At 37.4% G+C, this 288,358-nt stretch overlaps 4 protein-coding genes, 2 long non-coding RNA genes, 3 other non-coding genes and 1 pseudogene across 11 annotated transcripts; 4 read left to right on the forward strand and 6 right to left on the reverse strand.

Annotated features, from left to right (window-relative positions):
* The first annotated feature begins 14,676 nt into the window (after positions 1-14,676).
* Positions 14,677-14,783, forward strand: LOC113715273 (small nucleolar RNA R71). Its single transcript, XR_003453909.1, has one exon. It is a non-coding gene; the product is annotated as a small nucleolar RNA R71 (small nucleolar RNA).
* Positions 14,784-34,217: 19,434 nt separating this feature from the next.
* LOC113715298 (small nucleolar RNA R71) lies at positions 34,218-34,324 on the reverse strand. Its single transcript, XR_003453932.2, has one exon. It is a non-coding gene; the product is annotated as a small nucleolar RNA R71 (small nucleolar RNA).
* A 1,705-nt stretch (positions 34,325-36,029) lies between these two features.
* LOC113713920 (DNA gyrase subunit A, chloroplastic/mitochondrial-like) lies at positions 36,030-150,000 on the reverse strand (annotated as a pseudogene).
* On the forward strand, positions 106,388-106,494 carry LOC113736135 (small nucleolar RNA R71). Its single transcript, XR_003459626.1, has one exon. It is a non-coding gene; the product is annotated as a small nucleolar RNA R71 (small nucleolar RNA).
* Positions 150,001-156,138: 6,138 nt separating the features above from the next.
* On the forward strand, positions 156,139-159,744 carry LOC113714928 (uncharacterized). The gene is made up of 5 exons (XM_027239075.2): positions 156,139-157,028; positions 157,632-158,093; positions 158,254-158,631; positions 158,710-158,777; positions 159,285-159,744. The coding sequence occupies exons 1-5, from the start codon at positions 156,360-156,362 to the stop codon at positions 159,490-159,492; spliced, it is 1,785 nt and encodes a 594-aa protein (XP_027094876.1). The 5' UTR covers positions 156,139-156,359; the 3' UTR covers positions 159,493-159,744.
* A 7,638-nt stretch (positions 159,745-167,382) lies between these two features.
* Positions 167,383-183,259, reverse strand: LOC113713921 (DEAD-box ATP-dependent RNA helicase FANCM-like). 3 transcript variants are annotated; one of them, XM_072069552.1, is made up of 23 exons: positions 183,086-183,259; positions 182,564-183,008; positions 181,940-182,083; positions 181,236-181,318; positions 181,015-181,129; positions 180,036-180,127; positions 178,714-178,768; positions 178,499-178,620; positions 178,312-178,425; positions 177,291-177,484; positions 176,955-177,085; positions 175,637-175,697; positions 175,440-175,510; positions 174,152-174,201; positions 173,907-174,072; positions 173,420-173,547; positions 172,982-173,320; positions 172,842-172,908; positions 171,158-171,802; positions 170,639-171,070; positions 170,407-170,458; positions 168,981-169,130; positions 167,383-168,202 (listed from the first exon to the last, which is right to left on the reverse strand). In XM_072069552.1, the coding sequence occupies exons 1-23, from the start codon at positions 183,134-183,136 to the stop codon at positions 167,590-167,592; spliced, it is 4,320 nt and encodes a 1,439-aa protein (XP_071925653.1). In that variant the 5' UTR covers positions 183,137-183,259; the 3' UTR covers positions 167,383-167,589. The 3 variants fall into 3 exon arrangements, with proteins under 3 accessions (XP_071925653.1, XP_071925652.1, XP_071925654.1); XM_072069551.1 differs by having other exon boundaries at positions 171,158-171,814; XM_072069553.1 differs by lacking the exons at positions 181,236-181,318; positions 181,940-182,083; positions 182,564-183,008; positions 183,086-183,259 and adding an exon at positions 180,379-180,465 and having other exon boundaries at positions 171,158-171,814; positions 181,015-181,030.
* A 26,973-nt stretch (positions 183,260-210,232) lies between these two features.
* Positions 210,233-216,489, reverse strand: LOC140015563 (uncharacterized). Its single transcript, XR_011822205.1, has 2 exons — positions 215,903-216,489; positions 210,233-210,464 (listed from the first exon to the last, which is right to left on the reverse strand). It is a non-coding gene; the product is annotated as an uncharacterized lncRNA (long non-coding RNA).
* Positions 216,490-262,537: 46,048 nt separating this feature from the next.
* On the reverse strand, positions 262,538-264,159 carry LOC113713278 (protein LATERAL BRANCHING OXIDOREDUCTASE 1-like). The gene is made up of 3 exons (XM_027236964.2): positions 263,634-264,159; positions 263,040-263,367; positions 262,538-262,960 (listed from the first exon to the last, which is right to left on the reverse strand). Exons 1-3 carry the CDS (start codon positions 264,104-264,106, stop codon positions 262,721-262,723), a joined length of 1,041 nt encoding a protein of 346 aa, XP_027092765.1. The 5' UTR covers positions 264,107-264,159; the 3' UTR covers positions 262,538-262,720.
* Positions 264,160-273,284: 9,125 nt separating this feature from the next.
* LOC140015611 (uncharacterized) lies at positions 273,285-278,169 on the forward strand. Its single transcript, XR_011822252.1, has 3 exons — positions 273,285-273,554; positions 274,624-274,687; positions 277,935-278,169. It is a non-coding gene; the product is annotated as an uncharacterized lncRNA (long non-coding RNA).
* Positions 278,170-284,628: 6,459 nt separating this feature from the next.
* LOC140015812 (uncharacterized) lies at positions 284,629-285,210 on the reverse strand. The gene has a single exon (XM_072068632.1). It carries the CDS (start codon positions 285,208-285,210, stop codon positions 284,629-284,631), a length of 582 nt encoding a protein of 193 aa, XP_071924733.1.
* Positions 285,211-288,358: the final 3,148 nt, after the last annotated feature.

The following is a 288,358-nucleotide window of genomic DNA, read 5'->3' on the forward strand; positions in this document are numbered from 1 at the left end:
CTCAGTCACGATTAGTTCGGGAGCGAATTTGGACAACCTGGTGAATTGGCTCTCATATTCGACGACGGTTTGAGTTCCCTGGCGGAGCCTAATAAACTCATCTTCTTTCTTTTCCTGGATCAGGGGTGGAAAATACTTCGTGTTGAACTCTCTCATGAAATTCACCCACGTCCTTGGGGTTTGTTTTCTTTCCCATTTCAGTCTTATGATATTCCACCAAGAACGGGCTGCTCCCTCTAGTTGGAAGACAGCAAATGTGACCTGTCGCTCCTCAGTATAATGTAAAGCGGCAAATATATCAATCATCTTCTCTAGCCACCTCTCGACCACGTCAGGGTCTGGTCCTCCCAGGAATTTCGGTGGCGAGAACTTCTGAAATCGTTCAAGAGCTTTATCCTCACCCTCGATATGATTACCAGGATTTCTCGGCTGATGAATAGGATTTTGACCTTGATGTTCTACTACGTGAGCCAAAAGGTCGGTCATTTGTTGAATGGCTGCGGCCACTTGTACGTTTGGATCAACCCTGGATTCAGGGTTTGGTTCAGACGTAGTTCCCCTTATATCCCCTTTAGTCGTGGGTTGCCTAATTCCGCGACCACGACCACGTCCACTACGGGTGCCTTCCATATGGCTTAACCAGCCTAGGGTTGAAGCGCGAATACAATATTAAAACAAAGTATACAGGTATGAGTGATAAAAGTAGGCAATATACATATAGCACATCTAACACGGACAAATCACACAATAGCAGTCAATTAAATACAAGCAAAAGGAACCATCATGAATATTACTAACTAGACCAATGGTACAAGACCAACCAACTAAAAACTGTCCCTCTTTAGGGTTCCAGGCACGATCCACGAGAATAACCTAATTTATATCTTAGGCAGGGTCAATCATCATTAGTTTTACCCTAACACATTACATGACGTTCCATAGAATCAAATTTCTCGTCCGCCCAAGTCATTTCTAACCTAGGCTCTTGTCTATTTAGTAGTCGGGCACAAGAATCCCAAAATAAGATAATTCACAACTCGGGCTAGCCAGTCCCAAGAGTAATTCATCTACAATCGAGATTCTTGCCTGACCTACAGATCTATTGTCTCCAAGTACCATGATAAAGGTTTAAAACCTATAACATTTCATGATCCAAAGCTTATGCTCAAAACAGCACTTAAACATTCGTACACATTCACGAAATCGGGACCATAACACCACTTGGCCCAAGCTCACTTCGCGCAGAGACCACGCAAAGCAGGCTCTGATACCAACTGTGACAGCCCCACCTCCCCCTAAGGCGAACCAAAGGGTTCGGCGGACCGCCTGTCCAGCTCTCACCGGGACTACGGATCCGGAACGAGCGTAAACCCTACCAACCGCTCAAAAGCACTTCGAGAATATAATATTCACTATCCGAAACCCAAACAAGCACAACAACTTTAGATAACCTTAGAAAAGAACATTTCCAAACCCAATCAACTTAGGAACATGGTTAAACACTTTTATATACACATGGTTGCAAATTTACAATTCAAAAGGGAATTGTTTAGTTAAAATACATTTAAGGTTTTCCAGCCATCGAGGAGCTATACAAAAGAATACTAAAACTAACTCAACTCATGCTTCAAAATATCAGAGTCTCCAAAAGGTGGTTTCCTATAAGGAAAACAAGGATAACGAAACGGGGTGAGTTAGAAACTCAATGAAGTACCAAAATAATAACAGTCAAGAACCAAGGAACTTCATGCTCAATTAATCACATAGGTGTACCAAATAATGAGAGAAACAAAACAACTTAAATAAAAGGATACAGGTGGCTCTCAGGAGCCAAATTCCCCGTTGCAGTACTTGATCCGACTACGTTGACCCTCCGTCAACTTTCAAATAAGAAAATCAATCCAGTAGAACACCACTTTATCGCCAAATCCCGTTCACCAATCATACCCCCTTACCGGGCCCGAACACCAAATAGAAACAGGAATGGTAATACTCGAGTATACAGGAATCAAGAGTTTCAATACTCAAAGATTCCATAAAAACAGGCACCCACGGATTGTCAATTTCCCCGACCAAGCCCTTGCATGGCTCGAGTTAATTAACTCCCCATCAGGTTGAGCTCAGGTTTAACAAGGAGGTCGTTGGACACACTTCCAAACGACATTATAACAAGTGCAAGTAATAGGCTCAAGTTCATAACAAGTACAAGTAATAGATTTCAGTTGATACAACACAGGGAAGAGAACGAGTGTGATAAAGTACACCCTCGTCTCAATCAACTAAACAAGATTCATAGTCATTCATGTCATAGATTTCAAGTACAGATAACTCAAATAGCAACAATACAAGGGAGTGGTACACTCACCAGTTCAAATAGGGATAACTTCAAAAGTTTCCTTCCCAAGTGTGGCTTTAATCGTCGGCACCTCCTAGAACAATCAAGGCAAACACTTAAGACTCGACTCCAAGACCTAGTATGGAATTCGCAAGTGAGATTCGGTTACGAGCCATATGCCTAGTCAAAAGAGCCATTAATGCAAAGCAAAGAGGTGACCTCGGAGTGAAAAAGGTAACAATTAGTCTTAAAGGCATGAACAATCTCAAAACCCTACCTACAATGACTGACCAACTCCAAATTTGAAGTAGAAAATGAAAATAAAGTCGATACTAGGAAAACAGGATTTTCCAGTTTCGCGCAACCCTATATGAAAAATCATATCTCAGGTTTTGTAAGTCCAAAATTAGTAAAAGTTATACCATTGGAAAATACATTCAAAGGCCTATAACTTTCCAGCGAACACCATTGTAATATTTGGAACGCAAGTCAGTCAAATTCAAGTCACAAGTTTCTGCTTTATCCGGTGGAAGACAGAACTGGTACAATATTTCAGTCAATTTTTGAAGAATCACCATAAATTACACAGACAGAAACAGGGTCTGAAATTTACATGGTTTATAGCCCTATGAATCTAGTTTAAAATGCAACAAACGGAACTCAATTCTGACATTCCTACATCAAAATATAGCAAATTTCCCGAGACTGTGCAGAAGCTCCTCGAAAATTTTGACAGCATTTCCCTTGTCTTTCTTTACTTTCCAACCAAACCTCAACACCCAATCAAAATTTATCAAACACCTTTAATTAGAGCTACAATACCCTTCAAAACAACCAAATGGTAGCTCAACAAAGAAACCCTAGAAAAGCCCCAATTATAAACCCTAGAACCAAAAGACAGTTTTGACGTCATTTAGCAGAACGGACACAACTGGGGTTATACTTATCAGATTGGGGTGTAATTTACACTGTTTCGAAGCTAAGATAGAGAGCTATAACTTTCATGAAGGTCACTCAGTCCAGTTCTCACCCTAACTAGGTCAAATTTACCAAACAACTCCAGATTTTCCAATTCGAAGTTTACTGTGGCAGTCCTGATTCATTCAGTCATATCTCAGCATATACAATTCCAATTCAAGTGATCCAAAGCCATTTGAAAGCTAAGATACAAGGCTTTAAGTCTTAAGAAGACATTGACAACCAAATCAGTAGTATTCCTGGTCACAACAACCAATTACAGAAGCTGATTAGCATGTTCGGATAGAAACAGTGCAGCAGGGGTATTTCGGTCTTTTCCGAGGCGACGTTGCTCCGATTGAGTTGAAATTTTGCAGGCAACTATAAAACATCATCCTATACAACTTTCATGTTTTATGCTAAGGCCAATTCGGCCTCTAAATAGGGGTAACAGTGCCGGACAGAACAGGCCTAATAGTAACCCTAATTCTGGAAATTTTTGCTTCAAACCAGAAATTTTCCACTAATCATTACAATTATCATACCAAAGCTTCATTCTAACCCATACTAGACCATCATCCATGGCCACACAATATTAATCATATGAAAACAGAAAATCATAAATAAATATGAAAATTCACCAATTTCCACCACAAGGCATGAAACAACACCTAAAACCATCTATTTAACTCTCTTAAGCCATCAATTGAACATTAACAAGATTAAAGGAAAGGTTCCTTGGTCACTTACCTTGTAAACCCAAGAAAAGAAGCAAGTTGGTACCTTAGCCTTCCAAACCACTTCACTACCAACCTTAATACCACTAAACTAAGGGGTTTTATGGAGGAAACTCAAGTTTAATCGGCTAGATTGGATGATTGAGCAAGATTTGAGATGAAGAAAGTTGAAGATTTTTTTCCTTTTCTCCCTAGAGTAATTCGGCCAAGAGGGGAAAGAATGAAGATGATTTTTGGCCAGTTTTGATTAAATGGTAAAGTTATGAATAGTGGTCAAAACTTAAGATTCCATCACAAGGTTACACTTGTCACCCTTATTAATGCATACTTATCCTTTTGTCTCTCTCACACCAATCCATTTGGGAACCTCTACTTATCTCTTAACACTTGGTAAAATAAACCCGGTATACTAAATTTAACCTAGTTGGCCGAATTTACCGCACTAGCGGGTCCCACGCCCGGTATACGCTCCAAAAATCTCATGAACTCAATTATACTAGAAAAATGTTTTAAAAACCCTATTTACTTATAAAACGAGTTAGAAAATTTTATAATAAAGAAATTACAGAAAAACATGTAATTAAATAAAATAAAACCCTAGAAAATACGAAAATTTACGGGTTCTCACAAAACCAGCAAAAATAAAAATTTCTATTCCAATAATATGAATTCGAGTATAACAGTGAATAGGGTCATATCCATAAGGATTGGGTGATTTATTTTTCTTATAAAAATGTCAATAAGTAAAATAGGGTTTGTAGAGAATTTATCTAAATAACTCACTTGAATAAAAACAAAAACAATAGCACAAAATTAAATAAAACTAAACCAAGAAAAACAATTCTCTAGTCAAAGGTCTAATCTCCACTTCGGTTCCTTAACTGATCATCGATACAAAGGTAAAATCAATTATTTATAAATAAACTGGTTATGGTTGTCAACGAGTTATGATGACTTGTCTCTCCTTACTATTTCGATAATCACAACAAGTTCTGTAACTATTTCTCTTGCCAATTAAGCAACCCTAAACAAACTCTTAGAATTTAACCTATTGACAACATTACTAATTAGTGAGACTACCAATTCTAACCAACAAACACACAAGCTCGATTAATTTAAGTTAGATTATATATCTTTGTGACATAAATTCGAAAGTTTCTATACACTCAAATTATATCACTTGCCACAAACACTAAAACCACCAAACAATTACAGATTTGGTATTTTAGATAGCAATAGACTATTCCGACAATTAAATAGTGATTAGGTACTTAATTGTAGAAAATAATCATAATCATGAATGAATAGGAAATATATAAATACCTATAAATAAATGAAATAAATAAATCAATTTAGATCTCACAGTGTTGTTGAACCAAAGTTTCAATTATTCTTCAACTAGAAAAAAAAACTAGTTGCTCCTCATGATGGATTTGCAGGGAAAAAAAGAAAATAGGGGTTTTTTTTTTAAGAGAAAAGAAAGAAAAAAGAAAAGGAACAACACCCCCTAGATCGTTTCTTCCCTTCTTTTCCTTTTCTTCTCCTAGTCCCCAAAATTGATTAGAGTCCTCCCCTCTTACGCTTTTTCCAACTTTCCATAAGAAAAGGAATAATATTCCTATCCAACTAATACTACTATATGGAAACAAAGAAATTATAAGTTTCTAAAACAGCCTTCTAATACGCCAACAAATCTTCAAACGGTGGCCCACTTCAAATCCTGTAAGCATGGATTTCACAGCAAGTGAAGATGTGCTCACACCTTATAAAGCGTTGTCTTTTGGAAATTCGACTTTTAATGCACTTTTTACTCTATTCTCACCACAAATTCCTAAAAACAATATCAAAGACCAAATATCAGTAGCATCTAGCAATTAACACTATCTTTTGGCAAAATAAAGGGGAAATATTCACAAATATAGTGTACAATTAGCCTTCTAATACACCTGCAAGATTAAAATCCAAATTAATTATTTTAATGGCCCAATATGCCTTATGTTCAATTTCTACAGGTAAATGACACGCTTTTCATAAACTAAATGATACAGCGACATTCCCAAGGGTATCTTAAATGCTGTTCGATACACCCAAAGTACATCATCGAGTTTTCTCCCCCAATCCTTTTGAGATTTGTTCACCATTTTCTCCAAAATGAGATTGATATCCTGATTTGCAAGCTCCTCTTATCCGTTAGTTTGAGAATGGTATGGAAGTGATATCTTGTACCTACAACCATATTTAAACAATAAGGAATCAAGTTGCTTATTAGAGAAATGTTTTCCTTCATCACTTATTATGACTCTAGGTATACCAAATCGACTAAAAATATTCTTTTTAAGAAATCGAAATACTACCTTAGTGTCATTAGTAGGTGAAACAATAGCCTCCACCCATATAGAGACATAATTCACGATCACTAAGATGTACTTATTATTAAAAGAGTTAGAAACGGTCCCATAAAATCCATCTGCCAAACATCAAATAATTCAACTTGTAAGAAAGTAACAAGGGGCATTTCATTTTTTTTTATATGCTTCCAGTTCTTTGGCAAGTATCACAACTTTTAACATATTATCTAGCATCTCGGTACATTATTGACCAATATAATTTCGATTACCATACCTTTGCTACAATTTTGATGTACTAAAATGACCACCTGTTTCAAGATTATGACAATGATACAAAATATCACGTACCTCATTTTCAGGAATACATTTACGTACCATATCATCGACACAATGTGTTATACAGTAGTAGTTCCTCCCAAAAGCAGCTTTTAACATCATGCAAAAATTTATCCCTTTGGTGATAGTTAAAGCCCTTTGGTATTATTTCACTTACCAAATAATTAGCAAAATTTGCATACCATGGAGAATTGACAATTGTTAGGACAAATTCATCCAAAAAATTCTCTTTAATTGGAATTTGATTATTGGTAGGGATATATTCTAGCCGCAATAGGTGATCCATCATTAGGTTCTCCGATCCCTTTTTATCTTTTATTTCCACATCAAATTCCTGTAACAATAGAATCCATCGAATTAGACAAGATTTTGCATTTTTCTTATGGAGCAAATATTTAAGAATCGAGTGGTTCGCATAGATAATAACTTTAGATCCTACTAAATGGGATCCAAATTTATGTAAAGTAAATATGACTGCCAGTAGTTCTTTCTTTGTAGTTGCATAGTTGAGTTGTACTTCATTTAACAATTTACTCGCATAATAGATGACATACAACTTTCCTTCTTTTCTTTACCCTAAAACCGCTCTAACTGCATAATCACTTGCATCACACATCAATTCAAATGATAGCGACCAATCTAGTAAAGTTATAATTGGTGCGAAAGTCAACTCCTTCTTCAACCTATCGAAAGCAACCAAACATTTGTCATCAAATTGAAAAGAGATATTTTTAAATAATAAATTACACAATGACTTTGCTATTTTAGAAAAATCTTTAGTAAAACGCCTATAAAATCCAGCATATCCAAGAAAACTTCTTATCCCCCTGACATTATTTGGAGGTGGCATTCGGTCGATAACTTCTATTTTTGTTTTGTCCACCTCAATTTTCTTAGAGGAAATCTTGTGCTCTAAGACGATTCCTTCTCGTACCATAAAATGGCATTTTTTTAGTTTAGCACAAGATTTGTCTCCTTGCATCTCTACAAAATTAAATCTAAATTATGAAGACAATTGTCAAATAATGAGCCAAATATCGAAAAATCATCCATACATATCTCTATAATTTTTTCAATATAATTAGAAAAAATGGCCATCATGCAACGTTAGAATGTAACGGGGGCGTTGCATAAGTCAAATGGCACCCTCTTAAAGGCAAATATGCCATAAAGGCAAGTAAATGTGATTTTCATTCTTGTTCTACTTTATCTACTCTAATAATCCAACAGAGTGGCACCAGAGCTTTCATCTTGAGGGATCTATGAGGATTGAGAGTTTAAATGTGACAGCCCCACTTTCCCCTAAGGCGAACCAAAGGGGTGAGCGGACTGCCTGCCCAACTCTCGCCAGGACTAACGATGCAGACCAGAACTATCTATAGCGATCCGGAACTTACAAACGAGCGTAAACAAGTCAAAATGGTAAAATAACCCAAAATAAAAAAATGAAATCCGGAGTCGGCCATGAATAGTAACCGACCCGTCAGAACCCAACCGAAATAGCTAACAAACATTCACATCTGAACTTTAGCAATTACAATCCAAAAGGACATACAAAAGTTTTCAAAAGTTGATACATATACACGGTTTGCCAAATCAGAAGAGAAAACGCCCCAAAAGTACACTTAGGGTTTTAATACATGAGTTATACAAAAGATATGTTCGACTAGCTCAGTTTGGCAGCCATTTGTCAAATCCAACCAAAAGTGTTTATTTTCCTGTAAGGAAAACAAAAGGGACAGAAAGGGGTGAGCTTGCGCTCAATGAGGTACCAAACATATAGCAGAAAAATCATGGCATTTCACATTTTACAAATCAGATACACATGCCAGATGTAAAGCAAAGGAACCAATGATTCAAATCAGAAGGATACGGGTGGCTCTCAGGAGCCAAATTTCCAGCGCAGTACTTGATCCAAACCGGTTGACTCTCCGTCAACGTATATAGAACCAACGCGTCCGTAGACCCCTCTTTACACCGAATTCCGTCCACCAAACACCCCTTTACCGGGCCCGCTCACCGTAACCGAACAGAAATGGTAATACTCGAGTATACCCGGAATCAAGGGTCTCAATACCCAAAATCCCCGAACAGACTACCGTGGTTCGTTATCTAATCGTCCAGGCCCTTGCCGGCCCGACTCGAATAACTTAGCCACAGGATTGAGCTCATAGGTCATAGAAATCCGAACAGATGCAGACATAGATAACAGATTCAAATTTTGCATAGTAAATTGGCATATGATCAGACTAGAGAACGAGTGTGATAAAGTACACCATCGTCTCGAACAAATAAACAGATTGCAGAGCAAATCAAGTTAAACAACAATGAAGGGGAGTGGTACACTCACCGATTCAACTTCAAAAAGTTTCACTTCAGATTGGCCTTAATCGCCAAGAAACCCTAAAATAATCAAAATAAACCAATTGAAGGTTTTACTTCCAGAATCGAGTAAACAGAATGCACATGTGAGGCTCGACTACTAGTCGTATACCTCGCCAAATAATTACTAATGCAAGGGTGCAAAACATGATTTTCTTGGAAACGAAAAGGTAGCATGAAGACCTAGGCGCAAACAACCCAAAAGCCTTTCATTCTACCAAAAGGCAAACCTAACTTAAAGGAACCAAACGGCCTAGAAAATCGGGCAGCACTTCCCCTAAATCTCTTACTTTTCCAGCCATTAAGGCTTCATTCTATCCTCAAATCAGTCCCAACATCTCACACAAAATTCATCTCATTTCCCAAAAGCCGTTCGCTAGGCTCAACGTGGTACAAGTACAAAAGTTAACTAGGAAACAATCGAAATGAAAGCAAGCCCTAAAAGAGACTCGATAACGAGTCATAAACCAATGCCAACCACAACCCCAATAAGGTTTCATATGCATAAATGAGCATAATAGCAAACCAGAAATTAGAAAATGGCCTTAGTCTTGGCCCCAAATAGAAAACTGTTTTGCCCTTATTATGCGGTAATGGTGTAAAATTCTCTACGGTTATCGGATGGGGGTACAAGACCCACCGTTTCGAAGCTATGAAACAGGGCTACAACAATGTAGAAGGTCACTCAATCCAGTTCCTGGCCCAACTAGGTCAAAAATACGAAATACTATACCAGAATTCCCAAAACAGGTTTGCAAAACGCAGAAAACTGTAATCGGTATATCTCAGTCCATACAAGTCCAAATGCCGAAATTCCAAAGGCATAAGTTAGCTAAGACATCCAACTACATTTCATCAGAAGACACCAACTCCAAAATCCAAACCAATTCCAGTCAAAACAGACAATTACTATCGCAGTTCGCACATTCTGTTCACCCAGAACAGCAACAGTAAAAACGTCATAACTCACTCTACACTACTCCAAATGCCCTGAAATTTTGCAGGCACTTCAAAATCATCAATACCTACAACTTTCATGTTTTGAGCAAAGTCCAATTCGGCCTCTATCTATGACCTAAAATTTCGGACAGAATGTTCAACCAAGAACCCTAATTTTCCAGAAATTCTTCCAAATCCAAAATTGATTGCAATTTTCTATCATATGCACCTACTAGAGCCAAAGCCCCTTATTACCAACCATCAAAAACAACCACACCATCAAGATCATATGAAACCAGAAAATCATCAATAAAATGGAAAACTTCACCAAATCACTTCAAACCAAGATAAAAACCAGAAATTTCAACACTTTAATCACTAATAAGCATAACTTAGGCTTCATAAGGTGTAAGAGGGTGTTCAAGCTTCACTTACCAAGAAACAAGAGAGAGGAGGATGTTGGACACCTTAAACCTTCAAACAAGCTTCACTACAACACTCACTAACATCAACTAAAGAGATTTTATGGAGTAGAAATAGATGGAAGCAAGTATTTTGGGTGATTTGAGCTAGTTGGGACTTGAAAATTGAAGAGGTTTTCTTCCTTTCTTAGCACAAGAGGGCCGGCCATCCAAGAGTGAAAAATGGTGATTTTTGGGCAATTTTTGGATATTTAATCCTTTGGTCAAAAAGTCAAAATTGTGAATAGTAAATCTTAAAATTCACCCAATGAGAAAGTGACACTTGTCACTCTCATTAATGCATTCCTATCCTTCTTTTCTCTCTCACATCAATCATTTCACACACTCTACTTATCTCTTAGCACCCGATAAATTTTACACAGTATCCGAAACTTAACCGTATTGGCCGAATTTTTCCGAACTTTTCGCACTAGTGGGTCCCACGTCCAATATATATTCTTAATTTTCTAAAAACTCACCAATGCTAGAAAAATCATCTAAAAATTATAATTGCTCATAAAATCCACCCAGATAATATTTCCAAGCCAGAAATGCAAAAATTATGCAATTAAGGGAACTAAAACCCTAGGAAAATAATTAGGGTTTTTACGGGTTCTCACATTAAACACCTTTTTTAAAACTTTACCCTTATTACAATGAATCCAGAGGTTTCCTCTACTCATCAACTTGGACCTCCCATATTCGATGGAACAAATTATCAAATGTAGGCTATCAGAATGGAAGCCTATCTTGGTAGAAATGATTTGTGAGAGCCTATAGAAGATGATTATGAAGTACTTCCTCTTCTAAACAATCCAACAATTGCTCAAATGAAACACCATAATGAGAGGAGACAAAGGAAATCGAAAGTCAAAGCAAGTCTATATACAATTGTCACATCCACAATCTTTTCAAGAATCATGACATTGAAAACGGCACATGAGATCTGGAATTTCTTGAAGAATGAATATGAAGGAGATGAAAAAATCAAAGGGATGCGAGTGTTGAACTTGATTCGAGAATTTGAGATGCAGAAGATGAAAGGATAAGAAACTATCAAGGACTATTCTGATAGACTCCTTGACATAGTCAATAAAGTAAGACTTCTTGGTACTAATTTTTCTAATTCTAGAATAGTTCAAAAAATTCTAGTTGCAATCCCTGAAAAGTCTGACGCTACAACCATGGCCTTGGAAAACTCAAAAGATCTGTCATTTATCACCTTGGCAGAATTGCTAAATGCACTACAGGCACAAGAACAAAGAAGGTTGATGAGGCAAGAAGAATCAGTGGAAGGTGCCTTTCAAGCCATATCACAAAACAACAACAGGGGCAAGAACATGATGAACAACAAAAAAGTGCCTAGAAACAACAAATCTCAAGTATTTCCACTTTGCCCTTATTGTAAAAAAATCAATCATCCACAAAAAAGGTGTTGGTGGAACCCAGATGTAAGATGTCACAAATGTGGTCAGTTAGGGCATGTGGAAAAGATATGCAAGTCTTAACAGCAACAAGGAGAAGCCAAGGCTGCGGAGAATTAACCGCAAGAGGAGCAATTGTTTGCAGATTCATGTTCCGCCACTAATAGCTCTGTGGAAAGCTGGCTTATAGATAGTGGTTCTACAAAACACATGACTTATGATCAAGAGCTTTTCAAAAAGCTTGATAAAACTGCTATTACTAGAGTCCGGATTGGAAATGGAGCTTATCTTGCTATAAAAGGCATAGGAACACCGGCAATTGAAGGGTACACAGGTTTGAAATTAAAAAAATGTGATTTTCTCTTGATCCTCTGGAGCTATAGCTACTTGGTTATAACCTGAAAAACCATCAAGAAAATAGTAAAATTTATAACCGACTATCTGCTCCAAAAGTTGATCAAGAAAGGGTAAGAAAAAGTGGTCTTTTCTAGTAACTGTATTTAATTTCCGATAATCAATACGCAATCTCCAAGTCGAGATGGAATCATTTCATCATTGTTACATATAATTATAGTGATTCCACCTTTTTCAGGGACAACATGAATTGGGTTAATCCAGATACTATCAGAGATAGGAATGATTATACCTGCATTGAGCCATTTAAAAATTTTATTTCTTACCACCTCTTTTATATTTGGATTGAGCCTTCTTTGCATTTTCACCACCGATTTGCAATTATCTTCTAATAAAATATGATGTATGCATATAGAAGGACTTATACCCTTGATAGATTGTCCATCCAATTGCCTTGTACTTTTTTAGAACCTTTCGGAATTTCGCACATTGTTTTTCATCCAAGTAAGCACTAACAATGATCGGTAAAGTGCTATTTTCATCGAGAAACTCATATCTTAGATGATTTGGAAGTGGTTTGACCTCTAATTTTGGTGGTTCAATCTCCGAAGGTGATGTGAGCCTTCGTCCTTGATCAAGATTTTCATAAACGTTACCCCGTTTATAGGATGATTGAAAATCCAAATATTTGTGCAATTTTTCAATTTCTTCACAATCTTCCTCTTGCATCCATAAATTCGTCAAACAAAGTTCAAGAGTATCAATGTCAAAGTTGACTTGGCTCAACTCCTGGGTTAACTTATCAATAATGCCAATGGAACAAATATAATGGATAAAAGAAGGGTATTTTTTCATTTCATTCAAATTAAATTCTACATCTTCTTCATATACTTGAAACTTAAGTTTGCCATTTTTAACATCAATAATAGTACCTACAGTTGCTAAAAATGGTCTACCAAGAATAATTAGCATAAACACATCTTCGTCCATATCTAATACCACAAAATTCATGAAAATAATAAAATTTTGCACTTTAATCAATACATTCTCTAATACTCCATATGGATATCTAATCAACCTATCAGCCAGCTACAAAGTAATATTAGTACATTTTAATTCATACAATCCTCATTGTCTAGCCACCGTTAAAGAAATTAATGATACACTAGCATCAAGGACACATAATGTGTTAGAAAATTTAATGTTACCAATAGTGCAGGATATAGAAAAACTCCCCAAATCCTTCAATTTTGATGGCAGATTGTTCTGTATAATGGCACTACACTCCTCCGTTAATACTATTGTTTTGCAACCTTCCAATTTCCTCTTTCTAGTCATGATCTCTTTGATAGATTTTGCATATGAAGGAATCTATAAAATAGCATCAGCAAAAGGGATATTAATATGCATTTGTTTAAAAATTTTAACAAATTTCTCAAAACTCTTTATCAAACTTATTTGGCTTGAACCTTTGAGGGAATGGAACTACCGGAAGCATTGGAATGGTAGTGGAAGATAAGGGTTGGTCTTCACTTTCCTTTTTCATACTATCCTCCCCCACACTTAGCCCTTGGTTCTCTCTCTCATTTTCCTTTTCCTCATTCTCATTGTTTCTCTTATTTTCAATCGTTGGAGGATCTTCTAATTGTTTACCGCACTACAAAGAGTAATGGCTTTAACATGCTCCCTTGGATTCACCTTCGTTTTACTTGGTAATTCTCCTTGATTTCTATTGTTGGTCGAATTATCAATTTGACCTATTTGGACCTCTACATTTCTATACATCCCAATTAATTGGTCCCATCTCCCCTCTATTCGCTCAAATCTCTCCGTGATGCTCTTGGCTAATTTTTCCACTGCAATCCCCCAACCTGGTTTGGTGTCCAATTGTGGTTGCCTTGGTTGGAATCTCGGCAGATTAGTCGGTCTTTGAGGATTGCTTTGATCCTTCCATCCAAAATTTGGATGATTCCTTCATCCTGAATTGTATGTGTTTGAGTAGGGCTTATTTTGAGCATTTCGATTGTAATTATTGACAAATGGAGCCTTTTCAAAATCAACACACTCATTAGTATCATAGCCACTCCCACATGTAAAGTAACATGCAACATGTACACTACATGAAGAACTCGGACCAACTCTGACTTGTCTACTTAGCAATTTTCTACATTATTCATTTAGGCACTCAACATATTTAGAGTATCCATTTCTATCATACATGTTTGGCGCCAAGAATTACCTCGTTCATTTGCTTATTGGTAGTTGTTTGCCACCATCTTTTATCAAATTTTGAATTTCTTAGGGTGATTTATCCATTAAATCACCACCTGTGGCTACATCAATAGTAGTTTTAGTAAAGAAAGATAAACCATTATAGAAAATTTGTACGATGATCCAATTGAGAAGTCCATGGTGTGGGCATTTCGTAACAAATTTTTAAATCTTTCCCACGCTTCATATAATGATTCATCATCTTATTGAATAAAACTAGTAATGTCCATTATAAATTTAGCCGTTTTATCCGATGAAAAGTATTTATTAAAAAATACTCTAGATAAATCATCCCAAATAGTAAAAGTATTAGGAGCATGAGAATATAGTCAAATTTTAACTTTATCTCAAAGAAAGTGGGAACAATCTTAACCTTATAACATCATCTCTAATTCCATTTATTTTATTTGTATCACATATCTCCAAAAATGTGGTTAAGTGTGCGTTTAGATCCTCTACGGAATTACCTCCAAATTGAAATTGTTGAACCATTTGAATGAGTAATGGTTTAATTTCAAAATTGTTAGCGTTTACCGTTGGCCGTGCTGTACTTGTTTGTGATTCTTATGTCTCCAGTAGAGCAAAATCTCTAAGAACTCGCCTATATTTGTTTCGTTTTTTGCCATTTCATCTTCAAAAGGCAACTCAATAGCGATTCCCTCTATATTTTGAACTTCTTCTTCCTCTTGTTATGGTGTACGCCTTTTTTGTCTACGTAGTGTCCTTTTAATTTTCGAATCAAAAGGTGCGATCACATGTAACGTCCGGTGCATACACTACAAGTAAGAAGAAAAGAGATAATGTAGTAATTATATCACAAAAATAAATAAAAATTCTAACTTATCTATTGACAAAGTTCAACTAACTAATAAAGAAAATGTCTAAATTAATAAAGTTTGTTAAACACTAATACTGCTGCTCCCCGGCAACGGCGCCAAAAACTTGACAAGTTCTCAATATAAACGCAAGTTTAATCCAAAATATACCCGTTTGATTGCAAGTATACAGGTTAAATAGTAGTTAGGGTATATATCGAGTCGATCCCATGAGAAACAACTATTCCAAGTTCTAGGTCCTTTACTTACTCTATTATTTAAACCAACTAGCAATAAAAGCAAGAGAAATTGCAATTACTTATTACTTAAGTTACCTAACTAATTAGCTTACAAGATAACAATGGAGAAATGTTACTAAATATTTGAGTTTAGGGATGTAGAGTCTACTGATGGCACAAAAGGTACAAGTAAATGGATTTACCTCTTGTTACTACTCTAGTTTAACTAGATATTTATTTTCAATATTACCAAAACTCACTCTTATGATGAAACGACTTAGATTAGATTAGTTTTTCCATATTCTCAAGGTGAATAACTAGATTTACTCTTATTTCTTCATGATATGCAAAGTTAATCCATTTAAGTGTATCTCTATTCTCATGAGTTTACTCCTTAAGTTCCATTTATATTGTTCCATCATTATTACCAAGTTTCATTTAGTAATAACAACTAATAGCTTGCTATTGTTGATCAAACAACAACAAGTGATAAGCATGTATAAATGGACAAGTTAATACAAGATATAAGAAGTGTAAATCATATTCAACTCATATTAAATGACCATAAGTTTCATCTACTCCCTAGATTTAAAAATTTAGCTACTCATGTAATAAAAGATAATAAAGAGCATAACTTCATTGCATGCAAACATAATCAATCACAAATAAAGAGAAAGATAGAGAAAACTTAGTCAAGGTGATGAACAAGCTCCCAAATCTTCTATTACTTCAACAACATGAGTGATACAATGAAGTCTCCAATTGTTCTTACAAGTTTCTTGCTAGAAAGAACAAGAAAAGACTAACACTAAGTTCTTTTGCTAAATCTGATAAAAACTCTCCCTAATGACTAACTCCTTCTTGTCTGATGATTCTTACATATATATATATATATAATGTTAAGAGAGTCAAAAGTGATTAATGACATGACATAAAGCTTCCATTCCACTTCTCTAGGGTTTCTTGAGCATGTCCAGCAGAAATTCTGTGTTGAAATTGAGCTGAAAAGTAATGTGAAAACAGAGCAAGTTATAGAACAAGTTGCAGAAAAATAGGACTCAATACGTGACCTTGGAATACGCAACCTCAGCTCGCATATTCGAGGTCGCATTTTCTCCTTTACTACATTTTCTTGCTTCTTCTCTGCTCCAATTCGATTCTAAGATTTAAAACAAGATGTCCTCAGCTGAATTCATGCATTGCTCCAAGAATAATTGCCTTGAATAACCAATTTCCTTTTCAAAGTATCGTTGAATCAAGCTTTAATGAAGTTGAAGTGTATCCGACTTGATCCGACATTTTGTGCCTTCTCAATTCTTGCAAATAGAACCAACATTTTGCACTTTATCTTGCTCAAATGAAATTTACAAAATTTAGAAATTTAGGGAGCAAGTTACATCGTAAATCATCCTAATTTGTACCAAAAATAAGCACAAAATACTACTTAAAAATACTCATAATAAACACTTATCAGTTTGAAGTCAAGAAATTGTCCCAAAACATATTAAGGAGCTTGAGAATATTGGAAGCTTGTTCACCTTATTCAAGTGAAGAAAGAGGTTGATGTTCAAAGTGAGGGCTGATTTGGCTTCAAGCTTGGTCCGGTTCTTTCCTGATGCTTTAATTTGATTGGTTGAGTTTTATAGAGTGTTTTAGTAGTAATTTAGTCATTTTATTGAGTAGAATATTCGGCCAGTCAAGTGCAAGAGAGCCGAATTCAAGTATCATGTTTATTTAGGAAACTAAGTCATGTTTAGTCTTTCCAAGTTGCATTAGGGTTTCAGTTGTAAGGCTATAAAAACAGCATTTAAGACATTTTTTACCATTCAATAATAAACTTTTGAGAGATGAATTAATAAAAGTGAGTTTGGAATGGATTGAATGAATTAATCCCTTTGTTTCTAGTTTGATTAAAATCACGGTCAGATTTGTCATATTAGTTCGGCTGAGATTTATGTCTCTTAAGTTTCCAAATTTCGGTTGTCTTTTAGTTTCCAAGATAGATTAGGCTTCCTCGTTAGTAGTTGTCTATAAAAAGGCCTAGGCGTTTCTTTTCAAGACACAAGTTATCATCAATAAAATTTGAGAGCATTCTCTTGGCTTCATTGAGGCTATCTTGAATATCTTAGAGTGTAGATCTAAGAGTTCAATCCGACTTATGAATCAAGGACCGCATTTGATTGTGGCGTCTACTACCTATACCAGGATTCGTTGACCGCATGATCAACGGGTTGAGGTCTTCTGCTGTGTTTTCAATTGTCCATGTCAAACTTTTGATATTGAAACTAAATCCTTAGGGTTTGATATGTTACGGGTGTCATAACAAGGTTGGCGGGTTCGTATCTGCTGGTATTAGAGCAGCGTATCTATATGAGTGGTAACATGCAATGAAGCTTGGGATTCTCTAATTGCCTGATAACGTTGAATGTCTTGGACACCCAACAAGCCTTTTACAGCCTTAGCAAAAAACAAAGGTCACAACATTCTAATTAATTTGTTATGGGTGGCGACGTATTTTGGTCATTAGGTTGGCCAAAATAACAACTGATGCAAACCGAATTCCTCAAACTCCCACCCTTGAAGAGACGAATTGCACAGGCAGCAGAAGGATCTATCTTGACCAGGTTATGAATACAAAAGAACCTCAACCCATTAATCACGTGGCTAACGAACCTTGGTATAACGAATGGAACCTAATTCGATCAGTGACTACTCAAGATGAATTAAGGTTGGTAGAAAGGCATCATAATCAAACGTGTTCTTTGATTGATAAGCCATAGATGAACACTCAAGAACCCATCTAAAGTATTAAAAGGGGGTTGGCAACTAGTCAAGAGAAAATTCTCTGAAAATGTTTATTCACATTTTTTTTTAATTGAAGTATATAAATATTTATAGCCCTACTATCCCTAAACTAATGGACTCACTTAACTTAGCTAAATCAACTAACTCACGGCCCAATTAAGGAGCTTATTGCTGGCCGATTATTACACAAGGGAATAACTAATAAAACGACTCAATTACCCAATGGACTTAACAACTAATTCGGATCCAAGTCAACATGAGATTTTGGACCGAGTTTATTCCTACCAAATTAATTAAAAATCTGAAAAAATAAACTATTAAGCTACTAATAAAAACTCAAACTACTTGAAACTTGAAACATGACCCATAAGCAGCCCATATTTCGCATCATTCCCCTCCTCTTGGAAAAAAAAAAGATTTGTCCTTAAATCTTGGATGCAAGGAATGAGACTAGCAAGTAATGGCGGTTTTGAAATCCAATTCGTCTCATAATGGCCCTCTTGGATTGCAGAAGACTTGCACACATCATGAAGAACACAATCTGGAGCATATGGTTCTTGGACAGCATGAAATACTCATGATCAGCCATGGGACACTAGTTCAAGAACTGGTGCAAATCTGGAATTGATTGGACAGTTTTCTTGAAGCAAATCTGGAATGAACCCTGTTTCCCACTGGTATAAGGCTTGCTGAAGCTGGTTTCATGGTTGATATAACAAGGTTTGGTTCAAAACAGATTTCGGATTCAAGATAGCTTGTAATCCAAATTGGATTTGGATTTGTAGTTGCTATTGTTTTGGTTGTTATCTGTTCAGCCAACTTGTGAGCTTTCAAAACACCAATTTGGGGTGATTCTGATGTTTTAGTGGATCAAATAACGTGGCTGTAACAACAGATTTATTGGCCAAAATTCTGGTCAAAATTTCAGCCAAGGATGAACCTGTTGAAGCAAGGCTTAGCGGCTGGAAAATTTTGCAGGTTTGATTTGAACAGGTTTTAGCCCCCCAAAAAAATTTCTGAAATTTCACACAAGAATGTATGAAGATATTCTAGAACCCAAAACAAAGTGAGGTTGAAGGTGAATTCCCTCCCCCCCAAACAGTTCACGGCTTCTCAGGTTTTCACAAGATAGGTTTCGGTTTTGCAATAAGAGTGCTGAAGGGTGGATCAATTATCAAGATACGAGACTGGAGTTCCAAGAATTTCCAAGTTGTCACTTGAACAATCAAGAAATTCCAGAAATCTGTTGTTTGGATTCAAGTTCCAAGAAATTTATACACAATCAATCCAAGTGTTCCAATTCAACACGTAAGAACCAAGAATTCCAACAACCAGTTTCAGTTTCCTTCAAGAAGGTTAGACCAGCAAGTTTCTTTTTCAAGAATAACGACTGATTTCCTCTTTAACAACCCAAAACTCTAACAACCAACAAGAATCAATGATAACACAAATTTCTAGGACTAAAATCGAATGAAAACAGCAAGAACAAGTGCTGGCAGAAACGAGAAACAAAAATCCTAAGGTGTGTCGCGACTGTGGAAAACCCAAGCTACTGGAGTTGTTTTCTTCCCCCCCCCCCTTTTTTTGGAATTTTCTGGAACAAAATCACTAAAAAGCCACACAAATAAACAAGAAATTCTAGACCAAAACATGAAGTAACAATGGCCTTAAAGGTACGAACAGATTCAACAGGAAACAACCTATGAACAGCAAAAACCTAAGGTGCGATAAGACAAAATCCCTAGTGACTCACTAAATTTAACCATGGATTAACTTCAAACGAAAGGACAAACAAACTTGAAGAAAATTATAATCTGGAAAAAAAAAATTTATTCGAACCCGATTCGACATGTTCTGATACCAACTGATACGAACCCTGCCAATCTTGTGATGGCTCCCATAACAAATCAAGACCCAAGGATCAAGATTCGATATAAAAAGTTTGACATGGACAACTGAAAACATAGTGAAAGACCTCAACCCGTTGATCACACGGTCAACGAATCTTGGTATAGGTAGTAGACACCACGATAAAACGTGGTCCTTGATTGATAAGTCGGATTGAACTCTTAGATCTACACTCTAAGATATTCAAGATAGCCTCAATGAAACCAAAATAATGCTCTCAAATTTTATTGACGATAAACAAAGTACCAAATGATAGAACAATAACCATGTAATTTCCAACACTACTAAATCCAAGGTTGAATTGTGGCTGCATTTTTGTTCCATTCTAATTTAACAAAATGCACCGTTAATTGAGGTGTTTAGAGTTAGGTTAAGGATTTAGTTCTTAACCTATTAATTTGAAGGTTAATTGGGTTATTTTTGTTAGTTATTTTCTTGTGTAATAATTGGCCAACAATAAACTTCTTAATTGGGCCATGAGTTAGTTGGTTTAGGTTTTATGTCTTGTAAGATTATAAATATAGCCCCTTGCAACGTTTTTTACAGTCAAGTAATAAAAAATTTCTAGTGAGTAATTCTCCTTTTATGGAGTCCCTTGATGGAACGTGAGGTCCTTCTTGAACTGTATCAAGTGTTTAACTTGGATACTTATGGCGTTCAAGACAAGATGATCATATCATCTTGTTCTTTCAAACTAATAACCAATTCACTAGGTTTCTACAGACGAATTCTCTTTAAATCTAGTAAGGTAGTTATTGTTCCATAATCTGGTCAAGATAGATCCTTCTGCTGCCTGTGCAATTCGATTCTTCAAGACAGGTTCTTACTGAGGCGAGTCCGTGTCAAACTAGCTCTGATGCCATGCTCTTAGAGTATGGTGAGGAAATTTCTTTCTTGTCACTAACCATTCTTGCAGATTCACATACATACTTTTGGTCAAATGGAGAGATCCACCTCTAGATATTCACGTGGAGGACCTTATTACATTCATGATTGGTGACATCATGAGGAGGAATTAAGAGGATATCAAGGAGTTGGTTCTTCTAACTCTAAAATATCTATACCATCTTTCAGCGGTTTTAAAGATCTCGATGCATGCTTAATATGGGTGAAGAAAATGGAATGCCTCTTTGGACGTCAATCTTATACAAAGAAGGAGAAGGTAAAATTGGCTACTCATGCTTTTAATCATTATGCTTTAACATGGTAGAATCAATTTGTGAAGCGACGTCAATTATGTGGACTATCTTCAATTGCCACTTGAGGTGCATTGAAGAGGATAATGCTTAAGATATATGCTCCTGCTTACTTCAGAAAGTTGCAAAAATTTCACTTACTTAATCAAGAATCTAAGACTGTGGTTGAGTATTTTGAAGAGATGGAGTCAATAATAAAGCAAGTTGGGATCGTGGAAGATCTAGACACTACTATTGACTAATTTTTGAATGGTTTGAATAGGAAGATTGTTGATCACATTTAAGTACTACCTCATATGAAGTTGAGGGATGTGGTAAGTATTGCGATTAAAATTAAAAGGTGACTTCAAAAAAAGAAAGAAGAGGTTTCTCTAACAACTTCTATACCTGAGTCTAAGAATGGGTCACATGAGGAGTCATGGTGGGACATCTGTCAATGCGTACTACATGAGAAGCAAGCAAGGGAGAAAGCTGAATGCAATAATCAATCATGCTAATATGGACTTTTGTGGACGCCATTGCTGATGAAAATCTACCTAAGCCTATTGAAATGAAATTGAATTTGAAGAAATCATTATTGAAGCTGCAGAATGAGAATGAGGTTAAAAATGTACAGAGTGCTAATGTACATAAAAAATAATCGAGGGGAGTGATAATGAAAAAGAGAGTGAATTGTGCTTGAATGAGAAAATGAGTGAGAGTTTTCTTGAGATGAAGAGTATAATAGTGATTGCGATATTCAAGCTGATCTTTGGCGAATGGAGCATATGCAATGGTTCATGTTCATGATCAAATTGAGTTGGCAACATGATTCTTGGATTGTATTTATCAAGACATTCTCCGAGTTACGCTTTTGTAAGCAAGCACACGATTTGAGGATAAATTGTCTTTCAAGAGGAGGGGAACAATGAGAACATGAAGATCCGGATCCCCTTCAAATCCAAAGAATTCATTTTTTTATCATATTGCTATGACCTACCCAACAAGATGTGTGAAGCATACATTGGAACCACATCACATAGCATTTCATTTTCGTACCTTCTAATGCGAAAAGGAACGACCACTTGCTTGGTTACTTGTATTTCACCACTCTCGTTCAACCATTGTAGCTTATATGGCTGAGGACGTCGCAAAGTTGGAAGAGTCAACTTTTCTACCATCAATGCATTGGCAACATTTGTACAACTACCACATCAATGATAAGATGAGATGCCTTATCCTTCACATGGCAGCAGGTATAAAATATATTTTCCTGTTGTACTTCATCAACTTCAGCTTGAGTAGTAAGAACTCGCCTTGCCACTAAAGAAAAGCCAATTTGATCATCAGTTGCCATCTCTTCCACTTCATCTTCATTTTCTTCAATTAATGGTGGCATATCGACATAATCACTTTCATCATCCGTCACAATTTCACCGTTATCAAGGAGGATCATAGTATGTCGGTTAGGACATTGAGAAGAAATGTGACCAACTCCTTGATATTTAAAACATTTAATGTTACGGTTATGTTGTTTTGGGTCCTCTTTGGATGGTGTCAAACCCCCTGCCATTGGTCTTGGATGGGCTTTTAGAAAGTGCACTCGACCCCTTCGCCTCCTTCCTTGGTTGAGTTGGCCAACATGAAGTGGGGGTTGGAGTTGTGCTAGTTATTCTTCATTATTTTCCTTGTTTCAGTTATTCTTCATTAGTCTTCATAAGTGTCGGTTTATTTAGCTAATTTACAGTTTGTTTCCTAAGTCAATTTCCTAGTTTCAGTTCGTTGTCTTAGAGTCAAATTTTGTTTCCAAGTTGTCTTTCTAATTGTCACATTCAAGTGGTTCAAATAGGTAAATTGATTGTTCACTTGAAGAAAGTTCTAATTTCTTCAAGACAAGCTATCAAGTGCCTTGAGAATTATTGTGTGAGACTATTAGAGAGTTGAGTGGGATACACGAGCATGGGTGGATACACATGACAGAGTGTGTGAAATCATGTTCGTATCAGCATCCCTATGTTGCTTTTCCAAAACGCACATATCACAAACTCTACCAGAATTTCTAATACTAGGCAATCCACTAACCATTTTTCTACTGGCCAAAAATTTAAACTATCAAAATTTAAATAACCAAATCGCATATGCCACAATCAATTATTGTCATCTATTATTGTACTCAAACAGAAAAAATTAGCACTACTCAAATTCAGTGGAATAAGCGATTTGAAGTCATTGGTACACTGGCAATCATTCCAATATTTTTATCAAAAATAGTATAGGTACCATTCCTGATACGAATATCATATTTTTCTCAGACAACTGGCCCATACTCAACAAATTTTGATACAACCCAGGAACATAGAAAACATCAGAAATAAAATCAGTAGATCCATTTTTCAGGCTAATAAGAATTTTTTCCTTGCCAATCAATAGTAAAACAGTGTTATTCCCAAATTCAACTTCACCACGGATAGATTCATGCCAGACATATGGTTACTACAACATGTATCCAAGTACCATTTATTTTTATCAACCACATCAACAACATTATAGGCTAATAATAAAGCTTCAAATTTTTATTATTATCTTGCACATGATTGTCAACAACATTAACCTAAAAATTTTTGTCAACATTTTCTCCAAATCTACATTCAAATTGTCTATGGTCCAATTTTTCACAATTATACATTGAACTCTCTGGTCAAAATTATTCTGATTAAAATTATTTTTTCTGCCAAAATTACCACCTCTGCCTCTGTCAGGACCACCTCTAAAATTAAAATCATTATCTCTATTGCATCCAAGATTTAATGTACCTCCTCTACCTCTATTATTGTTGTCACGACTACTTCTGTTATTGTAATCACCTCTACTCTTTTGATTGGATTCACATTGCTCCCTGATATCATCATTGCCTCTCAAATTCAACTGCGTCTACAGTGCCTTCTCTACTGTATCCTTCTCCGGGGTATCCTGCAACTTCCCATTAATTCTTTGTTTATGCAGAATTAATAATCCATACAAATTTTCAATACTCAAATCCTCCAAATCTTTCGTTTCCTGGATTACAACTACCACATGATCAAATTTCATGGGTAGGGTATTAAGAATTTTCTCAAAAAATGTTTTGTCAGGAAGGTTTTACTAATTGAGTTTCATCTCGATTTTAATATCTGACAAATGAGAAAAATATGACTCCATAGATTTTAACTTCTCCATCGTCATAAGTTCAAATTTCTCTTCAACATCATCAAATTATTTTGTTGTACTCTGTCAATTCCTTTGTATGTTTTCTCCATATATCTCAAGTCTCCTTTGCCATATCAACAGTAACAATTTTTTCAAAAATTGACATGTCAATTGCCCCATGAATTTGTGACAAAGCCAAACTATCTTTTGCCTTATCATCCTCACTAGCATCCTAAACAAGTGCAGACTCAATATATAGATGTAATTTGCATGCCTTGACATGAGTTATCATCTATTTTTGCCAAAAATTGAACTCCACCTTTGTTTTGAGTTTTTGGACAGAACAAACAATATTGGGGTTAGGGTTTGTCATATTTCAATCTACCGTAGCTCTGATACCACTCTGATGGACCCAAATTGATAATTTCACATAAACCTACAAAAACAATCTCAAGAATTTGATATATGAGGCAAAGGAAAGAAATTGGACTTAATTTTTTGATCCCCACAGCATCATCACCTGTAATCATAATATTATCCAATTAAACAACTAATAAAATCTTACCAACATTAGAATGCCGATAAAACACAGAGTGATCTACTCCACATCTTGTCAGACCGAACTCCCATGACAACACTACTAAACCGGCCAAACCAAACCCTAGGAAACTGTTTTAATCCATATAAGGATTTTTTCAGACGACAAACCAACCGCAAATTCTTCCCCTAAACAACAAATCCAGGATATTATTCTATATATATATATATATATCTTTTCTTTCAAATCTCCACGTAAAAACGCATTTTTTACACCCAACTGATGCAATGACCAATTATAAGTTGTTGCCAAAGAGATAAGAAGACGAACAGAGGTAATCTTTGCAACAGGAGAAAATGTCTCTAAATAGTCTATTCCATACACCTGAATAAATCCTTTAGCTACCAGACGAGGCTTCAATCTATCAATAGAAATATTAGGCTGCATTTTTATAGTATACAAGATCCCAGAAGAAAGAGAGATAAGATTTCAAGTACCATTTTGCTCCAAAGCAGACATCTCTTCTTATATAGCTAATCTCCAACCAGAATGATTGAGAGTATGGGTAATAGATTTAGGAATGGATACAGAATCATGTGAAGCAACAAAAAAAAGAATATGACGGAGAGATACGAAAATAAGAAAAAAAATTAGAAATAGAATGAGAAGTACAGTGTCTCTTACCTTTGCATGAAACAATAGGAAGATCTAACTCACAGGAGGGCATCATACCTAGATTTGAAAATTGAGAGTTAATTGGTGAAGTGCGTGGTGTATCGGGAGCTTTCTCAACTATGGAACAACAAGATAACCGAGTTGTGGAATCTGATGAATTATATAACTCAGGATAAAGATGAAGGGACTGGTAAAATAGGAGAAATAAAAAAAGAACACTGTTCTAACTCACTAAGCATACCTTGTTTCATAAAATAAGGAGTGGATTCAAAAAAAGTAACTTCAAGACAAGTAAAAAAATCGATTTAAAACTTGACTGTAACATCTATACCTTTTTCACACTTGTGTGTATCCTAAGAAAATACACTTAATAATGCGATGATATAATTTATTCACCCCGAGAGTAAGCTGATGAACAAAACACACATCCAAAAATACGAGTTAATTTAAACACAAGTTCCCGAGGAAAAAGAATAGAGTGAGGCAATTGGCCTCCAAAACTATTAGATGGCATGCAATTAATTAAATAATATGCAATTAAAACTGCATCACTCCAAAATTGTTTAGGCACATTTATGTGCAACAAAAGTGTTCGAGCAGTTTCGACTAAATGTCCAATTTTTTTTAGCAACTCCATTCTGTTGTGAAGTGTAGGGACAAGAAAACTAATGAATAATACCGAACTTAGTCATAAAAGTATCAAAAGGAGTGAAAAAATATTTTTTCGCATTATCACTGCGAAGTATACGTATAGGTACACCAAATTTATTCTTTATTTCTGCAACAAATGCACAAAAAATGGGATATAGCTCTAAACTATCTTTCTTAAATAAAGCCATCTAACTCTGGAAAAGTCATTAATAAAGATTATAAAATATTTAAAACCTAATTTTGAAGTGATGCTATTAGAACTCCAAACATCATAATGAACTAACAAAAAGGGTTCAGAAACTCGTTTATTGATTCTAAGGGCAAAAAAAAACACGATGATACTTTTCGAACTGACAAGACTTACATTTTAATGAAGACAACTGATTCAAAGTAGGAATCAACTCCTTCAAATTTTGTAGAGACGGATCACCCAAACGACATTGAATTTCAAGAGGAGAAATAATAACAGGACATGCAATTGGACCATTGGAGTTAAGAAAATAAAGACCATTATGCTCATGCCCTCCACCAATCATCCTCATTGTCTTCAAATCCTGAATGACAATAAAATCAGAAGAAAAAGACACTGAATACTATAGAAATTTAGTAAGTTTACTAACAGATATTAGATTAAAAGGCAAATTGGGTACATAAAGAACAGAAGACAGCGAAAGAGATGGGTTAATTTTTACAGTGCTTAGTCCTTTAACTTTAGTTGTAGATCCATCAGCTAAAATAACATGAGAAAATGAAGACTCTTGAATATTAGAAAAATTTCTTGAGGCACCTGACATATGATCAGTAGCCCCAGAATCAATAACTCATGAATCAAAATTAGAAGATGTGGAGAGACAAGTCATAGCATTACCTTTTTGTGCTAAAGAAGCAGAGGGAGGAGATGCGTGATTTGCAGTTTGGTACTGTAGGAATTTAACATAATCTTCCTCGGATATGATAAAAATCTTCTAAGACCCTTGTGCTGAAGAATCTGATCCAGCTTGATCAGTGGTAACCGCATTAGCAAACCAAAGAGGTTTTCCAATTAAATCCCAACAAATATCACGAGTGTAATTTTTCAAACCGCAATGAGTTCACTCACGGATGTCTCGACCTCCACAACCCCCACGACCTACTCTACTTCTTTCTTCATGAGAGCTACGTCCAATACTCTAGCACTACGTTGCTCTATCCAATTGTTGTTAGCAACTACAGCAGACTTGTCATTAATTAGAGCATCACCCTATGCATTATCCTTAGATGCAGAATGCAAGACACGAGCATACGCCTTTTCAAAGGATGGTAATTGTTCACCTGCTAAAATTTGAAATTTGATTGATTCAAATTCGTCAATCAAATTCTAGCTTAAGCCTAGCCAAAAATTTGAACACAAGCATTTGTTCTCTTTGCCTCTGTATGTAGGGAGAAAGCTAGTTTTTCGGTTCTCGGCTAATTCCAACTTTTTTTCTTTCCATAGTATGAGGAATGTATAATCCCAATTAGGAGACAATTTTTAGCAGACTAGACATGGTCATCTTTGGCTGTCTTATGTTTTTTCTATTGTTTTGTGCGAAAAGACAATTGGCAGGAACAATTAGTCATTCTTTGTAGTTTTGCATTATTCTTATTCCATCGAATTGAATCATTTCAATTGAGGAATGTACGCTGCAATTGTTTTTACGAATTCGCATGAGATTGTTCCAACAGAGATGAACTAAATCTCTTTTTCTAGTCAAGAAACAACGGAGGTTTTGGTTCATCTAAAAATTGTGAGATCGATTTAATTTTATTTATTTCTCTTATTTACTGGTATTTGCATATTTTCTGTTGATACTGTTTATGGTTGTTTCGTTGATTAAATATCCTAGACTCAGACGTTGAATTAATTTAGCAACATAATGTCAATTGGAGTGTTAAATCTGTAATAGTTTAATTGCTTTAAAATAATGACAACTGGTATGTTTGGGATTGTGTCAGGGGAATACATAGGTTAATCTAAAATAACCCTGATAGTGTGTTATTTGGTTAGAATAGGGCTCATTTAATATGCAAGGTAATTGGGGAATTAACCTTTACGAGCGTACCTGAAATTATTTCTCAATTAGAGTAGTGATTGACGGGCGTACTTTAGTCATCGACACAGTAAGGAGGAGTTGACTGTCATCGCTTGTTTGACAATTCCTATTTATTAGTTCATAATTGGAATTCCTTTTGCATCGAGAATCAATTATGTGAACCATTGTCGAAGTTATTTCTTGACTAGAGCTTAGTTATTGTTAATTTGATTTTAATAATTTGTCATTTAATTTATTGTTGGCTATTTATTTTTATTCGAACATTTTAATTAATACTATTGCTATAAAAAAATCCTCCATAACTTGAATTTTAGTAGAAATGAATTACTCTCAATCCCTGTGAATTCGATCCTACTTGCCCTATATACAAATTAACAAGTTCTCGTGAGTAAATTCTGGTATATCGAATTTAACAAATTTTTCGGAGTCAGGGTGAATCTAGTAACCAATTGCACATCCAAAATCCCTGTTCCAGTACTAGAATTGCCCTGAAACTGCTTTTGTTGGCAACTAGGATTATCATTTTTATTATTGTACAGGCATCGATAACCTGTCAATTTTTTTTGGCACCGTTGCCAGGGACTGGCGTTAGTTAATTTGTTTCTTTTTTTTTTAAGTTCATTTTTGTTTTAATTTTCTGATATTTTTCTAATTTATGTCTCGGTTCTCTCGTACAGGTGAATTGATTTTTGACCCTGAAATAGAAAAGATCACACGCAGAATGAGAAAATGTGACGCCCCCACTTCTCCTTAAGGCGAACCAAAGGGTATCCGTGGGACGCCGGCCCAACTCTCGCCAGGACTCGGTACAATCCACAATTCAAGACTAGGAATACTTCAAATAACTACAATACATAACTAAAGTACTCCAAAATATCTCACACTTGCAATTATGTAACTTTCAAGCTTAAATACAACCCAACGGAAAAGGGTACAATAGCCATTCGTTATAATATAACTTAAAATCTTCAAAAAAAAAACAATTTAGTACTACTCACGAGCACCCTTGGTTTCGAACCCTGTAAAAGAAAATCACAATGTGGGATGAGCTACACAGCCCAGTGATGTTCCAAAACACTCTAACAGTTCAAATAAATCAAGTAAGTTGGGCATATCATATGCATGGTTCAAGGTTACACAATGGCATGTTATCATGAGGTGATAATCATTATACGGTTAATTTGAGACATTCATCATGAGACAGTTATCATGGTTCAAGACATTGGCATGTATAGTTTATGAGTGATTGGAGCTTATTACATGTGCGAGTAATTATGCATGTTACAGGTATGGAGCATTAACATGAAACAGGTATCATGATATGAGTACATTGGACAGGTAACAGGTATGTAGCATATCACAGGCATGGCTCAAGATTTCATGTTGGCATTTTAGTATGAAACAATTATCATGATACAAGGTAAACATATACTGTAGGATACGGTGTTCTAGTGGAACTCTGTCGGTCATCTGCATCTTATGACTTCCGGATCCCCTCGATTTGACTGGCTATCACCTTATCCCTCCAGTGATAATACTCGAGTATATCGAAACGGTGGACCAGGGTTCCAACCTACTCGACCGATCCCAATCCTGGCTCGAGTAGGTCAGTAACTAAGGGCAGGGCCCAAATTCAGCTTAGAGCTTACAACATGCACAGATAACAAAGTAATTCAACAGGAGGTAAAATTCATCATTTGAGTAGGTCGAGTGAGGTAAAGTACACACTCGCCTAACAATGATAGACAGCTTCATATAACATGTGATTCATGATAATCAAGTAATCAAGTGGATACTTAGCACGTAAGCACGTAAGCAATACAAGTTAATTTCATGGGAGCATGTAATTCACGGATATCGAATAGTCATGTAGATTGGAAATCATGTTAGCAAATAGTCAAGTAATCAGGTAGTCATGTGGGTTGGTAAACGGTTCACGGTTAAAAGTTAACGGTTGAGTAGTGACGGTTATTTGATAGGCATTTGCCATATTGATAGGCCATCATTGGCCGTTATCCCAATTTTACCATGTGAGAGTCAAGGAGATTCACTCCAACGACGTATGCAACCTTAGCATACCAAGTCATGTTATTCGAGCATTTCCAAGCATGAGTTATTCATCTCAAAAGAGAACGAGTGCGATAAAGTACATACTCGACCCCATTTTTCAAAACCAAGTAGGCTAAGCAAGCAATCTAGCAAGTTAAGCATGTATCGAGTTCATATGGTCCTTTGATATGGTTAATCATTTAACCAATTCATGTCGATATGCAATACAAGTATGCATTATTTATATAGGCATGAGTATGGTAAATACTTAACACATAGTACTTAACACTTAATAATCATGAAATGAGCATGTCCTAGACTTATTCAATTACGTATTCCCATATGGAACACTCACCTAATCCAAAATAAGCGAATGGTCTCAACAAGCGTTTAGGCGTCCGCTCCGAGTTCCTCTTGGAGATTCCCTCGAGTGCCTGAGCAAACAATAATCAAGTACCACTCAATATCACTACGAATCTCTAATTATCGAGGAAGATTGTACGCTAGTGCAATCTAAATCTTATGAAAATGAACCTCAATTACTCGTAAATCGAGGTTCAAGTGGAGTTTCTTAAAGTACATGAGCAATCGAGTTTTCATTTTAGAAATCAAGTATAAAATGTTCAAGTAATATTGAAGGAATAAGGAGTACTTGAAAACTCCCTTCCCTTGGAATTCGGAAAATTTTCAGGTTTGATATGATACTTTGAAAAATTGTATCTCACATTCTACATGTTAAAAATTGGAAAAATTGGTACCATTGGAAACCTACTTGAAAGTACTAAAAGTTCTTAGAAGACACGTTTCCATGATTCTAAATGGAAGATAGTCAAAAATGGGCTCAAATTTACTGTCTCAGAGTATTTAAGGTTGTGTTGGGGTTGGTTTTTCGCTAACTTTGGAAATTCGAAAAAATTCACACGTTGCGAACCAGCCTCTGAAATTTGTAACTCAATTAGAGTTGCAAGTAAGGTTTAGAACAGAATAAGCAGATCAAGAATCGGAGTTTCGAGCACCGAGATATGGTAGCTCAAAGTTGGGGAAAATTCGAAACTGTTGAACAAATTTCCAGATTTGAGTTTCCGACTTTGGGACTTTAGTTAGGTATCGAAACGGACTTGGATGGGTACAAACTTTGGAAATACAACACTCCTATATAAAGGGTATCCCTCTACCAAATTTCATGGAAAAATACCTTTGGGAAGGTAGTCAACTAACCAACTAAAGTTTCGAAAAATTCCTAAGGCAAAGCTGCCTTAAGCTTTTCGTTCTTCATTTCCAAACATTTGGCCCAGAAAATCCTTCAAACTTGGTTCATTTGTGTAGGCAAAGCCTAAGGAACATTCATGGTACATTTGGTAAGTGTTTAACTCCAAGAAATTCAATTGACATGTTCACATCAAGTCAATATTGAATCTGCCCAGAATGTTAGGGTTTCGTATTTTGATCATAAATCACTCAATTCAACTCAGAACTGAGAATAGTTGGTGGCGTTGGTAAGCTCTTTCATAAGGCTAGAATTTCTTAGAAGAAACCATTTTCAAATTCCATTCACAAACAGCTCGTTTTTGAGCATCAATATACAAGTCATGTCCTGTCTCCTGGAGAGAAACGAAACAGGACAGTAATTTTCAATCGAATGGTGTGGCTCACTCAAGTGGAAACAGAATGTGCAATTGGTACCAATGGAAACCTGGGAATGTCTAGTTTTAAATGCCACTGACGGTACTTAATTTCAACATCGGGACACAGAGTTATGAATGAAACAAGAAAGCAGCCTGAGTATTACGGGAACAGTTTCCAGGTCTGCTAACTTCACGAAAATAATTCATTTGACCAACCAAATCTCAATATTTTTCAATGAAATTTTATACACCATCTATACAGCATATAAACATCATATACAAGCCATTAAACCGTCAAAATTCAGCAGAAAAGGGTACGACCAAAGCAGGGGCAAAATCAGAACTTTTTACTCCATGCACTCCTTGAAGTTTCTACTAGTTATACACCATTAATCTACCATTTTGAGCACTAAACCAACATTAAATCCATCATCAAGCATGAGATCAGTCCCCAAGACAAAGGTGGGAGTTTATAGAACCCACCCATTTCATTTTACACCATAAACAAGCTAACCAATGGCATAAATGAACTCAACTAGGTAAGATAACCTCCAAATGACAAGTTTCTAAGGTTGGATCATCACTCACTTGGTTGGAGGTTCAAGAGCAGAATTTCGGTCACTCTTTGCTCCAGAAAACTGTGGCTTTTCAGCTCCCTTTTGCAGCTCAAAATACTCTTCAAGTGTTAAGCTAAGTGTGGTGAAATTTTGGTAGGATTTGAGTGAAGATTTGGTGAGGTTTTGTGAAGTAAAAATTGAGAGAGCAATGGTGGTTTGAGAGAGAGGGATGGCCGGCTGAAATGGTGAGTAGAGGGAGAAGAGAGTGATCAGATTTTAGCTTCCAAGAGAAATTTCAAGTGTGTGGCCCATTTGTGCAAAAGTCAACTCTATTACCGCGCGCACTCGCGAGCGTTTCGTGCTCGATTTCTCTCGTATTTGTTTTACTAGTGCACTAAACCTCTAATGCACTTATATTCATATAAATATTATTCACTCTTAATTGTCCCAAAATAAGGGTCCAACGTTCCTCAATTTAAATCGCGCGTATGAAACGCGTATCTCCAATTTAAGCGCGATAACGCGAAACTTCTGAGAAATAACTTCCGAGAAATTCTTATAACGACAGTACTAATAACTATCACTTGAGTATTTAAACATTAAAATACCTAATTTAGGTCCATTACACAAATCTCCAATATTCCAAACTTATTGTACTCTCAATCGGTCAAGATTTCCAAAGACGTGTTCACTATTTTCTCTAAACGAGTTTTCGGAAATTAATTTTTGAAACAAATCACTTAAAAAAATATAATGGAGTTATAATTCCATGTAATTTAGGTTAATAGGGCGAGAAAATAATATTCGGAGAAATCGGGTGAGTAAATACTTATTTGAGCCAATAAAATAAATAAAATAAGCAAAATTTTCGGGTCCTCACAGAAAAGAGACCAGGAAATTCAAAGAAGAGCAATCTAGTGCTGCATCTCAAAGACCTGATCCAAAAATTGAATCAACAAATTTGCTTGGCGATACTTCGAGTGATCCGGATCGAGAAAAAGTCACTATGCCTAATGCACAGACATTAAGGGAGTTGATTGCCCCTAATTTAAATCAGCAGCCCTTATGCATTACTTTTTCGAATTTAAATGATAACACCCCGTTTGAGTTAAAATCTGGTCTAATTCATCTTTTACCATCTTTTCATGGTTTACTAGGTGAGGAGTCTCATAAGTACTTGCAAGAATTTGATGTTGTCTACAATAACATGAAGCTCCCGGAAATTATCGGAAAACAGATAAAAAGAGGGCATTCCCCTTCTCTCACAAGGATTCAGCAAAAGTTTGGATGTACTACTTACCTCCAGGTAGTATCACCACTTGGGAGCAATTGAAAAAAAAAATTCTTGGAAAAATATTTTCCTGCATCTCGAGCTGCAAGTCTGAGGAAGGAGATCTGCTGTATCAAGCAACACCCAGGAGAGTCGCTCTATGACTATTGGGAAAGATTCAAGAAGTTATGCATCAAATGCCCTCAGCATCAAATAAACAAGCAATTGCTTATCTAGTACTTCTACGAGGGGTTACTTTTCAGAAACAAGAGCATTATCGATGCCGCAAGTGAAGGGGCGCTGGTGAATAGGACTCCTCGAGAAGCGTAGGAATTGATTGAAAGGATGGCTCAGAACTCGTAGCAATTCAGTACAAGAGAGGATGTCCCAATATGCAGAGTGAATGAGGTAGAAACATCTTCTAACCAATAGCAGTTATCTGAGTTAATATCCTTTGTTGGGCAATTGATTGTGGGAAATGTACCACAAGCCAAGGTGTATGGGATTTATACGGCTGTGGGTCATTCTACAGAGATATGCCCAATGATTCACGAAGAGAATGCTAAACAAGTGAACATGACTGGTCACACGCCTGTACTAAGAAAGCCATATGATCCGTATTCGAACACGTACAATCCGGACTGGAGAGATCACCCTAACTTTAGTTATGGAAGAAATAGGTAATCAAATTTTGCACCGAATAAATAGTAAGGGTATCAACAGCAATACCAACCTCGGCAGCCACCACCTCCTCCAAGTTCAGGCCCGTCTGTAGAAGAAATGATGAATCAATTAATTTCTAATCAACAAAAGATGGAATCTAACTTGCAAAGTCAAATGGGGTAGATGCAAGCAATGCAAAGTCAGATGAATTAGATAGTAATAGCAATCAACCGCCTGGAATCCCAAGTTCACGAAAAATTGCCGTCTTAACCTGAACTAAACCCGAAGAACATAAGTACAATGACTCTAAGGAGCGGGAAGGAAATTCAGGGATCTGAACTCGTGACCCCAAAGGACAAGGATGAAGAAAAGATTGAGAAAGAGCTTGAAGAGGAGGACAGAAATAGCAAAAATCCAGTAATACTTCCTGACCCAATCATTGAGGTTAAAACTAATCCGCCTTCCTTTCCTTGCAGGTTGGAGAAACCGAAGAAGCTGAACAAGGAAAAACAAGTGCCAAAGTACGCCAAATTTTTAAAAGATTTATGAGTCAACCGAAGAAGGCTAACGAGAGACGAAAGAGTTATTATGGGGGAGAACGTGTTAGCGGTTCTACAGAGGAAGCTCCCACCGAAGTGCAGGGATCCAAGTATGTTTACTATCCCCTGTAGGATAGGTAATATTTTAATTAAAAATGCCATGTTGGACTTAGGAACATCGATCAATGTAATGCCTAGATCTATTTATGCTTCTTTGAGCCTGGGTCTGTTAAAAGAAATTGGGATAATAATCCAATTAATTGACCGAACGAATGTATATCCTGATGGGTTGATCGAAGATATGTTGGTTAAAATTAATGAATTGGTATTCCCAACTGATTTTTATGTATTTGACATGGATGATGATTATTCTCTCAACCCTTCACCTTTGTTGTTAGGTAGACCCTTCTTGAGTACTGCTCAGACTAAAATTGATGTTAGTAAGGGCACTTTCACAATGAAATTTAATGGAAAAGTAGTCTACTTTAATATTTTTGATACAATGAAACATCTTGTTAACTCTCATTCTGTGTTTGTCATTCATGCTACTAATCCCTCTGTACAAAAATTTTTTGAATTCGATTGTAAGGATAAATTCAAAGTTGCTGCGAACTAGTATCATGGGATGAAAGCATTTTATGAGGTGAAAATGAGTGGAAAGTTAAAGAAAATGGTTAAAGAAAATTAGTATATCTCATACTAATGGGCTTTTTCATGCCTATTTGCAAACAAGAGAACTTACATTCTCACATGAACTTAAGAGAACCATTCCACTTTGTGATGCCATTGCAACGAAGTCCTCATTTGTACAACGCCGTACTCATTTTAATTTATCCCCAGGAACCTTTAAAGTAACATCTCCTGTTTGATCTGAATTAAACTAGAAATAGTTACAATTCAAGCAACAAAAAATTGAGAAGGGACAAACCAATTGTATTGCTATGATTCTAGTAGATCCAGTGGCGGAGCCAGAAAAAATTTTCAGTGAGTGCAAAAGCAATACTAAAATTTTTTACCTACACTTTTTCTAGATTTTTAAGGAAAAAAATATTCACAAACAAGCACAAATGATGGATATATTTCATGAAAAACATAAAATAGACAAATTCAAAATTATTAATGTAATAATAATTTTATTTCAAAAAGCAAACTAAACCATTTACAATTGCTCATGACGAGTTTTCATATTTTGATAACGGTTTACAATCTTTTCATTTTGATCTTCACGAAGTATACTTTTCTCAATATAAATAACTAAACAATTATTCATCCAAATGTCTTCCATTCTATTTTGTATATTTTTCTCAATATAAGGAACTAAACAATTATTCATCCAAATATATTCCATACTATTTTGTAACTGATTCTTCACTATATTCATAATTGAAAAAACCCTTTCTACAGTAGTTGTAACAACAGATAAAATCGAAGGCAACCTTAAAAGCATATAAACCAATAGATACACAAAACTCCAGGGGCACACTTGAAATTATATCAAATTTTTATAGGTATTATAGAAATTTAAAAGCCCCCACTGCCCCGTTGTAAATCCGCCACTGAGTAGATCTGATCGATGAGAAGTAGTTCAGAGAAACTTTCTTGACGTAACCATTCACAGTAAGCATTAAAAGAAATTGGTCTCCAGAAAATTCACTCACTGGAATGATTGATGTTATTCTCTCACCATCAGACGATGATAAGATCAGGATTTCGAGCAAAAACAAATTAACAGATATATGAAGGTTATAATCAGAAGCTTCCCTGCAGAAGTACATTCAGATACCTGAACTAGCGTTGCACCAGCTGCAGCTCGAGTGCATTCAGGAATTTTGTTGGCCCGAGCTGAGTAAACTATTCCCTCGTCACTGCCAAGAATGGAAAAGCTCACAAGATGAACCAAATACATATTCATGATCGAATAAGGGCTAATCACACATTAATCTGCTAAGGCAGAAAAGGATAAATGATAAAATATAGTAAGCATTACTGACACCAAGAAATACGCCATATCCATTTCAGTAAGTAGAGGACAGAAAACACCTTCACCAAATAACTAACAGTAAAAGTATGACTTGCAGAAGAATACCTGAAATACAAGACAAGGTCATGGGCATGACAGACGAGAAAATCAGACATGGTATCATTATCTCTGAGTTTTCCTACTGATTTGCCAATAGTTCCCCGGTTTTGAAGATTAAAGGTATCAGACTTCATTCGTTTGACATAACCCTTCTCACTAATTGCCTGAAATTGAAACATGAAACCATTGGTGTAACAATGCAACAAAGAACAATGTGTGACAAAATGGACAGAACAAAGCTAAACTACCAATAGCATTTCCTCATTGGGGATAACATCTATATCTTCAACTTGGTTGCTCTCTGAGTCCTCTAATGTCAAACGTCTTGTGGTCACAAACTTGTTCTTTAATTCAATCGCTTCTTCTTCTATCAGCTAAATTGCATGAAGAAAATAATAGTTTTTTAAAAGCATGAACTGTAAAATGAATGGCAGCGAAACGAGCACTAACATATTCAATGCACATTACTGCAGCAATGAGGCCAAAAGAAGGGGACAAAATCAATGTAAGATTGAAAGTAATATTGTTTTAGGAAAAAAAAAACTAATGTCAGAAAAGGTAAATTGGAGAGCATTTCAAGATATAATTAGATAATATCAGTCTCTTTGTCCAACAGCAGATAAACAAACTTCACCTCTATATTCACCAATTGATTCTTGGCTAAAGCTAGATTAGATGCAGATCAAAGTACTTTAATTGACTACCAAAGGCAATCCTGCAACATAAAACAAAACAAGATACAATTTCTTCTATACAACAATCTTACCTGAAGTATTTGCTTTTTGCTGGACAAAAGCTCCAGCAACTTGGATATTTGATCTGTCAAATTTTTTCTCTCATCAACAAATTTATTTCTCTGCATAATGGCAACACAAGTTTTCACTACCACAGGATAGTTCAGTTACAGCTCGAGAGATGCTGTGATACAGAAGTTAAAAGAACATCTAAAAGTGCAAAGGACTATGCGGCAGAATTATGACAAACCTCAAGGAGTGTTAGTCTTCTCAGGCTAATATCCAAAATAACTTCAGCTTGTTTCTCTGACAAATTGAATTCTGGAAAAAGAGCAAAGTTATCAGGTGTAAATTTTCATATATATACTTTTTTTTTATTTTTCAAGCCTCAGATGTAAAGAGTATACTTTCATTGATCTCGTGAATATTATCTTAGTGATCTAAATCCTTGAATAAGAGCACTGTTAACACCAGTGCATGGTGAAGAAGCGCAGAGCTTCCCCGAGGAGAGCTGACCTGATCAGCTCGGGGTGTCGATGGGAGAACTGATCCAAGACCTGCAACACAGAGAAGATGAGCTAAGGAAGGGGGCCCGAGGGTTGTCCCCGAGGGCGCTCCGACGGCCAAGTTAGTTTTCCGGAGAGTAAGGTTCACGGGGAGTAGCAACTATCTAGAATAAATTGTCAATGGTGAGCGTACCTTGTACGGTGGATGTGTGCTATTATTTATACCTGCGAGGGAGTCCGACCTCCGCACGACGCGGGACTTGCCCAGTATAGATATTATCCCGCACTCAGGGGGATTACTCCCGACCTCTTCGGGACGGACCTTCGTCTCCCCTGGGAGCCCTAGCCAGCGCGGCCCAGGGCTGCTGCCAGGGGTCTGGGGGCCAAGGCCCAACTCGGCCATTCCTGGGCTGCCACGTGTCTGGGCCCGGAATGGGGCCTCTGCACTAGCCCCCTAGATTAGGTAGGACTGTCAGGCAGACCTAATCTACCTCTGCCACGTGGGAGGCCAGAGCCGCGCACTACTCTGCCGAGGTCACTTCTGGTACAGTGCTGTCACAGGGACGCTTCGCCCGCGTCCTTTCAGCTGTCCCGCCTCTTCGGTTTTCGCACCAGCATTAAATGCGTTCACATGGGGGTCGGTTCAAATACGCAACCGTTTTCCCTCCACTCTTCCTCCTATAAATAGGGGATGCCAAATTCTCATCTGTCCCCTTTGCCATTTCCGCTTCCTCTTGTGCATTTCAAGTTATCACGCTCCCTGTGCCCTCACATTTCCATTTTCCAGCAACCTCCGGCGTCCTGTGCCCAGATTCCGGCGAGCCTTCAATCCTTCTTCCGCCGTTCTCAGTAAGTCCTTTTTGCGATTCATCTTTCCCCTCTGCAGTGCCTCTTTCGCCCTCTGCTACCTCCCACTTTTTATGTCGGATCATTCCTCCTCCTCTGTTGCTGTAGTATCAGTCCGCCGCAGAGCTCCCCGAATCATCGTTCTTTCCTCGCCTTCACCCTCATCTTCGTCACCATCTTCTCCCCCCCTCTTTCCCCTTCTTCTGCTTCTAGTCCCAGCTTTCACACCTCAGACCTGCCCGAGCCTACTGACACCATGAGCTCTCATTCACCCCAATCCCCTTCATCCCATCCTTTTTCTGCCCGCGCTCTAGAGGAAACGGCCGAGCTCGACGCCTACCTCGAGCGAGAGGCCGCAGCCACCTCCTCCCCCCAGTCCCCCCATGATTCCCCTGGCGGGGCCCAGGGCGGAGCTGGGGAGGACAGGGATCCCTCTGAGGGGACCCCTACCTCGGAGCAGGGGGAGGATCCCGAATTCTCCTATGGTTACTCAGACCTACAGGAGGCCACCCTGTTGCCCCAGGACGTGGCCGAACTGGCCGAGTCGTACTCCATCCCTCCGGCCTTCGAGCCGAGGGCGGCCGGGCCCGACGACCGAGCCTGCCGACCTCCCCCAGGCTTCGTGGCCATTTACAGGGAGCAGCTCATCGCAGGGCTCCGTCTCCCCATTCATCCAGCTCTGACCAATATTCTGACCTACTGGGGGCTCAGAATCACCCAACTTCACCCTACCTCCATCAGGATCATCACCGGATTCCTGATTTACTGCCTTCTCTGCGATATCCCCTACTCTCTCTCCCTTTTCCGAGCCGCCTTCATTCTTAAGTCCTCCCTCCCGGGGTGGTACTACTTCTCCCGTCGGGGCCCTCAGACCAAGGGAGGGAAAGGGGCCCAGGAGTTGTTCTTCGGCCTCCCCTCCTCCGTTAAGGATTGGAAGGAGGATTTCTTCTTTGTCCGATCCACACATTTTCCCCCCAATGTGTGGAAGGTTGGGGGGGTCAAGGCCGACCCCTACCCGAAGGACCTGGACTACGAGACACTCGGCCCGCTGTTGGGCTCCAGGGTGAAGCTCGATGTTACCAGGATCTCTTCCGAGCAGATCTCCGCAGCAGGGCTGATGGGGACGTTGTCCGGATCCTCTGGGGAACTGGCGACCCCCGAGCCCAAACTCGACACCTGTAACGCTGGCTCTGTCCCTGTCTTTATTCATAGCGTATAGATTTTCCCTTTTTTGCCTTTTACTGTCTTTCGTTTGGCTGACCTGGAGGTTTTTGTTGCAGTGAGGAAGCTCTCCCAGCTGCTGGGCGCATCTCTCGAGGAGGCCACTCCCGACCCCCAGCCCGGAGCTGCTCGGGGGGCCCCAGGCGGGGCTTCCACCCCGGGGGGCGGCTCAGCCCCCCAGAAGGAGACATCACAACCATCCCCCTCCAAGCAGGTCGCCAGCAAGAAGAAGGCGGCCGGACAGAAGAGGGGCAGAGGGGACGAGCCCTCCCAGGCTGGGCAGAAGAGGCTCGCCCTGGTCTCCGCGCAACCTCCTCCTCTCGCGCGGGTCTCCGGGGGACCAGTCCACCTGGGCGTGGGCTCTGCCGAGGAGCAGGTCCAGGAGTCGACTCCCCCGAGCTTGTGGCACTTCCGCCACATAGCTCCCCTGAAGCCAGGCCAAGCCCCCACGATGCATGACCCCCGCCACTTCTGTCCGTCCTGGAAACACTCCATCAACGACCGAGCCCAGTTCCCCGAGGTGGCTCGCGAGCTGATGGTGGGTTCAGTCCTTCCTAGGGACAGGAAGTGGATGGAGCTGGCTAGCCCCTCTGAGCTCTTGGACGCGTACTACACCGCCCAGGCCCAAGTAAGTATCGCCCATGGGTTAATTTCACCCCCGTGTCTGGGTTAAGTGATGTGGCATGCTGATCTGCTTTCTCTCTTTTCCAGTCCAACGCTGCCGGTGCCGCCCTGGCTACCCGCTTCTCCGAGCTATCTTCCGACCTGGAGAAGTTGCGGAAGAAGAACCTGGAGGCGGAGAGGAAGCTTTCCCAGGCCCTCCAGGAGGCCAGCTCCCTGAAGGCCAAACTAGACAAGGCCGAGAAGGAGATGGACGCCGCCCAGGTCCAGCTCGCCTCCACCAGGTCGGAGCTCGACCAGGAGAGGGCTGGTGTGGCCAGGCTGAAGGAGGAGCATGCCGTAGAGCTCTCCGGCACCGTCAGCCGAGAGCGGAAGAAGGCTGTTCGGGAGTTCATCTCCTCCGACCAGTTCGAGGTGGACATCGCCCTCCTCAACCAGCCCATCCTCCAGGTTGGCTCTACGCGGGCCCTGACCCAGGTGCAGGGCCTCAACCTACCCGGCTTCAACGTGGCGGACTTCAAGGACTACGATCCTGCGGCCGAGGATAGGCTGGACTGGCTCTTTGATGGGTACCGGAAGGGGCATGCCCTGAAGAGCCTGGTCCGCCGAACCGACGTAGGAGCAGACCTAGAGGAGGTTCCCCTGGAGGAGGACGGGTCTCCAGGCAGAGCTGCCGGGAAGGAGCCGGTGGCCTAGGGCGGTAGCCACTCCAGAAACCCTTTCTGTCTTTTTGTAAGGATGTGACCATGCTCCAGTTGAAAATACTCTTGGAGGTCCATCCAGGACGGAAGGGGTTTCCTGCTTCCGGGCTCCTGAATAGCCTTCACCATACGCCTCTCAACATGCTTAAGATGTACTTTCAGCTTCCACCCCGGTCAGGCCGCCAGCAGGTAGAACAGACATCGAAGGAGATTACCAGCTCGGAAGCTTTACGGTAGATAGGCAGGGTGCTTTGTAACAGATAGGCAGTTCGGAAGCTTTGTAATAGATAGGCTTGCAATGTATACACAAGATTTCGAAGAGCTATTTTCTTCTCTCCTTGCCCACTCGCAATGCTATGTGCCGGCCTCCGGGGTCGAACAAATCACACCTCACCCCTTGGGGCTGAGTGCTTTAAATATTAAACGCGTCCTTGCCGACCTCCTAGGTCGAACAATTCGCACTTCCGACCGAGCGCTTTAAGCATTAAGTGCGTTCTTGTCGACCTCCTGGGCCGAACACTTCACACATCCTTAAGCGCGTTCGTGCCGACCTCCTGGGTCGAACACCTCACACTTCATTAAGCGAGGTCGTGCCGACCTCTTGGATCGAACACTTCACACTTCAGGATATTTTAAGCATTAAGCGCGGTCGTGCCGACCTCCTGGGTCGAGCACTTCACACTTCAGGATATTTTAAGCATTAAGTGCGTTTGCCGACCTCCTGGGTCGAACACTTCACACTTCAGGATATTTTAAGCATTAAGTGCGTTTGCCGACCTCTTGGGTCGAACACTTCACACTTCAGGATATTTTAAGCATTAAGCGCGGTCGTGCCGACCTCCTGGGTCGAACACTTCACACTTCACACTTCACCCACTACCCCTAGCCCCCCACTAGGACGTTGAGCGAGGGAATGCTGAATGTGCTAGTGGAAGGTGCAGGTTCGAAAATTGTAAAAATGAAACAAGTACAAGTGGAAATTAAAACGAGCTGTGATTGAATGAGAAAACAAAAATTCGGATTCCGGAGAACAGGCCACTGAACACCCTGGTTTAACCTACGCTACAAACAACCGCAAATTGGAGAAGTGCCAAGTCCGAGGTACTTCAGATCCATCCCTCTTAGCGAGCTTGCAGTAGCCAGCTCGGCTCGCCTCAAGGACCTTGTAGGGTCCCTCCCAATTTGGGTCGAGCTTGTTGGAGCCGTGTACTCGGCTTATCGAGTTCTTCCTCAGGACGAGGTCTCCTGGCTGGTACTGTATAGTCTTCACTTTGGCGTTGTGATAGCGGGCGAGCTGGCTTTTGTACTTAGCCATCCGAACAGCCGCTTCTTCCCGCCTGACTTCGAGCATATCCAAGTTGCACCTGAGCTCCTCCTCGTTGGAGGTTGCCACGAAGTTCTGTGTTCTAGGTGAAGGAAGACCAACCTCCGCGGGCACCACCGCCTCTACTCCATATGTTAGGGAGAACGGGGTCTCGTGAGTAGCCGTCCTGGGCGTAGTGCGGTAAGCCCAGAGGACACTGGGGAGCTCATCCAACCAGCTTGATTGGGCGGACTCCAGTCTAGTCTTCAACCCTTGCAGGACAGTTCGGTTAGCGTTCTCCACCTGGCCATTGGCCTGGGGGTGACCAACCGACGTGAAGTACTGGTTGATTCCGAGCTCGGCGCACCAGCTCCGGAAAGGGTTCTCGGCAAACTGGCGGCCGTTGTCAGATATCAGGACATGCGGAATCCCAAACCGGCAAACTATGCTCTTCCAGAAGAATTTCTGGATCGCCTTCCCCGAGATAGAGACCAGGGGCTCTGCTTCCACCCACTTTGTGAAATAGTCTATGGCTACCACGAGGTGCTCATATCTTCCCGGGGCTCGGGGAAAGGGACCCAGGAGGTCTATCCCCCATTGAGCGAAGGGCCAAGGACTGTGGATGGGGACCATCTCCCGAGCTGGCTGATGGCGCAGCGAAGCGTGCACCTGGCAGGCTCGGCATTTCTAGACCAGATTCGCTGCGTCTCGGAAGACGGAGGGCCAATAGTAGCCCAAAAGGAGGCACTTCTTAGCCAGCACTCGGGACCCCACATGGGCCGCACATATTCCTTCATGGACTTCGCGCAGGACGTAATCACCTTCTTCGGGCGTTACGCACTTTAGCCAAGGGGACAGGTACGACCTCCTGTAGAGGGTTCCCCCGGCGTAGGCGTACTTGGCAGCTCGGAGCTGGATGCGTCGGGCCTCGGCTTTGTTTTCGGGGAGGTCCCCCGAGCTGAGGAAGTCAACGAGGGGCGTCATCCAGGTGGCCGAGCTGTCTATAGCCAGGACCTGAACCTGATCGATACTCTTCTGCTTTAGCACCTCCACCAATACCTCTTTGCTCAGGTGGGCAAATGAGGAGGATGCCAACTTTGAGAGGGCGTCTGCTCGCTTGTTCTGGGACCTTGGCACCTGCTCGATTTCGAACGTTTCGAACAAGGCCACGGCCTCTCGTACTTTGGCCAGGTACCTTTTCATAACCTCGTCCTTGGTTTCGTACTCCCCAAGGACTTGAAGGACGACGAGCTGTGAGTCGCTCCTGACCTGGATCGCGGTTATTCCCATCTGGTGGGCTATCCGCAGCCCCGTGAGCAGGGCCTCGTACTCGGCCTCGTTGTTGGACGCGGGGAAGTCCAATCGGAGGGCGTAGGTCAGTTCTTCCCCTGTGGGTGAGATGAGTAGCAGACCCGCTCCGCTTCCTTCCTTGCTGGAGGCCCCGTCTACGAATAACACCCAGGGCTCCTTCGGCAGCCGCTCCTCGTGTTGGGGGCTTAGCTCGGTTAGACTCAAGCTGGCCCCCTCGGCAAGGAAATCCGCCAAGGCCTGGGCCTTGATGGCTTTGCGGGGTTGATAGCCGATGTCGTGCTCGGCTAGTTCGACAGCCCATTTAGTCATTCTGCCCGAGACCTCTGGCTTGGTGAGTATCTGACGCAAAGGCTGGTCAGTCAGGACTACAATGCCGTGAGCCTGAAAGTAAGGGCGGAGTTTGCGTGCCGCATGTACCAAGGCAAGGACCAACTTCTCGGCTGGCGAGTATCGTGTCTCTGGCCCCTGTAGAGCTCGGCTTACGTAATACACCGGCCTCTGAGCCCCCCCGTCTTCCCGCACCAGGACCGCGCTGACGGCCTCGTTGCAGGCGGATAGGTATAGGAATAGGGTCTCTCCCGGCTCTGGGGCTGTCAGAGACGGTAGCTCGGCCAAGTAAGTTTTTAGGTCGATGAAGGCCTTCTGGCACTCCTCAATCCAGCGGAAGTCCTTCGGCGCTTTCAGTACTCGGAAGAAGGGCAGCCCCCAGACCGCGGAGCGCGAGAGAAACCTATTCAGGGCGGCCATCCTTCCTGTTAGCCTTTGGACCTCCTTCACGCTCCTCGGAGGGGCCATGTCCATGATAGCCTGGAGTTTATCCGGGTTGGCCCGGATTCCGTCTCGGGACACCAGGAAACCAAGAAACCTTCCCGATCTGACCCCAAAAGTGCACTTCTTCGGATTTAGGCGCATCCGGCTCTTCAGTAGGATGTCCAGGACCTCCCGCAGGTCGGGTATGAGGCGCTGGTCAGTTCGACTTTTGACGATCATGTCGTCCACATAAACCTCCATGCTCCTGCCGACCTGGTTTTGGAATAACTTGTTCACCAGGCGCTGGTAAGTTGCTCTCGCGTTCTTCAATCCGAAGGGCATGGTCCTGTAGCAGTAGGTTCCCTCCTCGGTGATGAAGGAGGTCTTGTCCCGGTCCTCCTCGGCCATCTCTATCTGGTGATATCCCTTAAAGGCATCCAGAAAGCATAAGACATCAAAGCCCACAGTAGAGTCTACTAACCTGTCAATTCGAGGTAGGGGAAAGCAGTCCTTTGGGCAGGCTTTGTTAAGGTCTGTGAAGTCTACACACATCCTCCAGGTCAGGTCCTCCTTCTTGACCAGGACGGGGTTGGCCAGCCAGGTCGGGTAGTAGACCTCCAGGATGATCTTGGACTCCAACAACTTGCCGACCTCCGCCCTGATCACCTCATTTCTCTCGGGGGCGAAACTCCTTTTCTTTTGCTTTACTGGCTTGAAGTGAGGGTCCACGTCGAGGTGATGGACGGCCAGGTCCGTAGGGATCCCGGGCATGTCATCCACCGTCCACGCGAAGACCTGGGAGTACTCCCTCAATAAGGCCTTCAAGCCTTCCTTCTCGTCCGTTGGCAGCAATGCCCCGATGCGGATGACCTGGTCGGGACGTTCCTTCCTCAAGGGGAACTCCTCAATCTCATCCTGGGTGCCCAGCTGTTGGGCCTCATCCCCTGGGATGTAGGGCTCCAGACAGGTTGTCTGGGCGACCACCTTCTCCTGCCCCCGGAGAGTGGCCAGGTAGCAAGCCCTGGCTACCTCTGGGTCGCCGTGCACCTCGGCTATCCCCCCGGGAGTGGGGAACTTGACGCTGAGGTGAAAGGTAGAGGGAATAGCCCGGAGGGCGTTCAAAGCCGGTCTCCCCAGGAACACATTGTACGGGGACGACTGCTTGACCACCATGAAGTTAACGGGAACGGTCCGACACTTGGGAGCCTGACCTACTGTGACCATCAGGGTGATCATCCCTTCCGAGCTGATGGGTGGTCCGGTGAAGCCCACCAAAGGCGTCCGGACCGGGGTCAGCTGGTCATCCCTTAATCCGAGCTCCTTGAACACGCGATAGAACATGATGTCAACCGCGCTACCCTGGTCGACATACACCTTCTTCACCCGGTAGTTATTGGTGACAATGTCTATCACAATAGCTTCATGGTTCCCGGAAGCCAAGGGAACTGCATCCCTGGGTCCGAAGGTGATCTCCTCATCCATGCGCAGACGCTTCAAGGAGTCGTCCCCTTCGGGGGGTGGCCGCTTATTCTTCCGGGCTGCATGACTGTCCCCCCCCGTGGGACCTCCCGCAATGGTGTTTATCACTCCCGCTAGGTTCTGGGTATCCTGGTCGGGAGAGTGGTTCCGGGGAGCCTCCCGCCGCTCTGGGCGGTCGCGACGCTGTCCCTCACGCCTATCCCCGTAATGGTTGCGCCCGAACTCCTGACCTGGTCGGCGTACGAACCGACCTAGAAAGCCACGCTGGATCAGGTCTTCAATCTCCTTACGCAGGGCCCAGCACCCCTCCGTGTCGTGTCCGACGTCACGGTGAAAGGCGCAATATCGGTCCTGGTTCCTTTTGTTCCGGGGCGTCCCCATCTTGGGGGCCGATCTCCCAGCCCTTCCGCCTCCATGACGGCCAAGATCTGGGCTCTGGGCCGTGTTAGAGGGGTGTAGGTCTTCTCTGAGAGTGGTGGCAGAGCAGGGGTCTTCTCCTTCGAGAGCCGATCAAAGACATTTTTCTTGGCCGGGGCCTCCTTGCCCTCCAGGGGGTTGGTCTGGCCTTTACGATCTCCGATCTCCCGATCTGACTCTTTCTTTAGGCGACCCGCCTCCTCCGCATTGGCAGGCTCGTGAGCCCTGCGTAGGAGCTCTTCCAAGTTTACGGGAGGCTTTTGGGCCAGGTCGTAGAAAAGCTCCTCCACCCTGAGCCCGTTTGTGAAGGCGGCCATCACCACTTTTTCGTCCTTGTCCCTGACCTGCAAGCTCTCCGCATTGAAGCGGGTCACGAAATTCCTCAGCGACTCGTCGGGCCTTTGCCTGATGGACATCAGGTGGGTTGCGTTCCTCGCGTAAACCTTCGAGGAGACGAACTGGGCTGCAAACTGCTGGGCCAGCTCGGGAAAGCTCCGTATAGATCCCGGTTTCAGTCCCTGGAACCCGAGCCGTGCCTTCCCCTTTAGGAACATAGGGAAGGTCTTGCAGCGAACCTCATCCGCGGCGGTTTGCAGGCGCATATGCGTCAGGAATACCGAGAGGTGGTCTTCAGGGTCTGTAGAGGCATCGTACATCTCGATGCTCGGAATCTTGAACCTCCGGGGTAGGGGGTAGTTCTCTATCTCCCGGGTAAAGGGCGAGGTTGCATAGTTGTCTTCGTATGGCCGGGGCCTCAAGATCTGCTCGAGTTCATCCCGAGCAGGGTCCAAATGATCGCGGGGCCGGCTTTTGACAGACCGAGCAGGGGAACGCTCGAACCCATTCCGTGTGGGCTTCCTCGGAGAGGGGTCTCTGGGTTGGCTCCTTGCGGATCTGTCACGGGAATACCTCTCACTGTCCCCGATCACCGAGGCTCGGGGGCGGGGAGGAGTCCGGGGTCGCTTCCTCCTAGGGGGCTGGTCTCGCGACTCATCCTCCGAAGGATCAGGGGGTAACTCCTTCTCCTTCCCCTTGGCCTTGGAGGTCTGTGCACCCCCAGCCCCCTCCCCTTCCTTCGCCTGCCGAATTATATCCTCCAGCATGGGGAGATTCTCCGTCACAAACTGGAAGATCTGCTGCCTCCGTTCCCCTGAAAGGGCTGAGCCACCGGCGCCCTGGGATGCCCCAGCCTCTTTCCGCTGGGACCCCTCACCGCCCCCAGGGCCGGTGCTCTCTGCCGTACGCTTGGATCGCGTCCGGGCCATCAACACAATCTTACTTACCTTACGTTTCCCACAGACGGCGCCAACTGAAGAAGCGCAGAGCTTCCCCGAGGAGAGCTGACCTGATCAGCTCGGGGTGTCGATGGGAGAACTGATCCAAGACCTGCAACACAGAGAAGATGAGCTAAGGAAGGGGGCCCGAGGGTTGTCCCCGAGGGCGCTCCGACGGCCAAGTTAGTTTTCCGGAGAGTAAGGTTCACGGGGAGTAGCAACTATCTAGAATAAATTGTCAATGGTGAGCGTACCTTGTACGGTGGATGTGTGCTATTATTTATACCTGCGAGGGAGTCCGACCTCCGCACGACGCGGGACTTGCCCAGTATAGATATTATCCCGCACTCAGGGGGATTACTCCCGACCTCTTCGGGACGGACCTTCGTCTCCCCTGGGAGCCCTAGCCAGCGCGGCCCAGGGCTGCTGCCAGGGGTCTGGGGGCCAAGGCCCAGCTCGGCCATTCCTGGGCTGCCACGTGTCTGGGCCCGGAATGGGGCCTCTGCACATGGCACTACAGAAATTACAAGGTCCAAAAGAATTCAGCATGATCGAAAAATTAAAAAGTCGAAACCAAATCCTTATTGTCTCCCTAATCATTGATACAAAGATAAACAAGAGAATGGTGCAAAAACAGTTGTACAACCATTAAAGCACAGAAACAAGCAAGGAAGATCTACTTCCAGGAAAATATCTCCTCAAATACGAAAGAAAACGCAGAAAACAATTTCTTATTGTCTCTGGTGATACATACAAGCCATGCAACATGTGTTTCCGACCAATGCAAGTTTTAGATAACACAACCTAGTAAATTTCTTTGTTTCCACCTGCACATTTTCATTTTCTACCTTGGTGATGGTTATAGTTTTCAGAGTTTCCTAAATTTTTCTTCTTGTTTCTTCCTTCACAAAACCACCCTGTTGTAAGGATTATTTTTACCACACAATATCCTTGGTCGATTTTCGATCTGAGGCAGAACCAGGCCAATTTGCATCACTGTATCATTTAATATCAGTGTGTTTATGATTTTGTTATAGTAACCCTTTTCCAAGAGCACTCTTAATATACTTGAAAATTCGTATAACAACATCCCAATGACCAGTACGAGAGGTCTCAAGAATTGACTCACAACACTCATTGCAAACGAAATGTCAGGCCTCGTTACAATGAATAATTTAATTTACCCACAAATCTATGATATTACCCAGAATCATCTAATAATGCACCTTGATCTCATACTAATTTCACATTAGGATCCACAGCAGTATCCACAGATCGGCATCCTAACGTTCCAACTTCATTCAGCATATCGAGTACATATTTTCTTTGACATAAATAAATTTCATGTTTAGACCGAACAACCTCAATATTCAAAAATACTGTAAATGACCTAAATCTTTTCTCTGAAAGTTTGCCTATAGATTGGACTTAATCTTCTGGATCCCCACAACATCATCACCTATAATCACAATATCATCCAAATAAACAACTAATAAAATCTTACTAACATAGGAATACTGATAAAACACAGAGTGATCTACTCCACATCTTGTCAAACTGAATTCCATGACAATACTACTAAACCGGCCAAACCAAGCCCTACGACACTGTTTCGATCTATGTAAGGATTTTTTCAGACAATAAACCAACAGCGAATTCTTCCCCTAAACAACAAACCCAGGAGGTTGTTCCATAAATATCTTTTCTTCCAAATCTCCATGTAAAAAACGCATTTTTCACATCCAACTGATGCAAAAGCCAATTATAAGTTGCTGCTAAAGAGATAAGAAGACAAACAGAGGTAATCTTTGCAACAAGAGAAAATGTCTCTAAGTAGTTTATTCCATACACTTGAGTAAATCCTTTATCTACGAGACAAGTTTTCAATCTATCAATAGAACCATTAGCCTGTACTTTTATAGTGTTCCCGTTTACAACCAATAACAGGTTTATCAGAAGGAAAAGGGACAAAATCTCAAGTACCATTTTGCTCCAAAACAAACATCTCTTCTTAGATGGCATGCGATTGATGGCAAACATCTCTTCTTGGAATGGAGTGAGGTAATTGGCCTCCAAGAATATTAGATAGCATGCGATTAATTAAATAACATACAGTTAAATCTGCATAACTCCAAAATTGTTTAGACACATTCATGTGCAACAAAAGTGTTTAAGTAATTTCGACTAAATGTTCAATTTTTCTTTCAGCAACTCCATTCTGTTGTAGAGTGTGGGGACAAGAGCACTGATGAATAATACCGGATTTAGTCATAAAAGTATCAAAAGGAGTGAAAAAATATTCTTTCGCATTATCACTGCGAAGTATACATATAGGCACACCAAATTGATTCTTTATTTCTGTAACAAATGCACAAAAAATGGAATATAGCTCTGAACAATCTTTCTTAAATAAAGTCATGCAACTCTGCAAAAGTCATCAACAAAAATTACAAAATATTTAAAATCTAATTTTAAAGTGACGCGACTAGAACCACAAACATCATAATAAACTAAGAAAAATGGTTCATAAACTTGTTTATTGACTTTAGGGGTAAAAAAAACACGATCATACTTTCCTAACTGGCAAGACTCACATTCTATTAAAGACAACTGACTCAAAATAGGAACCAACTTTTTCAAATTTTGTAGAGACTGATGACCTAAACGACAGTAAATTTCAAGAGAAGAAATAGTAGTAGGACATGCAATCGAACCATTGCAGTTAAGAAAATAAAGACCATTATGCTCATACCCTCTACCAATCATCCTCTTTATCGTCAAATCCTGAATGACAATAAAATCAAAAGAAAAAATAACTGAACACTGTAGAAATTTAACAAGTTTACTAATTGATATTAGATTAAAAGGCAAATTGGGTACATAAAGAACAGAAGACAACGGATGATACGGGTTAATTTCTACAATACCTAGTACTTTAATTTTAGTTGTAGATCCATCAGTTAAAATAACATGAGGAAAGGAAGTAAACTCTTGAATACTAGAAAATTTTCTAGAGATACCTGACATATAATCAGTAGCCTCGGAATCAATAACCCATGAGCCAGAATTAGAGGATATGGAGAGATAAGCCATAGCATTATCTTTTTGTGCTAAAGAAGTAGAGAGAAGAGATGCGTGATTTGCAGTTTAGTACTGTAGGAATTTAACATAATTTTCTTCGGATATGGTAAAAGTTTTCTGAGACCCTTGTGCTGAAGAATCTGATTCAATTTGGTCAGTGGTAACCGCATTAGCAAACCGAGAAGATTTTTCAACTAAATCCCAATAAGTATTACAGTGTGATTTTTCAAACCACAATGAGTGCACTCACGAGTGCCTCGACCTCCACGACCCCTACGACCTCCTCTATTTCTTCCTCTACGAGAGCTACATCCAAAACTCCCAAACTAAATTGCTCTATCCGATTGTTGTTAGTAACTAAAGCATTATCCTTAGATGCAGAACATAAAACACGAGCATGCGCCTTTACAAAGGATGGTAATTATTCACTTGCTAAAATTTTGAGATTTGATTGGTTCAAATTCTGGCTTAAGGCTAGCTGAGAGCTTGAACACAAACATTTGTTCTCTTTGCCTCTGCATAACTGTAATATCACTTGAGAGAGGCATTATAGCATTTAATTCTTCTAAAATTCGCTTGAAATCAGTAAAGTATTCAGTTACTGTCTTGTTATCTTGTTACAACTAAAAATACTCCAAAAAAATATTATACGTCCGTGAAAGATTACTGCAGTATAATAATTGGACATAATCTCAAACTTCTTTTGTTGTCTCACAATAAGAACACATGTAAGCAATTCGTGGTTCCATAGAATTCCATAGTGCTCCAAGAATTTGGGCATCCTCTTGAATCCACATTAGTCTTTTGTTATCCTCCGTAAGAGAGTCATCTGTGAAATGTTCCTAAATCTATCAGATAAATCTTAACAGTTTTTTACCACTGTTGACAAATAGTGTCGTTCAATTTCCAATTTGTGATTTGAGACGTCACCATTGTCATAACATTAGTGGACGCCGTGACACTTTTTAATAAAATTTCAACCATAACGAATAGCACTTCAAACCAAAAATAATCAAAATTCATGATGAATAGTATCCTGGAACAGTAACGCGTGAACAGTATGCGTGAACAGTAATGTGATGAACGCGTGAACAGGACTTTTGTTAGATGTTTAACCCTAACCGTAGAACTTTAGCTCTAGTACCATGATAACATGTATTTTGGGAGAAAAACGTCTAGCTCACGTATTATGAGTAATCAACTAGTACTTATAGTAGTACAAACCTAACAAACTATCTACAAGAATACCCTTACTAATGTATTATCTATAAGAGTACTTATATTCTCTTAATAAAGACAAAATAAATGCCTGAGGTTTCACAATTGGGATTTTTGGTAAGGCCTAACATGAGCATCGCATTTGCAAATTAATAGACACGAACTGTTTTCAACCTAAGCAACTCAAATAAAAGGGATAATGTCAGAAACTTCCCTTGAGGTTTATTCTAATATCACTTGACATCCTTGAGGTTTTAAATATCACTTACCTCCCTTATTAATTGTAAAAAAACTGTATTAACCCTCATTTGATATATAATTCATATATCAAATAAATGGAGTTCAAAAAGAAAAAAAAAGTCACTTTCTTCTCTTTCTCCTTTCCATCATTTCTCTCTTCCTCATTTTTGTTTGGATGGCTATGCGATCTTTAATTTGTAAAATATAGTAAATTAAATTTTATTTATCTTTTACTTTTTGTGATTGTGATAGAGTGGGTATGATTTCTTTATTTATTTTGAATTGATTTTTATAATGATTAGTGCAATTTAAAATCTTGGGCACAAGTTAAAAAGAAGTTGGAAAAAAATAAATTTGAATTCATGTTATATGAAATGATCTAAACCTGCTAGTGTAAAAAAAGTTATTTACTGATAGTGTATAAAAAAGTTACCCAAGTTAAATTGGTACTAATGTATTTCTTTCCAAATATATTTTTTGTTTTTCAAAATTACATTTTTATGGACTATAGCACATTCTGACATGGTAGTACTACTAGAAATTGTTTTTTAGGTGATGATTTTCTTGGAGTAAACAAAGTAGTTTAGGAATATTTTTATTTAGAAAGAAAAAAGGGCAATTTCAGGTTTTTCAAAATTTTGTTACATAAATAACAAAAGTAAGGGAGGTAAGTGATATTTTTAAAATTTTAGGGGTGTTAGGTGATATTAAAAGAAACCTCAGGGAAGATTTCTGATATTATCCCCAAATAAAATTAGCGATGAATCAGCTTCTTTGGGACAATGGATACAAAGCAAGAAACAGGCAACTGCCCTTTTTATCATGATCAAGGATGATGAATTCACATATGATAGTATCAGAAGATCGGTCACTTTTCACCGTGACAGCTATAATGGTATTAGCAGCGGTGACCTTGGAATTGCTAGTATTATTCACCATGGGCTAGTACCCTTGCGCTTGACAAATCCCTACTAACAATTTTTTCCTCTCTTGTAATATATCAGTCAAATCATACCACTTCCTTTTAAGTTTTCTCGATAATAAGAAGCAGTAGCACTTTAACATTGTATGGCTGAAAAAAGAGAGCATATTATAGCCAACAAAAGCTTAACATTTTTATTTTACATCCATGAAGTCAGGTCAAACAAAGATTCGCATGTTAAAGTTGAGTCAGGAGAAATAAAAGCAGAAAAATAGTATAGAAGAGAAAAAAGAGAAATGCTAGACTGTTCATCAAAACCCAACCATGCTCACATTATCTTAATGTGTTCCTATCTGTGGGCACATGTATGCACACAAATGTCTACATTCTACTTGGTTTTGTGTATTTTATGATAAAGTACATTAGCAAGCTTAGTTCAGTCAAATTAATCTTATACATCCTGTAGTAGTTTCCTAAAGGAGATGAAAATCAATCTCAATCTCCGGTATGCTCAGTTTTCTATGAAAACAAGTTAATTCGGGCTCCATTTCCTACTGCCACCTCTCTAATGCACTATAAAAGACTCTTCATTAGATTCCCCATCATGAAGATCCTCAAAAAGTACTGTCCCACATCTACCCAGGGTCCCCTCCACACAAGCAACAAGAGCTATAACAATGTCCCTTGCAACTACAAGGTGCAACAGAAATTGAGCTTTAACAGTTTATCATCAAACCACGTATCACAAACCTATCTTTTCAGCATCACCAAAGTATAACCAGCAAATTGTTTGTAGGCCTTTTCTACCTCCCAATACTCGTAAACTTTAGTAGTTTCTCAACAAAGGGATCAACAACATCCTATTCAGACCTCTGAGCACAGAGCCAGATGCCCCACAGGTTTGTTCATTGGCTGTAACGAACACATGTATTTTTGTTTAACAGTGGATTGAGTGATATATATATATTACCAACTAAATTCTACCACCAAGAAAATTCCCATGGTAATACCTCTTTCTCACAACCTTAATCTATTACCACAAAGAAAACAATTGAATATCAAGGCCTAAGTGGAAAAAGTAAATGTCATATTATGAGGCACCAGAATTACATCTATTTAAAATGCTTAATTCATTCAAATGAAAATATTGACAAACAACAAAGACAAATAGTTACAGCAATAAAGACTTTCTCGCAAAGTCGGTAATCAACTCACATCCAAACAGAATGAATGGGAAACTTTTCACCCATGGTATAATGGGGAACTCTTCGGGCATATGATCAATCAATCAGCACTAATAAACTCCAGACACATGAAATTTTGCAGGATGGTTTCAAGGATGGAAAAAACATGTCAATACCTATTTTATCTTTTTAGCCAAACACCAATACTTAGTATCTTTGTAGTTTCTCCTTCTGATGCTTGAAGGATATTATTTCAGAAGAACAATCACACTATTTTATAAGCATAGAAAGACAAGAAGTCATCATTGTCAATTCAATTTACAGAAGCATTGTTATGTTATTATGCTCAAAACAAAATATCAAATCCTTTTAGTGTATTATAGCCACATTAAATGCTTAGAGACAAAAGAACCTGCGTAATATTATTATGGCCCTCAAACAAAATGACTTCTTTTTAGAAAGAAAAAGGAAATAAAAATGGAAGGAAAGAAAAAATAAATGCAAAATGAATCTGATTATATGTTTCGATTTGAAAGCTTGAAGTAAATAGGTATAATCTTGATAGGTCGCGATTTTGTCATTTATTTTATAATTAATTTCGTCCTATTATCTTAACAAATGTGCATTAATTGGCAAATTCTATTTACTTTTGGTATTTGTACTGATCACAGGAATTTAGAGCAAAATGTGGTAAAAAGGTGAAAATTTACCAAATGTGATTTGAACTGACAAAGGTAGTTCAGCACAAATAGGAAATGTGTCAACTAGGAAACCTCCTAGTTTGTTGGCCGCGGTTAAAGAGGAGATAGAGGTCAATTGTGAGGAGGACTCCAGGGAGCCTTCGGAGAGCCAGCCGCCACAAGCAAAAAAGTAGGGAGAAAGCTAGTTTCTCGGTTCTCGGCTAATTCCTACTTGTTTTCTTTCCGTAGTATGAGGGATGTATAATCCCAATTAGGAGACAATTTTTAGCATACTGGACTTGGTCATCTTTGGCCGTCTTATGCTTTTTCTATTGTTTTGTGCGAAAAGACAATTGGCAGGAACAATTAGTCATTCTTTGTAGTTTTGCATTATTCTTATTCCATCGAATTGAATCATCTCAATTGAGGAATGTACGCAGCAATTGCTTTATGAATTCGCATGAGATTGTTCCAACAGAGATGAACTAAATCTCTTTTTCTAGTCAAGTAGCAATGGAGGTTTTGGTTCATCTAAAAATTGTGAGATCGATTTAATTTTATTTATTTCTCTTATTTACTGGTATTTGCATATTCTCTGTTGATAATGTTTATGGCTGTTTCGTTGATTAAATATCCTGGGCCCGGACGTTGAATTAATTTAGCAATCTAATGTCAATTGGAGCGTTAAATCCGTAATTATTTAATTGCTCTAAAATAGTGACAACTGGTATGATTGGGGTTGTGTCAGGGGAATACACAGGCTAATCTAAAATAACCCTGATAGTGTGTTATTTGGTTAGAATAGGGCTCATTTAATATGTAAGGAAATTAGGGAATTAAATCTTACGAGCGTACCTGAGATTATTTCTCAATTAGAGTAGTGATTGACGGGCGTACCTTAGTCATCAACACAGTAAGAAGGAGTTGACTGTCATCAGTTGTTTGACAGTTATAACCTATTTATTAGTTCATAATTGGAATTACCTTTGCATCGAGGATCAATTATGTGAATCATTGCCGAAGTTATTTCTTGGCTAGTGCTTAGTTATTGTTAATTTGGTTTTAATAATTTGTCATTTAATCTATTGTTGGCTATTTATTTTTATTCGAACATTTTAATTAATACCATTGCTTTAAAAAAATCCCCCATAACTTGAACTTTGGTAGAAATGAATTACTTTCAATCCCTGTGAATTCGACCCTACTTGCCCTACATACAAATTAACAAGTTCTCGTGAATAAATTATGGTATATCGAATTTAACAAATTCTTCGGAGTCAGGGTGAATCTAATAATCGATTGCACATCCATAGTCCCTATTCCAGTACTAGAATTGACCTGAAACTGCTTTTGTTGGCAACTAGGATTATCATTTTTATTATTGTGCAGGCATCAACAACCTGTCAATTTTTTGTCACCATTGCCGGAGACTAGCGTTAGTTAATTTGTTTCTTTTTTTTTAAGTTCATTTTTGTTTTTATTTTCTGATATTTTTCTAGTTTATGCCTCGGTCCTCTCGTACAGGCAAATTGATTTTTGACCCTGAAATAGAGAAGATCGCGCGCAGAATGCGGAAAGAGAACAGGGAATTCAGAGAAGAATAATCTAGTGCTGCATCTCAGAGACCTGATCCAAAAATTGAATCGACAAGTTCGCTTGGCGATACTTTGAGTGACCCGGATCGAGAAGAAGTCACTATGACTAATGCACAGACATTAAAGGAGTTGACTGCCCCTAATTTAAATCAGTAGTCCTTATGCATTACTTTTTCGAATTTAAATAATAACACCCCGTTTGAGTTAAAATCTGGCCTAATTCATGTTTTACCATCTTTTCATTGTTTACCAGGTGAAGAGTCTCATAAGTACTTGCAAGAATTCGATGTTGTTTGCAATAACATGAAGCTCCCGGGAATTACGGAAGAACAGATAAAAATGAGAGCATTCCCCTTCTCTCTCAAGGATTCAGCAAAAGTCTGGATGTACTACTTACCTCCAAGTAGTATCACCACTTGGGAGCATTTGAAAAAAAAAATTCTTGGAAAAATATTTTCCTGTATCTCGAGCTGCAAGTCTGAGGAAGGAGATTTGCGATATCAAGCAACACCCAGGAGAGTCGCTCTTTGGCTACTGGGAAAGATTCAAGAAGTTATGCATCAAATGCCTCAGCATCAAATAAGCAAGCAATTGCTTATCTAGTACTTCTACAAGGGGTTACTTTTCAGAGACAGGAGCATTATCGATGCTGCAAGTGAAGGGGCGTTGGTGAACAGGACTCCTCGAGAAGCATGGGAATTGATTGAAATGATGGCTCAGAACTCGTAGCAATTCAGTACAAGAGAGGATGTCCCAATACGCAAAATGAATGAGGTAGAAACTTCTTCTAACCAACAGCAGTTATCCGAGTTAATATCCTTTGTTAGACAATTGACTATGAGAAATGCACCACAAGCCAAGGTGTATGGGATTTATACGGCCATGGGTCATTCTACAGAGATATGTCCAATGATTCAAGAAGAGAATGCTAAACAAGTAAACATGGCTGGTCACACGCCTGCGCCAAGAAAACATATGATCCGTATTTGAATACGTACAATCCGGACTGGAGAGATCACCCTAACTTTAGTTATGGAGGAAATAGGCAATCAAATTTTGCACCGAATAAATAGTAAGGGTATCAACAGCAATACCAACCTCAGCAGCCACCACCTCCTCCAAGTTCAGGCCCGTCTGTAGATGAAATGATGAAACAATTAATTTCTAGTCAACAAAAGATGGAATCTAACTTGCAAAGTCAAATGTGGCAGATGCAAGCAATGCAAAGTCAGATGAGTCAGATGGTAACAGCAATCAACCGTCTAGAATCCCAAGTTCACAAAAAATTACTGTCTCAACCTGAACTAAACATGAAGAACATAAGTGCAATGACCCTAAGGAGCGGGAAGGAAATTCAAGGAGCCGAACTCGTGACCCCAAAGGACAAGGATTAAGAAAAGATTGAGAAAGAGCTTGAAGAGGAGGACAGAAACAGCAAAAATCCAGTAATACTCCCTGACCCAATCATTGAGATTAAAACTAATCCGCCTCCCTTTCCCAGTAGGTTGGAGAAACCGAAGAAACAGGACAAGAAAAAAGAGATCTTGGAGGTATTCCGCAAGGTAGAGATCAACATTCTCTTGCTAAATGCAATCAAACAAGTGCCAAAGTACGCGAAATTTTTAAAGGATTTATGAGTTAATTGAAGAAGGCTGACGGGAGACGAAAAAGTTATTATGGGGGAGAACATGTTAACGGTTCTACAGAGGAAACTCCCACTGAAATGCGGGGATCCAAGTATGTTTACTATCCCCTATAGGATAGGTAATATTTTAATTAGAAATGCCATGTTGGACTTAGGAACATCGATCAATATAATGCCTAAATCTATTTATGCTTCTTTGAGCCTGGGTCCATTAAAAGAAATTGGGATAATAATCCAATTAACTGACCGAACGAATGTATATCTTGATGGGTTGGTCGAAGATGTGTTGGTTAAAATTAATGAATTGGTATTCCCAACTGATTTTTATATATTTGACATGGACGATGATCATTCTCCCAACCCTTCACCTTTGTTGTTAGGTAGATCCTTCTTGAGTACTGCTCAGACCAAGATTGATGTTAGTAAGGGTACTTTCACAATGAAATTTAATGGAGAAGTAGTCTATTTTAATATTTTTGATACAATGAAACATTTTGTTAACTCTTATTTTGTGTTTGTCACTCATGCTACTAATCCCTCTGTTCAAGAATTTTTTGAGCTCGATTGTAAGAATAAATTCAAAGTTGCTGCGAACCAGTATCATGGAATGAAAGCACTTTATGATGTGAAAATGAGTAGAAAGTTAAAGAAAATGGTTTCACTCAATGACTATTAGGATCCCGGAGGAATGTCACTGAATGCGAGAAAATTTGAATTACATCCAGATTGAGGAGTGGTGTTTAATGTCTAGCCAAAGACGTTAAAAAAAGGCGCTTATTGGGAGGCAACCCAATTTCTTTCAGTTATTTTTTTAGTTTTATTTGATAGTTTCAATATGTTTTCAGAGAGTTTTTCTGGATTTCTGGTTTAATTTTTCATTTTTGATGATTAGTAGGTGTTCCCCTGACATGACGTGCCTGCGTCAATAGGGCGCGTGATAATGTACATCTCCCAAGTGCTTCATCAAAAGGGTTTCCACCCTCATGTCGCGCCTGCGTCAAGTCACCTGGAGAGCTCTTTCTTCGATCCTGGAGCGGACTGACTGACATGACGCTGTCGCATCAGTAAGGCACGTGATAACTTTTAATTCAACAACTCTTCATCAGAAGGGTTCTTGCCATCATGATGCGCCGGTGTCAATAGGGCACGTGATAACTAGAGGTGGCAATTTGTCCTAATTCCCAATAGGTTACCCATGTCCAAAATGATTTTTGGCGGGATGGGTATTGTAATTTAATATTAGATTTAAAATGGGATGCATCCCAATTGTACCCATTATTTGATGGGAAATGTTGGAAAATACTTGGGTGCCCATTGGGCCCAAATATCTTCCCAAAAAATTTCATTTATCCAAAAATTCATCTCTGATTTTTTTTCCAAAAATCTAATTTTTTTCACTTCCATTTTCTTTCTTTTCCTTTCTTCACTTTCCTACAAAAAAAAAACCAATTAAGTAAAAATGATTTCATTTAAACAACTTACAAAAAATAAAGATAACAATAAAAATAAAATGAATTGATAAAATCTTGGTGTCTACAAGAATCAATACTTTACTAACAATTGTTGGCACCCTTTATATTGATTTTATGCTAATTGTTGAAGTATCTACATAGATTTCTATACGCAACCATGTTATCAATTTTTAATCATCTTCTTCGTTTCTGTGCTAGCTTTATTCAGCATTTAATGTGAATTTTTTTTGTATCAAATTTTGAAAACTTTAAGAATGTCAGTAAGAATGAATTTGGTGTTAAAAAATCTTGTTTCTAGTCCTTGTGTCAGACAACATTATGGGTAAGGTTGGAATATGGCTATATGTCTATCGAATTTCTTTTGTATCAAATTTTGAAAACTTTAAGAATGTCAATAAGAATGAATTTGGTGTTAAAAAATCTTGTTTGTAGTCCTTGTGTCAGACAACATTATGGGTAAGGTTGGAATATGGCTATATATATATCTTTTCCTTTATTTGTTAATCAAAATTTTTGGTTTATTCCAGGGAGAAGATATGTTCATTCTTACCAAAATGTTATCTTTTTAAAGTAATTGTTGATCGTTTTAGAGTGTAAATGAATTCAGGAAAATATAAATTCACAATAAGATCAAAAGAAATTTAACAAATAACAATATTAAAGTTATATATAAAAAAAATTAAAGGAAAAACATATAGAAAATAGATTTGGGTATTGACGGGATCAATCTAAATCCATCCCAAAGTGATCCCGCCCAAATTAGTCCCAAAGCACATATGAGTAAGGTTAAACCCAAACCCATATGATTCTGTTTCATTTCGAATCCAAACAAATCCCACCCATCTCGCCCATTTTGCCACCTCTAGTGATAATATTCAATTCCCAGATTTCCATCAGAAGGGTTGTTACCCTCATGACGTGCTCGCGTCAATAGGGCGTGTGGTAGTGAACAATTCCACAAGTTATTATCAGAAGAATTTCCACCCTCATGACGTGCCCACGTCAATAAGCCGTGCGATAACTTTCAAATCTCAACTTCTTCGTCAGAAGGGTTCTTGCCTTCTTGACGTACCCACGTCATGTTCTAGGAAAAGGTATGTATTTTTTTTAAAAAAAATTAAAATTTTTTTGTTTCACCTTAAAATTTAATTTTTAAATTTCAAAATTTAAAATCTGAATTCAAAATTTTAAAAAAAATCTAAACGTTTTCTTCTTCTTCTTTCTTTCTTCTTTTCTTCTTCTTTCTTTCTCTTTTCTTCCTTTCCTTCTCCCCTGTTTTTCCCCTCCTTCTCTTTCGGCTGAAACTCAACACACACTAACACGCATTGGCCAACCCTCGCGCGCCACAACACCACCGCTGCATCGCAGTGCCGTACACCGTCACCGTCACCGTCGCCAACGAGCGCTGCTGCTGCCCACTGACGCGCGCTGCCACCCTCAAAACCCCTGCTGTCTGCCGCCACTTCTGCACACACACACACACTCTCTCTCTCTCGACCCACACCGCACGGAGCCGCCAATCTCTTCCTCTCTCTCTCGCTGTCCGCCACCCCTGCCGAACGACACCTCTGCTCCCACCAGTCATCTTGCCAATCGCACGCTGTTCGCCAAGCGTCGCCAGCCATGGCTGCTCCGCTGTTTCCACCTATCCCATAGCCAGTCGGGGACCTCCACCACATATTCGGGGATGTTTCATTGTCCTATTTGCTTTATTTGCTCTATTACCTCCATTGAGGACAATGTTGGATTTAGGTGTGGAGGGAGAGCTGTGGTACAGCTAGTATTTTTAGTTTTGAGATATTTTTCCTTTATTTCTTGTTGTTTATTCTGTTTTTCTTTTATTTTCTTTTTCCTTTTATTAGTGATCAGTAGTTTTGTGACTACCAAGGATTGATGATGGTTGTTGACTCTAATTATGCTATTGTCAAGTTTTAGTAATAAAAGTGTATCATGTTAATTCGATTAAGTCCAGAAGTATCTCTTTGGTGAATATCAATGATTTTGTGCCTCTTATAATTTTTGGTTGACTTTTCTAGGTATAGGGAATAACTGGTTGGCATTTCTATGTGAGTTGGTCCAATTATTAACTTTAGTTCTCCATGTTTGAAGAAATGAGACTAACTGCTGCTGTTTTATGTGATAGTTTGAGTTATTTTGTTGCCTGGCTGTGATTAACAGTTGGTTGTACTCTGCTAGTTATTACTGCTGAGTAATCGAAGATCTTCACCAAAAGTATCGATTCTCGTGTCAAAAAATAGTAATACCTATCAGTATGTGGTCTTATAGCTACAGGAGCTGAGTAACTGAGCTCCTTCATCTGACAAATATTAGAGTTCACGTCAAAAGGTTCTAATGGCAAGAGACTAAGCCTATTATTACTATTGAAAAGAAAAAAAAAAGAGAGAAACAGAAAAGCGTGATAAAAAGGTGTGAAAGTTGTATAGATATGTGCTTAAAGTCAATTTGCCAATCTATGGATTTAATGTTGAGATTTCGGTTAATAGTTGGACCATTTGCTGATAAATACTGATCGATCATTCCTTTTTCTTAGGATAGTTAGCCATAAATTGGAGAAGCCTGCGGTTTAGAGGCTAACTGAGGTGATGTTTCTTGGATCTCGACCATTGATACTTGATATGTATCTTCTTGTATATTGGCAATTGGAAGATAGAGTGATAGCCATTGTCAAGAATTGATGTTTGTTTGCTGTTCTCATGCTTGAGAACAAGTATGGTTTAGGTGTGGGGAGAATTGATAGGTCGCGATTTTGTCATTTATTTTATAATTAATTCCGTCCTATTATCTTACCAAATATGCATTAATTAGTGACTTCTATTTACTTTTGGTATTTGTACTGATCACAGGGATTTGGAGAAAAAAGTGGTAAAAATGTGAAAATTTACCAAATGTGATTTGAACTAACAAAGGTAATTCAGCACAAATAGGAAATGTGTCAACTAGGAAACCTCCTAGTTTGTTGGCCGCGGTTAAAAAGGAGATAGAGGTCAATTGCGAGGAGGACTCCAGGGAGCCTTGGGAGAGCCAGCCGCCACAAGCAAAAAAGTAAGGAGAAAGCTAGTTTCTCGATTCTCGGCTAATTCCTACTTCTTTTCTTTCCATAGTATGAGGGATGTATAATCCCAATTAGGAGACAATTTTTAGCAGACTGGACTTGGTCATCTTTGGTCGTCTTATGCTTTTTCTATTGTTTTGTGCGAAAAGACAATTAGTCATTCTTTGTAGTTTCGCATTATTCTTATTCCATCGAATTGAATCATCTCAATTGAGGAATGTACGCCGCAATTGTTTCTATGAATTCGCATGAGATTGTTCCAACAGAGATGAACTAAATCTCTTTTTCTAGTAAAGGAGCAACGGAGGATTTGGTTTATTTAAAAATTGTAAGATCGATTTAATTTTATTTATTCCTCTAATTTACTGCATATTCTCTGTTGATAATGTTTATGGTTGTTTCGTTGATTGAATATCCTGGACCCGGACGTTGAATTAATTTAGCAACCTAATGTCAATTGGAGCGTTAAATCCGTAATTATTTAATTGTTCTAAAATAGTGACAACTGACATGATTGGAGTTGTATCAGGAGAATATACAGGCTAATCTAAAGTAACTCTGATAGTGTGTTATTTGGTTAGAATAGGGCTCCTCTAATACGTAAGGCAATTGGAGAATTAAATATTACTGGCACACCTGAGATTATTTCTCAATTAGAGTAATAATTGACGGTCGTACCTCAGTCATCGATACAGTAAGGAGGAGTTGACTGTCATCGCTTGTTTGACAGTTATAACCTATTTATTAATTCATAATTGGAATTATCTTTGCATCGAGAATTAATTAGGTGAACCATTACCGAAATTATTTCTTGACTAGAGCTTAGTTATTGTTAATTTGATTTTAATAATTTGTCATTTAATCTATTGTTGGCTATTTATTTTTATTCGAACATTTTAATTAATACCATTGCTATAAAAAAATCCCCCATAACTTGAACTTTAGTATAAATGAATTACTCTCAATCCCTATGGATTTGACCCTACTTACCCTATATACAAATTAACAAGTTCACATGAATAAATTCTGGTATATCGGATTTAGCAAACTCTTTAGAGTCAGGGTGAATCTAGTAACTCATTGCACATTCAGAATCACTGCTCTAGTGCTAGAATTGACTCGAAACTACTATTGTTGGCAATTAGGATTATCATTTTTATTATTGTACAGGCATCGACAACCTGTCAAATCTCAACTGTTGCTGCTCATCAAGTGGGAGGGTAACTCGTATATCTCATATTAATGGGCTTTTTCATGCCATTTTGCAAACAAGAGAAACAAGAGAACTTACACTCTCACGTGAACTTAAGAGAACTTAAGAGAACCATTCCACTTTGTGATGCCATTGCAACGAAGTCCTCATTTGTACAGCGCCGTACCCATTTTAATTTATCCCCAGAACCTGTAAAGCAACATCTACTGTTTTATCTGAATTAAACTAGAAATAGTTACAATTCAAGCAACAAAACTGAGAAGGGACAAACCAATTGTATTGCTATGATTCCAGTAGATCTGGTCGATGAGAAGTAGTTCAGAGACACTTTCTTGACGTAACCATTCACAGTAAGCATTAAAAGAAATTGGTCTCCAGAAAATTCACTCACTGGAATGATTGATGTTATTCTCTCACCATCAGACAATGATAAGATCAGGATTTGGAGCACAAACAAATTAACAGATATATGAAGGTTATAATCAGAAGCTTCTCTGCAGAAGTGCATTCAGATACCTGAACTAGCGTTGCACCAGCTGCAGCTCGAGTGCATTCAGGAATTTTGTAGGCCCGAGCTGAGCAAACTATTCCCTTATCACTGCCAAGAATGGAAAAGCTCACAAGATGAACCAAATACATATACATGATCGAATAAGGGCTAATCACACATTAATCTGCTAAGGCAGAAAAGGATAAATGATAAAATATAGTAAGCATTACTGACACCAAGAAATACGCCATATCCATTTCAGTAAGTAGAGGACAGAAAACACCTTCACCAAAAAACTAACAGTAAAAGGATGACTTGCAGAAGAATACCTGAAATACAAGACAAGGTCATGGGCATGACAGACAAGAAAATCAGACATGGTATCATTATCTCTGAGTTTTCCTACTGATTTGCCAATAGTTCCCCGGTTTTGAAGATTAAAGGTATCAGACTTCAATCGTTTGACATAACCCTTCTTACTAATTGCCTGAAATTGAAACATGAAACCATTGGTGTAACAATGCAACAAAGAACTATGTGTGCCAAAATGGACAGAAGACAGCTAAACTACCAATTAGCATTTCGTCATTGGGGATAACATCTATATCTTCAACTTGGCTGCTCTCTGAGTCCTCTAATGTCGAACGTCTTGGGGTCGAACATCTTTATTTCAATCGCTTCTTCTTCTATCAGCTAAATTGCATGAAGAAAATAATAATTTTTTAAAAGCATGAACTGTAAAATGAATGGCAACGAAACGAGCACTAACATATTCAATGCACATTACTGCAGCAATAAGGCCAAAAGAAGGGGACAAAATCAATGTAAGATTGAAAGTAATATTGTTTTAGGAAAAAAAAACTAATGTCAGAAAAGGTAAATTGGAGAGCATTTCAAGATATAATTAGATAATATCAGTCTCTTTGTCCAACAGCAGATAAACAAACTTCACCTCTATATTCACCAATTGATTCTTGGCTAAAGCTAGATTAGATGCAGATCAAAGTACTTTAATTGACTGCCAAAGGCAATCCTTCAACATAAAACAAAACAAGATACAATTTCTTCTATACAACAATCTTACCTGAAGTATTTGCTTTTTGCTGGACAAAACCTCCAGCAACTTGGATATTTGAACTGTCAAAGATTTCCTATCATCAACAAATTTATTTCTCTCCATAATGGCAACACAAGTTTTCACTATCACAGGATAGTTCAGTTACAGCTCGAGAGATGCTATGATGCAGTAGTTAAAAGAACATATAAAAGTGAAAAGGACTATGCGACAGAATTATGATAAACCTCAAGGAGTGTTAGTCTTCTCAGGCTAACATCCAAAATAGCTTCAGCTTGTTTCTCTGACAAATTGAATTCTGGAAAAAGAGCAAAGTTATCAGGTGTAAATTTTCATATATATACCTTGTTTTTATTTTTCAAGCCTCAGATGTAGAGAGTATACTTTCATTGATCTCATGAATATTATCTTGGTGATCTAAATCCTTGAATAAGAGCACTTAACACCAGTGCATGGCACTACAGAAATTACAAGATCCAAAAGAATTCAGCATGACCGAAAAATTAAAAAGTCGAAACCAAATCCTTACAAATTTGTCTCCCTAATCATTGATACAAAGATAAACAAGAGAATGGTGCAAAAATAGTTGTACAACCATTAAAGCACAGAAACAAGCAAGGAAGATCGACTTCCAGAAAAATATCTCCTCAAATGAGAAAGAAAACGCAGAAAACAGTTTCTTGTTGTCTTAGGAGATACATACAAGCCATGCACCACGTGTTTCCGACCAATGCAAGTTTTAGATAACACAACCTAGTAAATTTCTTTGTTTCCACTTGCACATTTTCATTTTCTACCTTGGTGATGGTTATAGTTTTCAGAGTTTCCTAAATTTTTCTTCTTGTTTCTTCCTGCACAAAAAAAAAAAAGAAATAAGCAAAGTTCAGTCATTAAATGACAAATGGGAAATTTATAGAAAGTTACAATCTCCACGCGGAATAGTGCACCTACACGCCTTCATCGACGTTGTTTTGTCGACCGGAAGACCAAGAGCTAATTATCGAGACTTTGGACTGTCCGGACATATACTTCGTGAAATGGTTCATGCATGTTTGTTGCCAGGAGCAAGAAGATCAAGTTGGTAAGGATTAACCCTTGATTTCTATTCTATGATCGGTGATCATAGAAGTCCCCTTTACCATTCTGTATAGATCGGCTATTCTATTTGTATAGATATGGTAGAGGGGTACATTCAACCCTTGTTTGTCTAACCACCTTGCTGTAAGGATTATTTTTACATGAAAAGAGTATAAAAGTGCACGTTAGTTTTTCAGCCTGCCCAGACCTATCCATTTTAGAAAGCATATTATTGCTGCCATTTCTATGTACATACATATAGATGTGTGTGAGTAAACTAGTGCTTGATGCAAACTGTGTGTGCAACTAATAAAAAGATAATAAAATTTCAATTTATTTTTGTGTTAAAGTATTAGTAGTTTAAAAGAGTTAAACTGTTTTGGTATTTTTAGGGAAACAGTAATTTTTTGTTAGAGATCTGTTAGTTAATGCAATAAGGTGGGTAGTTAAGATGATGTAATTCTCTTTAAAAATAAGGGTAGATTAGACAATACGTTAAATGATACGATTTGTTTACATCAAACCCCTCCCTCCTGCTTTATATATGGTAGGATAAGAAAAGTTATGTGTGTCTATATATATATATATATATATATATATATATATACACACACATACATCACTTACATATAACTAGTTAGATAATTAAGGTGGTCTTTCTTACCACTTGCAAATCCTTCTTTACAAATCATCTTCATTTCTTGGTCAAGAGAACATAAGGGAAAAAATATCTTCAATCCATGCATATCCATCACCTACATATAACTAGTTAGAGAATTAAGGAGGTCTTTCTTACCACTTGCAAATCCTTCTTTACAAATCATCTTCATTTCTTAGTAAAGAGAACATAAGGAAAAGAATATCTTCAATCCATGCATATCGCTTACGCAAAACTAGTTCAGATCATAGAAGCTTATCAATAAGGTCTTTCTTCCTACTTGCAAATACTTTATTTGAAGGCATCTTAATTCCTAGTCCAAATAATATAGGGGAAAAATCTTCATTTCATCCAAATGCATCCAAGTGTGCAGCAAAACTCCTCTTGTTGATCAGAACAAAATCAGGGTAACTGCTTGCTGTCCTATTGTAGAAACAGAATCCAAAAGCTAAGTTGACATTGCATAGTACCTCCTTGTTTACAACGTGGGAGAAAGTTGCTTTTACTTTGTGTGAATATTGCATTTATTCTTGATTATTAAACACTAGGTGGTGGATATCAACATAAATTAGCAAGCACAATCAACTACAAATCTTTGACGATTTAAGAGTCAGAAACTTAAGAAAAGGACAGTTCGATGATAAGAATATCACGACTTTTTCACCCCAACCAGACCAAATCAAGTTGCAATTTGACAGCTTATGCACCTTTAAGGAGGTACAGAGAATGCTCAATTAAGGTATTCAGTATTCAATAATGTTAAAGAAGCTAAGCAAATGTTGAAAGTTCCACCGTATTCTAAAGTGGACTAAGGTCCATAATTTGAAAGAGATAAGAACAGGATGGAAACTCTTCAAAGTATTCCTGTAATACTTAAATCTGAATAGTGCCAACAGTCACATAGTCTTATAATACCTAAATGCCTATGATGGTGAAATTTACTCAACCTTTGTCACTTCTTTGACTACAGCACGTATTTTACACTCCAAACAACAAAATGATAGTCATATTAGAGTTTAAACACCAGAAACCTATAGAATAAGAACTGTTCACATAATTCAGACCCTAAGTAATGCAATTTGCATTATCAAGTGAAGTGGCATGCAAATCTAGAACAGACCAAACATATGATTATCATTTTGTGCCCTTGTATGGTTTCCTGCATGCATGCGAGAAGAAAATGGTACATAAACAGAGCGTCATCAAGAAGCAAATTACCTCAAATTACCTTTCATCAATTGAGCTGTTGCCCCGGAATCACTTGAAGCCTGCCTAATTATGTCAATCACTCTGTCCAAATTAACAAACCCCACAACGATACCCTAAGTTCATCACGCACCAAAAGGTGGAAAAAAAAACAATTAAAATGGGATATCAAGCACCATAACCACAAAACTTGGCAGCATAAAACAGGTGCAACAGCACCATGAAGCAAGCCATCAACAACCAGTCCATCTTTCCCTGTAGAGGGAATAATTCAAAGCCTCCGCGTGGATCAAGATATTCAAGTCAAAGAAACTGAGTTGAATATCAAAATAACAACCTAAAATAACTCAAGCAAATTAAGAGTACAGGACAAATGGTTGAAACTTGTAGTGAAAGACGCATACTCTAGACAAATGGTACTATTTAAAAAACGTGATATGCGTGTGAATCCAACTTCCCCAGAACTAAAGCGTACCTCAACAGTATGATGTCTATCTTGTGTATGTGAAAGCTTAAATCTAGCACGCCTTTCAATCACAGAGCATCTGAAGTCCAGGAAAGCCTGTGAACCGACAAAGAAAATTATAATTTAACCAGAGAAGTTTTGAAGGTATATACATGTATATCTAGCCCAATTATTGAAGGACATTCGAAATGCATGTCTAGGCAAATATAGAGATGCAAAATGCAGGAATGCCCAAGGTAAGGAACAATGTCTGCTCAAGACTGAACGACCTGAAACTTGGAATTTAACAAACTATAGATCCCGCAGATTGAATTCATTTCACAAATGAGTAAAACTACACAATCAATTGGATTCTGCAAAAGAAGAATTGCTATTGACGAGAATAAGTAGGAAACAGCATTCAAGGATATAAGAAAAGACTATCAGTTGTATAATTTAAATATGCACACTGCCAAGCCACTCCCTGAAGAAGACAAAGAATTCAAGGATAATAAGAAAAGATATATAAAGACACGCAACAAATAAGCCGTAATAACAGATAAAAAAAAACATGTATACTTGTAGTAATTCTATGTATCACAAATAAATAGAGCCATAATAAGAATAAATCACCAGGAGCAATTCCTTCAATCCCATAACTTTAGGTTGGCCATTAAGAATACTGTAAGCCAAAAATCACGAGAAGAATGAATAAGAATTGATCGGATATTGTATTTGAATAGCACAAAGAAGAGGAATAACCTGTGGTTCATCAGGTTAATTTAAGTATGAAACTAAGACATGTTTTGATCCCCCACAAAATGAATAAATTGCAATACAACAAAAGCCTAATTTCTCTTTCATTTTTATGTGAAGGAGAAATCTAGCTATTGATTACTATGCACTATAAACAATTGGAAGTGTTGTTTTACTTATCAAGAATAAAAACCACTGCACTTGTCATTTGTGCCATTTTCACCGTACAAGTACATATGTGCGCACACATACATGTCGAGAAAGATGTAACGATCGAAAACAATCTAAGAAGGGGGTGAATTAGGTTGATTAAAAGGCTAATCATGTTATGGGTACTTTTTTGTTCAATATGAAATTTACCCTCTTTTCTAAGTGATCACACAATGAATCAATCAATGAAGGAACAAAATCACTTGAGAGAAGTAGAAGAGATATGCAATTTAAGAATCACAAGATAATGATCAATAAATAAGAAGAGGAGTTGCAAACCAATTGACTACCAAACTCCTCTTGAACTTGAAGATCAATTCACAAAGCAAATTTCTTCAAGTTGATGAAATACAACCAATCTTGTGTACAAAGGAAGGCTCACTTCCTCCTTACTCCAAGTTTCACTTGGTCAAATTAGGAAGTTTTACTATCTCTCAGGACAACCCTCACAGAACTACACTATTAAAGTATTCACTCACAAATGAAAAGTTTACAATGAATTTCACACCACCAAGACTACAAATCTTCCTTAAAGAGTATTTTCTCACCTAAACTACTCTATATCTTTTGTATTTTCAATGTGCAAAAGTTGTTTGAAGTTTCTGATAATGCTCTATTTATATGAGACCAAGAAAGTGCTTCATTAATGCTTCCAACGGATAGAAAATAGTTGAAGAGTCATATAGCTGTTGGGAGTATCGGACGTCCGGTACTACCGTTGCTTGCGTCCAATAGCAGATAGAGAGTTTGAAGGATTCTATCGGACGTCTGGTTCTTCCGATACTTGCTTCCGATAGCAAACAAAGAGTTTGAATGATTCTATCGGACGTGCGGTACTTCCGATGTTTGCGTCTGATAGCAGACAGAGAGTTTGAAGGATTATCTCAATTCTATCGGACGTCCGGTACTTCCGATGCTTGCATTCGATAGCAGACAGAGACTTTCTATCGGACGTCCGGTGTTGTCTTTGTGAGCGTCCGACAGCTTTCGTCTTCCTTTTTCTTCTTTCAAATGTTCTTGTTCTTTGAATCAAATTACTTCAAGGTTGAAAGGATTTATTAGAAAAGATATTAGTACTATCCATTTGTTTTGTAAACATCAAAAAACAGGGATCAAGATCAACATTCTTCCCCTTTTTGATGATGACAAAACAATGGATGGAAGGAAGGAAAATGAGCAGAAGCTCCCCCTTGCTCATAGCATCTCAGAACAAAACAACTCTCCAATAACTCCCCCTTACATACAACATCCAATCCATTATCCATTCTCACCCTTTTTGTCATTATAACAACGGAAAGTCATACAACATCCATTAGTCAAAAATCATTAACAAAAATCATTAAGAACACCAAAATCTAGCAAGTATCATCAGCCAAGATCCAACATCATTAGATCAGCATTATTTTTTCTCCCCCTTTTTATCATCATAAAAATCTAGTAATATCAACTAAAATCCACTAATCATTCAAAAAATATCAAAGGAAACTCAGTTTAGAACATCATGAACATCAAAAGAAAATTACAAAAGAATATTGAAAATGCATCCTAATATGAAGTGCAAATGACTCTAGAGTGCCTAAAATGAAGTCACAAAATTTCGAAAAGTCAAAACATTTAAATTCCGAACCATTGTCACTTCTAATTTTAACAATATTTAAACCAAGCAGATTTTGAACTTTTGCAAATAGAGAAACAAAATTTTTTGAAAGTATCATCTTGTAAGCAAGAAAAACCACCCAAGTGTATCTAGAATAATCATCAATAATGACTAAATAATATCTCTTACCACCCAAATTAGCAATTTGTGTAGGCCTAAACAAATCAAGATGTAAAAGCTCCAATGGTCTTGAGGTAGAAACACGTCATCTCCAAATGTCACTATGCCACTAGATTTTGGGTTGAATTTGATGAATTGTGGTGGACCACTAGTCATGTGTCTTGAACATTCACTGTCTATGAACCACTTTGATTCACTGTCTATGAACCACTAGACACATGACTTTGATTCTAGTCATGTGTCTATGGACCACTAGTCATGTGTCTTGAACATTCACTGTCTAATATGAAGTGCAAATGACTCTAGAGTGCCTAAAATGAAGTCACAAAATTTCGAAAAGTCAAAACATTTAAATTCCGAACCATTGTCACTTCTAATTTTAACAATATTTAAACCAAGCAGATTTTGAACTTTTGCAAATAGAGAAACGAAATTTTTTGAAAGTATCATCTTGTAAGCAAGAAAAACCACCCAAGTGTATCTAGAATAATCATCAATAATGACTAAATAATATCTCTTACCACCCAAATTAGCAATTTGTGTAGGACTAAACAAATTAAGATGTAAAAGCTCCAATGGTCTTGAGGTAGAAACACGTCATCTCCAAATGTCACTATGCCACTAGATTTTGGGTTGAATTTGATGAATTGTGGTGGACCACTAGTCATGTGTCTTGAACATTCACTGTCTATGAACCACTTTGATTCTTTAATAATGTTCACTAGGTTCACCTACTCAAGAGTTCAAGAACTAATATTTGATACCCATTAATTTTTGTGTTCTTAAGAGATAGTATCATGTCTAACTATTCTCATGCATTTCATGTCTCTTCTCATGTTTTTCTTCACATAACTATTGCTTTTCATGTGACCTTTTTTACAACAAAAATTACACATAACAATGAGTCATTTGCATAAATAGGTTTAATAAATCTTACTTGTCTTCTCTTATAAATAGCAAAATCATTTGCACCAAAATTTATTTTCTTCTCATAAGTGCCAAGATGAGCCTTTGTTCCATTTCCTTGAAAGCATTTTTGTTTTTTATGTTGGAGCAACTCATTGAAATTATCCATTCTTCTTTTCAAATCACCTTGTTCCTTTTTGAATATTTCACAAATCCTTGTTTTTCTATCAAACTCATTTTGTAGATCAATCTCACCCTTTCAAGTAATCATTTTTAATTTTTAGTTTTTTATTTTCTTGAAAAAGACATGCATTGTCTTGAAAAAGAAAACTAATTTTGTGTTTTAATTCCTTATTTCTAGTATAAGATTTTTTCAAACTATCATACAATTTTTCAATTAAAGATTCAAGATCATCATCAGTTTCATCATCACTTTTAAATTGAGGGTTAGAAGTTGTTATCTCATTATTTCCAATGGCTATAAAGGCCAATTGATCAGATTTTTCTTCCTCTTCAATTTCACTATCGGAGTTGAACTCATTCCATGTGAATTGAAAGTTGTTGAATCTTGATTTTTTTTCAGTTTTCCCTTCTTTTTTCTTCTTCATTAGACACTCACTCATGTAGTGTCCAAATTGGCCACATTCATAATATTTGTCACCTTACCTTTTGTTGGCCTCTTGCTTTTCTTTGTTTATTGTATTGTTGAATTGATTGGAATTTAAATTACTAGATCCTCCTTTTCTGAATCTCCTTTTGTTGAGAATTCTCTTGAAACTTTTTGTGATGAGAGCAAAATCATTGTCATCAACATCCAAATCTTCTTCATCCAAGGAAGCCAAGTCATCTTTATCTTAGGATGCTTTTAGAGCAATGCTCCTTCTTACCTTTGCATCTTCTTCTTCTTGTACCTTAGTCTTAAATTTCAACTCATAAGAGATTAGAGAATTAATAAGAGATTCAATAGGCATAGAATTCAAATCTTTAGCCTCTTCAATAGTAGTCACCTTACTCTCCCAATCGTTGGACAAGGCATTTAAGATTTTTCTATTTTTCTCTCCCAAGGAGTATTCTTTTTCTAGAACTTCTAAATCTTTTATGAGGTCATTGAATCTACAATACATTTTATCAATATCTTCATGAGGTTCCATCTTAAAAGACTCATATTTAGTAACTAAGATAGACTTCTTTTGTTCTCTAACATTCTCACTACCTTCATGAATTTCTCTCAATTTGTCCCAAATTTCTTTAATTGACTTGCAGCCTTTGACCCTAATTGATTCATTTGAGTTTAAAGCACTATATAACACATTCATAACCATTGCATTTAAGGTGAGATGAACTCTATTGTCTACAGTCAATTCATTTTTTATTTTTGGTTTAGGTCTGTGAGTATTTTCATCTATTATAGAGGCATCATATAGACCTTCATTAACAATAAACCACAATTCAATATCAATCGATTGCAAGAAAATAATCATTCTTTCTTTCCAATTCACATAATTTGATCCATTAAACATTGGAGGTCTAATCACAGATTGCTCTTCAAAAAACATGGCATTGTTGGTTGTCATCTTTACTCTTAAGCCGCTTGAGCTTAATCTATAGGAGATCAAGTTCTGATACCAATTGTAAGGATCGAAAACAACCTAAGAGGAGGTGAATTAGGTTGATTAAAAAGCTAATCAAGTTATGGGCACTTTTTTGCTCAATATGAAATTTACCATCTTTTCTAAGTGATCACACAATGAATCAATCAATGAAGGAACAATATCACTTGAGAGAAGTAGAAGAGATATGTAATTTAAGAATCACAACATAATAATCAATAAATAAGAAGAGAAGAGTTGCAAACCAATTGACTATCAAACTCCTCTTAAGTTTGAAAATTAATTCACAAAGCAAGCTTCTTCAAGCTGATGAAATACAACCAATCTTGTATACAAAGAAAAGCTCACTTCCTCCTTACCCCAAGTTTCACTTGGTCAAACTAGAAAGTTTTACTATCCTTCAGAACAACTCTCACAGAGCTACACTATTGAAGTATTCACTCACAAGTGAAAAACTTACAATGAACTTGACACCACCAAGACTACAAATCTTCCTTGGAGAGTGTTTTCTCACTAAAACTACTCTATATCTTTTGTATCTTCAGTGTACAAAAGTTGTTTGAAGTTTCTAACAATACTCTATTTATATGAGACTAAAAAAGTGCTTCATTAATGATTCTAACGGATAGAAAGTAGTTAAAGAGTTATTTAGCCGGTGGGAGTATCGGACGTCCGGTACTACCATTGCTTGCATCCGATAGCAGATAGAGAGTTTGAAAGATTCTATCAGACGTCCAGTACTTCCAATACTTGCATCCAATAGCAGACAAAGAGTTTGAAAGATTCTATCGGACGTCCCGTACTTCCGATACTTGCGTCTGATAGCAGATAGAGAGTTTGAAGGATTATCTCAATTCTATCGAACATCCGGTACTTCCAATACTTGCGTCCGATAGCAGACAGAGAGTTTCTATCAGACGTCCGGTGTTGTCTTTGTGAGCGTCTGACAGCTTTCGTCTTCCTTTTTTTCTTTCAAATGCTCTTGTTCTTTGAATCAATTGCTTCAAGGCTGAAAAGATTTCTTAAAAAAATATTAATACTATCCATTTGTTTTGTAAACATCAAAAAACAGGAATTAAGATCAACAAAAGAGATAAAGGTCGAAAGACAAACTCTGCAAAGGGGTGGTTGTCATTACTAGCAAAGAACCAATAACAAAATGGAACCGACATGTTACAAGTAAAGACCCGATAACATGACGGAACCAACCTGTATACTAAAAAAAAATTAAACTTAAATTACTATTTCAATGTAGTCATGCTAATTTTTTGGCTTACCATGTTCCTGTCTTTCAAAATAGATTAGCCGACAAGACCTTTTCATAGTAAGCAGTCTATTGAATAAGCCCATTGATAAGTATATATTTAATGTGTTTTTAGTGTGTTTTATTAGTTAGTTTTGGTGTGTTTTAACTACTTTTATAGCTAATTAACTAAGTTCCTAGTGAAAATATGCATTTTATGGTTTAAGTGGTAAAAATTACATTTCTATGGATTTTAACGGTGAAAACTTCATGTTTTGGTAGGTTTAATGATTTAATCATCAAATGACATGAATTGAGAAGATAATTAGATGATTAATGATGATTTGAAGTAATAAAAAGAGAATATAAAATGCAAGAGATGAAATGCAATTAAAGAAAGTTTTCCAGCTTTGACACGTTGTGGTATTTTGGTTATATCTTGAGTTACAAGCATTGGATTGAGGTGATTCTTTAATCATTTTGAAGCTACGAGATAGATATACATTTGATATCAAGATATTGAAGTCCGGTTTAGTCGTTTTCCTAGTCAAAATGTCAAAATACAGAAGTGCATTTTCATGGTCGAAAGCTGAAACAGAGTTTTAACCAGGCGAGAGTTTTTTGGTCATTTAATGGTCCATAGAATCCAATTTGGATAATTCTTCATGTATTGGAAAGCTAACTCAAAGGGCTACAACTTTTATGTTTTACACAAGAGTTATTTCAGCCTCCATCATTGATAAAATATTAGTTGAAATTGGACCGGAAACATAGCAATGATGAAATCTGTCTAGAATTGAGCAAACTTGCAAAAGGCAATACGTGGGATACAATACGTGACTTTAAGGTCGCGTTTTCGAGGTTGGGTGTTCATCATTTTCAACTACAACTTACTCTTCAACTTGTTCTTTGTTCACACAACTTTCCAGCTCAATTCCAGCAAGCAATTTTGACTATATCTAACCAAGAAGAGTGTGGAAAGTTGGAAAACCAACTCTTGGGAGTTTCAAGTGACAAAAATAACAACTAGAAATAACTCATTTAGCTCTTGAATCCTCTATAAATAGCAGCCTTTGGAGACTATTTTCACAACTTTAGGAGGCTAGAGAAATTTCACAAAAATGTAGTCTTCACTAGAATTTTCTTAGTTCATTAGTTAGAGTAGATTAGTATAGTTAGTGTAACTTTTCTTTCTTGTATTTATAGTTAGATTTGGATGAAGATTAAAGAGCAAGATAGAGAGGTTGATCTCATGTGATAAGGGTGATATCTCTTCTACTACTTTCTCTCTTATATTTGATTTCATATTTAGCTATAATACGAATTTGGATTTGTGTTTTATTATGTTTAGCTAAAGTTTATGCCTAGAGCTATGGATGAACTTTCTATATCTTGTTTGTGATGTTTATTTGGTTATTTGATGACATTATTTTGAACAAGTTATTTATCACTTTTGCTTTTCCAATCATGATTAACTGGCCATTAATTGTGATAATTTTAAGGTGTTAAGTTTGCAATGAGAATTGAAATTCAATATTAGTTCAAGATAGTGATAAACCTATGGAGTTCACTCACAAGAGTAGAGATGCACCTTTGTGGCTTTAGTGACTTGTTACATATAATTTCATAGAGAAAAAGAATTTTTAGTTAATTCATTACCACGAGAGTAGGTATGACTTAATTACAAGTATAGTTGGTTCACTACGAGAGTAAGTTTTACATACATGAGAAAATTATGCCACAACTAACCAAAATAATAGCATTCACTTAACCGATAACTTCACTTGCAAGAATAATAAGTCTAAATAATAAAGGAATTCAAAAAACATCGGTAATTGACAATCTTCCCTATGAGATTGACACCTAATGCTCCTATGCTCAATAAACGATTCGTATACTTGCAAAAAATCGCGTATGGGGTATTTATGATTTTATAAATATAAAACTTGATTGTGGATGAACTAATTGATATATATATATATATATATATATCCAGCGCTCGTCAAGTTTTTGGTACCATTGTTAGGAAAAGTTTGCTCAATATCAGTACTAATAACTACTTTATTAATTTAGACAATTTTACTTTTTTTTGTCAAACATCATAAATTCATTTCATTTCATAAACTTGATAGTACAAGATTGATACATCAGAATTTCTTCCTTTGTAATCATTTTGTGCACTCTCATGGAGCCACATGGGAAAGCACTCTTCCCATTCAACATTTTTAGTTAGCTTTACCGCAAACTTTGCTAAACTATATGCACAACTATTTCCAACTCTATGGACAAAAGAGAAAGTACATTTTGCAAACAAACATCTCATATTTGCAATGTCCTCAAGGATGATATCTACCCTTGTTTGCTGCTCATTTTCCTTGTTAATCATATCCACCACCTCCTTGCAGTCAAATTGGAATTCTACTGCCTTCTAGTTTGCTTCTCGAGCCATTTGCATTCCCATCCGAATTGTTGCTGCTTCCTCCACTTGTGGCTCGCTAGTTTTGAGTGCAGCTCTTGCCTAAACTTTCATCAGTTTGCCTTCTGTATTTCTAGCCACAGCACCTATGCCTGTTCTCCCCATGTTTTGTGAAAAAGCAGCATCTGTGTTTATCTTTATCAGGCCCCCTGATGGTGGATTCCATTTCCCTCTACTGCTTGAGTTTGTTGTTTGTTGAATGAACTCTTCAGCTGTATCTTTTTGGGCTTCTATGTACTCATCCCACTCTACTATAGCTTGCTGTACTGACTTCCTTGGATATGCATCTTTTCCATCAAAAGCTTTCCTGTTTCTTGCCTTCCATATTTGCCATAAGATATTTACGATTAGAGCTATGTGAACCTGCCCTTGATTCTTTTGTTTTGCTCCTAATATCCCTTCCCACCACCTTAAAAAATTGTTTCTCATATCCTTCAAGCCATCCCATTGCAATGGTGCTAGTTTCCAAGTGGTTTCAGCACTTTGGCCGAACAACAACATATGCTCGATTGTCTCCAGCTCTTCCCCACAGCTTCTACACATTGGACTGCCTTTACCTGTCCTCTTACTTATTTGTTCATTCACTGGCAGGCTGTGATGTAGACACCTCCAAATGAAATGCTTTAATTTGTGTTTTATCTGTAAGGACCATACACTCTTCTAGGTTTTTGAGCTCTGTTGGTCATAGCTGGTGCTCCCAATATCTGTTTTCATTCTTCCCATTTGCTGCTTCTGACTTGCTTCCATTGCTGCATCATAGGCTGACTTCACAGTGAATAAGCCTGATTTGATGTATCTCTAGTACAGTCTATCTTGGCAGCCTGTGGTACTTATTGGAATAGCCTTTATCTTTTGGATATCCTCCTCTATAAACCAATGTTTTAGAGTTGTCTGGTTCCATTCTCCATCCCTGATCAGTTCAACTGCTTTCCTGATCGTGCACTATAGATCTCTTCTAGTTTTTTACCTTCCATCATCACTCCCTAGTATCCAGTTATCCTGCCAAATATCAATTGTTTTCCCATCACCTACTCGCATTCCTATCCCTTTTGTCAACAGTTTCCTGGTTCCCATTATGCTTTTCCAGATCCAAGAGACTGCTTTTGGGGGATCCTTATTTCAGTTCTATGGTTTTGCTAGATATTTGGCCTTCATCACCTTACTCACAAGCAGATTTAGATTGGTGAGTATTCTCCACAATTGCTTGTCCAGGAGTGCTTTATTGAATTTTTCCAAGTCTCTGAATCCTAGACCACCTCTACCTTTCACCTGAGACATTTTTTCCAACTAGTCCAATGTATTTTCCTTTCATTCTCTCCACCACCCCACCAGAAAGTAGCTATCATCTTACTTATGTTCTTACACAACACTTTAAGAATCTTGAAGCATGACATGGTATAGGTGGGAGTGCCATTGCCACAGATTTTATAAGGGTCTCCTTTCCTGCTGGACTTAATAGGTTTCTCTTACATCCTTGTAGCTTGTCCTTCACCTTTTGTTTGATGTAGCCAAATACCTGTTGCTTATATCATCTACCTATCAGCATAGGTAGTCCTAGGTGTTTGACAGGTGTCGAGCCTGTGCAATAATAAAAATAGAACCTAACTACCACTAAAAGCAGTCAATAATTAATCCTAGGTACTGGAGCAGGGACTCTAGGTGTGCAATGGGTTACTTGATTCACCCTGTTCCAGAAGAATTTGCTTAATTCGATATACCAGAATTAATTGGTTGACAAAAATTACTAAATAGTAGATAGTGGCAAGCAGGGTCGTCTCCTCAGGGACTAGTGATATTTGTCTCTTTGAAATTCCAATTGTTAAAAGGGTGGTTTTATCAAAATAAAGCTACAAATAATTAAGCAATTCAAATAAAACGAATAATTAACTAACATGAATGTAGACAGGAATTAATTCAAGAATACATAAATTCTAACTAAGGATACAACTACTTAGACACAGTCCACTTACTCGATCATTGATGCAAGGGAAGTTCACTTAATTTATTAATAGGCTAGTTATAGTCGCCGACGAACTCTAACGACCAATTTTTCCTTAATTTATTGATAACCAAGGTACGACCATTGATTACCCCTAACCAGAAAATATTCCTAGGTACGACCGTAGGAATTAATTTTTCAATTGCATTAAGAACTAGAAAAACCTAACCCCAATCAATAACACGCCACGAGGGCTATTTAAATTAGATTGCACGTTCTCCTAGTGTGTAAACACGCCAGTTGCCACTAATATTAACCAATCAAACAATTACAGATTTAATTGACTAATTTGACAGGAGATTAATAAGTCACATTGAACATCGGGCCCTTGACATCCAATTAACAAAATAATCTCATAGAAATTCAAGTAGACAACGTGCAAATATTAACAAATTAAGGATCGCACGAAAACTAATTAGATCTCACAGATATTCAGGACTGTGCCGTCGAGTTGATCCTTGACTAGATGAAAGGCTTAGCCACGCCGCATAAATAAATCTCCACGCAAATTAATTGATTGCAAAGGCATCACGTTTTGCACTAAGAAACAAGAAATAAAAGATGTTTTTCCCATTGGGAAATATTGTCGAGCACCTTGTGTGCATGAAAAGGAAAAGCTAGCTAACAAACTAAAACTAAAGCTACGCTAATCATAATAATCCCCAAGCCTCTGTACGTTTCTTCCTTTTAAAGTCCAATCACTAATGAAAACCTCTAGTCCGTGGTCCCTACCAAATTGAGAAAGCTAAGTACAAAGATGGGCCTCTGTCGAATTCCTCTTTTCTTGTTTCCTCTTGGTAGGAGGACTCCTACATGTACAAGTCAACTCCCAATAATAAGAGCTCCCCATCAGCAACCAAAAATGGAGTTTTTGTAGCACCATGTGAGCCCAACTTGTATATTCGCTGGAGGCTCTAGCATGTGGAGGATTTTTCTAAATAAAATCCCCTTTTTAGCATTTGTCAGTTCCACTTCCTGTAGATAGGTCCAAATACCAAAAATAAGTATATGTTAACAATTAAAAATATATTTGGCAAAGACAAAGGGGGAAACTAGCAATAAAATTACTAACAATTAACACCCTATCAGTGTTTCCCACTTGCCGCTTCCTTCATATTCCCTAGTTCAGAACAGATGTTCTTTCTCATCTCCTTGCTTGTGTTTGCACTTAAGAACACTGCAGATTTTTCATAACTGATGGCGTGTCCTGAAGCTCTTTCATAGATAGCAAACATCCCTTTCATTTGTTCAGCTTCCTGGATGCTAGCTTTATAGCAAAAGAAAGAGTCATCAGAAAAAAGTAAATGAGACAATTTTGGACATTCCTTCCCCACTTGGACACCTGTTATAGCTTTATTTTGTATTCTCTGGTTCATCAAGTTGGACAGCCCCTCAGCACAGATAAAGAACAAGTAAGGGGATAGGGTATCTCCTTGTCTTATACCCCTCTGTGGCTTGACGTATCCCACTTTTTGGCCATTGACATTAAAAGAATAAGTTGCAGTAGTGACACAGTTTAGGATCCATTTTACCCAGGTGGGACAAAAACCCATTTTCATCATCATTCTCCCTAGAAACTTCCATTCCACTCTATCGTAGGCCTTGGATAAATCCAGTTTTAGGGTCATGAAATTATTTCTGCATGTTCTCTTATTTTTCAAGAAATGAATCAGTTCCTGGGGTAGGATAACATTGTCAAGGATGTGTCTACCAGGGACAAAAGCAGATTGGGCATAGCTAATGCACTTTGGGATGACTCTTTTCAGTCTGTTTGTCAACATCTTTGCAATGACTCTATATATGACATTACACAAAAATATAGGTCTATACTAAGACAGGTTAATAGGGGCTTCTACTTTGGAAATCAGGGTCACTATTGTTTCATTCAAAGCTTTGAACAAATGGCCACCAGACAGAAAACTTTGAATAGCCATCACAATATCAGTTTTGCAAATATTCCAGTACATTTGGAAAAAGAAAGGGGACATACCATCAGGACCTGGAGCCTTATCTGGGTACATAGAGAATAAGGCAACCTTCACTTCCCTCTCTGATAGGTTGCAATTTTATCATTTATTTTATTATTAATTTTACCTATTATCTGATCTGATGTGAATTAATTGCTAAATTCTACTCACTTTTGATATTTTGCATTTATTTCAGGGAATAGAATGAAAATATCATAACAAGTGTCAATTTGGCAGGTATCAAGAAAGAGTTCAAGTAGCAGGCATCTAGGGACATTTTTGGAATATCAAGTCGCGACCCTTCTTGGTAATTGGCCCGAAGACAACATTAAAAAGAGGAGGCTCAAGTCTTCTTTTTCCTCTCGGCTGGGCGGCGGACGCCGTACAGTAGCAATTAGAATAGGAACGATTGATATATGGCAGACACTGAGCACTACTTTGTTTTCAACTTTTGACTTTTCTCTCTTAGCTTTAGATTAGCTTTTCACTTGGACTTTTTCCGTTTTTTCCGTTCCTTAGTGGTTTTCTTCTCATATGACCGGGACAATGAGAAAGCAATTGAATCAATCGCTGTGGCTGACCTTTCCTTCGTAATTCGAGCAAATTGAATTCTCCCGATTAATGACAAAGGCAGCAATTGTTCCTTTCGCTTTGTCTGGGTTTTTCGCATCCGAGATGAACTAAACCCGCTTTTCTAATCAAGGAATAATGGAGGTTTTGGTTCGCCTAAAAATTGTGAGATCGATTTAATTTTATTTTATTTTCTTTTATTTATTGGTATTCACATATTCCCAGGTTACAGTGCTTATGATTATTTAATTAATTGATTGCCTTGGATCCAAATAATTAGTTAATTTGCTAATCTATTATCAATTAGGGCACTAAATCCGTAATTGTTTAATTACCTTGGTATAGTGACAACTGGCATAATTAGATTTGTGTCAGGGGAATACGCGGGCTAACCTAAAATAACCCTGGTAGTGTGTTATTTGGTTAGAATAGGGCTCCTCTAATACGTAAGGCAATTGGGGAATTAAATCTTACGAGCGTACCTAAGATTATTTCTCAATTAGAGCAGTGATTAACGGGCGTACCTTAATCACCGACACAGTAAGGAGGGGTTGACTGTCATCGCTTGTTTGACAGTTATAACCTATTTATTGGTAAATAATTGGAATTGTCTTTGCATCGATGATCAATTAGGTGAATCATTGCTGAAGTTATTTCTTGGCTAGATCCTTAATTATCACTCATTTGATTTTTAGTAATTTGTTATTTAATTTTTAGTAGTTTCTTAGATTTTATTTGAGTTTCTTTGATTGTCACCTTCTGCACAAAAACACCCTCTTTGTTACTGTGAATTTGAAAAGAAACAGTTACTCCCAATCCTTGTGGATTCGACCCTACTCACCGCTATCTACAGAAATTACTTTTAGTTTGAGCAGGTTTTTATTATTGCACAGGCTGACAACCTGTCAATTTTTGGCGCCGTTGTCGGGGACTGGTGCCAGATTAATTTGTTTCTTTTTGAGTTCATCTTGTTTTCATTTTTTTAATTTATTTTTCTCTTATTTTTTTTTATAGTTTATGGCTGCTAACATTCCGTATTTTGATGATAGACTGGACTTTGTTCCTGAATGGGGTTACGAGACTCATGTTTTTCCTAATGATCAATGGGTTGTTCTAAATTGTGAAACTTATTTTGACTCAGGTTATTCAACCGACACATGCCCCGCATTTCAAGATAATCTAAGTGATCCAATTGATACTTTTGGAGATTTTTCACCCCAATATCAAACGCGGTATGACCTTTATTCAAACGGGTATGATCAAGGATGGTGGGATAATTCCAATTTTAATTATACGACCGGGCCAATGGATTTTCAACAGCAAGAGTTTCAACAACCATCGTCCATGTCAGGTATGTCTCTTCAGGAACTGATTGAATTATTCGCTACTAATACATATTGATTTCATCAGGAGACACAAGCTAGCATTCGCGACCTGGCGGATCAAATGAATCAATTGATATCCAGGATAGCGCGATTAGCTTCTCACCTTGAAGAATTGCCCTCACAAACCAATATCAACCTTGAAGAAGATGAGAGTGCAATTATCCGACCAAATGACATGGAACTGCAAGAGTTTCAAGGAAATAGATCTAAAGATGCAGTTGAAAAGGAAAGTGAAGTGCAAGAAATGAGACCCCAATATCAATTCGTCCAAGTGAATGAATCCAGTGTAAAATCTCCAAATGCGGTGATATCTTCTCCATTCCTTAATCAATATTCTCCTGACTCTTATTCTTCAATTCCTGTTAATGAAATTGACTTTATTATACCAGAAAATTTTGAATTTCATGACAGGAATAAATTAAGAGTGGCGATGGCAAAATATCTTAAACCAATAAATGCAAGTGAGTGGAGAATGCAGATCATTGTTGACTTGTTTAGCGCCATTTACTAGTCCATGAAAGCCCGTAGCTCGTGTGCCCAAGAATTACTCTATTCACGAGGGTTATCAGGACTATATAGAGGATGAAGCATTAAGACGAGTTACAAGATTTTATCCTCCATGAACAAAACATGATAATGTCTAGCCAAAGACATTAAAGAAAGGCGCTCATTGGGAGGTAACCCAATTCTTTTTAGTTGTTTGTTCATTTTTGTTTGTTAGTTTAAATACGTTTTTCCTTGGATTTGACTGATTTATGGTTTCAATTTTCGTTTTTTATGACTCATAGGCATCCCTCTGACATGACGCGCCCGCGTCAACTGGGCGCGTGGCACAGTGCAATTTCCTGGTGCTTAGTAAAAAGGGTTTCGATTCCCTTGACGTGCCCGCGTCATGACGTAGGGAGAGCTCATGGTCAGAATCGTCAGAAGGGGTTCTTGTCCTCATGACGTGCCCGCGTCAAGTCCCAGGAAGAGCTCATGGTCAGAGAGCTCTCTTGTCCTCATGACATGCCCGCGTCAAGTCATCTGGAGAGCTCTAGATTCCGTGCCTCCTTGTCGTGCCCGCGTCACGTTCGCGGGAAGGTAAGTATTCAAAAAAATCTCAAGAACGATTATTGATTTTCTGTTAATCTCTACTTTTGAATTTTAAAAATAAAAAAAATTCTAAAAAGAGAAAAAAATAAAATGAAAAAAAAACTATTTCCTTTTTCTTTTTCTTTTTCTTTCTCCCCTCCTCTTTCTTTTCTTTCTTTCTTTCTTTTTCTTTCTTCTTTCTTTCTTCTCCCCTGTTCTCCTCTGTGTCGACCGAGGCTCCTTCGTACGCCGACATCTCCTTTCTCTCAGAGACTGCCGCAGCCTTTCTCCCTCCATCGCAGCGGCGACGAAGTCCCTACCATGGCTGCGCGACTCCAGCTCTATTAAGCTCCGTAACCACCTTCTTCCATCTTCCCCCTCCTCGCGTCTCGCGCTCGTTGCCACCGCTACCTCTCTCTCTGCCGCGCACCGCAGCCACACCGCGAGCCACCGACGCTCCCTCGCAGCTTCCCAGCTCCTCTCGCAGCTTCCCAGCTCCTCTCGCCTCCGCGCGCGCAGCTCCTCTCCACTCTAGCTCTTTCCACCTCCACCGTGCGCCAACGGCACCAGCAGCGGCAGCGCTCCACTGCTGTCCGCCGATCTCTCTCTCTCTCAGCCCATGCCACTCGCGAAGCCGCGACTCTCCAAACGCCGCCGCTTTCCACCTGAGCATCGCAAGCTACTGAGTCCCTTGCCGCACCTTCGCTCCATGTAGTCATCGAGGTGGAGGTATTCGTCTAACTCCTGTTCTTTAACATGTCCAGCAGCCCGTGTTGGTAATTTTTCAATTTCAAGTGCATAGGGCAATTTTGGAGTCATTTGGGATTTATTTTGCCACTTCAGTTATTGCGTAAATTGAAGTGAATTGTTGGACTACTATGGGCATCCACTGAGCGCTGCTTCACTTGGGTTTTGTTGAAATTTTTGCTGATTCGGTTGGCTAGTTGAGATTTTTCATTTACTAGAGTTTACCTCCAATGGTACTGGTGGGAATATTTTAAATTGAATCTGTTACCTCTAATTGGTTGGCTGAGTTCTTATTGACAAATTTCCAAGCTGTCGTAGTTGCATTTGCTGGTTTTGACTTATGACATTGCCTGGCCAACTGGAGCCATCTGTTGAGATTTTGGGTGGACTTACATACTGCAATTGTCTATTGATATTTGGGTGATTTGGTTCTGCTATTGCCTGTTGATTTGGAAAACCTGGTTGCTTGATTTACTTGTTGAGATTGGTAGTTTTCAGTTGAGTTGTTGGGGCACTCTAGCTGTTGGTTTCTATTATTGATTTGGAGGGGCATTGTCAGTGATTTGGGTTGCCTGTTTGCATTGTTTCTTACCTGTGTGTGCATCAGTGGCATTGGTTGGGATATTTTGACTAGCATTTGTTATTTCTATTTGGTTGGCTGCCTGATTTGGAACTAAGTGCTTGTCATTGTGTGGTTATTATCAAATTTCTAAACTGCTTTTGCTGGAATTGCCGATTTTGAGTTGAGAAATTAACTGTCCAATTGGAGACATTTATTGAGATTTTGGGATGGGCAAGTTTTGTCAGCTTTTATGCAGAAATTTGGCGGCATTTATGCAACACACCGGAATTCCTCCTTAATTTCTGCCTAACCCTCCACTGTTTTGACGACTCCAGGGAAGTACCGTTGCCCTTCTCCTTCCTTTTGCTGTTGGTTTATCACATTGAGAGCAATGTATGATTTAGGTGTGGGGGGAGCAAATGGGGGGGTGCTAGCATTTCTAGTTTTTCCTTTATGATTGTTACTTGGCCATCTTTCGTGCATTTTCTTTCTTTCTTTTTAGTGATTAGCTCACATGTGCATGCCAAGGTTTAATGTTGGATTGTTACCCCTATTTCTACTTTTGCCAAGTTTTAATAATAAAAATGTATCGAGTTAATGTGGTTGAATCCAAGAGCATTCCTTTGGGGAATATCAGTGATTATGTAGCTCTTCTAATTTTTGATTAACTTCTCTAGGCATAAGGAATGATTGTTGATATTTTCATGTGAATTGGTCCAATGATTAACTTTAGTTCTCCATGTTTGAAAAATGAGGCTAGCTGATGTAAATTCTCTTTTGATTTTTGTGTTATGTTGAGTTTTTGTGTTATTTGGCTGTGAATAAGAGTTGACTGTACTCCGCTAGTCTTTACTACCGAGTAACCGGGGATTTTCACCAAAAGTGTCGATTCTCGCATCAAAAGTGGTAATCGCTATGAGTGCGTGGTCACGTGGCGATAGAAGTTGAGTAACCGGACTCTTTCATCTAACAAATGTCAAAGTTTGCGTCAAAAGGCTCCAAGGGCTAGCGACTAAATCTTTTGTTACTATTGAGAAAAGCAAAAAAAAAAAAAAAGAGAAAAAAAAGTAGAAATATGTAATAAAAAAGTGAAAGTTGTGTTAGTGTATAATAAAAGCCAGCTTTCCTATTTATGAATTTAATGTTGAGATTTTGGTTAATAGTTGGACCATTTGTTGATAAATGTTGTGTGTCATTCCTTTTTCTTAGATTAGTTAACATGAAATTAGAGGAGTTTGTGGTTTAGAAACTAACCGAAGTGAGGTTTCTTGGATCTTAATCACTGAAACTTGATATATGTTGTTTTTTGGGTATCTTGGCAATTTGGTAGATGGAGCGATGACCATTGTCAAATGTTGGTGCTTGTTTGCTGTTCTTATGCTTGAGGACAAGCATGGTTTAGGTGTGGGGGGAATTGATAGGTTGTAATTTTATCATTTATTTTATTATTAATTTCCCCTATTATCTGACCTGATGTGAATTAATTGTTAGATTCTACTCACTTTTGATATTTTGCATTTATTTCAGGGAGTAGAACGAAAATACCATAATAAGTGTCAATTTGACAGTTATCAAGAAAGAGTTCAAGTAGCAGACATCTAGGGACATTTTTGGAATATCAAGTCGCGACCCTTCTTGGTAATTGGCCCGAAGACAACATTAAAAAGAGGAGGCTGAAGTCTTCTTTTTCCTCTCGGCTGGGCGGCGGACGCCGTACAGTAGCAATTAGAATAGGAACGATTGATATATGGCAGACACTGAGCACTACTTTGTTTTCAACTTTTGACTTTTCTCTCTTAGCTTTAGATTAGCTTTTCACTTGGACTTTTTCCGTTTTTTCCGTTCCTTAGTGGTTTTCTTCTCATATGACCGGGACAATGAGAAAGCAATTGAATCAATCGCTGTGGCTGACCTTTCCTTCGTAATTCGAGCAAATTGAATTCTCCCGATTAATGACAAAGGCAGCAATTGTTCCTTTCGCTTTGTCTGGGTTTTTCGCATCCGAGATGAACTAAACCCGCTTTTCTAGTCAAGGAATAATGGAGGTTTTGGTTCGCCTAAAAATTGTGAGATCGATTTAATTTTATTTTTTTTCTTTTATTTATTGGTATTCGCATATTCCCTGGTTACAGTGCTTATGATTATTTAATTAATTGATTGCCTTGGATCCAGATAATTAGTTAATTTGGTAATCTATTGTCAATTAGGGCATTAAATCCGTAATTGTTTAATTGTCTTGGTATAGTGGCAACTGGCATAATTAGATTTGTGTCAGGGGAATACGCGGACTAACCTAAAATAACCCTGGTAGTGTGTTATTTGGTTAGAATAGGGCTCATCTAATACGTAAGGCAATTGGGGAATTAAATCTTACGGACGTACCTAAAATTATTTCTCAATTAGAGCAGTGATTAACGGGTGTACCTTAATCACCGACACAGTAAGGAGGGGTTGACTGTCATCGCTTGTTTGGCAGTTATAACCTATTTATTGGTAAATAATTAGAATTGGCTTTGCATCGATGATCAATTAGGTGAATCATTGCTGAAGTTATTTCTTGGCTAGACCCTTAATTATCGCTCATTTGATTTTTAGTAATTTGTTATTTAATTCTTAGTAGTTTCTTAGATTTTATTTGAGTTTCTTTGATTGTCACCTTCTGCACAAAAACACCCCCTTTGTTACTGTGAATTTGAAAAGAAACAGTTACTCCCAGTCCCTGTGGATTCGACCCTGCTCACCGCTATCTACAGAAATTACTTTTAGTTTGAGTAAGTTTTTATTATTGCACAGGCTGACAACCTGTCACTCTCCTCCACTGGTTTAATCAGCATTGCATTCATCTCCATTGTGACTGTACAGGGAACCCCCTCAGTAACTGTTTCAATGTCAGATGGCTAAGAAGATGTGTATACTTTCTTGTAAAAGCTATATATTTCCTCTTCGATTTCCTATTCTATCTCACACCATTTTCCAGTTTTATTGTGCAAGCATGTTAGTCTATTCCTTTGCCTTCTTGTTCTCACCCTTGCATGGAAAAAAGCTGTATTTTTATCCCTCTCTCGCAGCCACCTGCACCTAATTTAGACAATTTTACTTGCTTTTCATGTTTTTGTTGTATTTAGTGTCTTGTTTGTTATGTATGGTGTCTTGTTAAGTCTTTTATTTGGTGTTTAGTGTTGTTTTTATATGTGTTGAGTCACTTATTCTTCTTGACTAAACTTGTTTTTGAGTTATTTTAAAAGCATGTTTAGAGATTCAATGAGACTGGAAAATATGGGCGGACAATGCATGAGAAGTGGAAGTTCGGTAGCGAATGGTTACTATATGCAAAGCTCCATAAATAGAGGTAACCAAGAAATTATCAAAAGTATGTCTTTTGAAGATGGTTTAAGGTGTTTAAGGGCTAAACTTGATGTTATAACGTTAAAAGTTCAATTGGATATAATTACAAATATGCTTAAGCGAAAGAGGAATGTTAATACTTTTAATTATAATCATATGATTTGTGAATTATGTAGAGGTTATCATACTACTCATACATGTAGACAAGTACAAAATGTAATTATTATGATGAATTTGGGCATTATAATTCTTGTTTTGATCAAGACAAACCTAATCAGGGGAATTCTTATGCTTATGGTTGGGATAATCTATGTACTTATAGTGATTCTTCGTGTTTTTATGATTACCAACCCGAATGTGCCCAATGTGAATCTAAACCATTTTGGGAATTAGCAATAGAAAGGTTAGCTAATGCATATTTACCTTAGGAATTAGAGAGTGAACCGTTAGCTAATGATTCTAAATCATCTTGGGAGCTAGTTATAGAAAATTCTTCTAATGAATTTGATTTAACTATAGAAAAGCTAGCTAATGCAACTTCCGATTATTTTGATAGGGTTGAAGAAAAATTAGATGAATTAACTTCTTACTTTGGTAGAATACAAAACCAATTGCATGAGTTGTGTGAAGTTATTTCTTCTAAAGATATGCACTATGACCCTAGCATGAATGATAAGCATGTTGCAAGTGCAAATGGATTGCATTTTGATGAAAATGATGAATCTCAATTGTATTTCAATGAGAAAATGTTCATTTCACATGATAGTACCTTTAGATCTAACCTTGAACTCAAGAGGTGAACCTTAAGTACTCATTTTTCACCCCTCTTGAAGAATGTATTGAGAAATAGGTTTTAAAGGTATTATTCCCCAAGAATGCTATGCGGACGTTCCTTTGGTGAGTTCTCAAGTGGTGCATATTCAAGGTAATATCTATGAAACACTTAAAATAGATAAGTCACTTCCATATCTCACATCATTAGAACATGTAGCTTTTGCTATTAAGTCACCTTTTAATAATCCGCCACGACCTAAAATGGTGGATTATTCAATAACAAAGTCTCCTTGAAAAATGTGGCAAAGCAGTCAAGCCAACAACTATAAACAACGCACTTGTTGGGAGACAACCCAATATTTTTGCTAATTTTATGTGATTTTATGCTAAGTTATGTGTTTGAATTATTTTGTTGTTTTTCTTTTGTAAGTTTTGGAAATAGAAGCAAAGGTAACCAAATGAAATGTAAAAGGCGAAATTCAATCATGGAACTCCACCCCTCGATTTGAGTAAAAGTTATTTTTAATTTATTAGAGAGGGTTAAAATGCATGTTTTGATTGTTTTACATATGCATGCACTGATTATATTGGCAAAAGAATGATCTAGAGTGCATTTTGAGTAATTAGGGTACCATGTACAATTTTGAAAAGTTAACATTTCTGCAAAATTTGCAGAAGAAAATGCGGTGCCCAAAAAAACGTGACTACAAGCCGCGTATGCTGTTTTGGAAAAATTAAGCAGAAAACGCGAGGTTTAAAATGCGACCTTAAAGTTGTGTTTTCTGCAGTCGCTTTTTTAGGGTTCTTTTTAAAGAAAACTGCAAGTTCCTTGTTCATTCTCTTCTTTTTCTTCTCCTCATGTTTTCTCACACATACTTCACCAATCTCCTCATATACACAATTTTCTTGCAAGAAATCATCCAACAAATATCATTTGACCTTCATAGAGTCTTTTTAACCGATTGAAATTCGCATAAAACATCTCAAAAATCGGATTAAGACTAGGGTTCTTAATTTCTTAATCAATCAATTGGAGGTCAATTAGGGAGATTTTGATACGGCTTTTTGCATCATTTGTATCACCGAATATCACTCTACCAATTTGAGGTAAATTTTTTCAACTTAACTTGGTATTTTAAAATCACCATTTGTATATCATTTGATTTAATGACACATTTTGAATGGTGAATTTGTGATGCTATTTGTTGATGTATATAAGTTCCATTATGCTTATTTAACATTTCTAAATATGTTTAGATGATCAAATATGGGAATGTGATGATGTATGTAATGTTTTAATTTATGCATATTCCTATTTTATGATCAATGTGGTGATTGGTCTTAAAATGTTATTAAACAAATTGAATGGTTCAAATTGCTAAAATATGAATTGTTTATGATACTTACATGTATAAATTCATTAAATGGAGACATTTTAGACAATTTGGTTACTTAATCTTCATATAAAACATGATTGGATGTTGAATTTTGAATATCTGAAGAATTTAGCAATTTTAGTAGAATTTTAGGGGTGAAACTAAACATGTGCATAATGTATGTTTCTTAGATTGAGCTTTGTTCCTAATTTTGTTATTATATGGTGATATTATAATTACCTAGAAAAGGATATATGCTTATACTTCATATTCTAGGTAAAGAGGATGCTAATTTTGTTAAATACATATAAAGTTAGGAAAATGTGGTATGATGATGTGAGAAATTTTGGCAACAAATTATTTGTGACAACTCTTCATGCCTTTGTCACTTTTTGCATCTTTTAACCCTTACCTAGTTTATTTGCCATTTTTTATTTTAGGTTTTCTTACTAATGGTTACCTATAGAACTCGTGAAATTCATGATTTGGATTTAGTACATTTTTTATTAATGGCTTGTGAACTTCATGCTCTAACACTTCAATCGCTACATAGGGGAGTATTCCTTTCTTTATCTTGGTTTTCCTGTTTACACATTGAGAACAATATGTATTTTAAATGTGGGGGAAGGAAACCTTGAATCTATTGGCATTGTATGCGATTGAATTTTGGTTGGACTACTGGACTTGATATTGCAAATGTATTGTGCTTAAAATTTTTTAAAATTGAATTTGTTGGCAGGGAGTTTTGTCTATTTATAAAGGGAAACTCTGCCAAAATTTTTTCAAAATCTTGTCCAAAATTACAAAAAAATGCCCTAAAAGATTTCACTTTTTTTCAATTTTATCCAAAGGATAATAAGTTCCACACCATTAGTAATTTCTTCTATTTTTGAGATAAATATATGTGATTTAAAAACTTCTTTTCTCAATTGATTTGGAAATGACTATTATGTGATTATAATTTATGCATTTATAGGAAAGTATATCATGTAAAATGAAGAAAATTATGCCTAAATTTTACAATTTTGATGAAATTTCTTCTCTTTACTTGATTTTACATAGTTAAGTGATTAATATGATCAATAAGTGTAACATCTTCTCATGATTATTCTTTTGAGGGAATGTTATTATCTTTGCTTTGAAAAAAAAAAAAAGAGAATAAAAGTTGTTTTATTCCAATGGTTCTTGAACTTAGTAACTAGGAGTTTTCGTCTAAAAATGTTGACTTTCATGTAAAACGGTACTTGAATTAAGAGTATGCAAAGCAACTTGAGAATGTGAAGTGTTAAGTAACCGACGATCTTCATCTAAAAATATCGATTTTCGCATTAAAAGACACTTTCAGAACTTGAGTAAATATTTAGCTATGTTAGATGAATAAATGCTTATTTAAGTTTGAATAAGAAGATGATCATCAGTTTCGAAAGCATTTTATTGACCATATAAGTTATTTGCTTCTGAGATTGGACAAGAATGAGAAATTGAGTTGAACTAGTTAAAATTATGATATAATTGACTCTCCTTTACTTGATTTATGAGTACTTGACCTTAGTTGACTAATTGCATAATAGTTATTTACTTTATTTTTTGAGGAAATGAAGTTGAATAGTGCACACATGTTTATTTTCAAAATCTTGGATCATTGTTGGTTTGTATTTCTAATTGCGTGGGGACAAGCAATGATTCAAGTGTTGGGAAGTTTTATAAGTGTTTATTTAGTGTGTTTTATTAGTTAGTTTTGGTGTGTTTTAACTACTTTTATAGCTAATTAACTAAGTTTCTAGTGAAAATACGCATTTTATGGTTTAAGTGGCAAAATTTGCATTTCTATGGATTTTAACGGTGAAACTTCATGTTTTGGTAGGTTTAATGATTTAATCATCAAATGGCATGAATTGAGAAGATAATTGGATGATTAATGATGATTTGAAGTAATAAAAAAAGAATATAAAATGCAAGAGATGAAATGCAATTAAAGGAAGTTTTCCAACTTTGACACGTTGTGGTACTTTGGCTATATCTTGAGCTACAAGCATTGGATTGAGGTGATTCTTTAATCATTTTGAAGCTAAGAGATAGATATACATTTGATATCAAGATATTGAAGTCCAGTTTAGTCATTTTCCTAGTCAAAATGTCAAAATACAGAAGTGTATTTTCATGGTCGAAAGCTAAAATAGAGTTCTAACCAGGCGAGAGTATTTTGGTCATTTAATGGTCCACAAAGCTCCAATTTGGATAATTCTTGATGCATTGGAAAACTAATTCAAAGGGTTACAACTTTTATATTTTACACAAGAGTTATTTCAACCTCCATCATTGATAAAATATCAGTTGAAGTTGGACCGGAAACATAGCAACGATGAAATCTGTCTAGAATTGAGCAAACCTGCAAAACGCAATACGTGGGATACAATACACGACTTTAAGGTCACGTTTTCGAGGTCAGATATTCATCATTTTCAACTACAACTTGCTCTACAGTTTGTTCTTTGTTCACACAACTTTCCAGCTCAATTCCAGCAAGCAATTTCGACTGTATCTAACCAAGAAAAGTGTGGAAAGTTGGAAAACCAACTCTTGAGAGTTTCAAGAGGCAAAAATGACAATTAAAAACAACTCATTTAGCTCTTGAATCCTCTATAAACAGTAGCCTTTGGAGACCATTTTCACAACTTTGGAAGGCTAGAGAAATTTCACAAAAATGTAGTCTTCACTAGAATTTTCTTAGTTCATTAGTTAGAGTAGATTAGTATAGTTAGTGTAGCTTTTCTTTCTTGTATTTATAGTTAGATTTGGATGAAGGTTAAGGAGCATGACGGGTATTTTCTTTTTTGTATCAATGCAAGTTTAATTCCGATTTTACACCCGTTGGACTGCAAGTATACAGGTCGCAATTGTAGTACAAGATGTGTATCGGGTCGATCCCACGAGGAGCAATTCAAACAATTACTAAGCCCTTATTTTCTCTATTATTTAGACTAACAATTAATTTGAGCAGAGAAAATCTAATGCTGTAATCTACAAATCTGGTATATAAATCTAGTTTAACAGATGCTTAATGCAATTAGAGAAATTTCACTTAAGGAAGATTCTAGGGATGTAGATTCCACTTATGGCATAAACAACACAAATGAATGGATTTACTTCTTGCTATTATTCTTGCTTAACCAGATATTCATTTCCAAAGTTTCCAAGTCTCATTTTCATGATGAAATGGCCTAAAGCAATATAGATTTCCCTATTTTCATGGTGAAATACTACTACTACTTTGTTTTATTTCATGAAATGCTAAGTAATCCACCTAAGTGTATCTCTATTTTCATGAACATACAACTCAAGCTCTACTCATGTGTTTCCATTGTTATTACCAATTCTCATTGAACAATAACAACTATAACCAAACTATTGGTGATCAATCAATAGCAAGTAATCACAGCTACACGAGTAAACAAGTTAATACAAGATATAACAAGTGTAAATCACATTCAATTTATACTAATTAGCCATAAGTTTCATCTACTCCCTAGATGAAGAAAGTTAGCTACTCATGTATGATTCAACAATCAGAATCACAAGTTTATTGCTGCAAAACATCATACAGTACAAGTATAAGAAAGATAAAAGAAAGCTTAGCCAACTGAAGGTGAAGCTCTCTAATTCCTGCTATGCACTTGCACAATCTGATTACAAGTGAAAAACTCCAAAGACAAAGTGCTTCTCCAAGAACTCCTAACTAGAGAGAAACTTAGATACAAGAAAGAAAACTAGCTACGTATGGTAATGCCAGGCTTCTCCCCTGCTTTCTGCATAAAATGTGGTCAAAATTCCATTCCTCTCACTTCATAATTTCCTCCACTCAGATTTTGTAAAAGAAGTCAAAGATATGATGTTTCCTTTTTGCCCACACTCATTTGGTCTTCTCTTTTGTTGCAGAAGCATGTGCCACCGATTTCTGTCCCTCAAAATAGCTGGAAAAGTTGTGAGAAAGGTAAAGAAAAACGGCTGTTGCACTTGCTGAGGAGAGAGACAGATCCGAGCCTCGGATCCGAGGGCTGAAAATGGATCCGAGCTCGGATCATGGGATCCGAGCTCGGATCATGGGATCCGAGGACTTCCCATGATGGATCCGAGGTCGGATCGTCCTGACCTCGGATACACTCCGCCAGAAGTACAGACGAGGGGTCGGATCCCTCTTGTACACACGGATCCGACCTCGGATCCGTGTTGAGCATTTTTTCAGTTTTTCACTTCTTCCCTTTTTCGTCGGATCCGTGTTGAGCATTTTTTCAGTTTTTCACTTCTTCCCTTTTTCTATATTTTTGCTCCCAATTTCTTGTGTACTTTGTCCTCTGGATGACCCTGACATTTCTTTCAACTTGTGCATGAATTTCATACATCAATTACCTTCACAATTTCACAAAATTAACGCATTAATCCACTCATTTATCAATTTCTGAACCCTTAAACAATATTTAAGCAATTATCACCAAAAGAGTTCAAATATGGCTTTAATCTTCTCAAAACATACCAAAAATTCATGCCAAATTCGTACAAAATGTACGTTAAATATTCACTTATCAAATTCCCCCATACTTGAATCATTGCTTGTCCTCAAGCAATTTTACACAAAACTTACTCCAAATTTTCGATAGAGATAGAGAAAACAATATGCGTACTTTTGTCAAATTTAATTCCTCAAAAACCTAGAAACCAATTATTATGCCATTTCTCAGATTTCACTAAATACTCATAATATTCAATTAAATAAAAATAATTATGCCTAAATTATAACAAATTCAAATCAATCTCTCATTCTATCCTAATTCCACAAATAAGTAAACCACATAGTCAATTTTATGGCCTTCCTTATCCCAAAACTTAACAATTTAGAGGGATTTATTCGCATTTCATTTTATTTAAATAGTGAAAATGTCTTTTTACGCGAAAATCAACACTTTTAGGTGAAAATTCCCGGTTACTCAACATTTCACTTATTCAAATTGCTAAGCATACTCTTAATTCCAATACCTTTTTACGCGAATGTTGACATTTGTAAATGCCAACCCCCGGTTACTCAGTATGTGAATCATTGGAGTAGAATTTTTTTTTTTTTTTCAACAATCACTTGTTCCCTCTAAGCATAATTAAAGGAAGAATTTGGCCTTGTCTTTGACTATATCAATCACTTACTTATAAAATTAAGTAAGAATGATAAATATCATTAATCTTGCGAAATTCTAAGCATAATTTTTCTTATTTAACCAAATATACTTTTTTAAAATGTAAAAATCCTAATTGCATAATAATTCATTCCAAGCCAAATAAGAACTAAACTTTTCCAAAATACACATAGCATTTTATCCAATGGAAGAATTAGACACTTAAAACTTTAACATTTTGGCCATTTAATTGGAAGAATTGCAATGAAATATTGGAAAATGTTTTAGAAAAATTTAGAAAAATTTCGACAGAGTTTCCCATAAAAATGGATGAAACTCCCTGCCAAATATCATTAATTTTCATAAAAATTATCCTCATGACAATCTCCACATATAATTCCAACATTTTTAAGCCATAAACAACTTAAATCATGCATTTCAAGATACAATCACCCATAAGATAAAAGAATCCCTCCCCCACACTTAAAATCTACAATGTCCTCATTGTAGAGAAAGGTAAAAGAAACTGAAACTTCCCTCAAATATGTGGTGATGCACTTTGAAGCCCTTAATCATCATGATCATTCATTTTCTGTTCAAACTGAGACAACAAAGGTACCAAACACCATAAGTAGCACCAAATGATTTAAATTAAAGAAAAATAAAAGCTACAAAGTTTGTCTTAACAAAAGAAAAGAAAAATAAAGAAATAAAAGGTCTAATGTGCTAAAAAGCATCATGGCTGCTGGGAACGAGGGTCTACTGCCTCCTCGGCTCCATGAGGACCCTGTGAGGTACCAATATGACCCTCCTCCTGATGAGGTGTCGGTGTAGGGGACCGTCGGATATGAAAATGATCCTCGATCGCACGAAGACGGCGATCATGTCGGTCGAGTCGCTCAGTCATCATCCGTTCCGTCTGGTCAATGCGCTCGACGACTCGCGTCTCCATACAGCAAATAGCATTGAGAAGCTCTTGCCACTTGGAGCGCGATTGAGGAGGTGGTCGTGGAACCGGAGGAGGAAGAGTCTGCTGTGCCTCCGTCTCTTGAGTTTCCGCTTGTGGTTCAGTGTGAGGCGGAGGCTGAGTGGAAGTCGATGCTTCTCCTGTGTCCCGGACCAAAGTAGCTCCAAAATCAGTAGAAATACCCAAGGATTTGAGTAACGAATCATTTACCTCCTCGGCCGACCTAGTTACCACAGCTCTCTCGGTTCCAATGGGAATCTTGAGCTTCTCAAAGATGAGGGATAGCAGCCGAGGAAATCCAAAACAAGTCTCGCCGGCCCTCATACGAGCTGTGGTTCGCATATAGCTGATGATAATGCTGGGTAGAGGAATACCAGTCAACTGCCTACCCACTCCATGTATCATTTTATCCAGAAAATAGAGATCGCTATTTCGGATCTCCCGTTTACCACTCTTTTTCGGCACCACATTGAAGGCAAAAAGGTAGAAGATCAGGTGGTACCGATGCTCAAAAGAGTCGGCATATACCGTGAGTTTTTTCGAACTTCCTCGCTCACGGTACTGACCCTTTAGACGGCCCACGGCTTCTCCCACTTGCCAAGGGTCTCGAGCTTTGAATTCCTTGGTCAGTTTGACATCTTCGCCTTCGTCTTTGAGTTGGACGAAGTGTCTCAATGTATCTCGATTGAGAGTCACTCTTTTACCTCGAACCCACGAGACGATGAGATTTCCACTGTGGCTCTGCTTGTTCTCCACATTGGCATAAAACTCCCTGACCAGGTTGGGGTAGTAGTGCTTGGGCAACTGAAGGATGTTCTCCCATCCAAGCCTCTTGAATGCTGTCGAAATATGGTAGTGCGCATCCACCTCTGGAGCCAAGTGTTTCTCAATGATGATCTCCTTGGCCAGGCCGGCTTCATACCACTCTTGGTTTTCGAGCGATGTGAATCGTGTGGTATCGTAATCTGGCGGTGGCTCATCACGGCTAGTGGATGCAGTTTTCCGGCGAGATCGAGGTGGTGATTCAGGCGAAGGAGATTCTTCCTCAGGCGACTCCTCATGCACAGAAGGTGTGTGTTCCTCACTTGAGGAAGGAGTAGGAGTACGAATGATAGCCCTCCTTGTGCGAGCCATGATATCTACACACAATCAGGATGAATATGCATTCAAAACATTTTAATCTTGCTCGCAACTAATAAACAAGACTTTAAGAAAATTTCGGCAGAGTTTCCCCTTGAAAAAGGGCTAAACTACCTGCCAACAACCTCAAAATTCAAGCAATTATGCTACCTAACACCTCACAAATCCAATTCTCATATTGAGAAAGAAAATTATTAACACGGTTGTCATGATATGCAAACTACTTCCAATACGTTGAGAATCAATACCATTTGTAAAAATGGCATAAAATTTGAAAGTAAAATAAACTATCAATGACAATGTGCTCTAACACAACATCTCCCCATTGCCTTATGAACAATATCCTTAAAAAAAAAAACAAAATTTATCACCATAAGAACAATTTTCTCAATTCTAATCAAACAACCATTACTAATGATATATATTATCACAATGTAGCATAATTGTAGCATTAAAATCAAAATATATATCTTTCCAAATTCATGTCCATTTACCTAGAAAAATTCAACAAAATAATATCAAATCTATGATTCCCTAAATAAACATAAAAAATTGTTATCACAATCTATCTAAGAGCAATGTAGCACAATTGTATCAAGGAAGTCCAACAAATATGCAATTATCATAATATTCCCAAAAACTAGAAAAATGTAAAATAAAAAATTATAAACTGTCAAAGAAATTCGCAAATTGTTACCTCAAATAGATGGAGTGATGATGGAGGATGATAATGATGCAAAAATGGAGAACAACCAAGTCCAAATTTGACCTCAAAAATGCAAGATTTCAATTCGGCCCTATTTGAGGTTTTGAAGATCAAAACCCCTCAATTTGATGTTTTTTATTTCAAATTGTTAAGGGTTAATGCTCAGAAGAGGTTAGTGAAGGTTTTTGTTGTGAAAAATTGGGAATGTTATGGATGAAATGGAAGATTGGAGGAAAGGGAATAGGGTTTCGAAGAGAGAGAAAAGGGAAATCTGGAAAAATGAGGAACCGAGGCCTCGTTTCCTTTCTTATCGTGAAAGGATCCGAGGTCGGATCCTTTCTGGAAGGGCTCGGATCCGATAGGGCTCGGATCAGTCCCTACAGAAACACAGACGAGCCCTTGGATCTGTCTGGGTTGGAATGGATCCGAGCTCGGATCAATGGATCCGCGGTCGGATCTGTCTGGGCTTTTAGGATCCGAGCTCGGATCCTTGTGTCTCTGCAACAAATTGCAGAAACTGCAATTTTTTCAAACTTTTTCTCCCTTTTTCGGCCAATTCCAAATTACACATTGGACATACCTTTTCTCAATTCCAACCTCCCACGCACATGTAATATACCATAAACATAATATCCAACCTCTCAAAACACAACAAACACATCTACATTGAAAATTGAGGGGTGGGGTTCTTTGATCATTTTTGCATTTTTACACTAAAATGGCATTTTTGAGCATTAAATGTACATCAAATGAGTCCATAAGCCTTTATAACCATGATATCACCAAAACTCACTTGAAATGCACAATGTATGTATATGCATGGGAATTTTAAGCACTTAAAACACAATTTGGTAAGAAAAACTCCCTTTTACACATATTCTTCAAGTGCACCTCCGAGATAGATGATAAAACTCCCGTACCTCCTACAAACAAGTGAAATACATCTAATTAGTCAATTAAATTACACCAAAATGTAAGAAACACCTAAAAACACACAAATACACTATTATTATTGGGTTGCCTCCCAACAAGCGCTTTTGTTTATAGTCGTTGGCTCGACTCTCCTATAACTTCTTTAATTCTCCATTGCATTTCCTAAGGAGTAAATTACTCCTTTAGGAACTTTTTCTCCGGTCAAATAGAGCTTCAATCTTTGGCCATTTACTTTGAATGGAGCACCATTTTCTCCTTTTATTTCCACTGCTCCATAAGGAAACATGCGAACCACTTCAAATGGACCGGACCATCGAGACTTAAGCTTTCCAGGAAATAATTTAAGCCTTGAGTTAAACAACAAAACCTTTTGCCCTTCTTCAAAATGCTTAGGGAGGATGTGTTTATCATGCCAAAATTTCACTTTTTCTTTGTAAATCTTGACATTCTCATACGAAGTCAACCTCAATTCCTCCAATTCGCTTAACTCAAGCATTCTCTTTTCACCTGCAGATTTAAAATCAAAGTTAATTGCTTTAACGGCCCAATAAGCTCTATGTTCTATTTCCACAGGTAAATGACATGCTTTCCCATAAACAAGCTTATATGGAGACATTCCCAATGGCGTTTTAAATGCCGTTCTATACGCCCATAAAGCATCTTCAAGCTTGTTTGACCAATCCTTTCTTGATCGGTTTACTGTTTTCTCCAAAATGATTTTAATTTCCCGGTTGGCCAACTCCGCTTGTCCATTAGCTTGAGGATGATAGGGGAGTGACTTTTTATGCCTGCACCCATATTTAAACAACAAAGTGTCAATAGCTTTATTACAAAAATGCTTACCTTCGTCGCTTATTATTGCCTTTGGGACTCCAAACCTACAAAATATGTTCCGTTTCAGGAACTTAAGCACAACTTTAGCATCATTAGTTTGTGAAGGAATGGCCTCCACCCATTTAGAGACATAATCAACTGCTAAAAGGATGTACTTGTTATTATATGAGCTAGGAAATGGTCCCATAAAATCAATGCCCCAAACATCAAATAACTCAACTTCCAAATATGTAGTCAAAGGCATTTCATTCCTTCTTGAGATATTACCGGTTCTTTGGCATTGATCACAACTTTTCACCCAATTTCTAGTATCTTGGTGCATAGTAGGCCAATAAAATCCAGATTGCCATATCTTTGCTACAGTCTTAGTAGTACTAAAATGACCTCCCGTTTCAAGAGTATGACAATGCATTAAAATGCTATGTACCTCCTCCTCCGGAACACATCTTCTAATTATTCCATCTGCACAATGTTTGTAAAAGAATGGTTCCTCCCAAAAGTAATGTTTAGCATCATTTAAGAATTTTTTTCTTTGATGAGAATTCAAATCATTTGGTATCACTCCACTAGCTATAAAGTTAACTAGATCAGCATACCATGGTGACTTATAAATTGCCATTAAAAACTCATCTGAAAATTCTTCTTTAATGGACAAATGGTCATCTTGCTGCATGTTCTCCAGTCTAGAAAGATGATCTGCAACTAAATTCTCGGATCCTTTTTTATCTTTGATCTCCAAGTCAAATTCCTGCAACAATAAAATCCATCGAATTAATCGCGGTTTTGCATCTTTCTTATTTAACAAATACTTGAGTGCTGCATGGTCAGTATAAACGATAACTTTAGATCCTACTAAGTACGATCTAAATTTATCCAATGCAAAAATCACTGCTAGCAACTCCTTCTCTGTTGTTGCATAGTTAACTTGAGCTTCATTTAACATTTTACTTGCATAATAAATGACATGAAGTCGCTTATTATGTTTTTGCCCAAGAACAGCCCCAACTGCAAAATCACTTGCGTCACACATTAATTCGAATGGCAAGCTCCAATCCGGTGATGCTATGATGGGTGCGGAGACAAGTTGCTTCTTCAACCTATTAAAAGCAAGTACACACTCATCATTAAAGTGAAAAGGAACATCTTTTGCAAGTAATTCACATAAAGGTTTAGCAATCTTGGAAAAATCCTTAATAAACCGCCGATAGAATCCCACATGTCCAAGAAAGCTACGAATGCCTTTCACATTGGTTGGTGGAGGCATTCTCTCAATAACCTCTATTTTGGCTTGATCAACCTCAATACCTTCTGAGGAAATTTTGTGGCCTAACACAATACCTTCACAAACCATGAAGTGACATTTTTCCCAATTGAGTACAAGGTTTGTTTCTTCACATCTCTGCAAAATTAGATCTAAATTGTTAAGACAATCATCATAAGTAGATCCAAATACAGAAAAATCATCCATGAAGATTTCCATAATTTTCTCATTAAAATCAGAGAAAATTGCCATCATGCATCGTTGGAAAGTGGCCGGTGCATTGCACAGTCCAAAAGGCATCCTTCGAAATGCAAAAGTACCGTAAGGACAAGTGAATGTAGTTTTCTCTTGATCTTCTGGTGCAATGACTATTTGATTGTATCCTGAAAAACCATCCAAGAAACAATAAAATTCATATCCGGCCAATCTTTCTACCATTTGATCAAGAAAAGGAAGAGGGAAATGATCCTTCCTAGTAGCTGCATTCAATTTTCTGTAATCAATACAGACTCGCCAACCAACCACAACTCTAGAGGGAATCATTTCATCATTTTTACCATGTACTATGGTTATCCCCCCTTTCTTTGGTACTACATGAATAGGAGAAATCCACACACTATCAGAAATTGGAAAAATTATACCTGCATCCAACCATTTAAGGATTTCTACTCTTACCACTTCCTTCATGTTTGGATTTAACCTTCTTTGAGTCTCAACCACTGGTTTAGAATTTTCTTCCAATAAAATCCTGTGCATACAAATAGTTGGACTAATTCCTTTGATATCAGAAATTGTCCATCCTATAGCCTTTAAATGCTTCCTTAAAACACGTAAGAGCTTGTCTAATTGTTCCTCATTTAATGCTGAATTTACAATCACAGGCAATGTCTCTTTTTCTCCAAGAAATGCATATTTGAGGTGCTTAGGCAGCGGCTTAAGCTCAAGCTGCGGTGCTTTCTCACATGATGGTGGAGGTAGCCCTTTGCTCAGTCCTAACGCCTCGTATGCATTTCTCCTTTTATAAGGAATTTGTGCCTGCAAAAATTCAGTCATTTCTTCAATCTGTTCCTCTTGTATACCTATACCATTAAGACAAAGTTCAAGAGAATCATTATCAAGATTTACTTGACTCATTTCTAATGCCAATTCATCACATATGTCAACCGAATAAACATGGTCGGTAAAAGAGGGATATTTCTCTACTTTACTCAAATCAAATTCCACTTCCTCTTCACCGATTTGAAACTTAAACTTACCTCGTTTGACGTCTATTATTGTACCTGCAGTGGCCAGAAATGGTCTACCAAGTATAATAGGTACATTTACATCTTCCTCCATATCTAAAACAACAAAATCGACAGGAATAATAAATTTCTGCACTTTAATGAGCACATTTTCCAATATGCCCATTGGATGTCTAATAGACCTGTCAGCCAATTGCAAGGAAATGTTAGTACGCTTCAACTCTTTCAACCCCAATTGCCTAGCCACAGTTAAAGGGATCAATGACACACTTGCACCAAGGTCACAAAGTGCTTTAGAAAATTCTACATTACCGATAGTGCAAGGAACTGTAAAACTCCCTGGATCTTTCAATTTGGGTGGCAATTTGTTTTGTATGATTGCACTACATTCTTCTGTTAATGCAATTGTCTCACTGTCTACCAACTTCCTTTTCTTGGTCATTATCTCCTTGAGAAACTTCGCGTACGAAGGAATCTGCAAAATAGCATCCACAAAAGGAATGTTAATATGTAATTGTTTAAAAATGTTGACAAATTTCTCAAATTCTTTGTCATTTCTTGAAGGTTTCAATCTTTGAGGGAATGGCACCGGTGGAGGAATTGGTGTTGCATCTTCCATTTGCAGTTCATTTTCCTCTATCTTTTCTTTCCCTTTTTCTTCCTTGCTTCCCTCTTTTAACTCACTCAATTTCTTATTCTCTCTTTTTTCAAACTCTCTTCCACTTCCAACTACTGGCGGCTCAACTAATTCCTTACCACTACGGAGGGTTATGGCCTTCACATGCTCCCTTGGGTTCACTTCAGTTTTGCTAGGTAAATCCCCTTGATTGCGATTATTAACCGCATTGGCAATTTGGCCTAATTGGACCTCAACATTCCTGTACATATTAGTGAGTTGGTCCATTCTTCCCTCAATTCTTTCAAACCGTTGAGTAGTGGCACTAGCTAACTTTTCAATTTTATCATTTGATGCATTGGCTAGCTTTTCGATTGCCAATTCCCAAGCTGGTTTGGACTCATGCAGTGGTTGCTTTTGTTGAAAACCTGGTGGATTAACTGGTCTTTGTTGGTTCCCTTGATCTTTCCATCCAAAATTCGGGTGATTACGCCATCCTGGATTATAAGTATTGGAGTATGGATTGTTTTGGGGTGGACGGTTGTAATTGTTGAGATATTGAACCTGTTCACTGCTAGAACACATAAAATCATCATGATCTCCGCCACAAATGGTACAACTTGCAACAACTACTCCTTGATTAGAACTAGAACCAACTTGCCTATTAAGCATCTTAACCACATTATCCATTTTTGCACTTAACATATTCAAGGTATCTACTTCAAGCATACCTGCGGTTCTCCTTGAATTACCTCGTTCGTTTGCCCATTGGTAGTTGTTAGCAGCCATTTCTTCGATCAATTGCTGAGCTTCCTCAGCTGTCTTTCCCATTAAAGCTCCTCCCGCTGCTGCATCTACATGTGTCTTTGTTGGATAGGTGAGACCATTGTAAAATGTTTGGACTACTAGCCAATCGGGTAGACCATGATGAGGGCATCTTCTTTGCAATTCCCGATAACGCTCCCAAGCTTCATACAATGTCTCTCCTTCCTGTTGAGAGAAACTTGTTATATCCATTCTCAATTTAGCAGTTTTTCCAGGTGGAAAGAATTTATTAAGAAAAGCCTTAGCTAATTCATCCCAAGTAGTAAAAGTATTTGGAGGATGAGATTGTAGCCAAACCTTAGCCTTGTCCCTTAGTGAAAATGGAAACAATCGAAGTTTAATCGCATCTTCACTAACACCATTAAACTTAATTGTATCACAAATTTCAAGAAATGTTGACAAGTGAGAATTTGGATCCTCAGTAGCATTACCTCCATATTGAGATTGTTGTACCATTTGAATCAGTGATGGTTTTATCTCAAAGTTATTAGCGTTTACCGTTGGTCTTACAATGCTAGTTTGAGATCCTTGTGCTCCCGGTAAAGCAAAATCTCGCAGAATTCTCCTATTCGATTCATTTTCTGCCATTTCTTCCTCAAATTGTAATTCTATCAAGATATCTTCTATTGGCTGCCAAACCTCTTGTTCCTCTTGATGTGATGTATTCCTCCTTTGTCTGCGTAATGTTCTTTCAATTTTCGGATCGAAATGTACAACTCCTCGATTTGATCGGTGCATACACTACAAACAAAAACAAGAGAAAATTTTTATACTTTTAATTCAACAACTTGAATAAAGATAATGAAATTTATCTAAATTAATAGAGATGATGAGGCCCTAATATTGCCGCTCCCCAGCAACGGCGCCAAAAACTTGACGGGTATTTTTTTTTTGTATCAATGCAAGTTTAATTCCGATTTTACACCCGTTGGACTGCAAGTATACAGGTCGCAATTGTAGTACAAGATGTGTATCGGGTCGATCCCACGAGGAGCAATTCAAACAATTACTAAGCCCTTATTTTCTCTATTATTTAGACTAACAATTAATTTGAGCAGAGAAAATCTAATGCTGTAATCTACAAATCTGGTATATAAATCTAGTTTAACAGATGCTGAATGCAATTAGAGAAATTTCACTTAAGGAAGATTCTAGGGATGTAGATTCCACTTATGGCATAAACAACACAAATGAATGGATTTACTTCTTGCTATTATTCTTGCTTAACCAGAGATTCATTTCCAAAGTTTCCAAGTCTCATTTTCATGATGAAATGGCCTAAAGCAATATAGATTTCCCTATTTTCATGGTGAAATACTACTACTACTTTGTTTTATTTCATGAAATGCTAAGTAATCCACCTAAGTGTATCTCTATTTTCATGAACATACAACTCAAGCTCTACTCATGTGTTTCTATTGTTATTACCAATTCTCATTGAACAATAACAACTATAACCAAACTATTGGTGATCAATCAATAGCAAGTAATCACAGCTACACGAGTAGACAAGTTAATACAAGATATAACAAGTGTAAATCACATTCAATTTATACTAATTAGCCATAAGTTTCATCTACTCCCTAGATGAAGAAAGTTAGCTACTCATGTATGATTCAACAATCAGAATCACAAGTTTATTGCTGCAAAACATCATACAGTACAAGTATAAGAAAGATAAAAGAAAGCTTAGCCAACTGAAGGTGAAGCTCTCTAATTCCTGCTATGCTCTTGCACAATCTGATTACAAGTGAAAAACTCCAAAGACAAAGTGCTTCTCCAAGAACTCCTAACTAGAGAGAAACTTAGATACAAGAAAGAAAACTAGCTACGTATGGTAATGCCAGGCTTCTCCCCTGCTTTCTGCATAAAATGTGGTCAAAATTTCATTCCTCTCACTTCATAATTTCCTCCACTCAGATTTTGTAAAAGAAGTCAAAGATATGATGTTTCCTTTTTGCCCACACTCATTTGGTCTTCTCTTTTGTTGCAGAAGCATGTGCCACCGATTTCTGTCCCTCAAAATATCTGGAAAAGTTGTGAGAAAGGTAAAGAAAAACGGCTGTTGCACTTGCTGAGGAGAGAGACAGATCCGAGTCTCGGATCCGAGGGCTGAAAATGGATCCGAGCTCGGATCATGGGATCCGAGGACTTCCCATGATGGATCCGAGGTCGGATCGTCCTGATCTCGGATACACTCCGCCAGAAGTACAGACGAGGGGTCGGATCCCTCTTGTACACACGGATCCGACCTCGGATCCGTGTTGAGCATTTTTCCAGTTTTTCACTTCTTCCCTTTTTCTATATTTTTGCTCCCAATTTCTTGTGTACTTTGTCCTCTGGATGACCCTGACATTTCTTTCAACTTGTGCATGAATTTCATACATCAATTACCTTCACAATTTCACAAAATTAACGCATTAATCCACTCATTTATCAATTTCTGAACCCTTAAACAATATTTAAGCAATTATCACCAAAAGAGTTCAAATATGGCTTTAATCTTCTCAAAACATACCAAAAATTCATGCCAAATTCGTACAAAATGTACGTTAAATATTCACTTATCATTGGTTCACTACGAGAGTAAATTTCACCTACACGAGGAAATTACTCCATAACTAATCAAGATAATAACATTCACTTAACTGGTTACTTCACTTGCAAGAATAATAAGGAATTTCATACCGTTAGGAGTTTTCTATTGTATTTTTGTTATTTTTATAGTATAGATTTAATTTCTTGTACTTATGATAGTCTAAATAATAAAGGAATTCGAAAAATATCGATAATTGACAATTTTCCCTGTGGGATCGACACCTAATACCCCTGTACTCAATAAATGACTCGTATACTTGCAAAAAATCACGTGTGGGATATTTACGATTTTATAAATGTAAAACTTCATTCTGGATGAGTTAATTGATATATGTATACCCCGTGCTCGTCACCCATCATAAGTTAGCTAGTATTACATAAACTGAAAAAATTATCGCAGAAAACCACTAATCATCTGGAAACTACTCACCCCACCATGTTACAGTTGAAACTGGACTGAAGAGCAGTCATCCGATAAAGATTGTTCAGTACAATAGATGGTGCGGAACCCCTCTTAAGCTGGAGAAAGAAATGAGAGAAGTTTCTTAATCTCAATTTAGCATAAGGTTCATAGTCATTAGATCAAACAAAAAATGCATGGCTCCAACAAATCAAAGCTAAAGACATTAATGATAAACTGATTAATACCTCAATAACAATCCGCATTCCAGAACGATCGCTCTCATCACGGATATCACTGATACCTTCTAATTTCTGAAACAAGAAAACATGAGAAAAGAGGTAAAGCCTGATTCTGTCCCCAATTCCAACAGAGACAAATAAATCAATAGCACAAGAGCCCCAGCCATCTGCTCTTAGCTCATGTTGGGAACCTTCTCTATGCTTCTTGAATGTAAGGGTGAAATCTAACATAAACCATTACAAAAGCAAGATTACAGCAATAGATGTCCAAAGTTAAACCAAGGCTTGACAAGGAACCACTTCTAGTATTGATACGCAATCATGCTGTATAAAGACATAGTCACTCCAAAAAATCCTGGAAAGAAGAAATTTTATTTCTCAAGACATGCTTCACAATTATTCTCCTAGTAGTCCCAAATAATAGTCTGCATAATATCGATCAAATTTAAAATTCTGCAGTCCTAGTCAAACATTTAGTTTACAAAATCGTAGCAAAATCATACAAGTGAGCGCACGTCCTGACATTTAAATTACCAAAACTGAACCAACTGTATGTGGGTTCCAACATGTAAGACCAAAACTATTTTGAGCGGACCAGTTTAAAGGTTAAGTTCCATGACATGCAAGAAACAGCTTTCCTTAATCGTAGAATTTGAGCCAAGAAAGAGCTGTAACACAGAAATATGGCAAGTCTTTAATATCCACATGGTAGAGGCAGTCCCTGTATTTATTTGAGGCTTTACTGTTCGAGAAAGGACTAGCAAGAGAACCCTAAAGGTGATACACCTCAGATTAGAGTAAGTGAGGAACCCGTAGTGATCACAAATCATCTCACTAGATATACTCTCACAAATTACTAGTAAATGGGACTGTACAATTTCCCTCACTTGCCAATGAGACCATTGCACGAACAAACTATTCCCTGGACATTGTTCAGTGATAGTTCGCATGAAATTATCTAAACCTTGTAGACCAGACAAAGAAAGTAAAGGTATTTCCAGATTGAAAACTGAAATAATACGTCCGTATTTAAGAGTGGAAATAAATGGGAGAAGGTATAATCAAGATGAAAGAGAAAATATATGATATGCTGTCAGACCATTGATCTTGATTGAAATTACGGAACCATCAGAAAATCATAAAAAAGGAGAAGAAAAGGAACAAAAAGAATGGAATATAAGCATCAAAATACATTTACTCCGAGGTAAGGACCAGGACAATTAAGGGAAGAATGATGATTGCTCCAAAAAATGCAGATTTTAAAGATAAACAGATTGCTTTTGAGGAAAACAAAGATGATACCTTATTTTCTACAAGATGGGCAATGTTCTCAACCAAAGAAGCTTTATTGGTCTGATACGGGATCTGTTTCATTAATCAAAGCAAGGAAAAAAAAATTAACACACGATAAGTATACTGCTACTATAATTCAAAAAGTGCATAGATATTATTAGGGTTAAAAACAAAAAAGTCCCCTGTGCTAAACCTAATATACAAATAAGCCCCCTGTGGTTTCAAAATATACAACGCGACACCTCGTGCTTTGAACTAAGTTGTAACACTGACGGAAATCGGTAAAATTAACAGGAACTGATAAAAGGACCAAAATGCCCTTGTATAATACCCAAAAGGCAATTGAACGGACTCATTTCTTCCCTTCAAACCCTACGAAGAGAGAGAGAGAGGGGGGGGAAAGCGAGATTTTTTTGACGTTTTCTTGTATAATGTCCAAATTGACGTCTTCTTGCAGATTTTTTTTCCCCGCACATTGTAATTGATGGAAAGTTGAAAGTCTAGTCCCTGCTTTATGCTCCTGGCACAGTTGTAAAATCAGAGAACATTTGAACTCCTAGTAGCCGTCTCTTTAATTTCTCCGGTTGCTGTTATTGTGAAGCTGAGGACATTCTTGAAACTGTTGCAAAGTTCAGCTGCTTCATTATCTTGTTGGACCCAGGCTTCGATGCACCAGTAGTTACTGAAATCTTAATTTGAACTCCTTTTGAGCACCATTAAGTGAGTCTAATATGCTACCACTCGCATGCCGGATTCTCCAACGTGGAAAAAATTTTGACTTGGCTTAAATGCAGATGAAAGAGACGGCTTCTAAAGCCCCTTCTAGCCTGGAACGAGAAAGGGAAATGATGTAATGATACTCTTCACTCCATATATATAGATGGCGCGTGCAATGTTTTATTGGGGGCTAAGGGGTACAATAGGAATATTTGCTAAAAATTAAGTATAAAGAATCTGTTTTTAGCTTCCAGTACATCAGTCCCGTTAAATTTACCGATTTCCGTCACTGTTACAACTTAGTTCAAAGCACAAGGTGTCGCGTTGTATATTTTGAAACCATAGGGGGTTTAGTTGTATATTAGGTTTAACACAGGGGTCTTTTTTGTTTTTAACCCATATTATTAAGGATAAGAAAAAAAAAACCTCTTTTATAATAATTGCTGTTTTCTTGGTTTTGGAATCAAGAGTTTCAACATCAGTCTTTCCTCTTACAATTACACGTCCCCTCCCCGTTCAATATGCTTTTAAAATTTTTGAAAACATACATTCATTTCAGAATATTAAAAAAGTTAATGTTTGCATGGTACACATACATAAGCTAGAACACGCACGAGACAGCAATGAAATAAGACAAGAAGACCCTACCCGATGTTACCCATTATTGTTCCGCCTGTTGGGAAGTCTGGTCCAGGTATGTACTCGAGCAGTTCTTGTAGCTGTCACAGAGTGGAGAGGACGACCATAATGAGATCAAATAGATGTAGCAATACCCATTATCAACTTTCTTCCAACCATAGCCCAAGTTTGAGACCAACTGTAAGAGATAAAAAGCTTGAATTCAACAATATAATCAGCAAATATGTGATCAAAACCCTATAACTCTACGTCTTACCATCCGTTCATATTTAAGCATCTAAATTAAACTCATTTACCAGAAAATTTTTCTGCTCAAATCAAATAAATTATACTCTTCGTACTCAAATCCTGTTCACTCCATGTAAACAAATATTCCCACACGTCTAATATTGTCGTGTTTAGGATTACCGTAGGATGCAGGCACCATTGTCCCAGCTTTGCAAATATAAGAACAAACTTCATTTAAAAAAAGATGATGTTCAATTAAAGTTCATTCCCTTTCCAGTTTCCTACAAATATTGGTTGCAATGTAACACATCTAAAAATGTTTTTAACCACCTCATTCAAGTAGTTCAGTTAAAGTTCATTCACTATGTTTCCTGAAACAAACATTAGAATTCAGTTAAAAGCCTGCTTTCACTTTTTTTAACACCAGCTAAATTCTACCTTTTTAGCCAAAAGGCCTATTCCAGATTGTTTAAATTCAGCTGATTCTAGCTTCTCTGCCTTGGAATGTTCTCAATTGCTTTTGACATTCAACTTCAAATTAACTCTAGCTCGAGAAGCTGATTCTTAAAGGTAGTCAACGGTAAACTTTTTCTAGAGAATTTTTGACTGTTCAAAACTTCAAAAACAAAGAAAGCTTCTAGCTCTGTATGGATTAGCGCATTTGGAAAAAAGTAGATTTTCAAATACAAATCTATAGTAACACCCCAAAAACACCTCAAGGACCCTCCAAATACAACTAATAAAGACACCAAAAAATAAACTCTACAAAAAGCATCACCACCCCAGCCACCCTCTTTGTCTACCACCAACCCGCCCCCCCCCCCCGGGTGCACCACCCTTCTGCAGCCACCCCTCCTCCTCCCCTCTTTCCTCCTTACCTTGTTGGTAATAGTTTGTAATGAGTATGTTGAAATCCATTGTCCCACATTGAAAGAGGATAAAGTGCATGTTGCCTATATATGAGTCATTGTCCTGTTCCTTTACAAACTTGTTCCAAGATATTAGTTTGGAGGGAAGGTTTGGTGGGAAACTTATTTCAAGATATATAAAATCTTGACAAGGGCACTTGGGGCACCCTGATAGGGTGTCAATCAGAGGTAGTTAATGGCGGTTGGCGGTTACATTTTGCAGGTAGTTAATGGCGGTTGGCGGTTACATTTTGCAGATATATCTGTTAATTGGCTAACTACCTAAACACCTATTCAATAAGGATTGCATCCTCTGATAGTGCCTTGGACAGGTGCTTCAATCCTTTTAAATAGTAGGATTTCGACAGAATTAAATCACTTTTTACTTTTCATTTGATAGTTCTTAGACTTTGTTGTATCCTAGAGGTAATTTGTCTAATAGAGGCAAATAACACCTTAAGGAAAGTGCTTTCACGCCTCAAAATCTCTGTATTTGTCTAGTATAGTTTCGTTATTTACAGAATTTTTCAACAATCTTAAGGTGTTAATCTCAACAATGGAGTCAAGTTCTGAATCTGCGTTCAAAGTGATGAATCAAGACTTCGTGAAGTTGGACAGATTCGACGGCACTAACTTCTCCCGTTGGAAGGATAAGATGATGTTTTTCCTGACTCCTTCCCTCCCCTTCCCTCTTCTCTCCACCCTCCTCTCCCCTGTCATTGGAGGAAGGGCGAAAGAGGGAGGAGGAAGGAGGGTAGCAGCGAGGAGGTAGGGGATACGGGGTGGCGGGAGGTTGAGATAGGGGAAGGAAGAAGTATAACTTTTAAAATTTTAAAAATACCCCAAAAAATTCAAAATTCTAAGGACACCCCCAGACCATACTATACATATGTTTTCTGCAATTACATCTATAGTAAAGTTGTAAAAAACACCACCAAGAAATCTAATGCATTCAACTCTTTAAACCTTCTTACGTATTCACTTTTCTTCTTTCTTGAGACTGCAAACCAATTCTAGTCCTGAGCCTATCTTCACTATCCTATTGATAAGAATGATATGAGGCCAAAAGGAAACATAATAACGGAACAAAGAAGTTTTCTACAGCAAAGGACAAACAGACAGCATAAGTTAGAAAACTATAAACATACCGTGGCTTCTGGATTATGGATCAACACAAACAGTGCATCTACCAACTCTGCAAGATTATGTGGAGGTATGTTTGTTGCCATTCCAACCTGACAACATATTGCTTATGGAATCATATACAAACACACTAATAAGAGGTCATCATATGCATAGGTAAAATGCCTCTTTCACACTATAGACCACTAGACCAGAAATAGATTAAAAATTGTGAAAATAGACATCAAAAAACACGACATCCATAAGCAAAATATATCACCGCTATCCCAGGGAACCATTCAGCAACAAGTTAGGAATCCGGGCAGGAAGTAATGATGGTTCCTTTTGCGAATTATAAAAATTTGGAAAAAAAATCAACCTGCAGAAATGGTATACATAGTAAAGAAATATGATCACTACACGCTATAGAAAGCCTACAAGATTGGATGTTCAAGGAGAAAAAGTACTGACAGTATCTTGATCTAGATCAGCTAATAACATTGCCTCTGTAAGTGCCTGAAGGTACAAACTCATGATGATAAATACAATTTTAATTTCAGTTTTACTTTAATAAAACCAGAAAACAATCAAGGTAATTATGTGAGTAGTGCAAACTCAATAATCATAGGCACATTTAGAATTAGCACTGATAGAATTTTCAGGACGGAAAACCTAGCAGACATTTCCATCTTGTTAAATAGGAGGTGTACAAATCAGCCAAAGAAGAAGATTCGAGAAATAAAAACATTTATTTAAAAAAATAAAGGACTTCCATTTCTCTACCATTAATAACTAAAGAAGAGGAAATCGAACAAAAGAAAAGTAATTACAACACATTCCTTGAACTCCACTCAGATCCTGAAATTGATACTTCAAGAAAAATGCAGAGAAACTCTAACAACTCTTTTCCAAGCAAGTTCAGACAAACTTTTCAGGGCATGCTAAGGTCCAGAAAGATAATATCACACAAGAAATGAAATATAAACCTACTTCCAGCTGGCACTCGGTATAACGCATTGCAGCAGGAGGATCAGCATCAATAGAACCAAAATTACCATGCCCACGAATGAGTGGGCATCGCAAGGAAAAATCCTGGAGACACATAAACAACAATATAAGGAATTAAAAAACCAACGCAGAGAATAGAACAAGAAGAATTGATAGAAAGCAAATCCCTTTACAATCTACAACCCAGAATTACATAACCCCAAGTTTCAGAAAATGTGATGCACCGACTTCCACTACATATGCAAGCAGGATAGAAAACACACGACTACAAGACTAAAAGTCCTATAATTTGCTTGCAAAGATAATAAAAGAAAGACGATGATAAAAAGGATGCAAATAAATCTATGTTCAAAAAGACTGCAACAATTTTTTTTTGAATGCCTTTATCACAGCTCAAGCAAGAAAACACATCTAAATGCAGAACACAATTTTGACTGAACCAAATGTGAGGTCATATTTAGCTGATTGCTAAACCATGTGGACAAATAATGGAGATAACAGTTCTATTAGCGAGTGGCAGAATGTATATTATAAAATGGAAGCAGGCTTTCACCTCAATCCACAACATAACCAATCCATTGAAGAAGCGGCGATAAATTTTGGAATGCAATATTACCAGTGCCATTCGAACCAAGGAATCATACACAGCAGTGTCTCCATGGGGATGAAACTTACCAAGGACCTGTAATTGTATCCAGGATGATCAATACCAAAGAGTCATTTGTCCTTTCAGTCTAAAGAAATAATATATTCAATGCTCCAAAGCCTAAGAAAGTAAATAGTGGATAACCTCTCCAACAACTCTTGCACATTTCTTGTTAGGTTTCCTTGACGGTAGACTCAATTCATGCATTGCAAATCTACAGACAAATACCAAAGCAAGAAACTCAATCAGAAGTCATCTCAGTAACTTAAAATTGTTGGTTCAAAACTTGTGCAGAAGTAATACATTCAACAACAGGAGATTGAAGAAATTCTCAAGTGTAGCATCTATACAAAGAATAATTTTTTTGAATCAATTACATAAGAAAATAGCAGGAAAAATGCAACATCATGGAAGCCATAACATGCAGCTAGTTATGATTAAAAATGAAAAAAACTTTTAGTTATTGACGGCCGAAAAAACCAATCACAGTTCAAGGGATTAATAGTTGCATGCATCATCACGAAATCTATGAGATATACATAATCAGCAGTCCCTTGGGATATCTATCATCATACTATTAAGAAAATATAAGTATTCTTATAGATAATAAATTAGTAAGGATATTCTTATAATAGTTTGCTAGATTTTTACTACTATAAATACTACTTGGTCACTCATAATACGACGGCTAGATGTTTTTTTCCCAAAATACATGTTATCATAGTATCAGAGTTAAAGTCATAAGGTTAGGGTTAAATATCTAGCAAAAGTCCTGTTCACATGATACTGTTCATCACGTACTATTCACGTATTACTATTCACACATACTATTCATGCGTACTGTTCTAGGGTACTGCTCAACACGAATTTTGATTTTTTTTTTTTGTTTAAAGTGCTATTCATTATGACTGAAAGTTTATCAAAAAGTGTCGTGGCGTCTACTAATGTAATGACAATGGTGATGCTTCAAATCACAAATTGGAAGTTGAACGACACTAATTATCAACAGTGGTCAAAGTTGTTAAGATTTATCTGACAGATTTAGGAAAGCAACGACATCTCACAAATGACTCTCCTATGAAGGATAACAAGGGACTAATGTGGATTCAAGAAGATGTCTAAATTCTTGGAGCACTATGAAATTCTATGGAGTCGCGAATTGCTTATATGTGTTTTCATTATGAGACAACAAAAGAAGTTTGGGATTATGTCCGTTTATTATACAGCAGTAATCTTTCACGAATTTATGATATTTTTTTGAAGTATTTTTTGTTGCAACAAGATAATAAGTGTGAGGACCCGAATTTTTATTTTTCATACTTTTATTTTATTTTGCTGTCTTATTTAATTATTTATTTACCTGTTTACTCTGAATAATTTATTTCATCCATTTTAAATCCATTTGCAGGGAACAATATCTCATTTATATTTTTAAAACATTTCGTTAGCGAATTTAATTTTCTGCGATTCGTTTAGCGAGAAATAGCAAATGCACATTTTTCGATGCAAATTCGATCCGGGAGTATATTAATCTTGTAGAATTAAGAATGATTAATAGTAGACTAAGAAAAGTTAACTGAAAGATTAGATGTGAGTGAGTTAAGTTAAACTCAATTAGGAGCACTAATTGCTCACTACTCGGCTGTTGACTTTTGGACACCAAGAATACCTTTATGTCAATCCTTCTTACACCCCATCAAATCACCCAACTACCATCCAAAACCTTTCTTCCTCTCCTCTCCCTTGGTGGACTCCCCTCCCTCATTTCCCCTCAAAAATTTCAGCTCTCTTGTCTTTCATTTTCCTCCAAGAAAACTCTCCAAATTTGCTTCTTTCTTTGGTTCTTCATACAAGCTTGGAAGGTGACTTGATCAAGAAAGAAATTTTGGTGATTTAAGAGCTCAAACCCTAGTGTTTAGTCTTCATCTTGGCAGCAAGGTAATCATCCAAAGAAACCTCAACTTTTCCTCTCAAATCTTAGTAGTAGTTAGTTATAGTTAGTTAGTTGTTAGATTGTTGATGGGTTCACAAGAACCTTGACATTAGGTAGTGGACTTGAAGTGGCTTTGTAGGTAGAGGCCTTGAGGATTTTGTATGTTTAATTGCTTGTTTGATGCTTATTTTGAGAAGATAAAGTTTAATTTTAGTTGGAAAGTTAGAAAAGAAAGCTAGAAGATGAGAGTTGCATGCTGTCCGAATTTTGGCTTGTTGAAACCCTCATGTTAATTCGAATTTTGATGCTATTTTGGTACAATAATGCTTGATACATGTTAGTGGTTATGTGTGTTGAATATCTTCCAAAAAACTTTTCAATTGGTTGTGTTAAAGTAGGATTCAAGTGAGGATGAATTCTAAAAAATTTTTTGATCAGGAGCACAGACCAGTGTTCACGTTTTGGGTCATAAATTTTGTTTGGGAGTTAAAATCGAGTGCTGTTTGTGGTATCCCAAACTAGACTCTGAGAGCTTTCCGTCGGTATAAAATACACCTCCAAATTTGTTTCCTATGAGCCATAGTGAACTAGCAAAGATGACTGAAATTCCTCACTGTTCTCATCCGAGAAACCAGCCTAACTGTAGTTTGTAGCTCGATTTCGCCTATCTTGCAAAATGAATTTTAAGACAGTTTCTTCTAGTGAATTGTAGCCTTTTGAATTTAGTTTTCAACGCCACAAACCACGCTAAATTTTGATTGTATAGCTTTAGTTATAATCAGATTTTGAAACTCTGTCAAGCCTTCAAAACTGGAAATTTCGTAAACAGGTTCCAAAATTCAATTTTCTTAAAACCATTGTATCTTGATGTAGAAAGATTTGAATTGGGTTTCGTTTATTGCATTTGAAACTAGATTTAGAACTCTATTAGTGGTATAAATTTCAAGGGTTTATTCCATTTCTACGAATTTTGCTGAATTTCTAAACTTTGCTGAAATTGCAAGCCTGTTTTGCCCTGTCCTGTCTAGAACAGTGACTTTGAGCTAATATTTGATTGATTTCAGTTGGAGTCTGAGAAAAGTGTCTTCTAGAGAGCTTTAGTTCTTTGAGTCTAGTTTTCAACGGTATAAAGTTTCAATTTTTGGACTTCCGAAACTCGAGATACAATTTTCCCAAATACTGTCGCACCAAGCTGAAAATTTTCTGATTTTAAACAAAGTACTCCCTTAAGCACTCTTAACCTTCCTTTGAGATTATTGGTCCGTTTTAGGACTAATTTCATGGTTGGACACAAGATTCTTTTAGAACTTTAAACTTTCGTTTTAAATCTTGTTTGTTCAACTTCCTTGGTTATTGGCACCCATATTCTTATGCCCTCGATTTACATGAGTTTGAACTTTTAGAAGGGAACGTTTTGACTAGAGTAAATCTTGGAGAATTTTCACTAGTTTGATACTTGAATCTTGGAACCTTTAACCTTGACATTTCCTATGAATATGAATGGAGTTTTGGATGAGTTTTGACTCCATTAGTTTGAAAAATATGAAACGCTCTTTATGTTCAAAAGTTTGGACATGAGATTTGAAGTTTTAAGAGATGAAATCCATCTACCCTTTTTCCCTCGATTTTTGTGTCGAAAGTGGAAATGGTGCTTCTTTTAGAATTGAGATTACGTACCACGAATTGAATCAAAAAATGACCTTTGAGCTCTCTTTGAGCATTATTTCAATGATTTAGTGAGAAAAGCTCTATTAACTTGACTCGAACTTGTGACCTTGAGAGTGGGTAGCAAGAAAATATTTTTCTTTATAACCTTGGTCGAGCACTTAGGTAATTGTGATTTGCATGTCTCAAGTGGTCACGAGAACGTCGAAGAGCTCGTCTGACTTCTTGTTTTGCTCTTGTTTGCCTTGACTTTTGGTGAGTGTCAAGTGCATGTTAAATGCTAATGTGTTTGAAATGATATGTGTACAAGTGCTATATATGATACATGAATTTGCCGAGGCGATGGTGTACTTTATCGCTCTCGTCCTCTCTCTCTCTCATGATTACATGATACTTGTTATATGAATATACATGACTTACACTTGTACATGAATATGTTTTAAGTCATGAGCACTGAGCGGCTAGAAGTATCACTCCCTATTCGAGTGGGAGGTACCGCTCATCCCAACTCAGTGCTATGACCAATTCAAAATCGATTGGAACGTTGTCTCGTCGACCAAATATACTTGTGGGGATGCCCTAAACCATTGGCTAACATTGTAACTCAAGCCGACAAGAGCTTGGTCGAGGAGCTTGGTGAACCTTGGGAAATATTATAGTTTGATCTTTTGAGATCTCGTTTAGCATACTCGAATAGTATCGCCACTTCATATATGTTTGGTTCCAGATCTGAGTGGGTGCTATATTGGATGGAGGAAGTAAGTGGAGCACTACGGTCGTGTTATTGTTTGGGTTGCCGGAAGGTCAACCCCAGATGGCTCAACTTGATCGAGATGTGGAAATTGCTTCCGAGAGCTTGATAAGTTGTATTTTTGCCATTAATTCTATGATTATTTTCCTCTTTTATTATACCAAATATTATTTTAATTGATTGATTCTACTTATATTTGGTATTTGGTACTAATTGTAGGAAGGTGGAGCAAAAAAAGATAAAAGATGTGATTTTTAAAGAGTTTTCTAATTTGAAAGGGTGTCTACGTGGATTATTAACGGAAGATTAGGAGGAAATCTATTTGGTTTCAAAAAGCTAAAAATTAGGAAAATCAATTCCTTCAATTTCGTGGCTACCAAAAGGAAAAAGAAGGAAGTATTAGACTCCTAGTAGGTCTGCTTGGCTTGGCATGAATTTCCGTTTGGCTTTGCTATGTGGGGACCATCGAGAGAAAGCCACGGTGGTGGACCTTTGTATTTGGGCTTTGGCTAATTTGGGAGGAAACAAGACAAAGAAGAGAAAAAGCCGGATCCCGCATGATAAAGACTTCAGCCAGCAACAAATTCGGATCTTCTTTTCACGGCAGAAATAAAAGAGCACAATTGCTTTGTTCTTATTACTTTGTTTCCGGGGCTAGTTGGCCGATTTGGCCAGGAACAATCTTGTAAACCTCAAATAGCTCTTTCGCATGGTTGTTCTCCATTAATGGAGGACTAACCTCCTAATTCTAGTCAAGGGGACAACTGAAGATTTGGTTCAACAATTACTGTGAGATCTAATTTATTTTAATTGTTTTTTTCATTTATTGGTATTCATATGTTTCCTGCTTTTAACCGTTATAGCTCGTATGGATGATTGATTAGTGCGCAATAATTAATTATTCATATAGGCTATTTTGCTAAATAGGGGTAATTGAATCCGTAATTGTTCGTTACCTCTATCCCAATAGCAACTGGTGTAATTGGGTTTATGTCAGGGAAACATACGATCTAATTTAAACAAACCCTCTTAGCGTGTTTGTTAGTTAGGATTGGGCCTTTCTAATTTTTAATGCAATCTAGAAATTAAATCCTACGGTCGTACCTAGGATTGTTTTTGGGTTAGGGAAATAGTTAACGGTCGTACCTTGACTATCGATAAATTAAGGAAGGGTTGGTTGTTTATCGCGTGTATGACAACTATAACCAATCTATTAATAAATGTGGAATTATCTATGAATCGATGATCAGTGCATGAACCATTTCTAAAGTGTAACATTGGCTAGAGTTTCTCTAAGTATTTCTTTTAATTAATTATTTTCTGCATTTAATTTATTTAGTTGTCTTTTAATCCAAGAACCCCCCATTAATCTAGACTTGAAAAGAAACAAATTTCTCGCCAGTCCCTGAGGAGACGACCCTGCTTACCACTGTCTACTAGTTAGTGAATTCAGTTAAATAATTAATTCAAGTATATCGGATTAAGCAAACTCTTCGGGAACAGGGTGAATCAAATAACCCATTGCACACCTAGAGTCCCTGCTCCAGTACTCGAATTGATTATTGACTGCTTTAGGTGGTAGTTAGGTTTTATTTATTATTATTGCACAGGTTCGTCACCTGTCAGAGCTGATGTATCCTCCTTGTGTGTTAATTCCTACTTGTGCACTTGAGTGAAATGTCATGTTTAAAGTTGCTTTCAAGCACGTTATTTGATTGATTGGTGTTACTTGATTGCTTGTCTATTTTTCTTGGCCTCACTGAACGTTCGCTCATCCCTTTAAGTTTATTTTTCTTAACAGGCTTTGGAAGTGGATTGGAAGATCTAGACTAGCGATTCGGTGGAAGCTAGTATTTTTGTATGAAATTAGTGACTCTTAAATTGTAACTTTTGTTACTCTTGGTTGGTGGTTTGTAATGATAATTGTTAACTTTAGAGTTGTGGCTTATATATTCTAAGTATTTCTTATTAAGTCAAAGGGTGTTTTGTGGCTCTATATTAAGCTTGAACAAGTGCGTGAGTCCTGACGAGAGTTGGGCAGGCGTCCCGCTGATACCCTAGGGTTCGCCCTAAGGAGAGGTAGGGGCGTCACAGTTGGTATCAGAGCCAGGCTTGAAATACCTGGAATAGGATTAGGAGCTCTTAGTCGTGAACTTTTGGTCATAGAAACCCGTGGTAGAGCTTAGGTTAAATTCTTAAATGGTATCAGTGAAAGTAAGGGTCTAATCTTTAGTTGTGGGTTACTTGTAGGATATGGATAGCAGTAGTGATGATGATACGGTTGAGGGACCTCTCCTCGTGATGCCGTATCGCAGGGTTGGAGGCGGACCCCTTCTGCTGTACTCACCTGCAAGGCGGGGGTACGACGTGCCCATGCCGAGATAGATACTCTTACCCAAACCACTTGGTGTTAGAAGTAGCCGAGAAGCGGAGGCAATTGACTCGTGACCTCCGAATAGTACTAGCTGAGAGAAAGGAGATGGAGGCTACTATGGAGGCCTAGGCTGCTCGGATCCAGAAGCTAGAGGCGAGAGTTCTTGAGGAGCGTCAGAGGGCTGATGCCTCCCATGCACAGTTTTAGGAGACTGAGGTACGTCTTATCCGAATTGTCCAGGAGGCGGGGACCCGCGTGGACGGTATTATGGTCGAGTGTGCGACTATGACCGAACGTCTAGAAGAGGCTTTGCTTGGGGATGTACTTGGGGAGGCCGCACCTGCTATGAAGGTGGAGGTTGCACCGATGGAGGAGGATCTTGAGGAGGATCCTGAGAAGAACCTCTCTGAGGTTGTAGGATCTTCTAGTTCAGTCCACCTGTATTAGAAACCTCTTGATCTTTTGATTTTTCTTTAGGGTTAGAAGGGGTGAACCTCGCTGTGAGCCCTTTTGAATTTTGTGCATGTACCCCTGTATTTTGAGGCACTTGGATGCCTATGTCCTGTATTTGATATTATTGACTCGTTGAATGAACTTTTAACACGTGACATGACTTCTAATATATGTAAAGATCTATGTTTTGATTTTAAAGTGTTCTTGCAATCTGTACTTGTTTTTAAATTTCTACGCTTATTTTTCTCTTTTATTATGCGCTTAGAATCTTACTATATGGATCGACAAGAACGTGGAAGGGGGCGTGGGCGTGGGTTTCGGCAACCCCGCACTCCCGAGAGAGGTGAGGGATTTACGACTGGTCCAAAGCAAAATCCTAGAAATGAAGAGGGTGACCAAGTGGCTATGGCGATTGACCGCATAACCGATGTTCTTGAGCGATTAGTTGAGTGCCAAGGCCCTGAACCAGCCAACCAACCTAAGAACCAAGAGAGGGGTGAGGATAGAGCTTTAGAGTGCTTCTTGAAGTTCGCCCCACCTAAGTTTCATGGAGGATTTGATCCTGAGGTAACGGAGAATTGGTTGAAAGGATGGTGCAGATTTTTGCCACCTTAGACTATGCCGAGAAAAGACAAGTGAATTTTGTCATTTTTCAATTTGAGGGAGCAACCAACTCGTGGTGGAACGTTGCTAGGGAAAAGTGGAAAAGAGAACAAACCCCCTGGATTTGGGCAAATTTTGAGAGGGAGTTTAATGTCAAATTCCTTCCGCTTATGATACAAGAAAAAAGGGAGGATAACTTTATTAATTTGAAACAAGAGTTACTAAATATGGCCGAGTATGAGAAGCAGTTCACTAAATTTTCCAAATTTGCCCCTGAGCTTGTGGTCATGAAATGAAAGAGGATAAGGAAGTTTATTCAAAGGTTAAATGTAAAAATTCAAGAATCTCTAGTAGCTGCCCAAATCACAACTTTCACAGATGCTTTGGAAAAAGCGCAGAGGGTAGAGACTGCTAACTACTAATCTAAAACTTTTCACACGAGAAAGAGGAGTAACCCAAGTAACACCCCTGGATTGTCTGAGAAGTCCATCCAACCCCTTAAAATGGGAAGATGGGCTGGAGGAGTGAGAATGCTTGGAAAACTAGTAGGAGCTCCATCAAGGGGAGCCCCGCCAAAAGAAAACCAGGGTGGAAGAGGTCAGCAAAAAGAAAATTTTCAAGCTAGTCAGGCCGTGACCCTCGTGTGATTTGTGGATACTATAACAAGTCTAACCACACTAAGGCCCAGTGTTAAAGAAAGCAAGAGAAATGTTTGATTTGTGGTGGTGCTGAGCACCAGATTTCGAGTTACCCTAGTGCCTCTAAGGAAGGAGAAAATACCCAACAGCCCGCTAGATCTGTTTCAAAGCAGTCAAGTGCCTGAGGGAGCCGACCGAAAGTGCCAGTTAGGGTTTATGCCTTAGACAATCAGCAAATCCCTAACCCAATCGAAGTGGTGGAAGGTACGATTCCTATTTTTCACCATTTAACTAGAGTTTTAATTGATCTCGCGGCAACCCATTCTTTCATAGATCCTAATTTTTTGAAGGGTGTAGAGGTAAAGTGTGATTTCTTGCCTTTTGATTTAGAGATTAAGATTCCTACGGGGAAACAATGCCTGATTGCTAATAAAGTTTCTAGGAATTACGAAATTTGGATTGGTGAGAGAATATTGTTGGCGGATTTAATGAATTTAGCAATTAAGGGATATGATGTAATGCTTGGAATGGATTGGTTAGCTCGATACCATACTCAATTGAATTGTAAGATGAATCAAGTAGAGTTGCACATTCCTGTGGAAGCAACTTTGAAATTAGATGTGAGAGGTAGACTAGCATCGTCTGCTTTAATTTCAGGAATTCGAGTTAGAAAATTGTTGAGTAGTGAAGTTAAAGAATATCTAGCCTTTCTTATCAATACATCGGGGGATAAGGTGAAGTTGGAAAACATACCGGTAGTGAACGAGTTTCCCTACGTCCTTCCTGAGGTATTAGAGATGTTATCTCCAGATAGGGAAATGGTATTTAAAATTGATGTGGCTCCAGGGACTGCCCTTATCTCTAAGACACCTTACAGGATGGCTCCAGTTGAATTAAAGGAATTGAAATTACAATTACAAAATTTATTAGGAAGAGGTTTCATCAGAGAAAGCAACTCACTATGGGGAGCTCCAGTGCTCTTCGTTAAGAAGAAATATGGGAGTTTGAGACTACCGAAACTTGAACGATGTAACCATTAAGAACAACTATCCTCTGCCTCAGATAGATGAGCTATTCGATCAGTTGCAAGGGGCAGTGGTATTTTTCAAATTAGATTTGAGGCAAGGATATTACCAATTGAGGATCCTAGAAACTGATGTGTCTAAGACCGCTTTCAATTCAAAATATGAGCACTTTGAATTTGCAGTGATGCCCTTTGGGTTAACTAATGTGCCAGCAGCGTTTATGGATTTGATGTATCGGGTTTTTAAGCCGTACTTAGATCAATTTGTGGTGGTATTCATTGATGACATATTAGTGTACTTTAAGTCCCGAGAAAATCATGAACGGCACCTGAGAATAGTTTTACAAACTCTGAGAGAGCATAAACTTTTTGCTAAGTTTAATAAATGTAAGTTTTGGTTGGAAGAAGTAGCTTTTTTGGGTCACATAATTTGGATGGAAGGGATTACTGTAGATCCAACTAAGGTCGAAGCTGGTTTTAAGTGGAAATGACCAAAAAATCCTATTGAAATTCGGAGTTTCTTAGGGTTAGTCGAATATTATTGTCGGTTTATCAAGAACTTTTCTAAGATTGCAAAATTCTTAACTAAGTTAACTAAGAAACATGGTAAGTTTATTTGGGATTCCAAATGCGAGAAAGAGTTTCAAGAGTTGAAAAACTGTTTGATCGAGACACCTGTGTTAGCATTACTGAGCGAAGGAGATGATTTTGTAGTTTATACAGATGCTTCAAAGGATGGTTTAGGATGTGTATTGATGCAAAATGGAAAAGTAATTGCGTATGCCTCCCGTAAGTTGAAACCTCATGAGCAGAATTATCCGACCCATGACTTGAAATTAGCGGCAGTAGTATTTGCCTTGAAAAAGTGGAGACATTATTTATATGGAGTGACTTTCGAAGTTTTCACGGATCATAAGAGTTTCAAGTATTTGTTCTCCCAAAAAGAGTTAAATTTGAGGCAACGTAGATGGGTGAAATTTTTGAAGGATTATGACTGTTCGCTTAACTATTACCCTGGAAAAGTTAATGTAGTGACGGATGCGCTAAGTCGTAAGGTATAAATGGCCAGTTTAATGGTGAGGGAATGACCCATGTTAGAAGAAGTTAGTGTTTGGAATCCGTGTCTTGAGTCGCAGAGGGTAATCTTTGAAAATATTACTGTGAAATCTACCTTGTTAGATCGAATCAAAGAAGTTCAAAAAGGAGACCCTGAAGTGCAAAAATGGGTTGAGAAAGTTCAAAAGGGGGAAAAGTCTAATTTCAATTTGGGGACCGATGGACTGTTAAAGTTTAGAAATCATCTAGTGGTACCCAAGGATGAAGGTCTAAAGAAGGAAATTTTGGACGAAACTCATCGTTCTAAATATACGGTGCACCCTGGAGGTAATAAGATTTATCAAGACTTGACAAGCCTTTATTGATGGGAGAATATGAAGGAGAGATTGCTCAATTTGTTCGACCTTGTCTCACTTGCCAGCAGGTTAAGGCCGAATATCAGAAACCGTCTGGATTATTACAGCCGTTAGAGATACCCGAGTAGAAGTAGGAAAATATCACAATGAACTTCGTATCAGGGCTACCAAGGACTCAGAGAGAGCACGATGCTATTTGGATAATAGTGAATCGATTGACCAAATCTACTCACTTTTTGCCGATTAGTATGAAATACTTCTTGGAAAAGTTGGCTAAATTGTACTTGGACGAGATTATAAGATTGCATGGGATACCGGTGAGTATAGTTTCAGATCGGGACCCTAGGTTTGTGTCTCGATTTTGGCAAAAGATACAAGAGAGTTTAGGGACTAAGTTGAATTTTAGTACCACTTACCACCCGCAAACCGACGGACAATCGGGAAGAACAATCCAAACCCTAGAGGACATGTTGAGGTCGTGTATTGTGGATTTTGGAGAAAATTGGAGTCAGTACCTTACATTGGTGGAATTTGATTATAACAATAGTTTTCATTTCTCGATACAAATGGCTCCTTACGAAACTCTTTGTAGTCAGAAGTGTCGATCTCCGATTCATTGGGACGAAATTGGAGAAAAGAAAATTTTGGACCCAACTACTGTACCTTGGGTTGCGGAAACTTTTGAGAAGGTGAAACTGATACGTCAGAGGATTCGAACGGCTCAAAACTGCCAAAAGAACTATACGAATAATCGGATAAAGGATTTAGAGTTTGAAATTGGAGATAAAATATTTTTTTAAATTACACCCTTGAAAGTAAGTCTAATGACGAGAAAAGGGAAGAAATTGTAACTAAGATTTGTGGGACCCTATAAGGTTATCCAGCGTGTAGGAAATGTAGCTTACAAATTAGAATTGCCTTTGAGTTTGTCCAAGATTCATGATGTCTTCCATGTCTCCATACTTAAGAAATATCATTCCGACCCATCCTACGTGTTACGACCGGAAGAAGTACAGATTGATAAAAATTTGTCATATGAGAAAAGACCAGTAAAGTTGTTAGATCGAAAAATAAAGGAGTTAAGACGCAAGCAAATCTCTCTAGTGAAAATTTTATGGAGAAATGATGGAATGCAGGAAGCTACTTGGAAAGTAGAAGAGAAGATCCAAAAGAAATATCCAGAGTTGTTTCTAAATCAATGTATGAATTTCGAGGACGAAATTCTTTGGGGAAGGATGTGAGGACCCCAATTTTTATTTTTCTTACTTTTATTTTATTTTATTGGCTTATTTAATTATTTATTTACCCGTTTATTCCGAATAATTTATTTCATCCATTTTAAATTCATTTGATAGCACTAGCTGAGAGAAAGGAGATGGAGGCTACAATGGAGGCTCAGGCTGCTCGGATCCAGAAGCTAGAGGTGAGAGTTCTTGAGAGCGTCAGAGGGCTGACGCCTCCCATGCACAGTTTCAGGAGACGGAGGTGCGCCTTATCCGAATTGTCCAGGAGGCGGGGATCCGCATAGACGGTATTATGGTCGAGTGTGTGACTATGACCGAACATCCAAAGGAGGCTTTGCTTGGGGATGTACTTGGGGAGACCGCACCTGCTGTGAAGGTGGAGGTTGCATTGATGGAGGAGGATCCTGAGAAGGATCCCGAGAAGAACTTCTCTGAGGTTGTAGGATCTTCTAGTTCGGTCCACCTGTATTAGAAACCTCTTGATCTTTTGCTTTTTCATCAGGGTTAGAAGGGGTGAACCTCGCTGTGAGCCCTTTTGTATTTTGTGCATGTACCCCTGTATTTTGAGGCACTTGGATGCCTATGTCCTGTATTTCATATTATTGACTCGTTGAATGAACTCTTAACATGTGACATGACTTCTAATATATGTAAAGATCTATGTTTTGATTTTAAAGTGTTCTTCCAATCTGTACTTGTTTTTAAATTTCTACGCTTATTTTCCTCTTTTATTATGAGCTTAGAATCTTACTATATGGATCGACAAGAACGTGGAAGGGGGTGTGGGCCCGAGAGAGATGAGGGATTTACGACTGGTCCAAAGCAAAATCCTAGAAATGAAGAGGGTGACCAAGTGGCTACGACGATTAACCGCATAACCGATGTTCTTGAGTGTTTAGTTGAGCGCCAAGGCCCTGAACCAGCCAACTAACCTAAGAACCAAGAGAGGGGTGAGGATAGAGCTTTAGATTGCTTCTTGAAGTTCGCCCCACCTAAGTTTCATGGAGGATCTGATCCTGAGGTAGCGGAGAATTGGTTGGAATGGACAGTGGAGATTTTTGCCGCCTTAGACTATGCCGAGAAAAGGCAAGTGAATTTTGTCATTTTTCAGTTTGAGGGAGCAGCCAACTCGTGGTGGAACGTTGCTAGGGAAAATTAAAAAGGAGAACAAATCCCCTGGATTTGGGCAAATTTTGAGAGAGAGTTTAATGTCAAATTCCTTCCACTTATGATACAAGAAAAAAGGGAGGATAACTTTATTAATTTGAAACAAGGGTTACTAAATATGGCCGAGTATGAGAAGCAGTTCACTAAATTTTCCAAATTTGCCCCTGAGCTGGTCATGGAACGAAAGAGGATAAGGAAGTTTATTCAAGGGTTAAATGTAAAAATTCAAGAATCTTTAGTAGCTGCCCAGATCACAACTTTCACAGATGCTTTGGAAAAAGCGCAGAGGGTAGAGACTGCTAACTACTAATCTAAAACTTTTCACACGAGAAAGAGGAGTAACCCAAGTAACACCCCTGGATTGTCTGAGAAGTCCATTCAACCCCTTAAAATGGGAAGAGGGGCTGGAGGAGTGTGAATGCTTGGAAAACTAGTAGGAGCTCCATCAAGGGGAGCCCCGCCAAAAGGAAACCAGGGTGGAAGAGGTCAGCAAAAAGAAAATTTTCAAGCTAGTCAGGCCGTGACCCTCGTGTGATTTGTGGATACTATAACAAGTCTAACCACACTAAGGCCCAGTGTTAAAGAAAGCAAGAGAAATGTTTGATTTGTGGTGGTGCTGAGCACCAGATTTCGAGTTACCCTAGTGCCTCTAAGGAAGGAGAAAATACCCAACAGCCCGCTAGATCTGTTTCAAAGCAGTCAAGTGCCTGAGGGAGCCGACCGAAAATGCCAATTAGGGTTTATGCCTTAGACAATCAGCAAATCCCTAACCCAATCGAAGTGGTGGAAGGTACGATTCCTGTTTTTCATCGTTTAACTAGAGTTTTAATTGATCTCGGGGCAACCCATTCTTTCATAGATCCTAATTTTTTGAAGGGTGTAGAGGTAAAGTGTGATTTCTTGCCTTTTGATTTAGAGATTAAGATTCCTACGGGGAAACAATGCCTGATTGCTAATAAAGTTTCTAGGAATTGCGAAATTTGGATTGGTGAGAGAATATTGTTGGCGGATTTAATGAATTTAGCAATTAAGGGATATGATGTGATGCTTAGGATGGATTGGTTAGCTCAGTACCATACTCAATTGAATTGTAAGATGAATCAAGTAGAGTTCCACATTCCTGTGGAAGTAACTTTGAAATTAGATGTGAGAGGTAGACTAGCATCGTCTACTTTAATTTCTGGGATTTGAGTTAGAAAATTGTTGAGTAGTGGAGTTAAAGAATATCTAGCCTTTCTTATCAATAAATCGGGGGATAAGGTGAAGTTGGAAAACATACCGGTAGTGAACGAGTTTCCCTACGTCTTTCCTGAGGAATTAGAGACGTTATCTCCAGAGAGGGAATTAATATTTAAGATTGATGTGGCTCCAGGGACTGCCCCTATCTCTAAGACACCTTACAGGATGGCTCCAGTTGAATTAAAGGAATTGAAATTACAATTACAAAATTTATTAGGAAGAGGTTTCATCAGAGAAAGCGACTCACTATGGGGAGCTCCAGTGCTCTTCGTTAAGAAGAAATATGGGAGTTTGAGACTACCGAAACTTGAACGATGTAACCATTAAGAACAACTATCCTCTGCCTCGGATAGATGAGCTATTCGATCAGTTGCAAGAGGCAGTGGTATTTTTCAAATTAGATTTGAGGCAAGGATATTACCAATTGAGGATCCTAGAAACTGATGTGTCTAAAACCGCTTTCAATTCAAAATATGAGCACTTTGAATTTGCAGTGATGCCCTTTGGGTTAAATAATGCGCCAGCAACATTTTTGGATTCGATGTATCGGGTTTTTAAGCCGTACTTAGATCAATTTGTGGTGGTATTTATTGATGACATATTAGTGTACTCTAAGTCCCGAGAAGATCATGAACGGCACCTGAGAATAGTTTTAAAAACTCTGAGAGAGCACAAACTTTTTGCTAAATTTAATAAATGTGAGTTTTGGTTGGAAGAAGTAGGTTTATTAGGTCACATAATTTTGATGGAAGGGATTACTGTAGGTCCAACTAATGTCGAAGCTGGTTTTAAGTGGAAATGACCAAAAAATCCTACTGAAATTCGGAGTTTCTTAGGGTTAGTCGGATATTACCGTCGGTTTATCAAGAACTTTTCTAAGATTGCAAAATTCTTAACTGAGTTGACAAAGAAGCATGCTAAGTTTATTTGAGATTTCAAATGCGAGAAAGAGTTTCAAGAGTTGAAAAACTGTTTGATCGATACACCTGTGTTAGCATTACCGAGCGAATGAGATGATTTTGTGGTTTATACAAATACTTCAAAGGATGATTTAGGATGTGTATTGATGCAAAATGGAAAAGTAATTGCGTATGCTTCCCGTAAGTTGAAACCTCATGAGCAGAATTATCCGACCTTTGACTTGGAATTAGCGGTAGTAGTATTTGCCTTGAAAAAATGGAGACATTATTTATATGGAGTGACTTTCGAAGTTTTCACGGAACATAAGAGTTTCAAGTATTTGTTCTCCCAAAACGAGTTATGACTGTTTGCTTAACTATTACCCTGGAAAAGTTAATGTAGTGACGGATGCGCTAAGTGGTATGGTATAAATAGCCAGTTTAATGGTGAGGGAATGACACATGTTAGAAGAAATTAGTGTTTGGAATCCACGTCTTGAGTCGCAGAGGGTAATCTTTGAAAATATTACTGTGAAATCTACCTTGTTAGATCGAATCAAAGAAGTTCAAAAAGGAGACCCTGAAGTGCAAAAATGGGTTGAGAAAGTTCAAAAGGGGGAAAAGTCTAATTTCAATTTGGGGACCGATGGACTGTTAAAGTTTAGAAATCATCTAGTGGTACCCAAGGATGAAGGTCTAAAGAAGGAAATTTTGGACGAAACTCATCGTTCTAAATATACGGTGCACCCTGGAGGTAATAAGATTTATCAAGACTTGACAAGCCTTTATTGATGGGAGAATATGAAGGAGAGATTGCTCAATTTGTTCGACCTTGTCTCACTTGCCAGCAGGTTAAGGCCGAATATCAGAAACCGTCTGGATTATTACAGCCGTTAGAGATACCCGAGTAGAAGTAGGAAAATATCACAATGAACTTCGTATCAGGGCTACCAAGGACTCAGAGAGAGCACGATGCTATTTGGATAATAGTGAATCGATTGACCAAATCTACTCACTTTTTGCCGATTAGTATGAAATACTTCTTGGAAAAGTTGGCTAAATTGTACTTGGACGAGATTATAAGATTGCATGGGATACCGGTGAGTATAGTTTCAGATCGGGACCCTAGGTTTGTGTCTCGATTTTGGCAAAAGATACAAGAGAGTTTAGGGACTAAGTTGAATTTTAGTACCACTTACCACCCGCAAACCGACGGACAATCGGGAAGAACAATCCAAACCCTAGAGGACATGTTGAGGTCGTGTATTGTGGATTTTGGAGAAAATTGGAGTCAGTACCTTACATTGGTGGAATTTGATTATAACAATAGTTTTCATTTCTCGATACAAATGGCTCCTTACGAAACTCTTTGTAGTCAGAAGTGTCGATCTCCGATTCATTGGGACGAAATTGGAGAAAAGAAAATTTTGGACCCAACTACTGTACCTTGGGTTGCGGAAACTTTTGAGAAGGTGAAACTGATACGTCAGAGGATTCGAACGGCTCAAAACTGCCAAAAGAACTATACGAATAATCGGATAAAGGATTTAGAGTTTGAAATTGGAGATAAAATATTTTTTTAAATTACACCCTTGAAAGTAAGTCTAATGACGAGAAAAGGGAAGAAATTGTAACTAAGATTTGTGGGACCCTATAAGGTTATCCAGCGTGTAGGAAATGTAGCTTACAAATTAGAATTGCCTTTGAGTTTGTCCAAGATTCATGATGTCTTCCATGTCTCCATACTTAAGAAATATCATTCCGACCCATCCTACGTGTTACGACCGGAAGAAGTACAGATTGATAAAAATTTGTCATATGAGAAAAGACCAGTAAAGTTGTTAGATCGAAAAATAAAGGAGTTAAGACGCAAGCAAATCTCTCTAGTGAAAATTTTATGGAGAAATGATGGAATGCAGGAAGCTACTTGGAAAGTAGAAGAGAAGATCCAAAAGAAATATCCAGAGTTGTTTCTAAATCAATGTATGAATTTCGAGGACGAAATTCTTTGGGGAAGGATGTGAGGACCCCAATTTTTATTTTTCTTACTTTTATTTTATTTTATTGGCTTATTTAATTATTTATTTACCCGTTTATTCCGAATAATTTATTTCATCCATTTTAAATTCATTTGATAGCACTAGCTGAGAGAAAGGAGATGGAGGCTACAATGGAGGCCCAGGCTGCTCGGATCCAGAAGCTAGAGGTGAGAGTTCTTGAGAGCGTCAGAGGGCTGACGCCTCCCATGCACAGTTTCAGGAGACGGAGGTGCGCCTTATCCGAATTGTCCAGGAGGCGGGGATCCGCATAGACGGTATTATGGTCGAGTGTGTGACTATGACCGAACATCCAAAGGAGGCTTTGCTTGGGGATGTACTTGGGGAGACCGCACCTGCTGTGAAGGTGGAGGTTGCATTGATGGAGGAGGATCCTGAGAAGGATCCCGAGAAGAACTTCTCTGAGGTTGTAGGATCTTCTAGTTCGGTCCACCTGTATTAGAAACCTCTTGATCTTTTGCTTTTTCATCAGGGTTAGAAGGGGTGAACCTCGCTGTGAGCCCTTTTGTATTTTGTGCATGTACCCCTGTATTTTGAGGCACTTGGATGCCTATGTCCTGTATTTCATATTATTGACTCGTTGAATGAACTCTTAACATGTGACATGACTTCTAATATATGTAAAGATCTATGTTTTGATTTTAAAGTGTTCTTCCAATCTGTACTTGTTTTTAAATTTCTACGCTTATTTTCCTCTTTTATTATGCGCTTAGAATCTTACTATATGGATCGACAAGAACGTGGAAGGGGGTGTGGGCCCGAGAGAGATGAGGGATTTACGACTGGTCCAAAGCAAAATCCTAGAAATGAAGAGGGTGACCAAGTGGCTACGACGATTAACCGCATAACCGATGTTCTTGAGTGTTTAGTTGAGCGCCAAGGCCCTGAACCAGCCAACTAACCTAAGAACCAAGAGAGGGGTGAGGATAGAGCTTTAGATTGCTTCTTGAAGTTCGCCCCACCTAAGTTTCATGGAGGATCTGATCCTGAGGTAGCGGAGAATTGGTTGGAATGGACAGTGGAGATTTTTGCCGCCTTAGACTATGCCGAGAAAAGGCAAGTGAATTTTGTCATTTTTCAGTTTGAGGGAGCAGCCAACTCGTGGTGGAACGTTGCTAGGGAAAATTAAAAAGGAGAACAAATCCCCTGGATTTGGGCAAATTTTGAGAGAGAGTTTAATGTCAAATTCCTTCCACTTATGATACAAGAAAAAAGGGAGGATAACTTTATTAATTTGAAACAAGGGTTACTAAATATGGCCGAGTATGAGAAGCAGTTCACTAAATTTTCCAAATTTGCCCCTGAGCTGGTCATGGAACGAAAGAGGATAAGGAAGTTTATTCAAGGGTTAAATGTAAAAATTCAAGAATCTTTAGTAGCTGCCCAGATCACAACTTTCACAGATGCTTTGGAAAAAGCGCAGAGGGTAGAGACTGCTAACTACTAATCTAAAACTTTTCACACGAGAAAGAGGAGTAACCCAAGTAACACCCCTGGATTGTCTGAGAAGTCCATTCAACCCCTTAAAATGGGAAGAGGGGCTGGAGGAGTGTGAATGCTTGGAAAACTAGTAGGAGCTCCATCAAGGGGAGCCCCGCCAAAAGGAAACCAGGGTGGAAGAGGTCAGCAAAAAGAAAATTTTCAAGCTAGTCAGGCCGTGACCCTCGTGTGATTTGTGGATACTATAACAAGTCTAACCACACTAAGGCCCAGTGTTAAAGAAAGCAAGAGAAATGTTTGATTTGTGGTGGTGCTGAGCACCAGATTTCGAGTTACCCTAGTGCCTCTAAGGAAGGAGAAAATACCCAACAGCCCGCTAGATCTGTTTCAAAGCAGTCAAGTGCCTGAGGGAGCCGACCGAAAATGCCAATTAGGGTTTATGCCTTAGACAATCAGCAAATCCCTAACCCAATCGAAGTGGTGGAAGGTACGATTCCTGTTTTTCATCGTTTAACTAGAGTTTTAATTGATCTCGGGGCAACCCATTCTTTCATAGATCCTAATTTTTTGAAGGGTGTAGAGGTAAAGTGTGATTTCTTGCCTTTTGATTTAGAGATTAAGATTCCTACGGGGAAACAATGCCTGATTGCTAATAAAGTTTCTAGGAATTGCGAAATTTGGATTGGTGAGAGAATATTGTTGGCGGATTTAATGAATTTAGCAATTAAGGGATATGATGTGATGCTTAGGATGGATTGGTTAGCTCAGTACCATACTCAATTGAATTGTAAGATGAATCAAGTAGAGTTCCACATTCCTGTGGAAGTAACTTTGAAATTAGATGTGAGAGGTAGACTAGCATCGTCTACTTTAATTTCTGGGATTTGAGTTAGAAAATTGTTGAGTAGTGGAGTTAAAGAATATCTAGCCTTTCTTATCAATAAATCGGGGGATAAGGTGAAGTTGGAAAACATACCGGTAGTGAACGAGTTTCCCTACGTCTTTCCTGAGGAATTAGAGACGTTATCTCCAGAGAGGGAATTAATATTTAAGATTGATGTGGCTCCAGGGACTGCCCCTATCTCTAAGACACCTTACAGGATGGCTCCAGTTGAATTAAAGGAATTGAAATTACAATTACAAAATTTATTAGGAAGAGGTTTCATCAGAGAAAGCGACTCACTATGGGGAGCTCCAGTGCTCTTCGTTAAGAAGAAATATGGGAGTTTGAGACTACCGAAACTTGAACGATGTAACCATTAAGAACAACTATCCTCTGCCTCGGATAGATGAGCTATTCGATCAGTTGCAAGAGGCAGTGGTATTTTTCAAATTAGATTTGAGGCAAGGATATTACCAATTGAGGATCCTAGAAACTGATGTGTCTAAAACCGCTTTCAATTCAAAATATGAGCACTTTGAATTTGCAGTGATGCCCTTTGGGTTAAATAATGCGCCAGCAACATTTTTGGATTCGATGTATCGGGTTTTTAAGCCGTACTTAGATCAATTTGTGGTGGTATTTATTGATGACATATTAGTGTACTCTAAGTCCCGAGAAGATCATGAACGGCACCTGAGAATAGTTTTAAAAACTCTGAGAGAGCACAAACTTTTTGCTAAATTTAATAAATGTGAGTTTTGGTTGGAAGAAGTAGGTTTATTAGGTCACATAATTTTGATGGAAGGGATTACTGTAGGTCCAACTAATGTCGAAGCTGGTTTTAAGTGGAAATGACCAAAAAATCCTACTGAAATTCGGAGTTTCTTAGGGTTAGTCGGATATTACCGTCGGTTTATCAAGAACTTTTCTAAGATTGCAAAATTCTTAACTGAGTTGACAAAGAAGCATGCTAAGTTTATTTGAGATTTCAAATGCGAGAAAGAGTTTCAAGAGTTGAAAAACTGTTTGATCGATACACCTGTGTTAGCATTACCGAGCGAATGAGATGATTTTGTGGTTTATACAAATACTTCAAAGGATGATTTAGGATGTGTATTGATGCAAAATGGAAAAGTAATTGCGTATGCTTCCCGTAAGTTGAAACCTCATGAGCAGAATTATCCGACCTTTGACTTGGAATTAGCGGTAGTAGTATTTGCCTTGAAAAAATGGAGACATTATTTATATGGAGTGACTTTCGAAGTTTTCACGGAACATAAGAGTTTCAAGTATTTGTTCTCCCAAAACGAGTTATGACTGTTTGCTTAACTATTACCCTGGAAAAGTTAATGTAGTGACGGATGCGCTAAGTGGTATGGTATAAATAGCCAGTTTAATGGTGAGGGAATGACACATGTTAGAAGAAATTAGTGTTTGGAATCCACGTCTTGAGTCGCAGAGGGTAATCTTTGAAAATATTACTGTGAAATCTACCTTGTTAGATCGAATCAAAGAAGTTCAAAAAGGAGACCCTGAAGTGCAAAAATGGGTTGAGAAAGTTCAAAAGGGGGAAAAGTCTAATTTCAATTTGGGGACCGATGGACTGTTAAAGTTTAGAAATCATCTAGTGGTACCCAAGGATGAAGGTCTAAAGAAGGAAATTTTGGACGAAACTCATCGTTCTAAATATACGGTGCACCCTGGAGGTAATAAGATTTATCAAGACTTGACAAGCCTTTATTGATGGGAGAATATGAAGGAGAGATTGCTCAATTTGTTCGACCTTGTCTCACTTGCCAGCAGGTTAAGGCCGAATATCAGAAACCGTCTGGATTATTACAGCCGTTAGAGATACCCGAGTAGAAGTAGGAAAATATCACAATGAACTTCGTATCAGGGCTACCAAGGACTCCGAGAGAAAACTTTTGAGAAGGTCAGAAGTGTCGATCTCCGATTCATTGGGACGAAATTGGAGAAAAGAAAATTTTGGACCCAACTACTGTACCTTGGGTTGAGAAAACTTTTGAGAAGGTGAAACTGATACGTCAGAGGATTAGAACTGCTCAAAACTATCAAAAGAACTATACGGATAATCGGATGAAGGATTTAGAGTTCGAAATTGGAGATAAAATATTTTTTAAAATTACACCCTTGAAAGCAAGTCTAATGACGGGAAAAGGGAAGAAATTGTAACTAAGATTTGTGGGACCCTATAAGTTTATCCAGCGTGTAGGAAATGTAGCTTACAAATTAGAATTGCCTTTGAGTTTGTCCAGGATTCATGATGTCTTCCATGTCTCCATACTTAAGAAATATCATTCCGACCCATCCCACGTGTTACGACCGGAAGAAGTAGAGATTGATAAGAATTTGTCATATGAGAAAAGACCAGTAAAGTTATTAGATCGAAAAATAAAGGAATTAAGACGCAAGCAAATCCCTCTAGTGAAAATTTTATGGAGAAATCATGGAATGGAGAAAGCTACTTGGGAAGTAGAAGAGGAGATCCAACAGAAATATCCAGAGTTTTTTCTAAATCAATGTATGAATTTCGAGGACAAAATTCTTTGGGGAAGGATGTAAGGACTCCATTTTTATTTTTCTTACTTTTATTTTATTTTACTGGTTTATTTAATTATTTATTTACCCGTTTATTCCGAATAATTTATTTCATCCATTTTAAATTCATTTGCATGGAGCAATGCCCTATTTATATTTTTAAAATGTTTTGTTAGCGAATTTAATTTTTCTATAGTTCGTTTAGCGAGAAATAGCAAATGCACATTTTTCGAGACAAATTCGATCTGAGAGTATATTAATTTTGGAGAATTAAGGATGATTAATAATATATTAAGAAAAGTTAACTGAGGGATTAGATGTGAGTGAGTTAAGTTAAACTCAATTAGGAGCACTAATTGCTCACTAATCGGTTGTTGACTTTTAGGCACCAAGAATCCGTTTATGTCAATCCTTCTTACACCCCATCAAATCACTCAACTACCACCCAAAACCTTTCTTCCTCTCCTCCCCCTTGGCTGACTCCCCTCCCTCATTTCCCCTCAAAAATTTCAGCATTTTCCTCTAAGAATACTCTCCAAATTTGCTTCTTTCTTTGGTTCTTCATACAAGCTTGGAAGGTGACTTGATCAAGAAAGAAATTTTGATGATTTAAGAGTTCAAACCCTAGTGTTTAGTCTTCATCTTGGCAGTAAGGTAATCATCCAAAGAAACCTCAACTTTTCCTCTCAAATCTTAGTAGTAGTTAGTTATAGTTGGTTAGTTGTTGGGTTATTGATGGGTTTACAAGAACCTTGACATTAGGTAGTGGACTTGAGGTGGCTTTGTAGGTAGAGGCCTTGAGAATTTTGTATGTTTAATAGCTTGTTTGATGCTTATTTTGAGAAAATATGGTTTAGTTTTTGTTGGAAAGTTAGAAAAGAAAGCTAGAAGATAATAGGTGCATGCTGTCCGAATTTTGGCTTGTTGAAATCCTCATGTTAATTTCGAATTTTTGATGCTATTTTGGCGTAATAATGCTTGATACATGTTAGTGGTTATGTGTGTTGAATATCTTCCAAAAAACTTTTCAATTGGTTGTGTTAAAGTAGGGCTAAAGTATGGATGAATTCTGGAAAATATTCTGACCAGGTGCACCGATCAGTGTTCACATTTTGGGTCATAAATTTTTGTCTGGGAGTTGGAATAGAGTGCTGTTTGTGCCATCCGAAACTAGACTCTGAGATCTTTCCTTCGTATAAAATACACATCCAAATTCGTTTCCTATGAGATGTAGTGAACCGGCAAAGATGACTAAATTTCCTCACTGTTCTCATCCGAGAAACCAGCCTTGCTGCAGTTTGTAGCTCAATTTCGCCTATCTTGCAAAATGAATTTTAAGACAGTTTCTTCTAGTGAATTGTAGCCTTTTTAATGTAGTTTTCAATGCCACAAACTACGCTAAATTTCGAGTTGTGTAGCTTTAGTTATGATCAGATTTTGAAACTCTGTCAAGCCTTCAAAACTGGAAATTTCGTAAACAGGTTCCAAAATTCAGTTTTCTTAAAACCATTGTATCTTGATGTATAAAGGTCTGAATTTGGTTCCGTTTATTGCATTAGAAACTAGATTTAGAAATATATTAGTGGTATAAATTTCAAGAGTTGATTCCATTTTTACGAATTTTATCGAATTTCCAAACTTTGCTGAGATTGCAAGCCTGTTTTGCCCTGTCCTGTCTAGAATAGTGACTTTGATATAAAATTTGATTGATTTCAGATTGGAGTCTGAGAAAAGTGTCTTCTAGAGAGCTTTAGTTCTTTGAGTCTAGTTTCCAAAGGTATAAAGTTTCAATATTTGGACTTCCGAAACTCGAGATACGATTTTTCCAAATAGTATCACACCAAACTGGAAATTTTCTGATTTTAAACAAAGTACTCCCTTAAACACTCTTAACCTTCCTTTGAGATTATTGGTCCGTTTAGGACTAATTTCATGGTTGGATACAAGATTCTTTTAGAACTTTAAACTTTTGCTTTAAATCTTGTTTGTTCAACTTCCTTGGTTATTGACACCCATATTCTTATGCCCTCGATTTACATGAGTTTAAACTTTTAGAAGGGAGCATTTTGACTAGAGTAAATCTTGAAGAATTTTCACTAGTTTGATACTCGAATCTTGGAACCTTTAATCTTGACATTTCCTATGAATATGAGTGGAGTTTTGGATGAGTTTTGACTCCATGGGTTTGAAAAATATGAAACGCTCTTTATGTTCAAAAGTTTGGACATGAGATTTGAAGTTTTAAGAGATGAAATCCATCTACCCTTTTTCCCTCGATTTTCGTGTCGAAAGTGAAAATGGTGCTTTCTTTTAGAATTGAGATTACGTACCACGACTTGAATCAAAAAACGACTTTTGAGCTCTCTTTGAGCATTATTTCAATGATTTAGTGAGAAAAACTCTTTTAACTTGACTCGAACTTGTGACCTTGAGAGTGGGTAGCAAGAAAATATTTTTCTTTATAACCTTGGTCGAGCACCTAGGTAATTGTGATTGTGCATGCCTCAGGTGGTCACGAGAACACCGAAGAACTCGTCTGACTTCTCGCTTTGCTCTTGTTTACCTTGATTTTTGGTGAGTGTGAAGTGCATGTTAAATGCTAATGTGTTTGAAATGATATGTGTACAAGTGCTATATATGATACATAAATTTGTCAAAACGAGAGTGTATTTTATTGCCCTTGTCCTCTCTCTCTCCTGATTACATGATACTTGTTACATGAATATACATGACTTGCACTTGCACATGAATATGTTTTAAGTCGTGAGCACTGAGCGGCTAGAAATATCACGCCCTATTCGGGTGGGAGATACCGCTCATCCCGACTCAGTGCTATGACCGATTCAAAGTCGATTGGAGCGTTGTCTCATCGACCAAATATACTTGTGGGGATGCCCTAACCCATTGGCTAAACTTGTAACTTGAGTCGGCAAGGACTTGGTCGAGGAGCTTGGTGAACTTTGGAAAATATTATAATTTGATCTTTTGAGATCTCGCTTGGCATACTCGAATAGTATCGCTACTTCATACATATTTGGTTCCGAATTCGAGTGGATGTTATATTGGATGGAGGAAATAAGTGGAGTACTACGGTCGTGTTACTATGTGGGTTGACGGTGGGTCAACCCCAAATGGCTCAACTTGATCGGAATGTAAAAATAGCTCCTGAGAGCTCCTGTATTCTCCTTGTATATTAATTCCTACTTGTGCACTTGAATGATAGGTCATGTTTAAAGTTGCTTTCAAGCACGTTATTTAATTAATTGGTGTTACTTGCTTGTTTGTCTGTTTTTCTTAGCCTCAATGGGCGTTCGCTCATTCTTTTAAATTTGTTTTCCTTAATAAGTTTTGGAAGTGGATTGGAAGATCTAGACTAGCGATTCAGTAGAAGCTAGTATTTTTGTATGAAATTAGTGACTCTGAAATTGTAACTTTTGTTACTCTTGGTTGGTGGTTTATAATGATAATTGTTAAGCTTAGAGTTGTAGCTTGTATATTCTAAGTACTTCTTATTAAATCAAAGGGTGTTTTGTGGATCTATATTAAGTTTGAACGAATGCGTGAGTCCTGATGAGAGTTGGACAGGCGCCCCGCTAATACCCTAAGGTTCGCCCTAGGGAGAGTTAGGGGCGTCACAATAAGACAGTAATTGAATGCTTTGCTGATCTTAAGCGAATTTCAAAAGAATTAAATGTTGTAATGCCTCTCTCAAGTGATATTACAGTTATGCAGAGGTAAAGAGAACAAATGTTTGTGTTCAAATTTTTGGCTAGCCTTAAACCAGAATTTGAACCAATTAAATCTCAAATTTTAGCAGGTGAACAATTTTCATCCTTTATAGAAGCATATGCTCATGTCTTACGTTCTGCATCTAAGGATAATGTACAGGGTGATGGTGCTTTAATTAATAACAAGTCTACTTTAGTTACTAACAACAATTAGATAGAACAACTTCGTTTTGGACGTGGCTCTTGTGGAGGAAGAAGTAGGGAGGTCATGGGGGTCGTGGAGGTCAAGGCACCCGTGAGTGTACTCATTGTGGTTTGAAAATTCACACTCGTGATACTTGTTGGGATTTAGTTGAAAAATCTCCTCGGTTTGCTAATGCGATTACCAATGACCAAGTTGAATCATGTTCTTCAGCACAAGAGTCCCAGAAGACTTTTGCCGTATCCGAGAAAGATTATGTTAAATTCCTGCAGTATCAAATTGCAAATCACGCATCTCTTCCCCCTGTTTCTTTAGCACAAAAAGGTAATGTTATGCCGTGTGTCTCAACATTCTCTAATTCTGACGCATAGGTTATTGACTTCGGGGCTACTGATCATATGTCAAATATCTCTAGAAATTTTTCTAATATTCAAAAGTCTACTTCCTTTCCTTATATTACTTTAGTTGATGGATCTACAACTAAAGTTAAAGGACTAAGCACTGTAGAAATTAACCCGTTTCTTCTACTGTCTTCTGTTCTTTACGTATCCAATTTACCTTTTAATCTAAAGTTTGTTAGTAAACTTACTAAATTTCTACAGTGTTCAATTACTTTTTCTCCTGATTTTATTGTCATTCGAAATTTGAAGACAAAAATGATGATTAGTGGATGGCACGAGTATAATGGTTTTTATTTTCTTAATTCCAACGGTCCGATTGCATGTCCTACTACCATTTCTCCTCTTGAAATTAACTGTCATTTGGGTCATCCGTCTCTATAAAATTTAAAAAAGTTGATTCCTATTTTGAGTCAGTTGTCTTTATTAGAATGTAAGTCTTGTCAGTTAGGAAAACATCATCATATTTCTTTTGCCCCTAGAGTCGATAAACGGGTTTCTAAACCCTTTTTATTAGTTCATTCTGATGTTTGGAGTTCTAGTCGCATCACTTCAAAGTTAGATTTTAAATATTTTGTAATCTTTGTTGATGACTTTTCCAGAGTTACATGGCTTTACTTAATTGAAAATTGTTCAGAACTATATTCCATTTTTTGTGCATTTATTACAAAAATAAAGAATCAATTTTGATTACTTATACATATACTTCGCAGTGATAATGCGAAAGAATATTTTTTTCACTCATTTTGATACTTTTATGACTAAATTTAGTATTATTCATCAGTTCTCTTGTCCTCACACTCCACAATAGAATGGAGTTGTTGAAAGAAAAATTGGATATTTAATCGAAATTGCTCAAACACTTTCGTTGCATATGAATGTGTCTAAATAGTTTTGGAGTGATGCGGTTTTAACTGCATGGTATTTAATTAATCACATGCCATCTAATATTCTTGGAGGCTAATTACCTCACTCCATTCTTTTCTTTTTCGTGAATCTGTGTTTAAATTAACTTATCATATTTTTTAATGTGTGTGTTTTGTTCATCAACTTGCCCCCAGGATGGATAAATTAGATTATCGTGCTATTAAGTATGTTTTCTTAAGATACGAATGAGCACAAAAAGGGTATAGATGTTACAGTCAAATTTTAAATTAATTTTTTACTTGTATTGATATTTTTTTTTTTGAATCCACACTTTATTTTATGAAACAAGGTATGTCTAATGAGTTAAAACAGTGTTCCTCTTTTCCTTCTCCTATTTTAGCAGTCCCTTCATCTTTATTGCCTGAGTTATACAGTTCACCAGATTCCACAACTCGGTTATCTCATTCTAATTTTTAAGTTTATTCTCATCGTTTCGTAGTTGAGAAAGCTCCTGATACGCCACGTACTTCACCAATTAATTCTCAATTTTCAAATCCAGGTATGACACCCTTCTGTGAGTTAGATCTTCTTATTGTTTTACGCAAAGGTAAGAGACACTGTATTTCTCATCTTATTTGTAATTTTATTCTTATTCTCGTATCTCTCGGTCATATTCTTCTTTTATTGCTTCACTTGATTCTGTATCCATTCCTAAATCTGTTACCCATGCTCTCAATCATCTTGGTTGGAAATTAGTTATTCAAGAAGAGATATTTGCTTTGGAACAAATGGTTATTGGGATCTAGTTCCTCTTCCTTCTGGTAAGTCTGTTATTGATTGTAAATGGGTGTACATTAGAAAAATGCAGCCTAATAGTTCTATTGATAGATTAAAGGTTCGTCTAGTAGCTAAAGGATTTACTCAGGTATATGAAATAGGCTATTTAGAGACATTTTCTCCTGTTGCAAATATTACATCTGTTCGTCTTCTTATATCTTTGGCAGTAGCATATAATTGGCCATTGCATCAATTGGATGTGAAAAATGAGTTTTCACATAGAGATTTGAAAGAAAAGATATATATGGAACAACCTCCTGAATTTGTTATTTAGAGGGAGAATTTGCAATTGATTTGTCGTTTAAAAAAGTCCTTATATGGATTGAAATAGTCTCCTAGGGCTTGGTTTGGCCAGTTTAGTATTGTTGTCATAGAGTTTGATCTAACAAAATGTGGAATAGATGACTCTATATTTTATCGACATTCTAACGATGGTAAGATTTTATTAGTTGTTTATGTGGATGATATTGTGATTATGGGTGATGATGTTGTGGGGATCTAGAAACTTAAGTCCAATCTACAGACAAACTTTCAGACAAAGAATTTAGGTCATTTACAATATTTTCTGGGTATTAAGGTAATTTGATCTAAATATAGGATTTATTTATGTCAAAGAAAATATGTACTTGATATGCTGAGTTAAGTTAGAATGTTAGGTTGCCGACCTATGGATGCTCCTATGGATCCTAATGTGAAATTAGTAGGAGATTAAGGTGTATTACTAGATGATCTTGGGCAAAATTGAAGACTTGTGGGTAAATTCAATTATCTCACTGTAACGAGGTTTGACATTTCGTTTGCAGTGAGTGTCGTGAGTCAATTTCTTAAGACCCCTCGTTCCAGTCATTGGGATTGTTGAGATATACTAGTTTTTCCTACAGATTTTATCAGATTGAATTTGATATCAAAATAATTTAGTTATTAAAAAATAAGAATATTTATTAATCAAAGATCATGTTGGTTTGTTAACAAATATTTTAGCTAAGATTTGCTAGTAGAAGAAGATTATATTTTGTTGAGATTTTTAGAATAATTGTTAATTGAATATTTTGCTAGTTTGTTTCATGTAATCATTATAAATAGTGAGTTGATGAATGTAGAACACAAACTCATTTTTCATCTTTAATACAAGTCTCTTATAAGTTTTTTTTTGCAATACTCAAGTGTTGTTTCTTAGTTTATGCCCCCAAAAACCAACAAAGTGGTATCAGAGCCTATATCTTAAGGGTCTTAGTCTTTTTTTTTTTTAGAGTGAGTGCATTGGTGAGGATCTTTTATAAGTTCAAAACCATGACATGAAAGAACTTTTTTGTCAAATGTTTCAACTTTTAATGGTGAAACTTGCCAAATTTGGGTCATAAAATTTTGAACTTATTTGGTAATCAATGATCTATAGGATATGGTAGAGACAGATTCTGTTCCTGAATTGTCAGAAGATCCAACTATTGCAGAGATGAGAGACCATAGAAATGCAATCAAAATGAGATCAAAAGTCATGACATGCATTTATTCAGCGGTTTCCGATGCAGTATTCACAAAAATTATGGCTTGTAAAACTGCAAAGGAAGCTTGGAATGCTTTCAAAGTGGCTTTTCAAGACAATGACAGAACAAGACAGATGCAAGTTTTGAACCTTAGGAGAGAATTTGAACTCCTTAGGATGAAAGGCACAGAAAACATTAAAGAGTACTCTGACTGACTCTTAAATGTTGTGAACAAAATTAGATTGATTGGAGAACAACTTCTAGATAGCAGAGTTGTAGAGAAAGTCTTGGTGAGTTTACCAGAAAGGTTTGAAGCCAAAATTTTCTCTCTTGAAGATTCAAGAGATCTCTCTCGAATGACCTTGTTAGAATTGATCAATGCTTTAGAGGCACAAGAACAAAGACGAGGCATAAGAACTGAAGGAGTCATTGAAGGTGCTTTTCAAGCAACAAATAAGGATCAAATTCGACAAGGTGGTAGAAATGATGAAGAGAAAAATAGCAAAGATGAGAAGAAAAATAGCAAATATCATCCGTACTGTAAGAAAACCTCACATCTTTCAATATATTGCTGGTTTAGACCTGACATTCAATGTAGGTTTTGTAAGCAAATGGGACATATGGAGAGAGTTTGCAAAAATAAAGAAAAAAGAAGACATCAAGCTTAGATGGTTGATGAACAAAATGAGGAGCAACTTTTCGTGGCCACTTGTTTTGCAAACAATAATTCCAGTTTTGAAACTTGGCTAATAGACAATAGTTGCACTCATCACATGGCATATGATGAATCTATATTTAGAAAACTTGATAAATCGCAAATCTCCAAAATCAGAATTGGAAATGGAGGTTATATTGAGGTGAAAGGCAAAAGTAGTGTTGCTATTGATTATGGTTCAGGTGCCAAAATTATTTCTGATGTTTTTTTATGTATCTGAAATTAATCAAATTCTATTAAGTGTTGGATAGTTATTGGAGAAGAATTATTCTATCATCTTCAAAAAACAGGACCTGTGTTATACATGATCCAGTTGGGAATGAGCTTTTCTCACTGAAAATGAGAGGCAAAAATTTCGTTTTGAATTTGTCAGAAATTGACAATTCTAAGATGCAATATTGTAAATCAAAAAATTCAAATGTTGCTAAAATTCAGGAGGAGATCACTGATGAGGTAATTGAAGAAGGTTACATTGTGAAAATTCATGAAAAGCTGCCCAAGGATGATGGTGGTGTCAAAGCTGATAAAAGACCATACAAAAGTTTGAAGAATTGTTTTATGCCTCTCATAGCAATCATTTTTTGTATTGTGAATGTCTTCTTCAGGTTCATCTATTACGTATGGGAGCTCTACTTTCAAGTTGCAAAGAAGCCATTTGAATACATCAGAAAATTTGGTATTGGTTTGAAGTTTGGCTCAAGAAACATTGCAAGACTGATGACCAGATTGCAGACATTTTTATGAAAGCCTTGTCCAAAACAAAGGTTCAAAGATTTGAGAAGACAATTGAAAATCTGCAGCAAAAGTGGCAAGGAGGAGCGTTGAGATATACCAACTTTTCCGACAGATTTTATCAGATTGAGTTTGATATAAAATAATTTAGTTATTAGAAAATAAGGATATTTGTTAACCAAACATCACGTTGGTTTGTTAACAAATATTTTAACTAAGATTTGCTAGTAGAAAAAGATTATATTTTGTTGAGATTTTAGGATAATTGTTAGTTGGATATTTTGTTAGTTTATTTTATGTAATCACTATAAATAGTAAGTTGATGAATGTAGAACACATGCTCATTTTTCATCTTTAATAAAAGTCTCTTATAAGTTTTTTTTGCAATACTAAAGTGGTGTTTCTTAGTTTATGCCCCTAAAAACTAACAAGGATGCTATTATACGAATTCTCAAGTATCTTAAGAGTACTCCTGGAAAAGGGTTGTTGTATCAAAATCATGGATATAATGATATTGAAGAATATAGTGATATAGATTCAGCTACTTTTACATCAGATCAAAAATCGATTGATGGTAATTTAGTGTCGTGGAAAAGTAAGAAGCAAACACTTGTCTCCAAGTCAAGTGCAGAATCTAAATACCGTGCTATGACTCACACTGTGTGTGAGTTTATTTGATTGAAGAGTATGTTACTTGAAATTGGATTTGAGCATAAACAGCCTATGAATTTAGTGTGTGATAATCAAGCAGCTGTTCATATTGCTTCTAACCCAATGTTTCATAAAAGGACAAAACATATTGAAGTTGATTGCCATTTCATTCAAAAGAAATTGCTTGATGGAGTCACCAAAACATCTAATGTACCGTCTGTAAATCAATTGGTTGATTTATTTACTAAGAGTTTAGGGGACTCTAGGGTGAAATACATTTGTAACAAGTTAGGCGCTTATGATATATATGTTCCAACTTGAGGGAGATTATTAAGAGAATATAAGTACTCTTGTAGATAATAAATTAGTAAGGGTATTCTTGTAAATAGTTTGTTAGGTTTGTATTACTGTAAATACTAGTTGGTCACTCATAATACGATGGTTAGATGTTTTTCTCTCAAATACATGTTATCACATACCATTGACCGCATATATGCAATGAAATCTTTGTAAATCATTCACTCCATAAGAATGTTGTAGTACATTTCCTCAAGAATTGGTAACAAGCAACAATTAAGTTTGCATGTACTAGCTGAAACCACTTAAAATTTAAGGCACCTATATCTCCTATATTCCTCATCACAAATTCAAGAGAATGTGGATAATAACCCATAGATCTGAAATAAACAAAAACATAGATCCTTCATGTAACTATTAACAGTGACATTTTCAGCTAATTGTGTATATGCAATTTGCAGTTGTCAGTTACGAAGAATGTTCTCAATTTTTTCCCCGCCAACACTAGGCAAGAGTATAGATAGTTATTTAACTTTGTACCAGGCAAGCACTCTGACTCCATGACCAATCAAATTTCCTCCATCTTCCTTTGGAAGCTCATATCAGCTTTTACAAAAATTTATTACCTCACTTGGGACAACTTGCATGTTAATTAAAAGCCCCTGAACCAATAACAGTAGTTCCAATCAGTAAAAGGAAACCAAATGATCCACACAGTATGCATTTAATGCACTACCTAAGAATAGGATCAAACACAGCAAAGTGTAGTTAATAAGAGGAAGACTATGACAAAGAATTAAAAGTAGAGTTAGTTTGACTTTATGCCCCTTAACCTTTACCCTCCTGCAAATTGTGCCATGAGTATTCAACTGCATTACCTAACTAACTTAACCCACTCATTTATCTTAAGTTAATCAAATCATTGCACCAGCGCTCGATTAATATCTAACTTTAACAGTAATATAACTGCTCTTAGATTAACATTCATTAAAGTTGGGATGATTTTCTTCTGAAGACTGTTGATTGTACAAAGTATGAAGTACAACACCCAGCAACTTGAAATTTCAATGAATTCCCTAATTTATTATGTTTAGGTATTCCGAAACTTATTAGCTTCAAAAGTACTTGAATAATTTCCTACAGACTAGTACAATATACAAACTCATACAGCATAATGTACAACTTTACCAACTGCTAATCCCAAAAAAATGCATAATAATTTTCTAAACCAAAAGAAGACATAAATAACCGTATAATTAACTCAAAAAATCCTGCAGTGGACCGGTTTCAACCAATCTCGAACATTAGGCAAGGCGCGGCCGAGCAGCACAAACATGGCATAAGCCATATAAGCTTCAGTAGCTTCTTTATGAAGCTCCAAAACTACAGTCCTCCCCTCGACTCCTCCTCTACTACCACCACCAATTTTTTCCCTAGCAGCCAAAACAACACATTCGTTATCTCCTCCTCCTCCATCATCCAAAGCTCCGTCCTCAGCTTCTCTCCGCTTGGCTTTCACAATCGGTAACTTCTCTCTAGGAGCCGAGGAGGACAAAAACCGGAACTCCAAAACCCTGACTTTACGGGGCCTCAAGAACCGAGCCGAGACAGGCCGCAGGTGCTGAGAGTAGCAGCAGAGTAAGTGAAGTCCCATCGTCATGATATTGAGGGCCAGCGGTTCATTAAATAAGGGGCTTTTGGGTGGGGAAATATGCGACCCTATATTATTTCTGTAAAACAAAATAGTTTGAAATGAACAACCAAAAAAAGTAATTTATTTAAGTCAAAATTTAAAGACAATCCACCTCTGCCTTCATCATTAACATTTAAGCAATTCTTCATGCAACCTCAATTAAATTTATTTCTGCAAGAAAGACTTTTGACTGATCTTTTGTTGAAATAATATGATTTTCCTCTCTAGCACTTTTGACTAATATTAGTTGAAATAGAGTGGTAGCCATGTTGATACAATTTTTTATATACACTCTGAAGTATCTTACTGCATTATTCGCCAGCTTGAAACCTGACAAAAAGAATGCTCAGAAAAATTATTACAAACAAAAGAAAAAATATTTGAAAAATTAATTATTTTCTCTCCATAAAATTGAAAAGTTAAGTAGTTTTAAGGAAAATTGGAAACAAAAAAATGATAGATAACTCAATTGTTGAACTTAGTTTTACGAGTGGACCAAACAGAAATCACATTTTGTATCAGCCAAACCAATTAAATTGTTCAAAACGATAGCTAAATGGAACATGTAAGCTATCAGAACCTATTAATTAGCTATAACAATAAACACAAAGCAAGAACTTTACATTCAACCAGTTGGCTTATACCAAAGTTCAATTGATGAAAAGTTATAGCTCTTCCATTTTTTCCCTTGGTAAGGGCAAGAGCAAGAAGAGATGGTGCTGCTAATGGGACTACCACAGCTTGTACAAGCCTACAGTATCTGAAAGAAATTAAACATCTTTCCTGGTTGTTTCTTCCACAGGATAGATCTTCCCACTTCAACTTAAATGAGCCTGTTCATCATTATAAAAAGCTATCATATAATTGATTAAAGGAGTGGATGAAGCATACCACACCTAAGACATCATAATTATCAATTGCCACTTACAGCAAGCAAATAAATGGAAGTTTCAGCTATTACCCAGTCACGTAATAGGAAAGTTGAACAACTTACAAAAGTTTTGATATCTTGCATGTACCCTTTAGCTATCATTTTCATCAATTGAATTGGTTCAACTGATACAAGATGTAACATCTCTTTGGCCCACTTGTCATTCCTAGCCTTAGTAAAATTTTATTGTTTGAGTACTAAACGAATGGTGGTCTGACAATATTACAAATACAAACATTTAGCTCAAGATTTTGCCTTGCCAGTTTTACAAATAGGTTTTAGGCATTATGCAAATATGGAACTTATTTCTTTCAAATTTGTTTCTATCCTACCCAAATTGCCAACTAATGTTTTCATCAACGGAGAAATTAGAGAGAAAGCAACAAATATTCTACCATTATCAACTTCAACTAAACTCACGAACAAGAAAATTTCAATTAAATGATGGTAATTACCAAAAAAAATTAACAAGGAAACTTCACTGTGCTTTTCTGCTAAAGAAATTCAGTATGACAACAGCGGTGGCGGTGGTGGACTCTGGTTGGCAAATAACAACTCCTCCTTCTTTGACTCCCTTTTTTTTTCTGGCTTTGCTTTTACTTTTGTTTTCTTCTATGTATCTTTGTTGCTTATAATGGGACAGGGTTAGAGAATTTTTTGAAAAAAAAAAAAAATCAATCGACAACGTGGCTGATAATTTAGGGAATTCCTGTGCTCTCTAGTGTCCACAAGCTTACTGTGTCTGAAAGTTAAAAAGAGATAACTGGTCACAAACTCCATCCTACTAACAAACCAAAAAGCCCTCAGAGTTGCTCAAAATTATGCTGCAACCAGTCACAAAATACTATTCATAAGGGAACTGGCACTTTTATTTATTATAAGATAAGATTAAGCAGAAAAACCCTAGCTTTAATTTCAATTTAGACAGCATTCTTGCGCGCCAAGTCTCTTCTGTTTTTCCATGTTTTTGGCTCCCTCTTTTCCCCATTATTCTTAGGGATGGCAACGGGGCGGAGGTCCCATTGGCCAATATTCCCCTCGCCTCCCACCCCCACCCCACCTAGCCCCGCTTCCCGTGGGCAGCCGCAGGGCTAATAAATAATGTCCCGCATCTCCTTCAACAACAGTTCAAAACAATCATAAGCCAAAACAATCAAACTAGATAGGTTCAAGTCTGCTGTCACAAGCCAAAACAATCATGACCCGACACTAGTTCAAGTCTTCAAATATAGATAAAATGAAGAACGCAACAAGCAAAATTTTCGCAATTTAGCGATGAAACTCCAAGAAATTGCTGCGGTTGTTGGCTGCGGTTGCTTGGGAAGCAAAAACTCCAAGAAATTAAACGCTCTAGCGGTCTAAGAGAGAGAGACAGAGAGTTGTGTCGTGTGTGAGTATGTGTGTGAGTGAGTGAGTGTTTGGGGGGTCGTCGACCGATGGCAACGGGCAATTAGGCTCAGTGTTTTGAAAACCGGACCGGACCGGCCGGTTCGACCGGTTGAACCGCGAACCGGCCATGGCTCCGGTCCGGTTCACTGCCAGGTTTGACTTTGTCAAGAAACCGGTCAAAAACCGGTCGGACCGCGAAACCGCTGAACCGGATTTGAACCGGTTATTTCCGGTTTTTGAGTTTTCCTTTTTTTTTTTTTTTTTTTTTTTGCAAAATGTAGTTATCAAGATTCGAACTCAAGACCTTTGTAATAGAAGACCAATGTAGTAACCGTTGCACTATCACATCTTATTAGTTTTTTTTGATAACTTATTTATATAAAACAAACACTCATATTTCTTTTGTTCCATTTTTTTTACAAAATATTATCCTTTCATGACTCTTTCTTTTTAATCTTCAACACACACACACACACACACACACACTCTCTCTCTCTCTCTCTCTATCATCTTTTCTTTTGCCACTCATTTTTTAATCAAATCTCTTTATTTTTAATTTATTGATGTTTTCTTCCATATTTTAATTTTGTTTTTGTCCATTAAATTTAAAAAAGTTAAAAAAGAATTATTTTTCTTTAACCCAATTTATTTAATACCACAACCACTCACTTTTATCTCATTTTTTGTTTCTTATCAAATTTGCATTTCTATTTTCAATTCTCTTGATTTTCTTCGAACTCCAAACTTCCTTTTTTAAATTATAAATTTAAATTCCAAAATGTAAATTAAAATTTAAATTCACAATGTCTAAATTCTCATAGACGTGAATTTTGTATAATTTCAAATATTGTGATATTTTTGGATTATATTTAAGATTTTTTTGGTAGATATAATTGAAATTGAGATGAAATTTGTTTGTTTTAACTTATAATTTAAAAAATTTATTTTTAAAAATCCAAGTTATTCAAAAATAGTAAACTTTTCATCATATAAAGTATTAAATTATCCATTACATGTCTTATTTTGTGCACATATATATTTATATAAATTATTTTTTAAAAAATTCATTGAACCGAGGTTGAACCGGTCCGACCGGTTGAACCTCGACCCTTTCACTTCACCGGTTCGATTAACGGTCCGGTTTTTAAAACATTGATTAGGCTTAGAATGTCTTAACGGCTAGTTTGGGAGTTTAGGTTAGAAAAGAAAAGATGGGAAATTTTAAGCTATGAAAGAAGGCAAATACTTGGATGAACTTGGTCCATTGCCCCATCCATGGACCGTATGATTCCTGAAAAGCCACGTCTTTTTTTAGTTTGTTATGCACATACGTGCTTGCTTCTATTGTCATTCTTTGATTTTCTTCAATAATGCAAAGGAATATTGGATTTATCCTAGTGGTCTAAATGAGTTTAATGACACTAAACACCCTAATATTTAAATTTATTTATTATTTTAACGAATTTAAATGTTTGTTAAAGATTCAGTTGTTCTTTTGTCGAATCGAAATTGAACAAATTTTTTATCGAATTAAAATGTTATCAAACATAAAATAATATTTAATCTTATTTTGATTAGTTTGCGAATCAAATTCAAATGAACTTTTATTAAGTCGGGTTCGATTCAAATATCAAGTAACGTGGTTCATATTTCAATCCTATTTATCTTCGGCAAACTATATCAACAATCCAAGCTTACAAATATCCAGATTTTTAACTTCGAAACACACAACACAAACTCAATCCCTTGTACAAAAATTTCAAGTTTTTCTATCATCAATTCTTCACCAAAATTTAATCCATGCACCTTCTATCTTCGACAAAAGTTCTTCATTTTACTAACAATCGAACACAAGGTGAAAAGAAAAACAGGAGCATAACTATATTGTTTCAATAGAGATAATAAAAAGTAATTTCCCAGTTTTCATAGCAAAAGGAAAACAGAAAAACTAGTATAGTAGTTTTTTTTTTTTTTTTTTTTGAAGATTAACTAGTATAGTAGTTAACAACCCATCAGGTATTGAAATGATGTGGGTACTTAAATACCACAAGTCCATAGGTCGGTCCATAAATCGAGTTCCCCGAGTTTAAAGTTTTGCCTAGCAGATTGGAGAGCCAATATTAAATGTTTGGATTGTTTTTTTATAGTGCCTAGAGTTGATAGGTGTAACAAGAGGGTGTTACTACATATGTTATACTACTTATTACTCCATTCGTCCCATTAAAAGTATCATATTTTTCATTTTGGAATGTTCCAAAACAATTGTCATATTAGAGAAGTCAAAACACCTTTTAATTTTTCTTTCCAATATAGTCATCTTTCTAATCATATACATGTTACTATTTAAATTTTAATTTTAAATTTATGGGGATAAAATTGGAAAGAGAAATACAAATATCACAATCAAATTACTATTCTTAAAAGTTGGATTTTCCAAATATGATTAAATAAATAGAATCGAGGGAGTAATTGAAGTCAAAGAGGGGTGACTCTTATTATCCAAAGTTTAGGGGGTGTTTTTGTAGTTTGGCCAGTCCACAGAGGAAGTAAATGTAATTAATCTGTCTAAATTTTTTTGAAAAATTAATTTAATTTTCTAATTAATCTTTCTAATCTAATTGCAACGGTTCAAGAAATTCAAAAATTCAACTTAGGTGGTAGATAGACACATTAATCGATTCACACTAAAATCTTTGATTTGAGGTTTTTTTTTTTTTTTTTTTGAAAAGCTTGATTTGAGCTTCAAATCCTCCCTTTACACATTAGAAAGTAAAAAAAACCCTAAAGTACAAAAAGCCCATTAATGGAGGACAAAAGCTAGTGATGCATTAGACAAGGTCAGTCCTTAAAATTAAAATCTGCAAGCAAAAGTGACGGATCAACAAACCGTACTCTCGAAAGAATAGTAATAAATTGGCAAAACAGAGAGAACACAACCCTAGATCCCCTCTGCTACCCAGCCGTGCCCATAGATTGCGGAGTAAAGGTACAAGTCATTAGTCAACAACACTCCATCCAATGTTCCATTAATTAAAGCATTAAACGCAAAAGGAGAAACTGACAGATCCTTTTTTAAATTAATTGAGTTATTCCATTCCCAAAATAATTTCCATTGAGACGCTTAAAAAAAATTCCAACAAAAAGAAAAAGAGTAAATTTTGTATATATCGTTAGTATATATATTATTGAATGAATGACATGTGAATAAATTTTAAACTTAAATTTTACATTTGCGTCATATATTTAATAATAATAGTATATATAAGATCAGTCCACCAAAAAATCATCCAAAATTGTCAGCTTAATCTTCCTCTCAAATTACACTAGGCATGACCAAGCTGCACAAAGTATAACAACTCTCTACTATATTTTTTCCACATAGGTTAGTGTTATTCAACCTTACATTTCATTTATTAAAAAATACTCACTAATCAAGTAGTATTAATCATCATACAAAACTTGACTAATACCACTCGTAATAAAAAAAATAAAATCCTAAAAGGTATTCTTTTACCAAAATTATTAAGAATTACAAAAAGATCCTTAATCCCAAATTCCAACCTTGTACATTTCATTTATTGAAAAACACTCACTAATCAAGTGGTATTAATTATCATTATAAAACTTGACTAATACTACTTGCAATAAAAAAAAATAAAACCCAAAAAGATATTTCTTTTACCAAAATTATTAAGAATTACAAAAAGATTCTTAATCCCAAATTACAACCCTTTTCAACCCTACTACTTAGTAGTAGAATCACACCACAACACACAGTCACACACTACCCAAAATCACTCCAAAACCCCTGCTTCTTCCCGCTCTCTTCTCTGCTCTCTCCAAACCAACCCCCCAGCCCAGGCACCCAAAACACAACAAACACGCAAGCACCCCAAGAACAGTGGAAACCACTGTATTTACACGCACAACACACACTAAAACTACATATTTTACAGGGAAGAAAAAAAAATAGTGGGTTTGTGAGATATGCAACAGAGGGATGCAGAAAATCTTGAGGAGCCCTTGTTTAGGTATTATTGGAAGCCCCCCAATTTCATCCCTTCATAATTCTCCTTTTTATATAGGGTTTTACAAAAACCCTTTTCTCAAAAACATCCCAGTTCGAAAAATTACGCTAATGCCCTCTACAGCCACCGGTTTCCACCTCCGCGGCGCCACCAGTACTAGGGCTCTCAGCCACCCAGCCGCCGCTGCTGGTAGAAGTAAAGCCCCTCTTCTGCCTTCCACGGCTAGAACCCTGAATGTTCCCCTGTTGGGTAATGGGTGTGGGCTTTGTAAATGTGCGGTTGAGGGTGGTGGGGGAAGTGTTGGGCTGGTGAGGGCTTGGGTGGTGTTAAGGGAGAATTCGAGATGTGGGAACCGGAAGGCGTGGTTTGGGGCGGTGGCTGTGGCGGAGAAGGATGGGGGTGCTGTGGTGGAGAGTGCTGAAAAGGGTTTGGAGGCACCGGCGGAGGCTGCTGCTCAGGTGAGGGTTCAGAGGAAGCAGAGGACGGCTGCTGGTGGAGGAAGTGGGGGTGGTGGTGGGCTGCCGTCGCCAGGGAGTCCCGATTTGTTGAGTATTCCGGGGGTTGGACCGAGGAATTTGAGGAAGCTGGTGGAGAAGGGTTTTGATGGTGTTGCTAAGCTTAAGCAGCTGTATAGAGATAAGGTTTTTTCTTTTTTAATAAAATGCTTTTACATCTGCCTTTTTTAATTTGCTTTGTCCTATCGTCTGGAATGTGGTGTTAGTAGCTGTATAGAAACCATAATTAGTGTTGTTTCTTTTGTTCACGTCTTATTCATGAGCAATTTTTAAATGCTTATGCAATCATTTATATTGACTTGTGAATGAAAAGGAGGAAAATGGAAGAACTGGATATATCGGAGAAATGTTTTAAGGAGGCAGTAATTGAAGGAAAGTTATTAATTATTAGGCATGTTATTAATATTTGTTTTCTGGGGGCTTGCTCGAAACAGTGGTTCTGTTCATGTTGGTTGTACTTTTGTCTGGAAACCTGAGCATATAAGTGTTACAGAAACTCTATGTAGTGTTTTCTTTAATGACAGTGGATGAAGTTTATAATTGCATACAGAAACACCATTTTATGTTGATTACATGAATGAAAGGGAATAAAATGGAGGGACATTTTATCAAAAAGAAACAGTTTAAGTAAATTATGGGTTGTATTTGAGGGAAGTTAAGGAAACTTTTATTCTGCTTAGAGTGTAGGATGTCAATTCTGTCTTTAACTTGATTTTGATTGTCATACAGTTTTGTGGGAAATCCAGTCAAACAATGGTTGAGTACTTACAAAGTTCAGTGGGGATCATCCATAGAAACCATGCTGAAAGCATAACCACATACATTAAGGAGAGTGTGGATGAAGAGTTGAAGGATGATGACACTGAAGTTAAGCTAGCCCCAAAAAAGCGTTTAACATTTTGTGTTGAAGGGAATATTAGTGTTGGGAAGACAACGTTCCTGCATAGAATAGCTCATGAAACGCTTGAGCTCAGGGACCTTGTGGAGATTGTTCCTGAACCCATTGATAAGTGGCAGAATGTTGGGCCAGATCACTTCAATATATTGGACGCATTTTATGCTGAGCCACACAGGTATGCCTATACTTTCCAGAACTACGTGTTTGTCACGAGAGTTATGCAGGAGAGAGAATCTTCTGGTGGTATCAAGCCTCTCAGATTGATGGAAAGAAGTGTTTTCAGTGATAGAATGGTGGGTATTCTCTTCTTAAGTATTTCATGTTTTGTTAGTGTTTAAGCTTGTTAACTATAAGCTTCTACTTGCATATTTTAATTGGTATTGTGGACACTGGATTTGAAAGGATATGAACCTTAATGAGGTTTAACAAGTTTTATTCATGCTCTTGGTTTAGGTGTTTGTCAGAGCTGTTCATGAAGCAAAATGGATGAATGAGATGGAAATTAGCATTTATGACTCATGGTTTGATCCTGTTGTTTCTTGTTTGCCTGGGCTTATCCCCGATGGGTTCATCTACCTTAGGGCAAGCCCTGATACTTGCCACAAAAGAATGTTGTTACGTAAAAGAGAAGAGGAAGGTGGGGTCTCTCTAGATTACTTGCGTGACTTGCATGAAAAGCACGAGAGTTGGCTTTTCCCATTCCAAAGTGGAAATCATGGTGTGCTTTCTGTTAGTGAGATTCCCCAGCGGTTTGACTCTTCTCTACCTCCAGATATTAGAGACCGTGTGTTTCATTTGGAAGGTGATCATATGCACTCAAGCATTCAGAAGGTAACTTTCTTCAGACTTAATTCTTTTCGATAAATATGATGTTTGCACTTCTTACTTGGATCTGTTGGCAATGAACAGATTCCAGCTCTGGTCCTTGATTGTGAGCCAAACATTGATTTTAGCAAAGATGTCGAAGCAAAGAGGCAGTATGTTCCGTGTTCCCTCTCTGTTTAGTAATTATTTTGGGCTGTTTATTTGCTGTTGACAATCACTATCTGCCAGAATGTGTTGATATTCACTAAGAAATGCTTAGTCTTGAAATACAGTTTGTACTGGCCATTTTATGTGTTGATTTTATCTGAAGTCTATGGTTTGTGCTTAGCAGACTTTTCTGGTTTTCACCATGAGGACAACTGGTTTGACACTGATGCTAGAGAAAGAAAAATGAATCTTACAAGTTTGAGTGTTTCTTGCCTTTTTTGTTATTTGGGGTCTTAGTTTTGGAATTTTCCATTTTTGTGGTTTCGTTTTTGATACTTCCTCTTGCTCTGGTAGTTTCTAATATTTCTTGTTCTTGCTTCTTAATAGATGCAATTGATGCTTTTATCCTTTATTTCCCTTTTTGTGCTTTAGCGTGCATCTTATATTTCCTTATTTCCTGGTTGTGTGATCATTCAATCTCATCTGCCTTATGTGATCTATGCTGTACACAGCTACGCACGTCAAGTTGCAGAGTTCTTTGAATTTGTGAAGAAAGGGAAAGAAGATTCACCCGTCAGTGAAGATGCATCAAAGGGTAATCAGCCACAGGTATTGCTGCCTCATCAAAGAGGATTATGGGTACCAGATGGAAAGTATTTCCCTGAGTCACCACTGAAGTCCTTGGATTTCAGAAAAGCAATGCCATTAACGTCTCCATAGTGAACTTGTTTGACCTTGGTGATTTTAGTAGGGTTTCTGTCTCTCAACCGTCTCAAAGACTGTATGTAGTTCCTGTGCTTGTAAAAAGATGAATTAACCCCTAAAACTTCAGCAGTTAGAGTTTGTAGAGCTAGTTGGAGGCTAGTGGATGCTTGTAGTATGCTTTTAATGTAGATTCATTTCTTGTGAAGGTGAAAATGTTCTTGAATTATTGCTTTTTATGTATGAGAATGAGAGACGGTCTTAATGTCATTTCCAGTCACCTGCATTTCTGCATCTGAATTATTGCTTTTTACGGACGAATTGGCTTTTTAAAAGCCTTAATATCTGCATCTGGATCTACTCAAAATCTCGATATACTTTCCACCCCAAATCCAGTGACCTAAATCGGTACAAGGGGCTGGGACAAATGGCAACCGTCCCTTGTGGTTGGAGGTTATGATATAGCTATGAACACAAATTTGAAATGTACGAGGTAAATCTGGATTGACATATGTGTCGGTCGGTGTGAAGCCTGCGCGGGTTGTTACATCCCTGTTATGAAAATTTGGAAGTTGTATGTGATGAATTAGAACTCACACGCTAGTGGGGCTGTTACATCTTTGATGTGGAATTATAGTTGTATATGAAGAATTGAACCTTGATAGAAACGTCGCGTACGGATTAGGGGCAGGAACGGTCAAGCGGTCTCCTCACAAGTCCTAACGAAAGGCGAGGAATGATCCACGTCAGGAACCTTCAGCAAGCCAAAAAACGATGCCGTTTGATTTAGTGCGAAGAAAAAAAAAATAGAAGAAGTGACATTCCGTGACGGACTGTCAGCACCGATCATTAGCAAAGTCCTCCGCAAAATGAAAGGTTGAAAATGAAAAGAGCCAATTACACTTCCTTGAAAACAAAGCAGTTGTCGAAATTCACATTTGCCAAAAAATAGGGCAAGATACGAGAGGAGAAAATAACAGAGAAAAATAGGAGATTGGCAACATACATGCGACATTGCGAAAAGCTGTGGAATTGCAGCATTGTTGAAGGAAAATCACAACAAGGAGAGGCAAGAAGTGGTGGCAGAAGAACCAATTTTTTGTGATTAGAGTTTATTAAAAGAAAAGGAAAGGTGAACCCAAGTTACAAAATGGAAGATCGTGGGATCCGGAGGAGTGAACGACCACAAAGTAGTCAGGTAAAACATGAAGAAGCCTAGGGTGATATAGTAATGTGCGTAATTTGACAAAAAAGTGAAAGGACTTTACTTGTGGATGTTTTTGGTGTATACTATGATGATTGCATAGAGGAATGCTACGTGAACACGATTTTATATATAGTAATTGATAAGTGCAGCGTGAGAGGAGTATTATGTGTTAGTTTTTGAGCGTCGAAACAGGAGAGTGGAAAAGGAGGGGGGAATCTTGCGGCACAACTGCTTGAGAAAATGTGTGCATGGGTTTGGAAAAAATGGGTGTATATTATAATTACTATGTGCTAAGTAAATCGTACAACGTGTTGGGGGTATTATACACTGCGAAACCAAATAGTCAGAAGATCATTCAGTGAAGAACGGCTCACGCAGCACGTTCGATGGGTATTATGTTATGTGAATAAAAAGGGATATGGAGAAAAAATGTTACGGTGTTTTAAAGTGTAAAACATTAACATAACAAAGTCAAAACATGGTGTATATAGTACATAGTATAAGGAAAAAGACTAGAAAATAACAAAAGCTAGGGACAAAGGGTGAAGGACATTAGCAGTGCCTATATTGCTCAATTACAAAGCTAAATTGGACTAGACATTATAACAAAAACGATATATCAAACTGTTACAATATCTCTGACGGAGTTATGTTTGAAAAAAATAGAAAATTTGGGGTGCATTCATTCGGTAGGGACAGTAGCAGGTGGCCCCTGATTAGTCAAAAGGTGGACGTTCGAATAATACAAAATAATATGTTATTATAGTAAACATACGTTAACCACATAATATGTATGCTTTGGGAGTGTTGGGGTCCCCACAATTACAATAAGTAGAAAAATAGTTGCACGATAGTGAGCATATGTTAACCGAGTATATCCCATATTACCCATCCCACCTGCCTCCTTTCCCATAAACTCATGGCTCTATTTCAGTGAAAACCCGGCATCCTCGCTTATTTCAGATTGGAATTTTTGAGCCTCACTCATTTTTCTTTGTGATGGCATCATGTGTGAACATTCAGCAATGTGCAACTCATGATTATACTTTATGATAAGGTCGTGCACACGATACTTCATTGTCCCTCTATACAACATGATAATCATTTTAACTCCACACCCTATTTTTGTCGGTGCCCGTGTCCCCTTTGGCATCACGCCACCTTCGTACTTGCGTTTTACACCTTTCTTGCAGCAACTATATCTCCTAGACGCGGTCACACAATTTTTGTCTTTATTTAGATAGTCTTTGCGTACGCTAAAATCCATTTTAAAGGCTTATTTGTTGTAAAATTTGTGCGCATCCTCTTTACTGTTGAACTTCATTCCTAACTTAGGGGTCCCATCACCTGCCAATTTACTACAATCCATTACTTCTGCACCTACCAATTATGCATCAAACACACTGAATTTGCAACAGTTCATGAATAATATGTACATAAGCGACAACATAAATGAATATTACCGTTCACAATATGTGTTAAGTTATAGACATTACTCATATACCAAATCCCATTATTACGCATATCAATATGATTAATGATTTACGTCACTTTACTTTTTCGTTACGACATAGACATTATCTATGTACAAATACAACTCTATGTACAATAATTTATACGGACTATAATGTGTTGGTCACACGATGTAAGTATATTTTAATGGTATGTACATTCACTCTGGTGATTATATTTAGATTCTAGGTACTTTATTTCATTGGACCTTATATCATTCGTTAGTATCCACCACCTGACAACTCCGCATTTTGTACTGTTTCTACATTTTGAGGGCCAAATCAGTATTTTCCACTCCTTATAATATATTTTTTACATCATGTAATTTACTTACAATACCAGGTACACATATTTATTATTTAGATATATGTCTTTTCCTTTATCTCACCTCTTTTAAATCTACACCTCCATTTTACATACACTGCATGGTTAGGAGAGGGGCAAACTAAGATTGCGTGATGAACATGGACCAACTAGTGGATGCGCAATAATTCACATCAATTGTAATGCGATGCCTATAACCTCTAACTTATTTACAATAGAATATACATTCATTCACTTATTAAATGTGATTTTGTTTCTCTCATCTTTCCCTAATTCCGCTCGACGCTTTACTTGAATACATACCCTTGGATCTTTGAATAACTACTATCCCATTATAGTCCATCACTGAAAAGCTGAATGCTCACACACACACACACACACACACATACGGTACAACTTCACTATTCTTCTATCATCTTCATATTATGTCTTTTAATGACTCTAATTTCATTCTTCATTTTACAAATGTGCATTGGGTGACAAATGATTGGCCACAGTTGCTGATATGGTTCAGTCACGTTATCTTGGTCTGTTAATACGCTTTATGTTTCACCGAACTCGGAGAGCATAGTTGCTTCTGCTATTAAGTTGCACGACAAATCTGGCAACGTGAGATGATGAATTTCCTCTGTTTGCTTCTACCTTACCACCTGCCTTGCACGCATTTAAAATGGATACTCAGTTTCAAAATGCATACAACACTCTCATACCTAGTTTTAAAATGCATACAACACTCTCACTGCACTGTTTGCTTTCTTCCTTATTCACGTAACACCATACCCCAACTCTCTCCACCCAGTTTCCTGTCAATTGCTACCTTCAACAGGAAGCCTACTCTCTTCTCTCAGTTTTGTTTTGTACGGCTAATTCAAATTCTCTTCCCTCAGTTTTGTTTTGTACGGCTACTTCAGATTTTCAACTTGATTTTCAAATTTTCAATTCTTCCGTTTGTTCTAAACGGATCCCATTAGGGCTAAACATTTTTTTTTGAAACGGCGTTGTTTTTTGCCCCTGCTTAAGGCTTCCTGACGTGGATCATTTCTCGCCTGACGTTTGTGCTTGAGAGGTCCCGTACGTACCGTTCTGAAATAATTGCACTTGGAACTGTTCCTGCCCCTAATGCACTGGCTTAAATGCATGATGTGCGACCTGTTATTGGTCTTAAAGAAAATTGTATGCATTTTTTTTTAATATAAGTGAAAGGTTTCGAATTCGGTACCTCTCACTTGTACTCTTTCTCTCCAATCCATTCTTCTCCCAAATCATATGCGTTAATCAAATTAGATGTTACAACTTGTATAATAAATTGTATATTGAATATCTTGTATTATAATGAATTGTAGTCCAACGGTTGGTAGAGGTTCTCCACATGAATATCTTTATTAATTAATTATTATTATTATTATTATTTTTTGCTTTTTGGTCGTGAACTTAATTAAATGTACATCAAACAACAACCACAAGTATTCAATGGATGTACTAACGGGTCTTTTTGTCCGAAGGTACTAACACGCATCCGAACAAATGCTCTTGACTGGATTTGATTTTCAGAAGCAGAACAACTATCTATTCTTGTTTTTATGCGTTTTTGTTTTAAAAAAAAATTAATTTTCGACGTCCATGATCAAGTCAGATTAGCCGTAGCCCGATGAATTAACGGTTGAGGATTCGTTATATTACTATAGAAGGTAACTAAATGAGGATTTTTATTGGACACCGAAGATGTCTTAAAAGTATTATCCCAAGCCAATAATTGACTCTTACCAATGCAATTGTTTTGCCTCTTATCTTGGATCTTCAAGTGCTATCATTGGTAACAGAGTTCAGCAATTACTCTTAAGAGCTAAAAATCCTTTATTTCCGCGTTTAGAGCTTAAATGCTGTCATTTGTAATTGTTGAGTTGCAAGCTTGCTAATTTCATGATAAAGTGGATTTTTAGTCTAAAACCCTTTATCACCCTTCACATCTTCACATACTGCCATCTGAAGACGAGTTTTAACACTTATGTATAAATGATAAAAGTGAATTGAGATTGTTAGTACCTAAACACGCATAGCAAAAGCATATATGAAACATATAAAAATATGTAGGAGAAGAGAAATTTATTATAATAAAATGAATAATAATCACATCCGACTCTCATATTGGGATAGGCATAAATTCTAGACATAATTACCTTTACAAACACCAAGACTCTCACTAATTTTTCATAATTATCGTCTCACTCTTCTCAATTGAAAACAATAACTAAACACCTTCCATACTGCACATGGTACTTAGTAGGAAATTACTGTATACTAAGACAAAAAATTACCAAATAATTATTCTATATCTTAAACAATTAAACTACCAAAATTTGACTGTACTTCTAATTTAGAAATTAAAAACAGCTACTACCAAGAAGTTTGGTTTAATTATGTTACAGAGATTGTTTAAGATTTCACCAACTCCCCCCCCCCCCCGGGCCTATGTTCTTTGCTATGATGCCATTGCAATCACAGTTGGAAGATAAATTCTTCAATCTTACATAGAAAGTCACTCGTGTTAGTTTATTTTCAAACATTCTTTAGAACAATCATTTAAGCAACTTTAATCACATAATAACTAATCCTCCATTTAATCATTTAATAACCCCCCACCCCATCTTCTATCTCTCTCTCTCTCTCTCTTCTAACTTTTTGTGCTTTACAAGAACATGTGTTGCATTTTCATGTTGGTCTGACCTCATATTTCACTTATTAGTTTATTACAGATTACAACGCATCAAAGAGGCTACCACCAAAAAAATTTTTAAAAAAAAGGGACAAAAAGAGTGACAACTGAAAATTAATGGCTAGATTCAGATTTCACAAGGAATGACAATGAAACAAGTGACTCAATCAAATGTTCTATTCGAGTTTGAGCCAAACTCGAACTGTTTGAATCATAGTTATTAAATATGGCATGAATTAGTGATTCAACTGTGTAACTAACTAATGATCCGGTCACTTAGTTTGGGTCAGAAGTCTAATCGGAAAAGAAGCAGACTTGTTGATTGGTCAATAACTCGTTGCCTGAACTAGGTTAAATCGGGAATGCAATGGATTTTTGAACAACCGGCAGGCTCTTTAGATTTTGTAAGAAAAATATTAGTGGAGTGCTGATAACAAGATTAGAATACAAAACCTGTGCATGTTTTATTAGTGCAGGAAAAGTTTTAATGGAGTGTCAGTTAAATCTCTCATTTGTTTTTTTAATGTCTATAGTGTATTCTTGTATTAAAAATTAAGAGAAATTATATTTGAATATATCTTAATGGCCGACCGATTCAATCACCCACCTACTGGTTAGACGAATAACCAATTGACCCGCCACTTCACACTTTCTAGAGTCGATTTTGAACTTTAATAGGTTCAGTTCGAAAGCTTATATATCCAAAATCTTGTTCAAAAACTCAAATTCTGACTGGAGCTTGACCTTGATTTAAGCTTTCTTTCCTTTCTCAAGTTAGCACGAGCTCAAGTTCCTCCAAGTTTATTTGAGTCACTTTCGAGCGCATGAATATGTAATTGGTTGATCTCCAACTAGAGCTCGAGCTCAGGTAAGTATGTTTGTGTTTGAACTGAAATATACTAATATCGAAACTCGTTGAACTCATTGCCACTCCTATATTTCATTGAGTTTATTTTGATTGCTTCATAGAGAGAGAGAGAGAGAGAGAGAGAGAGAGAGAGAGGAGAAAATAAAAAATGAAAAACAAAGAAGTGTCATAAGTAAAAATAGATTCTCTAGTGTTTGTATACAGGACCAACTATGAGCGTCAAGCAATCTTAACATACACAGTGCGCTTAGGCAAATAACTAGTAATCATATACGTAAATTATTATCGACCATGTGATCTAAATTTTGTGTAACTAACAAATTTCAACAACCAAAAGCGGGGAAAAATTATCAGTAAAAGAATTTGAAAAATGAGCCAAAACATATCTCCATATTTAGCATGTCTTACCTCTGTATCGATTTAACCAAGGTCTTGAAGTTGCGGAAATATTGATAAAGTAACAATAAAATTAAGAAACTAGCAAATCTCTAAAAAAAATGAGCGAAAACCTTTCAGTTAAAATTTGATAAATTACATAAAATGAAGAAAAATTTCAGGAAAAGATATTACATAATCTCAGTTAATTCGTCTTCAGATAAAATATCAATCACACGAGAAGAAACTATCATATATTCACGTAGTATAGTAGTATAACTAGCAATCATTACCAGTTTCGTGGATAACAACGTATGGAAAACTATTCATCCTTGCTTAAATCTGTAAATTTAAAATACAGCTCACAAGTTGGCCTTTTCATTTATGTTTTTCTGTGCAAACTAAATTTAACAACAAAAATTTTATGAATAAAGTGGTGCCACCACAGTGCTTGTCAGATTTGGCATTCCAAATGCAAAATGAAATTGCGCACAACTATGCTACAACCACTTGGGTCTTGTCTTCGATTGCTTTAAATTTTATAAAATCTGATTATAGAGAATCAGCAAAAGTTACTATTTGAGTGATTATAGATTTTAACTTTTTAATCATTAAAAAAATTCATAACCAAAATACAAAAATAATCGAGAACATTATAAAAACTGATTATCCAAAAATAGAATCTATAATTAATTAAAATAATCAACCGAGAACAAGAAAACTTTTAGAACTTATTACAATTCCACCCAATTAACTGCTTCAGCACCAAGGCAATACTTTGAAATTGCAATGTATTAAGATGTTACCAGAAACATTAGTCAAGGCATGGAATCTGGAATTACTCGAATAGTATGTAATCACAGTATTAGTGTCCTTAATTCCACAATTATCCTTGAAACTAGTAAATGATGAGAGCAAAGTAGCCTTTAAGATTCTAATTGTATGCTCAACCAATTTGCCACTACAACATAAATAATTTGATTCCATGTATAAACTTGCGTCTTTTCATTTTGCAATACAAGATATATACAACTTTCACTATAGATCTCTATGTACAAAAAAGAAATCCTGTACCTCCTGTATAATCCTCTTGTAAGTTCTAACCACCCTTAAGAATCAAATTCCAAGATCAAAAGAAGGAGAACCTAGAAGAGAAGGGTTTACTGGCACTGGTTCAGCAATAGGTACCTGATTCTGTTTTGAGTAGTCCGTTTTGAATCCAAGTAATTTGGCAGCTTGTTCTTCTATAGCATCAAGATCAATGGCATTGTAGAATTGATCGTCATCAAAGATATTCCTGTTTTCTGTGATATCATTGTCCAGAAACGTTTTGCTATTTTCTTGAATTTTGTCGGTTTGTTCATGCAACATAGAGTCGTGTCCAGAAGCGACAGAACCAACGAAAAACTCTTTTTCTAAGTTATGTACTGGTAAGAAACCAGATTTATAGAATAATTTTCTCTTTCGATTCTCCATCTTGCTTTTTTCTTCTTTTGGAGAAGTAGTAATTCTGGAGAGCAAAGCATCTGAGGAAACTCTGTCAAGATTGAAATGGAGGGATGCTGAATTCCTGGCGGTAGACTCTAAGCCATTCTCAGGCTTTTGAACCAAATGACTTTCTGATCCTGAAGTGCTTGTTCTTTCATTTCTTGGAACATCAGAACTAGGAGTAAAATGTTCAGAGAAATTTGCCACTCCTACTAATGGTGATTGACTGAGCAAGGAACGCCTGTGTCAAAAGATTAACTAGACTTAAAAAAGAGCACATTCAAGCTCATATTACGGGAACCAAAAATGAAGTTATTTGCTTCAATCCACCAAATCATTAAGCATTTGTTAGAAATATAAAGATCAGAAGAAAGCTTGAAGATTTACCATGAAAAAAACCATGGTTGTAAAAATTTGTACAGCTGGCAACCCAATTTAACCAGAAAAAAGGGTACGAGATATAACAAGATAGAGGAGATAATAAACTGGTCCCAGTTTACAAAAGAGAACCGCAGGGAATAAATATATCAGGAGCCAAAGATTTGGTAGACGTATGTTCAAAAAGCACATAGTTGTAACATGTCAGTAGAAAGCTAGAACCTTAGAAACTAAACAGGCTGGGAAAACAAAAGGTCTATATTCCAGACTTATTTTTTCAACCCATAACTATTATGACCAAAAGAGCTACTTCAAACTGTTGCTCACATCTGTTAAACTACCTCGCTTGAACACTCATTTTGGTATAAATATGCCATGTATGCATGAAATAACCATATTATCAATAGAGAAGACAGCTTAATATTCAGCGTAACTAGGATTAAAGATACTTGAATAATGCATGCTGCATATTCATATCCTCCCTAGACTGAATTATACTAGGTTATGCAATGCCCAAGCCCCTCATGTACAAAATGTAAAGCCAGTTAAATAGCACTTAGCAAATATTAACTGGCAATGAAGCAAGGCATATGGGAAAAAATAAAAGCAAATCTAACAAGATCAAGAAAAACTTTACAAACCTGTAAACAGCCATCATATCAATACCACTCTCTTCTGCTTGAGTACTTTTTGCTGTAGGATTTATTCTATCATCAATAAAACTATCTTCGTATGAATTGTCCTCCTGCTCATCTTCCTCATCAGAAGATACCATAACCTCCAAAGATACCCTGAAATGACAACAGGAAATTTTATTCAATAGCACCAGAACAAGTACAATGAAGTGTTAGTGTTTCTTTGAGACCAAAGAATAGATTGGCAAATACTGATGTTCAAGGCAAGAATTTAAAATTACTCCTGTACAAGATGTATTCAGTGATTATCAACATAACGTGACATTCTATTTTTAAGTACTAGCAGAAATCTTATCTCATTTTTCCCACTTTGAGTTGCAACTCAGTTTTCTGTACAGTTGCCCTTAATTAAGCAAAATACAGTTACCATAATGTTTGTTGAACTTGTTTGTACAGTTCACTAGGATTGTCCAGCTTGCATTCAGATTTACTCATTTCTAATGATTTTCAAAATAAGATCAATTCATTTTTTAATCTTTCAATCTTAATGTTGAACTTCAAGTTTCTTCTATCATAGGATTAGCTAAACATATTGTAATTCGTGCCTAAAGTGTCAACAGAATTATTTTATTACATGCCAAAAGTGCCTTAGAAAAGCTAAGGTAACATACTTAAATTAGTTTCTCAAGCAACACGTCATGTATAATTTATCAATAGGTAGTCCTCACCCTCTTCTAGTTTTTTGGGTGAAGAAACTTTTCATTGCTCAAAAAGTCTCCCAAAATTTTGCTCTGGTACCATGTCAATGTAATTGGGAAGAAGACACTCTGTTTCCCAGTTTGGGAGACTTACCAGCATTTACAATAGAGGTGCAAAATTATGAATCACAATACTTCTCTTAACAACCATATCTGCCAAAATTTTCCTTCTCTTATGATTTTAAATGTTCTTAAATTCTTGTCACACCAATGCTTATTTATCAGTCCAAGTTTTCCTCAGGTTTACTATGCAATATAGATGTAAAAACTCACAAGACCAACCAAAAACATATAAGGTTGCTTTCAAGGAGATTCTCTTCCTATCCAGTTTCGTGGACAACAGATGTGCTAAAGATACAAAAGAATATTTCAAACTGTCCTTCTGCATCGTTTTATCTTTTAATATTCTCTAGTAGATTCACTTAAGTTTGCAGGATGCCTTCTTACTTTTCTACTATTGCTGCTCCTATGTAGCACATCCAAAGCATGCATCACTTATCGATGAACATGATTCTTCTGAACCTCCCATTAACTCTTATACAACATGATCAGCCAGATAATCATACTTCCAAATCTCCTTAGTATGATTAACCCATGGAAAAGGAAAACTAAAAATAAAAGCTGTACACATATAACTATATTTACATGTGGAAATTGAAATAATATATACTTACTCTGCTTCATCTTCAACAAACACTTTGGCTCTATTTGAGATGAACTTCGCGCCTGCATGTAACAGCATCAAAGTGTGAAATTAGCAATTGTCAGTCAAAATTTGACTTGTAGTAACTTGCAATTCCCAGTAGCTTTTTACGTCTGGAAGACTTTCAGAAATCAAGGAAGATGTACCACCTTGATAGCATGACAATCCTGGAATGCAAGTAGGAATAAAGTTAAAATAGTTACCTCTATGATGATGATTCTGACCATCATCTGCACCAACAGAAGAACTTGTGAAGTTTCTGGTGGGGCCACTTGTCTGTTCTTTGCAATCCTGAGGCTTAGCCCTACAGAGATCTCCATGCTTGCGCAATCTTTTAAACTTGCATCTTTGTTTAACACCATGTGAATTTCCTCCTGGATTCAATTGCCAGTCTTTGCTAAAGCCAATGTCTGGTGATTTAATGAAAGGAGATCGACATTCATCAACAGTTGGAGTTCTAAATTTGCTTGCTGGAGTACTATTCTTCATTTGTTTTGCAGAAATATCATTGGTCAGCGAAGAAATGACATTAATTTCATTCTGCCCCAAATACTTCACTACTGACTGTGCATGGACCATGGGGGTTGAAACAAGATCTGGTACCATAATATCATCTCTTTGAATCTCCGGCATTCCTAAAGAACATAGGATTATTACCATAATTTGGACTTGGGAGTTAGTGTAACTATTTAGACAAGCATTGAGTAATGGAACATACATACCACTACTGCTTATAGGAGATTCTGGAACAATACCGGACTCCATAAAGTTAGTAAGCCTGGGACTAAACTCAACGTCCATTGGATCATCATTGGCCTCAGCAGCAAACAACATAGGTGCTCTATCTTCAGGACTATTATTAATACTCTCACCTCCATCTGACATTGGCTTGGGAATTGGAGTCTCAAGAATAATCTCTCCTAAAGTTTTTTCTCCTGATGCATTACAGCTGTTTAATTTAAATGCACAATCTTTGTCATCTTGACTGGATCTTATCTGGGATATAGAATCATCTTTTGCATTCCCCACACGTTCTTCGCATACATAAGTGGAAGCATCAATGCATGCAATATTTTGTTTCAGATGATAGAATGGAGCTGCTCTGCTGGTAGTCATAATTTTAGAAAGCAGAACTTCTTTCACTGGAAATTGTGACACAGATAAAACCTGTACTGTCCCAAGATCATCTACAGATATCAATCCAGAGCTGAAGAGAAAGGAATGGACCAAGTTTTTACATTGAGAACCTTGAGAACCTAGCGCATAGGAATCCTCTCTAGTTCTTAAATCCTCTTTGGGCTCTAAACTAGCCAGTGAAACTTCTCTTATGCAATCCTCTATAGGAAAGTCCCCAGAAGTGCTTGTTTCTGTAAGAAAAGCTTCAAAAAATTATGTAGCATAAATGTAATGGCTTTTTTGGTGGGCATATAACAAAGAATTGTAGGACAGACTAAGATCCAATCGCACATTCAAATATTAAAGTACAAAATTACATAAAAAGATAAACTAGCTGAAAGATTTGACTGGATATTATTGATCAAGTGAGGTTAGGGAAAAATGTACTCTTATGAGAACCCGAATATTCTCAGAATCAAAACAAGCTCAAACTAAACTTCAAAAATTACATAGCCGTCATACAAGTCACAATGTGACATTAGGATGACCATAAAAGAATCATACGATGGATGACATCTGGTGGAACACAAACACTAGTAAATGCTTTAGTTTTCTGATTAAAATGCAACTGCTAATCCAAAATTTGCTAGAGGAATACTTTGGTTGGAGAGAAAGCACTGTGGCCATGTTAGATTCTCTTTTTGATGTACTCCATTTTTTTTCCTAATAAAACAGTTTAGGTGTATGACAGACCTTCTCGGTCTTGGTTACTTTCTAAAACCTAATGACTTATGAACAGACTAAAACAGGAGAAATTTAATGATAGGTGAACTTGGTCTATAGGTCCATGAAATGAAACTGCTGTGACTGCAATTTGAAGTGGATTGACGTTGGCAAGGAAACTTGTAACCCACTTTGAAAATATTAGAACACTTTTTCCTTTCCCTTTTCTGCCAAACTTCAGCATCAGAGAGAGAAAACAACAAATAATTTTGAATGAATAGTAAATTTCAGACAGACCAGCATAACATTCAAATGAGTATGTAAAGGGTACAGATCGTAGGATGCTATTGAACGCAAGGAGATTTAAACCAACTGTTGAATGTGGATAAAAAGGTTTCAGCAGCAACCTTTACACTTTGATAGCAACTATTGATGTCATGAATTTCTCTAAATTCAAGGAGTTGCATGCCGAGAAGATGCAGTTATGCACCAAGACTTCTCTTCTGAGAATTCAATTAAGAAAAAGGAAAAATTGAGCGGCCTATTAGCTGTCTATTACATCCTTACCTTTAATTTTGCCATTACACTGTTCAAGAGCTTCACTTGCTGAGCATGGTTCTGGAGAGGCACTATCCTGAACAATGCAAATAAAGTGAACAAATAGCGACAATTCAACATAAGACAGCAAAACTACCAAAGAGACAGACCTCAACTTTAACAGCTGTACTGCATGTAGAAAATGGTAATCCTTGTAAACATTGCATTGCATCTATTAGAATCCCTGTCCTAAATGAATGCAGCACTTTGTGTACTCTGGACGGAAATGCTTGGAAATGAGGAAAGGCAATAAGTGATGGTTTCCAAGTGTTTTCCCTGGTGGTGCTGAAATATTTAGATAGTAAGTCATTCTCAGCATCTGTTAACTTGGCTTTATATGCAGGCGACTGGATTGGCTGGTCATCATCATTCACTTTCTTTACACGTGGAACAAACTGTTCAATTGAAAGCTCTACAAACTGGACCTCTGGTTTGAAAACATGCGGAATCTGCAACGTTGAAAATAGATAATCAGAAATGAAGAAGTAAGGACTTCATGAAACTATAACAATCTGGTACTATAACAAACCGGTACAATCTAAACATACCATCCTCGGACTTGAATGAAATTGGAAACTATTTGCTCCCCCGTTTCTCATGTGCTTCTTAATAGCCTTGCTATTGGCTTGTTTCCTCATGTAGCCCTTTAATTCAGACCCCTCACAAGCTAAAACAAGTAAAGCTTGTTAAGAAAAATGTGGGCAAAGATGAAAACTGCTACTATTTTTTAATGACTTCAAAAGCATAAAGAAATGCACCACATATCCAGTTTTACATGACGTGCTATTTTAAATGACCCTAAGTTTTACATAGTTCATAAAGGCAAAATTTATTCATCAATATTACAAGTAATTGGACCAAAACGATAATACTATTAGCTCCCACTGCCCCCACATTTCCCAAACTTTTTATTTTCCTAGACAACATTTTCAACTTTGACCTAAAATATTCAACTAATGCAATGCAAAATCAGATGGAGTGAACCCAATCAGTATCAAATACGAGATGCCCATTAACTAGATTAGACAAGGATATCTACTCGTCCTTCATGCTTTCTTCCAGTTCTGCCCATTCGCTGAATCATTCTCAATGGTGAGATGTTAGCATCAAAGCATATAACAAGATCAACTTCCATTATATCTAAACCTTCTTCACCAATTGAAGTTGCAACAATGACATTGTACCCACCAGCTCTAAATTTCTACATGGAAATGTCGAAGTTAGGCAATATACCATGGCGAAATTATCAATTCAAACATCGGAAAAAAGGGAAAAAAAACCTGCAAAACAGCTTGTTGAACTTTCTGTGACTGGCCCTTTAATGCTTTACCTGCAGAAACCAACAAAGAGAATAATCATAAATATTCACGTTTAGTCTGGGTAACTATTTACCTTCCAAGTAAACAAGGAGAAAAACTACTCAGAATATATGGAGGGCAAGGTGTTTCCAATTGCATGTTAAAAATGGATACAAAAGTACTTTCGCATCTCATCTGCAGCTATATATTTTTTTAGCCAAAACTGACACAGTCTTGTCAGCTAAATTCTTTGAGAATGTATATCTAGCAGCATGAGGTGACCAAAAGTCAAGAATTCTTTAGCAGTAAGGATTATTCTTCTATGCAGTGACAATGTAAAAAATTTTGCACAAGCAAATCCAAGTGCATACCATGTCTACAAAAAGAGCTTTCCAGGTCTTTAGTAGGAGCTTTTTCTCAAAATTTGCTAGGATTATGTAGCATGAGTCATAGCACTTGTCATTGTTTGCAAAATTTGACTATGGAAAGTGATTATAAAGAAATATCACAATCAGCTAAAGCTACACTTTGGTAGATACTAAATTTTAGCTTATTTGCCTATTAAGAAATAAAAAAATCTAGATGCAAAAGCAAAAGAGAACATAAAAAAAAACTGATTATTCAAAATCAGAATCTTACAATCAGGTGACAATCAACTGAGAACAAGCCCTAAGATTAATCCTAGGAGTAAATATAGTAAACCACCAGTGTGCTAATGGTGATCTACACCCTGTAGATGCCCTATATTTGCACATTATGGTGGACATAAAGGCACAAATGTTAGCAAGCATACTCAAGCATTCCAACATTACAACGTAGGAACTGCTTTCATTAAGAAAAGAAAGCGGATCCCAATTGCCATGCAGATAATGTCTATTTGCCCTGCTTATGAGTTTCTTTTTCCTTTCCTAGTGAAAGAAGACTGAGGTTACCAACTTCTTTCAGCAAGCATCCTCACTAGATGATAATAATGTTTACTCAAACAGCATTGAGCAAAATAATAATGGCAGTTTCATAACTTTATTAACATCAGATCCAAAAACAACAGGAAAGCAATGGTGTGCAAATCAGAAAAGCAACATGTACAAGGAGAAAGGGTTAATGGAATAATTAGGAAACACAAGGAGGCATATAGAAGATTTTAAAGAAGTGGTTACCCATTTAACCAATGTAGCTTAAGCTGATAGGTGACAGGAAAACTAGAAAATGAGATCAAAAGCATCCTCTGTTCTCAAAGACAATGATAAATGAAAGTACCAAGAATGCAAACCTGAAGTCTGACCAACGAACTCAGTAGCTTTTACAAATTCCCCAATGTCTTTTAATGCATTCATTATATCCCTGAAATCAAAATCGATAACAGCAAATGTTACAAGGTGTAAGAACATGAATTAGACTCTACGATTTTCAAGTCTAGAATCAGAGTTTTTCCAAATAAAGAATGAATATATCATGTATTCATCTGACCTTACACTTCCCCTGAAATTTGAGAAAATTATAACCCTTGACTCAAGTGGATCTTTCATTTCTGCCCAAGCCCAAAAAAAAAAAAAATGGTCAGAATATCCATATAAGAGTGTCTCTAGTCTCTTTTGCACACATAATGTAAAGAAGCAGCGAAAATGGCCCACAAATCCTCTATGGTCTATGTATCAGTAGAGCTTAAACTACAACTGAAGTTTCATGACAAATATTTGAGTTAAAGGCTCAATGTGAAGCTCAGAAACCGTTTCCACAATAAGTACAGAGATGTAATAGATGTATTTGCAGTCAAAGGTTCAATGTGAAGCTCAGAAACCGTTTCCACAATAACTACAATGTATTTGCAGGTCACACTAAATTGAACAAAATGCATATTGCATTGTCAAAATTTGGAATTTTTTACCACATAGCTAACAATCCTTTATTTTACTATGAAAGAATCCACAACATGTGGTGAATAAGCTTCATCATTTAGTACATCAAACTTGATAATCCATCCAACTTTCTCACCTAACATACCCATCAATCTCATCCAACTGAGCAATTCTTCCACTTTATATATGCACCTAGTGAGGCCCTGATAATTCAAACAGGTATACAGTGGCTTAGAGCTTTCTATCCCGCATTAATTTTCAAACAATCTATTCAGTATGGTTGTGCCTTAGATCACTGTTGATTCAATGAACAAGTTAGCATGATTATTTTCTGTGTTATTATACTATCTTGCCAAATTACCTATGTATCGCCATTTTTCCATTAGATTATAAGTCAAATTCAGAGGCAAAAAAAAAAACTCAAATATATCCAATTTGCTTCCAAAAGGTTGCTGTTAATGTCCTATCCCTTGTCTCAAATATGTGCACAATTACAATAATCAAATTGTTGAATAACTGCACAAACTTGTAACAAGTACTTAGTCACATCCTTGTGTTAACTTCACCAAGTTTTTTATGTTCACCAAATTGCTGCTGGCACGCACATGGGAACTTTGGTCAGGAAAAAGAACAAGAATATTCCTAGGACAAAAAAAGAATACAAAAAACAGCAAAAGTGGAAGTAAAAAAAGAACTTTTTGTCACTGTTAATGCTTCCCTAAGCAGTACAGATGCATGTCACCATTTTAACCCAACTAAAATAACAGGAAAAAAAAAAAAGAAGTTTCAATGCCAGAACACAACAGTACCACTTTCAAACCATTCCAGATATCCAACAAATCTAAGTTACCTAGCAAAGCTGGAAGAAATCAATAGGTAGTTCATAAATAAATAAATAAAAAGAGTTAACATTTTGTCACGTTACATACTAAAATGATCCACCAAGACTTCCAGCAATTTTGACAATTTGGGACTAGGAGCTCCATGAGATATGCTTTGCTGCATTAGAAGTTTTGCTTTTAGAAGAACTTCATTCCAACTCATAAAACGTGCAAAAGACCTGCAAAAATTTTGCTTGAATTGTAAGATAAGACATTCACAGCTTACTAGAATGGAAACGGATGTGCATACATACCAAAATGATGAATGTTGTGCCTTTAAAAAAAATTAAATTAAAAGAAAGAAATAGTGGGAACTAATGTTGACTTGACATTTTTAGAATATCTAATCCTGCATCTTCAAAGAAATGTAGCAGAAAACACTACCCCTGTTGCAATTTTTCTGCAAGCATCTCAAATGCAGGCTTTATACCATGGCTAGACAGCAATTTCCTGATGTGGTACAGCGTTATGAGTACACCAAAATATCCTTCAACTTCTCCATACTTAATATGAGGCAGGTTTTCTGGTGGTGCTTCCCGAAATTTGTCCCTCGAGTTGAGTAAATCACATGGGCTTAACTGTCATTTAGCAACAAGTTTAAAGAGAATCACGAGCCTTCTTAACTATGAGGAACAAAGTCCTTGCAATTAATTTGCTAGAAAGGTCAAGAGCTGATGAAACTGATAAGAAAATTCAATACTGAAAAGGATCAATAAAATGGTGAAATGCATAAAGAAAGAAAAATAACAACAGAACTATTTTGCAAGCTAACTAGATTACATTTGGTCATATAATTCCTATATACATATTATAGAGCAAAAGTTTACTTGAAGGTAATTTGCAGCTGAAGGTACCTTCAAGGAAACGCTGAGTATCTGTTACTATCTCAGTACACATACTGAGCATACAAAAATAAAAAACATCCACAAGTTTTCTAGCTTTCCAATTGTCCCATCCTACCATGCCATTATTTAAAAAAAAAAAGAATAATTAAAATTTGCCAAGATCAAATCCTACTGGAAAATCTACAGCAGATGAGAGAATGGAGCTTTAACATTTTCAATATTGTCTGACAGATCTGTAACAGAAAACAGACACTTAGTCATGCTTGATAAGCACTTATAGATCAGTCCATAGCTAAATTTTTGTGGAACTACAGGTAAAACCATGACAATTGAGAATTTAGACTATAATGAAATAAACTGAATATCTATTGGAAAGAAAAGAAAAAGAACTGGAATTTACATCAAACTCATGCTGCATAATTCTTACAAGAAAAATAACTATTGTGGCAACAAAATAAGAGTGAAACAACCAGAGTTCATGGACTCCACCAAACAAAAAAGAAAAATAAAAAAGGATCAATAACCTAGCCAACTATATTTTTGAACAAAAAGAAGCATACCGTCTGGCAATCTCTATTTTTAAGTACCCCAATTGCAGAAAGCCGAGCAACATAAGGGCGTATTACTTCCAAGATCAAATTATTTATTTCAACCGCATCATTGCCCATAGCAACCTAGCAGCATTAGAGTGGCATCTTATACAATGAAAGCTGGGATTCAAAAAAAATTATGATGACTTTTATTTACCTCAATCAGCTCTATCTTTCTGTCATGCACGTAAGGAATCACATCAGGGTCACTTTCACTTCGGTATTCAAGTCTTGATATTTGAAGATTATCGATTACGTGCTGGATGGTCTGCTGCTTAGCTGATTTTTACAGCAAAACTTTACATGTAAAATAAGACCTAAGATGGAAAACCTGTGTATCACAGAGATAAAGACTGCTCGGTTGTTACTTACATCCTGGTGTTGCAGTCAAAGCCAATACTCTGAGTTGCACAGGAACAGCCATCAACTACACGATCATTTGGAATGCATTATAATTAGTAAGATAATTCCACAAATAACACATTTGAAATGACCTTAATGCCATCAATCTTCAAAACTTCATCTTCTAGGAAATTTTCCCCATAAAAAAAAGTAAGCCAAATCACATCAAGTGTAGGTGCATATGTCGTGCAGAGTCAGGCTAAGGTGCCACATACATGTAGGTTGTTGAATTTCAGATTCATTCATTTTTTAATTTTAATTTTCAGTTACACAACCAACGACTAGGAGAGGAAGGGGAACTCTCTTGTATGCTTAGTTGTAAGTATCATATTCAGCAAATAGGGTGACACAAAGCAACTTCCTGTTTCTTGCTCATGCTCAAAAATAGATATATCTATCTAGGTGTGTAAAATTACTGAGATACAACATGACAGTCATAATGACAATCTGAGTCATGCACACAATTACATCAACCATGATTCAAGATTGCACCCTTTTCTCCCCTGCTCGCAAACTCTTTCCTCTTCTTGGGTTCCTTAGCTTTGATTTGTCCAAAGTTCAGATGAAGTGTCAGACAGAGATCCCATACCACCACAAGTTAGTGTCATGTCTGACACAGGTACTGGTGAGGAAGAGAACTAGCCCTGAGAATAGATTTTAAAACAGGAGAAAAACAAAAAGGAAATATGCTAGGAGAGAAAGCTACCGAGGTGACGTCTTACAGAAAAATTTTCAGCAGAGGATCTAAGGAACCTAACCTATTCCAAGGATATGTCAACTTACAAGGCCCTGTGGAATTGACTTAAGTGCATGCTTTGTTGTACCAACCTTAGTCAAATTAGCTGCCTTTCAAGGAAAACAGCTTCCTCATGCAGTCCCTTTAACGACCCTATACCACTTTGCAGAAAGGTAAAAGTTCCCAACTTTCTACTTGTTTACAAATGTTTAAATGCTGCATGAACTCCTACCTTGAAGCTAATTTCCAAATTGCCCACAAGGGCTCAAATTAGAAACATGTCATCTCTGTTTCTCCAACCTTGGAGAGAGGAGATAGAGGAAGAAAAATAATTCAACTGGAAAGCTTTTATACAAAAAAGTGAATTATCAAGAGATTTCTCTCAAACCACCACAGCAGACCAGTGACAATAAACACAAAATGCTATACATTTGAGGAGTATGTATCAGCTGAATTTAGTAAAGCACATTACACAATCACCTCAACCAATTTAAAAGATGACCCTACAGAACAAACATTATAGTAAAACAATTCATGTAAGAGATACGGAGCAAACCTCACGAACTGCAACACAATACGAATAGTTGCCTGTTGCACGATGAGCCTCGTCAACCACTAAACAGACAAGATGCTTCACCAAACATGAACCTACAAGATATCGCTCCCTTAGCATAATATGTAAACATATTGCTTCAATATATTCAGTTTCTTCAATCGGCAAGTGAAGTCTGATATTTTCATAGCACCTAGAGAGATAGATATGAAATCCAATTCCAACATTTCCAGCACTAAATCCCAAAATAGAATGGAATGCATAACCGCTCTTGTTGACTACAAGCAGAACAGATGTAACAGAGAAGACAGAAGAAAGATAAACAAGCCAAATTTTAATGTCCAACCATCAGAAATCATTCAGCATTGCTCAATATCCCATTCTCTTTTGACACCATGCACTTAGAGGTTTTTGTTTTTTGAACCTCAAACTTCTGCACCAATGAAATTAACAGAATCTTTATAAGTGGAATCTTGTTAGCTCTGAAATAACTTGCACAAAGCACCTTAACAATTAACGGGCTTTAACTATCATTTTACTTCTAGAGAGACTAATGAATGAATTTTGTTAAGCAACCAATTTAGTTTTATACAGTAATTTCTCATAACTGCTATATATTCAACAATTCCCACAAGAACGTTAATCTTTTAATCTCCTAAATTATACTTCTTGAAAGAAACATAAAGTGGTTACAAAAAGCATATAAATCGGGTCAATAAATTTCAGACTACATGGTCCTCAGTCATACAGTAAATATTGTTTCCAGAAGAAGGTTGAACTATAAATCTCCTATATTATATTTATCCAGTACAAAAAGGAAGTGAATACCAATGAAACAGGTAATCAACCACAAGCTAGTGTAAATCAGATCTATGCCACAGTCAGACATCCTATTCTCTGGACACTACCAAGTTAAAGTCAATTGTAAGCCCAATGCTAGAAGGTTGATGCTCCAAAAGCATATGCAAATTAGAGTACTCACCAGAATAAATATCTTTCTCAAGAACTTGGGGAGTAACAAAAAAAACTCGTTTACTTCTCCAATGGTCTGCTCTTCTTGTGGGACTTGTTTGACCTGTCAGATCAATAGTCCATTCCTGCAATCAGTATGATGACAATCTTCTCAGAATATGACAAAAAATGAAAAACTCTTGAGTGATGCTAGAAAAAAAAATAGCAAGTTAAATGCCATAATTGCCTTACCTGTGGTATTCCTACAACATTATGGCATGCTTCAATTTGTTGCAGTACAAGTGGTCGAGAAGGAGCTGCAAATACAATTTTTCCTACCATGAATGTAAGCACAAGAATTAGTTATTTACCACATAAAGAGGATGTATATTCACAATTTCAGGATGCAAAAAGAAACCGCCAACAAGCTTCTGACCTTGCAGCATGTTTGTCTACCACTCTTTTTCAGTGGACAAATAGAAGCACTAAAAAAGTACAGAAACACAGAGTATTTAACTGTTCAAAAATACTATTTCGAATAAGCGATCACTTTAAACAATGGACTGTCGAAAGGTCATTTACCCAAGTTAGAAAACTTCAACTTTCCCTATTAGCATATTTTGCATTTAGCATTAAATGAAGTCACAGATGCCCCGGAATAAGAAAAGCAATCATTTTTCATCCAAAATCATACAAAAATATACAATTAAATCGAAATAGTAAATAAATGGTAAAGTTAGTACAGTCTACAACCAGGCAATGTTGACTATTCTCCGGTCACCACCTTAAGCTACTTAAAGGAAATAAATGAATAAATAAATAAACATGGTGTGAAAAATTATGCCTCCTGCTAAGCAGAAGGTAATAACCCCTGAATGATAGTAAAATTAGTGTACGCCATCAGTATCATGTGAATGGAGAACACAGATAAAGCAACTTACAAAGCATTATTCTACCTTCTGGAAACCATCTGAAATAGTTATACATTACAACAGCAGCAATAAGAGTTTTCCCAAGCCCAGTAGGCAATGCCACTAAAGTGTTGGAAAACAAAGCAGTCCGCGTAATATTGAGCTGATAGTCACGAAGAGGGATATTAACTGCAACCAAACATCACATATGAAACAGTGTACAAGTGAGTGCGGAGTACAAAATCTAATCAAGAGAATCAAGATAGTTTCAATCAAAAAACATCCAACATTAGAAAAAATCTACACCTCAAATGCGGAAAGATCCGTGCTTGTTACAGTAATAAACCCCAAACACGATTACATGTCCCAGTCACTTGACAACTTAGTCAAATATGTCAAAAACTTTTTTTCCAAATATCATCATCTACTAAAACTTACACATTCCTTCCATGCTTATTCAACCCATATCTTCAAGCAAAAACGGCAATCAAACAAGCAGACATTATCATAGAATTCGAATTCCCCCACAATAATGTAAAAACCAAAAACAAATCCAAACAGAGCTTAGCCTATATCATCGAGCCAAAAAGTATACGGAAAATGATCTTGACTACTAAGTATTAAAAATAGCAATAAATAGGGATAGTAGATATTCAACCAAAAAAAAACCTGGGTAAATCCAAGTCTTAGCTGCCTCAGGATCAATCTTCACAAAGCCGACATTTTCTTCTTCATCTTCAGCTTGCCCCTTCTGTCCCTCACCACTATTACCAACATTAATCTGACAATTACTGTTAAAATTATTATTCTTGTTTTTTAAAAACCCATTGCAGTGCTTTTCCCTCTGGTGCCCATTGGAGTTTCTGGGAACAATCCCAATAAACCTATCTAGAGTCAATTGCCGGGAAGAAGAAGCAAAATAAGCAAAATTGCTCTGATTGGGCACTGATTTTTTGTGGGTTTCTTGAATTCTCGGATTTGAAGAAGTATAAGTAGGGATTTTGCAATTAATTACGTGATTAGAACCGTTATTAGCACAATAATTTGTAGAAGAAGTTGTGGTTTGAGCACAGGCCACATCAATCTCCCTCACTGCTGCCTCCCAATCAAATTCCTGCAATTTTTCACAGGGAAAAAAATTCATAAAATTGTTACTAATAGAGATGAGTCTAGAAATGGAATGGGACTTACGTCGTTATCTTGGTCGACGATGTGGAGAGGAGTGGAGGAGGAGGAGGCCATAGTTTACTCTCTGTGTGTGTGGGTGTGTGGGTGTGTGAATTTCTTGAAGGCAAGGGGAATGGGGAGCTAGAGGAGGAGGAAGCGAAAAGGGACCAGAAGGCGGCAAAATGGTGAATTTTGACCCATCAATAAAATTATTTGAAATATACATTAAAGAGAAGATGCTTAAACGGTGCCGTATTGGCACGTGAGTATGGAATTGAAGAAATAATAAACCATAGCGGGAATAGGAATTAGAAAACAAAAACTTAATAAATGCTTTCTAAATTGGGATGCAATAGTTGTAATAAGAAAGAGTACTTAGAACCAAATGATTCAGCACACAAGCTTGTTAAGACGGGTGGAAAGCTTTTGTCTTTTTTTTTTTTTTTTTAATCTTCATCTCAATTAAGAGGTAAAATCGAAGATTTGAATGGATTGCTTGACTTAGACTCTGTTTGATAATCTAATTCAGTATTTAAATTTAATAAATTCAGATATTAACTGTTCATGCGCATTTGATACTCAAAAATTAAATATTTGAATTCATTAAGTGGCACTGAATTTTTATAATAAAATTTGCTCAAAAAATAAGTGATAAATTATTTATTTATCACTTAATATAATACTCATTCAAATGTATCAGATTTAGAATGCGTTTAGTTCATGGGTTGGATGAAAGAGGATTACTTATTCTTGAATTATTCATCTTAGGTTGAGTTATTCTTGGATGAATAATCTTTGTTATCTAGTGTTTGGTTGGCTTTTTATATTAGATTGGTTGTCTGTCTTAGAAAATAATCTCATCCTATTTTTGGTTAGAGATAGGATGAGATGGGATTACTTATATATAGATCAAAACTAGGGGTGGCACCTGCGCTAAGCGCGGGAGTTGTAACCCGTGTGAGGGGAGGGATGTAGGGTGTTCTTATTGCACAGCAAATCAATCATCATATAGATATTATCAATCTTTAAATCTTAGCTTTATCAGAAACTAAGACTTGAAAGATTTCATTTAGAAGGGAATTGAACTGAACTGGAAAGGTTTAATTCAAAAACATGGAAAATTCCAAAGCAAAAAGAACTAAAAATAGATGGTTAACAAATTTTGAACAAATGGTACTGCTAAAAACGGATGGTTAACAAAAAGGAAGATGCACAATCCCTGTTCATTATAGCAATCTTTGAGCGGCATAAATGGAGAGAATTGGTGAGTCCATGAATGGACTGCAATTCATGAGCGCATGAAGATAGTGGCCGAAAGAAATGAAAAAGTCACTACAAAGATTCAGGAAAGACAAAACAATGCAATGTAAAAGTGGTCTAAGCAAAGGCGTAATTGCCTATAGGAAGGCAGCATGGACTATAAATATGTGAAGACACTACAATATTATAAGAAGCATAGCAAAGGTGTAATCGCCTATAAGTAAATACTGATAGTTCAAGCACCATGGTATTAGTTACAGCTTCAGCATTTGGTTAGATGCTCAATGGCTCCTTTTGTAAGTAGGTGGTATAGACCATCTTGCATTGTCACCAATGCTGAAGCTGTTTTATTGGAGGTAGTAGTATTTACTACTCTTGATGTGTTTTTGCATATTTGTGCCTCTTCAGGGGCGGGCCTTCTTTGCTGGTGGCTTAGCAGTTTCTAGAGAGCTTTGGACGTTAGTGACAGTAGTGTCTTCTTCAGGAATGGAGTCCATTGTTTCTGCTGGTTCTGAGGACTTGGCTTTCATAGCGAGGTCGAGTTTTGGTGGCTGGGTATTGAGCAGTTCTGCATCCTTTTGGGCTATTTTGCCATGATCAGTCTTCCATGTTGCTGATGTCTCTACGTAATTGATGGTGTATTTCATGATAGCATCTTTCTCTTCCTGGGTGAAGTTTTTGACATGAACAATGACTGCAGTGTGTATTTCTCAGTAGGTGTTGAGTAGTACATGTTTTGTGGCTTCTTCACGAGGCAGATGATCCTGTTCTTTTAGATAGCTTCTTGTATCTTTTCATGGTTGACATTGTGCTGTATGCAAGTGTAGGACAGATTCCACAAAAAAGTTAAATGGATTGTCTATGTAACAATTGAAATGTATTGTATATTGTAATAGATTAAATGTATACTTGAGCTTCCTGTCTCTGAATTTCTGCTAGGCTGAATGGCAACAGTTGTTTGCCATCGTGACCATCGATGTCCAGTGTTATTGTTGAAGTGTGATCACCGGTTCCACTGTCACCCTGCATCTGTAGCATTTGCTTTCATTTTGTTGGCTAGAGTGGTTGTTTTGACTGGAAATGTGGTTTTTTATGTGAAGTGTGTTGTACCTTGTCACAACATGTATGCGTTTGTTGCAGGATGTGCAGGGAATAATCCAGTTTGGCTTTGCCTTTAGATATTTGTTGCATGTAGGATACGCTGTGTACTACAGTCTTTGATTTGTGTCAACGAGCTTTGATATGCCGCCCATCCAAAAAGCTTTTTTCTATAGTGGTGCAGTCATTTGTTAAAACTAAAGGAAAAGAAATAAATGGACTGTTTTAAATCCAAATGTCAGTGTACGCTTACCTCATCTGTCATTAGCAAAGTCCGTATGGTAATGACAGTATCGTCAATTGGGGGAGGGAGCAACTTAGTTCGATCTTCATATGATTTGTCAAGAACCATTTGGAAATTTGAGTTTTGGTTCTCTGCACACCTTTAATCAGGAGTTTGGAATTGTAAGTTGTGTGAAATGTAAAATTGAAGAAATGAGTAGTAAGTGTTAGTTGTATACCATTTGTTGAATTCAACAATTTGAGTTATTGGAGGATTGATAAGTTTGCAACTGTTGAGCTTCGTTGACAGATTAAAGACTGTGCTATTTTTTGCACTAATATTTGTTGAGTCCAATGTTATTTGTTGACTCGACTTGAATATGAAGTTGAGGTCGAACACGAACTTTACATTGAGAGTACGTTGAGTTCAAACTCAAATTCAATATTAATAAAATTAAGTTGAAACTCAGCTCGAGATCAAAATCCAATTCGACTTGGTTCGTTTACAATCTAATCCTATGCTAGCTCTCTGAATCTTGTCTCATAAAGATATGTAAGCTAAAGATCATAACATAATGGTTCCACGTGAACTTGATTTATAAGTTTTCTCATCCATACTTTGTCTACCAATTATCTATCACCATATAACAGCGTTTTTAAACTAAACAGGATCAATCGATTCCATCCGTTGAACTGGGAATCCGGTGGGTATTTGGTTGGAGTTTATCAATTGATTTGAACAATTAAACTTGGTCAAAAATTGGATTTCAATAAAAAAAAATCGAGTTTTTAAAATTTTTTTTGTTTCTCTCTTTTTTTTTGGATACTGTTTTACATTTTTTATGCGATTGATATGTAATTTTGAGTTTTGACATCATCATAACCATGGTCCGCCATATCGTTCGAGTCCAACTTGACACAGACGAATTATAATGAGAACAGAACTTGCTGTTTTGATACCAATGTGCGATACACCAATTACAAGATTTCTTTTATATTTATAAGTATATCACAGGTTTGGAAGCTTTTCTCATGTTCTCTTCTTTTTTCTTGTTCAGATGTTTAGTTTGCGTAGCGAATTTTGAAAATGAAATCAATATTTTCACCATAGATTTGGAAGGTTTCACCATATAACAGCGAGGACAGAACCTATTTTCACTAAAGAAGACGATGCATTCAGTCTAGTGGATTTAGGAAGGATAAAGCAATTAGACTATTAAGCCAAAATTTCACTCTATTTACCAATATACCGCTGGCATCGACCGCCACGTAAGTTTAATATTATTTGATAGGTATTTTTTTTATTGTATTGAACTAAACACTCTACTTCCTCTGTGTACCGAGATTTGTATTGTATTATGTAAGATATGATGATTTTATTCTAATATATACTTTTTTATCTCATATAAAATAGAATTAAAACGTACACTTTATTCTAAAATCATTTATTGCTAATGCTATAGGCTCTTATGGTAATGACAGCATTATTTTATTTAATAATTAGTAACTATGTATGATAATGTAGGTATTTAGTAAATTCAAGTTGCTAATTGTACTTTTTATGGTATTTTCTATTTTTTTCAGATTTTTTGAAAATTTTTATATACTATAATGTGCGTATCATTCGATATTCAACCGATATGTCGCAACGGATGTGGAACAACCGAGACCGTGACGCGATCGAGATCCGTGACGGCGAACCATGATTGAGAGTGGTCTGTAACTCTCAAAATCAAGCGTCTGTCATCCCTATTGATACTGTCTTCGATGAACTTGTTTCGAAACACGTAGCATGTTTGCCCAAGGATCTAGCGAGATTGTCCAATACTTGGATTGCGGAACCTAAAATCAAACGGACGACACAATTTGATTATAGGTGGTAGAACGACGACTCCACAGAAGTGATTACTCTAATAGATAGGTCGGTAGAACAATCATGGACAAGATGCAAGATTGCTCAATAACCCTTGCCAAAGCAAGTAGAAGGCTCGATTCTCTCTCAACAAGAAGAAACAAAAATAACAAACTTTATTGATCAAACGTCTCCTCTTAATGCTTACAAAGCAAGCCTTTATATAGGCAATCTAACGAAACCCTAATGCTAGTAAAAAGGAAATAAGGGTTCAGCCAGGCCTTGGGCAAGGTGGGCCGAATCCATGACTCAACAAGCCCTACAACTAATAACTAATCCAAACAATAACTTGACGGCTCAAGACTAAAAAGGCCCAACAGTTGGCCGACTCCCTTTAATTGGAAAAACTACTTGACTAACTAGCGGGCTGGAGCCCAAACTAACAACTATCACTTGGCTCCTCATGGGTTTGGATCAATGTGTAGGTAACTTGATTAACATCCTTCAAGCCTTCAAAGTCCCGCCACTCATGCACACATTAGTCCCCTTCACTTGAGAAGGATTTGTCCTCAAATTTGGATGGAAATGAATGACATGAACAAGGATTGGTAGTATGAGTCCTTTAAATCGAGCGCCACCACACATTAGCCCTCTTTGATTGAATGATACTCGCAGACGTCATGGTTATGACAATTAAGCTCACATGTCTCTTGGTCAGTTTGAAAATGACCACAACCCGCCAAGAGAAACTCATGTTACTCCAATGACTCCTCGTCGATAACGCATATAGCTTTGGTTCCATGATGGAATGTATAATGTATGGTGCATTGGCAGTAAGGTGACATCTCGTTGAATCCTCCAAAATGCAGCTGATAGGATGAAAACCACTTGTTGCACGATGGTCAGAAGGCGTAGGACAAGATTCAAGTGCAAGAACTCCCTTTGAAACTTCATTACTCCTCCCAACAAGCTAAGTAGGCTCATGGGTGAAGTTAAATACTAGTGGATCGTAAAGGGACAACACTTAAGGGCCAAACTTCATGAAAACTTTGATATTCACCAATGGATTTAGGGATGGGGCATGCCATGATCAACTCAATCTCTCCTTGCTTAACCTGCAACAAAGCAACTACACTCGAAGACAATGCCTTGTCGAGTTCATCAGCATGCAAGAGCACATGTTTACGGAGCATAAGTAACAAAGTCTAATTAGAGTGCATAACTTTCCTATCGTCCTTAGCCTTTATTATCATGTTTTGTTTCCTAGTGTTTGTCTTAACTAATGCTTGTTCATTTGTAACACTAGTAACATCATTATTCCCTTGGGTCGGTTGCTCAAATGCAGAGGTCGAACAATTTCCAGATTCGGCCCCTTGTTGTTTTCTCCTTTGACAGTCCAAATCACATTCTCTTTGCAATTTAAGTTGGTCCTCGTACACTTGTGAAGGTGTGAGAGGAGTTAAGACCATTCGTTTACCATTGTTCAAAATAGTATATTTGTTAGACCTACCATCAAAAGTAACATGCTTATCAAATTGCCATGGCCTTCCTAGTATCACATGAGTAGCATGCATGGGTACAATATCGCACATAACTTCATCACAGTACTGATCAATCGAGAAAGGAAGGCGTACCTGCTTGTAGACACGGGCTTCGCCATTTTCACTTAACCCTTGAAGTCGATAGGGATGCGGGTGTCTAGTTGTAGGCAGCCCTAAGCTCTCCACCATGACCAAACTTGCAACATTAGTGCAACTTCCGCCTTCGATGATGAGACTACACACCTTGTCATTTATTTTACACCTACTGTAAAACAAATTCTCACGCTGTAATTGCTCATCCTCCTTAACACGGGCGGTGAGCACTCTCCTTGCGACCAAGCAACCAATTTCACCCTGGGTTGGCAAACATTCTTCCTCGGTCGAGTCAATTTCCAAGCTCTCCTCCTTGGTTAACCCGGGCATCTCCTCACAATCGTCGTCATCCGACACTATATCACCGTTGTGAGAGATAAGCATTACCCGTTGATTTGAACACTGAGATTATGTATGTCCGAATCCTTGGCATTTGAAGCACTTAATGTCCCTACTCCTAAGTTTAGGAGTTTTTTGAGGGGACTTGGAAGTGGACCTAGATACATCAACAAACTTATTAGGGGTAGAATAGGAATTTTGGTTAGGGAAGTTACCTGGTGTGCGACTAGAAGGGCTTGGTGTAGCCGCATTCTCAAGCTCGTGTGCAGCTCCCCTGGGTGGATTTAGCTTCCATGCACTCGAATTGGAGGATTGGGAAGTTCGGCCTCCCCTCCTCAATTTCTTCCCCCTCTCGGCCTTGATGGCTAGCCCCAAAAGGTCATGCATGTCCAAGTAAGGTTGGAGTTCCAAGGCCTCTTGGAGGTCAGGGTTGAGACCTCTAAGAAACCTTGCCATTGTGGCCTCATTATCCTCTTGGATGTTGGCCCACATCATAGCCATCTCGATCTCCTTGTAGTAGTCCTCCACACTTATGTTGCCTTGAGTGAGGGTTTGGAGTTTAGAGTGGAGATCGCGGTTATAGTAGCTAGGAACAAATCTCTTGCGCATCAATGCCTTGAGTTCTCGCCAAGTCCAGACTCGTGGTTCTCCCATTCTCCTTCGACTGGTCCTTACTTGGTCCCACCCGATTAGGGCATAGTCGGTGAACTCAACAGTGGCAACCTTCACCTTTTGCTCCTCGCTATAGTCATAACAGTCGAAAACCATCTCAATACGGCCTTCTCATTCCAAGTAAGCTTCAGGGTCACTTTTGCCCTTGAACGCGGGCACTTGAATTTTAAGGCCCTTGAGCTCATTCTTAGACGTGTCCCTTCTAGGCTTTTCGGGTCGCTTCTCATCCTCACTAGCGGAGTAATCCTCGCTATTCACTTCTTTGGTGCCATGGTTACTCCGGTTGTGGGATCCTGAACGAGAGCCCCGTGTGAGACTCTTGGATGCTCGTCAAACTGAGTGTGCAACTCCTCCATTTGTTGCTCACTAATTCGCCTGAGCTCGTTCTTCATGGCAGTGAACATCAAGGAGTAGTCTGTGGTCAGTTGTTGTTGCTCTATCTCTCTCTTGATGCCCTGCAAAAGGTTAGTAACAAGAAGAAATAGTGCAAATATTTCCTTACTTCACTCCCTTAGTGTATCACTCTCTCTCGTGTGTATCACTCAAGACACTCTTTAAAGATCTTACCCAATGCCTTTACCTGTCGGTTTAGGTAGGTGAGAAATGTTACTCGAGCCCAATAATCGTCACTGACTTTTTCCACGAGAGTAATCAAGAGTGTAAGACACAAATGTGGGTGACAAATGAGGTGGAATGGACGAATTTGGAAGGGATGTAGTGGCGGACAGCAAAGGGATACGCCAATGTGAACATAGGGACAAGAAGCCCCAGTTTCCTAAAAGATAGGAGTAGACTCCTAAAATGTAGGAGTGGTTCCTAAAATGTGGGAGAGAATATAGGGAAGTATCCAAGTGAAAGCAAAGAGTTATCCAAGTGTTTTACTTAGTTTCCTAAAGTGATTTGGAAAACAAGTTAGTTTTGGAAACTCTTTAGGAAACCTTTCTTCCTTCTTGAAACAACTTTAAGAAACTTCCAAATTCTAAACCGAGAAGGCTACAAATCAGATTTGGTATTTCCCACTCCAACCAAAAATTTCCAGACTTCTCTCCTTCAAAAACTCCTTCTAAAGTTGGTTGGATTTTCAATAAAAACACCTCAAGGCAGCCGCAGCCTCACACACCACAAAAAAAATCAGATTCGTCTTCCACTTTCAAGAACAAGAAAATCGGTTTCTTTCCTCTCTCCAACCGTGAATTTCCAGAATTTTTTTTCCTTTTTTTTCTTCTTAAACCCTTCCCCAAGGTCGGCTAATTCCCCACAAAAACCTTCTCTCACAGCCGCACACTACTCACAATAAATTCGGCCTCTTTATTCTCAAGAAACAAAACAATTCGGTTTTCCTTTTCTTTTCTTCGCAAGGGCAAGGCAGCTTCGGTTCTTGTTTCAAGACAATGGCGTCTCAAGAGGATGTGAGCAATATCACTCAAACTTCCCCCCAACGGGCTGCTCAAGATTCCTCCAAGAAATTTATTCCCAAACCAAGAAAGCCTTTCACCACCGCTAGGGAATATAGGAAATTGTTTATTCAAAGGGAGGTTCAAGTTTTCAAGAAACAAGGTGGCCAAGAAATTCAAGACCCTCAAAGGGTGGTTCAAGTTATCAAGGCACAAGGTGATCAAGACTTTCAAAAAGAGGTTGGTCAGAATTTTTGAGTGCTTTCTCTTGTTTTAATTTTCTGTTCGGGGTAAAAAATACAAGAAAGAATCTGTTTTGGCAATAAAGCTCGACTTTCTTTCTAGCTCTGCACTCTACCCGACTCCTCCTTCTCTCTTCTCCTTTCATTTGGTTTTTTTTTTTTTATCAAACGAGTAACACAACAACTTTGATCGAACTGGAATAAAATTCCAGATTTGATTCAGACCACAATACACAAGTACGACCACAATCCTCCAAGAATTTCCACGCAAGTTTCAAGAACTTCAAGACTTTCCCCAATTCAATTTCAAAAACCCAAGAAACCTTAGATTCTTGTAGGTTTCCTTCAAGATTCGTAAACACCAACTAGCTTAAACAAAAATCAGTTTTGGAAATTAAACAAACAACTTGGATAAAGGCAAGTAACACTTGGACAGATTCGAAACAAAGAACCCTAGCGCAAACAAGAAACCCTAGCCGCTAAGGGGAAAGCCCTAGCCGTCACCTTCTTGTTTGCTTGTTGCTTCGGCTATGACTAACGACTTGGACAGATTTTGGACAAAACAATGAGTAAGACTATGGGCAGATTTGATGATAACAACAACTCAAAACCAAGACAACTTGCGAACAGATTTTGGACAACAAGCCGCAACAATAACAACCGCGGCAGATATTTTTTTTTTTTTGGAACACAAGGAACTACACTGACAGAATGTATTGTTTTTTTTTTGAATAAAGCACAACAAGGGCGGACAGATTAGAGCAAGACTCAACGACAAGAACACAAACGACACAAACAAAATTTTTTTCTTTGATGTAAGACAAGGCAGCGGAAACAAGGAAAACTAAGACAAAATAAGACAAAACAATGGATATAGCGGAAGATACCTCCACCAAAGCTCTGAAGCCAACTGATACGGTCCTCGATCAACTTGTTTCGAGACACGTAGCACGTTTGCCCAAGGATCTAGCGAGGTTGTCCAACGCTTGGATTGCGGAATCTAAAATCAAACGGACGACACAATTTGATTATAGGTAATAGAACGACGACTCCATAGAGGTGATTACTCTAATGGATAGGTCGGTAGAACAATCATAGACAAGACGCAAGATTGCTCAATAACCTTTGCCAAAGCAAGTAGAAGGCTCGATTCTCTCTCAACAAGAAGAAACGAAAATAACAAACTTTATTAATCAAACGTCTCCTCTTAATGCTTACAAAGCAAGCCTTTATATAGGCAATCTAACGAAACCCTAATGCTAGTAAAAAGAAAATAAGGGTTCGGCCAGGCGTTGGGCAAGGTGGGCCAAATCCATGACTCAACAAGCCCTACAACTAGTAACTAATCCAAACAATAACTTGACGGCTCAAGACTAAAAAGGCCTAACAGTTGGCCGACTCCCTTTAATTGGAAAAACTACTTGACTAACTAGCGGGCTAAAGCCCAAACTAACAACTATCACTTGGCTGCTCGTGGGCTTGGATCAATGTGTACGTAACTTGATTAACATCCTTCAAGCCTTCAAGGTCCCGCCACTCGTGCACACATCACCTATGTTTTCCTTCCTCTTGTAAGGCCAAAAAGTGCACGTATACAATTCAATTTCTAAAGCTTAGATGCGAAAAACCAAATATGACCACAACTTGGAGGATTTTGCGGCCACTGATTAGTCAATTTCCTGAATTCTTGATCATCAGGTTCATCTGAAGCAGGAAAAAATGTTAGGTTTCTTCAAAACAAAATTAAACACTTCTTTCCAATCTCTAACATTTTTTGTATGCTCCATGTCAAAGTATCCCAACGAAGCAACTTCGCTCCTCCGCATCTTTAACTTCTCCTCCTTTGGCAAAGCAAAGAATTTTCTCGATCCCAATTCGATCTTTTCTCGACATTCCAATGGAACCCCATGATTGATAACTTGGAAAAAACCCCATTTCTGGGATGCATCAACTATCTCAGAGACTAGGCGTGCTAAATCAGCATTAGTGTGAAGAGAGTTTAAGACTGAGAGATCAATCACTGGATGCCTTCAGATTCAATTCTCGTTGGTTTAGGCCTGAGCTCAAGAGCTTGTACAAAAGCTGAGTCAAGTGCAGACTCTCCCATCGCTTGAGTGTTAAGATCTAAGATTTAGCAGCAGAGACAGTGAAGTAGGGTACGATTGGTCAACTCCTTGGACTCTGCTAAATGGCCTTATAAGCAGTAGGGCAAATACTTTTTGAGTGTTAAGTCTGCTCAAAGGTGACATATATGGCTGGATCTAACTATACAATAATGCATAGTGGTTGGATGATGTACGGTGAGTCGGTGACGGAACGGTTTCGAATTTAAAAAAAAAAAAAGAAACAAGATGATAAGAGGAGTTCGCATGCTGATCGGTGGATGAGACCCTGAAAGAAGAAGATGAGCAATACATGGAGTCTTTCATTGAATAACAAAAGACGAAGTTAGTCGGTCGACTAAGAACAAAACATCAAAGTAGGTGACGTCGGTACATAGTTGCTTGAGAACCACACGGTCCATGGGTGGGTCATGGACCAGGTTCACCCAAAGTTTTACCAAGTGTGCATTTGCAAGGTTTTGATCATTTCAAAGATGGCTGGATCCAGTCATGGACCCCAACCACTGGGCCAATGACTCAGTAGCCACTAGGGAGGGACTTAAGTCTCTCCTTGAGCTGTAGGTGAGAGTTCAAATCTCATCTGTAGTGAAAAAAAATTGAAGAGTTGTGCCATAACACTCTCTTAGTTTAGTTGATTCTATATATCCACTAGCCTCTATCACAGTCTCCTTAGGCTTCCCCTCCCCCCCAGATTAGGATAGAATAGGTTATACAAATTTATCATTGTTGACAAAAAAAAAGTCATGGACCCCGTTTGGATTGCTATTTAACAACTTCCCCCAATTTATCAATCACTATTGACTTGCATATACTACACAAGCAAATGGAAAAAAATGTCACCAAACTATTATCAGTTATGTGTTTTTGCCATTAACCATTTTTTTTTTGGTCAAAAATGCCATTGAACTCTTAAATTCTTCTATTTTCTACCATTCCGTCGAATTTTCAAGTTAAGATAGACGGAAAGTCTACCACGTGACGTGCACGTGTAGGTTTCCTGGGACAAATTTATCTAAACAAGTTTATAGCTCATCAATAATAGAACGATGGTGAATCTTTGACTTCTGAATTCACAAATTTTCGTAAAAAATTTCCCCTTTTTCTCGCAATATCGAACTATCAGATTGTTGGGTTTAGGATGCAAGATCGAAGACAAAGTTGAGTGAGCGAGCAAGCAAGCAAATCGATAATTATTTGATGGCGATGCAATGGATTAAGTAGAGCAGGGATGACCATAGTTTTATCTTCATCCTTCCAAATCAATCCTCGATATCGACCTCAAATTTCATCTCCAATTTTAACCACCCTTCCAACTAGAAAAAGGCTCCAAACTTCAATACCCAAACTACCAAACAAGAAGGGGGGGAGGGGAAAAGGAGAGAGAGGAGAAAGAAGGAAAAAATCCAAGAAAACAACCAAATACTAGAAAAAAATGCAAAATAGAAGAGTCTTCTCAACATGCACGTTGAAATTCAAAACATTGAACAGTCGAAAAATCCAATTCAAGACAAATTCATATTAGCTTTTACTACCTTAATGCCAGAATTAGCCATGCCCAAGTTTCAGATCTCGAAAGCTCGATTTTATTTTAGAGTAAATTGCGTGAAATAGCACTAAATTATTGTAATGTGCCGGTTGTGGTCACTAAACTTTTTTATTAGCTAAAATGTTCCTAAATTAGTAAATTTGTACCGTTTAGATTACTCCGTGTATACTTGCCAATATGAGAGACGGAAAGTCATTTTTTATGGGCAATTTTGTCTGCACAGTTTTTTATGGCAAAAATTTCGTCTCGTAAATGAAGGGTCAACAGTGGATTTAGAATGTTGGTAAAATTTTAGACAAAGCAAACAACGGAGAAAAGTTGCAGCATTAATCCGGTAAAATCAAAGTAATCAGTGAGGAGAATCAAAGAACCGGCCAAAGACGTAAATTAGTAGTGATGAACAGAAGATCGATGGCAACGAAGTGGGTGAAAAGGCAAAGGAAAGGAACGCTCGATGGACTGCCTAAGGTGCACCAAGTCAAAGGATTTCCGGGTGGTCGGAGCAATGGCTCCGGATACCAGGTGGTCTGACCAAAAAGAAAAAAGTCAAAGGATTTCCTGCCAGAATCAATCAAATAAAACAGGCAAAAAAAAAAGCAAAAAAAAAAAGCTACTACTGATAGTAGCGGGTAATATGTAAAGATAAATTGGTAGAACAATACGCAACAGCCAATAGTTTAGGCAAGAGCTTCACATTTTCCTCTTATTTAAAGTAGTAAATAAAAAATAATTAATTAATAAAAAACTAGAAAAGAAATGTGGGTGGAGCTGATTTGTGGTCTGATAATCTTCCGATTGTTGCAGCGTTTTTCCACGATGATGGCGACGCCGCCAATATTCTGGACGCCGATACCTTCTGCTCAGGCACTACTACCCTTTTAACTGTTGCCTATTACCTCGAGAAGCTATATGGAGGAAAAGCTTATGTGGGATTCCAGATCCCAGCCCCAGATGCCGCCACCCGCCAGAGTATTGACATGGTTCTCATCACCAAGAGGTGTTTTTTATTTTTTTCGTTGTCCTCTGCCAAATTATTTTTAGTCATGAGCAGATCCCAAACCCCAAACCCAACCAACCATCATGTTTTCTGCACTCAATAATTTTTTCTGACAGCTGTTAGACCGACTGGAAAGCCGAAAGCAAAGAAATTTCCAATACCGGAGGAAGTGGCTGAAACTTGTGTGGTTATCAGGAGGGCTTAACTTAACTTAACTTAACTAAGCAAATTGGCGATTAATGACAGGTTGTCGAGCATGTGCAATAATAAATATTTGTTCAAAAAAAATATAATTTCTGTAGATAGTGATAAGTTGGGTCGAATCCACAGGGCTTGGGGATATTTGTCTCTTTTAAAATTCAAATTAACAATGGGGTGGTTTTTTACAGCAGTGGCAATAATTAAACAATTTGACAAAAAATAAATAACCGACTTAAAATTAAATGACAAATTATTAAAACCAAATTAATAATAACTAAACACTCGCCAAGAAATAACTTCAGCAATGGTTTAACTAATTGATCATCGACGCAGAGATAATTCTAATTATTAACTAATAAATAAGTTATAACTGCCAAATAAGCGTTAGCAGTCAATTTCTCCTTAATGTATCGATGACTGAGGTACGCCCATCAATTACTACTCTAATCGAGAAATAATCCTAGGTACGCCCGTAAGATTTAATTCTCCGATTGCCTTACATATTAGAGGAGTTCTATTCTAACAAAATAACATACTACCAGGGTTATTTTAGATTAGCCTGTGTATTCTTCTGGCACAAACATAATCATACTAGTTGTCACTATTTTAGAGCAATTGAACAATTATGGATTCAATGCTCCAATTAACATTAGGTTGCTAAATTGATTCAACGTCCGGACCCAAGATAGTCAATTAATAAAACAACCATAAGCACTACAATCGGAGAATATGCAAATACCAATAAATAAGAAGAATAAATAAAATTAATTTGATTTCACAATTTTTAGATGAACCAAAGCCTCCATTGCTCCTTGATTAGAAAAAGAGATTTAGTTCATCTCTATTAGAACAATCTCACGCGAAATCGTAGAAACAATTGTCCCATACATCGTTCCTCAATGCGATGAAGAAAATCAATTCAATTAAGAATAAGCAAAAGATCTGCTAAGTCAAAAGAATGACCAATTGTTTCCTCCTTTGCTCTGACATACGAAGGAATCAATAGCCACAAAAAGACAAAAAAGTCAAGAGCAAAAAGGAGTCAAGATTGACTGCCTCTTTTCCTCCCTAATTTTCCTACTGCCTCTCTGACTACCAAGAGGAATAGAAGGGAAGACTCCTAGTTGAGCCTGACCTCCGTCCTCTTTGAAAATTACTAAAAACAGAAGAGCAAATTGCGCGAAATATCACTAAACTATTGCGAAGTGCCGGTTCTGGTCGCTAAACTTTTTTATTAGCAAAAAATGTCACTGAACTAGTAAATCTGTACTATTTTGGTCACTCCGTATATTTATGCCGTTAGGAGAGACGGGAAACAACTTTTTGAGGGGCAATCTCGTCTACACAGCCTTTTCCTTGAAACTCTCCACCATAAATCGCTCTCAAATGTCAGACAACTCGTAAGTTCAATTAGGAAGTGCAAACCCTTATCATCTAATAGATTTCTTCTGCAAATAATGAGTAGGAGGGGCAATATACGAAGTTGCAATTTGCTGAAAATGTGTTGAACCTTCATTGGAGGAATACCTAAGGAAAGAACTCTGACCTGCAATTTGCTGGGAATGTGTTGAAGCTTCATAAGAGGAAAACTCAAGGAAATAACTCTGACCTGCTCTTGTGGCAGTAAAACCAATTTGAAGACTTTATGGACTGATAGGAACCTGGCAAGGAGATATGTTGAATGTGCTAATGGCGAGGTAAGTGTGCGAAAATATAGGAAATTCGTTAAATTAGGTTAATGTTTAATTTTTTAGACATTTATCGGCTAAAAAGAATTTGGATAATTTTTTTTGTAGGTTGATGACTGTGGTTATTGGAATTGGTATGATAATGAAATGTGTGAGCGTTCGAAATATGTCGTACCCGGTCTTTTAAGAAAAATAAATAGGCTGGAAATCGAGAATGAAACTTTGCGGCAGCAAGTTCTCAAAGCTGAGAAAATGGAGGTTCAAGTAAAATATCTGAAGGAGAAGATTGGAGGAAAGAATGGGGAAAAAATGGTCATTTTTTTTTTGTTAGAACCTAGACAATTGTTAATGCATTAGTGTGGATTTGGAGGCCTAACAAGGGACACAAGTTTGGAAGGCTGCAAATTGATGGCTACTAGAGTATTGTTGTACTTCAAATCTTAAACCAGTGCTGTCAAATATTTTAATACATAGCTCGTTTTTGTTGAGGTTGTAGTGTTGTTATATACACCTCATTTTCGTTGGTGCTGTTTACACCTTAGATGTTTGAGATTGTAGATTATGAATAAAAGACCGAAGTATTAGTTCTAGCATATGTATTCAAAAGAAAAGTAACTCACAAATGCATCTACACAAAGCCAAATACAACAAAAGACCAGTGGACCCAGCAAAATGAGATTGAATATGCACACTTCCAAACAACTACCTTACAAATGAGATAATTGTCACTGTCATTCCATCAACTCCCAACAAAGTTAGCCATGTTTCACATGTAAATAATCTAGAATTGTCCTAGACATAGAATACATCCAAACAAAAGCTATCCAAACAAGTCCTTTAATTTGATCTTCCACTTCTGTTGCTCCTTGATGTTCCAGCCCATCTACCAATCTTGAAAGGAGGTTCTTTGCCCAAGTACTCATAGTTGGTTTTAATACTTACCTTGTCAATTTCAGACAGCTTTTTCTTTGAATGGAGAGACTGTATGTTGGCCGCTGTAGTAGATTGGTCGGCATCATTGACAGGCCTAACTCTCCTCACCTGTACACGAGTACAATACATATTAACATTAGCTATTTGCCATAGTAAAATTAAAAACAAAAGCTATTTTCTGCTATCTCCGTTTCTTCTATTACTGGAGCTGTCATTGTCCCTCCTATTCTGACTTGATGGAGTTGGGTCATTATCAACTTGGCTATGCATTTATGGCTCGGACTCCTGTGTGTTGTTGTTGGCCTGCTCACATCTCCTAGAAGATTTTTGGTATGAATTTTCATCTTCACCAGCATGGTCATGCATCCACTCTAAAGCTGCAATTGATCTACCAGCTTGGACTCCTTTTTTTTGTCCATGAGGTGCTGCTGCCTATTGTGTAAGAATTTCACCATCATCCAAGATCTCCTCTATTACCACTGAACTCTTTGTCTAGGATAACTGTTCCAGTTGCTTTTTCTTCTGCAACTCATATATTTCCTCAACTGTTGCATGATGACAGTATACTTCCATCAACTTGTACTCATTAACCCAACCACAGAATTGTCTAATGTTTTCATCCATTTTAAGTTCCATCAGTCCATGGTTCAAATCCCCTCTAGGGTCAATGTAATAATGTAACATGGTATCTTTGTGCCCACACTCTTCCACTATTTTATTTATTTCATGAATCAACATAAAATCAGCATGGCAAAGATCGAAATAATCAATCTCTTCACCCACATAACTCTTGTATTTCTCTCCCTTAATTTTACCACCGTGGTGGAGTTTAATTGAAAATGCAGGTCTATCAGGAACTGCAATAACAACAAAGGCAAACAACACAATTCTTGTTAATCAACCTTTTTTATTGTCATACATGCTGTCCTTCTTATAAAAATACTTAAACCCCATTTGTTAATTAACCCCAATCAGACAACTGCATTTTGAAAAGTTTATTTTTTTATGAGTAAATTACAAGATAGAGGGTTCTTGTAGGACCCTTTGCAACCCACTTATACGACAAAAAGGGAAGTCAATCGTTCTTATGTCCTTTTCTAAACAACTGGATCACATCAACAAACCCTAAACCCAATAAACATTCTGACTAAATACTTCATTATACTCAAAACACAAACAACACCATTAATCATACAAAATGTGTATGGATTGTAATATTTCTTACTGTATAATGTGTATAGATTAATGAACTCATCCCTTTGCCTTTTCACCCAGTTTGCTGCCACTGATCACCGATTCTTCACTGCTAATATTCATCTTTTGCCAGTTCTTTGATTCTTCTCATTGATTACTGTGATTTTGCTGGATCAATTTTGATACTTTTTGTTGTCATTGTTTACTTTGTCAAAAATTTTTCCAACATTCCAAACCCCACGGTTAAACCCTTCATTTACCAGATGAAATTTTTGCCACAAAGGCTGTGCAAACGCAATTGCCCATCAAAAAGTTGGTTTTCATCTCTCCTAACAGCATAAATACACGGAGTGATCAAAACGGTACAAATTTACTAGTTTTGTGACATTTTTGGCTAATAAAAAAGTTTAGTGACAGAACCGGCACTTCACAATAGTTTAGTGACATTTCGTGCAATTTGCTCAAAATAGAAAAAGGGACGTTCCCCAAAAATTTCTCCTAGTCTGCTGTTGACCATTGGATAAGGGAAATAATCTCCGTTTGGACTCTTGTTCCCTTTTACTACTCAAACTCTTCTACTGACTACCGTCAAATTAGCACATTTTTATGGTATTTTGTTCCACTCCCTGCAATAAATACAAATTTTCAAAAGTGAGTCGAATCTGCCAATTAATGCACAATTGGTAAGATAATAGGAGGGAATTAATTATAAAATAAATGACAAAATTGTGACTTATCAATTAAAAATCGAGTGACACATTTGAGGACAATTTATGTTGAAGAGTTTCAAGGAAAAGGTTGTGTAGAAAAAATTGCCATGAAAAAATAACTTTTCGTCTCTTATAACGGCAAGTATATACAGAATGACCTAAATGGTACATATTTACTAATTCAATGATATTTTTGGCTAATAAAAAAGTTTAGTGACCAAAACCGGTATATTGCAATAATTTAGTAACATTTCGCGCAATTTGCTCTTTATTTTAGCATGCTAGTTAAAATCAAGAAAACCCCACAATATTAACTACTGCCTAAGGCTAAAATATATGCATGCATACAGATAGAAAATACTCCCTCTGTCCCATTGAAAGTGTCATACTTTCTATTTTAAGATTTCCTAGAATATTTGTCACTTGCTAAAAATAGTAAGAGTGAATGGTCCAAAAGGTCACTAAACTATTAAAAATGGCATCCTTTGGTCACCAAACTTTTTTTATGGCCGAAAAGATCACTGTCGCGCCCCATTTTTGATAAATAAATAAATGGTTTGAAAAAATGTATTTTTTGATTCAATTTGTGGTTGGAAAATGAATTTTGATTTGAAAGAAAAGTGGGCCTCAATGGGGTTTTGAGAATGCGACGATTTGACCCAAAATTATAGTTTAAAAAGGGTTTTTTGAAATAAAAATCGGAGTCGCCACTTGGTAATGAGTTAAGGTGTACCAAGTCACCTAAAAATGAATTTTTAAAGAAAAATAGGAAAAAGTAGTAAGAAACCCCTTTTAAATGACTCCTAGTCCACGTAAACCAAAGAAAAAGGTTCGGGAGTCACATTTGACGAAGGGGAAGGCAAGGATAAAAATCCAAGGCACCCCTTCGACCTAGCCAAAGCTAGTTGCATGATTTAATCAAAGATTTTCTTGTTTTAACCAAAGAATTTATTATATTTGGATGCACTACATGAATGCAAACCCTAGACCTAGGGATATTGGGGGAAATTTTTCTTCAAAAGTTGAGTGGTGCCAATCACATTAATTGTGAAGCCCAATAACGATCTTTTGAAGAAGTCACGAATAATGCGAGTGGGATGCAAATGAATGGAATGCATGCATGCAATGTGAGGACATGAGTTTGAAAAAGTAATAAAAAACAACAAATATGTAAATGAAAATGTGCACGTGAGTGGGTAAGGTACGGTATGTGAAATGATAATATGAAGTGCATGTGTGCAAGTGATGATAAAAGTGTTCGTGTGCAAGTGAAGAAACATAAAGGTGCACGTGTGCAAAATGGGAGGAAAAAATGAAAGTGTGATGAGGGTAGAAAATGGTAGAGTGGATTTAAAAATGCATGAGCCTAGGGAATTCATGCATATTGGGTACGGGGAGACCTAAATCGTGACTCAATTTGCCCTTTTATAGAGGGAATACAAGCGTGCTAAGGTTTAGAAAAAGCCACACTCGTCTATATCCCATATTTAAGGGGACTCTCAAGCAAATGAACCCTATAACTAGCATGAAATGCAAAAATCCTAAAATGGAGGGAAAAGGGGTTCGAGGGGCATGCAAAATGATAAAACTAAAAAAATGCATGATATGTAATGAACATGCAAACAGGTACTAACGAGGAGAAATTCCTAAGGGTCTAGCGTTGGACTAGCCCATTCTATGAATTCCGACTAGCGTTGGACTAGTGGAAACGTACATTCATCCATCACATTCATTCAGGCTATGGAAAGCGAGTAGACATGCCAAACACTTATAAACACATAGCACATAACATTTAGCATGCTCGACTAGATGCAAGGCCCTAACAAAGCAAATTAACACATAGTAACTAAGCATGCAAGACACATAAGACAATTAAAGCCCTAACTATTACATTTGCTAGCTAGGCACATGACTTCGATAGGTCTTCATTGAATGCTCCTCCAAGCCCTATCTATTACAAGCCAAGAGGTGTACACATACCCCATAAAGAATAACTTAAATAAAAAGCAGAAGTAAATGACATAAATAAAAGAAATTAAAGAAAGACTAGGAAAGCAAAGTAGACATGTATATTCACATAACACGTAGGAGCACGTAGGAAAAATAACTCAAGAATATAGAAGTTACCTCCCTTGCAATGGAAATCGAGTAAATGAGGTATTAACTTCAAAACAATAAAAAGGGTCAAGGCACCAATTTATTTGACAAATAATCACAAAGGATAAAAATAAACATGAATTTGAATCAATTAAATCATGTCAACAACCCACATTTAAGAAGTCAAGAGAAGAAAGGACTTGATTGCAAAGATTGGCAAAATTTTGGGGCCAAAATTAAAGAAAAATAAAGTTCAAGGACTTATTTGCAATTAAAGTAAGGACCGAATTGAAAGTAGTTGAAAATATCCAGGGCCACAGTGAAATTAAAGAAAAGTACAGGGACTGATCTGCAAATGCGTTCTCTGGTTTCTTAATGGATCAGGCCATGGGGCCATTTTATTATTTGTTTGGGCCAAAGCTTCCCAGCCCAATGGAAATTCAGAACAAAAAGGGAATGGGCCATTTTATTTGTTCGTTTGGGCCAAACTCTTCCTAGTCCAACCGAAAACCCAAGCAAAACAGATGGGCTAGCTTAACTATTTTGACCCAAAATTAGCCAACCAAACAGATGGGTCATGAATCTCTAGCCCAAACCAAAAAACAAACAAAATAAACTAAAACAACTTTCTTAAACCCAAACACAAAATATCCTCTTGGCCCTAAACATTTATTTCATTAAACCCAACAAGATAAACAAATCAACAAAATTATTAAGCCACAATTATGACCCACAAACAAGAATTAATCTAACCCAAAAGGCTACTTAAGAAAATGAGATGATGATTAAAATTCAAAAGGATGAAGTAAGTTCAACTTTTCTAATTTTTGGGTCATATCAGAATGAGGGGAGAACTTGAGGGGTTCATATGCAACAAAACAGGGATCTAATTGAAGGAATTACAACAGTTTCGGGGGGCAAATTATGAAGTTCTAAAATTCTGGGGTTAAATCATAATGGAAAGGGAAATTGAGGGACTGGAATCATGAATTTAATCAAATGGTCATCTTCTCCAAACAGATTAGCCATCCGCTGCTGTTTTCATTTTTGCTTTGCGGACAAATGAACACCAGAAAATTCAACTCTGGCTAATCCCAAAAAAAAAATGAAACTCACACAAACTTGTTATCCTACCATTTCAAATTGAGTTCATTCAATCCGGAAACATGGGAAGCAAAGAAGTAGAAGACAGCAATGCATCAAAATTTCTTAATCGTAAAGAAAAGAATCGGCCAATTCAACTAGTTTCTCCACACGAAAATGTAAACAAGGCATCTTCCAATAAGAATTTTCAGCTCAGGCATTTCGTCGAACAGATTAGGGGCATCAAGAATTTCATCAGATTTTTGCTCAATTGAAGTTATGATTGGCCCCAAAATTGTTCAAAACATAGGGAAATTCAGTCCAAACAATCACAGATAGCATGTATGTTTCACAATCATGTACAACCGGCAAACATTGCAATGAGCAAATTCAGAAAAGGCATGCTTTTGAGAGCTTCCAACGTTTGTGTTTGGAAAGAAACAGAAATTGAAAGGCAGAGGACAGCTTACGATATTTTCTCTCGGTGAAATTCCGAAGGCGGCAATGATGGATTGGCGGTGTGGTAGTGGCGCTTTCCTGGCAGCGGCAATCAGCAATTCCTCCGCCCCATTTTCTGCCCGAGATTCCTCCTCAGTTGCTCCCTTTTTGCTCTGCCTGAAGCTTCCAATTTTCCTTTCGGAAGTTTTTTCCTTTTCCCATTCTTTTCCTTCTGCCCGTAACCGCTAGCTTCCTTCCACGGCTCTCCCTTTTTGATGTTTGCTTTTTCCCAGCTCTCCCATGCAACCTTCCTCCGACCTCTCTTTTCTTTTCCGTTCACCACCCTAAAACTTCTTCTCGTTGCCTGTTTTCTTTTCTCTGCTCTAAAGCCCGTTGCTTCCGCTTGTTCGTGTTTTTTCAGCCCCTGCGTCCGCCGCCAACTTCTTTGTTTTTCTCGGCTTTATTTTTTGCTGAAGCCTCTCTCGGCCTCCTCTCTTTGTTTCTGCTATCCTTTTTTTCCGTTTTTCCCCCCCTTGCCGGCTGCCTTTCCTTTTCTATTTATATGGGCACCACAACCCTAAACATCTTTCCTCAAATTGCAGCTGAAGGGCTGCCTGGTCCTCTGTTTGCAAGCTGCGGCAATACGCAGCTTGCATGCCGCATTTCCGTTTTTTTTTTTGAGATTAATTAAAACAATATTGATAATAATAAAAATAAATAACAAAATAATTTAATTAACCTTGGATAAAACAAATAAACTAGAAACAACAAAGTATAAAATCCAATTCTTTTTTTCATTTCCCATTTTCATCGTTTTTTGCTCTTTTCTTTTTTTTTTTTTCTAAATGAACCAAACAAAAATAAAAGATAAATTAAGTAGAAATGACTAAAATAGATAAATAAAACCAAATAAAACAAAATTGCTATTTTTTCCTTTTCCTTTTTTTCATTTTTTTCCTTTTTTCATTTTTCCTTTTTCTTCTTTTTTTTCTTTTTCTTTTTTTTTCAAGAAATCCTATGCTAAAAACTTAAAAATAAAAATAAAACTATAAACTAAAAACTAAAAATCGAATAAAACTAACACGACAAATAAAAAACTAAAAATAAACAGTAAATGAAATTACACCAAAAATTTGGTGTCTACAGTTTGCCCCTCTTTGTCTGAGTTTTGAAAAAACTTGAGACAAACAAGTAGACACCAAATACTTACCTGCATTATTCGGCTGCAAAATGATTCCAACGAACAAGAATTCTAAAATGGGACTGACCCAAACATGAAATTAAAACGGGACTGACCCGAACAGGAAATTTAAAACGGGACTGACTCGAACAGGAATTTAAACGGGATAGACCCGAATAAGAAATTTAAATGGGATAAACCCACGGGATAGACCCGGACAAAAATATAAATGGGATAGATCCAGACAGAAATATAAATGGGATAGACCCAGACAGAAATTTTAAAATCATGGGACTGACCCGAATAAACATAAAAATCATGGGACTGACCCGAATAAAACGAAAATCATGGGACTGGCCCGAACAGAATTAAAATCAGATGAATTGAAGTGAGATGGAGTGTTGGTGGGATTGACCCATGTTTATTGGTGATGCAAATGAAATGCTCGCTAGTGGGACTGACCCACGGCTAGTGGCTAACGAAAATAAATGCTCACTAGTGGGACTAACCCACGGCTAGTGGCGAAGAAAATGCTCACTAGTGGGACTGACCCACGGCTAGTGGCTAACGAAAATGAAATGCGCACTAGTGGGACTAACCCACGGCTAGTGGCTAACGAAAATGAAATGCTCACTAGTGGGACTGACCCACGGCTAGTGGCTAACGAAAATGAAATGCGCACTAGTGGGACTAACCCACGGCTAGCGGCAGAATAAAAAGAAATGCTCACTAGTGGGACTGACCCACGGCTAGTGGCGATGCAAAATGAAATGCGCACTAGTGGGACTGACCCACGGCTAGCGGCAGAATAAAAAGAAATGCTCACTAGTGGGACTGACCCACGACTAGTGGCTAAGCAAACGAAATGCTCACTAGTGGGACTGACCCACGGCTAGCGGCAGAATAAAAAGAAATGCTCACTAGTGGGATTGACCCACGGCTAGTGGCAGAATAAAAGGAAATGCTCACTAGTGGGACTGACCCACGGCTAGTGGCTAAGCAAACGAAATGCTCACTAGTGGGACTGACCCACGACTAGTGGCTAAGCAAACGAAATGCTCACTAGTGGGACTGACCCACGGCTAGTGGCCGTACGAATGAAAATGCTCACTGGCGGGACAAACCCAACTCCAGTGAAAATAAAATGCTTACTGGCGGGACAAACCCAACTCCAATAGCAATGAAAATAAAATGCTTTGACAATCGGACAGTGGGATCAAACCCGAGCCTGCCGTGATGAACTTGATTTGATTTTTGATTTTTTGATTTTTTGATTTTTTGATTTTTTTTTTGATTTTTGATTTTTCAACATAATTTGCCCCAGTGTGATGAATTGGTCAGTGGGATTAAACCCAAGCCTGCCCAATGGGAAGTTGGCGGCACGAAATCCAGGCCCAACTTGACATTTTGGAATGTTAGCAGCTCGAAATCCAGGCCCAACGTGATATTTGGAATGTTGGCGGCACGAAATCCAGGCCCAACTTGATCTTTGGAATGTTGGCGGCACGAAATCCAGGCCCAACGTGATGTTGTGAATGTTGGCGGCACGAAATCCAGGCCCAACGTGATGTTTATGATGTCAAGAGAAGGGGGGAACAGAATGATGCGCGGCGTGCATTGAAGTTTCGCCCACAAGAAATCAAATTTGATTTTTCAAGAAACAAGAATTTGAACTTGATTTTTGACTTTTGAATTTTGAATTTTTCTGATTTTTTTTTTAGAGAATTTTTCAAAAATAATTTGCCCTAAGTGTAGGGCCCTTTTCCCTTCTTTCTTCTCTTTCTTCGGCATCGGCTTCCCACATCACCAGATGCTTTTTCGTCATTTTGAACCATGAATACCTGTACAAGGGGTTCATCAAAGTATGACATGCATTCAAATTTCTTATTTGGAAAGAACAGCGTGATTGGTTTGACATCCTCAAATGTATTACAAAAATTTTGCCCCAGTGTGGGCTATTTTGCAAAATCTCTCACATGAAAATTTGCCCCAGTGTAGGCCTATTTAATTGCAAAAAATTTGTTTGAATGACCCTTCATTTATTTGAACAAAGTAAGCAATTGCTTTTCCTAACATATCATGTGAAGAAATTTGAATGTCCTGCTTAAACTCATATAACACATTTCATGATGAATTTCTCAAAATAATGCCAAATTACGAAAGATTTCTTCCCCACTTTAGCATCAATGCTTTGGGTGATGGGTCACCATTTCTGGTTGGTTCATCTTTCAGGACCAATCAAGTGACTTTATTTTTGATTTGGAAGTGGCTGAAGGAAATGGGAGGCCAAGATTTGTCTTTTTTTTTTTCCCCAAAATTGTATGTAATCCCTTCAATACCACATCTTAGTGAAAGCAAAGAGTTTGTCACTCTTATTTCTTAAGAAAACTTAGTCAACGTATAAGCTTTATAGGCTTGCAACAAAATGGGTAGAAACGAGAGTTAAACATGTGAAAACTGGTTATACCCCTATGATCACAACTAATTGATGGATTTCTTACGAGCATAATCCCCACTTTGAATTGTCATGAAAGAATAAGTCAACGATGGACTTTATGAGCTTGTAATGTGGTTTGAAAACGATAGTTAAAGAATAAGACTTTCAAGGACATTGCACCAAAGATCGCATTTTTCCAATAATGGCTCTTATTTCATATTCAAAGATTTCGGACTTTGTTTGCATTTTTCCCATCATTTACCAGGGACTTCAGCGTCGAAATTTTCTGCATTTTCTTGCATTTTTTTTCTCAATTTTGTGGGTTTTCACAAGATGAGTAGAGTCAACCCCATACCCAAGCAATTCAGAACTACAGCTAAAATTTTCAGACATCAGAAATTTTCTTGATAGGGCCATTGCAAAGAACAGAAGTCAGGACTTTCGGCTTTTGTAATGGGGTCAGGTGGGGTGCTTAGGAAAGTTAAGGCCTGAAAGCGGATTTCAAAAACGGTTTAAAGAATCTGAGATCGCATTGTTACGCCAACCCTATTTTAGGGCTAAATCGGAATTTGCCCCAGTTTATGCTCAATTGAAGCTTTTTCTCTTTCATTTTCTTTCTTTTTTCATCTTTCGGTCTTCTGCCATTCTTTTGAACTTTCACAAAATTTGCCCCAGTTTATTTGTGAACTGAGGTTCTCTTTCTTCTTTTGTCTTTTGATTTTGTGGCTTTTCACCTTTTCACTTCTTGAAATTTTCCTTTTCAACCCAAACTTGCCCCAGTGTGGGGTTTGCGATTCTCAGGTGTTGCCAAACGAAGTATTTTATTCTGAAGGCTCAAAAGGGATAACTAGGGATAGAATGTTTGATTGGAAAAGAAGAGAGCCTGACTTTTATTCCGTTCCTTACAATAACTCTGAGAGGAAACTTTCATTAATGCGAAATTTTTGGCATGTATCTGAATTAATTGACTGAGGAAGACTCTCCATAAGTGGTTCGTCGAACAAAACCCTTCCTTTTCTTCTTTTTTCCGAAAATTGGAATCCAAGTGGAATCAAATTTCCCCAATTCGCGGTTCCCTTTCCCCTTTTCTTTTTTTCTTTTTCAAAATTTCCCAATCTCCTTCCCCAATGTGGGGTGCGATCATATGTGCACTCGAAAAGAACCACCAATTTTAGCTCAAATGAGGATGCAAGGGATGATCAGTGTTTAGGTTGTAGAAACGACGGCCAAAGTATCATTCTTACACCTCATGACAACCAAAGTAATAAAATGGTCATTGAAAATCCATTCCCCTTTTAAATATTTGAAAATTTTCCAATAGAGGGTAGTGATCATTAAGGCGCTCATTTGAAACGAAATTATTCTTTCAAAGGCTCAAATGGGAGAGCAAATGATAAAATGTGTATAGGTAGAGAAACGAATGCTCGAAGTATCATTCCAAATTTTCAAAACAAACAAGAATAATGCACATTTTTGCTTTCACTTAGATGTGAATTGAATCGGTTAAACACAATAGACATTTTCAAGCAAAGATAGCCCCAATTTGCAATTTATCAATCAATGTGACTGATTTTATTTTGGGGTCAAATGAAGGAGGAAAGGAATCTCATAGGGCCTTTTGAGTGACCTCTTTTAATTCTGAGCACTCTTATTGTGTAATTCAGATCACCAATCTAGTGTATACAAGAGTTTTAGAAAGCATACACTTGCAAATTTTCAGGCTGGAGGTTGAAAAACCTTAATTTGGTCTTATTTCTCAAAATTCATCATGAACTCTCCAAGGAGTAAGAAAAAAGAATGAAATGTACATAAATATACACAAAACAAAGAATTGTCCAAAAATTTTATTGCTGAAAAAAAATTCTCATTCAATTATGATACAAATGAGAAGAGAGAAACTTATAAAGAGCTCAAAATATACACTTTTGTCTCCTTTTCTTTTGGAACAAAATGTATTAACAAATCAAATATACAGAATTTCCCTTTGAAAAATAATTACAACATCTCTCAAAGGCTTTAGCGTAGAGCTTCCAGATAGATCATTTATGTTTTCATTGTAGGATCTGCCCAAGAATCAAAGAACACTTTCAGTTTTGACACTTTATTAGATCGGAAGTGCCATCAGATATAGAAAAATATTTTTCCTTTTATTGAAGTGTTTTTATGAATGCAGGGGAGGGGGGAAAACAAAAGAAAAATACCCTGAGTTAGTAAGAAAGAATATAAAATCGGTATGCATGTCCTATAGGGGAACCCTTTTATGCCAAGGGTAGGCCTAGCATGAAATGCAATCCTCCAGAGCAGGCACTATACAATACCTGATAAATCCGATTAATTCATTGAGTGAAAAATAATTTTGAAAAATTTGACCCATTGGAATGAGAAGAGACGTTTGTCAAAATAAGGATCTCGTCCGAAGGGATTGATCACTTTTGATCGACACAAGAACTTGCAAAATCGCACGGGTTTGACCTTGACGAACTTCCTATCGAAGAGATTGGAATTCGTTTTGACAACTTTTCTCAGTGAAGCACGGGTCAAAACTCCAATTGATCAAATGGCTGGATGCAATGGATGTTTTTCTCAAAATCGACTAGGTTTTCCATTTTGAAATCCGACATTGAAATCCTAATTGGTCAAATGAAATTGAATAAAATTGATCATTTATTTAAAATTGACCGGATTACCCTAAAAGGGAAACGGGTCAAATGAATTGAATGAAATTTAATTTATCAAAAGTTAATCAGATCACCCTAAAAAGGGTAAATTGATCAAATAGATTGAACGAAACTTGATTTATTTCAAAATCGGCTCGATTGCCCTAAAAATGGGTAAATTTGCCAAATGAATGAAATTGAATTCAAAAATCAACCCGATGACCCTAAAAAGGGTAAATTGGCTAAATGAATGAAATTGAATTCAAAAATCAACCCGATGACCCTAAAAAGGGTAAATTGGTCAAATGAATTGATGATTTATTCAAAAATCGAACGAATGACCCAAAAAGGGTAAATTGGTCAAATGAATTTGAATGGAATTGATGGTTTATTCAAATATGGGTTGAATTGTCCATCCATTGGTAGTTTCAAAATTCCATTGCGATGCATTAGCTTATGAGCTTTCTAAAATCGAATTTTGGCCTTGATTTTTATCGTCTTAATAGGAGGAATTATTTGTGAATTTTTTCAAATTAATGTCCTTTACGCAAGGGATTTTTACCAACTTTGATAAAATGGCCAAAAAGTGATTATTAGACGCTCATATTCCAAAGATTGCTCTATGCAAATAATCGGATCCTACCTTACCTTGTGCACTACCCCTTTGGATGGTACAAAATGTAAACGTGCAAGTCTCACTGGATTAAGTATCCGAGACACAAGGTGGCTTATTTCTAAACACGGGATTCCCTATGTGGCATTCTCTTTCTAGGGTTTATGCATGATGCCATTTATTAAAACGATGTAAATATGTGACAAATATGGCCTAAAGGACATGAATAATGCATCGGGAGGGGGAAAATGTCTAAAATGGAATGTATTTATTGAAAATTAAGTATAACGACTGAAATTTAAACATGTGAGTTATCTAGTAGGTAGGCCACTAAAAGAGTGCCAAAGAGGCCTCTTATTGCTAAGGCACATGAATGCAAACAAAAAACAACGAAATGATTAGTGCAATTGATAGTACACATAACATATTGGGAGCAATTAAGAAAAGGAAATACAATAAAGCAAGTAAAAGGGGTGGAACCCCTTCCCTCTTGCCTAATGTGCTTAAAAAGAAGGGTGAGGCTGACTCTAACCTAGGAAAATGCTAATATGGATGCATGAGGTTGGGGTTCACTAATGCGACTAGACTCGATAAGGCTTAAAAGGTCCCCAAGCCTTCAGACCTAATGGAATGGGTCATCAATCCCAAGACCCTCAGTCGGTGGCTCGAGCGGTCCCCTAGGTATTGCTATGGGCGCAACGCACACCATCCACATACCTAGAGAAACCATTCCTAGTCCTACAAGGCGGTGTGGGAAAGATCCCACGAAAATAAAACAAAATGGGATAACAACAAATAAACGTGCACGTATGAAGTGTTCCCTATTTTGAGGGAAGGGGTTGAGAACCACGCGAGGCTCTAAAGGTGACACCCCCCCCCCAAATGCAATGCAAACGCGAGATAAACAAGTAAACATCCAATCAACCAATCATACATTCGTGAGCGAGGGAGTAGTTTGGGACGCGAGAAATGCAAAATCCTAAAAATGGAAAAAATGCAACCCTAAAACACCCAAATGTGATATATGAAAAGGTTAAAAGAAGAAAAAGGTTGATTAAATCAAATTTGCTCGGACTCTCGAATGTCCCCAGTGGAGTCGCCAACTGTCGCGCCCCATTTTTGATAAATAAATAAATGGTTTGAAAAAATGTATTTTTTGATTCAATTTGTGGTTGGAAAATGAATTTTGATTTGAAAGAAAAGTGGGTCTCAATGGGGTTTTGAGAATGCGACGATTTGACCCAAAATTATAGTTTAAAAAGGATTTTTTGAAATAAAAATCGGAGTCGCCACTTGGTAATGAGTTAAGGTGTACCAAGTCACCTAAAAATGAATTTTTAAAGAAAAATAGGAAAAAGTAGTAAGAAACCCCTTTTAAATGACTCCTAGTCCACGTAAACCAAAGAAAAAGGTTCGGGAGTCACATTTGACGAAGGGGAAGGCAAGGATAAAAATCCAAGGCACCCCTTCGACCTAGCCAAGGCTAGTTGCATGATTTAATTAAAGATTTTCTTGTTTTAACCAAAGAATTTATTATATTTGGATGCACTACATGAATGCAAACCCTAGACCTAGAGATATTGGGGAAAATTTTTCTTCAAAGGTTGAGTGGTGCCAATCACATTAATTGTGAAGCCCAATAACGATCTTTTGAAGAAGTCACGAATAATGCGAGTGGGATGCAAATGAATGGAATGCATGTATGCAATGTGAGGACATGAGTTTGAAAAAGTAATAAAAAACAACAAATATGTAAATGAAAATGTGCACGTGAGTGGGCAAGGTACGATATGTGAAATGATAATATGAAGTGCATGTGTGCAAGTGATGATAAAAGTGTTCGTGTGCAAGTGAAGAAACATAAAGGTGCACGTGTGCAAAATGGGAGGAAAAAATGAAAGTGTGATGAGGGTAGAAAATGGTAGAGTGGATTTAAAAATGCATGAGCCTAGGGAATTCATGCATATTGGGTACGGGGAGACCTAAATCGTGACTCAATTTGCCCTTTTATAGAGGGAATACAAGCGTGCTAAGGCTTAGAAAAAGCCACACTCGTCTATATCCCATATTTAAGGGGACTCTCAAGCAAATGAACCCTATAACTAGCATGAAATGCAAAAATCCTAAAATGGAGGGAAAAGGGGTTCGAGGGGCATGCAAAATGATAAAACTAAAAAAATGCATGATATGTAATGAACATGCAAACAGGTACTAACGAGGAGAAATTCCTAAGGGTCTAGCGTTGGACTAACCCATTCTATGAATTCCGACTAGCGTTGGACTAGTGGAAACGTACATTCATCCATCACATTCATTCAGGCTATGGAAAGCGAATAGACATGCCAAACACTTATAAACACATAGCACATAACATTTAGCATGCTCGACTAGATGCAAGGCCCTAACAAAGCAAATTAACACGTAGTAACTAAGCATGCAAGACACATAAGACAATTAAAGCCCTAACTATTACATTTGCTAGCTAGGCACATGACTTCGATAGGTCTTCATTGAATGCTCCTCCAAGCCCTATCTATTACAAGCCAAGAGGTGTACACATACCCCATAAAAAATAACTTAAATAAAAAGCAGAAGTAAATGACATAAATAAAAGAAATTAAAGAAAGACTAGGAAAGCAAAGTAGACATGTATATTCACATAACACGTAGGAGCACGTAGGAAAAATAACTCAAGAATATAGAAGTTACCTCCCTTGCAATGGAAATCGAGTAAATGAGGTATTAACTTCAAAACAATAAAAAGGGTCAAGGCACCAATTTATTTGACAAATAATCACAAAGGATAAAAATAAACATGAATTTGAATCAATTAAATCATGTCAACAACCCACATTTAAGAAGTCAAGAGAAGAAAGGACTTGATTGCAAAGATTGGCAAAATTTGGGGCCAAAATTAAAGAAAAATAAAGTTCAAGGACTTATTTGCAATTAAAGTAAGGACCGAATTGAAAGTAGTTGAAAATATCCAGGGCCACAGTGAAATTAAAGAAAAGTACAGGGACTGATCTGCAAATGCGTTCTCTGGTTTCTTAATGGATCAGGCCATGGGGCCATTTTATTATTTGTTTGGGCCAAAGCTTCCCAGCCCAATGGAAATTCAGAACAAAAAGGGAATGGGCCATTTTATTTGTTCGTTTGGGCCAAACTCTTCCTAGTCCAACCGAAAACCCAAGCAAAACAGATGGGCTAGCTTAACTATTTTGACCCAAAATTAGCCAACCAAACAGATGGGTCATGAATCTCTAGCCCAAACCAAAAAACAAACAAAATAAACTAAAACAACTTTCTTAAACCCAAACACAAAATATCCTCTTGGCCCTAAACATTTATTTCATTAAACCCAACAAGATAAACAAATCAACAAAATTATTAAGCCACAATTATGACCCACAAACAAGAATTAATCTAACCCAAAAGGCTACTTAAGAAAATGAGATGATGATTAAAATTCAAAAGGATGAAGTAAGTTCAACTTTTCTAATTTTTGGGTCATATCAGAATGAGGGGAGAACTTGAGGGGTTCATATGCAACAAAACAGGGATCTAATTGAAGGAATTACAACAGTTTCGGGGGGCAAATTATGAAGTTCTAAAATTCTGGGGTTAAATCATAATGGAAAGGGAAATTGAGGGACTGGAATCATGAATTTAATCAAATGGTCATCTTCTCCAAACAGATTAGCCATCCGCTGCTGTTTTCATTTTTGCTTTGCGGACAAATGAACACCAGAAAATTCAACTCTGGCTAATCCCAAAAAAAAAATGAAACTCACACAAACTTGTTATCCTACCATTTCAAATTGAGTTCATTCAATCCGGAAACATGGGAAGCAAAGAAGTAGAAGACAGCAATGCATCAAAATTTCTTAATCGTAAAGAAAAGAATCGGCCAATTCAACTAGTTTCTCCACACGAAAATGTAAACAAGGCATCTTCCAATAAGAATTTTCAGCTCAGGCATTTCGTCGAACAGATTAGGGGCATCAAGAATTTCATCAGATTTTTGCTCAATTGAAGTTATGATTGGCCCCAAAATTGTTCAAAACATAGGGAAATTCAGTCCAAACAATCACAGATAGCATGTATGTTTCACAATCATGTACAACCGGCAAACATTGCAATGAGCAAATTCAGAAAAGGCATGCTTTTGAGAGCTTCCAACGTTTGTGTTTGGAAAGAAACAGAAATTGAAAGGCAGAGGACAGCTTACGATATTTTCTCTCGGTGAAATTCCGAAGGCGGCAATGATGGATTGGCGGTGTGGTAGTGGCGCTTTCCTGGCAGCGGCAATCAGCAATTCCTCCGCCCCATTTTCTGCCCGAGATTCCTCCTCAGTTGCTCCCTTTTTGCTCTGCCTGAAGCTTCCAATTTTCCTTTCGGAAGTTTTTTCCTTTTCCCATTCTTTTCCTTCTGCCCGTAACCGCTAGCTTCCTTCCACGGCTCTCCCTTTTTGATGTTTGCTTTTTCCCAACTCTCCCCTGCAACCTTCCTCCGACCTCTCTTTTCTTTTCCGTTCACCACCCTAAAACTTCTTCTCGTTGCCTGTTTTCTTTTCTCTGCTCTAAAGCCCGTTGCTTCCGCTTGTTCGTGTTTTTTCAGCCCCTCCGTCCGCCGCCAACTTCTTTATTTTTCTCGGCTTTATTTTTTGCTGAAGCCTCTCTCGGCCTCCTCTCTTTGTTTCTGCTATCCTTTTTTTCCGTTTTCCCCCCCCTTGCCGGCTGCCTTTCCTTTTCTATTTATATGGGCACCACAACCCTAAACATCTTTCCTCAAATTGCAGTTGAAGGGCTGCCTGGTCCTCTGTTTGCAAGCTGCGGCAATACGCAGCTTGCATGCCGTATTTCCGTTTTTTTTTTTGAGATTAATTAAAACAATATTGATAATAATAAAAATAAATAACAAAATAATTTAATTAACCTTGGATAAAACAAATAAACTAGAAACAACAAAGTATAAAATCCAATTCTTTTTTTCATTTCCCATTTTCATCGTTTTTTGCTCTTTTCTTTTTTTTTTTTTTTTCTAAATGAACCAAACAAAAATAAAAGATAAATTAAGTAGAAATGACTAAAATAGATAAATAAAACCAAATAAAACAAAATTGCTATTTTTTCCTTTTCCTTTTTTCCTTTTTTTCATGATTTTCCTTTTTTCATTTTTCCTTTTTCTTCTTTTTTTTTCTTTTTCTTTTTTTTTTTCAAGAAATCCTATGCTAAAAACTTAAAAATAAAAATAAAACTATAAACTAAAAACTAAAAATCGAATAAAACTAACACGACAAATAAAAAACTAAAAATAAACAGTAAATGAAATTACACCAAAAATTTGGTGTCTACAATCACTAAACTCGCAAAAATTTTTCAGCGGAGTCATTTTACCGAATTTCAGCGGTTTCTCATCCGGTTACAAAGGTCTTGAATTGAATAAATATTCTGATATGGGCAAAAATGTCCAAAAGATTATTGGGGCAAGTGAACTCACGGACTGTTTCGTTCCCAAAGTTGACCAATCAACCCACATTCACTTCGTCTTCTCCGGTGAAGTTTACTGGCTGTGAACACTTCACTTTCCAATTTGACCCAGTGCAGAAGTTTACTAGCTGTGACCGAGATTCACTCTCCTCTCTGTCTCGTCACTTCCGACCTCCCCACTCTCCCTATCCGTCCCACCACTAACCCCAACCCCACATCCAACTCCGACGACGATGATCCCTTTGAGACCACAAGTTTCATCATTGCTTTCTCAACGTGGTCTTTCGAGCCATACCCATTATTTGCTTAGTCTTCGATTTCCTTCGCCAGCCACCTAGCTGAGCTGGAAAGAGTCTTGGTAGTTCTAATGACTACACCCGGCCAAAAAAAAAAAAGAAAGAAGAGTGACTCCACTACATATATATTTACCCAGAAAAATGTTTTTTTTTCTTTTACAGAAAAAGAAAAGAAAAGAATGATACTTTTTTTTTTTGTATTTCCGCAGCCGTGTGCTCTAACCCGTTACCAGTGGGCTGCCGAGGGCAGTCGTTGAAGGGAGTGCTATGCTATCCCATTCTTCTCAGAGAAAAGAAAATGAATAAAGCCTAAAAGGTAAAGGTAAAAGAAGAATCTCAGGGCCTTACCTCTCTCTCTGATTTGTGTGCGTACCAGTTTCTACTCAATGGTAGGGGGAGGAGGGAGTGCAGAACAACAATTATTCACACCACCACCATTCCCCATCCCCTTCTCTTCAAGTCAGCGATAATACTCTATAATTATTGCCGCTGCCTTTAATCATTCCCCCTTTCTCATTTTAAATTACAGTCTCTATTTTTATCGCCGGAGAAGACAAAGTCAATCTAGGGGTTCAAAAGTGGTTTGGGAACGAGACAATCTACGGCTTCACCTGTTTCAATAATCTTTTGGACATTTTTGCCCTTTGACTATATTCCTCTATTCCACGTTGCCCATGCCACCGGATGAGAAACCGTTGAAATTCGGTAAAATGACTACGCTGGAGAGTTTTTGCGAGTTTAGTGACCTTTTTGGCCACAAAAAAAGTTTAGTGACCAAAGGATGCCATTTTTAATAGTTTAGTGACCTTTTGGGCCATTCACTCAAATAGTAAAGACTTTTCATTCAATTTCATTCTTTTACCCTTTTGGTCCCCACAATAATCAAGTTAATTGTGCCCTTTGAGCCCACTTGTTTAGTGTTCATGTGTTTGAAAAGTTCATATGAATACGCGCGTGGAGTGAAAAACCATAAAAACTTGGTTAAGCGTGCTTTGATATATGCAAACAAAACAGAAGTTCTGGCCCTACCCTCCAGTAGTTGTTTAGGCTTTTAATTTGAATTGGCATCAATACCTGAATCTATTGCATTTACATGAAGAGCTTGGGCAAGGGGCAAAACGGTAAGCAACTCACTTATGCTGGAACTGTTCATAAAAAGCACAGTTTTCTAAGTGCGACGAAATTTTTGGGACAGAGGGAGTAGTACTAGTAGATGATAAGGAAAAATGGATACACACCAAAAGTAGAGAAACCCAACTGTACAAAATCTTGGCAGAGAAAGTTTGTCAAAATTAAAGGTGGCAATCCGTCCCAAATCCTAATGGGCTACCTCTACCCAAAAGGATTTTGGGTAGGATGGGTATCCTAATTTTGATGTTGGGCTTGAAATGGGACTAATTCTATTTATACCCATTAATTGATGGAAATTTTTAGAAAATATTTGGGTACCCATTGGACCCAATATCTTACCAAAAATTTACCCCATTAATTGTTGTATAGCTTTTAATAACTCAAGTGAACCATAGTTATTCTTCTAGTTTCCTGAACTTTTTTGTCCCTTAGAAATTAGTTTTTTTTAAAAAATTTTTTCCATTTTTTCGTAAAAATTTTGTCGCCAGTCTCAATTTAGAATGCATTTTGAAAAATGTCAAAAGAAACTTCTTGTTTTGAGATGAAAACTCAATAGTTGCGCAGTCAGGCCTAAACGGGGATAGTGGAGGCGCTTTTAGACTTGTAAATGGTTTTGAACTCTTTTTCTAGTAGAATACTGATCAAAATAAATTTTGGGAGTAATATGGAAGTCATTAATCTATAATTTTATTAAAAAAATACTTTGTCCAGCCTTTGGTAGTTTTGTGATGGCTTATAGGCTCCGTTTGGTAAGTGAGTTTTTTGGGTGTTTGTCTAAAACTTTACTGTAGTTTATTGTAGAAGTTTTTTAAAATTTTTTTTGAAGTATGTACATTTTTTTAATATTTTGAAGCGTATAGTTTAAAATTTTTTAAAAGTTTTTTGAGATTACTGTAGTTAAAGTTTTTAAAAAACTTGTAACAGATAAACTTGGCAAAAAACTTGCCTGCCAAGCAAGGCCATAGTTCCAAATGCCATTTCTTTATACTCATAAATACAAGTCCTTTTAAGTTTTTATAAGACTTATTTTTTTCTCAACTAAAATTTAGCAACATTGGAAGTCAAAGATTAAAAAATATATATACATAGAAAATAAATAAAAGAAAACTTGAGGGAGAAAAGAATTCAGGAAAATATAAATTCACAATAAGACTAAAAGAAATTTAATAAATAAAAATATTAAAATTATATAAAAATAAAAAAATTAAAGGAAAAAAGAATACAAAAAATAGATTTGGATATTGGATGAAATCAATTTAAACCCATTCCAAAATGATCCTGCTCAAATCAATTCCGAAACACATATGGATAAGGTTGGGGCTAAACCTATATTATTCGGTCCCATCTCAAATTTAAGCAAATCCCTTCCATCCCGCCTATTTTGCCATCTCCGGACAAAATCTTCCCCCGAGAGAACTAAGCAGATAAACTTGATTAACTGAAGACTGAATACTCACACACATGGCCCAGAGTGGTAACATAATGATTAAAATCGAAACGGAAATAGCATGTACGAGACATGCAACTGAAACTTTTGATTATTTTGGCAATTACTACTCACGTACACCAGAAACAATACTAGTAGAATATAAGGCAAAATACCAAAAAACTTCCCGTAGTTTGATAAATGTTCAATTTAACTCTATCTAATTTAGAAATCTACACTATAACTTCATGTGGTATTGACTGAATTGAAAATTAGATAGAAAGCATCCAATCTAACGGTTGTGTGTAAAATGTTAATATTGCCCCTATTATATGTAAGATACTTTCCATTCAATTTTCAATTTAGTCAAAATCACAGGGAGTTATAGTATAATTTTTTCAAACTACAGGGAGTTAAATTGAACATTTGACATATCATAGGGAATTTATTTATATAGGGACAATATTGACATTTTATATATAACCGTTAGATTGGATGCTTTCCGTCCAATTTTTAAATTAGTTGAAACCATAGGGAGTTGTAATATAGATTTCTAAATCAGAGGGAGTTAAATTAAACATTTAGTAAATCACAGAGAGTTTTTTGGTATTTTACCCTAGAATATATCATAGCCAGGAAAAACCAAAGTTCAAGGCAAGACACCTATAGAAGGGTTAACATAGTATCACCAAATTCATATATTTTAGACAAATAATATCTTTTACACTGGTAATAAGCACCTCGAACCATCATCAAAGTAGAAGCCTTTTCAATCAAGGGAGCACATGGATTGCAACATAAATGGACTTCAGGAATTAACGCTTGGAAGACATACACCACATCTACTAGGTAAGGAAAATGTAGTTAAAATTGGAGACATGAATAATATTTTTTTAAACAATGAGATACAGAGAAAAAGAAGATTGACAGAATGTGAAACAATGGAGTGCTAATTTAACAAAAAAGTCGAAACATGTTCACTTGCCGACCACGGGGCTCCATGTCTGATTACCAACATCTTAAAGCTGACCTCTATCTTCAAAGAGTAATGCAACGAAATAAAGTAATTAGGTCTCGTTTAATAACCCAATTCAATACGTAAACTTACTAGATTCAACTTTTAATATGTTCAAACGTATTTAATAACAAAATATTAAACATTAGTATTAATTAAGTGACACTAAATTTCTTAGACAAGCCTTACTCCCAAAAAATAAGTGATAAGTTATTCACTCATCACTGAACGTGATATATATTCAAATGTATTTGATTTAATACTTAACAATTCAATAATTTAATGGATTCAAATTTTAAATTTCAATTTTTAAATTTTAGTTTTACTAAACGCATCCTTTAGTCTTAAATTTGATCCTTTAGAAAACACATAAACCATACTGAAAAAATGTCATAGAAGCAAGTAAATTATGAGACAATGGCACCGTAAAACTCACTTTTCATCAAGATGTGGAGCGTAAATCTTGTTTACAACCCAATTCAAGGAGATTCATACGTATGAGTATTGAGCAATTCTGCCATTATCCTCCATACATCTCCAGCTCCATGATAAGGACCTGCAACAAGAACAAACATAGTTCCAGGAAGTCGAATGACATCATACCAAAAAAAAAGAGTGAGTAGAAATTATTGTAAGCAATCAACTAAAGAACGTTGTCCTCAATGAGAAATATCAGTGAACACCTATGCTGTATAGTCCCTCAAATTGGAATGTTATAGTAACAAAAAAAGAACAGAAATTTGAACTGCATTGAACATCAAAATAATCTAGATTAAGCTAACTGGTGAACAGTGAACTGAAGAGCAACAATCCCATTACCCAAAAAGGTTCAAATTTTGCTAAAATTAGTATACTTATTCAGTCAATTCACATATGAATTACACAAACCAATACAAACTTATATTAAAAAAAACCCAGAAAAGTAAATCAGAACCTAGCTTAAATATACACTGAAATTCATTGTATACAAGCAAAAAATAATTACGGTCAAGAGATTTTTCCTACCAAGTAAATTGCATAGGGATAAATTACGAAGACTAAAAATGGAAAAATCCCAAAAGATTCATAGATTTCACATCATTTCTTACAAATTCTAAATTATAAATAGAATGCGCAAAAAAAGAGGTAACATTTTTTTTAAGGGACAAGGAATCCTTTGCCACCAGCAACAACTTAATTTCAACAGAATCTGTAATTAAAATACCATCTTACTAAATTGTTTCATAAATCACCATCTAATTAATTGCAAAATACTTCAGGGAACAGCACAAAGTAATTGTCATAAACATTAACTCATACCTGAATAGCATAATTATTGTTAGTGAAGCTGATACAATCAGAAAATATGAAGTCTCAGACACAAATGCAAACATGAAATAAAAAAAAAAGAAAATAATAAAAGTGAACAAAAGAAATCAAGATCAAAACCAGCTGTAAAAGTGACCGTATTTCTTTTTTCTTCACCTGAAGCCTCTAGTTACTCAAGCTATAGATGATTCACCACATCAGCATCAAGCCTCAAACATTACCACCATATATTTTACCCTATTAAATCACCCATCTTGGATGCTTTAATTTGCGCTTCGAGAAGAGGTAATTTGAAGATATCTGATGCTTTAATTTCGATCTCAGAGGTAATTTGAGGATGGTAAATAGATGGCAAACCAATTTCTAAGTTAAATCCCAAATTAAGAATCAAAATTGTAAATTAAATTTCACTACATGTTTTTATGTAAGAGATAGAAATTGATTGAGATTTGAGAGAACGTCTTGGGAGGCAACACGACTAAAGACGGGGAGAATCGGTGTAGAGAAGAAAAGGGAACTGGAGGCAAACTATGATGGTACCGAACAGGAACCGGGCAATGGAGGCAGAGAATCGGTGCAGAGAAGACAAGGGAACTGGAGGCAAACTATGATGGTACCGAACAGGAACCGGGCAATGGAGTTGTTCACAGTTTGAATTAACAAGATAACTTGCTCAGAATTCAATAATAAGCAATATTAATAATGAAGCCAATAAGAATTCAACTTAATGGTGCTACATTGATCAGAATAAGGAGATTACAGAATTGGTGGGAAAAGAAAAAGGGGATGAACAAGAATGAAGCAAATCAGAAGAGGATAATGCTCAGGGAATGATCCCTAACAATGACTAACAAATTCCTACTTTTCTCATCTCTGATCCTGACTATATATAGCTAACTAACAACTAATTTCCTTAGCTCTTCCAATCCAACTTGTCCACGTGGCTTGGTTAACAGAATCTGTTGCAAGTCCACTTGCTCTCTAAACTCACGTTTCTTGAGCAGTTTCTCAGTAAAGGCGTGATTCTGGTTCCATGCTTTCTCTTGCCTCATTCGTTAACTTTCACGCCTTTTTTGCTGAGTACACGCCTTCAATTCTTGCTTCCATGCCTTCAGCTTTATTTAGCGAAATTCTGTTTCATGACAATTGCTCCCCCTTCAATCAATCTTGTCCTCAAGATTGAAATTCAGGAAACTCCCTCTCAATCTTTTCTGCATTCTCCCATGTGGCCTCAGCTGGAGTGGTTCCCCACCAATGGATAAGCCATTGCACAGCTGCTGCACTCCTCCTCTTGATGATTTTGCGATCTAGAATAGCTGTTGACTCCACCCTCAAATGACCCTTCCCATCCATGTTTGGTAGTTGGAGTACAGGAATTGCATTTCCCCTACCTTTCTCTTCAACAATGATACATGAAACACAGGGTGAACTTTGGATCCCTCAAGTAGCTTCAGCTTATATTATATGCAACCTTCCCTATCTTCTGAATCACTTGATATGGACCAAAGTACCTAGCAGACAGCTTGGTGTTGCCCCTTAATTCCATAGACATTTGCCTATATGGCTGTAGCCTCAAGTAGACCCAGTCTCTCACATTAAATGTCCTTTCACTTCTGTTCTGATCAGCATAAAACTTCATCCTATCCTGTGCCTCCTGTAAGTTTTTCTTGAGTATTCCATCCATCATCTGTCTATCCTTCAAGTGATCCTCCACTGTAGCCACTCTCGAGTGTGAGTAAGGCCCCAGTGCTAGCTAAGAAGAAGCCATTCCATATAAGGCCTCAAATGGGCTCATCTGTATAGCTGTGTGGTAGGTAGTGTTGTACCACCACTCAGCAAGGGAGAGCCAAGCATTCCATCTTTTAGGTTCTAAGTGTGTCATGCATCTCAAATACATTTCCAGCACCTGGTTTACCCTCTCAGATTGCTGTTTGGGAGTGGTAAGCAGTACTCAGCTTCAGTTCAGTTCCTAACAGGGTGAAGAGTTCAGTCCAAAAATGGCTGGTGAACACCTTGTCCCTATCAGAAAGCATGCTTAGGGGTACTCCATGTAGCTTATAGATTTGGTCCAAGAAAATTCTAGCCACTGTTGGTGCATCAAAAGGGTAGGAGAGACTGATAAAGTGTTCTGATTTGGTGAACCTGTCCACCACCACCATAATGGTGTCATTTTTCTCAAATACTGGTAGTCTTTCAATGAAGTCCATAGTCACATGGCTCCATGAAAACTGGGGTACGGCGAGAGGTTGCAGAAGACTTGGATAAGCAGTGTGTTCATCTTTACATTTTTTACATGTATCACACTGCAATACGGTGTCTTTGACGTCCTTGTGCATTCTTGGCCAATGGAATAGCTATCTAGCCCTCAGATAGCTTGCCTGTATTCCAGAGTGTCCTCCCAGTTGTGAGTCATGTATTGCAGTAATGATTTTCTTCCTTACTCCCCCTCTTTGTGCCCACCACTATCCTACCTTTGCATCTGAGCACACCATCTTGGAAAGTGAAATCTGGTTGGCTGTCAGGGTTAAGCAGCAGTTGCCTGATGAGGTCCTGAGCTTTTCAATCCCTTTTATAGCTTCCAATCACCTCTTTCGTCCATTCTAGAATGACACAGACCAGTGCAGCACAGTCTCTTTCTTCATTGCTGGCTGTCCTGGATAATGTATCTGCAATGACATTCTCTCTCCCTTTCTTGTACTGGATCTCATAACTCAGTCCCAACGTTTGGTTAGCTAGTTCTATTGAAGTGTGGTGGTGACCCTCTGATCTAGTAAGTGCTTAAGGCTCTGATGGTCAGTCCTTATTATGAAGTGATGTCCTTTGAATTAGTGCCTCCATTTAGTTACTACCATTACCAAGGCTAGCAGCTCTTTTTTGTAGATGGAGAGCCTCGGGTTCCTAGGTCCTAGACTCGGGCTCAGGTATGCCAAGGGTCACTTTGTGACAGCCCCACCTCCCCCTAAGGCGAACCAGAGGGGTCGGCGGGCCGCCTGCCCAACTCTCGCCGGGACTCAATCGTTCACTACATTCCTCAAATAAATTACAATATAAATCTCAAATATATATCCAAGTCTCCAATAATTACATGTCATAAGCGAAGCGGAAACAATTCCCAACTATACATAAAATGATTCCAAATCCAAATTGTACATTTATTGCTCTCGTGAGCCAGTGAAATCGTTGTACTTAAACACCCAACGCTCCAAACAAACATTTAACAGTAAACAATCAGAGGGGGAGCCATTTGCTCCAGATGAACAGTACACAGAGGTGGAGACGTTGGTGTTCAGCACACGAATTCCAAGTACTCATTTAAGCCAAAACATGTCATGGGCCACATGCAAGCACTCATGATATGCAATCAAGTAAATAGTGCAAGAAACAGTTCATAAGTAACTTTGGAAACAGTTTAGGGTCACTCACCTCCACGGCTCAGAAACCATCCATCATATACCATTATCTTGTCCGAATCCAAGCCCTAAAACCCAAAAACAGATTTGATGTCATTTAGCGGTTTTGGCACCATTGGCACTACGATTATCGGATGGAGGTGTAAGATACACTGTTTCGAAGCTAAAAGATAGGGCTACAATATTACAGAAGGTCACTCAGTCCAGTTTGCAATGTATCTAAGTCAAAATTGACATATACGAAACCAGAAACTCACAAACAGGTTGGCTAACCGCACAATTGTTAAACAGCAATAATTCAGGCTACAGAAGTCCGATTGAAGTGTATCTTATGGTGTTTCGAAGCTAAAACACAACCCTACATTTCATATGAAGACCTCCAAGGCCAAATCATGTATTTTCATGATAAAAAATGGAAAACTACACGAAAATAGAATTCTGGGCGCGAAACAGGTTTCATGGACAGTCAATGGTATTTTGGTCATTTCACATGCTACAATGATCCGATCAAGCTGAAATTTTGTAGGATACTAGTTTACACTATTGGCTACAGCTTTCATGTTTTGACCAAAATCTAATTCAGTCAGGATCATGGTGAAAAGTCACGGTCAAATTGGGTGAAAAGACAACCCTGTTCGCTGAACTCCTACCTAGAGTAGTCTGGGTATTTCCGGCTTATCTCAGGCTACTGAGCTCAGATTGGGCTGAACATTTACAGACTACTAGAAAACATCATTCCCTACAACTTTCATGTTTTGTGCTAAGGCCAATTCGGCCTCTAACCTGGTCAAACAAAAACTGGCAGAACAGGGGTTAGTGAAACCCTAATCTGGAATCTTTGCCTCAAACCAGAATTTTCTGCAATTAACTACCATTCACACCAATTAGCTTCATTCTAGGCCATTTCCAATCATCATACATGGCCACACCATAACAATCATATTAAAACAGAAAAATCACCAATAAATGTAAAACTTCACCAATTCAACCAAAAATCAAGATGTAATCCACAAAATGAACTCTTAAGTCACCACCAATCACAAATTAAACATCATTAGGTGAAGGAGAGGGTTCATTCACTACTCACCTTAGTAAAACAAGAGAGAGAGCAACTTGACACCTTAGCTTTCCAAACAACTCCACCAAACAACTCACAAACACTAAATGAAGAGGTTTTATGAAGTAATTGCAAGATTAAATGGTTGGATTGTTGAACTTGAGCAAGATTGAAGCCAAAAACTTGAAGAGTTTTCTTTCTTTCTTTGCTTGAAGAGCTGGCCAAGATGAAGGAAGAAATGGTGAATTTTTGATATTTTTTTTTATTTATTTGGTCAATTGGTAAGACCATGAATAGTGGTCATAAAGTTACTCCAACCAAAAGGTGACACTTGTCACCTCATTAAATGCATACATATCCTTTTGTTCCCTCTCACATCAATCCACATATCAATCTCTAATTATCTCTTAGCACCCGATAAATTTAATCCAGTATCCGAAACTTAACATAGTTGGCCGAATTTTTCCGAACTTTCCGCACTAGCGGGTCCCACGTCCAGTATACGTTTTTAATTTTTCAAAAACTAACTGATACTAGAAAAATCATAAACAAAACTATATTCACTCAATAAAATTATCTGGGGAATTTTCTAATAAAAAAAATGTCGAAAAGGCGGGTGATCAATAAAATAAACCCTAGAAACTTAGAAAATTTTCGGGTTCTCGCACTCAATCTTTCGGGGCGTCACAAACTCCCCCCCTTAAAAGAATGTCGTCCTCGACATTCTATCTTGTACCAATCAAGTCGAGACATCCAGCAAGAATCACTAATATTTCAAACCAAACCCACAGTCCGGCATCCTAAACTTCATGCCTAGGATACACTACAGATATCTGAAACCTAAACTCTGATACCAACTGTGACAGCCCCACCTCCCCCTAAGGCGAACCAGAGGGGTCGGCGGGCCGCCTGCCCAACTCTCGCCGGGACTCAGTCGTTCACTACATTCCTCAAATAAATTACAATATAAATCTCAAATATACATCCAAGTCTCCAATAATTACATGTCATAAGCGAAGCGGAAACAATTCCCAACTATACATAAAATGATTCCAAATCCAAATTGTACATTTATTGCTCTCGTGAGCCAGTGAAATCATTGTACTTAAACATCCAACGCTCCAAATAAACATTTAACAGTAAACAATCAGAGGGGGAGCCATTTGCTCCAGATGAACAGTACACAGAGGTGGAGACGTTGGTGTTCAGCACACGAATTCCAAGTACTCATTTAAGCCAAAACATGTCATGGGCCACATGCAAGCACTCATGATATGCAATCAAGTAAATAGTGCAAGAAACAGTTCATAAGTAACTTTGGAAACAGTTTAGGGTCACTCACCTCCACGGCTCAGAAACCATCCATCATATACCATTATCTTGTCCGAATCCAAGCCCTAAAACCCAAAAACAGATTTGATGTCATTTAGCGGTTTTGGCACCATTGGCACTACGATTATCGGATGGAGGTGTAAGATACACTGTTTCGAAGCTAAAAGATAGGGCTACAATATTACAGAAGGTCACTCAGTCCAGTTTGCAATGTATCTAAGTCAAAATTGACATATACGAAACCAGAAACTCACAAACAGGTTGGCTAACCGCACAATTGTTAAACAGCAATAATTCAGGCTACAGAAGTCCGATTGAAGTGTATCTTATGGTGTTTCGAAGCTAAAACACAACCCTACATTTCATATGAAGACCTCCAAGGCCAAATCATGTATTTTCATGATAAAAAATGGAAAACTACACGAAAATAGAATTCTGGGCGCGAAACAGGTTTCATGGACAGTCAATGGTATTTTGGTCATTTCACATGCTACAATGATCCGATCAAGCTGAAATTTTGTAGGCTACTAGTTTACACTATTGGCTACAGCTTTCATGTTTTGGCCAAAATCTAATTCAGTCAGGATCATGGTGAAAAGTCACGGTCAAATTGGGTGAAAAGACAACCCTGTTCGCTGAACTCCTACCTAGAGTAGTCTGGGTATTTCCGGCTTATCTCAGGCTACTGAGCTCAGATTGGGCTGAACATTTACAGACTACTAGAAAACATCATTCCCTACAACTTTCATGTTTTGTGCTAAGGCCAATTCGGCCTCTAACCTGGTCAAACAAAAACTGGCAGAACAGGGGTTAGTGAAACCCTAATCTGGAATCTTTGCCTCAAACCAGAATTTTCTGCAATTAACTACCATTCACACCAATTAGCTTCATTCTAGGCCATTTCCAATCATCATACATGGCCACACCATAACAATCATATTAAAACAGAAAAATCACCAATAAATGTAAAACTTCACCAATTCAACCAAAAATCAAGATGTAATCCACAAAATGAACTCTTAAGTCACCACCAATCACAAATTAAACATCATTAGGTGAAGGAGAGGGTTCATTCACTACTCACCTTAGTAAAACAAGAGAGAGAGCAACTTGACACCTTAGCTTTCCAAACAACTCCACCAAACAACTCACAAACACTAAATGAAGAGGTTTTATGAAGTAATTGCAAGATTAAATGGTTGGATTGTTGAACTTGAGCAAGATTGAAGCCAAAAACTTGAATAGTTTTCTTTCTTTCTTTGCTTGAAGAGCTGGCCAAGATGAAGGAAGAAATGGTGAATTTTTGATATTTTTTTTTATTTATTTGGTCAATTGGTAAGACCATGAATAGTGGTCATAAAGTTACTCCAACCAAAAGGTGACACTTGTCACCTCATTAAATGCATACATATCCTTTTGTTCCCTCTCACATCAATCCACATATCAATCTCTAATTATCTCTTAGCACCCGATAAATTTAATCCAGTATCCGAAACTTAACATAGTTGGCCGAATTTTTCCGAACTTTCCGCACTAGCGGGTCCCACGTCCAGTATACGTTTTTAATTTTTCAAAAACTAACTGATACTAGAAAAATCATAAACAAAACTATATTCACTCAATAAAATTATCTGGGGAATTTTCTAATAAAGAAAATGTCGAAAAGGCGGGTGATCAATAAAATAAACCCTAGAAACTTAGAAAATTTTCGGGTTCTCGCACTCAATCTTTCGGGGCGTCACAAACTCCCCCCCTTAAAAGAATGTCGTCCTTGACATTCTATCTTGTACCAATCAAGTCGAGACATCCAGCAAGAATCACTAATATTTCAAACCAAACCCACAGTCCGGCATCCTAAACTTCATGCCTAGGATACACTACAGATATCTGAAACCTAAACTCTGATACCAACTGTGACAGCCCCACCTCCCCCTAAGGCGAACCAGAGGGGTCGGCGGGCCGCCTGCCCAACTCTCGCCGGGACTCAGTCGTTCACTACATTCCTCAAATAAATTACAATATAAATCTCAAATATACATCCAAGTCTCCAATAATTACATGTCATAAGCGAAGCGGAAACAATTCCCAACTATACATAAAATGATTCCAAATCCAAATTGTACATTTATTGCTCTCGTGAGCCAGTGAAATCATTGTACTTAAACATCCAACGCTCCAAACAAACATTTAACAGTAAACAATCAGAGGGGGAGCCATTTGCTCCAGATGAACAGTACACAGAGGTGGAGACGTTGGTGTTCAGCACACGAATTCCAAGTACTCATTTAAGCCAAAACATGTCATGGGCCACATGCAAGCACTCATGATATGCAATCAAGTAAATAGTGCAAGAAACAGTTCATAAGTAACTTTGAAAACAGTTTAGGGTCACTCACCTCCACGGCTCAGAAACCATCCATCATATACCATTATCTTGTCCGAATCCAAGCCCTAAAACCCAAAAACAGATTTGATGTCATTTAGCGGTTTTGGCACCATTGGCACTACGATTATCGGATGGAGGTGTAAGATACACTGTTTCGAAGCTAAGAGATAGGGCTACAATATTACAGAAGGTCACTCAGTCCAGTTTGCAATGTATCTAAGTCAAAATTGACATATACGAAACCAGAAACTCACAAACAGGTTGGCTAACCGCACAATTGTTAAACAGCAATAATTCAGGCTACAGAAGTCCGATTGAAGTGTATCTTATGGTGTTTCGAAGCTAAAACACAACCCTACATTTCATATGAAGACCTACAAGGCCAAATCATGTATTTTCATGATAAAAAATGGAAAACTACACGAAAATAGAATTCTGGGCGCGAAACAGGTTTCATGGACAGTCAATGGTATTTTGGTCATTTCACATGCTACAATGATCCGATCAAGCTGAAATTTTGTAGGCTACTAGTTTACACTATTGGCTACAGCTTTCATGTTTTGGCCAAAATCTAATTCAGTCAGGATCATGGTGAAAAGTCACGGTCAAATTGGGTGAAAAGACAACCCTGTTCGCTGAACTCCTACCTAGAGTAGTCTGGGTATTTCCGGCTTATCTCAGGCTACTGAGCTCAGATTGGGCTGAACATTTACAGACTACTAGAAAACATCATTCCCTACAACTTTCATGTTTTGTGCTAAGGCCAATTCGGCCTCTAACCTGGTCAAACAAAAACTGGCAGAACAGGGGTTAGTGAAACCCTAATCTGGAATCTTTGCCTCAAACCAGAATTTTCTGCAATTAACTACCATTCACACCAATTAGCTTCATTCTAGGCCATTTCCAATCATCATACATGGCCACACCATAACAATCATATTAAAACAGAAAAATCACCAATAAATGTAAAACTTCACCAATTCAACCAAAAATCAAGATGTAATCCACAAAATGAACTCTTAAGTCACCACCAATCACAAATTAAACATCATTAGGTGAAGGAGAGGGTTCATTCACTACTCACCTTAGTAAAACAAGAGAGAGAGCAACTTGACACCTTAGCTTTCCAAACAACTCCACCAAACAACTCACAAACACTAAATGAAGAGGTTTTATGAAGTAATTGCAAGATTAAATGGTTGGATTGTTGAACTTGAGCAAGATTGAAGCCAAAAACTTGAATAGTTTTCTTTCTTTCTTTGCTTGAAGAGCTGGCCAAGATGAAGGAAGAAATGGTGAATTTTTGATATTTTTTTTTATTTATTTGGTCAATTGGTAAGACCATGAATAGTGGTCATAAAGTTACTCCAACCAAAAGGTGACACTTGTCACCTCATTAAATGCATACATATCCTTTTGTTCCCTCTCACATCAATCCACATATCAATCTCTAATTATCTCTTAGCACCCGATAAATTTAATCCAGTATCCGAAACTTAACATAGTTGGCCGAATTTTTCCGAACTTTCCGCACTAGCGGGTCCCACGTCCAGTATACGTTTTTAATTTTTCAAAAACTAACTGATACTAGAAAAATCATAAACAAAACTATATTCACTCAATAAAATTATCTGGGGAATTTTCTAATAAAGAAAATGTCGAAAAGGCGGGTGATCAATAAAATAAACCCTAGAAACTTAGAAAATTTTCGGGTTCTCGCACTCAATCTTTCGGGGCGTCACAAACTCCCCCCCTTAAAAGAATGTCGTCCTTGACATTCTATCTTGTACCAATCAAGTCGAGACATCCAGCAAGAATCACTAATATTTCAAACCAAACCCACAGTCCGGCATCCTAAACTTCATGCCTAGGATACACTACAGATATCTGAAACCTAAACTCTGATACCAACTGTGACAGCCCCACCTCCCCCTAAGGCGAACCAGAGGGGTCGGCGGGCCGCCTGCCCAACTCTCGCCGGGACTCAGTCGTTCACTACATTCCTCAAATAAATTACAATATAAATCTCAAATATACATCCAAGTCTCCAATAATTACATGTCATAAGCGAAGCGGAAACAATTCCCAACTATACATAAAATGATTCCAAATCCAAATTGTACATTTATTGCTCTCGTGAGCCAGTGAAATCATTGTACTTAAACATCCAACGCTCCAAACAAACATTTAACAGTAAACAATCAGAGGGGGAGCCATTTGCTCCAGATGAACAGTACACAGAGGTGGAGACGTTGGTGTTCAGCACACGAATTCCAAGTACTCATTTAAGCCAAAACATGTCATGGGCCACATGCAAGCACTCATGATATGCAATCAAGTAAATAGTGCAAGAAACAGTTCATAAGTAACTTTGAAAACAGTTTAGGGTCACTCACCTCCACGGCTCAGAAACCATCCATCATATACCATTATCTTGTCCGAATCCAAGCCCTAAAACCCAAAAACAGATTTGATGTCATTTAGCGGTTTTGGCACCATTGGCACTACGATTATCGGATGGAGGTGTAAGATACACTGTTTCGAAGCTAAGAGATAGGGCTACAATATTACAGAAGGTCACTCAGTCCAGTTTGCAATGTATCTAAGTCAAAATTGACATATACGAAACCAGAAACTCACAAACAGGTTGGCTAACCGCACAATTGTTAAACAGCAATAATTCAGGCTACAGAAGTCCGATTGAAGTGTATCTTATGGTGTTTCGAAGCTAAAACACAACCCTACATTTCATATGAAGACCTACAAGGCCAAATCATGTATTTTCATGATAAAAAATGGAAAACTACACGAAAATAGAATTCTGGGCGCGAAACAGGTTTCATGGACAGTCAATGGTATTTTGGTCATTTCACATGCTACAATGATCCGATCAAGCTGAAATTTTGTAGGCTACTAGTTTACACTATTGGCTACAGCTTTCATGTTTTAGCCAAAATCTAATTCAGTCAGGATCATGGTGAAAAGTCACGGTCAAATTGGGTGAAAAGACAACCCTGTTCGCTGAACTCCTACCTAGACTAGTCTGGGTATTTCCGGCTTATCTCAGGCTACCGAGCTCAGATTGGGCTGAAAATTTACAGACAACTAGAAAACATCATTCCCTACAACTTTCATGTTTTGTGCTAAGGTCAATTCGGCCTCTAACCTGGTCAAACAAAAACTGGCAGAACAGGGGTTAGTGAAACCCTAATCTGGAATCTTTGCCTCAAACCAGAATTTTCTGCAATTAACTACCATTCACACCAATTAGCTTCACTCTAGGCCATTTCCAATCATCATACATGGCCACACCATAACAATCATATTAAAACAGAAAAATCACCAATAAATGTAAAACTTCACCAATTCAACCAAAAATCAAGATGTAATCCACAAAATGAACTCTTAAGTCACCACCAATCACAAATTAAACATCATTAGGTGAAGGAGAGGGTTCATTCACTACTCACCTTAGTAAAACAAGAGAGAGAGCAACTTGACACCTTAGCTTTCCAAACAACTCCACCAAACAACTCACAAACACTAAGTGAAGAGGTTTTATGGAGTAATTGCAAGATTAAATGGTTGGATTGTTGAACTTGAGCAAGATTGAATCCAAAAACTTGAAGAGTTTTCTTTCTTTCTTTGCTTGAAGAGCTGGCCAAGATGAAGGAAGAAATGGTGAATTTTTGGTATTTTTTTTTATTTATTTGGTCAATTGGTAAGACCATGAATAGTGGTCATAAAGTTACTCCAACCAAATGGTGACACTTGTCACCTCATTAAATGCATACATATCCTTTTGTTCCCTCTCACATCAATCCACATATCAATCTCTAATTATCTCTAAACACCCGATAAATTTAATCCAGTATCCGAAACTTAACCTAGTTGGCCGAATTTTTCCGAACTTTCCGCACTAGCGGGTCCCACGTCCAGTATACGTTTTTAATTTTTCAAAAATTAACTGATACTAGAAAAATCATAAACAAAACTATATTCACTCAATAAAATTATCTGGGGAATTTTCTAAAAAAGAAAATGTCGAAAAGGCGGGTGATCAATAAAATAAACTCTAGAAACTTAGAAAATTTTCGGGTTCTCGCACTCAATCTTTCGGGGCGTCACAAACTCCCCCCCTTAAAAGAATGTCGTCCTCGACATTCCATCTTGTACCAATCAAGTCGAGACATCCAGCAAGAATCACTAATATTTCAAACCAAACCCACAGTCCGGCATCCTAAACTTCATACCTAGGATACACTACAGAGATCTGAAACCTAAACTCTGATACCAACTGTGACAGCCCCACCTCCCCCTAAGGCGAACCAGAGGGGTCGGCGGGCCGCCTGCCTAACTCTCGCCGGGACTCAGTCGTTCACTACATTCCTCAAATAAATTACAATATAAATCTCAAATATACATCCAAGTCTCCAATAATTACATGTCATAAGCGAAGCGGAAACAATTCCCAACTATACATAAAATGATTCCAAATCCAAATTGTACATTTATTGCTCTCGTGAGCCAGTGAAATCGTTGTACTTAAACACCCAACGCTCCAAACAAACATTTAACAGTAAACAATCAGAGGGGGAGCCATTTGCTCCAGATGAACAGTACACAGAGGTGGAGACGTTGGTGTTCAGCACACGAATTCCAAGTACTCATTTAAGCCAAAACATGTCATGGGCCACATGCAAGCACTCATGATATGCAATCAATTAAATAGTGCAAGAAACAGTTCATAAGTAACTTTGAAAACAGTTTAGGGTCACTCAACTCCACGGCTCAGAAACCATCCATCATATACCATTATCTTGTCCGAATCCAAGCCCTAAAACCCAAAACCAGATTTGATGTCATTTAGCGGTTTTGGCACCATTGGCACTACGATTATCGGATGGAGGTGTAAGATACACTGTTTCGAAGCTAAGAGATAGGGTTACAATATTACAGAAGGTCACTCAGTCCAGTTTGCAATGTATCTAAGTCAAAATTGACATATACGAAACCAGAAACTCACAAACAGGTTGGCTAACCGCACAATTGTTAAACAGCAATAATTCAGGCTACCGAAGTCCGATTGAAGTGTATCTTATGGTGTTTCGAAGCTAAAACACAACCCTACATTTCATATGAAGACCTCCAAGGCCAAATCATGTATTTTCATGATAAAAAATGGAAAACTACACGAAAATAGAATTCTGGGCGCGAAATAGGTTTCATGGATAGTCAATGATATTTTGGTCATTTCACATGATACAATGATCGGATCAAGCTGAAATTTTGTAGGCTACTAGTTTACACTATTGGGTACAACTTTCATGTTTTGGCTAAAATCTAATTCAGTCAGGATCATGGTGAAAAGTCACGGTCAATTTGGGTGAAAAGACAACCCTGTTCGCTGAACTCCTACCTAGACTAGTCTGGGTATTTCCAGCTTATCTCAGGCTACCGAGCTCAGATTGGGCTGAAAATTTACAGACAACTAGAAACCATCATTCCCTACAACTTTCATGTTTTGTGCTAAGGCCAATTCGGCCTCTAACCTGGTCAAACAAAAATGGGCAGAACAGGGGTTAGTGAAACCCTAATCTGGAATCTTTGCCCCAAACCAGAATTTTCTGCAATTAACTACCATTCACACCAATTAGCTTCATTCTCGGCCATTTCCAATCATCATACATGGCCACACCATAACAATCATATTAAAACAGAAAAATCACCAATAAATGTAAAACTTCACCAATTCAACCAAAAATCAAGATGTAATCCACAAAATGAACTCTTAAGTCACCACCAATCACAAATTAAACATCATTAGGTGAAGGAGAGGGTTCATTCACTACTCACCTTAGTAAAACAAGAGAGAGAGCAACTTGACACCTTAGGTTTCCAAACAACTCCACCAAACAACTCACAAACACTAAGTGAAGAGGTTTTATGGAGTAATTGCAAGATTAAATGGTTGGATTGTTGAACTTGAGCAAGATTGAAGCCAAAAACTTGAAGAGTTTTCTTTCTTTCTTTGCTTGAAGAGCTGGCCAAGATGAAGGAAGAAATGGTGAATTTTTGGTATTTTTTTTTATTTATTTGGTCAATTGGTAAGACCATGAATAGTGGTCATAAAGTTACTCCAACCAAATGATGACACTTGTCACCTCATTAAATGCATACATATCCTTTTGTTCCCTCTTACATCAATCCACATATCAATCTCTAATTATCTCTTAGCACCCGATAAATTTAATCCAGTATCTGAAACTTAACCTAGTTGGTCGAATTTTTCTGAACTTTTCGCACTAGCGGGTCCCACGTCCAGTATACGTTTTTAATTTTTCAAAAACTAACTGATACTAGAAAAATCATAAACAAAACTATATTCACTCAATAAAATTATCTGGGGAATTTTCTAATAAAAAAAATGTCGAAAAGGCGGGTGATCAATAAAATAAACCCTAGAAACTTAGAAAATTTTCGGGTTCTCGCACTCAATCTTTCGGGGCGTCACACTCTTGTCCTGCATCAACACAGTCTCAATTCTAAATGGTTAGCATCATTCTCAATTCTAAATGGTTTAGTAAAATCAGGCAGTGCCAGCACAAGAGTGTTGCACATTGCTACTTTCAGTCTTTGAAATGCCTCATCAGCTTCTGCATTCCATAGAAAACCATCCTTCTTCAGCAGCATGGTGAGTGGCTTTGCTATGGATCCGTACCCCTTCACAAACTTCCTGTAGTATCCTGTTAACCCCAGGAATCCCTTTAGTAGCTTCACTGCAGTTGGTTTTGGCCATCCCAGATTGCCTTCCACCTTTAAGAGTCAGCCATCACCCCCTGATCAGAAATAATGTGGCCTAAGTACTCCATCTCTGTTTGAGCAAATGAGCATTTGTTTCTTTTAGCATAAAGCTAGTGCTCCTTCAAGATGTTTAGCAATGTGTAACATGTTCCAGGTGATTCTTCGAGGTGGGACTATATACTAGGATATCATCAAAGAACACTAGAACATACTGCCTGAGTTGCTCTCTGAAGATATGGTTCATGAGGCTCTGAAAGGTAGCGTGGGTTCTGAATGCTGTTTTGTGTCTGTCCTCAACCTTGACTCTTAGTTGATGGTAACTGGACCTTAAGTTTATCTTGGTGAATAACTTAGAGCCTTGCAGCTCATCAATCAACTCATCTATCAGAGGCATTGGAAACTTGTCTTTTATTGTCAGCTCATTGAGCTACTTATAGTTAACACAGAACCTCCAGCTACCATCCTTCTTATTTACCAGCAAAACTGGAGATGCAAAACAGCTGTTGCTGGGCTGGATGATTCCCATCTGTAGCATTTCCTTGACCAACTTCTCTATCTTAGCCTTTTGTACATAGGGACACCTATATGGCCTGTTCTGAAATGGAGTTGCTCTTTCTTTTAAGGGAATGGCATGGTCATGACTCCTGACTGGAGGCAGGCCTTGTGGTTTAGAAAATACCTTCTCAAACTGTCCCAACAGTTCCTTCATTTCTGCTGACATCTGCTTATAACCCAATCCATCCTCCTCCACCACAGAGTTGGGCAGTGATTCCATAAGCTTGTTTCCTCTTCCACTTAGCTAGTCTGCTTCCCTTGATGGCCTTTAACTTCTGTTTCTCTACTTCTCCCTTCAATATCACTGGCTCTTTTCCCTTCAAGAACTTCATAGTCAACTGTTTGAAGTCAAACTCAATGGGACTGTATTTGGCCAACCAATCAACTCCAAGCACCATGTCACAGCTACCTAGTTTGAGTGTGTTGAATTGGTGATGGAAGTTGCCCTTGCATTTCCCATCTCACCTCCTGTTGGAGCTGCCAGGATCCTAGCTTCTCTCCATTAACCACATTAACTATCAAGGTTGCTCCAGTAGTCTAGATCTTTAAATCTTGTGCCAGCTTCTCATCTGTGAAATAGTGGGTACTGTCACTATCAATAAGTATTAGTAATTCCCTTCCTGCAAGCCTACCTCTCATTTTGATGGTCTTGTGCTCATTTTCCCCCTGCTAAGGCATGAATGGAGACCTCTATATTCTCATTGCTAAGTTCTCCGTTAGGATAGTCACTAAACTCTTCAGTATTCCCCTCTTGCCCTTCAAGTAGGTCATTAGATCCAATAGGCTCATCTACCACTATGTAGTGTATGTGAGCCTGTTTGCAAGTATGTCCTAGAGTATAGGGTTCAACACACTTGAAACACAACCCCTCCTCCCTCCTATAGCTGAATTCAGAAAGGGTGATTCCTTTATATTGGTTGGCTGATGGACCCCTTAACTTGGTATTTTTGTTGGTATTGAGTTCTAGTTTCTAGTTATTAGGCCATTTCATCTTGTTTGGTGGGGTAGTGTTTTGCAAATGTGGTGAGGTGGGATATTTCTGTATACTTTTTCCTTGTGCCTTTCTAATGGCTTCTAAGTTTTTCTCCTGCAATTTGGTAGTCTCAATAGCATCTGCTAAAGTGAGAGGTTTGGTCATTCTGACCATGTTGACAATTTCATCCTTCAGTCTACTAAGGAAACAAGATCTGTAATAGGAATTAAGTTGTCCAGGGAGGGAGGACATTACCAGGGATTTCAGCATCTCAAATTTTTCCAGGTATCCTGCTACACTGCCAGTCTGCACCAGTTTGTTGAACTCCTCGATGGCCTCCTATGGATTTTCCTCTCCAAATCTTTCACAAACTGCCATGGCCAGCTCATTCCATGGAACTGCCCCTCTTTCAGAATACATTCCATGGAACCAAATATCTGTCCTATCCTTAAGGTAGAGCTATGCAATATCAAACTTCAATTCTTCCTCTACTCCATGGATCTGAAAATAATTATTAGCTCTCCCCACCCATTCCCTTGGATTTGTCCCATCAAACAAGGGAAAGTCCATCCTAGGCAATTTTGTTCCCCCTTTTCCCTCAGATTTCTCATATTTTCCCTTAACCACCTCCACCATCTGGTCATTTCCAGAGCTGCTCCCCCCTACTTCCTTCCCTTTATCATTCAATTTGGATATAATCTGTGCCATCATGTTCATCGTTCCCTCATATTTTTTATATAAGTTTTTAATGGCTTTCTCTATGCTCTCTTGCCTATGCTCCTTTGTCCTCACAACCTGCTCTATCCCATCATTTCTATTGGCAAAGGTTCTTACTACGCTTCCTAACTCAGTCAGATCCCTTCTCAGTGTCTCCTCCTGAGTCTTAGTCATCCCGCTGGCTCGTAATTGCGCTCTGATTCCACCGTGATGGTATGGAACAAGAACCAGACAATGGAGTTACTCACAGTTTGAATTAACAAGATAACTTGCTCAGAATTCAATAATAAGCAATATTAATAGTGACGCTGATAAGAATTCAACTTGATTGTATTATATTGATAAGAACAAGGAGATTACAGAATTGACAGGAAAAGGAAAAGAGGATGAACAAGAATGAAGCAAATCAGAGGGGGACAATGCTCTGGGAATGATCCCCACCAATAACTAACAAATTCCTACTTTTCTCATCTCTGATCCTGACTATATATAGCTAACTAACAACTAATTTCTTCAGCTCTTCCAATCCAGCTTGTCCACGTGGCTTGGTTAACAGAATCTGTTGCAGGTCCACTTACTCTCTGAGTTCACGTTTCTTGAGCAGTTTCCTAGTAAAGGTATGATTCTGGTTCCACGCTTTCTCTTGCCTCATTCATTAACTTTCAGGCCTTCTTTGCTGAGTGCACGCCGTCACCTCTTGATAAAGGCATGATTCTTGCTTCCACGCCTTCAGCTTTATTTAGCTAAATTCTGTTTCATGACACAAACCTCGATAACCTTGCTTCTTCTGTCAGCCGATTGTTGCAATGTAGAGAAGTAAGAAGTGGGAGGCGAAAGGAGCAAAAAGATAGAAGCTGGCATGGCTGCAGGGATGCCCCGCCAAGATCTGTCTGACCAGCGAAAGGATGAAGAGAAACCGATATGGCTGTATGGATGTCCTGCCATGATCTAGCTAGCTCCATCATCAATTGTACTTTATAAATCATCATGAAATGCTTCAAAGCAACTCCACAAGGACATGCATGGAGATGCACCACAAGGACATGCAGTTCGAAACCTTTATTAACTGGTGTGGTTTATAAACTCATGAGGGAATAAAACTATAAAAGATGAGTGACACAAGGGAGCGTAGGTTATGGAGATCGGGTCAGAAACTCTCTATCCAAGTTTGTAGAGAGATGCGGAGAAATTGCTATGAGGCAACTAAATGACTGAAAAGGGAACAAGTGAGAAGAAGATAGTGAAAGAAGAGGAAGAACGAAGAAGGAGTCTCTGCAATTTTGATGGTTGTCGGTGAATCGCCTCAGGCCAAAGAAATATGACTGGCGAATGGCTGATAGGGCACAATTTGTTAATAATTTTATGGTTAATTTCCCTCTTTGTCCTTGACAAATATTGTTTTAATTGTTGAAATATACTTATATTTGGTATTTGGACCTAATTACAGGAAGTGGAGCAAAAAATACTAAAAATGGTGACTTTCTTGAGAAAATGCTGTGCACATGGGAAGCCTTGAGAATCCTTGCAAATTCGGCTCCAAGATGTGCTAAACCAATGCCTTTCCTTTCGTGACTAGTAGTTTACTAGCATTAGGAAACAAGAAAGAAGGAAACTTCAGTAGTTGCCTTATCTCTTTGTTTTCCTTATTCGGTGGGAAAACCGACGAGATGAGAGACTAGTCATTGTTTAGATTAGGGAGATTCTTCTATTATTCGTCTTCGTCCCGAGGCCGCAAGACAAGAGATAATTCCTTCTTCGTGCCTTTACTGTTCTTGCGTGAAACATATTAGAGGCTGCTTGGTTAAAGGGTTTGGGAATCACAAAATGGAATAAACCACTTATTTGTTGCTTGGGTTAAGCCTATTGGAATCATTTCTAAAAAATGGGACTTATCCCATTCCCGAACAAATTGGGAGATTTTGGACAAAACCCTCAACCCATTCCCTCGTATAACATTTTTGACGGCCATACCCATCACATATAAAACTTCTCTACCCTTTCTTTCTCTCCATCACACGCCGCTCTTTCTGTTCTTTTTCTTCATCAGTTTTACTATCTCTTCTTCTTCATCATATAGTCTTCATCTATAATCCAAAATTTCTTGAAAAAAATAGATCTAAAGTAGATCTAAATGGATTAATAGTGAGCAAATATCTTCAGTGGGCAAATTGTTCAACAAGATTTCCACGAGAAAGATCTCTAAGAAAAATTGAAGAAAACCCTCAATCTCGGCATCGATGATGTGTTGATTTGAATTGTCATGGCTCTGGAATTAGGGTTACACTCCTTTGCATGGAAGATATTCCATCCGCTTCATTTGAGTTATTAGTAATTTGATCAACTGAGCCCCGGCGAGAGTTGGACAGGCAGTCCACCGATACCCTAGGGTTCACCCTAGAGAGAGGTGGGGCTGTCACAGTTGGTATCAGAGTTTAGGTTTGAATTGGCCTGGGCGATCTAGGAATTTTTGACTTTAGGATTAGATTTGATTATTGCCCTTAAGAGTACTTAAGTTTTATCTACACTTTGTGTAGGATGGAAGAATCGAGTGGCCCGAGCAATAGGCCAGCTGGCGAGACATCTCGTGGGGATTTACCAATGATTAAGTATCAAATCAGGCCCGGGAGAGCTAGAATCTATTGGAGCCCATCAAATCGTTACAAGCGTTGCGAATGCCGCCATACTTATACTTACCCTAATGAAGTAGTGTTGGCCGTAGTGAAGGAACGAAAAGTGCTCGCGATGGACAATTCGAGGCTTGAAGTTGAGATGAATCAACTGAAGGAAACTGTTAAAACGCAAGCCAATCGGATTAAGGAGCTTGAGTACGATGTGGTTGAAGGCCAAGAAAGAGTAGATGACCTCTGTGCACAACTTGGAGAAGCGCAGGAGCGCATGGTTAAGAGGGCCAGAAAAGTGAGGGTTAAAGCTGAATCGATTTTGAACATTTGTGATGACTTACTTGGAGATGAGAGCGATGATACTTCTTACATAGAAGACGAAGTCGAAGATGAACCCGCCTAGTCTGGTGGGTCAACTAGTCCTACGGCGGACTAAACCTTTACTCCTAGACTACTATTTTGGATGATTTTGACTACCGTACATAGAAAGAATAGGGGATGTGATGACTTGGTGGTTATACAGCTTTCTTTTGACCACTTACACTAGGCTTTTGCTGGATGTGACTATATAACTGTAGATGTACATCTGAGACTCGTACTTGCTACTTTTAATTTTGTTATCTTGTAAATGACTGCTATGAGCCTTTTAATGTATAATGTTTTGACTGTTGACTTTGATCTTTGACTTTTGACTTGTGACTTTGACTTTTGACTTGTGACCTTAACTTTGACTTTTGACTTTGACCTTTGACTTTGATTTTGACTTAACTTTATTTTTGCGTGGCATTTAATTTCTTTGCATTTTACTCGCTTATCGTGACTCCGATTTCACTTTTATTTAGCTTTTAGAAATGAATAAGTACTTGTTATGTATCAACGCGTACTTACCTTTTAACTTTATATTTGGGCCCTAGACCAGTGAGTAATAATGGAAACTAGACGACAACGTGGTCGAGGTTGTGGGCGAGAATCCAGGCAAGTCCAGGACCAAGGAGAGGAACAAGGTTCTGTAGCAAACCAGAACCAGGGACCCCGAGGTGAAGGTGGGGACCAGGTAGTTATGGCTATCAATCGAATGACTGATTTACTAGCCCGCTTGGTTGACCATCAGGGTCAACTACCTGGTAACCAACAAAGGGACCTTGAAGTGGGTGAGGATAGGGCCCTGAAGCGGTTCCAAAAGTTTGCTCCTCCAAAATTTCTTGGAGGATCTGAGCCCAAAGTTGCCGAGAATTGGTTTGAGCGAATGAAGGATATATTCGCCGCGTTACATTGCACTAAAGAGAGGCAAGTTACCTTCGCCATTTTCCAGCTGGAAGGCGAAGCCCGTTCCTGGTGGAACGTAATACGGGCAAAGTGGGATAGGGAGCAAACTCTCCGTACTTGGCTTAACTTTACTAGAGAATTTAATGAAAAATTTCTCCCGCCCTTAATCCAGGAGAAAAGAGAGGATGAGTTTATCAAACTGTGTCAATGTACTTCAAGTGTGGCGGAATATGAGACCCAGTTTACCCGACTCTCCAAGTTTGCTCCAGAATTGGTAGTTAATGAGCATAAGCACATAAGACGATTTGAACAAGGATTGAATGTGGAAATTCAAAAGGATTTAGCTGCTGCTCAAATCGACACTTTTAAAGATGCTCTTGAAAAGATTCAACGAGTGGAGCAGGCCCGATTTCAAGTTCGGACCTTTCAAGCTAAGAGGCGTGGTACATCTAGTAGTGCTCCTGAGCAAGGTGATCAGAATGTGTCACTTCCTAAGTTTGGAAGAGGTGCGGGTGGAACTCGAACTGCAGGGACACCGAGAGGAGGAGCTTCATCTAGAGGAGCTCACAGTGGAAGGGGACAGGGACAACAAAGGGCTATCTCCCAAGGAGTTCCTGCACCCACTACCCGTGCAAGTTGTGGATATTATGGTAAGCCAAAGCACACCGAGGATAATTGCTAGCAAAAAACAAGGAAGTGCCTCTGTTGTGGAAGTTCCGAACACCAGATTGCCACTTGCCCTGTTAAAAATTGTGATAGGAATGAGGGTGCACAGCCGGAGATGTGACGCCCCCACTTCTCCCTAAGGCGAACAAAAAGGTATCCGTGAGACACCTGTCCAACTCTCGTCAGGACTCAAGATAAATCCCGTTCAAATTTAATGCAATATTATCTATCGCAACAAGGCAAAGTAAGAAAAATAAGTTGCTTCCATAAGTAACATTAAAATTTACACCACAAGTTCCACAATATAACCATCATCCAATTCTTACATTTGATCCCAAAAGATATCTCAATTCCCAAAGTACAAAATAGCCAAGCAGTCTAGTCAATCACATTGGAACCTAATACAAAAGTACTTCCAAAGGGGTTCCATCAAGTTCCACATCTTCCATCCCTGTTACGGAAAACAAATCTAAGGGTGAGCAGAACGCTCGTGAGGCCAAGAACACACATGCAAGCACATAGTTCAAGTAGCAAGCCCAAATAACAGGTCAAATGATACAGTGCGAGTAATAAACAATTCAACTGAAATGTAAAACAGAAACAATTCAAGGATATGGTAGCTCTTAGGAGCTAAGTTCCACTTGCTTTGCCGATGTCGTTTGTATACCTTCCCGCGATGACACTCCGTCAGCCGGGTCAGTATTTCTATTCCGTAGATCACCACTTACTTTTCTCCGTCCACCGTACACCACAGCTGGCCTGCAAGATATTTATAAGGCAATACTTTACGAGTATGCCAAGCAAGACCTCTCATTAGGTCGAGCTTATTTGTCTCATGGCTCGCCAAGGTTCCCGACCAAACCTATGCCGGCTCGAGTCCAGGGTCGGCCTATGAGTTTGGGCGTCCCCCATGTATATTTGTGTGTCGAGGAGATTCATTCCAACGACGTATGCAACCATAGCATACCATTTCATGTTAAGCAAGCATTTGATACATTCTAGTACCCATGTCATATTTAGCAAGTCATTCATTACATGTCAAGCAAGTCATTCACGAATTATTAGTTTCGAATGAAAGCGAGTGCGATAAAATACACACCCGACTCCATTTTCAAAACTTAAATCATTGGTAACAAGTAGACATGTATCAAGTTCACAAGAATTCAAGTAAACATGCACTTGACACTCACCGATATAAGTAATGAGGAAGAAATGTCACTCGGAGCTTTAGGAGTTCACTGTGGGATCCTCTTGAAGGTCCGCTTGTGTGCCTGAGAAATTAATAATGGGCTATTACTGACAATTCCAAATGATAAGGAAGATAGTACACTAGTACGATATTAGAATATATTTCGAAAATCGAGCATAGGTTTCTTTTTTTGAAAATCGAGACTCAATAAGGTTACAAGACTCGTGTAGAAACGGATCATTAGCCTTAAAATCATTGGATGGAAACGAGTATATGCAAATAAGTTTCAAAACAAACGACCGAAGTCATAGTCAGAGTGGCCACGTCACAATCCGGCTGGGTTTTGGCCGGATTGGAGGCAGTGACCAAACTCCCTTTTTTTCAAATCCCAACACAAATCCGGCCAAGAATTAGCCGGATTCAAGGCCGGATTCTGGTGAATAGTTTCCCATGCGGATTTCTTTTCAAAAGGCCAAGAATTTTTATTTTTGGGACATTTTTTGAAAAATCATAACTCACTCCCTAATTGTCCAAAATTGCAAAATTTGGTACCATTGGAAACATCTTTCAAAGTACTAAAAATTTTTAGAAGACATCTTTCCATGAATCCAAGTGAAAGGCATTCAAAGTTTGGCTTGAAGTTGATAACTTAGGTTATCAAGACAGATTTAAGTTGGTTTTTTGCCAAATTTGAGAATTTGGCAAAATTCATTCAATTTAAACTAGTCTTTGAAATTTGGAACTCTATTAGAGTTGTAATCCAAGTTTAAAACAAATCAAGCAGGGCAAGAATTGAAGTTTTGAGCACCAAGATATGGTGACCCAAAGTTACTAAAATTTCCTTGTTAAACAAGGGTTTTTCCAACTGTAAATCATAGACTTTGGGAGTTTAGTGGTACATTGAAACGGCCTTGGAATAGCACCAAATTTGGTAGGATTATATTACCATATAAGGGCTATTCCTCTACCAAATTTCATAGATAAACAAGCATGGAAAGTTGATTAACCAAATCACCAAATTTCCAAAAATTCTAAGGCAAATATGTCTTGTGAGTTCCGTTTTCCGTTTTCAAGACGTTTGGCCCACAGAGTACCTCAAACATGGTCCATTTGCATAGACAATGTCTAAGAGGTATCCAAAACACAATTTAGGGTGATTAACACAAAGAATTTCGAGTACAAGTCCCACACAAGATCAGGACATTCACTTAACCGAAAGAAGGTTGTGTCCAACACTGGGTCAGTTCGAACTTTGGTCACAACTCATTCAATGGAGCTTGGAATTGAACGTGGTTGGTGGCGTTGGAAAACTCATTCATAAAAATATAATTTCTCAGAAGAAACCATTTTCAAAATCCATCCACAACTAGCCCACATTTTAGCATCAAGTTGTAGTTCCTGTTCTGTCTTCCAAGGAAACAACGAAATAGGGCAGCCAAGTTCAAATGAATAGTTTGGCTCACTCAAGTGGAATTAGGATGTGCATTTTATACCAATGGAAAGCTGAGAATGTCTAGTTTCCGTTGCCGTAAACGGCACTCGATTTCGATATATGAGCAAAGAGTTATTGCTGAAACAAAAGGACTGCCTGGGCAATCCCGGAAAATTTTCCAATTTTGCTATCCTTTATAAATCAATACATTTGGCGAACCAATTCATGTTATTTTTCAATGAAACTTTCTACACCATCCATATAACATGTATACATCATAAACAAGTCATTAGAACCTCAAAAATTTGCACCAAAACACACGAACATGGCAGAGATAAAATGGTCATTTTTTGCTCATTGCACCTTTCTTGAGTTTCATCCAACAATACAACATTATTCCACTAATTAAAGCACTAAACCAACATGAATAACTTCATCATTCATCAAATCAGTCCATACAACCAAAGTAGGAGTTCATAGATCCCACCCAATAATTTTCCAACATGAACAAACTACCCATATGCATGCATGGGCTTAAATGTGCACTACTATTTCCCTAGAGCAAGATTTGAAGGGTTGATTGTCACTTACCCTCCTAGATGTACAAGGCAGAAATTTTCGGCCCTCCTTAGCTCAAGAAAATCGTGGAAAGCAGACCCCTTTTGTAGCTTAAGATGATCACCAAGTGTTTAGCTAAGTGTGGGTGAAATTTGAGGTGAAATGGGTGATGATTTTGTGAAGAATTGGAAAAGAAAAATGGAAGAGCTCTTGGTGTTTTCCTCCTCTTGATGGCCGGCCAATGAAAGAGAAAAGAGAGGGAGTGTTTGTTTAAATGAAACTTCCAAAAAAAAGCTTTAATGTGTGGCCCAAGTTTACCCAAAAGTCAACTCTCCTTCACGCGCGCGTTTTGCGCTCGATTCCTCTCGAGTTTATTTCACTAGTGCACTAAACCTTTAATACACTTCTATTCATATAAATATTATTCACTCTTAATTGTCTCAAAATAAGGGTCTAAAGTCCCTCAATTAAATCGCACGTGTAAAAACGCGTATTTCCAATTTAAGCGTGATAAAGTGAAATCTCCAAGAATTTCTTATAACGCTAGTACCACTAACTGTCACTTGAATATTTAAACAAAAAAATACCTATTTTAAGTCCATTGTGCAAATCTCTAATTTTCCAAGTTGATTGTACCCCCAAATCAGCTATAATCTCCAAACGCGCATTTGCTATTTTCACTTAACGAGTTTCCAAAAATTAAATTTTGAAACAAGCCACTTTAAAAATATAACGAACCTATAGACCCATGTCATTAGGTCTAATTAGGTTAGAAAATAATATTCGGAGTAAATGGGCAATTAAATATTTAAATAAACTCAAAGTGGAATTTAAAATATTAAATTTTGTGAGTCATCACATTCTCTTCCCGTTAAGAAAATTTCATTCTCGAAATTTACCTTGATTGGTGAACAGGTTTGGATACCTTTCTCGAATTGCTTCTTCGACCTCCCAAGTCGCCTCCTCTAACCCATGGTTCTTCCAGAAAACTTTTACTAGTGGTATCTGTTTATTTCTTAATTCTTTCGCCTTTCTATCCAGAAACTTAACCGGTTTCTCCTTATAAGTCAATGTCTCATCGATCTCGATACTTTCCGGTTGTAAAACATGTGAAGGATGTGGATGATACTTCTTAAGTATAGACACATGAAACACATTATGAATTCGAGATAGACTCGATGGCAATTCCAACTTGTACGCTATCTGTTCCATGCGCTGAATAACCTTATAAGGTTCTACAAACCTCGGTTGTAGTTTTTTTTCCCCTTCCAGACATCAAACTTGCTTTCAAATGTGTGATTTTAAGAAATACTAGATCTCCAACCGCAAATTTCAAATCCTTCCTCCGATTATCGGCATAGTTCTTTGGATGGCTCTATGCGGTTTGAATTCTCTGGCGTACCAACTTTATATTTTCACTAGCTTCCTCAATCCAAGACACTATAGTTGGGTCTAAAATCTTCCGTTCACCTATTTCATCCCAACAAATTGGAGACCTACATTTTCAACTATAAAGCGTATCATACAGGGCCATTTGTATAGAGGAGTGGAAACTATTGTTATAAGCAAATTCCACTAAAGTTAAAAACTTACTTCAACTTTCCCAAAAATCTAGAACACAAGCCCTCAACATGTCCTCAAGGGTCTGAATTGTCCTCTCAGACTGTCCATCGGTCTGAGGATGATAAGTGGTACTAAAATTTAGTTTAGTCCCCAACACTTCTTGTATCTTTTGCCAAAACTTTGAAACAAATCTCGGATCTCTATCCGATACGATACTTATAGGTATTCCATATAACCTAATAATTTCATCCAAATACAGCTTAACTAACTTCTCTAATGAGTACTTCATGTTAATCGGCAGAAAGTGAGTCGATTTGATCAGTCTATCCACTATTACCCAAATAGCATCCTAGCCTTTCTATGTCCTCGGTAATCCTGATACAAAATCCATAATAATGTTCTCCCATTTTCACTCAGATATTTCTAGACGTTGCAAAAGTTTCGATGGTTTATGATGCTCGGTTTTAAGTTGTTGACAGACCAAGCAAGTCTGAACAAATTGGGCAATCTCCTTCCTCATACTCTCCCACCAATATAGACTCTCCAAATCTTGGTACATTTTATTCCTTCCAGGGTGTACCGTAAACTTTGATCGGTGTGTCTCTTCTAAAATTTTCTTCCTAAGTCGCTCATCTTTTGGCATTACTATCCAATTCCAAAACCTCAAAATACCATTTGATCTCAAGTTAAAATCCGATTTTTCTCCTCTTTTAACATTTTTCACCCACTTTTGCACTTCGACATCCTTCTCCTGAGATTTTTTGATACGCTCCAACAAAGTGAAGTTCAGTATAATATTCCCCAAAATTACTTTCCTTGGTTCAAGTCTAGAATTTCAATAACGAACTTCCTCCAGCAAATATAATTCCTTAATCATCAATCCGACCACTAGTACTTGACGACTCAAAGCATCGGCCACTACATTGGCCTTCCCTGGATGGTACTTTATAGTGCAATCATAGTCTTCCAAAAATTCCATCCACCTATGTTGCCTCAAATTCAGCTCTTTTTGAGAAAACAAATATTTAAAACTTTTGTGGTCAGTAAAAATCTCAAATGTCACTCCATACAGGTAATGTCTCCATTTCTTTAAAACAAATACCACTGCTGCTAACTCCAAGTCATGAGTAGGGTAATTCCCTTCATGTGGTTTTAATTTCCTAGAGGCATACGCTATCACTTTGTCATTTTGCATCAAAACACATCCCAATCTTTCCTTAGATGCATTTGTATAAACCACAAAACTATCCTTTCCATTCAATAGAGTTAATACAGGTGCTCTCGTTAGATGTCTATTTAATTCCTGGAAACTCTCTTCACACCTAGGACTCCATATAAACTTTTCACTTTTCTTGGTCAACTCAGTCATGGATCTAGCAATTCAAAAAAAATTCTGAATAAATCTCCGGTAATACCCTATTAGTCCAATAAAATTTCGAACCTCAGTAGGATTTTCCGGTCGTTTCCACCTTGCGACAGTTTCAACCTTAGTCGGATCCACCTTAATCCCATCTTTAGAAATTATGTGCCCCAAGAATGTCACTTCTTTCGACCAAAATTCACATTTGATAAACTTAGCATACAATTTGTGTTCCCTCAAGGTTTGCAAAATAATTCTCAAATGCTTCTCGTGATCTTTCACATTTTTAGAGTATACCAATATATCATCAATAAAAACCACTACAAATTGATCTAGATAAGACTTAAAAACCCTATGCATTAAATCCACAAAAGCAGCAGGTGCATTAGTCAATCCAAAGGGCATTACTGCAAACTCAAAATGTCCATACCTCGAGTTAAAAGCAATCTTGGGTATATCCTTCTCCAAAATTCTCAATTGATAATAACTCTGTCTCAAATCCAACTTGGAGAATACTACTACCCCTTGCAATTGATCAAACAATTCATCAATGTGGGGCAATGGGTACTTATTCTTAATTGTGATATCATTTAAATCTCGGTAATCTATACACAACCTCAAACTCCTATCCTTTTTCTTAACAAACAAAATCGGGACTCCCCAAGGTGAATCGCTTTCCTTTATAAAACCCCATTCCAGCAAATCCCGTAGTTGCAATTTCAATTCCTTCAATTTATCTGGAGCCATCCGATATGGCGTTTTAGAGATAGGTGCTACTCCCGGAGTCACATTAATCTTAAAAGCTATTTTTCATTTCGGAGGTAGAGACTCTAACTCTTCAGGAAATACATCTGAAAAATCTTTCACTACAGGCATGTCTTCCAATTTCACCTTATCACTAGGAGTGTTGATAAGAAAAGCCAGATATTCTCGAGTTCCCCTACTTAACAATTTTCTAACCCGGATCCCTGAGATAAGTGCAGATGAAACTAACCTACCATTTACTTCCAATTTCAGGGTCGCTTTTCCTGGAATACCCAATTCTACAATCTTTGTTCTACAGTTTAACTGGACATTATAACGGACTAACCAATCCATCCTTAAGATCACATCATACCCCTTAATTGTTAAACCTATTAGATCGGCCAATAATTTTCATTCTCCGATCTAAATTTCACAATCCCCATACATCAAGTTAGCAACTAGACTTTGATCCCCAGTAGGTGTTTTAACTTTCAAATCATACAATAACTTAATTGGCTCCAAATCTATCCCGCTCATGAAATTAGGGTTTATAAAAGAATGTGTTGCACCCGAATCAATTAGAACCCTAGTTAAACGGTGAAAGATTGGAATTGTACCTTCAACCACCTCAGTCGCCTCAGGAATTTGTTGATAATCCAGTGCATAAATCCTAACCGGTACTTTCGGTCGACTTCCTCCAGTATTGGTCAGCTTAGAGGTTGACTTTTCTGATCTCTGAGTGTTACCTCCTGTTTTTGGCGATTTCGGACAATTGGCGACTTGATGTTCAGCACTACCACAAAATAAACATTTCCCCGACTTCCTCCAACAATCATTCTCAGAGTGGTTGGATTTACCACAATACCCACAAGTAACTTGAGGGGTCACAGCCGAACCAATAGAAGGTGCTCCCTTAACTCGAACCGGTCCACCACGACCTCCTCTGGATAAAGCTCCCCTAGCAACTTCAACAGTCCATATTCCTCCCATACCTCTTCCAACTTTGGAAGGTTGTGAACTCTTACTAGTCTGTCCAGATGTACGACTAGAAAAGTTCCTCTTCCTATTCTGAAAGTCCTTAACTTGCATTCTCGCATTTTCAATTCTTTGTGCTTTCTCTAGAGTCTTAGTAAAAGTAGGGATTTGATCCGTAACCAATCCTTCCTGGATTTCCACATTAAATCCCTGTATGAACCGTCTGATTCTCCTTCGTTCATTAATCACCAGTTCAGGGGCATACTTAGAAAGTTTAGTAAACTTCTCTTCGTATTCAGCTACACTAAAGGTCCCTTGTTTCAACTTGATAAATTCATCCTCTCTCTTTTCTTGGATCAAGGGCGGAAGAAATTTTGCATTAAACTCCCTTGTGAAATTCTCTCAGGTCCAAGAGGTTTGAACTCTCTCCCATTTTCCTTTTATCACATCCCACCAAGCACGAGCTACTCCCTCAAATTAGAAAATAGGAAAATTCACTCGCCTATCCTTAGTGTAGCCTAGAGCGGCGAATATATTGGCCATCCTTTCTAACCAATTCTCCGCTATATCAGGGTCGGGTTCACCAAAAAATTTAGGCGAGTTGAACTTTAAGAATCTCTCCAAAACTCTATTTTCTCCTCTGTCCTGTCCCCCAGGTTGGTTAAATGGTTCAGGACCTTGTCTATCAGTTAAGCGCTCTAGGATATCAGTCATTCTATTAATGGCAGCAGCCACTTGATTTTCCTCTACATTTTCCTGTCCCTAGGTCGGTCCAGTTGCCGATCCCTGATCATCACCATGAGATTGGGCTTGTCTAGTCCCTCGCCCACGGTCTCGATCACGGTCTCGACCACCTCTTAGTTCTTTCATTATCCTAGGCATGCCTAGTGCAAGAAATGAATCAATTGCACGAGAAAATATTTAAAACAAGAATCAATCACGAAAACACTGAAATTAACAATAATTTACATTCATTGGGGAATCACAAAAATATAGCACGCAAGTGGCACAAGAATACTTTTAGTCACAGAAGACTAAAGTAAAAGCAAGTGCCTCAAAAGTAGGCTACACAGTCATGCAAAATACAATGGCCTTAGCACTTAGCATCACCCCTGCTAATCCTAACTGTACTAATCAAAAGCCAAAAGGTCAATCACTAAAGGGCTAATTCACAGTAGGACTACCAGGCGGAATCTCCTCCTCAGGATCCTCTTCCAGATTCTCCTCCTGGTCAGAGCTCTGGACTACATCCATCGCCTCATCTACCAACCTAGTAGCATCAGCCAGAATCCCGAAAACCCGACCACGGACCTCCGCTTCTAATCTAGTAAGTCGAGCCCTAGTACTCTGGAGCTTCTCATGAGTGACTGCAGCAGTAGTCACCTCACCCTCTATAACCTCCTCAAGCTCCACAATCCGCTTTCCCTGAGCGCTAACCATCTGGCTCAACTCATCCACCTCTGCCTGTAAGTCCAAGTTGGCATTCACCAACTGACGACGCTCTTCGTCTAAGGCCAGTACAACGTGGTTCGGGTAGGCAAAAATCAACCTACAAGAACATCGAGGGTAGCTACTAGAGAGTGAGTAGGGCACTCGAGCCCCTCCACCAAAAGATCGGTAGTAAATAGGCCTAGGAGGTTCTACGTGACCATTAGCATGACCAATCCCGTTAGCTGTCGGGGCTTCATTTCATTTTCCATCCCTGTAAAATAATTGCACTTTTCGGGTTAGAAATTTAATCACTAACTCGCTCGGATGTCGCTTATACATGCCTAACCTAATCACTAGTTTGCCCCAAATACCACTTAAGGTATAACTTAGTTATCCGGTCCCAGATCTTAATGGTAGAGTATCTAATATGTTTCCCATATAGATCTCTAACCTAGTGTACTGATACCAACTGTGACGCTCCCACTTCTCCCTAAGGCGAATCAAAGGGTATCCGCGGGACGCCTGCCCAACTCTCGCCAAGACTCAAGACAAATCCCGTTCAAACTTAATGCAATATTATCTATCGCAACAAGGCAAAGTAAAAAAGATAAGTCACTTCCATAAGTAATATTAAAATTTACACCACAAGTTCCACAATATAACTATCATCCAATTTCTACATTTGATCCCAAAAGATATCTCAATCCCCAAAGTACAAAATAGCCAAATAGTCTAGTCAATCACATTTGGAACCTAATACAAAAGTACTTCAAAAGGGGTTCCATCAAGTTCCACATCCTCCATCCCTATTAAGGAAAACAAATCTACGGGGTAAGCAGAACGCTCGTGAGGCCAAGAACACACATGCAAGCACATAGTTCAAGTAGCAAGTCCAAATAACAGGTCAAATGATACAGTGCGAGTAATTAACAATTCAACTGAAATGTAAAACAGAAACAATTCAAAGATATGGTAACTCTCATGAGCTAAGTTTCACTTGCTTTGCTGATGTCGTTTGTATACCTTCCCGCGATGACACTCCTTCAGCTGGGTCGATATTTTCATTCCGTAGATCACCACTTACTTCCCTCCATCCACCGTACACCACACCGAGTCCGCAAGACATTTATAAAGCGATACTCTACGAGTATGCCAAGCAAGACCTCTCATTAGGTCGAGCTTATTTGTCTCATGACTCGCCAAGATTCCCGACCAATCCCATGCCGAATCGAGTCCAAGGTCAGCCTATGAATTTGGGCGTCCCCCATGTATATTTGTATGTCGAGGAGATTCACTCCAGCGACGTATGCAGCCATAGCATACCATTTCATGTTAAGCAAGCATTTGATACATTCTAGTACCCATGTCATATCTAGCAAGTCATTCATTACATGTCAAGCAAGTCATTCACGAATTATTAGTTTCGAATGAGAACGAGTGCGATAAAGTACATACCCGACTCCATTTTCAAAACTTAAATCATTGGTAACAAGTAGACATGTATCAAGTTCACAAGAGTTCAAGTAAACATGCACTTGACACTCACCGATATAAGTAATGAGAAAGAAATGTCACTCGAAGCTTTAGGCGTTCACTGTGGGATCCTCTTGAAGGTCCGCTTGTGTGCCTGAGCAATTAATAATGGGCTATTACTAGTAATTCCAAATGATAAGGAAGGTCGTACACTAGTACGATATTAGAATATATCTCGACAATCGAGCCTAGGTTTCTTTTTTTTTGAAAATCGAGACTCAATAGGGTTATAGACTCGAGTAGAAATGGATCATTATCCTTAAAATCAAAGAATGGGAACGAGCACGTGCAAATAGGTTTCAAAACAAACGACCGAAGTCGTAGTCGGAGTGGCCACATCACAATCCGGCCGGGTTCTGGCCTGATTATTGGCCGGATTGGAGGCAGTGACCAAACTCCCTTTTTTTCAAATCCCAACTCAAATCCGGCAGACTATCCGGCCAAGAACTGGCCGGATTTAAGGCCGAATTCTGGTGAACAGTTTCCCACGCGGATTTCTTTTCAAAAGGCCAAGAATTTTGATTTTTGGGACATTCTTTGAAAAATCCTAACTCACCCCCTGATTGTCCAAAATAAAAAAATTTGATACCATTGGAAACATCTTTCAAAGTACTAAAAGTTTCTAGAAGACACCTTTTCATGAATCCAAGTGGAAGGCATTCAAATTTTGGCTTGAAGTTGATAACTTGGGTTATCAAAACTTTGAGAATTCGGCAAAAATTCACTCAATTTGAATTAGTCTTTGAAATTTGGAACTCTATTAGAGTTGTAATCCAAGTTTAAAACAAATGAAGCAGGGCGAGAATTGAAATTTTGAGCACCAAGATATGGTGACCCAAAGTTACCAAAATTTCGTTGTTAAACAAGGGTTTTTCCAAGTGTAAATCATAGACTTTGGAAGTTTAGTTGTACATTGAAACGGCCTCGGAAAAGCACCAAATTTGGTAGAATTATATTACCATATAAGGGCTATTTGTCTACCAAATTTCATAGATAAACAAGTATGGAAAGTTGATTAACCAAATCACCAAAATTCCAAAAATTCCAAGGCAAATCTGCCTTGTGAGTTCCGTTTTCCGTTTTCAATACATTTGCCCCATAGAGTACCTCAAACATGGTCCATTTGCATAGAGAATGTCTATGAGGTATCCAAAACACAATTTGGGGTGATTAACACCAAGAATTTCGAGTACAAGTCCCACACAAGATCAGGACATTCACTTAACCGAAAGAAAGTTATGTCCAACACTGGGTCAGTTTTGAACTTTGGTCACAACTCGTTCAATTAAGCTTGGAATTGAATGTGGTTGGTGGCGTTGAAAAACTCATTCATAAAACTACAATTTCTTAGAAGAAATCATTTTCAAAATCTGTCCACAACTAGCCCACATTTGAGCATCAAGTTGTAGTTCCTGTTCTGCCTTCCAAGGAAACAATAAAACAGGGCAGCCAAGTTCAAATGAATGGTTTGGCTCACTCAAGTGGAACCGGGATGTGTATTTTATACCAATGGAAAGCTGGGAATGTCTAGTTTCTAGTGCCATAAAAGGCACTCAATTTTGACATCGGAACAAAGAGTTATTGCCGAAACAAAAGGACTGCCTGGGCAATCTTGGAAAATTTTCTAGTTTTGCTATCCTTTAGAAATCAATACATTTGGCCAACCAATCCATGTTATTTTTCAATGAAACTTTCTACACCATCCATATAACATATATACATCATAAACAAGTCATTAGAACCTCAAAAATTCGCACCAAAATGCACGAACATGGCAGGGGTAAAATGGTCATTTTTACTCATTGCACCTTCCTTGAGTTTCATCCAACAATACAACATTATTCCACTAATTAAAGTACTAAACCAACATTAATAATATCATCATTCATCAAATCAGCCCATCCAACCAAAGTGGGAGTTCATAGAGCCCACACAACAATTTTCCAATATCAACAAGCTACCCACATGCATGCATGGGATTAAATGTGCACTACTACTTCCCTAGAGCAAGATTTGAAGGGTTGATCGTCACTTACCCTTCTAGATGTACAATGCAGAAATTTTTGGCCCTCCTTAGCTCAAGAAAACCGTGGAAAGTAGCCCCCTTTTGTAGCTTAATATGATCACCAAGTGTTTAGTTAAGTGTGGGTGAAATTTGAGGTGAAATGGGTGATGATTTTGTGAAGAATTGGAGAAGAAAAATGGAAGAGCTCCTTGGTGTTTTCCTCCTCTTGATGGCTGGCCAATGAGAGAGAAAAGAGAGGGAGTGTTTGTTCAAATGAAGCTTCCAAAAGAAGCTTTAATGTGTGGCCCAAGTTTACCCAAAAGTCAACTCTCTTTCGCGCGCGCGTTTTGTGCTCGATTCCTCTCGAGTTTATTTCACTAGTGCACTAAACCTTTAATGCACTTATATTCATATAAATATTATTCACTCTTAATTATTCCAATGTATAAATATTAATCACCTATGAATTTGGCCCAGGTGATTTTTCAAAAGTATACGAGTCACAATTGAGTATAAGGTATCAAGTGTCGAACCCATAGGGAAGATTTTCAATTACAGGTGATTTTCGAACTCCTTTATTATTTATACTATCACAAGTGCAAGAAATTAACTCTACACTATAAACATGAAGTAAAAATAATACTAGAAAACTCCTAGAATAAACATAGAATTTCTTACTACTCTTGCAACTGAAGTTACTAGTTAAGTGAATGTTATTATTTTGGCTAGTTATGGCGTAATTTCTTAATGAATGTGAAACCTACTCTCATGCCGAATTAACTATATTTGTAATTAAGTCATACCTACTCTAGTGGATATGAAATTAGCTACAAACTCATTTTTTTCTATGAAATTACATGAAACAAGTTATTAAAGCCACAAAGGTGCTCCTCTACTCTCATGAGTGAACTCCCTAGGTTTATCACTTCCTTGAACTAGTGTTAAATTCCAATTATCATTACAAACTTAACACTTAAATTATCACAATTAATGGCCAGTTAATCATGACTAGAAAAGCAAATGTGATAAATAACTTGCTCAAAATAATATCATCAAATAACCAAGTAAACATCACTAAAAAGATATAAAAAGTTCGTCCATAACTCTAGACATAAACTTTAACTTAACATGATAAAAACACAAATCCAAACTTGTATTATAGTTAAACATGAACTTAAATACAAAAGAAAAAGTGATAGGAGAGAAGTCACCCTTGTCAAATGAGTTCTAACTCTCTATATCTGCTCTTCAAATTTTCATCCAAATCTAACTACAAATACAAGAAGAATAAATTACTCTAACTATATTATACTACCCTAACTAATGAACTAAGGAAATTCTAGTGAAAACTATACTTTTGTGGAGTTTCTCTAGCCTTCCATAGTTGTTAAAAACTTAAAATGTCTCCAAAGGCTGCTATTTATAGAGGAATTCCATGCAAAAGACAAAGTGTTAAATCATGTTAAGATTCCTCTTGAGCCCATAAACAAGCTAGATTTGAGTTGTAAAGCTTCTTTTGTAACTGTCTTGGGTTGTTTCCACTGATATTTTTGCAGGAAAATTGGTCAAAAAGCTTGTATGAACAAAACACAAGTTGCAGCCCGAATTGAGGAATACGCGACTTCAAGCCACGTATTCAAGGGTCGGTTTTTCACTTTTTTGAATTTGGCATCGTTTCAACTGCTATTTTCTTGATGATGGAGGCCAAACTACCTCTTGTGCAAAACATAAAAATTGTAGAATTTTGAGTTAGCTTTCCAATGTTTTAAGAATCCTCTAATTTGGTGCACTGTAGACTGATAAATGACCAAAATACCCTTGACTGATCAGAGCTCTATTTCAGCTTTCGACAATGAAAATGTACTTCTATATTTTGACTTTTTGACAACGAAAACGACTGAACTGGACTTTGATGTCTTCATATCAAATATAGATCTATCTCTTAGCATACTTGTAATGCAAGATATAGTTGAAATACGGCAAGGTGTCAAAGATGGAAAACTTGCATTGCTTTTGTCCTTGCTTGCATTTCATCTTTGCACTTCATGTCTTCTTTAAACTATTTCAAATCATCAATAACCATCCAAATATGTTATCAATTTACTCCCTTTGGTGATTGAATCATTAAACTTACAAAAACATGAAGTTTTCACCATTAAAATCCATAGAAATGCAATTTTTATCAATTAAACCACAAAAATGTATATTTTCAATAAAATCCTTGTTAATTACCTATAAAAGTGACTAAAATACACCAAAAGTAACTAATAAAACACAGTAAAAAATGCATAAAATATATACTTATCATTTGGTCCAAGATCTCGTGTTGAGTTAGATCTGAATTAGATGGTTAGGCCCATAATTAGTTAGTCATTTTGTTAGTTAGTTAGTAGGTTAAGTTCGGCCAGCTTAAGGCCTTATTAGGCCCGAATTTAGTCTTTAATAGTTAGTGTAGTTGGGTCAAGTCGTGGTTCAACCTAGGGGTGGCAATTCCTGACACGACCCGAAAACACGATACGAATCTAACACGAAATTAATAGATTTGGGTTGAGATTTTGGGAGTTCGGGTCAGAATCGGGTCGAACCCGATGAACCCGAAAAGAAAACAGGTCAATTTCGGGTCAACCCGTGGTGACCTGATATGACCCGATGTGACCCGTTTACGAATTAAAACTAATTTAATAAACATAAAAATTATTTTATCTAACTAAACTAAATCATTCTTTTTTTCCAAAGACATTAATTACTTAATCCTAAATGAATTTATTTAACTTGTGTGAAGTTAAAATTATTATATTTGGACAAATAATATATTATGTTATTTTTTACTTTTATGCTGTTTTAATTTATTTTATATTTAGTTTGGGATAAAATACTTTTATGGTGTTTAATTTATTTTAAATTTGGTTTGAAATTATTTATTTAAATTTTTATTACTTGATGAAGTAATTAATTTTGTGAAAATTTGATTTTATTAGAAATTACAGTGATAAATTAATAAATTAAAATTAAGTTTCGGGTCATTTCGGGTCGACCCGCCAACCCGCCAACCCGAAATTTTCGGGTTCGTGTCAGGTACCCTGACCCGTTTCGGGTTGGCGGGTCGGGTTCGGGTCAGCAGGTTCTTTGTTATACTTAGGCCTCAACCCGACCCGTCAACCCGAACCCGACGCGTTTGCCACCCCTAGTTCAACCCATCTTGGGAGTTGGTAGGTTATTTATATTTGTATTTTTCTTTCATTTTGGGGAAGGAGGGTTTGGTGAATTTTCCAGCGAAGTACTGCGAGGGAAACCTCTTTTTCATGGCTTGCAAAAGCTAGCTTGAGACTTATCGATTGAGAAATGCACTCAATCGTAGCGTCTTTCTACTGTTGATTCGATACTCTAGCAGTTTCTTGTGTTGTTCTTAACTCTGCCTTTCCAACGTGCTACCGATCAATCTTCTAGGTCCTGGTCTCATATAGAGTCCATATCACTCTTTCTTTTCAAGTGTTAGGTTTGTCAAAATGGATGTGGATGAGATAAAACTAGCTAAGAACAAAACTAAGTGTTGAACTTTTTTAATCTTGTAATGAGCTGTAGTATAAGGATGGAAATGATCTATTTGATATTAAAAAAAAGTTTTTGCTCTCATTTGTTATGTTGATGTTGAATAATAAAAAGTAATATTTTATAACTTCAACTTTGGATGCTTTCTTATTATGTTATTCAGTTAGCCTTTTTTGACATTTCCTTCTATGTTCTTGATTAACATATGTACAAGAAATACTATACGCACTTAAAAAGTAACTTTATTTTTGTGTAGGGTATAAAAGGATTTGTTTATGGGTAATTCTACTTCAACTGATATAATACTTACTTCATTCATGTTTTTAGTGCCTCTATTTAAAATTTTTTACATAATTTTTAAGCAAAATACAATAAGATTGAGAAAGCAGAAAGTATTAACGTGAGGTCTTTCATCCCCTAGTGTTCCAAAGAAAGTAAGGAGCTTTAAATGTATTATACTGTATCACTAAAAACATCATGCCATATACTATCATGGTCTAGCATAGATCTTTAACGATACCACATAGAGTGAGAATTAAAATTTGGCATGCAGTAACAGAAAACCATATACAGAAAATTAACCATGATAGTATAATTTTGTACTAATGAGTATTGTACAACTATGACCCATGCTACTTCGTCCTTTCGTGATCCATCTAATTAGCCCATGGTCATAGAAGTTTTACCTTATATGTGTTTTTCGATTTATTTAACATGTATAGAAAAGCAATATGCAAGCTCCTCATGAGAAGATGAAGAAGAATCCTGACTATGTATGCAAATTCTATCGACGGTCTTAAACAAGCTCCTCATACTTGGTTTCACCATTTCTGTTCTTATCGTCTTCGTCATGGTTTCACTTGTAGTCCTACTGATACCTTGAAAATGAACAGATTTGGGCCCCCACCTTTGAAACGTGTAGTAAGAAATTTTAGGCTCTGTTTTTCTATTCTGCATTTGCAAGGTCTTGACCATGTCATAGATGGCTGGCTAATTAGAAATTTCGAAAACATCATACTTTACATTCAAGCCTTTCGGATTGCATATATATATATTGGTCAAACTGTCCTTATTATGATTAGGATGGTTTTTTTTTGGTCAAACTGTCATCATTCTCCATTTTTCTTCCATTTGACTTGTCAGTCCGTTTATCCGTATGATAGATAGGAATTAATAGTTAGATTTTTGTATAAGACAAAAGGTACCTTTTATTTTTTTCCTTGATTCTGGGTAATACATGCTTGAGTTGATTGCTTTCTATACACGACCAGCTTTCTATTAACTGAATTCGATGAAACTTGCCAGATATGGTACATCCGTGAATGACTCCTTTTATGGGTAAATAATTTCATATGAGTGTTGATGTAATTACAGGTGTATATAGTGTTTTATTCATACGAGTGTTGATGTAATTACAGGTGTATATTGCGTTTTGTGCTAATATATTTATAGCTTGTCGATTTGCCTCACCATATAAGTTTAACGCCATTGATAGTTTCATCTTCCCACGGTTCAACTAAGTAAACCGTGGTAGAAACGTGGTAAGGGTAGAAAAAGTCCCTTTACACAGAGATTTGGGATCATTGTTGGTATGGAAAGATGATTGTTGGAAAGAATAGCGTGTGCTATGGGAGGAAAATTACAGGATGAATTTTGCTGCCTAGAATATTGACAATCAGTTCTTAATGAATTGTAACTAACACCTAGTTTTGGAACTTGCATAGAACAGGCATCCTACCCAAGAAAAATTAATCACAAACTAATACTTAATAGAAAGGAAGGGAATCAATTAACTCAAAGACAATACATACCGTTGGTTTTGGGCTAAAATAATTACATAAGTAACAATAATTTCTCTAATTAAACTTAACAAGAAAATTAACAAAATTATCATACCCCAATATTGCATAAAAAATGCAAATAATTTGTAGCATTAATATTTGTTTGGTATCATTTGAGGCACAAGATAGGTTGTTCTCTTTAGAATAATTCACGTCTCTACAAAATATCCTCCAGTATAATAGGTCTTAGCACGATGAAGTGCATTTTAATTTAAGGGAAAAGTAAGCCAATGCAAGAAATACAATACGATTATCATTTGACATAATGTTGGATCTGGTGATCCTACATTTCAGCATTTCTGTTTTATTCTTCATTCATTTACATATACGGAAGAAGTAGTCTTCCAGGGCTGGGTGAAAAGCTGAAAGCAGATTACATGTTTTACGGCAAGCAAGCACCAGTACAGCAGCTTCTTAGTTATCAATCTTGAAATGACAAACATCAAGTTTCTTCAATTTGCCGCGTGCTGCGAAAAACTTTCCGCTGTTGTAGGCCTTATACTTGCGAGGATTTTGCTCGTTGATCAGTTCCTCCAGGGGCTCAACCCAAGTATAATGTGCTGGGTTGAAGAAGAATGCAATGGAAAACCTTTCCTTCTCAGAATTCACACTCACCCTGTGTTCCACACTCCCATATTTGTCATTGCTCCACACCTGCACACAATCCGACAAAATAATCAGCTGAATTATTAGTATGACCAGCCTTTGATTCCATATTTTCTGATATTGGTACCTGGATAATGTCAGCAATATTGATGATATAAGCATTAGGAGTTGGTTTCACAAGAATCCACTCTCCGTCAGTTTTCCTCTTTACTTCAAGTCCTTCAACATCATCTTGAGCAAGAATGGTCAAAGCCACAGCATCCTGATGCTGACCAACCCCCAAAGCCAAATCAGGGCTAGGACAAGGTGGATAGTGATTGACCCTGATAAGGGTCGTTTGATCCTCAAAGAAGCCATGAAACCTATTCTTTGGCAACCCCAAACTCAGAGCTATGAGCTCCATTAACTTGAAAGCCAGTTTTTCCGCTTCGCGAGCAAACTCATCACAAACTTCCCTGCAAGAAATTCAAATTAGTTTTGCAAGCATAGTTGTTAGGTGACAAAAATCTAAAAGAGTGGAAAAGTGTCTGCAAATCAAGAGTGGAAATAGCTAAAAAGATAATGAGAGATTTTTTTTTTTTTAAATTAGTGATTGAGAGTGGTCCGTAACTCTCAAAATCAAGCGTCTGTCGTCTTTATGCTTTCCTTCCTCCCACAAGGCCAAAAAGTGCACGTATACAATTTAATTTCTAAAGCTCAGATGCAAGAAACCAAATTTTACCTAAACTCTGGAGGATTTTGCGGCCACTGATTAGTCAATTCCCTGACTTCTTCATCATCAGGTTCATCTGAAGCAGCAACAAGTGTGGGTTTCTTCAAAACAAAATCAAACACTTCTTTCCAATCTCTAACATTATTTTTTGTATTCTCGGCGTCTACGTATCCCAACACGCCAGCTCCGATCCTCCGCACCTTTAACTTCTCCTCCTTGGGTAAAGCAAAGAATTTTCTTGATCCCAATTCGATCTTTTCTTGACATTCCAATGGAACACCATGATTGATAACTTGGAAAAAACCCCATTTCTGGGATGCATCACCTATCTCGGAGACTAGGCGTGCTAAGTCAGCATCAGTGTGAGGAGAGTTTAGGACAGAGAGATCAATCAGAGGGATGCCTTCATCTTCAATTCTTGTTGGTTTAGGCCTGTGCTCAAGAGCTTGCACAAAAGCGGAGTCAACTGCAGACTCTCCCATCGCTTGGATTGTTTTGGAACTTTTGCTGCTAAAGTCTGAAGGTCTAAGAGTGAAGTAGGGTAAGATTGGTTAACTCCTTGGACTGCTCAATGGCTTTATAAGCTGTTGTGCGATACATTGACCATGAACACATTTGGGTCCCATCTTTGAAACTTGTGGTAAGAAGTTTTAGGCTTTTACCATTTCATAGACGGCTGGCTACTTAGACGCTTCGAAAACATCACACTTTACATCCAATTCTTTCGTCATGGACAGATTTGGGTCCTATCTTTGAAACTTGTAGCAAGAAGTTTTAGACTTTTAGTTACCATTTCACAGATGGCTGGCTAATTAGAAACTTCGAAAACATCACACTTTACATTCAAGCCTTTAGTCATGGATTACATATTACTCCCTCCGTCCCATTTTCTTAGTCTTGGTTTTTTTTTCACACAGATTAAGAAAGTGTAATTAATTTGGTTGGAAACATAAATTTAGAGTAATAATTTCCTAAAATACCCTTATGCTAATCACGAAGAGTGCATTGGAAAAGCTCAATGTATTCAATGTAGTGGGTTAGTATTTAATAACAATGTATTAATAACAAGATATTTAATAAGGGTATTGTAGACAATTTGAAAGATCACTACATTTCTTAATGGGAAAGTGGACTACAATTTGGGACAGACCAAAAAGGAAAACAAGACTATTAAAGTGGGACGGAGGGAGTATTATGTTTTTTTTTGTCAAACTATCCTTATTATGATTAGGGTGGTTTTACACTAAAAATTGGATGTAATGACTTAGGTGCACGTTTTCTTGACATTCTTCTTATATACTTCGTCCGTCCCACTTTGATAGTCTTGTTTTCCTTTTTCGTCTGTCCCAAATTGTAGTCCACTTTCCCATTAAGAAATGTAGTAATCTTTCAAATTGTCTAAAATACCCTTATTAAATATCTTGTTATTAATACATTGTTATTAAATACTAGTCCACTACATTGAATACATTGAACTTTTCCAATACTAACCCATTAGCTGTAATTGATATTAATTGGCACTCTCCGTGATTAGCATAAGGGTATTTTAGGAAATTATTAATCTAAATTTATGTTTCCAACCAAATTAATTACACTTTCTTAATCTGTTTGAAAAAAAAATCAAAACTAACAAAACGGGACGGAGGGAGTATAAATAAAGGAGTTCGGTTTCAAGTCGCTGTTCTGATTTTTTTCTGCCCCTTTAGAGGTAAAGTGGTAATTTTGTAGCAGTTGTGTACGTGTTTGCCGCATAAGGTACAAGTGATTTAAGCTCAACTAAATTACTATGGTGTCCCATTTTAGTTTTAAAATCGTGTTAAGAGATGCTCATTGAAGGCTAGCTAGATGCTACATGAAATTACTTAGCTCATTGAATGCTAAGAGATTATCTAAAGCTGCTCAGGTTTTTTTGGTAATTTACTCCTTCCTCTATTAATGAATGAATTTCATCAGTTTTAGAATAGCGGTTACTCCATTAGTTAATCAAGCCATTGAACGATTGATCTTTCTGCTTCTTCCTTTTTTCTTTTTTTTTTTTCTATTTTTCCTTTGCTTTTTAATATTACTTTTTGGCTTTCGGCATTGGGTCATTTTTGCTATGGTTGTTTGATTAGTTATGTTTATTTTCTTCTCTTGCTCTCTTTGGATTTGCTTCATATGTTTTTCTTTAAAATTATTTGATGTTGTTTAAATCATGTGAGTACAATAGAAATTTCATTTTAAATTTGATGGTTCTTTTTATTGTTAGAAAATAATCTCTGGGAATAAGTCTACTGGTAAGCTGCTGCTGCCCAATTCAATCGAACCTATTAATCTCTTCACCCTACTTAGTACAAATAAAAACTCAAACAATCATTTTTGTTCTATTTTAAAACTACTAATTTTTTTCCTTTGTGATTTTTTTAATTGCATAGGGATTATGAGTCTTCTCTAATTGACCCACCTATGGATTTGATCTACTATCTTTGCTATGGCTTTTGATTTTATGTTCAAGGCAAAATTATGCACACAACCTATTTTGATTATATTTTTTTCAGGAATTTTAATTTGCTTAGAGTAATTTCTACCAATCTAAGTTTGGTTATGTTATAAAGAAGTGACCGCTGACAAAGCATTTGAGTCAGGGCTCCTATAATTGCTTACTATGTGGGTGCGCATTGAATGTCTCGTACTCCCAAAAGAAACTAGTCTATGTATGATTGAGTTTATTGTGGATTATCAAGAAAAGAAAAGGACAATGATGAATTAGTTGGATTTGCGTATAGAAACTGAAGGTTTTTTTTTTTTTTTGGTGAATCTGATTTTAGGATGACCAATTTAATTATGTTTCCATGAAATATAAAATTTCCTTTAAAGAAAGTTAATTTGTGCTTAAGAGGAAAAAAAAACTTGTGCTTGGGCAGCTTTTTTATTTTATGGAGCAGTATTGAAAGTTCAATTATGTTTATATGCTTTTCTTCTACCAATTTAGATGGTTTATGTATGGAACCTTTTCAATTGTTAGTGTAGATATACTATTTAGTTTGACTTTAACCTCCAATTATCCCAATAGATTCTTGTTCTCTCTGTCTGTTCATTAACATTTTTAGACTTTATTCTTATTATTAAATATTGTTGTGCACAGATTCCCAACATGTGATACGCACTAAATTGATCTAATCATAGCCAGCACTTCCTCTTGATCACATTGTATGCTATGATCTTTCATATTATTCCCCTGCCATTGCAGAGAAAGTAAAACTTGGAAGTCTTTTATTCATTTCTATCAAATGTCTGCTATGAAGAACCAACTTGTAGCTCAAGCAGACAAAAGATATATGCCTCTATAATTACTTCACCAGAAGTGAAGTGTGCCAACTTTTTTGTGCTATTCTATTTTTAAAAAATGAGTTTATCCTCTAATCATTCATTTTGTTTTGTCATAACTCCCTTTGGAATGTAAAAGAAGTGAAAGGAAGGACTAAGGAATAAATGGTCTGGTTATTTCCAAACTCTAACCACTTCCTCTCTTTGAAGGAATTTTCTTGATGGTATTATTCACTTTTGATGATTTGATTAACTACAATATTGGATTGAAAATATGGATTCCGTTTTTTACTCTTCGTCTCTTTAAAGCTAGGGTAACAAATCTGTCAAAAATTTTCCTTTTGCATTTAAAGTGATTAGTAACAAACTGGCTTGTTTACGTTAAAGTAGATACTAGATTTCTTAGCTGAGCTTGTTTTTCTGCCCTAAGAATATGTATTTCTGTTTCCTACCTATTCTAGCTGCTTTACATTTGACATTCTTTTCGAATCATTGGCATAACTTTCTCTTCAGTTAGCTTTTGTTTGGACACGTATAATGAAATGTTTCTGCACTACTATTAATATTTGGTATTCAAGTACCATTAAAATTGCAGCAATTCTTTTAAACAAAAAAAAACTGAATAGAAATTGAAAGCCAAGGAAGAATCCCTCTTCCCGCCAAGCATCAGATTGCCGGCAACCAGTCCTTGAATGAACAATGTTACCATCAGCCTTATCCCTGCCGTTCACAACCTAATAGACATCATCTGGCATCACGGAACCTCTCTGCCCAAAACCAGAAGCGTACCCTTCATCAAACATTTTCGAATTCCTCCAACTTTTCAATGATGACTTCTTATTATTCTCTTGCCATAATCCCAGATCCATTAATTTACCCCAAATAAAGAAATTAATAAACAGCCCTCAATTTCCCAGCCTCCATTGCAGCTACTCAATTATCAAACATCGCTTCATTTGAACCAAAATATGAACTTCCGTATCAAATTCACGTATTTAAGTGCCTATGATCTTGCAATCGTACTCATTACTTATGAGTGGTCGGATTGCATGGCCTTTGCACCCTGTCCATTCCTTGGGCTGCGCACCAAGGTTGAGAAACGAAGGGAAAAATAAAAAGAATAAGGATAAGAGGAGGGAGGGTCCGCAAGAGATGAAGAAGGCAAATGAGAGGAGGGAGGAGGAAGGAATGGCGATGGAAGGCACCGCTTTGAATATTTGATCCCCTTGATTTTTGTTCCATAATGTTTAGAGAAAGCTTTCCATGGTTCTTGCTATTCTTATTTTTTTGATGAAGGTAAGAATTAGGGTTTGTTTGGGAACATCGACTATTATTTGGTCTACACAGTTAGTGCCCTTTATTAATATTTTTAGTGGGAGGGGATGATTGTTTTGGGTCTATCAGGTCAAAAGGGGTGATTGTAGCATTTCAAATCTCAGGGAGTGTGGTCATATTTTGGTCAAAATACAAGGGAGGCAAATGCAGTTAACCATTAATACACTGCAACAATTAATGTAATTATTCTAGAGCACAAACTTTGAACAAATATAAATGTAACAGCGCATAATAGTGGTTAAATCTCCTACTATGATAGTTGGTCTGTTAAACGAGATTGGTGTGAGTGTAATTAAAAGGGGATGAGCAATTTATAATTTACTGGGGGAGGGCAAAGTAATAAAATTTTGGTAAAAAAATAGCATGGCTCCTGTATAATTTTTCAAAAACTTTTAGAGGGGGCACCACACCCTTCCTCACCCCTTAATCGGTCCCTTATTAGTTTTTATAACAAAATAAGAGAAAGTGCCTTCCTTTTTAACCCCAATAAGAAATGCGAAATGAATACATAAGAGTTACAGAGCCCCCTTGAGATAAGACTACATACTATCCGAGTTGAGTATAGTTGAGTTTTAACTTACATTTGTCAAGCTCGACTTGATTGAGCATCTAATCTAGAGTTCAAGCTTGATTAACCTTAATATTAAGTTTAATATTTTTTAAATAGATAAATATTTTATCAGAATGGAAAAAACTTATCAATATTATTATTTTTTCATCCTTCTCCTCCTTTCCCATCGTTTCATCCCCATACCTTTTGCCGCGTCAATTCCCAACCACCCTAGCTGTCAGCATCTCCTTGTATACGTGTGACTAACATCTTTTTTCTTTTTGTAAGTCGATTTTTTCATGTTTCTATACGATTTTTATACTTGGATTGGAAAGTAGTTGATTTGCTATGTTAATAGGCTAGAACAAAGAGAAATATTGGTGTGTTTCTTTGATTTTCATTTACTGGGTAAATCAAGGTATCATCATTCTCCATATTTTCTTCCATTCAACTTTTTTTTTTCTTGTGAATGACTCTATTTATGGGTAAATAATTTCATATGAGCGTTGATGTAATTACACGTGTATATAGTGTTTTATTCATATGATTGTTGATGTAATTACATGTGGATATTATGTTTTATGGTAATATACTTGTAGCTTGTTGATTTGCTTCACCATATAAGCTTTAACATCATTGCTAGTTTCATCTTCCCACGGTTCAACTAAGTAAACAGTGGTAGAAGCGTGGCAAGGGTGGAATAAGTACCTTTACTGAGAGAAAAGGCTTTTGTGTTAGTGGCACCGGGTCATTGTTGGTGTGGAAAGATGACTGTTGAAAAGAATAGGGCGTGCTATGGGAGGAAAATACAGGAGGAATCATGCTGCCGAGGTCATTGACAATCAGTTCTTCATTAATTGTAACTAAAACTTAGTGATTGTGGATCTTGATTCAAAAGGTTCTAGTTAGACCAAAATGACAACTGCAATAACCCCAAAAATAAAAGCTTGGAACTTGCAAAGAACAGGCATCCTACGCAAGAAAAATTAATCACAAACTAATAATTAATAGAAAGGAAGGGAATTAATTAACTCAAAGACAATAAATACTGTTGGTTCTGGGCTAAAATAATTATATAAGTAACAATAATTTCTCTAATCAAACTTAATAAGAAAATTAACAAAATTATCATACGCCAATATTGTATAAAAATGCAAATAATCTTTAGCATTAATGTTTGTTTGGTATAAGTTAAAGCACACATTAAATTGCTCTCTTTAAAATGATTCATGTCCCTGCCATGCAAATAATTTGTAGCAGTAAAGCATCCCAACAGACCAACTCCGCTCCTCCGCACCTTTAACTTCTCCTCCTTGGGTAAAGCAAAGAATTTTCTTGATCCCAATTCGATCTTTCTCGATATTCCAATGGAACCCCATGATTGATAACCTGGAAAAAAAACCCATTTGTGGGATGCAGCACCTATCTCAGAGACTAGGCGTGCTAAGTCAGCGTCAGCGTGAGGAGAGTTTAGGAAAAACGCCATTTCTGGGATGCATCACCTATTTGACAATGTTTTGAAAATCGGATCGGATCGGATCGGCTGGTTCCACTAGTTGGACTGCAAATTGGTCGTAGCTCCGATCCGATTCATTTTTTAGGTTAATTAGACTTAAAAATCGAATTGAACCGTTCAAATCATACAAATCGGATTGAACCATTGAACAAGCGATTTTTTTGTTTTTGTCTATTAAATTGAAAAAAAAATTAAAAAAAAGAATAGGTTTTTCTTAACCCTATAAACTAATTATTAAATGCCACATCCACTCATTTTCTTCTCATTTTTTATCTCTTATCAAGTTTATATCTCTATTTTCTATTTTCTTGACTTCCTCCAAACTCCAATCTTCTTTTTTTTTTAAGTTGCAATCTTTAAATATAAAAAATGTGAATTAAAATTTAAACTTACATTGTCTAATTCCCATAAACGTGAATTTTGTATAATTTTAGAATATTGTGGTATTTTTGGGTTGAATTTAAGATTTTTTTTTGATAAATTCAATTAAGATTGAGATGAAATTTATTTGTTTCAACTTATAATTTAAAAAAACCTATTTGTAAAAATCAAAATTCTCTGAAAATATTAAAATTTTCATCATATAAAGTTTTAAATTAGTCCAATGCATATCTTATTTTGTGCATATATATTTATATAAATTATTTTTTAAAAAATTTATTGAACAAGAATTAAACCAATCCAATCAATTGAACCTCAACCCAAACACTCCACCGATTCAACTAGCGATCCGAGTTTCAAAACATTGCCCGTCTCAGAGAATAGGCGTGCTAAGTCAGCATCAGTGTGAGGAGAGTTTAGGACAGAGAGATCAATCAGAGGTATGCCTTCATCTTCTCTCCTTGTTGGTTTAGGCCTGTGCACAAGAGCTTGTTCAAAAGTTGAGTCAACTGCAGACTCTCCCATCGCTTGGATTGTTTTGGGACTTTTGCTGCTAAAGGTCTAAGAATTAGCAGCAGAGGCAGTGAATTAGGGTAGGATTGGTTAACTCCTTGGACTGCTAAATGGCTTTATTAGCTGCAGTGCGATACATTGAACATGAACGGATTTGGGTCCCATCTTTGAAACGTGTGGTAAGAAGTTTTAGACTTTTATAGTTACCATTTCATAGATGGCTGGCTAATTAGATACTTCGAAAACATCACACTTTACATCTCCCATTCACCCCTTTCTTCATGGACAGATTTGGGTCCCATCATTGAAACTTGTAGTAAGTTAGACTTTTAGTTACCATTTCACAGATGGCTGGCTAATTAGAAACTTCGAAAACATCACACTTTACATTCAAGCCTCTCGTCGTGGACTACATATTATTTTTTTTTTTTTCTGTCAAACTGTCCTTATTATTATTAGGATGGTTTTACACTAAAAATTGGATGTAATGACTTAGGGGCACGTTTTCTTGACATTCTTCTTATACATAAAGGAGTTCGGTTTCAAGTTGCTGTTCTGATTTCTTCTGCCCCTTTAGGGGTAAAGTGGTAACTTTGTAGCAGTTGTGTACGTCTTTGCCACATGAGGTACAAGTGACCTAAGCTCCAATGTCAGCTAAACTACTGTGGCGTCCCATTTCAGTTTTAAAACCATGTTAAGAAAAGCTCATTGAAAATTAGATGCCACATGAAATTACTTAGCTCATTGAATGCTAAGAGATTATCTAAAACTGCACAGGTTTTTTTTTGTGATTTGCGCCTTACTCTATTAATGAATGAATTTCATCAGTTTTAGATTAGCCGTTACTGCCATTAGTTAATCAAGCCATTGAAGGATTGATCTTTCTGCTTCTTCCTTTTTCTTTTTTGTTCTTTTTTCTGTTTTCCTTTGCTTTTTAATATTACTCTCTGGCTTTTGACATTGGTTCATTTTTGCTATGGTTGTTTGATTAGGTATGTTATTTTCTTCTCTTGCTCTCTTTGGATTTGCTTCATATGTTTTTCTTTAAACTTGTTTGATGTTGTTTAAATCTTGTGAGTACAATAGAAATTTCATTTTAAATCTGATGGTTCTTTTTATTGTTAGAAAATAATCTCTGAGAATAAGTCTACTTATAAGCTGCTGCTGCCCAATTCAATCAAACCTATTAATCTCTTCACCCTACTTAGTACAAATAAAAACTCAAACAATCATTTTTATTCTATTTTAAAACTACTAATTTTTTTCCTTTGTGATGTGTGCCTATTTTTTAAAACTACCAGAAGTGAAGTGTTCCTACCTTTTTTATCTATTTTATTTTTAAAAATGAGTTCATCCTCAAATCATTCATTTTGTTTTGTCATAACTCCCTTTTGAAAGGAAAAGAAGTGAAAGGAAGGACTATGGAATAAATGGGCTGGTTATTTCCAAACTCCAACCACTACATTTCTTTGATGGAATTTTCTTGTTGGTATTATTCACTTTTGATGATTTGATTAACAACAATATTGGATTGAAAATATGGATTCCTCTTTTTAATCGTCATCTCTTTAAAGCGAGGGTTATGAATCTGTCAAAATTTTTCCTTTTGCATTTAAAGTGATTAGTAACAAACGTGACCTGTTTAGGTTAAAGTAGATACTAGACTGTGTCAATCAGCTAAATTTCTTAGCTGAGCTTGTTTTCTGCCCTAAGTGTGAGAACCCTCACCTTAGACCATAATTCTCCTTAACTATATGCATTATTCTAAAATCTAGACCATTTATTATATGCCCTTACATTGTATTCCCTATGTGTTATAACAATTTCCATACATTACATTTTATTTCCTCTTACTTCAATTAAAACAATTTTCTTGAGATAGTTACATTTTTCTACCACTTACATTTTTCCAAGTGGCTTATATTTATGGTAGGGATTTTATATGAGAGATTAGAGTGTTAAATAGGTATTGGTACATTTGGAAGGGTTGAAATATCATTAGTCAAAGGATTAAGAGAAGTGATGGACAAGAAGTGGGCTATGTGGCAAAACCCTAGCCAAGTATTTTGTTTGACCAAAGATTAGAAGATAATTTAAACTAGCCTTAGCCATTTTTTTTCTCCTTGTGGCCGGCCCTCTTGAAGCTTAGAGAGGAAGAGAGAAACTCCATTTTTCCTTGCTTTCTAACCCTAGTAGATCAAGAGCAAAAACCAAGAGAGAAAGATCTTGAGTTAGTTGAGAAACTTTCCTCCAATCCTAATACTTGATTCAAGCTTGAAACTTTCATCTTGGTGGATTGATTTGGTAGTACAAGCTTCCTACAAGAGAGGTAAATATTCTTTAAATGATAGTTTTATGGTGTTTTATCATGTACTTTAAGTTTTAATGGCAAACTACAAGTTGTTTGGTTGAGATTTGTGGTTAATCTCTTGAATTAAACAAGTAGTAGTTGAGTTAGTTAGTATGCCTACCAAGTGTTTGATGAAATGTTTGAACCTTGTTCATGGTTGTTTATGAAGTATTTACATGTTTTAAACCTATTTTGAGTTAGATTTAACACTAGATATGTGGTTTAAGTGAAAATCATGAGAGAATGAAAGTTAGATGAACATGTAAACTTGTGGACTGATTTCCTTGCCTTGGCTGACCGGTATTGGAAGAAGGGGTTTCCCCTTGATTTTTGTGGTTCAAATGTACCCTATTCAAGCCTAATAAATATGGCTAGACATTGGTTAAACTCATGGGTGAGTTGAATTGAAATTGAGCAAGTAAAGTGGTGGTTTGGTCTATAGTGGACTGGCTTGGTTTTCCTTGATGGCTAGGCTGCTATAATTATTCTCAATCATGTTTATGTGTTACTTTTTGAACTCCAAAGGTCCTAGGTGACTTGAATCCCTATACATGAACATTTGATGACTGATTTCGGTGAATTTGAACCAAAACAAATGAAGATAGCACCAAGAACTCACGTAGTTTTGCTTGAGGTTAGGGCTGATCCAGGGTTGAAAAATCAGCCAACTTGTCCGAGCTACTAGTACTACTAGGAGACGAACTAGAGTGTGTAATTGGTACCATTGGAAAGCCCTTCGAGTCTAGTTTCCAACGCCACTGACGGCACCTAATTCTGACCTTCCTACAGTGAGATATGACCGTTTTCCCAAGACTGTGTGGGCACGATTGTTTTACCCGCGAAGAACATTTTTAACATGAATGAAACTTTTCTTTTGGCCAACTTTCTTGCACTTGTTAAACTTCTTTTCTCATGAACTTTTACTGCATTTTGGGCTAAATTTACATGATAAATTGTATGGTTTTAACCACTCATTTGGTCTCTTAATGAGCCTACGATTGAGTGAGAAATGAATCCAATTTGTTAATGATTTCACTCATTGCCCTAGGATTGGGAATCGAAGGTGGTCGTAATCGAGATACTTGACGTTTGACTACTACTTTGCTTGACAGGTGAGTGTTCCACTACCTACTACCAGTTATGCGAAATATCTGAATATCTGAAATACTTGATTTATGACTATTAGAACCAACTACTGTTTTGATATAATGGAGGCCAGTGTGTACTTAATCGCACTCGACCTCCCTTGTCTTCTACTGAAGCTCTATATACTGTTATTATGAGATGTGATATCTCTATGTATGACTATGTTTGAGTTGTTTGGGTGATATCCCATCAACTACTGCTACTATTTGGGTATCCAACCTCATAGGCGAATTGTGAGACTCCAGTTAGTCCTTACGTTTGATACTAGGTGTGGTGAATTATTTGTGCGGTAAAATTGGGTTTTAGGGCTAATTAGAAAACCCTAAGTTGGGTTAGGATTGAAACCCTAGTTTTTGTATTAATCATAAGTTCGAGTGGTAGTTAAAGTTAGTTATTCTAGTGTGTGATTTAGTACAGGTAAGTATAGGATTCGATCCATTTTATATAGGTTAAGTGAGTTTAAAAGTTAGAAAAACCCTAAACTAGAAAAGTTTCTAGTGATATGATTTATTAGAATCCTAAGTCGGATTTTAAACCCTTAATATTTCCCATGATAAAAAGATTGTTGTTTGATTGCATTTGTGTATGTTAATACATGGTTAAGTATAGATGATTAAGTTAATGGGGTGATTAGCAGAGAACTAAGTAAGATTAATTAGTTTGAACTAGATTAAGTTAATGACCTATGGACTAATTTGCAAAGAATTAAATGATTTGGGGCAAGAGTTAATCAAATACAAAGTTGGAGTGTAAGGACTAAAGAGCAAAAAATGAAGCTTTTATGTGATTGGTTGTTAGAGAAAATATCTTCCAATGCTTTGACTAATCTATATATCATAGGATTTGCTAGATAAGCTAAAGAAATAAAACAAAACAAACCAAGGGAGAGAGAGAGAGAGGTGACCGAACCTAAGCTTGAGAAGGGAGAAAAAAATTTCCTTCAAGTTCTTCATCTTCTAGCCTTCCATCTTGCTTTTGGAGCTTAAGGGATCAACTTGGGTACTTGATTGTTGAGGTTTGATCAACTACAAAGCTTATTTGAAGGTAAATCATCTCTCTTGGAAGTTAAAGTTGGGGGATTAATTTTTGAAACCATGAGAGTGATGTATTTTGTTGTGATTATGGACTTGTATGGTGTATGTGGTGTTTATATTGAAGTTTAATGGTTCTTTTGTTGGGATATGGTTGCCTAAATTTCGGTCAAGACTATGAAAGGTTAGGGTTTTTGCTTCATGGTTCATTAAGTTGATTTGGTTGGTTGTTGGCTTGTAAATGGAATTTGTGATGGATTAATTGTTCTTGTATGGTTAGATTTTAGCAAAATCAGATTTGACAATGAAACCCTAATTTAATAGGAAGGTATTTTGGTTGAGTTAGGGTTTGGATGACTAGGGTTTAGTTGGTTAAGATGTTGAAGTTAGTTGGAGTTAGCAAGATTAGTGCCTAGATTAAGGTTAGTGTTTGTTAAGTTTGGGATTAAATTGGGAAAGGAATTTTGGTTTTTCTTGTAGGGCAAATAGGAGGTGGTTTATGTGTGTATATTTGGTATAACATTGGTTGGAAAATTTGCATGGGAACCAAGAAAACGGACCATGCGTTTGAGACGTGCGAAAACGGTTAAATCTGGAAAACAGGGCAGTCCAGAACCTGAACTTTGGCTCCTTTTTTCTTTATGCTATGTATTGATTCAGAGTTTGGCCAAAACATAAAAGTTTTAGCTTCTTAAGTTCTTGTTGTTCCTGCAAAATTTCAGGTCAAACGGATCTGTGTAGCCTGAGTTATGTCCAAAACACTCGCTTCTATTCTAAACTTGGAATTTTGCTGCGTTTCTTGATTTCGCTTCTGACCATGCTCAGTTCACCTCGATAACGTGTGAACTGGGTGCTGAGGCCTTCATAAGATTCGTAGATCTCTATTTTAACTTCAAAATGGTATAAAATGTGTCCAAATCCGAGTTCTGCAGCTCTAGTTATACCCAAAACAAATTCGGGTGTCAGAACTGCCGTTGAAGTTGGCCAGTTCTGACAGGAACTTTGGACCCGTTTTTCCCTATGCTCCGTACTGATTCAGATTTTGGTCAAAACACAAAAGTTATAGCCTTATAAATAAGCTTTCCAACACCTTTGGAATTTATTGATTCCAATCTCTGAGTCATGAGTTATGGTCTTTCAAACAGGGCCTGTTTGGTAACCTAAAATGAAATGGCTGGAACTGTTTTGTGCATTTTTGTCCTAGTCCTATTGAGATCTGGCTTGAGGTGTCTTCATGAAAGTTGTAGCCATTCTTCTTAGATTCGCAACAGTACCTCATGCACTTTGATCCGATAACCGTAGCCTGAAATTTGATCAAAACAGTTCTAGGTATCAAATCTGCCGTTTCCGTTTGCCGGCCGATTCCGTTTTCGTTTGCCGTTTACCGTTTTGCTTGATTTATGCATTCTAGTAGCCTTTTGTAGAATAATGTGGTACAATCTTCAATTTCAAACGGTGGTGAGTTAGACGGAGCCAGTGGGCCTACTAGCTATTATACATGACGTGATTTCCGCTCTGTTACCATACTTTCTTTTGAGTAAGTACTCAAGTCATTTGTTTGTATACGTTGCTTATGTGTTTTGAGATGAATGTAAGGGTGTTTAGGCGAGGGTGTGCTTTATCACACTCGACCTAAACCCTAATTTGCACATGTGCTCCTTTATGAGATGTGTATACATGAATTATTTTGGCGTTGAACCCCTTGAGCTTGTAGTTCGGGGTGACTTTTGTGGGGTCCGATCTCAAGGCCTAGACGGACTATTCGAGCCGGCCAAGGCTTGGTCGAAACTAGTCCAACCCAGTCTTGAGGTCACCAAGTTTGTAAGTTCAAGTTGTGAATCAAGTTTGTGAACCGAGCTTGCGAAGCAAGTTCAATTTTGTTTCGTTTGCTCGAGCAAGTTTGTGAGATGACTGGCCAGTGAGGGTGATAAGGTATTAGGTGGGAGTATAAGTGGAGTTCTACGGATCTTATTTGTAGTCGACGGAGTGTCGACAGGAGGTCACACATGGAACATGACGTGGCTTTGGAGCCAACCTGTATCTTTACTTGTGTTGTTATTTATATATTTTGATTTGACAATTTTGTGACGTAATTGATTATCTTAATGTGAAATTTATGATTTTACCCCTGTTTACTTACTAAATATATAGCTTACCCCTTTCCCTTTGTTTTCCTTAACAGGGGCCGACGCGGAGAACTTTTGGCACTATCACTAGAATAGTTAGGCTTGGTTTGTAATAACTAGACGACTAAGATGTTTCTTTTTGTTTTAGTGGTTTGTATAAGGACCCTCCTTAGGGTCCACTTTCTGCTGTTGTTATCATAATATAATATAGTGGTCTGAATAAATACTTTTGGGATGTAAATAGAACTCTTTTGGAGTTGGATATATTATGAATAGTACGCTTTTGGTTTATCTAGTTTTTATTATTTTACAATTTCGAATCCTGGCGCGAGCTAGACAGGCATCCCGCCGATACCCTGGGGTTCGCCCTTGGGAAAAACGGGGCGTCACACGAATCGTCATATCGAGTCAGCAAAGGCTTGGTCGAGAAGACTGATAAATCTTGAGAACTGTTTACTGAACACTGAAAATCGATATACTCGAGTATTACCAAACTACTTTTTTTGGTGTGCGGGGCCGGTAGGGGGTTGATTGGTGGATGGAGATTGGTGAAAGCGGTGTTCTACGGACTTACATTCTATGAATACAAACATTGATGAAGAGTCAACGGATCGAGTTATGATCAAGCTCCAGTGGTTATTGGCTTTTGAAACCACCCATATTCTTGAATTGAACTGTGATTAAACTACTATCTTACTGCACGGTGTTTACTTGATTATTTTGTGACCTTATTTGGCTATGTATTTACTTGTTTTAATTGGAACCTCATTGGGCGTTAGCTCACCCCACTCCCTTTGTTTTCCTTAACAGATCGGGGATGGATTTGATCAAGAGCTTTCTTAACTTTACATTGTTTTGGACTTGTATTTGAGATTGTAACCTTTTGTTTAAGTAGACCTTACTTTTGACTCCTGCAAGTTTAAACCTATAAGTTCGACTTTTGTTATGTAAGTTTATGTGTGGAGTGGTAAGTTGACATTTGGCTATATGTATACTAAGCTTTTGGATTGTTGGTGAAGTGATTATGTTTTAATTAGGGTTACACTCCTTTGCATGGAAGATATTTCATCCGCTTCATTTGAGTTATTAGTACTTTGATCAACTGAGCCCTGGCGAGAGCTGTGCAGGCAGTCCGCTGACACCCTAGGGTTCGCCCTAGGGAGAGGTGGGGCTGTCACAGTTGGTATCAAAGTCTAGGTTTGAATTGGCCTGGACGAACTAGAAATTTTTGACTTTAGGATTAGATTTGATTATTGCCCTTAAGAGTACTTAAGTTTTATCTACACTTTGTATAGGATGGAAGGATCGAGTGGCTCGAGCAATAGGCCAACTGGCGAGACATCTCGTGGGGATTTACCAATGTTTAAATATCAAATCAGGCCCGGGGGAGCTAGAGTCTATTGGAGCCCATCAAATCGCTACAGGCATTGCGAATGCCGCCATACTTATACTTACCCTAATGAAGTAGTGTTGGTCATAGTGAAGGAACGAAAAGTGCTCGCGATGGACAATTCGAGGCTTGAAGTTGAGGTGAATCAACTGAAGGAAACTGTTAAAACGCAAGCCGATCGGATTAAGGAGCTTGAGTACGATGTGGTTGAAGGCCAAGAAAGAGTAGATAACCTCTGTGCACAACTAGAAGAAGCGCAGGAGCGCATGGTTAAGAGGGCCAGAAAAGTGAGGGTTAGAGCTGAATCGATTTTGAACATTTGTAATAACTTACTTAGGGATGAGAGCGATGACGCTTCTTACATAGAAGGCGAGGTCGAAGATGAACCCGCCCAGTCTGGTGGGTCAACTAGTCCTACGGCGGACTAAACCTTTACTCCTAGGCTACTATTTTGGATGATTTTGACTACCATACATAGAAAGGATAGGGGATGTGATGACTTGGTGGTTATACAGCTTTCTTTTGATTACTTACACTAGGCTTTTGTTGGATGTGATTATATGACCGTAGATGTACATCTGAGACTCGTACTTGCTACTTTTGGTTTTGTTATCTTGTAAATGACTGCTATGAGAATGTATAATGCTTTGACTGTTGACTTTGATCTTTGACTTTTGACTTATGACTTTGATTTTTGACTTTTTACCTTAACTTTGACTTTTGACTTTGACCTTTGACTTTGATTTTGACCTTTGACTTTTGACTTAACTTTATTTTTGCGTGGCATTTAATTATTTCGCATTTTACTCGCTTATCGTGACTCCGATTTCACTTTTATTTAGCTTTTAGAAATGAATAAGTACTTGTAATATATCAACGCATACTTACCTTTTAGCTTTTTATTTGAGCCCTAGACCAGTGAGTAATAATGGAAACTAGACGACAACGTGGTTGAGGTTGTGGGTGAGAATCCAGGCAAGTCCAGGACCAAGGAGAGGAACAAGGTTCTGTAGCAAACCAGAACCAGGGACTCCGAGGTGAAGGTGTGGACCAGGTAGTTACGGCTATCAATCGAATGACTGATTTACTAGCCTGCTTGGTTGACCAACAGGGTCAAGTACCTAGTAACCAACAAAGGGACCCTGAAGTAGGTGAGGATAGGGCCCTGAAGCGGTTCCAAAAGTTTGCTCCTCCAAAATTTCTTGGAGGACCTGAGCCCAAAGTTGTCGAGAATTGGTTTGAGCGAATGAAGGATATATTCGCCGCGTTACATTGCACTAAAGAGAGGCAAGTTACCTTCGCCGTTTTCCAGCTGGAAGGCGCAGCCTGTTCCTGGTGGAACGTAGTACTGGCAAAGTGGGATAAGGAACAAACTCTCCATACTTGGCTTAACTTTACTAGAGAATTTAATGAGAAATTTCTCCTGCCCTTAATCCAGGAGAAAAAAGAGGACGAGTTTATCAAACTGTATTAATATACTTCAAATGTAGCGGAATATGAGACCCAGTTTACCCGACTCTCCAAGTTTGCTCTAGAATTGGTAGTTAGTGAGCATAAATACATAAGACGATTTGTACAATGATTGAACGTGAAAATTCAAAAGGATTTAGCTGCTGCTCAAATCGACACTTTTAAAGATGCTCTTGAAAAGATTCAACGAGTGGAGCAGGCCCGATTTCAAGTTCGGACCTTTCAAGCTAAGAGGCGTGGTACATCTAGTAGTGCTCCTGGGCAAGGTGATCAGAATGTGTCACCTCCTAAGTTTGGAAGAGGTGCGGGTGGAACTCGAACTACTGGAACACCGAGAGAAAGAGCTCCATCTAGAGGAGCTCACAGTGGAAGGAGACAGGGACAACAAAGGACTATCTCCCAAGGAGTTCCTGCACCCACTACTCGTGCAAGTTGTGGATATTGTGGTAAGCCAAAGCACACCGAGGATAATTGCTTGCAAAAAACAAGGAAGTGCCTCTGTTGTGAATGTTCCGAACACCAGATTGCCACTTGCCCTGTTAAAAACCGTGACGGGAATAAGGGTGCACAGCTGGAGATGTGACGCCCCCACTTCTCCCTAAGGTGAACCAAAAGGTATCCGCGAGACGTCTATTCAACTCTCGCCAAGACTCAAGACAAATCCCGTTCAAATTTAATGCAATATTATCTATCGCAACAAGGCAAAGTAAGAAAGATAAGTCGATTCCATAAGTAACATTAAAATTTACACAACAAGTTCCACAATATAACCATCATCCAATTCTTACATTTGATCCCAAAAAATATCTCAATTCCCAAAGTATAAAATAGCCAAGCAGTCTAGTCAATCACGTTGGAACCTAATACAAAAGTACTTCAAAAGGGGTTCCATCAAGTTCCACATCTTCCATCCCTGTTAAGGAAAACAAATCTACGGGGTGAACAGAACGCTCGTGAGGTCAAGAACACACATGCAAGCACATAGTTCAACTAGCAAGCCCAAATAACATGTCAAATGATACAGTGCGAGTAATAAACAATTCAACTGAAATGTAAAACAGAAACAATTCAAGGATATGATAGCTATCAAGAGCTAAGTTCCCCTTGCTTTGCCGATATCGTTTGTATACCTTCCCGCGATGACACTCCATCAGCCGGGTCAATATTTCTATTCCGTAGATCACCACTTATTTCTCTCCATCCACCGTACACCACACCGGGCCCGCAAGATATTTATAAGGCGATACTGTACGAGTATGCCAAGCAAGACCTCTCATTAGGTCGAACTTATTTGTCTCATGGCTCGCCAAGGTTCCCGACCAAGCCTATGCCGGCTCAAGTCCAAGGTCGGCCTATGAGTTTGGGCGTCCTCCATGTATATTTGTGTGTCGAGAAGATTCACTCCAATGACGTATGCAGCCATAGCATACCATTTCATGTTAAGCAAACATTTGATACATTCTAGTACCCATGTCATATCTAGCAAGTCATTCATTACATGTCAAGCAAGTCATTCACGAATTATTAGTTTCGAATGAGAACGAGTGCGATAAAGTACACACCCGACTCCATTTTCAAAACTTAAATTATTGGTAACAAGTAGACATGTATCAAGTTCACAAGAGTTCAAGTAAACATGCACTTGACACTCACCGATATAAGTAATGAGGAAGAAATGTCACTCGGAACTTTAGGAGTTCACTATGGGATCCTCTTGAAGGTCCGCTTGAAGGGCGAGAATTGAAGTTTTGAGCACCAAAATATGGTGACCCAAAGCTACTAAAATTTCCTTGTTAAACAAGGGTTTTTCCAACTGTAAATCATAGACTTTGGGAGTTTAGTTGTACATTGAAACGGCCTTGGAATAGCACCAAATTTGGTAGTATTATATTACCATATAAGGGCTATTACTCTACCAAATTTCATAGATAAACAAGCATGGAAAGTTGATTAACCAAATCACCAAATTTTCAAAAATTCCAAGGCAAATCTGTCTTGTGAGTTCCGTTTTCCGTTTTCAAGACATTTGGCCCACAGAGTACCTCAAACATGGTCCATTTGCATAAACAATGCCTAAGAGGTATCCAAAACACAATTTGGTGTGATTAACACCAGGAATTTCGAGTACAAGTCCCACACAAGATCAGGACATTCACTGAACCGAAAGAAGGTTGTGTCCAATACTGGGTCAGTTTCCAACTTTGGTCACAACTCATTCAATGGAGCTTGGAATTAAACGTGGTTGGTGGCGTTGGAAAACTCATTCATAAAACTATAATTTTTCAGAAGAAACCATTTTCAAAATCCATCCATAACTATCCCACATTTGAGCATCAAGTTGTAGTTCCTGTTCTGCCTTCCAAGGAAACAACGAAACAGGGCAACCAAGTTCAAATAAATAGTTTGGCTCACTCAAGTGGAACCAAGATGTGCATTTTATACCAACGGAAAGCTGGAAATGTCTAGTTTCCATTGTGACAAACAACATTCAATTTTGACATCGGAGCAAAGAGTTATTGCTGAAACAAAAGGACTGCCTGGGCAATCCCGAAAAATTTTCCAATTTTACTATCCTTTAGAAATCAATACATTTGGCCAACCAATCCATGTTATTTTTCAATGAAATTTCTACACCATCCATATAACATGTATAAATCATAAAAAAGTCATTAGAACCACAAAAATTCGCACCAAAACACACGAGCATGGCAGGGGTAAAATGGTCACTTTTGCTTATTGCACCTTCCTTGAGTTTCATCCAACAATACAACATTATCCCACTCATTAAAGTACTAAACCAACATTAATAACCTCTTCGTTCATCAAATCAGTTCATCCAACCAAAGTAGGAGTTCATAGAGCCCACACGATAATTTTCCAACATGAACAAATTACCCACATGCATGCATGGGCTTAAATATGCACTACTACTTCCCTAGAGCAAAATTTGAAGGGTTGATCGTCACTTACCCTCCTAGATGTACAAGGCAGAAATTTTTGGCCCTCCTTAGCTCTAGAAAACCGTGGAAAGCAGCCCCCTTTTGTAGTTTAAGATGATCACTAAGTGTTTAGCTAAGTGTGGTTGAAATTTGAAGTGAAATGGGTGATGATTTTGTGAAGAATTGGAGAAGAAAAATGGAAGAGCTCCTTGGTGTTTTCCTCCTCTTGATGGCCAGCCAATGAGAGAGAAAAGAGAGGGAGTGTTTGTTCAAATGAAACTTCCAAAAAAAAAAGCTTTAATGTGTGGCCCAAGTTTACCCAAAAGTCAACTCTCCTTCGCGCGCGCGTTTTGCGCTCGATTTCTTTCGAATTTATTTCACTAGTGCACTAAACCTTTAATGCACTTCTATTCATATAAATATTATTCACTCTTAATTGTCCCAAAATAAGGGTCTAAAGTCCCTCAATTAAATCGCACGTGTAAAAACGCGTATTTCCAATTTAAGCGTGATGAAGTGAAATCTCCAGGAATTTCTTATAACGCTAGTACCACTAACTGTCACTTGAATATTTAAATATAAAAATACCTATTTTAACTCCATTGTGCAAGTCTCTAATTTTCCAAGTTTATTGTACCCCCAAATCAGCTATAATCTCCAAACGCGCATTTGTTATTTCCACTTAACGAGCTTCTAAAAATTAAATTTTGAAACAAGCCACTTTAAAAATATAACGAAACTATAGACCCATGTAATTAGGTCTAATTAGGTTAGAAAATAATATTCGGAGTAAATGGGCAATTAAATATTTAAATAAACTTGAAATAGAATTTAAAATATTAAATTTTGTGAGTCATCACATCCTCTCCCCCTTAAGAAAATTTCATTCTCGAAATTTACCTTGATTGGTGAACAGGTCTGGATACCTTTCTCGAATTGCTTCTCAACCTCTCAAGTCGCTTCCTCTAACCCATGGTTTTTCCAGAGAACTTTTACTAGTGGTATCTGTTTATTTCTCAATTCTTTCGCCTTTCTATCCAAAAACTTAACCGGTTTCTCCTTATAAATCAATGTCTCATCGATCTCGATGCTTTCCGGTTGTAAGACATGTGAAGGATCTGGATGATACTTCTTAAGCATAGACACATGGAACATATTATGAATTCGAGATAGATTCGGTGGCAATTTCAACTTATACGCTACCTGTTCCATGCGCTGAATAATCTTATAAGGCCCTACAAACCTCGGTTGTAGTTTCTTTCCCCTTCCAGACATCAAACTTGCTTTCAAAGGTGTGATCTTAAGAAACACTAGATCTCCAACAGCAAATTCCAAATTCTTCCTCCGATTATCTGTATAGTTCTTTTGACTGCTCTGTGCGGTTTGAATTCTCTGGCGTACCAACTTTACCTTTTCACTAGCTTTCTCAATCCAAGACACTGTAGTCGGGTCTAAAATCTTCCGTTCATCTATTTCATCCCAACAAATTGGAGACCTACATTTCCGACCATAAAGCGTTTCATACGGGGCCATTTGTATAGAGGAGTGGAAACAATTGTTATAAGCAAATTCCACCAAAGTTAAAAACTTACTCCAACTTTTCCAAAAATCTAGAACATATGTCCTCAAGGGTCTGAATTGTCCTATCAGACTGTCCATCGGTCTGAGGATGATAAGTGGTACTAAAATTTAGTTTAGTCCCCAACACTTCTTGTATCTTTTGCCAGAACCTTGAAACAAATCTCGAGTCTCTATCCGACACTATACTTATAGGTATTTCATGTAACCTGATAATTTCATCCAAATACAGCTTAACTAACTTCTCCAATGAGTACTTCATGTTGATCGGCAGGAAGTAAGCCGATTTGGTCAGTCTATCCACTATTACCTAAATAGCATCCTGGTCTCTCTGTGTCCTCGGTAATCCTGATACAAAATCCATAGTAATGTTCTCCCATTTTCACACAGATATTTCTAAAAGTTGCAAAAGTTCCTATGGTTTCTGATGCTCAGCTTTAACCTGTTGACAGATCAAGCAAGTCTGAACAAATTGGGCAATCTCCTTCCTCATACTCTCCCACGAATATAGACTCTTCAAATCTTGGTACATTTTATTCCTTCCAGAGTGTACCGTAAATTTTGATCGGTGTGTCTCTTCTAAAATTTCCTTCCTAAGTCGCTCATCTTTTGGCACTACTATCCAATTCCGAAATCTCAAAATACCATTTGATCTCAAATTAAAATCCAATTTTTCTCCTCTTTTAACATTTTCCACCCACTTTTGCACTTCGACATCCTTCTCCTGAGATTCTTTGATACGCTCCAACAAAGTGAAGTTCAGTATAATATTCCTCAAAATTACTTTCCTTGGTTCAAGTTTAGGATTTCAATAACTAACTTTCTCCAGCAAATATAATTCCTTAATCATCAATCCGGCCACTAGTACTTGACGATTCAAAGCATCGGCCACTACATTGGCTTTCTCTGAATGGTACTTTATAGTGCAATCATAGTCTTCCAAAAATTCCATCCACCTATGTTGCCTCAAATTCAGCTCTTTTTGAGAAAACAAATATTTAAAATTTTTGTGGTTTGTAAAAACCTCAAATGTCATTTCATACAGGGAATGTCTTCATTTCTTTAAACCAAATACCATTGCTGCCAACTCCAAGTCATGAGTCGGGTAATTCCCTTCATGTGGTTTTAATTTCCTAGAGGCATACGCTATCACTTTGTCATTTTGTATCAAAACACATCCCAATCCTTCCTTAAATGTATCTGTATAAATCACAAAACTATCCTTTCCATTCGATAGAGTTAATACAAGTGCTCTCGTTAGACGTCTCTTTAATTCCTGAAAACTCTCTTCACACCTAAGATTCCGTATAAACTTTTCACTTTTCTTGGTCAATTCAGTCATGGGTCTAGCAATTTGAAAAAAATCCTGAATAAACCTCCGGTAATACCCTGTTAGTCCAATAAAATTTCAAACCTCAGTAGGATTTTTCGATCGTTTTCACCTTGCGACAGCTTCAACCTTAGTCGGATCCACCTTAATCCCATCTTTAGAAATTATATGCCCCAAGAATGTCATTTCTTTCAACCAAAATTCACATTTGCTAAATTTAGCATACAATTTGTGTTCCCTCAAGGTTTGCAAAATAATTCTCAAATGCTTCTCGTGATCTTTCACATTCTTAGAGTACACCAATATATCATCAATAAAGACCACTACAAATTGATTTAGATAAGGTTTAAAAACCCTATGCATTAAATCCATGAAAGCAGCATGTACATTAGTCAATCCAAAGGGCATTACTGCAAACTCAAAGTGCCCATACCTCGAGTTAAAAGTAATTTTGGGTATATTCTTCTCTAAAATCCTCAATTGATAATAACTCTATCCCAAATCTAATTTGGAAAATACTACTGCCCCTTGTAATTGGTCAAACAATTCATCAATGTGACGCAATAGATACTTATTCTTAATTGTGACATCATTTAAGTCTCGGTAATCTATACACAATCTCAAACTCCCATCCTTTTTCTTAACAAACAAAACCGGGACTCCCCAATGGAATCGCTTGCCTTTATAAAACCCCATTCCAGCAAATCCTGCAGTTGCAATTTCAATTCCTTCAATTCAGCTGGAGTCATCCGATATGGAGTTTTAGAGATAGGTGCTACTCCCGGAGTCACATCAATGTTAAAAGCTATTTTCCGTTCCGGGGGTAGAGACTCTAACTCTTCAGGAAATATATCTGAAAAATCTTTCACTACAGGCATGTCTTCCAATTTCACCTTATCACTAGTGGTGTTGATAAGAAAAGCCAGATATTCTCGATCTCCTCTACTTAACAATTTTCTAACCCGGATCCCTGAAATAAGTGCAGATGAAACTAACCTACCATTTACTTCCAATTTCAGGGTCGCTTTTCCTGGAATACCCAATTCTATAATTTTTGTTCTACAGTTCAACTGGACATTATAACGGACTAACCAATCCATCCCTAAGATCACATCATACCCCTTAATTGTTAAACCTATTAGATCGGCCAATAATTTTCGTTTACCGATCTAGATTTCACAATCCCCATACATCAAGTTAGCAACTAGACTTTGATCCCCAGTAGGTGTTTTAACTTCTAAATCACACGATAACTTAATTGGCTCCAAATCTATCCCGCTCATGAAAGTAGGGTTTTATAAAAGAATGTGTTGCACCTGAATCAATTAGAACCCTAGCTAAACGGTGAAAGATTGGAATTGTACCTTCAACCACCTCAGTCGCCTCAGGAAAAGTTGTGAACTCTTACTAATCTATCCAGATGTACGACTAGAAAAGTTCCTCTTCCTATTCTGAAAGTCCTTAACTTACATTCTCGCATTTTCAACTCTTTGTACTTTCTCTAGAGTCTCAGTAAAAGTAGGGATTTGATCCGCAGCCAATCCTTCCTGAATTTCCACATTAAGTCCCTGTATGAACCGTCTGATTCTCCTTCGTTCATTAATCACCAGTTCAGGGGTATACTTAGAAAGTTTAGTAAACTTCTCTTCGTACTCAGCTACACTAAGGGTCCCTTGTTTCAACTTGATAAATTCATCCTCCCTCTTTTCTTGGATCAAGGGCGGAACAAATTTTTCATTAAACTCCCTTATGAAATTCTCCCAGGTCCAAAAG

Source organism: Coffea arabica, chromosome 10c (assembly GCF_036785885.1).
Source record: "Coffea arabica cultivar ET-39 chromosome 10c, Coffea Arabica ET-39 HiFi, whole genome shotgun sequence".
In the NCBI taxonomy this organism is placed as follows: domain Eukaryota; kingdom Viridiplantae; phylum Streptophyta; class Magnoliopsida; order Gentianales; family Rubiaceae; genus Coffea; species Coffea arabica.

Bases quoted from the DNA above. Each gene is read 5' to 3' on its own strand.
- LOC113714928 (XM_027239075.2), top strand. From the start codon at position 156,360: ATGCAGAAAATCTTGAGGAGCCCTTGTTTAGGTATTATTGGAAGCCCC. The intron at 158,632-158,709 runs GTAACTTTCTTC...GGCAATGAACAG, and splicing joins TGCACTCAAGCATTCAGAAG to ATTCCAGCTCTGGTCCTTGA. The intron at 158,778-159,284 runs GTATGTTCCGTG...TGCTGTACACAG, and splicing joins GATGTCGAAGCAAAGAGGCA to CTACGCACGTCAAGTTGCAG.
- LOC113713921 (XM_072069551.1), bottom strand. From the start codon at position 183,136: ATGGCCTCCTCCTCCTCCACTCCTCTCCACATCGTCGACCAAGATAAC. The intron at 180,128-181,014 runs GTGAGTACTCTA...GATATCTTGTAG, and splicing joins TGAGAAAGATATTTATTCTG to GTTCATGTTTGGTGAAGCAT. The intron at 171,071-171,157 runs GTATGTATGTTC...TATGTTCTTTAG, and splicing joins ATCTCCTATAAGCAGTAGTG to GAATGCCGGAGATTCAAAGA.
- LOC113713278 (XM_027236964.2), bottom strand. From the start codon at position 264,106: ATGGGAGAGTCTGCAGTTGACTCCGCTTTTGTGCAAGCTCTTGAGCAC. The intron at 263,368-263,633 runs GTAAAATTTGGT...AATTTCTTGCAG, and splicing joins CAAAATCCTCCAGAGTTTAG to GGAAGTTTGTGATGAGTTTG. The intron at 262,961-263,039 runs GTACCAATATCA...GATTGTGTGCAG, and splicing joins ATATTGCTGACATTATCCAG to GTGTGGAGCAATGACAAATA.
- LOC140015812 (XM_072068632.1), bottom strand. From the start codon at position 285,210: ATGGCCCCGTATGAAACGCTTTATGGTCGGAAATGTAGGTCTCCAATT.